Below are 288,358 nucleotides of genomic sequence, written 5' to 3' on the forward strand. Positions count from 1 at the left end.
AAAGAAGCCAAAAGGTATGTAATCTCTCCTCTCAAGCTCAAGTAGGAAGTCTCAATTCCAACAACATTTACCCTAAAAAATGTTCAGCTTTCAACCTCCCTAGCAATAAGCCCAATGCCTCAATTTATAGAGCAGAGGAGGGAAGTTACCAAGTCCACCTTCAAAGGGATAAGTCCTCCTTCAAAGGGATAAGCTCCTCTCATCAAGGGGTTAGCTCCTTTAGTTATGGGATGCATGAACTACCTAGGAGCGAACCAACCACGTCAAGATTCTGTTGGGTGTGGAGCCTGATTATCTTCTATATTCAAAGGTATCGCCACATAGGACCCCAGTTCGAAATGGGGGCGGCAACGCCGCCCGTAAAATATTCGCTGCAGGGGGGGTCCAGGGGGGGGCGGCTGCGACCTTTGGGAGCCCCCCCCTGGCGGGGGGTTTCGAGGGCAGCGCCCCCGAAGCTAAAAATAGCTGTAAAATTGCCTTGTAAAAGTATAGTAATTTCTAGTCAATCTGAGCCGTTCATTAGGCGGATGATCTGACGGTAGAACTTATGTTTAGTTTAGCGTTTTTTTGCCCTAGAAGGCAACCCCTCTCTTTGTATGAGGGTATTGTATTTGAGGCTGTGTGGTAGATGTGTATTCTGTGAGTGAGAAACAGAGAGGTGAGACTGTGAGAGAAAACAGAGGATATTACAGCGGATTTGCTGTAGGTTGTGTCTCTTCATTTTGCTGGATAATAAAAAGGAAGGATTGGCTGTTCGGGGTGGACGTAGCCCAAACTGGGTGAACCACGTATATCTGTGTCTCTCTTGTTTTGTGCGTTTTCTGTGTTTATATTTCTGCAATATTTTATGTGTTCCATTGCTCCGTAATATATAATTTTCTAACAACTGGTATCAGAGCCGAAGGTCTATTTGGCTAATAAACTTGCAGGAAAGAAGGATTCCTGGTTCGAGTGGGAGCAATGGCGGAAGATGGTAAGTTTAGGGTCGAGAAATTTAACGGCCAAAACTTCTCGCTGTGGAAGATGCAGATGGAAGATTATCTGTATCAGAAAGATCTATACCTACCATTGGGCGGAAAAACAAAGATGCCGACGGGTATGAAAGACGAAGAATGGAACCTTCTCGATAGAAAGGCACTCAGAACAATACGGTTGTGCCTTGCTGCGTCAGTCGCCTTCAACATTTCGAAGGAAACCACGACAGAGGGTTTGATGCAGACGTTGTCGAAACTATATGAAAAACCCTCGGCCTCAAACAAGGTATTTCTTATGAAATGGTTATTTAATATGAATATGTCGGAAGGTGGATCTGGTTCAAACCATTTAAATGATTTTAATACAGTTACAAGTCAGTTAAGTTCTGTAGGGGTAAACTTTGATGATGAAGTTAGAGCTCTGTTATTCTTGTGCTCATTACCAAAAAGTTGGAATGGTTTGCTAATGGCCATTAGTAACTCCGTTTCTGGATCTAATACTTTAAAGTTTGATGATGTTGTCGGTGCTATCCTTAGCGAGGAAATGTGACGGAAAAGCTCCGGTGAGACATCGGGAAATGCTTTGAGTGCAGAGTCTAGAGGAAGAAAAATGGAAAGAGGAAAGAGCTCAGGATATCGCAGTAAATCAAGGAAAGGCAGATCCAAGTCCAGATCGGGGATAGTGTGCTGGAAATGTGGAAATAAAGGACACCTAAAGAAAGACTGTAGATCTCGGAAGGGAAAAGAAGGAGATGCATAGCAAGAAAACAATCATGAAGCAAATGTGACAGGTGAGGTGTTACAAGATGCTTTGATTCTTTCTTTCGAAAATATTATTGATTCCTGGGTGGTAGATTCAGGGGCTTCATTCCATGCCACACCTGATAAGAAATACTTTCATGACTATGTTCAAGGAGATTTTGGACAAGTTTGTCTAGGTGATGATAAACCCTGTAAAATCGTTGGAATGGGTAAGGTTATTGTAAAACAACAGAATGGAAACCAATGGCTATTAAAGGAGGTAAGGCATGTTCCAGATCTAAAGAAAAATCTGATTTCAACAGGGCAGTTAGGCGGTGAAGGTTGTGTGACAACTTTCACAGATAAAGCTTGGAAGGTCACTAAAGGAGCCCTGGTAATAGCAAAAGGCGAAAAGGTTGGTACATTGTATTTATGCAATGGTATTTCTAACTCTGTTAATGCTTTAACTTCGAGAGGAGCAGATGCAGCATTATGGCATCATAGGCTCGGACACATGAGTGAAAAGGGGATGAAGATTCTTCACTCAAGGAATTTGTTGCCGGGTTTGAAGAATGTTGATTTGGACTTCTGTGAGAACTGCATTTATGGAAAACAGAAGAGAGTCAGATTTCTCAGAGTTGGGAAAGAAAAGAAGAACGAAAAATTAGAGCTTGTGCATACAGACGTATGGGGACCTGCTCAGGAATCATCTCTCGGTGGCTCTCGTTATTATGTTACTTTTATTGATGATTCAACTAGAAAAACTTGGATTTATTGTATTAAGAATAAATCTGATGTATTTGACACTTTCAAGAAATGGAAAGCTTTGGTTGAGATTGAGACAGGAAAGAAATTGAAGTGTCTTAGATCAGACAATGGAGGTGAATATTGCAGCAAAGAGTTTGATAGGTACTGTTCAGAGCATGGAATTCGCAGAGAGAAGGCAGTTCCAAGAACACCACAAGAAAATGGTGTGTCAGAAAGGATGAACAGAATAATCATGGAGCGTGCAAGGTGCATGAGATTGCATGCAGGATTGCCTTTACAGTTTTGGGCAGATGCTGTAGATACTGTTGTTTATCTAATAAACAGAGGGCCTTCAAGTTCCTTGGATGGTGGTGTTCCAGAGGAAGCATGGACAGGTAAAAAGGTAAACTACTCTATTTTAAAGCCTTTTGGTTGTGAGGCCTTTGTCCATATTGATAAAGAAAATAGAAAAAAGCTTGAGGCAAAGTCAAAGAAATGTACCTTTATTGGATATGGTGTTAATGATTTTGGTTATCGCTTATATGATTACGAAAATCACAAAATCATTAGGAGCAAAGATGTAATATTTAATGAAAAGGTCTTGTATAAGAATCAGTTGCAGGAAAAGAAACAGGAAAAGGAAAACAAGGAATACGCAGTCCTTGATGAAATCACTGAAAAAGTAAAGGTGCCTGAAAATAATAATAATCAACAACCACAACAACAGCAACCACGACAACAGCAACAGGCACCCCAAACACCTGAAAGTAGTGTTAGAAGATCTACCAGGATAGGTAGACCCCCTGAACGATACTCTCCTTCATTATATTATTTATTGTTGACTGATTCCGGTGAAGCCGAATGTTATGAAGAAGCAATGCAGGTTGAAAGCAGGAAGAAGTGGGAGGTAGCCATGGAAGAAGAGATGGACTCCTTAATGCATAACCAGACTTGGGATTTAGTCAGGTTGCCTGTAGGAAAAACTGCATTGAAGAATAAATGGGTTTACAGGCTGAAGGAAGAAGATGGAGGAAAACAGAGGTATAAAGCTAGACTTGTGGTGAAGGGGTTTGCACAGAAGAAAGGTATTGATTTTGATGAAATATTTTCTCCTGTTGTTAAAATGACTTCAATCAGAACTATTTTAAGTCTTGTAGCAGCTGAATATTTGCATCTTGAGCAGTTAGATGTAAAGACAGCCTTTCTCCATGGGGATTTGGAGGAAGAGATATATATGCAGCAGCCACAAGGATATGAGGTGAAAGGGAAGGAGAAACTAGTGTGCAGGTTGAAGAAGAGCTTGTATGGCTTAAAACGGGCTCCAAGGCAGTGGTATCTAAAATTTGACAAGTTTATGTCTGAACAAGGTTATACTAGATGTCACTCTGATCATTGTGTTTATTTGAAAAAGCAAAATGCTGGCAGCTATATTATATTGTTATTCTATGTAGATGACATGCTTGTTGCAGGATCTAACATGGAGGAAATAAATGTGCTCAAAAGAAAATTGGCAAATTCATTTGCAATGAAGGATTTGGGAGCTGCAAAACAAATCCTTGGTATGAGAATAACTAGAGACAGGAAAAATCGTAAATTAACATTGTCTCAGAATGAGTACATAAAAAAGGTGTTGAAAAGATTTAACATGCACAATGCAAAACCAGTTAGTACACCTTTTGCTAGCCATTTCAAACTTAGCAAGGAAATGTGCCCAAAGAACCAAGAAGACATGGATTATATGTCTAAAGTTCCATATGCATCAGCAGTTGGAAGCTTAATGTATGCAATGGTTTGCACAAGGCCTGATATTGCACATGCAGTGGGAGTTGTAAGCAAGTACATGAACAATCCAGGAAAGGAACATTGGATGGCAGTGAAATGGATTCTCAGATATTTGAAAGGTACCACAAATCAAGCATTATGCTTTGGTGGTTCAAACATCTCCCTACAAGGATATGTTGATGCAGATATGGCAGTTGACAGAGATAATAGGAGGAGCACTACAGGATATGTATTTACTGTTGGAGGAACAGTTGTCAGTTGGGTTTCAAAAATTCAAAGTATTGTTGCACTTTCAACAACAGAAGCAGAGTATGTTGTTGCTACAGAGGCCAGTAAAGAAATGATTTGGTTACAAAGGTTTATGGGTGAATTGGGTAAGGAGCATGATATGGGCACGTTATACAGTGATAGCCAAAGTGCCATTCATCTTGCAAAGAACTCAGCATTTCATTCCAGGACTAAACACATACAGCTCAAGTACCATTTCATACGATCAGTGTTGGAAGATGGAGAGTTGAAGCTGGAAAAGATACACACTAGCCAGAATCCTGCAGATATGCTAACAAAAGTTGTAACCAGGGAGAAACTGAGAATATGTTCAGTTTCAGTTGGTCTTCAAGGATGACGATGAAGATGAGAAATAGCCAGGTCCAAAGAGGATTCATTGTCCAGCAAATGGAGCAGTGGTGGAGTTGCTACAATCAGTCTCCAAGTGGGAGATTGTTGGGTGTGGAGCCTGATTATCTTCTATATTCAAAGGTATCGCCACATAGGACCCCAGTTCAAAATGGGGGCGGCAACGCCGCCCGTAAAATATTCGCTGCAGGGGGGGTCCAGGGGGGGGCGGCAGCGCCCCCGAAGCTAAAAACAGCTGTAAAATTGCCTTGTAAAAGTATAGTAATTTCTAGTCAATCTAGGCCGTTCATTAGGTGGATGATCTGACGGTAGAACTTATGTTTAGTTTAGGGTTTTTTTGCCCTAGAAGGCAACCCCTCTCTTTGTATGAGGGTATTGTATTTGAGGCTGTGTGATAGATGTGTATTCTGTGAGTGAGAAACAGAGAGGTGAGACTGTGAGAGAAAATAGAGGATATTACAGCGGATTTGCTGTAGGTTGTGTCTCTTCATTTTGCTGGATAATAAAAAGGAAGGACTGGCTGTTCGGGGTGGACGTAGCCCAAACTGGGTGAACCACGTATATCTGTGTCTCTCTTGTTTTGTGCGTTTTCTGTGTTTATATTTCTGCAATATTTTATGTGTTCCATTGCTCCGTAATATATAATTTTCTAACAGATACCTTCTAGAAGCATCCAGAATTAACCCAAAGTGAGTTTTTAAGAATAAACTTTCGCCTTTTTGACTTTCACAGGGGTCCACACCCAATCCTTTAGAGACAGAGTGGGCAGGTCCGCAGGTAACATGACCAAGGGATGCGGGACCACAGGTAAATGTAAGAGAAAGTGCGGAATCAGAGTTTTATAGATTTCAAGGACTTTCTCTCATTTTTCAAGATTGACATGAAGAGCTGAGGTTTGAGACTTGCAAAGGAGGACAATATGAGTGGTGATAGAATCACACTGACTACAGAAAGTCATGGTGACAATATTTTGTGTAACAGTGAGCGATTCCATTCACCGCCTGACGCGTGGCAGGTGGAGAAGAGAGAAACCTGTGCTCATCACGTGCTAATGGTCAAGCAAGTCAACTACATGAAATGAACGAATGTCATAGGATCTGGGGGCTCTAGATCTGACGGTGGAGATTGTGCCCGATGAAGAAACTGGATTTGATAGGGAATTAAGCCGCAACATAGAGAAGCTTAACGTTCGATTTGACTGTTGAGTTGGTGGATGACTCGTTCCACAGTGTAACCGAAAAATCGAATTGTTGAGGAAGAGCTGGCGCAGTTCATGAGAGGACAGGTGGCCACTCCTTGTGAGACGTTGGCGAAGATGCAGAGGCAGGGAACTCCAAGTGGACAGCAACAGGCGATCTGACGGGGGCGGAAGAGGAAGCGAGCAGTCATGAGACAGATTTGATTTTAGCCATGAACAAACAGAAAACAGAACATGGAGAGGAGAATGAAGACACAAAGAAAGCGAGAGCAAAGAAGAGACAGTAAAGAAAGAAGCAGAAAGATAGAGAGCCAAGCTGACCCGCAGCATAAGGCATAATCAAGTAGAGAGAGAGCTTGAGAGGTTCAAGTAATCGTTGAGAGGATCTGGCAGAAATTGAGAACCACATTGGGCTCCTTCCATAAAATACTAGAGAGGTCAAGACTTGGATAGGAAAAGAGTCTGTGTACTCTGGTGGCTTGGGGAATCCAAGAACCACCCTGCCAAGTATCATTTCTGTTTCAGGAGACTCAAATTGAGCTCCTCATTGTAAATCTCTGCTTTAAAGACACAATAAAATAAGGCCACCAATGAAAGTTGGACCAGAGACGTAGACCTGGATGATAGGGTGAACTCCTTATTAATTGATGTGTTCTTGCATTTGCTTACGTGTTTCTCTTACTGTTTTCCATTTTCCAGTGTCTGTGTATTTTGCAATCTGATCGATCTGGTGCCTAAAATAACATAGACACACACCAGCACATGAGTCTGTAATACCTTCATTCAATAATTCTTTAACTGAGATCACTCAAGGGTGATTTTCAGATCATGAATAGAGAAATGTATCACCAGAAAACAAAAAGTTAGTACCTGATACTACTTTTACTTGTTCATCTTCAATCTAAGGTGATTTTGAATCTGAATACTTCCTTCCACCTAATAGCCAATTATCTCTCCTGCTGTCATTGTTCCTTTGAGATGTCTTCTTCTTCTGAGGTGCTTTCTTCTTTTTCTTCTTTGCCATTGTCTAAATGGATCTCCTTCAAGTGATCAAGCTTCTGCCAAATAACATGCTTTGATACCAATTGTTGGGAAAAATACTGGGGGGCGAGGGGGGGGGGGGGGGGGGGTGAATCGATATTTACAAATCAATAACTTTTTACATTTCATAATCAGATTTCTATACGTGATTTACTTAATCAAACCTGCATGTGCACGAGATTGTTCTTAAGACAATTAGTGTATATCCAGTGAACTTACAATTTAGTTAATGCATCACATGTTTGTCTTTAGCTAGTGAATTAGTACTTTATTAACCATTAGACAAATATTAACCATGTGCTGTAATAAATAAACCATCACACATATGCAACACACATTTACACCAAGATTTAAGGTGGAAACCCAATGCGGGAGAAAACCACCTATTATTGTTGTCTATGTCTTCTTTTTAATATAAAGAATATGATATTTACAATCTTGTATTGGCGCAGACTCATACCAGTACACAGGAACCCACCTGCAGAAGGCTACAACCTTCACTCATTCTCCAGCTTCTATTGGAAGGGAGCTACAACCCCCTAGCTCTTGTATTAGCTGACATGTTTATCAATATATAGGTGTCGGCCTACAGAAGGCTACTGCCTTCACTCGTTCTCCAGCTACTACTGTAAGGGAGATCCAACCCCCTAGCTCTTGTACTAGCTAATATGTTTACCAATACATAGGCACCAGCCTAAACAAGGCTACTACCTTCACTCTTCCTCCAGGGACGACATTTCATAAATTTTCAAGCTAGATACTCTTGGTACACAACAACACAATATGTAGGCCACATTTCATCAAATTTTCATACTAGACCCATCAGTAACATTGAAGCTCAAAACCAATCACCACTGTAACACATCCATCAAATAAAATTGTATCAACCAATCACTGAAACCCAATCATCAATCTCTCATATAACTGTAACCCAATCATCACTTTCTGAATCAACCAATCATTGAAACTTCTGACATAAGTGAATCAAAGAATCAGTGAAACTCATCAACTTTTAAAATCAATCATCAGTCTTTGAATCAACCACAACTAAATCAATCAATCATTGAATCCTAATCATCAATCTTTAATACAACTGAATCAGCCATTCACTCAAAAACCCAATCAACCGACACTTAGTCAAAATTCAACTAATCAACTGGAACAGTCAGATCACTATAACCAGAACATAGATTTGAACTTAGAACATTGGAATAAGAACTAGAACCAACTGTAATATCAAAAATCATATGTCAAAATTCATACGCTAATTCAATGAAGCCAACCCGCACGTATATGCTACTTTTTGTAACCCAACCTGTGTATACCTATAAATATATTGAATCATAAAACCTCTGAGCCAAAACTTGTACCAACCAATGACATTCTGAATATCTAATGTCATATTACAGAGATATAAACAGATAGCAACAAAGATCACCCTTCCAATTCAATCAATCAATCAACCAGACTCAATCTCCTTATACAATCGATTTTACTTTTAGATCTAATGAAGACATCATTGAAAAACATTAGTAAAAACAACATCACTAATCATATATAACAGCCACGTCTGAACAACAAGTTTTTCTTCTACATACGCTACTTGGTAGTGTTGAACCAACTTGTATACATGCCTTCACCAAGGTGAACCAGCGTATAGATCTGCAAATAATAACTTATAACTTCGCAACTATTCTAGACTTCAGATATACCCTGGTCATAGCATATGAAGGATAAAACATGAATTAGCAATCAGATCTAGACTATCCATTATCAGATCATAAAATGATAAGTCATTTCAGGTCTCATGATCCTTATCCAACATTGTATCCTAGCGTGCACACGATATTTTAGATCTATAACATGACCATAGACCTTACAACCCAAAATATACTTCATATAGAAGTATTCATGAAAAACCCTTTCACTTGCACACTTGGCCCTTTGATCCTCTCCTCTTTATATACTTAAATCCTTTTTCAATACCTCAGACCAAAACAACATTTAGAAACTGTGGTATTCTTAGGCGGGATCACGTAACAGTAATTCCTCTGAATATTGTGGGCTAATACCATGGTATGGACCCTTGGTATTATTTAACCTTAATTTTCCATCCTATACATTCTTTTCCTCTTGTGAAAGTGTGTGCATATGTATATGCTCCTTTTTTTCTGTGAACCTTCTTGTATACGCTACCTGGACTAGGTGAACAAGTGTATACAACTTAATTCAACTTAAGACATTATTTTTCTTCAATTTTTTGATTCTAATTTATAATCATTTCTTCCATCATCCTGTTCTTCTGTGCCATTACTCTGTTACCTTTGAATTGACCTGTTACAATGTTAGTCGTCATCAAACATAACTTCTGAACTGATTCCTCTGAATTGCCCTACATTTTGTCACATTTGTAAACACAACTGCCATGCATTTTGTCACATCTTGTTTATACCTTTATCAAGTAGTCCATTCATCAAATAGGTTGTCTATCAAGGACAACACTAACACAATCATCATGTATCAAATTGTTAACCTTTATTTTGTCCCATCATTTGGTCACCTTTGATATCTCTGTGCTATAGATTCATCTTGTAACCATATACAAGTGAGTTTCCATGAAGGACAACACATGCATCATAATTCTAACAAGGTTGAGATTGCATGGCAACAAATTAAAGTGGCTCTAAATGTATTGCCCCTAGGATGTTATGATATATTAATTTGGATGGATTGGAAGGAATACCATTGGTATTTGCTAAACTACAGAGACAGGACCGTTATTTTCCTCACTAAGGAAGGCGTCATACAAGAGGTTCAGGGTATAGAAAAGAAAATTAAGTTACGACCCATTACAACTATCCAGTTGGGCAATTGTATTCAAAAGGGCTGTCATATTTATGCAATACAAGTTGGATACAACAATTCTAAACATAAATTGAACACATTGGAAAACACACCAGTGATTCAGGAATTTTATGATGTTTTTCCAGAAGATATTCTCATCTTACCTCTGAAAAAAGATATTACTTTTATGATAGAATTAATTATGGATGCTTCTTCGGTTTCCAAATATCCATATCAAATGACTATACTAAAATTAATGGATCTCAAAATGCAATTGCAAGAATTACTTGAAAAAACATACATTCGGCAAAGTGTTACACCTTGGGCAGCTCCAGTGTTGTTTGTAAGGAAAAAGGATAGGACCTTGAGGTTATGTATTGAGTATCAACAGTTGAACACATTACCTATTAGGAACAGGTACCCGTTACCTAGAATTGATGATTTGTTCGAGCAAGTAAAATGAGCCACTATATTTTCTAAAATTGATTTGTGGTCATCCTATCATCAAATAAGGATCAAATAAGAGGATATTTTCAAAATGACATTCAGAACCCGTTATGGTCTATATGAATTTTTCATTCTTCCATTTGGACTTACCAATGTTCCACAACTTTTATGAGCTCAATGCATGGAATCTTTCATCCTTACCTTGATAAATTTGTTTCGATTTTTATTGATGACGTATTAATTTATGAAAAGTATAGAGGAACACAAGGATAAGTTACGAATAATGCTACAAACATTAAGCAAAATAAACTTTATGCTAAATATAGTAAATGCGATTTTTCCAAAGACCAAATTCAATATCTAGGACATATCATTTCTACAAAAGGCATAGAAGTGGATCCTCAAAAGATCAAAACTATTATGAAGTTGCTTGTTCCTAAGAATTTAGTGGACATTTGGTCATTCATGGGACAGGCTGGTTATTATCGGCATTTTATTGAAGGTTTTTTCTGAATTGCCTATCCCATAACCTCCTTACAAAAGAAAGGGAAGGCGTTCAGGTGGTCAGAAAACTATCAAGCTAGATTTAACAGTTTGAAAGAGTTATTAACGAAAACCCCAATACTAAATGTTTCCAATCCTGAGAAATAATTCACAGTGTTCACTAATGCATCTAAAGAGGGGGTCGGAGGGGTGTTGATGGAGGAAGGTAAGGTTGTTGCATATGAATCTCACACATTAAAGGATTATGAGCAAAGATACATTGCATATTATTTGGAGCTAACTGCGGTGGTTCATGCTATTAAGGTTTAGGGACATTACTTATTAGGGAAAAGGTTTCTTTTATTGACATACCATATTATTTTAACAAGTTTCTTGAAACGAGTCAGCTTGAATGCATGACAAGCTAGGTGGGCTGTCTTTTTAAGTGAATTTGATTTTGACATCAAACAACTGAAAGGAAAAAAAATCGTGTGGTTGATGGTTTAATTAGGAAAATGCACTATTTGTATGAGATTTGTTATAGTCAAATATAGACTAATTTTTCTGATTAGATAAGAGAAGCTACCATAAGGACTCGGAGTATGAGTTTTTATGGAAATAAGTAAAACAAAAGAAAAAATCTGGGACAACAACCGATTATAACATAGATGGAAACAGATTATTGAATTATAAAGGAAGGGTTTATGTACCCAATAAAATGAAAATTAAGAAGATAATACTTGATGAGTTTCATCAAACCCCTTTTGCAGCCCATCTTAGGTATCATAAACTATTTTCTGCATTAAGAAAATGGTACTTTTTCTTGGTATGAGAAAATATATTGCTCAATACCTATCCAAATTCCTTGAATGTTAGCAAGTTAAAGCTAAACATCAACACCTAACAGAACAACTCCATCCATTACCCACTCCCGAGTGGAAATGGGATACTATTACAATGAGTTTTATAATCAGCTTTCCCAAATCTAAGAAATAAAACGACTCCATCATGGTAGTTGTGGATAAAATAACTAAGATATCCCAATTTATTCCTTTCAAATCTACCTACTAAACTGTACAAATGTTGATATTTTCATGAAGGAAATATTCAGATTATATGCCATGCCAAAAGTAATAATCTCAGATCGAGACGTGAAGTTTACATCTGCATTTTGGAGAGCCCTATTTACTAGTTTGGGTACTCAAATACATTTTAACACAACATACCATATTTAAACCGATGGTCAAACAGAACGTGTGAATCAAGTGCTTGAGGACATGTTATGGATGTATGTAATGCGGAAACCAACCAAAATGGAGGAGTACCTCCACCTGGTTGATTTTTCTTACAATAATAGTTATCATGCATCCATCAAAATCAGCCCATTCGATGTACTATAAGGGAAAAAGTGTAGGACACCTACTAATTAGAGAAACCTGAAGGATAAATTAATTTTAGGACCCGACATGCTAAAAGAGATGGCGAAAACTATATAAAAAAAAGGATTTCAGAACCTAAAATCTTCTCAAGATCGACAAAAAACATATGCTAATGAAAGAAATTTCATAGAGTTTCATGTTTGCGACCATGTATACATGCAGATCAAACCAAAGAAAAACACCTTGAAATGGATAAGTTTTGCAAAACTAGCACCTTGGCTTTTTGGACACTTCCAAATTTTAGAAAGGGTAGGATTAGTTGCATACTAACTCGCATTAACCAATCACATTAAAGTCCACAATATATTTCATGTATCTTTATTAAAAAAAATACATATATGACTCTAGGAACATTATTAACTGGAAGGACATAGAGGTAAAATAAAAATGTTATTTTATGTATGCATATGTGATTTTAGTTTTAAAGAAGATATAAAATAATGGTGGATCATTTGTTGATCAAGTAAAAATGGACGGAGAAGTGCTGATAGAACCCTTGTGTATTGTCGAGGAAAGAAAAACAACACCGAGGAAGTGAGCCATTACCCAGTTTAAAGTCCAATGGAAGCACTTTAATATGGAAGAGGCCACCTGGGAAGACGATAATTTCATGTGACAAGCATATCCAGGTCTATTTCAAAGAGAGGAATAAAACACTAGGGACGGTGTTTCGCACCAGGAGGGGAAGATGTAACACCCTCATATTTAGGAGTAATTTTTGTAATTACAGTTATTTAATTTTGGTCTTAACTTGAGGAAAATGGTCTGCAAATTAAACGTGATAAAAAAGTGTTTTTATTTGTTTAATAAATATAAACTTGTTTAGAACATGGCCTGCAGATGAGGAATCAATAACTAAATTTAATAACTTCCATACAGTTAGGCAGTTATCTCCTTTCATTCTTGATCTTGGATTTAAAATATCTCAAGAGGGAAAAGAAGGGTTGAACTACTAGGAGAAGGAAGAACCGCCTTATGGAAGAGAGATTGGAAGAAAATACTATGAGTAGTGTTATATTGAGTTGGTTGGGAGCGAGTGGAAACTCTCCAATAAAATTGAGAATTTGATACTCCAAACTAGGCTAGGAGGGCCTCGAGGTCTGCGAATAACCTGTAAAGGTGTAGGAGACTAGTTATGTGGAAGTGGAAGTTAGGGCAAGAATCTGGACATGATTGCTAGTTACATTAGCAGGGAGCAACAATCCCATCTTGAATCTATCTTCTTGACCAGTTGTGAACAATATAGATATTTAACCAAAACTTACTAGTAATACCTTTTAATAACTTATTAATGTTGTGGGATTTGATTAGACAAGGTCATTGGAATCACAAATAAGTTCTTTTATGACAGAAAAGGTAAAGGGTTTGCTGGTTGAAGTACATAACTTGTAAGAATCTTACAATAAGAGTAAGAGTATTTTATTCAGGTATGGTAATATTAATGTTATGTTTCTATAGGAAAAACAGTAATGAAAAATACCTATTAATTTAGTATTCTGGAGGGGCCAATAACCTAAATGAAATTGCAGAAAATATATCTAATAATTTAGATATGTAGAAGAGTAGAGTACATAATCTCAGATCCAGTAGACAAGCATTGAACTTGACAACCCTGCCTATTAACCAAAACAATAACTTGAATACAACTAGCATAAATATTTAGTATGAGAAGAACAATTAACACTAGCTATAATTTAGCTACTCTTTACTTTCCATACATAGGAAAAGTTTACGAATGAAGTGAGGATTTTGGGTAGAGAATTAATTGTATACACAATAAATGGTTAAGAACAATATTTACAATATACATCCAGAGAAGAAATATAGAAAAAATGTAAATATGAAACCAATTCTAGATGAAGATAGTTAATTCATATCCATACACAAATCACCAAAGGCCAGTATAACATGCTCATAGTAAGTAAATAATGAGAAAATGTTTTGGACCTCTCAAGGATGAAAATAAGTCATTGCAACTCAATATTTAACTGAAATAAAACCTATCTCTATATAGTGAAGAACTGAAAACAAGTGTCAATCGAGGTAGAAGAAATTATCATTCAATCACAACTTTGGCAACTTTTGCCTCAATGTCAAGGGTAAAACCCAATTTCTATTAAAACTAATAGCAAGCATGTGATATAGAAATGTAACCATATTAAGCTCGGAAGGGTCGACCAAGCATAAGTAAATGTAGATAGTTTATACAAAACTTAAAAAACAAATAATATCCACTGCAGTCCAACGTAGGGCATGGCCTTAACTTTTAAAACTCACTATTTGGTTGAGTGATACAAAGAAAATAAATATCGCAACAGTTCGGTGAAAACAACCCATACCAAAATCGAATGGGGATATACCCCTTAAGGGTTTTTGAGGTAAAACTCATCAAAGAGAAGACAAGCTTTATTAATATTTAGAAGAGCTTAGGGCATCTTATGGCCAACCTGTATTTGAAGGGTATGAGTGCTAGATGATAACCTTGGAACTGACCTCCCTAGAAGCTGCACTAAAACACTGCTCATTTTCTTGCATGAGAAACAATACACCTAGTTAGGGTTATTAACAAATGAAAAACAAAATTAATTCAGAATACTGAAATGGATGAAGGAAGGTTCTAGGACCTGAGCCTTCAACATAGGTAAATGTTTTAGTTGTTGGGTTTAGATACTCCACAAGAAGACCATGAACCAAGCGGGTATGATGAGGAAACCATATAAATAACAAAATTGTGAAGGAAGGGACACGAACTCTGCACAATCTGTCACTCGAAAGGAGAAGTGAAGATGCGGCAACAATTTTTAGTCCTATAGCATTGAAACTAGTAAAACCAAGGACTAGTGCCACATTACAGAGGAAACCACAATAAAACATTGCATATTCTCAGGAACTGAGACAACAAGAATAGTAAAATTTTACCAGAGAAGCGTATTTCAACAACCCAATTCTTGTTTTCCATAGGGAACTGAAACCTAATCGAAGGTAGAACTATTCTTCTAGCTAGAGCATTGAGCCAAATGACCACCGACTGTGGCTATCCGGTGGGTAGTTACCCTAAATCCGTTCAAAACAATCTAGGTTGTAGGATGACCTCTCTTCAAATCAATGACAATAATGATAACATGTGGATGGAGGTAGTCGTGTACACCTGGAGGATGGTGTCTCAGGTTTGAGAACCATCTGAAGCCAGGGATTAAAGTTTAGAGGCCAATATATTAACATGTATATGAAATGCATTTATTTTACCATTAACATAAGATGCGTTGGAACTCTCAATTAAAATAAACAACACCATATGAGATAAAGAGTTAACCTATGTAATTCAATTAGTCAAATGGAATTATGCCTAACATGATGTAGAGTACATGTTTAATTCATGTAAAGGTGGAAGGAAATGAATTATTTTTTCTCGGGGTAATGAACTTATGTGTCACAAGTCATATCAGAGCATTAGGTTACAAGACTGCGACCTGATTTGGGCACCTGTGATTAACAAATTGTAAATGTTCCACTGAGAGAGACAGATAGTGTTGGAAATACTAAGAGGGGGGTTGAATCAATATTTCTTTTCAATTTTTTTTTTACCAGTTAAAACATTTATATTCAAAACACAATATGAACAACAAGAATAAATTCTTTTATTAATATAATCTTTGAAATAAAATAGATACAATATATATATATATATATATATATATATGATTCCAATCTATTGCCAAGCACCAACTTGGACTTTTGTGAGGATCCAACCTCAAGAGCATCAACTTTGTTTTGTCAAGGCACCAACCTTGGACTTAGGAGCACCAAATCCCAGGACAACAATCCTTCCAGTTCTGAAGCACCAACCTCAAGGGCCCTAACCCTCTGCTGCAAACTGTCTGGACTTGTTTTGTCAAGGCACCAACCTTGGATATAGGAGCACCAACTCCAAGGACACCAGTCCTTCAAACTTCTGAGGCACCAACCCCAAGGGCTCCAACCCTCTTGTCAAGGCATGTTTGATATAATGTTTTGCTCTCATAACTATTCTTTACTGAGTTATGTCTGTTTATAGCTTCACTGTAGCCTCCATGCTACAACATCAATGCCAATCAGTGTTCAAATGAAGAAGCCTATACAACTTTTCATACCTTCCACACAGAGTCTACAATAGCCATCATGATCTCTGATAATGTCTACACACAACTTTAGTGAGTCTACTATTAGCTACTCTAAGCTCTGATTAATTCATCGCTGGTCTGAGCCTTTCACAGGTTAGCCCAATCAACAGAGTTGCTCATCTACCGGCTTCCTCCTGTCCTCCTGGAGCTTCAACTTCCTCTTGTCCTGCTGGACCTTCGGCTTCCTCCTGTCTTGCTGGACCTAACATTGCCTCTCTTTCTTCCAGTTTTTTCATCCTCTAAACTTTCCTTGTTCTTTGTTTTATATTCCTGATACCCAAGACCTTTGGCTTCCTTTCTTCGCTGGCTCTTCGACTTCCTCAATGCTCGCTTGATCTTTCAGCTTCCTCTGCGCTCACTCTTCGGCTTCCTCTATCTCTTCAAATCCATCAATACACAAAGGACACATTAATGTGGAAGAGAGGCCAAATTACAATAGTGTTGCATATTAAAAAATATCATAGAGGCCTTTTTATTTAATATTCATACAATATACATTAGTTGTTCATGGAAACCATATAAGAGAGACTATAGCCATATAAAGGTCATCCTATCGCAATCGTCGCTTTAATATGACAAGGCCTTAAGCCTTTAAACCCGAGACCATACAATATATCAGAATACAAGGATGCATAGGAAATACATGGAAAATATACCCTCCAAACACATAAGGCTAGACTTCAAATGCATTACGCCCGCATCTATAACTTCATCGGGTTGTTCCTTCACAACTTTATCACAATTGACAGATTTGCACATAACATAGCAAATTCCCCGATACCCGGATGTGATATTATTTTAAATTGTTTTAATAACTCTATCGGGTCCATATATATATATAGATATATATATATATATATATATATATAGCTTTCAATGTGGCAAGGCTTTACAAGAGGCTTGCGATATCCAATGGATGCGATAATATATTAAGTCATATTGCAATGGTCCAGTCAGGTCTATATATATATCGTTATCGCAATTTTAATGTGACAAGGCTTAAAACACTACGATACATAACTCCTGATATGGTGGACATGATATATCATTAGGGCGTGATATAATAGGACCATCGGGTCTGCAACTGTATATCGCAATTATAGGTTTTGGGGGTGATAGCCCTTTGAGACTAGAGATACAGTGGATGCGATATTACATTAGGGTGGTTTATAATGGAGCTACGGGTCCGTGTTATTATCGCATCTATATAATATATATACTCCTCCATTCTTAACTTTGGTTAATGCGGACTTAACCCATAACCCTTTATCCCCTTTAATTCTATTATAACCCTTATATAATGGAATTAGACACAAACACACGGAAACTTACATTTTCCACTTTTCCATAGCCTTGGCACATTTATCGATGCTTACGTTTATCAGGCTCATTCTCCACCGTAGATTTGCCTCCATTAGATTTGACGGTTGATATTACACCCAAAGTTTCAAACAGTCCATTGATCCTCCATCATTGATCACCTCCCACAAGATCCAATGGTTCACAAGGATTTCGGGTGGAAAAATAGCTCAAGGATTACCGACCCAAAAAGTTGTTTCCTCTCTCCTCCTCACTGCTACATGTCTCCCGGTTAATGGAATTGGGCGCTCTCCTCTAAATACCACTTACCACCTAGCGTTGGCCCGAAAACCACTGCCATTGTTACAAATCTGCCTTTTGGAATATAACCATGTGCATTCACTTTGACTTTAACTCGATATATGTGGTTATATACTTTAACCCAATATATAATCCTCCACTCTTTTCTGGTTTGATATGACTCCATGATGGCTTCTGATGCACTACTCCAATAGATTTTCTCTGATATTCCTCCAATATTGCATGATATGGCTTCTCTGTTAACTAATCTTCCGCTAGCTTATCCTCCTAATGCGTGTTCCTCTTTGTTCCTTATAATAAACAATATGGCTCCTCTGTTAACTGCTCTTCCGTTGGCTTCTCCTCCTGATGTGTGTTCCTCTTTTGATGGCTTCCCTGATGGCTTTCGATACAGCTCCAATACCTCTTCTCTGCTTGATAGCTCCTATGACTTCCAATATTCTCTCCAATGGCTTGATTGTCTTGGCTTTCCTCTGGTTTCTCCTCATGGCTTCTTGCTCCTGTTTCTTCATGGATCTACTCTACTTCTCCTTGGCCTCACATCATTGTTTACTCATCCAGAATATTGCCATATTGACATCAATGACAATCTAGGTCAACAATCTCCCCTTTTGTTATTGATGGTAATATTCTTTTTCTCTCCCCCTTTGACATCAATGGCCAAGGAGTGCTCAGGGACACCCCCCAGATATATCTGTTTGTTTGAAGGTTGCCTCTATTTGTGTCCATAATCTACCTATTCTCACATCAAATCCCTTAGTTGAAACATTTAACATCTGTAATATCAGCACCATAGTTATTTGCCCTATTTCTCTAGTATTAGATGACCTTCTCTGTTGCTCCAATTACCACTTAATGATCAAGTGGAAAACATCTTCAACAATAGTTCAAAGAATAGTTAAGAGATCAATTCTTCAGTGGAGTGCTCCTGAGAGATGATATTTATCAAAGAATGATTGTTAATATAGCTCAATAAGGATTTCATAAGGACCCTTTCATGAATAGATTCTGCAATAATGATTAATAATCACAGGCTCCCCCTAACTTTATGCATCATCTCTTTTGGCAGAGTCTTCCCATCAAATTCTTAGATTGTCAAAAATCAGGCCAATAACATGTGTTGTTGGATGGAGATTTCAAGGGACTTTCAGATTGTATTTGCTTCCTTCTCCATACTTGTGTAACTTTCTTCTTTTGCATGGTTCTAGCTTGTGTAAGAGCCCAAGTTAAGTTACAATCACGTGCCATATGACCAATGTTATGACACTTGAAGCATTCTACATTGTTCATGAATAAGAACTCATTATTTATTCTTGCAAAATTGTTCCTTTGAGATTGTTGGGGACCATAATGTCTATCTTTATGATATGGTTGGGGACCGTAACATATATCTTTATGATATTATTAACAATATTTTTCCATGTGACCAAAGTTTGTACAAGAATAAAAATAACCAAGAAATAAACTTTGGTACCTGGGGGATGGATATTTCCTTGATGTACTTCTGAAGTCTTTCTGTCTTGAGATCCTTTGATGATAACCATCGCTTCTAGCATCCTTGATATTATCTACATTTCTCCTTGGAGACAGATTTCTTCCATTGTTGCCTTGATTTTTCTCCTTGCCATTGCTGGAACTGGGAGCATCACCATTTATTTCGAGCTTCTTCACATCCCTTTTCTTTTAAGCATTATCATTCTTGTTTGAGGATTCACTTGCATACCGGAGACCTGATTTATCAACTAGACATCTTTGATGGCTGAGCATGTCATCCAAGGCTTGAGAGCTCTTCATGGTTTTGTTCATCCCTTCAACCTTTTTCCTGAGGAAGACAATCTCTTCTTCCAATCTTTCACACTCATATTTCTTCTTAGCAAGTTGTTTCTCAATTTCCTCCTTGATATGAGCAGCTTCATTTGCTTCTATTTTGAGGGAGATGATATCTGACTTCATTTTGAAGATTTCTTCATTTTCATTTCCTTGACTGCTCTCCATTTCTTCCTTGATCCTTGTAGCTTTACATGTTTCGGCCTTGCGAAGTTTGATGTTATATTTTAATTTCAAGATTTCTTCATCCTTTACTTTTAGTTGACATATCATGGTGTTTCTCTCCTTTTCTGCTTCATCGACCTATTCTTCAATGATTGCTAATGCTTCTATTGTCTTCTCAGCTCCTTATGCTAACTTTCTTGCTTCTTGTAGTTGACTTGACAAGGTATATTCCTGTTTATTTGCTTTTTACAATTGATTTGTCATGGATATGACTTCTTCATGATGCTTTCTTTTGTTTTGATGAAATTCCTTCTTAAGCTTGGCAAGCTCTTCATCCCTTTCATGTATTTGAAGTTGGACAAGGTCAACTTTCTCCCTTGTTTGGTATTGGTCACCATCTAGTGCTTTCTTCTTAAGTTCCTTGTTTTCCTTTTTCAAACTGATAATCTCTTCCATGGCAGCTGTAAGTTGAGCAGGGAAATCTTCTACAAAATATTCTTCATGCTCTTCATCTTCTAGGTCTTCTTTAGCCTTGATGACATCATTCTCACATTCAACTTCTATAATGGGTTCTGGATTTTCTTCTTGATTTCCATCATCTTCTTGACTGATGGTCATAGTCAATGCTCCTTTTGAGTGAAGGTCATGAAGTTTGTCCCATATACCCTTTGCTGACAAACATTTTCCTAAATTGTTCTTTATAGAATCAGGTAGCCCATTCAAGGTTGCCTTCATTTCTTTTTCATTGTACTGCTTGGATTCTCCATCCATCATGATATCAACAATTACTGATTTCCAGATTTCAACGCCTTGAGTCTTTAAGAAATTCCTCATTCTTTCTTGCAATATATTAAAGTTTCCATTGAACCATGGAGCCTTCTCAAATTGATTGTCTTATTTTAGTGGAAGAGGGAGACACATCCTTAGGAGGATTGGAGACTTTCTTCCTTGACTTCGCCATTTATGTTCTAGTGATCAACCTTCAAGCTGTTAGGCTTTGAATGAAGGTATTGGCTCTGATACCAATTGTTGGAAATACTGAGAGGGAGGGTGAATTAGTATTTCTTTTCAATTGTTATTTTTACCAATTAAAACATATATATTCAGAACACAAGATGAACAATAAGAATAAATGCTTTTATTAATATAATGTCTACAATAAAATAGATACAATATATATATATATATATATATATATATATATATATATATATATATATATATATATATATATATATATATATATATATATTTAGAAATATATATATATATATATATATATATATATATATATATATATATATATATATATATATATATATATATATATATATATATATATATATATATATATATGATTCCAATCTATTGCCAAGCACCAACTTGGACTTTTTTGAGGCTCCAACCTCTAGAGCGCCAACTCTGTTTTGTCAAGGAACCAACCTTGGACTTAGGAGCACCAACTCCCAGGACACCAATCCTTCCAGTTCTAAGGCACCAACCTCAAGGGCTCCAACCCTCTACTGTAAACTATCTGGATCTGTTTTGTCAAGGCACCAACCTTGGATATAGGAGAACCAACTCCAAAGACACCAATCCTTCAAACTTCTGAGGAAGCAACCCTAAGGGCTCCAACCCTCTTGTCAAGGCATGTTTTATAGTAATGTTCTGCTCTCAGAACTCTTCTTTACTGAGTTTTGTTTGTTTACAGCTTCACTATAGTCTCCATACTACAGCATCAATGGCAATCAGTCTTCATACTAAGAATTCTATGTACAACTCTTCATACTGTCCACACAGATTCTGCAATAGCCATCATGATCTCTGATAATGTCTCCACATAGCTTTAGTGCATCTACTCTTAGCTACAGTAAGCTCTGATTAATTCATCGCTGGTCTGAGCCTTTCACAAGTTAGCCCGAGCAACATAATTGCTCATCCATCGGCTTCCTCATGTCCTGCTGGACCTTCAGCTTCCTCTTGTCCTGCTAGACCTTTAGCTTCCTCCTGTCCTACTGGACCTATCGCTGCCTCTGTTTCTTCCAGTTTTTCCAACCTCTAAACTTTCCTTGTTCTCTATTTTATATCCCTCATACCCCTGACCTTTAGCTTCCTTTCTCCACTGGCTCTTCGGCTTCCTCAATTCTTGCTTGAACTTTCAACTTCCTCTGCACTCACTCTTTGGCTTCCTCCGTCTCTTCAAATCCAACAATACACACAGGACATATTAATGTGGAAGAGATACTGAATTACAATAGTGTTGCATATTAAAAAATATCATAGAGGCCTTTTTTTAATATTCATACAGTATACATTAATTGTTCATGGAAACCATATAAGAGAGACTATAGCCATATATAGGTCCCACATGCCATGTCATCCTTTTATCGCAATCGTTGCTTTAATATGACAAGGCCTTCAGCCTTTAAACCTGGGACCATACAATATATTGGAATACAAGGATGCGTAAGAGATACACGGAAAATATACCCTCCGAACACATAAGGCCAGAATTCAAATGCATTACGCCAGCATCTATAACTTCATCGGGTCCACTCCTTCACAACTTTATCACAATCGACATATTTGCACATAACATAGCCAATTCTCGGATACCCGAACGCGATATTATTTTAAACTGTTTTAATAACACTGTCGGGTCCATATATATATTGCAACTGGTGCTTTCAATGTGGTAAGGCTTTACAAGGGGCTTGCGATATGCGACTGATGAGATAATGTATGAAGTCATATTGCAATGGTCCAGTCGGGTCCGTATATATAACACTATCGCAGTTTCAAGGCTTAAAACACTGTGATACATAATTCTCGATATGGCGGACAAAATATATCATTAGAGAGCAATCTAATAGGACCATCGGGTCTATAACTGTATATCGCATTCAGAGTTTTTTGGGGTGATAGCCCTTTGAGACTAGCGACATAGTGGATTCGATATTACATTAGGGTGGTTTATAATGGAGCTGTGGTTTCATGTTATTATCATATCTATATAATATATATACTCCTCCATTCTTAACATTGGTTAATGCAGACTTAACCCATAACCCTTTATCCCCTTTAATTCTATTATAACCCTCGTATAATGGGAATATACACAAACACACAGAAACTTACATTCTCCGCTTTTCCATAGCCTTGGTGCATTTACCGATGCTTACCTTTATCAGGCTCATTCTCTATTGTAGATTTCCATCCATCAGATTTGATGGTTGATATCACACCCGAAGTTTCAAACAGTCCGTTGATCCTTCGCTGTTGATCACCTCCCACAAGATCCAATAGTTCACAAGGATTTTAGGTGGACAAGTAGCACGAGGATTACCTGCCTGAAAAATGGTTTCCTCTCTCCTCCTCACTGCTATGTGTCGCTTGGTTAATGGAATCGGGCGCTCTCCTCTAGAAACCAGTTACCGCCAAGCGTCCGCCTAAAAATCACTGCCACTATTACAAATCTGCCTTTTGGAATATAACCATGTTCATTCACTTTGACTTTAACCTGATATTATATACTTTAACCCGATATATACTCCTCCGCTCTTTTTTGGTCTTATATGACTCCGTGATGGCTTCTGATGCACTGCTCCAATAGCTCTTCTCTGGTATTCCTCCGATATCGCATGATATGGCTCCTCTGTTAACTGCTCTTTCGTTGAATTCTCCTCTTGATGTGTGTTCCTCTTTGTTCCTTCTAATGAACAATATGGCTCCTCTGTTAACTGCTCTTCCACTAGCTTCTCCTCATGATGCACGTTCCACTTCTGATGGCTTCCCTAATGGCTTCTGATACCGCTCCAAAACCTCTTATCTGCTTTGATAGCTTTGCTCTAATAACTCCTATGAATTCCGATATTCTCTCCAATGGCTTGACTGTCTTGGATTTCCTCGGGTTTCTCCTCATGGCTTCTTTCTTCTATTCCTTCATGGATCAGCTCTACTTCTCCTTGGCCTCACATCATTGTTTACTCATCTAGATTATTGCCATATTGACATTAATGATAATCTAGGTCAACAGATAGCTAGGGAACCATGAGGAGAGGAGCTGGAATTCCTCCACTTGGAGGACCCTTGGTGGGTTTAGGGTTGGTACCCACTTTAAGAGGCTAACCCAAAGATTTGAGTTGAGTTGGGAGGGGATATTAAGAATTCCAATGCTATGTTGTTGGAGATAGTATAACAGTTGCAAACAGAAATGGAAAATTTGTGTGCTAATAATGAACAAATGAGGTTGGAACAAGAAAGAATCTTGAGAAGCCTCTTTGAAGACAAAACCAAAGAAACTCCATACCTAGCCCTCAGGGAGGGAATAGAACTGAAATGCATGATCAGGAAGAAAATTTTCAAGAGATCGAGGAGAACAAATTGAGCATGAAGAGGGGTCTAAAAATTATTTTGGTATAAAGGAAGCTAAGAGGAAAAAAGTCGAATTGCAGGGAGAATTTAAAAAAATTAAACCACCTCTGCTTGATGGGGAAATGGAAGAAGTTGTGGAGGCTAAGTTAATCAATATGAATAAGTATTTCCAAATTTGTGAGTATGATGATAATTTAAAAGTGAGTCTAGCCATATATCAATTGCAAGGTAAAGGCACCTTATGGTGGGAAGAGGTGAAAAATATGAGAAGTATTGATGAGAAAGAGGTAACATGGACCATTTTGAAACAAATTTCAAAGAAAACTACCTGATAGAGAGTTTTATGATGAAAACACCAAAGAATTTTATGATTTGAAACTTGGGCAACAATCTATAGATGAATGCGTAACAAAATTTACGTCTTTGTTGAGATACGTTCCATACATTTGCGAGGAGAAGATCAAGGTACAAAGATTTTTTTCAACCCCCAAATGTTCACGAAAGAGAGGTTGGAATTTGACAACCCGAAAATGATGGATGAAGTTATTCACAAATTTCTACTTTACTATCAGAAAATAAAGTCAAAACGGGAGAGTGACAAGAATTGGACGAATAGGAAAGAACAAAAAGGCTTCCTAAACAAGAAAATCAAGGTATCTGGAGTGAGTACCTTCAGAAGTAGTAACATGGGAACCCAGAGAAAAATCAACATAAGTCTAAAGTAATGGATGAAAGAAGACAAGGTGAAGCATCTCGAAAGCCTGAATCTACTCAGATACAGAAGCCACCCTTACAATGTTTGGGTTGTGGAGAATCCCACTACTATAAAAACTTCCCTCACTGTGTTCGTGCAGAGACGACAATGCACATTCATGAAGCTTCTATGGTGGGTGATTTGGCGAGAAGGATACCAAAAATTAATGCAACCTTAGATGATCACCAAGCCGAGTATCAACTCATAATGGTGGAATTTGAAGGTAGGATCACTGACCATTCTATTTTTGTTCTCATAGACCTAGGGGCCAGCGTGAGTTACATTATTCCTAAAACTATAGAATTGAGTCATTTACAAACCACTAAATGTAGTAGCCCATGGCTTGTGGAACTGGCCATAAGAGAAAAAAAAAAAGAATCACAACTGAAGTAGAAGACTGTCCAGTTGAGATCGTGGGGCAAAAAATTAAAGTAAATCTAAATGTATTTCCCCTCGATATTATGATGTGTTAATTGGGATGGATTGGCTATAATACCATTGTTCTCTGGTAAAATGCAGAGACAAGACCATTAGTTTCCTCATTAAGGAAGGCATCATATAGGAGGTTCAAGGTATAAAAAAGAACATTAAGTTACAACCCATTACAGCTAGCTAGTTGGGCAAGTGTATTTGGAAGGGTTGTCATATTTATGCAGTACAAGTTCGATATAGAAATTTGAAAGATAAATTAAGAACATTGGAAAACATACCAATGATTAAGGAATTCACTGATGTTTTTCCAGAAGAGATTCTTGCCTTACTTATGAAAAGAGATATTGATTTTATGATAGAATTAATTCTAGGTGCTACTCTGGTTTCCAAAGCTCCCTATCGAATGAGTATACCAGAATTAACCAAACTCAAAATGCAGTTACAGGAATTACTTGAAAAAGCATACATTTACCCAAGTGTGTCACCTTGGGGAGCTCCAGTGTTGTTTGTAAGGAAAAATGATGGTACGTTAAAGTTATGTATTGATTATCGACAGTTGAACAAATTAACTGTTAAGAATAGGTACCCATTACCTAGAATTGATGATTTGTTCGACCAAGTAAAGGGAGCCACTATATTTTCTAAAATTTATTTGTGATCAGGCTATCATCAGATAAGGATCAAGGATGAGGATATTAGCAAAATAGCATTCAGAACCCGTTATGGTCACTATGAATATATTGTTCTTCCATTCTCACTTACCAATGCCTCCAACATTTATGAACTTAATGCATGGAATCTTTCATCCTTGCCTGGGTAAATTTGTTTTCATTTTTATTGATGACATATTAGTTTATTCGAAGAGTATATAGGAACAAAAGGACAATTTACAGGTAATGATGCAAACATTAAGGGAATTCAATTTTATGTTAAATATAATAAATGCAACTTTTATAAAGACCAGATTCAATATCTGGGACATTTCATTTATGCAGAAGGCATAACACTGGATTCTGTAAAGATCCACACTATTATGCAGTGGCTTGTTCCTAATAATGTAGCGAACATTCGGTTGTTCATGGGACTAACTGGTTATTATTGGTGTTTTATTGAATGTTTTTCCAAAATTTCCTATCCCATAACCTCCTTACAAAAGAAGGGGAAGGCGTTCAGGTGGTCAATAGATTGTCAAGCTAGCTTTGACAATTTGAAAAAGTTATTAACAACAAACCTAATACTACAAGTTGTCGATCTTGAGAAAGAATTCACGGTGTGCACTAATGCATGTAAGGAGGGGGTCGAAGGGGTGTTGATGTAGGAAGGTAAGGTTGTTGCATATAAATCTCACAAATTAAAGGATTACGAGAAAATATACTCTACATATGATTAGGAGCTAACTCTAGTGATTCATGCTCTTCAGTTTGGCAACATTACTTATTGAGGAAAATGTTTATGTTATTGACTTACCATAGTAGTTTAACAATTTTCTGTAAATAACCCAGCTTGAATACACAACAATCTAGGTGGACTGAATTTTTAAGTGAATTTGATTTTGACATCAAACACCTGAAAGGAAAGAAAAATTGGGTGGTTGATACTTTAAGTAAGAAACTGCACCATGTGGATGAGATTTGTTATAGTCAAGTAGAGACTAATTTTTCTGAGTAGATAAGAGAAGTTGCATGTAAGGACCTAGAGTATGAGTTCTTATGGCGAGAAAAAAAAATGGGAGAACAACCTATTACAACATAGATGGAAACAAATTATTGAACTATAAGAGAATGTTTTATGTACCCTATCAAATGGAAATTAAGGAGATAATACTAGCTAAGTTTAATCGGATGTCTTGTGCAACCCATCTTGGTTATCAGAAACTATTTTATGCGTTAAAAAAATCCTTGTCCAAATGCCTTGAATTTAAACAAGTTAAAGTTGAACATCAACACCCAACAGGACTACTCCATCCATTACCCATTCCAGAGTGGAAATGGGATATTATTATGTTGTGGTAGAACACAACCCCCCCATTTTTTACTTGTTCACCTCAAATAATGAGGACCCTTTCTATAAAAATTTTGGCTAAATGCCTTTTAGGATTTTTATTGAGTTGATTATCCTATGATTCTGTTAATTTTTCATTCTTTAGATTCTTGTTTTGATTGTTTTTTTTAAATCGATTTTTTATAAGCTTCCCATTGATGCTTGTTTCGCCTAATTTGGTCAACTGGTTTGTGAATGGCACTCTTTGAAGTCTAATAATTTATGTCGCCTAGGTTAAAAATGCATAAAATGTACAGTATTCCATTTTAAAAATCAACCCCTAGTTAGTTATTACTGACATCTTTTCATTTTTTTTTACTTATACAGTCAAATCATGAAGCATCGAGATTTCAATAATTTACTCCAATTTCAAATAAATTACTAATCTCAAAAAAATCGAAATGTCAAAGTGGCTGTAGTTTATCTATATTTTTTATTTTTATAGTGGCTATAGTTTAGATAGTAAAATTATGTTTTAAACAATCCCAAAAGTTAACGAAATGATAAATATCATGAAGCTCAAATCAAATAAAAAATAAAAAATAAAATATATAAAATATTTCATAAAAATATCGGGTCCATTAGCGATCATTTGATCACATGTCAAAAATCAGGTCCATTGCAATTCTTATAACATGCACATCTTAAAAAACCCAATGACCTCCATTTCCCGATATGTGATGGCGAGGGGATAAAATAGGCTTCAAGCATTAACCATGGTTTTATAACACTTATGCTTTTTCAAAGCTAACACTCATACGAAGAGTGAAGAGGGATAGGTTAGTTAGGATATGAGTGTAATTGTAATTTAATAATGGATTAAATATTTAATATTTAAATGAATTAATTTTAAAATTAATAAAATTTAATTATTATTTAGATTAATTAGTTTATAAATGGTTAATTATATTAGTTAGTTAGATCAATTAATAACAGTTTATTAAATAATTAGTTTAGTTTATAATTAACAATTAAATTAGAATTAATTATCAGATAATTAGAATTCTAATTTAGGATTAGATTTTTAATTAAAGTTTTGATTTTTTAGCCCAGCAACAGAGATTCCAGAATTATGCTAGATTTGATTCATCAATTTTGGAGGCTCATATATTGAGTTTTACTTGGCCAAATGAGGCCCAGAACAACTCATTGGAAAGATCAAATCAAGGAGAACATTTTTGAGGAGGTTTCACTAACATATTTTGTCATTTATTGAGTCAAATATTAGGCAGAAGATCAAGCTACGAATTGTTTAAACAAAATCAATTTTCTGAGTTTTATTTTCTTCATTTTCATTTGCCCAAGCCTCTTCTAATCGCAGATCCATTCGTCAATGATATCCTTGGCCAATGAAATCATCCCAGGCATCAATAGAGAGCTCATATTTTATTTTCAATTATTTATTTAAATTGAATTTTATTGGATTTGTTTTAAATGCTAGAAATGATATTTTGATTTTATTGTTGCATCTTAATTTATTTTGATTTCTTTGTGCAGGAAAGTAGTAGAAGGAATATGAAGAAAAATATCTCAATCAGGGAGAATTCTTTAGCAGTTAAAGATTGGAATTGTTCAGCAAATAAAATTGGATTGGGCATGTTTTTCTTCAACAAAATTTCCTCTCAAAAATACCTTTGGAAATATTATAAATGGTAGATTGTAGAACGTAATAGGGACCTGCTCTCCTCTGCAATTCTGGAATTCTAAAAGCACTTTTGTAATAGGGATTTAAAGTTGTAGGTGGGAGGAGTGGAAATCTCAGATCTGGGGATTATTGAGGTTTTTCTTTTACATTCCAAATTATGTATAATGAACAGAGTTTGCACTATTGTAGCTCTGGTTTTAAAAGCAGAAGCTCAGGCATTGTAAAGGACTATTAGAGAACCGAGTTGGAGAAATGGATTTAATAAACTGGTATTTCGAATACTATTATTTTAAATGCTGGTTTCATTTTTGATAATAAGAATGTCTCAATTTACTTTCATATTTGTGCACTTTTGTCGGTATGGGTAATTTGTCTCTATTTTATGTTATTATTATCTCTGTTCTCATGGATTAAATTCTAATTTCTGAGTAACTATTTACTGAGAAATATGTCTTATAAAACTGACTTGTTTAATAGTGATATGTTGAGAACTTATTCCGCATATTATTGTTTAATAATTCAAGTTACTGATTAAATGATCAAAATCATTCTGAAAACTTCTTCTTAAGTGTTGTTGATTGATTATTTTAGTTAATAGGCCTCAATAGGATGTGTCTTGGTATTCATAATATCAGTTAATTGAACTACTTCATTAACTTGATATTCATTATAAGCGAGACATATTTAAATCTCAATGCTTAAAATATCTTTCTCTTGGTTGGGTTAGATCTATATCTGCCTAATTGAGATAAGATTAAGATAGTTTCTTTTGCTTGCATCTTAGAATAAGTTTGCATTTAGATTAATTTCCACATTCTTTTAAATCCTCTTCCTAAAGAGACAAACTTTAGTAGTGGATTGGCTGAGCCCCAAATCAGCTTAAGGATCACTTCCTTGGCTGATCAACAAGAGGGTTGATCTTATGTCTCTTCTCCATTGGTGAATGAAAGTCACATTTTAAAGCCATTGAAGATTGAGAGAAGGTAACTAGACCTAATTGAACCAGTTAGAACCACCATTTCAAATGGAAAAGAAGATGCTTTAAGGTCTGGATGGGGTGGTCATCCCCCATGTTGTTGCAGCGATTTTCGAGGCTTCAACATTTTGGCGCTAGAAGGAGGGCCTGAAACTCATTGTCTATTGGAGTCTTTTGAATTTAACATTTTATTTAATCACGATGTCTCCTTTTAAGCTTCCAATTTGGAGTTGTATCCATGGACGTGCATCTTCCAATACTCCACCTGAAGTGGTAAGACTCTTGCCTCAGATAAAGTTTAATGGTAAGAGAAATTCTTATGCTTTTAATCATGTTTTTCAATTTATTCGAAATGTTTCATATTTTCATTTTCAAGGAATTGATGAAGGCATTTTATGCAAAATTTTTACTCTCACATTCGCGGTAAAAGCCAGAAACTGGTGTAGAACACTTTTGGTTGCCTCAATCCACAGCTGGGATCAATTTGTTATAATTTTCATTTGTAAATTTGACGGCTATGATTATGAATAGATATGTAATAAAATTGAATATTTGCGAAGATTTGAAAATGAGTATGTTAGATATTTTAATATTCGATTTCATTTGACTTGTTTAAGATTAAAAATCGAAGATAAACCTACATAAGAAGAATCACTAGATTGGTTTGAACATATTTGTTCTCTTCCTCCCATTTCCAATCCATATGAAATTAGTTTGAGTTTTGTTTCATCCCCTTTCAACATAAATTATAATTCCAATATGGATGTGCAAATAAATTATCATGAAGTGGTCTCACAAAGCTTGGAAAATATTTCTATCTAAATGCAAGAAGACAACAACAACAATTTTGGAGAAAGAGCTGCCTTGAAATCTGAAAATTACTCTGTATTAAATTCAGAAAATCAGATCGCAAATCAACAAGTGCAAGTAGCAATCAAAGTAAATAATAAAATGCAAACTTCTATACAAAAGTAAATAATAAAATGCAAAATGTTGTACAATTTTTTGAATTTTTCCATGATGAACAAATGTCGAAATCAAAACAGCAAAGCATCCTTCTTCAAGAAATCGGGAGTAGACAAAGGAATGATCTACAATCTGAAATTTACAATGAACATAATGTACAACAGTTCTCAAACAGAGACATTTTTAATTGAATTATTTCAGATTCACATTTTTCCCTTTATCCTGATATTTTTAATGATTGTAATTTGTCCCCTCTTGGTGTTAATGATATTTTAGAAAATACAGAGACTGATCTAAATGAAGTAACAATTAATTTTTATCAAGATAGATAAACAATAATTGATCATTCTTTTGCCATTAATGAACATGAAATTTTTATTCCTCCCTGTTTTGATATATTGGATGAGATCAAAAGGGAATTCTAGATAATATTGTGAAGTCATTTATGATAATTACTCTGACATTAAGGATGTTGATTTATATTCTTCCCAAGTGAATCCTCATGATAAAATTCAAATAACATATGAGAATGTGGAACATTTTAATTTAGAAATTATTCCAACCAATCATCATTCTAGAGCAGAAAATTATGTTCATGATTTCATTATTTGAAAAAACATTCCAATTTATGATTCATATCACGATTAAGCTCTCATTCCTACTCATAATCATAATTCTCTTTCTAATTCACAAGTTGCAATTGGCAATTACTCAAATTCCATAATTCTGGCCAATCCTTGTGAAAAAGAAATTATTTCAAAACAATCCCAATTGTGCTGTAACATTAGTTGTACCATTAGTGATATTATTTTATTTTTGTTTCCTCACTTATTTTGTTTAAAATCAAATTTTATTTCTGATTTTATTTTTCAAATTTTTGATACTTTACACTAGCATATTGAGAACTTTAATAGTGAACACTCAATTGATGCATTGCCCTATGGGGAAATTGAAGTTTCATATTATAATCATGGACATCAAAAGCTATTAATATTTCAATTTTAATCAATGTTCATCTCTTATCAATTGCATATTTCTTCTCAAAGGCAGTATCAACAAGAGAGTGCATTTTCACAACTCAACCAGCAATCTAATCCAATTAACAATTTTCCATTTTTTTGGTCTATTTGAAAATTATTTGGAAAGTTTTCCTTTAAGAAAGATTGTTAATAATTTAACATTTGTAAATAACACTAACAATTTTTTCTAGGCCTTTGAATCTAAAAGCTCATATCCACAATCTGGCCTATCATCTCCTCTTTTGAACATTATCAAATTCTTAATGGAAACCCATCCAAATTTTTATGATCCAATTGGAATTCAGTGGGAAAAGACATTTCAAGAGAAGGAGATTTTAATTAAGTTGCTAACAATAACTATAAATTCTACTTACAGATTTATTTTTCTTAGTTTAATTAGATTTGTATTTTTATTACTAACATTTGCACTGTATATATATGAAGGAATTAAAATGGGAGAATGGTTACACTAGAAATATGACTATACCTAATCATTTTCATGTATATGGTTAGAATAGCAGTAGAATTAATTTAGTTAGTTTGTTTTATGTAGTTAATTTATTCTTAATAGTTCTGTAAATTAAAAAAATAAAGTAGAACAATCAACCCTTCTCATACATGTTCAGTAAAACATTTTCTTCTGATCAGAATCTTTTAATTCTTGCTTCCCATTTTTAAACCAAAATCTATTGCAGCAATACGTCTACTTTGCCTATTTTGAATAATGTCTTGACTAAAATTCAATCAAGTTTGCACTTGGCACCGATCGCCTCAAAGCCACTTTTCTTCATTTCGAGATTCCCTTCTAAGATTTTCTTTTGAAATTTATATATTGAAGGTTTTGATGATACAAAGATTCTTGACATCATTACCTCGTGGAAAATATGTCCATCTATTATAAGCTTAATTCCAATTCAATCATTATTAGTCGGTCTAGCTTTTCACTATAATCACATGAAGTTTATGTTATTTTCCTCGAAATTAGTTAAAATGACCTTAAGGGTGTCCATGTTATTATGTGCACACATTTGAATCTGTAATTATATTCTTTCATAATGAGTGACTTTATCCTATTGATCTTTATTTTATTATCTGATGCTGCAATACGCATCATATTTATTTACTAAAGGCATTATTGAACAGTCACTATAACAATATAGATTTTTTTCAAGTTAATTTGAAATGAGCACAGGTAATAATTTGCTGTTGCAAATCAAAAGGGAGCATATTTTCATATTTATTTCTGGTGAATTTTATGAATTCCAGAATTCGTAAACATGAATAATTGATTTCCTTCACCTTGATTGCCCACTCTAATTTAGAATAAATAATGAGATGATTTTGAACAAAGTCAGAATTTTAATAAATCGAAGGAAGAATTTGAATATTCATGAAGTAAAATTTACAGACAATTTCCTTCCAGGTACGCATTTACAAGTTCATTTTCATCTATTATTAGTTTCTCTTTTCCTTAGTTTATTTTTTATTCTTGTTCTGTTTTATTTGCAGGTTTTCATTTGTTTTCAAAACTTGAAGTAAGCAGCAAACCCATTTCAAATTTGCAACAGGTTCAGGGAAATTTTATTTGTGATTCATTATAATTTGAGCATTCTTTAACTTTGCTTTCATTCATTAGAAAACCCAATTGAAATTTAAAACAGTATCACAAGATTCATATCAAAAACATTTCAACTTGATTTTCATATTGTTTATACTACAGTGAATATGTATTCGCAATATTCCCATCTTGCTCATCTTCATCAATTATTTCATTTTGATATCACATCATTCATATCACAACCATTTGTATCGTAATATTTCATTGGATGTAGCTCTTAGCATTTTTTGATAACAATTTCCTGATGCAAAACCTCCGATGTGTTACCTCACTCATTCTCTCGTCAAATTCTATATCGCATTTCGCATATAAGAGGTTTTCAGTTGAATATACTTCCATTATATTGAATCACCAATTTCCAATAAAATGAATTTACCAATATTGTGATGACCACATAATTCAGGACCCAATATCGAATTTAAATCAAGTTCATAAGAAATATTGCATCCATTCAATCGCAATAATGGTAGCGCCATAATTTTAAAAAGTATCGATGTCTCGGATCCAATATGATATTAAATTCTCATAATAAGTCTATTGGGTCCATTCTTCATCACATATCGGCGTATCAAGAATATTACATCGTGTACTTAAGATTCCCAATCGCTGATTTCTTTTGAGGTCCAAAGACGGTCCCACCTAAGATCCACGTTTTCCATCACATTCTCACAATTGTATGAATCATATTAGCATTTCTGACATGACAACATTCCAATATTCCAATATGCCGATATCGTAATCGCTTCATCATATTTTTACTAATGATCATATCACAATTCTGAATCTACGATGTACGATGTGCGATGTGCGAAGTACAAATCACGATGTGCAATGTGCGATGTGCAATTTGCAACACGACTATTTCCCGATCTTCGATATGACATTTCTTCAATATTGTGATCATTTCATCTCATTGCATATAATCTCATCACATGTTCTCATATCGATAATTTTCCATTGCAACTTCCGATGCGATAGACTCCAATGCATGTCTCTATACCATTAACATTTAATCAATATATGGCATATCAACAAAGGTGAAATTTTGCAGATTGAACTTTAAACATGATGAAGAAACATGCAATGCGAATCATTCGATAAGGTGTTTTGTTATTTTAAAAGCAATCTTGGGTAACCAATATGGTACTAGAGCAGTTGATAAAAAAGTTGCATAATATTTAAATCATTTCGATTTCTCATATATTTTAGTTTTAAATATATAATTCCTTAAATAAATATGAAATTCAAGACCTCTCTATCTTCACATTAAATTTCATTATCTTCGATTTGGTCATAATTCTAGACAATTTATAAAAATCATGGAGTTTATATGAAACTTGTAATATTTTGAGAACATTCATTGCTATAAATTCTCATTCTCATTTCTAATGCATTTGTTTTAATTTCGATTCCCTTGAACACAGAGCATTCCCCCTTTTTTTTTACATTTTACTACTTGCTTTAGTTTAAATAAAATAAATAATGATTTTGGGTTATAAGATTTTGGTTAGTTTGACTTCTTCAAGTTTTTAAAGTTAACTAAAATAAGAAGTCAGCTAGTATTGGCAAAACTGATACCTCTCAGGTAAGATCAAAAGCAATTATCCAATGGTAAGATTCATATACCCACTTTCATTAATTTCCATTTCATTAATTTAGTTTCATTTTTGTTTTTAAATTATGTTGATATAAAAATTTGTTTTGCAGCTCTTCATAAAAGCTTTCAATCCTCCGCCAGATCATATTTTGAAGTCCTATACTCTTCTCCTAGTTTTATTTCAAGAAGCAGCGATAATCTTCGTTGAAACAACTACACTAGGAAGTTTCTAAACCTTTAATATGTTTCTTTAAAGCATTCCTTTTATTAGAAAATGATTAAGATGATGCTTTGAAACAAGAAGATTGACATCAGACAAAATGTTTTTATTGTAGCTGAATTTTATCATCACTGCTATCTAAAAAGCCTAAAACATTTACAACCCTGCAAGGTATAATTTATCTGAATCTCAACATAATAAGGAATGGTTACATGATTATTTTATTTTGCTTCATTTTGTTGAGATGGTGGTATAAACATTCTTGTTGGAGTTGATCTTTCAAAACTTGGATTTTCCTTTTTGCTCTTACTTTTTATTTTTAGTTTTGTTTGCTGATTTGTTTCTCACTTCAGCTTAAGAATTCTTTTCCTTTGGTTTTTAGTTTTAATTTTGGTGACTCTGCCATGATTTATGGAATGTCTTCTTGTTACCTAACAATGGTCGGCATACATAGGGAAAAATTGTTAATAGCCTACTATTAGCTTTTTCTTAAAATCTCTTAATAAAGTTTGTTTTTATTATTACAAAGGTAGAAATACTTAAGGAAGAGATTATAAAACAAGAGAAGTTGACAAAGTATCATAAAATCTAAGAAATTTCTTTTTCATCAAAACTGTAATTATTTTGAGATTTCGATATTTTATTAAGATCTTTCAAAGTTCTATTATCAGTCAAGAAAAATGATTTTTAACCAAGTAAGGACACTTTACAGCAAAGCACATTTAACTCTGAAATTTTCATTCTAAACTCTTAAGGAGTCATTGATTCTCCCTGTCCAAAAGAGTTTTATTTCTCTATAGTGTAATCGAAAAATATATTTAAACTTAAAAGATAAGAGGTCTCATCATGAGCCTGCTTACCATGATCATAGGGGGAAAATACGCTGACATTACCAATACTACTAAACAAACCAGGGTAATGGCTTATGATTGCAAACAATTATAAGAAAAGGGGTCTCATCACAAGCCAACTTGTTCAGTCCAATTATAACCAATGAATGTCATTGTCAACTATCTGACTACCAAACCAGGCCAGTATCTTATAAAAACTAAAAAAATACAAAATACAAAATACAAAGAAAAGAAACATATATAATGGATTTATCTTTAGGTCAATAATTCTTAAATAGATGGGATTTTGAATCATTGATGATTAAAAGGTAACCCTGTCGAAACTATAGACGTTTGCTGGAAGTAGTGGCTCTACCTATGACAAATGAGTATATTTTAGAAAGCTAAGCTATAAAGTGACCCCTGCTTTATCTCTACAACTAATTAAGGACTGATATAAAGTTTTGAAATATTCTAATTTATGAGGAATTTTAAGAAAAATTACAATAAGATGATTTTTGCTTTTATTCAGATTAATGAACCTAGTCAAGCATTCCAAAAAATAATTTTCTTTTCTTTAATTATTTTTACTTTGATTTTAAGAAAATCTCATTCATATCAAATAGAGATAACTGGTTCTTCTCCCATGTGTCGCCATTGTTTTGGTAAAACACAACCCCCCACCCCCCCGCCCCCACATTTTTGACTTTTTCAGCTCAAATAATGAAGACCCATTCTATAAATTTTTTGGCTAAATGCGTTTTAGGATTTTTATTGAGTTAATTATCCTACGATTTTGTTAATTTTTCATTCTTTAGATTCTTGTTTTGATTGTTTTGTTAAAATCAATTTTTTATATGCTTCCCATTCATGCTTGTTTCGCCTCATTTGGTCAACTGGTTTGTGAATGACACTCTTTTGAAGTCTAATCATTTATGTTGCCTAGATTAAAAATGCATAAAATGTACAATATTCCATTTTAAATATTAACTCCTAGTTAGTTATTACTAACATTTTTTCATTTTTTTTTTATTTATACAGTCAAATCACGAAGCATCGGGATTTCATTAATTTACTCCAATTTCAAATAAATTACTAATATCAAAAAAATCAAAATGTCTAAATGGCTGTAGTTTATTTATATTTTTTATTTTTATAGTGGCTATAGTTTAGATAATCAAATTATGTTTTAAACAATTCCATAACTTAACCAAATGATAAATATCATGAAGCTCAAATATATATATATATATATATATATATATATATATATATATATATAATATTTCATAAAAATATCGGGTCCATTAGTGATCACTTGATCGCATGTCGCAAATCGGGTCCATTTCAATTCTCATAATATGGGCATCTTAAAAAACCCAATGACCTCCATTTCCCGATATGCGATGATGAAGGGGTAAAAGAGGCTTCAAGCATTAGCCATGGTTTTATAACACTTATGTTTTTCCAAAGCTAACACTCATACGAAGAGTGAAGAGAGGTAGGTTAGTTAAGATATGAGTGTAATTGTAATTTAATAATCGATTAAATATTTAATATTTAAATTAATTAATTTTAAAATTAATAAAATTTAATTAGCTCAATTAAATTAAAATTAAATATTATTTAGATTAATTAGTTTATAAATAATTAATTATATTAGTTAGTTAGATTAATTAATAACAATTTATGTCCGCATGGGGTAGCTCAAGTGGCAATGGCCGTGGAAATGAAGTCTCACCGAACCGGAGATCTTGGGTTCGATTCTTGTGCTACCCTCCCTGGAAATGGGGTGAATAACGGACATGTAAAAACTCGAAAATGAGAAGTTCCCACCTAAGCTTACAAAAAAAAAAATTAATAACAATTTATTAAATAATTAGTTTAGTCCATAATTAACAATTGAATTATAATTAATTATCAGATAATTAGAATTCTAATTTAGGATTATATTTTTAATTAAAATTCTAATTTTTTAGCCCAACAACAAAATTCCAGAGTTATGCGAGATTTGACTCATCAACTTTAGAGGCTCATAGATTGAGTTTTACTTGGCCAAATGAGGCCCAGGACGGCTCATTGGAAATATAAAATCAAGGAGAACATTTCTGAGGAGATTTCACTAATAGATTTGGTCATTTATTGGGTCAAAAATCAGGCAGAAAATCAAGCTACGAATTGTTTTAAACAAAATCAATTTTCTGAGTTTTATTTTCTTCATTTTCATTTGCCCAAGCCTCTTCTAATTGCATATCCATTCGTCAATGATATCCTTGGCCAATTAAACCATCCCAAGCATCAATAGAGAGCTTATACTTTATTTTCAATTATTTATTTAAATTGAATTTGATTGGATTTGTTTTAAATGCCAGAAATGATATTTTGATATTATTGTTACATCTTAATTTATTTTGATTCCTTTTTGCAGAAAAGCAGTAGAAAGGATATGGAGAAAAAAAATTCAATCAATGAGAATGATCTAGCAATTAAAGATTGGAATTTTTGAGCAAATAAAATTGGATTGGGAAAATTTTTCTTCAACAAATTTTCCTCTCAAAAATACCTTTGGAAATATTATAAATGGCAGATTGCAGAATGCAATAGGAGACTACTCTCCTTTGCAATTCTAGAATTCTAAAAGCACTTCTGTAATAGGGATTTAGAGTTGTAAGTGGGAGGAGTGGAAATCTCAGATTTGGGGATTATTGATGTTTTTCTTTTACATTCCAAGTTATGTATAATGAATAGAGTTTGCACTATTGTAGCTCTGGTTTTGAAATCATAAGCTCATGCATTGTAAAAGACTATTAGAGACCAGAGCTGGAGAAATGGATTTAATAAACTGGTATTTCAAATACTATTGTTTTAAATGCTGGTTTCATTTTTGATAACAAGAATGTCTCAATTTACTTTCATATTTGTGCATTTTTGTCAGTATGGGTAATTTGTCTCTATTTTATGTTATTATTATCTCTGTTCTTATTGATTAAATTCTGATTTTTGAGTAACTATTTACTCATAAAGATGTATTATAAAACTGACTTGTTTAATAGTGACATGTTGAGAACTTATTCCGCATATTATTGTTTAATAATTCAAGTTATTGATTAAATGATCAAAATCATTCTGAGAACTTCTTCTTGAGTGTTGTTGATTGATTATTTTAGTTAAGAGGTCTCAATAGGATGTGTCTTAGTATTCATAATGTCAGTCAATTGAACTACTTCATTAGCTTGATATTCATTATAATCCAGACATATTTAAATCCCAATGCTTAAAATATCTTTCTCTTAATTGGGTTAGATCTATATGTGCTTAATTGAGATAGGATTAAGATAGTTTCTTTTGCTTGCATCTTAGAATAAGTTTGCATTCAGATTAATTTCTACATTCTTTTAACTCCTCTTCCCATCAGATCAACAAGATGGTTGATTTGATGTCTCTTCTCCATTGATGAATGAAATTCATATTTTAAAGCCATTGGAGATTGAGAAAAGGTAACTAAACCTAGTTGAACTAGTCGGAACCACCATTCCAAACGGAAAAAGAACTACTTTAAGGTCCGGACGGGGTGGTCATCCCTCATGTTGTTGTAGTGATTTTGGAGGCTTCAACATATTACAACAGATTTTTATAGTCAGCTTACCCAAATTTAAGAAACAAAATGACTCCATCATGGTAGTTATGGATAACCTAAGTAAAACCATCCACTTTATTCCGGTGAAATCTACCTACAACACTGTACAAATTGTTGATATTTTCATGAAGGAAATATTCAGATTATATGGTATGCCAAGAGTAATAATCTTAGATCGAGACGTGAAGTTTACATCTATATTTCGGAGAGCCCTGTTTACTGGTCTGGGTACTCAAATCCAATTTAGTACAATATACCATCCACAGACTGATGGTCAAACAGAACACGTGAATAGTACTTGAGTACATGTTACAGATGTATGTAATGCAACAACAAACCAATCTAATGTGATGAATACCTCTACATGGTTGATTTTTCTTACAATAATAGTTATCATGAGTCCCTTAAAATGAGCCCCTTCTATGTACTATATGGAAAAAAGTGTAGGACACCTATTAATTGGAGCAACTAGGAGGATAAATTAAATTTGGAACCCGACATGCTAATAGAGATGGAGTAAACTATATAAAAAAGGTTCGTTAGAACCTAAAAGTTTCTCAATATCAACAGAAAACATTTGCTGATAAAATAAAAACTTTCAGAGAGTTTCAAGTGGAGGACCATGTATACATGCGGATCAAACCAAGGAAAAGCACCTTGAAATTGGGAAGCTGCGCAAAAATAGCACCTCAGTTTTGTAGACCCTTCCAAATTTTAGAAGGGGTAGGACCAATTGCATACCAACTAGTCTTGCTCAGTAACATGAAAGTCCACAATGTATTTCATGTACTTTTAATAAAAGAATACATATGTGACTCTAGGCACATTATTAACTAGAAGGACATAGAGGTAACATAAAAAGGCTATTTTATGTATGAATATGTGATTTTAGCTCTAAAGAAGATATAAAGTAATGGTGGATCATGTGTTGATCATGTCGAACGGGATGTAGAAGTGCTTGTAGAACAGCTGCATATTCTAGAAGAGAGAGAAACAACGCTATGGAAGTGAGCCATTACGTAGGTTAAAGTGCAATGGAAGTACTTTAGTCCAGAAGAGGCCACTTTGAAAGATGAGAATTTCATGCGACCATTATATCCAGCTCTATTTCAAAGATAGGAATATAACCCCAGGGAAGGAATTCTGCACCAAGAGGGGAAGATGTAACACCCTCATATTTGGAAGTAATTTTTGTAATTAATGTTATTTAATTTTAGTATTAACTTGAGGAAAATTGTCTTCAAACTAAACTTGAAAATATAGTGTTGTTATTTGCTTAATAAATAAAATAAATAAATTAAAAGTTGATGAGAACATGGCCTATGAATGAGGACTCAATAACTAAATTTGATAACTTCCATACAGTTGGGAAGTCATCTCCTTTCATTCTTGACCCTGGAGATAAAAGATCTCAAGAGAACAAGAAAGATGAGCCACCAAGAGGATGAAGAACCCCCTTATAAAAGAGAGAATGAAAGCAAATACCGCCACGAATTTTGTCTTGAGCTATCTAGGAGCTAGTGGAAACTCTCCAATTAGATTGGGAATATGATACTCCACACTGGACTGAGAGGGCCTTGAGGTCTACGAATAACCTATAAAGGTGCAGGAGACGAGCTATGTGGAAATGGAAGCTAGGGGGCAATCTGGACGTGAGTTCCAGTTCCATTGGAAGGGAGGAACAATGCCATCCTAACTCTATCTTCATGACCAGTTGTAAACAATACATATAACTAACCAAAACTTACTGGTAGTAGTTTTCAATAACTTATTAATGTTGTGGTGTTTTATTAGACAAGGTCATTTGAATTACAGGTAAGTTCTTTTATGATAAAAAAGGGAAAGGGTTTGTTGGTTGATGTAAAGAACTCGTAAGAATCTTAGAGTGAGAGTAAGGGTATTTTATATTCAGTTATGCCAATATTAATGTTAGGTTTCTATAGGAAAAATAGTAAATAAAAATATATATTACATTAATATTCTAGAGGGGTCGATACCCTCAAGGAAATTGCAGAAAATCTACCTAAGAATTCAGATATGCAAAGGAGTAGAGTACATAATCTTGGAGCCTGTAGACAAGCATTGAACTTGATAGCCCGACCTATTAACCGAAAGAATCACTTGAATACAACTAGCATAAATATTAAGTATGAGTAGAACAGTTAACACTAGCAATAAGTTAGCTATTGTTTACATTCCATATGCTAGAAAAGTTAACGAATCAAACAAGGATTTTGGGCAGAGCTTTAATTGTATACACAACAAATGGTTAAGAATAGTATTTCCAATACATAGTGAGAGCACAAATATAGAAAAATTATAAATACGAAACCAATTCTAGATGAAGGTAATTAATTCATATCCATTGACAAACCACCAAAGGCTAGTATAACGTAGTCATAGTAAGTAAAGAATGAGAAAATGTTTCATACCTCTCAAGCTTAAAAATAAGTCATCGTAACTCAATATTTAACTAAAATAAAACTTGTCTCTATAAAGTCAAGAACTGGAAAGAATTGTCAATCAAAGTAGCAGAATTTATCATTCAATCACAACTTTTAGAACTTTTGCCTCGATTGTAAGGGTAAAATCCAATTATTCAAACTAACAACAAGCACGCGATACAAAAATGTAACTGCATTAAGCCAAGAAGGGTCGACTAAGCATAAGGAATGTAGACAGTTTATACAAAACTTAACAAAACAAATAATATCCACTGCAGTCCAATGTAGGGAATGGCTTTAAATTGTAGAACTCACTATTTGGTTGAGTGATACAAAGAAATAAGTATGGCAATAGTCAGTAAAAACCGTCCATACCCAAATGTAATGGGGAAAAGCCTGTTAAGGTTTTCTCACAAAAAACTCATCAAAGAGCAGGGAGACTTTCTCAATATTTAGAGGAGCTTAGGGAATATTCTAGCCAACCTCTATTTGAAGGGTATGAGTGTCAGATGATAAACTTGGAACTGACCTCCCTCGAAGCCGCATTGAAACATTGCTCCTTTTCCTTCATGAGAAATAATACATCCAGTTAGGGTTATTAACAAATGAAAAACAAAATTAATTTAGAATGTTGAAATGGACAAAGGAAAGTTCTAGTACCTGAGCCTTCCACATAGGGAAAGGTTCTAATTATTGGGTCTAGATACTCCAGAAGAAGACCATGAACCATGCGGGTGTGATTAGGAAACCCTATAAATACCAAACTTGGGAAGGAAGGGAAAGGAACTATATGTGAGTTATCCTTGGAAAGGAGATCTAATGAGGTAATGGCTATTTACAGTCGTTTAATAGTGAAATTAGTAAAACTAGGGACTCGTTTTGCACACCAGAGGAAACCATAATAAAACATTGCACATTCTCAAGATCTGAGACAACGGGAATAATCAAATTTTACCAGAGAAGGGTATTGCAATAATCAAATGCTTGTTTTCCATAGGGAACAAAAACTAGAGTGAAGGTGGAGTTATTCTTCGAGCTAAAGCATTGAGCCAAATGACTACTGACTGTGACTACCTGGTGGGTAGTTACCTTAAATCTATTCAAAACAATCTAGGGAATAGGATGACCTCTCTTCGGATCAATGAAAACAATGATAATATGTGGATGGAGGTAGTCGTGTACACCTTTAGGATGGTGTCTCCAGTTCGAGAACCATCCTAAGCCAGGGATTAAAGTTAGAGGCCAATATATTAACATCTATATGAAATGCATGTATTTTACCATAACATAATATGTGTTGGAACTCTCAATTAAACAAATAGTACTATTAAAATTAAGATTTAACCTATGTAGTTCAATTAATCAAATCCAATTATGCCTAACATGATGTGGAGTACATGCTTAATTCGTGTAAAGGATGGGAAATACAATTTTTTTTCTTGGGGTAATGAACTTATGTGTTACATTGACATTAACACTCTCCTCCTCACGCTTTGACTACACACTATGCTTCCCGCCTTAGCGATTTCAAAACCTGCATGTGCCCACCTCTCTTGGTTCCCGAGGCATCCTGCTTCCGAGGCTAGGTCTCCTGCAGATGGCCTATGATGGCCCTTATGGAGTCTCCTCTGGAAGGTATATCAACCGCTGCATCTCTTCCTAAGTCTTCATCCCAACTGGGAGAAAACACAGAGGCCTTTGTCTCTCTGATCTCCTTGCTTGGACCATCTTGAAACAGACCTTCAATATCCAAGTTTGTTAAAAAGATTGATGAAATCCATCAGATAATCTCCCCCCTTCCCTCCCCCTTCAAGCTACTCTCTCTCTCTTTGAACATGGGTTGGTAGGACAATTTACTAGGCTCTGGCATCATGCCGATCCGTTCTCAAATGGGTGGAAAGAAACTAGGCCTCCTCCATTTTGGGGAAAATCTCGATCAAATTTTGTGGAAGAGGTTACTTCACCTTCCATTTCGAAACAAAAGAGGAGTGAGACTTAATATTTAGAAATGGATCGTATTTCATGGACTCAGGATGGATTTATTTAAATAAATGGACTCCATAATTCGATCCAGAGTTGGTATTGGGAGTGGGATCACCCAAGGGCAGTTTTGGGGCTAAAACCCCATGTTTGAGTTAAATTTTGTAATAAAATATTAAAGTCTCTGCATTTTGTGGTGACGGAGCATGAAGATGTTATGTGTCATAAAGGGTAGTCTGCCCTTAGTTTTATAAAGTAAAGTCAGCTGTAAGGGTTCTACCTATGGTCCGCGGACCATGGGATTGTATAAAAGGAGCTAGGCTCTAAGTAGTTGGAAAGAGACATAGAAGAATGGATGATTTAAGTGAGACGTAGCTCTGGAGTAAGAAGTCTAAGTTTTGGGTCGTAGCATAGGTAGAGGCTCTGCAGCTGAGTGCGCAAAGGCGTATTAACAATGTATACTTTGAAACAGGAATTATAAACTCAAAATGAGAACTCTACCCAAAAAAAACCTGAAAAAACATGAAAAACAGTGCTAAAAATGAAATGTGTGTATACTAGAACTATGGTTTTTTTTTAGGGTCAATTTTTAACATGTTTTAAAAATGGCAGTGAGAACGATTTTTTTGTGCAAAAATTGTGCAAAAACCACCCTGAAAATGAAAACTACTAATAATGGAACAATGGATTTTTTTTTAGGGTTAATTTTTAACATTTTAAAAAAATGCCAGTAAAACCGAATTTTTATGTGTAAAAATTGTGCAAAAAACACCCTCAAAATGAAAAGTGTTGATGCTCAAATAACACTTCTTTTTTTTTGGTTAAATTTTCAACATTTTGAAATAATGGTATAAAAGATTTTTTTATGACTCCAAAAAACATTAAAATTTCAAAACAATAATTGATTTGTGTGAGTTTCAAGAGGATAAACTTGTTGAGTAGATCCACCACCTCTTTACTTGGGAACTCTAAAACACAACTCATGTTTACTATGTCCTAGGAGTGTACATTCATCCTCTTGCCTTCATCATTCATCTATATATTGAGGCCATTTCATTTCTAGATTAAGAAACATAGCCTTTAGAAGCAGACCCAAAGCGAGTAGTTTAAAGGCAGTTGTACACTTCTGCTCATCGGATGAGCTCCAGTGCTCCGAGACAGGCTTTTGAGAACATAAAATTAAAATTAAAAACAATGAAAAGAACACAAAAAAAAAGTTTAAAAAAAATACCAAAATGTAAATAAAAATATATATATTAAAAAAAAAACCAAAATTAACCTATAAAATATAAGAAGTAAAAATTTAAAAAAATTTAAAGAAATAAATAATAAGAAAAACATATTTTCAAAAAACTAACATTTTTCTTTAATGTGGTAAACCATAAAAGAATTTGGAAAAAATAAAGAAAACTATAAAATTAAGTAAAAATAGGAAATTTTAAAAAAGCACTAAGAAAAACTAAAAGAATAAAATAAAATAAAAAACAAACTAGATTAAAAAAAAATAGAAAAATAACAAAAAAAAGGTAAAAAATTTAAAAACTAGAAGAATTAAGATTAAAAACATTTTCAAAAAACCCTAAAAAACAAAAATATGCTAAAATTTAAAATAAAATAAAACCCCGAAAAACAATTAAAATTAAAAAAAAAATACATATTTTCAAATTAAACATCATTTTCAAAAAAACATTAAAATTAAAAAGGGCTAAATATATTTTTTATATTTTGTAAAATAACATTTAAAATATTTAAAATATATATATTTTAAAAATATATATAAAATTAAAAAAAAACATTTAAAATTTATTTAACAAAATTTATTTTTTATTTAATAAAAACAATTTTATCGGCCACCGCCCCCACGGGCAGCCAGCAGTGGCTATTCGATTCCGAGAATCAAATAGCCACTTCTCGACCACCCCGACGAGCGGTTGGGCAATGGCTATCTAATTCTCAGAATCGAATAGCCACCACTTAGTAGCCTGTGGGGGTGGCCAGGTGGTGGTTATCTAATTCTTAGAATCGGATAGCCACCACTCGGCCACCTCAAGTGGTGGCTATCCGATTCTGAGAATCGGATATCCACCTCAAGGATGGTCAGGGGGTGGTTATTTGATTCTGAGAATCGAATAGCCACCGCCTGAACACCAGTGGGGGTGATTATCTGATTCTCAGAATCGAATAGACATCGCTCAACTGCCCATGCAGGTGGCTATCCGATTCTCGGAATTGAATAGCCATTGGCTAGATGCCTATGGGGGTGGCTATCCAATTCTTGGAATCGAATAGCCATCTCCCGGTTGCTCATGGGGGTGGCTATCCGATTCTCGGAATCGGATAGCCACCACTCAGCCACCTGTCGGGGTGGCCGAGCAGTAGCTATCTGATTCTAAGAATCAGATAGCCACCACTCAGCCACCCATGGAGGTGGCTAGGCTGTGGCTATCTGATTCTCAGAATCAGATCGCCAGTACCTGGCCACCCCCATGGGTGGTTGGGCAGTGGCTATCCGATTCAGATAGCCACCGCCAAGCCACATGTGGGGGTGGTCGGGCGATGGGTATCTGGTTCTCAGAATCAAATGGCCATTGCTTGGCAACCCATGGGGGTGGCCGGACGGTAGCTATCCGATTCTGAGAATCGGATAGCCACCCCCATGGGTAGTCGGGTGGTGGTTATTCAATTCCGATTACGGGAATTGATACTGTTATGCGTTCAATATTTGTAATATGTAATTTTCACATTAATTTTTAAGTTAATCATTATTTTTTGAAAAAAAAGTGATTATTATTTTTTTTTGACGTGAAATTCATAAAAAAAAACTATTATTTAGCCATTTTTAGTTAAATTTTTCGCATAAAATTTGTGAGCCACGATGGAGGGCTCGAAATGTCGATACAAACAAATCATGCATGTGAAAACTTCGGAAGAAAACAACACACAAAGTACTGATCGCAGAAGCCTCAAAAAAATAATGTTAATTGTAGCAAAAAAATCAAAACATGTAGTTTTTTTAGTTATATTTATGTTAGAAACGGTTATTTTCATGTCCATTGTTAAAAAATATTGTTTTAAGAAACAATTATTTCATGTGGATTGAAAAATTAATTAAATGTGTATAAATATGTAGAATATCGAAAATTCAAAATATCGACCTTCTAATTTAAAAATGCAAAACAATAAAAACCTCAATACAAAAAAATTAAAATTAAAATAAAAACAAGAAAATATAAAGAAAATGACCACTTCAAAAATTATTAAATTTACAAAATAATTATTTACATTTCATACGTTAGAAAATTTAGAGTCAAAAAATAGGTCTTTTAAAAAAAGGGTCTGATGCAGAATTACCACCTTTTAAAATCAGCATGAAAATCACTACCATTCTAAAACGCAATGTACATAAAAAAAAATTAAAGTGCCAAAAACTATGCTCTAAAAAAAACATGTGTGTTCTGCATCACCCCTTTTCAAAATCAGGACATTTTTTTGCTATCTCTACGAAACAGATAACAATATCAGTTCCTGTTTCAAAGTTTACATTGTTTAGGGTAGAAGTCCACAGCTATGTGCGCAGACCCCTGCAGCTATGTGCACAGGGTGAACAAAGTCTGTAAACATTTGGAAGATATTAATAAAGTGAAATATTCGGCAAGTCCTGTGTCTTTGTTTTGTTATTTCATCTTGATATGTTATGCTCAAATTTCCTTTATTATGCTCATGTGAAGTGCGAATGAATGCAATTATGTTGAATAAATGAATGCAATTATGATTATCTATTTACACAGTGTTAACTATAATTATTTGATAAGATAAGCAAGTCACTTAGAGTAATCGGGGAATTTGAACAGCCTGATGTCATAGCAGCGCGAAATTATCTGAGCAGCAAATTAGGGCTACACGAAGGTCAATCATGTCCTTTTCCAGATGTATTAAAGGCTGGAATAGAGGGTTTATCTTGCAAGCCCTAGAACGAAGAAACCTGTGCGAAGGCAGGGGTAGAGGGAATCAAATGAAATCACAACCATCTCAGGGTGCAGAAAATTGATTCCAGCATCCCGCCATATTGCTTCGGGTGAGACTTCAGTTTGTGCTACACGGGCTGATGCCGAAAGGGCCAGTAGTGTAGGGATTTGTTAGGCTAATTAACGCTGAACCTAGGTTAGGCGCCCTCAAGCCAACAAATGGTTCCATTGACGGGTCCAGAATCTGCATAAGAGATGTGTGATGTCGTATCACTAGAATCCAACTAAGAAGGAGATTGGAGATCAGTTGGATAGAAATATCCACAAATTCGTGGTGCAGGAGAATAGAAACTCACAACTGTCAAAAGAACAGTGGTTGGACAGATACCTATATATAGAAATCCACAAGATCTTCTTCTGGTCCTTGCCTATTGAGCTATACGAGTGGATCGTGAAGCTAGCAGATAACCAAGGAAGGTGGAAACTTGATGGTCCTCTTGTGTGGACCCCGGGGTTAATACAGAAATTAGAAGCATCTGAGGACAAGATCACCTGCACTGTCGATTATTGACTCGATCATGTCATAGGAGGATTTGTGACTAAATTCGCGGTCGACACCTCAATCAGCTATAGTGAGGTAGAGCGGCTCTTTTTCAAATGACTGCGAGGTAAGTACGTAAAATCTTTGAATACCTAGATTGAAATTCTATTGTGCAAAAAGCGGGTTATGGAGCTACCTCGATGTTCGGGACTACATCAAATGGAAAAACTTATAGGAACGAAGGAAAAATAGGTCTGGAGTATAGTCTATTGATTTCACCTCTGAGGTGATGAGGAAGAGATAGCGAAGGTTTCTCCGTGAAGTGGTATTCATTTAATAAGACAAGGATTCCCGTGAATAGCACCTCCACCCACACCACCTCCGACTTCACCACCATTGCCTCCAACTTCACCCATATCACCTCCACCTCCACTGTAGTTCAGTTTAGCGAATACAATGAAGCTAATTTTGTAAAAAGGCTTGGGAAATGAAGACCCGGACCAATTCTAGTTGGTTGTGAGGGTTGTATGGGAAGCTTAAGGTGTTACATATGATCATATAAAGAAGACGACACTGGTTAGTGCTCTGCAAGATCTCGCACTAACCTGGTATATTAAGTACTCTAATGATAACTTGAATGATGGAGTGGAAGACATCTAGGGAGCACTGAATAGAGAATTCAATAGGCATAAGTTTAAGGTGCAGTCGATTGTGGGATTCAAGGAAATTGCTTTGCAAGCAGGCGAGATGCCTTGAGAACTAGATTAGAGGTTGAAATGTACAATCCACGAAGCCAACATGAACCTAACAAACAGACAACATCATGAGTGGTTTGTTCATTCGCTCCTTCCACACATAAGGATCTGCGTTGTCGCAGCAAAAGATAACCACTCAGGCAGAGGCTTTGGAGATTGCCATGGGACTATATGAAACTCCGATGCAAGATCCAAATATAGGAGTTCAGCAGATCCATGCACAGTTGAAGAATCTATGCCTTGAGATGGAAAGTCTAAAGAGGGACATGACGGTTTGACTAGAGGTGCGCAAGGAGGTATGATGCTTGAAATGTAAGATTCAGGGTCATGACAAAGAACATTGCCCAGTCTTTGTAAACCATATTACAGGAGGAGGACCAATGCCTTTAAGGCCAGAAGCTGAAGAAAGACCTAGCGCGGGGCCTGAATTATGGTGCGCTATCTATCAACTAGTTGAAAAGCATGCCATAGATAACCTTCACTTGCTACAGAAGTTTGTACTGACACCGCAATAGCTTTTCTACAACGTTTGTAAGTTGGTAGGGCATGATCAGTGTACTTTCAGGAGCTACGAATTGATGATGGATAGAACTCCTGCCTATCGGGTTCAGGCCAAAAGACAGACCCTTAACTAGAGCGTAGGGATGGCACAAACAGGATTTCATGGGCACAGACGAGGTTGAGGGTGAGGCAGAGGAGGACCTGGCAGAGGTCGTGGACAATTGATTTGCTACAATTGCAGAGGACCAGGACACTATGCCCGTGATTTCACTAATCCAGTGCATCCGTCGTGCAAGGATTACACATTGTTTCATCATGAAACAGAAGACTGTCCTACACTGATAGCTAGGATACGTGACAAAGGAGCGCTACCACCTCTTCCGACTCAGAACCTGCAAATGATGAGATCTAAGCCGCACGAAGAGGATCCAAACATAAATATAGTGCTCAGAAGTCAAATTGCGATAGGAGATGACAAGGGGAAACAACGGGAAGATATTACATGAGTTCACAAAGCTCTGGCGAAGGAGGGTGAGTTAGATTTGGAGTGCGCAAATGAAAATTTCATGGAAGCTAAGAAGAGCTTCGTTGAGGCCTCCACCTCAAGAAGCAAGGATAAGCCCAAGCAAGAGATGGACACCTCTATGCTCACAACTTTCCTGGAGACCTATATGAAGTTACCGCATGATAGTAAGGCTGTGGAAGGGTTGCAAGAGCTCATTAATAGATGTGCTGGAACCGTGCCATGTGAGCTATGTGTAGTATGAAATATTGGCAAGCATAAAACAAGGACAAGATGGGAGATGAGACTGACCGCACAGATAGGAGAATATGAAATGGATTAGGTTATTTCGGACCTCGGGTCAGACGCTAACGTCCTACCGAAGCAGACTTGGGAATGAATGGGGAGACCCACACTGCAATGGTCTCTGATTCAACTAAGGATGGCCAATCAGCATAAGATCATCCCGATAGGGCAACTACAGGGGGTGACCATGGATATTGAGGGAGCAAGCACGCTAGCTGATTTTGATGTAATAGAGATAGTGGATGAAAAAAATTCCTATTCTGCACTCCTAGGAATTGACTGGGCCACTGATATGAATGGGGTAATCAATTTGAAGAAGCAAAAGATGATCTTTGAGAAGAAATTGCTGCATGTAATAATACCCCTCGATCCTACTAAAGAATCACGCTATACAGAACCAGTCTGTAATTATGAGAGTGATGACGATATGGACTATATCTATAAGATAATAGCGCGTAACCAAGATTAGGCGAATCCAACTGCGGATGGACGGATGACATGGGATCGTGAGAGTTCCTTCACTTTGGACTCCGATGAAGAGTTAGAATGTTGGCAGAATTAGTTACATGAAGTAACTACGCTGAATTGCAACTTGATGACCCGATCATTGCACTGTGTGTCCTCAGAGGTAAGAAATCTACCTACTTATCATGGTCTAAATGAGGTAGATATCTTTTTGGATGCATTTGAAAGGGAGGTACCAGAAAAGTAGCAGTTCCAGGTGTTGGACTGGGCACCACGTGCTACGCCCACAAGATGGTGGGATGAGAACTTACTTTGGGAAACCGAAGATGCAAATGAAAGACAAGTATGATGCGAAGGATGATCCACGCACACATTTGTTGAAATGGACATAGGCTGGCAGAGAAGGCTTGGACCATCCTATTGCGTTCGCAAGCTGAAGATTATCCAAAGTATAGAAGAAATATTCCACCATTGAGTGCGAAGGGTTAGCTATGGTGTATGCACTCCAGAAGTATAGGAATTACTTGTTGGGAGGCTATTTTAAGATTTATATGGATCACTCCACACTCAAGTACCTGGTGAATAAGCCTGTGTGGGGGGGGGGAGAATGTGAAAGTGGCTCTTATTGTTCTAGGAGTATGATTTTGAAGTTGTTGTGAAGCCTGAATGACTGAACATGGGACCAGACTATCTATCTTGTATCGAAGCAGGGGAAGAGACCACTAATTTGGAGGAGGGATTGCCTAACGTGCCACTATTTGCAGTGCGTGTCACAGATGGTCATTTCGAGGATATAATACACTTCCTAACGATAGGACCTGCTCCGGAAGGATACACTGTGCAATAAAAGAAGGAATTCGTGGTGTGCACGACAGATTTCTCTGTCATTATTGGGAATCTATACAAGATGGGGGTTGATGAGATATTGCGACGATATGTAGTTGAGTTCGAACGAAGTAGCATCCTCGCGGATGCTCATGGGGGCACCACGAGAGGACATTATCTAGGAAGGGAAACCATGTAGAAGATTCTACGCGCAGGGTTGTGGTGGCAAACCCTTCATTGAGACTAAAAAGCATATTGCAGGGCATGCAATGTATGTTAAATAACTAGCAGACAATCACGGAGGGATGAGATGCCTTTGAATCCTCAAATGATGTTGCAACCCTTCGAGAAGTGGGCGATTGATTCTGTAGGAACCATTCAGCCACAAGGAAAGAGAGGATCAAGGTACATTATCACCGCAATGGAGTATTTGACTCGTTGGGCAGAAGTGTAGCTTGTGATGGATCGCACAGGAATGATAGCTGCAAAGTTCCTCTTTGAACATGTATTGATGCTATTTGGATGTCCGAAGATCTTGATGAGTGATCGCGGTACGCACTTACTGAATGAGATGATCAGCACACTAACGGAGGAATTTCAGGTATACCACTAGAAGAGTATGCCTTATCACCTGCAGGCTAACGAGATAGTGGAAGAATTCAAGAAAGTGTTCAAAAGCACGCTGACCAAACTATGCTCAGCAAAGTGATTGGGACCTACGCATACCTACAGTATTATGGGCATATCGAAAGATGTGCAAGAAGTTGACTGGACAAAACCCTTTTAGGCTTGTCTATGGGGTTGAAGTGGTAATTCCTACGGAATACATCATGCCTAGCCTACGCATAGTTGCGCTCATAGGTATGAAGGATCACAGAGCCCTGGAGAAGAGGCTCGCACAGCTAGATGAGCTCGAAGAAGAGATATTTTTTTCTAGATTTCACCAGTAGGTCCAAAACCAGCGTGAAAAGGCATGGCATAATCGACACATCAAGTTGCTCACATTTAAGGTAAATGACCTGGTTTTGTTATATGATAGTAAGTTTGATAAATTTCTAGGGAAGTTCAGGATGCACTCATTAGGGCCTTATGTCATTAAGGAGATTACCGATGGAGGAGTGGTACAGCTAGTCAAATTAGATGGAGAACCCTTCCTAGGAAAGGTTAATGGAAGTCGCTTGAAGCCATACAGCAGTAGTCCAGCCATGTGACTAGATGAAGGTAACACAGTCTTAGCACTCTAGGTAGCTGAAAGGAGGTACAGGACTATAAACTACACTACTAGGGTTAGGGAGCTACAGGATTAGAAAATGGTGCAAAGCAAGGAAGTGTCACTGGGTCTGCAGTAGTGTGGAGGGAGCTATGCTATCCAAGGAGAAATCGTGCAGGTCAACTGGAAAGTGACCGTTAAAGTCATTGTTCATGAAAAGATGGCAGAAGTGAGGCCAAATGGAGCGGGTGACTGACATTTAAGATGAAATTTATGGCTTAGATCCTTGAAAATCTGCGGCCAATCCGGCATTAACGAACCGATTTTGGGGGGAATGGTTGGATTAGAATTCAAAATGCCCTATAAATTACAAATCGTTGTCCAGCAAAAAAAACTTGGCATTTTGAGAATTGAGTTTTTGTGCTCTCAAGTGCACATGAACTGTGAATTCTTTCAAGATTTGATAGTGAATCTGGATTTTGAACAATTGTCAAAAGAGACAGAGGAACTAGTGAATAAAATCATGTCGACACACGCAAAGGCTATGGACATCGAAGAAGTGGCAGCCAAGGAGAATGTGTAGGAAATTGATATGGAGGCTAAAGAAGCTGCCCCAAAGGTTTCTTAAGTATTATTAGAAGTCCCCAAATCACCACGGAGATCGAGAGCGAAGCCAACCCTAACCAAAGAGATTATGAAGGATAAGAAGGGCAAGCAGCCTGCCAGACCGGTGTGTGCCTCACCAAAGCCAAACCCATAAAAACCCATTGGACAGGAGAAGGGCAAGGCCATAAACTTAGAGGCAGAGAAGGAGGACATTGAAGAAATTCCACTCGACAATGAGGATGTAGGAATGGAAGTAGAGGAGGTTGAAGCCCAGGGTGCAGACCCTATTATGCGGTTGTCGGAGTATGTCCCATCGCGCAAGCCTAAGACCAAGGTCCCAAAGGAAATTGATGAGAGTAAGACTCCCCTACAAACCCCTCTGCTACCAAATGAAATTGCTTTTGATAGTTCGTGTTCGGCACAGGTGCCAATACTAAAGCTTGAATATTGGGACTTGCCGGACCATGATAAGTTCCCACACCTGGCGACCAAGTAGCTGATGCACCGCATCATAGACACAAATATGGGAATGACTGCCTTGGAGCAGTGGAGGTTGCTCAAGGGGGTAGAGAAGGCAAGATTGCTAAACCTACTCTCGGTGTCGCTCTATAACCGCATCCCAGTGATAGTTTTGGTCATCAAGCAGCTATTGTGCATGGTGCATGATGTGTGTCTATGGATGGAGGAACCGATACCCATCACAAATATTTTAATCCACTGAATAGCATGCCTATTGTATATAGGTGAGAATCCAGCAATGATCTTTGGCGGCAAGGGTGGCGAGTAGGCGCTCACAGAGTCAACGAAGGAGAAATTCAAGCTGGTGAAGAAGCCACATGGGTACGCTATATCCAGCATTTGTGACCCCACTGTGAAGGTAGAAATGTAGATCCTTGCAGGAAAGGTGATGCGGAAGTTCCGTGCCGATGAGGTGTCGGCGCCTATTGTCATGCTCACACAGTAGTGCGTGGAAGGAGTCCAGTTTAAATGGTCGAACTACCTTCGCGGAGAGTTCCTCGCAAACTTCCGTGAAGCACAAGAGCAAAGAAAGACATTCCACTATGTGTGGCTCTTACTGTTGATTGTGTTGGTAGCTTGGGAGCTCTCGCTAGACCTCCCTAAAGCAGCGAAGTACACTTCGCTATGGGTGACCAAGGACATGCAACAAGTTTGAGACAGTAAGATCTTCTGGATCTTGATGGAAATGAACATCAGGATGGCCATCAATTGCAAGCCATGATTGTTGCCCACGGTTTACGCTAACCTGCAAAGCTATTCCAAGTTCAAGGCTGATTTCCATTGAGTATCAATCAGGGCATGGAAGGACCCTGTGCATAAGTGGTACGACTTGTCGTACCTGGCCACAGATGATGCCATCGATGCACTACTCGATCAATGGCCAGTGGAGTGACGCACTATCACGAACTTGGTGGTGGGTGGAAGCAAGTCTGCCACAGAGAAGAAGATGGAGGATCGCAAGAGAGGTGGAGAAGGGAGGGCCCAAGTGTTATAGACATTTTTGTGCCTTATAGCATAGAGCATGAAATGTCAATAATCTAAGGGATCCAAAGTCCCTAAACATGTTGTTCCTACCCCTAGAGGAACAAGGTCAGCAAACCACAGCACTTCAGATCAGTTCTCCACTGAAAAACACTCAAAAACAAGTCAATTTTGGATCAAAGCAGCTGCTCCACTGAGCATCTGCACTGAATGTCAACTGCTCCATGGTGTACCTGCGCTGAATGTCAACTTCATCAAAGGCTACCTGCGCTGAGCGAGTTTGGACATGTGGAGGAATCTTTCCTCAATGTGCCAGTGCTCAGGAAGCTTCCAAATTGACACTTGGATCAGAAGATTCGCCTAATGATGAGTAAAGAGGTTCTAAAACTCCAAGTGGAAGGTAGAATCTCTGAGTGGACTCAAGAACTAAAGAACAACTGGGGTTGAAGAGGACAACAGTCACACATCAAGCTGACTTATCTTCACTCCAAAACTCTATATAAGGATCTCATCCCATGGGATCTGGAGGCCGGAATTTTGTGCAAAGAATTGCTGTTGGTTTACAGTTGAGAGTATTGGGTGATTGCTTGAGGGAGGTGAAGAGGAGATCTCTTTCCGTCGGGAAGGTGATGCTGGATTGGGCCTCTTATGGTTGTATCACCGCCTGAACCTTACTTTCTTCCATTAATAAAGCATTTGAGGTTCTTCTATTCGCATGTGTTTCAATGATGTATTGTCTTACTTGCGTATTTGATTTATGCTAATCCTTGAATCAATTATGAATGCATGCTTATTGTAGTTTCCCTTTCTCGTCTTGTTTGCAGGATCTTGTGTAGCTGGGCCCGTGAGAAGACAAGGAGCTGGGAGCAAGCAGCAAAGAGAGAATATTGGATCGACCATCTGCGCAAGACATCGGTAAGTGGATCTCTTCCTTTCCTCTTTTGCATGTCATAAAGAAGTAATCTTAGATAGCTTTGCTTTGACTGTTGCTAAGGAACTATCACCCTTAGAGTGGGATAGGGTCATTTCGTGTTGGATACTTTTCCCCACAACAGACTGGCGACTCCGCTGGGGATCGTGTCTTGTTGGTAGCTTGTGTTTCTTGCTATTCATTTCTTAAACAAAGGGAGTACCGAATCGAACTGCATTCGAATCATTCGAAGGCAAAGTAGAGGGAAGCTACTCTAGCTCAGTTCTGGGCATGTTTATGATTTGAAGAGATGATCCACAAGGACTCTTATTAGCTCTTTGTGATAGTGTTCATCTTCCTTTAATCATCCTCTAGAGTACACTTGATTGATAGCCTCTGATTTGGCCAAAAACAGTTGATTTTTGAGCAATCTGTGACCCGAAACCAAAGAGAGACGAGAGTTTTCTCTTCAGTGTAGCTGCAGTGAAGGCTACCTGCGCTGCAACGCAGGTCCCGAAGGGGCTACCTGCGCTGAATGTCAAACTGACAGTGTCTTACCTGCGCTGAACCAGTTTTGCATTGTGCAACTGGGGTTCCCTGCCTTCTGTTGCCCAGTTTTCAGTATTGTTTTTGCAGCCTGTTGTCAACCTGTATACCCATCTGAAACTATCTTTCTTTGCCGTCATTCCGCCTCAGTTGTGTGAAGAAACCGTGATTGTTCTTATTGTATTTCTTACTTTCATTCACAGTTTCCCATAGCGAAAGTGAACTAGTCTTGCTGTGGCCTCTTCGATCTAGACCTGTGATAAAGTGTCGTTGTGATCCTAAGAGCTAGCTTATTGCTGTTCATGGCTGCTTGAGAATTTGATTTCATTATATGGTTCGAATTTCAGTATTTCTTGTGTTGAAATGAGTGAATCTTAAGGTGATCTTTTGATTATTGGACAAAAACTTGTTTGCTTTCGCTTGAAATTGAATTCGAAATTATACAACAACTTTCTTTTTGCAATACATCAACATTAAGGAAGAAGAAAAGAAATACTTGCATTGTGCATGTGCATTTTGACAGTTTGCATGTCGATTTAGGAAAAGTGCATCAGTGTGTGCTCTATGATCTGTTTGAAAAGATGATGTCTTTCTTTTCCCTCAGTAGTTAAGATTTTCATAAGTTGAAAGAATTGAAAAAGCTTGCTTATCATTCTTAGACTGCATTTAGGAGCTGTAACATACATCACGTGGTGATCCATAAAGGAAAACTGCTAAGCAATATCAACCTAAAACGAACTGAATTTACATAACAATGCTTTGAAACATAACGAAACACAGTAGAGGTCTAGGCAGAGACGTGTTCCGGCGTCGTTAAACATAGTGACTGTCGATCTCTACGAAGGTGGGTGATTCCTCCTGAGGGACGATAGCACTAATACGGATTTGTGCTCCCGCGTACCGTCGCGTATATTGGGAGACCCCTATAGGAACAAAGCCTTTATCCATAGGAAGCTGTGTCGGCCGCCCTACTGATCGCGATGCAGTGAACACAGCATTCACGAAGATCGACCACTCGTACCGTAAAACGTATTCTGTGGTTTCGCGAAAGGTTTGGCACACCCTCTGCCTAGAACTCCAGAGTAGTTTCTTTTGGCCTTTTTCAAACTCTATAACTGAAAAAGTCCATCCGAGCATTTGTCACTTCGGGCTCGTTAATACATTGAAGGAGACTAGAGTCATCTTTAGCTTTTTCTCGACTCTTAAAAAGTGAAAAAGCAAGTTGTGTCTTAAAAGCGTCTAAAATTAATTCAATTCGAAAATACATTTTACCCTGTGTATTGTTGGTTGATCAAGTAATCCACAATCGTGGAAGAAAGTCAATCGATGACCCGTCATTCGCGGAGGCTTACGAGTCGACCGTCCTTGTCTCCGGAATCGAAAACAACCCGGGCAAAGCGGACTCGTTCAACTGGTTCCAAATCTCCTGTCACAGTTAGAACAAGTGTTCCAACGACATCTGAGGTTCCGGTTACTCCAAACATTTCTGGAAACCCTGCCCCTATTGAAGAAGTTCAACAGCCTCAGAAGGACGGTAACACTGATCCTAGTCTAAGAGCAAATACTTGTGTTACTGAATCAGTTCCATCAGTGATCGGTTCAGAGAGTCTTGCTCCTCAAACAACTGTCGCTGTCGAAACACCCCCTTCTTCGGCACTAGAAATATTTTACGGACCTGACGGTCTTCCTCTTCCACCTGGTCTGATCGCAATAGAGGAAGTTGTAGAAGATCCGCAAGCAACTACTCCAACACATTTTGGAGCAGGGATCACTCTATTTCCTACTGCATCAGAAGCTAGCCTATCACCCAGAGAGGTTCCTCGAGAATCACTAGGCAATCTACTGGATAGACTCAAAATGTCTGAACAACCGTCAACATCTAGGACTGTGCCAAATGACACAGCGACAGCAGAACCCCCTGCAGTCACTCTGACAATGTTTGCCGGCATACCATCTGTCCCCAGCTCTCAACAGTTAGAGAGAACCCCTTCGGGGGCCATGACGACAGTATGGTCTGTTCCTGTTTGTTCTCCCGGGATAATGCCTGGTAACTCCTATGTTGGAACTCAACAAATTGATCCTTTCGGAAATCAGTTTGGGCAATCCGGTCCTCAACGTGTGGTAAACCCTTTCGGTTCCGGACCACCACCGTATGGGGGGCGATATGCCTTTTCGTTACCCCCTCCGGGAGGTTACCCATACGGGAGTTCACAACCGTATTCAGGTTATACTGGAATAACTACAAGTGGTTGGATACCTATGCTACCCCAGAAACCAAGAGTTGTGTATTCTATGCAACAACAAATGCCTATGACGAACATCCTGACGACACCAGCGATTGTAACCGTGTCGCAAGTTCAAACGATGCCTGTTGTATGTCAACCTCAGTTTCCTCAGGTTGTAATGCAACAGCCCTTTGACCCTGCGACTCAACCACAATCGCCGGCTGGCGGGGCGGCACAAGCACAAATGGGTACCATTACCCCTCATCTTCGTCCAGTGGTTAGTATAGCACAACAACCCATGGCGTCACAACCATGGTTGGTGCAGTATCAACAACCGCAATTCCAGCAAGTGTACCAAGGTACCGAGCAGAAGATTTTTGCGAACAGTGGGCAACCGTACATACAAAACGGTCCAAACCAACCACTTTACAGTGGGGTAGTCCACCAACCGTATCAATCATACCAGCACCAAGTACATTATGCCGGTATGCAAAGACCAACTGCTCAGGCAATCCCATCGTATCCTGGGTACGCTTCGCCTAATCTGAGTCAACAGCTGCCATTCGTAGCAACTCTAGAGTTAGCCGATTTACATCGGTTGACGAACGATCTGATTGCTTATGCCCCTTGGTGGCCAGCGATTCCCCATAAACTCCCTTCGGACATTCCTAAATTCAATGGAAATCCAGGTGAAGACCCGTCGAATCACGTCATGACTTTTCATCTGTGGTGTTCATCGAACACTCTAAACGATGATTCGATAAGACTTCGCCTCTTCCAGAGGACATTGACAGGTCCAGCGGCCAAATGGTATATAGAATTGCCAAGAGCCTCTTTCGACAATTTCAGCTCCTTAGCCACGACTTTCTTAACCCATTTTCAATTACCAATCAGGTATGAAACAGGAACCGAGATACTGACCAACTTCAAACAGACGACAGCTACTCACATATCAGATCATATACATGAGTGGCGTCGCCGTCGTAGGATGGTGAAAACATACGTTCCTGATCAGCTATTAGCTGAATGGTTTATAAAGTCATTACTTCCGGCTATAACGGAAGATGTGGCCAAGGGGGGAGTCGTAACAGAGGAGCAAGTCATCGCTCATGCTCAATATTTAGACTTAGTATATACTCAGTCTGGCACGCTCTACGACAAAATACCTGACGCCCCTAGACCTGAATTTTCAATTCCTCCACCTCCTAAATCGAATATTGACTCTCATGCCGGAGATGGCGTGATTGGCACTGCAAGCGTGAAATCGAAAAAGGCTTCATCCCAAAAAGCCCGTAAGACTTCAGATCAAAATGCCCATGAAGAGATTCTTGCTTCGGAAGTAAATGCCATATCAGCAGATAAAGGCAAAGAAACCAATCAACCAGGAAGCAAGAAGAAGCAAAACAAAGGGAAGAAGAAGCAACAGGGCGATCAGTCACCTGAAAAAACTTCTTCAAACCCTCCTGAGAAAGGGAAAAAGAAATGGCCTTGTATGATATGTGACGAAGATCACAAGACAACAGATTGTCCATACAAAGCTGAGCTCAAGAGATTCTTTAAAAGTCCAAAGAACCCAGCTGTGTTGACAGATCCATTTCCCAATCCAGGTCAAAATATGGTTGATAGTGGAAATGCTTCCCCGTCACAAGTGCTAATGTTATCGATCTCCAAACAGCAGAATGATGCTTTGATTTCAACAAGGAACAAAGATTACGGGAATCCGCAACTGTAAAACGAAAAAGGTAAAGATCAACCTAGTAGTTCGACAACAACTTCGACAGAAGTTGTCCCACCCATAATGCCAGAATTAACAATAAAACCACCTAAGGGTGTAGTACACAAGTCGACCTTTAATCCTCGCGCCAGAGCGGCGCAGCATTATAACATAGTAGAAGATTTGGCCCAATCGCCATCCGCTATGTCGACTCTAGAGGTACTACAAAATTGTCCATCCCAAAGGCAAGAGTTGTTATCAGCAATAGGGGGGTTGATCCTAAGGATTCCAATCTTATGTCCTTTGATCACAAAGGATATGACCCTCAGTTACCAGCTCAACTAGCTTTCCTTATTCAAGTGAAAGCCCTCAACAAAACTGTTCATCGAACAATTATTGATGAGGGGGCATCTACATGTATTATGTCGATGAGTTGCTGGAAAACATTAGGGTCACCAACCTTGTCAAGATCTTCGACAACATTAAAAGCATTCGACGGTAGGACATATACCCCTTACGGTATTCTAAGTAACTTGAAGGTTGAACTAGGTGGAAAAACAGTAGAGATTGATGTTGAAGTCATAGATGGAAATCTAGATTACAACATCCTACTAGGAAGACCATGGATTTATGCCATGGCAGTTGTCGTGTCGACTTATTTTAGGAAGATCACATTCCCGTTTGAAGGAGGGATTACGGTCGTCGACCAACAGAACTTCCTCCTTAATGGTTCACAAGTTACGGGAAGCATTCCCATGATCCATGAGAACGACAATTCAATCCAAGATATCGGAGTAGGCCTGTTGAAAGACCCCACGATGATGGGGACTTTCTCACTACCGAACCCTATGTACATAGGAAATGTACCGTTGGTAGCAACCTGCAACATGATATCTTCCACGAAAGTCGCAAAAGACAAAGTCATCATGGATCGTGCAATGGTGTTGCACCCGAGCCCAATCGAAATATTGTAGCAATCAATGTTTCAGGCATGGGAGGCGAGCCCAAATCAACGCTCGTCAAGCGTTTGGGTAGACAGGTCAGGAGAATGTGGTACCCCTTTGGATCCTTGGTCACGAGTGCATGCAAGTGACGAAGGAATCCTGCAGTCAATGTTGATTGAGGGGGCACCATGGGATGATAACCACCATCGTTCCCTTCCTCGGGAAGATACTCAAGGCGACCTGTATCACCCTTCAATATTTGAATTCCTAACAAATACTGTAAATACGGTGGATTCTGAGAGAAACCTATCCAATATAGAAGAGACTATAGCCATAAATATCTCGACCAAAACAGACATTGTAGAGAATATTTATGTCGGCAAAGGTTGTTCCCCTTCAGAACAGGAAATATATAAAGCTCTTTTTCGCGAATTTAGAGATGTCTTTGCTTGGTCATATGATGAAATGCCAGGCATTGACTCGAGTATCGTTGAACATGAAATTAAGATGTATCCTGATGTCAAACCAGTAAGACAACGGCCTCGGCAGGTGCACCCCAAGAAAGCCGCTGCCATTAAGGTAGAAGTTGAGAAACTCCTCCATGCTGGTTTCGTCTATCCAGTTCCTCTGACCGATTGGGTATCGAATATTGTTCCCGTGATGAAAAAACAGGGAACAATACGAGTGTGCGTCGACTATAGGGATGTGAATCAAGCTTGTCCAAAGGACAACTACCCTACACCCTTCATCGACCAGATAATTGATGAATACGCCGGATGTGAAATCTTTTCTTTTATGGACGGATTTTCCGGGTATAATCAAATTAATATCCGCCCACAGGACCAGTCAAAGACTGCATTTATTTGTCCGTGGGGCACGTTCGCTTATCGAAAATTACCCTTTGGTTTAAAGAATGCAGGAGCGACGTTTCAGAGAGCAATGAATTATGCTTTCCATGACATCAAGAACATCGTTCAACCTTATCTCGACGATCTTCCGGCTCATTCGCAAAAGCAGACTGATCATCCGCACCATTTAAGAGCAGTATTTCTACGTTGCCGACACTACAAGATAAGACTCAATCCACACAAATGTGTGTTTTGCGTCGGTTATGGCCGTTTACTTGGCTTTATAGTCTCCAAGGATGGGATTCGTCTCAACCCTTGCAAGGTGCAGGCAATCATTAATTTTCCTCCACCTTCGAACTTGCTTCAGATTCAGAAACTCCAAGGGAAAGCAAACTTTCTGAGGAGGTTCATTCCAAATTACGCAGAACTTGCTAAAGGTTATACCCGTCTCTTGAAAAATGATGTACCTTTCGTCTGGGACCAGGTTGCGCAAGCTTCCTTTGATTCTCTGAAAGAAGCGCTAGTAAAAGCATCATTAATGTACGCCCCGGACTATCAAAGAGACTTTAACCTGTATCTGGCTGTAGCAGATACGACCATTGCAATGGTTTTAGTTCAAGAAGTCGACGGAATAGAACACCCTATATATTATTTAAGTAAAAACTTAAATGATACAGAAAGTAAATATTCTTATGTTGAAAAGCTAGCACTTGCTGCTGTTCAAGCGATACAAAGATTTCGGCATTATATCCTCTTCAGGAAGACCACCGTATTGTCAGATTACAACCCCATGACTTATATACTGTCGCGACAGTTGCTTGGGGGCAAATATTCAAAATGGATAGCTATCCTTCAAGAGTTTGATCTGGAATTTGTGAAATCCAAATCAAAGAAAGCTTTAGTTTTCGCAGAATTATTATGCGATCTCCCATCATCGTCCAACGATGAAACGTCGAAGGAATCGATCGTGGACGAAAGTTTGTTTCTGATATTAGCAAGTGATGAGTGGTATGGAGATATAATAGTTTATCTCCAAACCCAGAAGTTTCGGCCAGACACCTCTCACTCAGAACAAAAACGCATTCGATACCAAGCAAAAGACTACATGATCGTCGGTGATACGCTTTACCGTCGTGGTGTCGATACGGTTCTGAGAAGGTGTCTCACCCATGAGGAGGCCGAAAAAGCCCTGAATGAATGTCATTCCGGCACCTGTGGGGGGCATCAATCTGGATATGCTACAGCACAAAGAATCTTACGAGCAGGATACTTCTGACCAACCATGTTCAAAGATTGCATAACCGCAGTTAGAAGTTGCCATGCATGTGAGATTTTTGATAGCAAAACCAAAAGACCCCGCTCCTTTACAGCCAATAATAGCTGTGGGGCCTTTCGCCAAGTGGGGCATCGATTTCATGCAATGTAACCCCACCTCGACCGGGGGGCATGGGTATATTATAGTCGTAGTTGACTATTTTACCAAATGGGCCGAGGCGATGCCTACATTGGATAACACTGGTGAAACAGCAGCCCTATTCTTTTTTAATCATGTAGTCGCTAGATTCGGCATACCACAGGCCATAGTAACAGATCATGGATCACATTTTTGCAATCACATGATGGTTGAATTAACTGCCAAACTAGGATTGTCTCACGACAGCTCTACTCCGTACTATCCGCAAGCTAACGGACAAGTTGAAGCAATCAACAAAGTCCTGAAGCGCATGCTGCAAAGGATGGTGGGGGTTCACAAAAGAAGATGGCATTTGATCCTGTACTCGCGCTTTGTGGGCCTACCAAACATCGGTAAGGAATGCCACTGGGTTCACACCGTTTCAACTGGTGTATGGCCTAGAGGCGATCCTACCAATCCAGTGTGAAATTTCGTCCCTTAAACTCGCAATTGATCTCCTCCCCGGAACTTCGGAAGAAGAGGCTCGTTTCTTGGAATTAATCCAGTTGGATGAAACCCGTCGTGATGCCGCTTTGGCTAACGAAGCCCATAAGAAACAACTCAAGGCGCAGTTCGACAAAAATGTCAAACCTCGTGTCTTCTCAGAAGGTGATTTGGTCTTGCTTTATGACCAAGAATCCGATAAATTGGGAGCTGGGAAATTTAAGTCCTTATGGATGGGCCCTTATATTGTTAAGAGTGTATTAGCAAAAGGAGCCTACGAGTTGGTAGATTATGACGGGATTCCACTGGCGCAACCCCGCAACGGGTTGTACCTTAAGCGTTACTATGCCTAATAGTAACCTGTATGCTTTTGTTACATTTTTGTTTTCGCTAGAGCGTTTGTTTCGGTTTAAGTAATCCGCCTTTTTTACACTTATTGCAGATGTCAAATCCATTGGAACCGTGGGTTGGATATGCCGATGGAGCGAGTCGTAGTTCGAGGAACCTATCCTCTGCAGCATGGGCCATTTTTGACCCAAGCGGTGAGTTAGTAAGTTTCAGGGGGGTATGTATTGGTCAATCAACGAATAACATCACTGAGTATAGCGCGTTGATAGAGCTCCTCTCTGATGCCATCACCCATGGCATACGCCGGCTAGTCGTCAGGTTAGACTCACAGCTCGTGGTACTACAACTCAATGGTACCTACTTCGTCCGAAATCCAGCTATTTATCGCAAGTTCCTAAGGGATAAAATCTTGGAAAGACAGTTTGATTTTATCCAATATCAACAGATTTCCAGAAACTTAAACACATTAACCGACTCATTAGCAAACTATGTGTTAGATAGACATTTGCAAAATTGATAAAAAGAGAAGCATCGTCGATGTTTCATACATGGATCACATAAAAAACTGGAATAAACACCGAAAATCAAAAATATATATAACTGTTTAAGGTTTACATATAATGTTCTGTAACCAAGACAAAATCGGTCATATGACCCCAAAACTCAAAAAATGGCTGGGGGGCACCCTAGCCTAGTGATGCTCATGATAACATGCCACGGCCTGTGCAATCATGCGCAGAAGACGAGTCCATCGTCTAGGAACACCAGCAGTATGCCGCTGCAATCGAAGAGGCAACTCGTCGATCCGTACATCCGGAATCCCAAGGGTAAGACCCTCGACCTGTTCCTGCACAGCTGCAAGAGTCTCGGCCAAGTCAAGGTCACGGAGAATAGCTCTCCCAGGAGCCTCCCCTACTGGGGCAGCGGCCGGAGCTCTCGGACGAACTGCTGGACGGACAGGACCAACATCTGCATGCACACATGAGTTTGATTAGAGTCTTGATAGAGTAAAGCACAAGGACATTATAAATAAAGAAACAGTAAACAGTGATAAGGTCGAGATTTTACCAAGATCGCCCCACTGCTCGCCATCCAGTAGCACCAAATCCGGATCACCTCGGAGATCCATACCAATATATGGATACTCGGAAAAGGCCATATCCTGTTGCTCGAACCACCTAAAGAAGGTGTCAGTAAAGGTAATCTGAGATTGACCTGCATGTCTGGACATGTGGTCAGCCCACCTCTGCATGCGTGGCTCAGTGGGAGAAGGCAAGTCGAGTGCAATATACTGAGGTTGCATCAGTGGTATCTTCTCCAAAGCGAAGGCAGTCAGAACTGAACCAAAACCAAAATTCTTCAGCTTCCCGTCCTTTACTTTGGTCAACTGGTTTTTCATCTGAACCAGTACTGCATCACACCAGTTAAAAACTTTCGGCTGAAGACACTCCAGGGCATGCTGCACATAAGACCTGTTGGCAACATGAGGGGATGCACTACTGGCCATCCTACAAATCGTGTACAGAATAGACCTGAGAGACCTGTCAGTGATCTCACGGATAGTAACCTTGCCGTCTCTGCTCGGCTGGGATCCTTCCCTACAATACTGACGGACATAGTCTCTCACGGAATCACTTCCTCGGGCCGAACCGGACAAGGAAATGGGGGCACCCCGCCTTGACAACCCAGTCAAGAAGTAAATGTCCACTATGGTCAAGGGAATGGACTTGCCCCTAATCTGGAACACTTGGTTAACAGGATCCCAAGCATCAAGCAGGTACTGCAGTAAAAGTATCTGTGCCCTCATGCTAGAAATGAGGAAGAATTTTAGCAAGCCGCAGTTCCGCAGCGCGTTCACCATAACAAGATCATGGAGGGCAATCATGTCCTCCTCTTCATGCTCTCGTTCTCGCCATGTAAGAGTCATTCTGCTCCAATAAGCTCTGCAAAACAAATAAGAGGAGGAGTAAGATCCCTGACTTGGTGAAAAAATGGCAAAATTTCCATGAAAAATTGTGCAACAAAGAAGCTTTTCTACGCCCAACGCAGGTAGAGAAGGGTCCCACATGCATTGAGGGACAAAATGCCCTTAAACAGCTTGAACCCCAATGCAGGTTTCGAATGAGGCACCTGCGCTGATGGCAGAGCGCCCTAATGAAACCCCAAGGGCTCATGGGGGCAAGAAAACGGGCACAAAACTGGAAAATGAAACCATGAAAAGGGAGAGCTAAGGTTTAGCTCCTACCTAGTCCAGACGGCGCTGAGAATCATCCACAGAATCTCCCGAAATCAGCTGGTGAAAAATCAAAAGGAAGAGGCACTTCCAAAGTTCCAACAAGCCAAATGCAAATGAAATGGTAAAATGAGAGGTAAAAATATCTTTTAATTGCTTTTTACGTAGTTCAAAGTGAAATATTAACATTTTTACCTCATAATATCTATTTCTAACTAAGTTTGTTGCAGCAATAGATGATACATTACTATCTCTGAAAAAGAAAAGACTAGTCATGGTAAAATATGAGTTTGATCTTATAAAACGAGCAGTTTTGGCAACGTTCATACTCGTTAAAAAATAAACGCAAAACCGAGCAGTTTTAACGCGGAATTCATGCTCGTTAAAAAATAAACATAACCTTGTGAGCAAGCTTCCTCCAGAGTTCAAGCTCATCCAGAAAAAATGAACCGGTAAATAACCATTTGAGACCGTAAATTCATCAGCCATAAAAAGCCTTGGTCGTGTTTGCACCATCACCTCCACTTTTTCATTTGGCCGATCATTCACATCCACTTGATTGTTTACCTATTTTGAGGAACAGCTGCAAAGAGTGATTTCACCTAGCCATCCTTGTGACACTGCCGTGATTGGAAAATTCCAACCTGTACCTGGAATCTGCTGCTATCCCTGTTTATCACTCGTTCCTCAAAATACGAGTCTTCTTTGAGCTCTTTTCACTGACTCGTAAAAAATGAAAAGTTTGCCGAGTTTTGGCCTTCCAGCTCGTTAAAAGGACCGGAAGAGCTATCCCTCCTCTAGATTTTAATCTTTTGGACCTGAGGGATTATTGCACAAAAAGATCGAGCGCTTGTCTAGTTCGGCTCGATAAAGCTATCGAACATTCATCCCTTCTGTATTGTTTTATACTTTTTTCGGACTTAAGGGATTAGATGACGAAAAAGGACCTTTGGAGTTAACTTTATGTACCCTTTTTAGACTCTCTAAAAATGAAAAGGACCGAGTTGTCTTTGTCGTTAGGCTCGTTAAAAATACTGAATAGCGACAAACTTGTCTTTAGACGAGAACGAGTTTCCCTATCGCTAGGCTCGTTAAAATATAGCGATGGGCTTGCCCGAAGGGCAGGTTATAGAACAAGCATATGTTATCCTCCTCAAGCTTGACAAAAATAAAGAGGTACTGGTCAGAAATGACTGGGGAAAAATTGGGAGAACCTCAAAGCTTAATGGTAGCAAGTCGCTCTTGAACATGACACTTTTGCCTCCGTAAAAACATCGGGTTGGGTTGTTTTCATTCACCGGTCCCTTCACCATGGTCTCGCCATACCATCCACATTTGGGGTAATGCTACCGATCCATCACATCAGTTTCGTTATATGTTCAAGAGATGTCATTCAGAGAGTGTCAACCGGGTCCCATCCACTGCCATACATCATCTTTCATCCTTTCATGACCGCCACCCTGAATCGTATTTCACAGATCGTTTTCACCATCATCACAATTACTAGCTCTGTTCCGTGTCACTGATGTGGGATTCATTAAGGCCCTCCTTTGACAGATCGCTTCTTGTCGACATCAGCTCATTATCCAAGAAGTTGATCTAGGGACACCCCCTCAGTACTTTGAAGCTTGCATGCCTCAATGGCAAGTTTCTCACTTCCGGCGACAGGTATACATTAATGACCTTCGACCGGGAGACTTTGCGTGGTGTTCGACGCCAAATCCTATATTCATGCCACGTGAATTGTGTTGTAGTACCTTGAGGGTCATCATCATTATCGGTGATTCCTCTCGCGCTTGTTAACAGTTTACATTATTGACTGGTAATCAAGCGATGTCTTTCCATGTTCGACTCCAAGGAATTCTCACATGGATCGACCTGTACTTAGAGTGAAGATCGGACAAGTTTGAAGACCCCGGATCTAGTTTCATCCATCCGGGCTGCGATATATATTCAGGAGATAAAGACATAGACATGTGCAGCAGATGATCATCCTACTAAAAGGATGATAATTTAAGCAGAGAATTATCAGTCTACTATCAGACGATCGTCTGTTTATGTACAGAAAATGTATTTATAAAGCTGAGCATGGGAAATGCCCGCATCAGCTAGATCATGAAAGCAGTATCAAAAATAATGTATTGTATTGTATTTTGTTACAGGTCACCTCCCGACGATTGAATGAACTTCGGATCCTCCTAATAAAGCATTTCACCCGATAAACGACCTCATACTTTAGGGGGCAACTGTTATAGACATTTTTGTGCCTTACAGCATAGAGCATGAAATGTCAATAATCTAAGGGATCTAAAGTCCCTAAACATGTTGTTCCTACCCCTAGAGGAACAAGGTCAGCAAACCACAGCACTTCAGATCAGTTCTCCACTGAAAAACACTCAAAAACAGGTCAATTTTGGATCAAAGCAGCTGCTCCACTGAGCATCTGCGCTGAATGTCAACTGCTCCATGGTGTACCTGCGCTGAATGTCAACTTCATCAAACGCTACCTGCGCTGAGCGAGTTTGGACATGTGGAGGAATCTTTCCTCAATGTGCCAGTGCTCAGGAAGCTTCCAAATTGACACTTGGATCAGAAGATTCGCCTAATGATGAGTAAAGAGGTTCTAAAACTCCAAGTGGAAGGTAGAATCTCTTAGTGGACTCAAGAACTAAAGAACAACTGGGGTTGAAGAGGACAACAGTCACACATCAAGCTGACTTATCTTCACTCCAAAACTCTATATAAGGATCTCATCCCATGGGATCTGGAGGCCGGAATTTTGTGCAAAGAATTGCTGTTGGTTTACAGTTGAGAGTATTGGGTGATTGCTTGAGGGAGGTGAAGAGGAGATTTCTTTCCGTCGGGAAGGTGATGCTGGATTGGGCCTCTTATGGTTGTATCACCGCCTGAACCTTACTTTCTTCCATTAATAAAGCATTTGAGGTTCTTCTATTCGCATGTGTTTCAATGATGTATTGTCTTACTTGCATATTTGATTTATGCTAATCCTTGAATCAATTATGAATGCATGCTTCTTGTAGTTTCCCTTTCTCGTCTTGTTTGCAGGATCTTGTGTAGCTGGGCCCGTGAGAAGACAAGGAGCTGGGAGCAAGCAGCAAAGAGAGAAGATTGGATCGACCATTTGCGCAAGACATCGGTAAGTGGATCTCTTCCTTTCCTCTTTTGCATGTCATAAAGAAGTAATCTTAGATAGCTTTGCTTTGACTGTTGCTAAGGAACTATCACCCTTAGAGTGGGATAGGGTCATTCCGTGTTGGATACTTTTCCCCACAACACCAAGAAAGAAATCCAAGGCAACCAAGACCTCACTAGAACCTATCACATTGATGGAGGGTGACTTACATGATATTGGTGACACAGTCAGAGATGTCAACGCAGAGGCCCTGCAGCAATTTGAACAAGAACAATAGATCATACTAGGGGCTATTCAGAGGCTGTCGATATGCTCCGAACGAAGGCTTCCAGTACGACAGTGCTGCTGGATGGAGCACTGACCATGGAAAATGAGGTTGACAGGGCCACTGTCAGTGCCTTGAAGGCAGTTGGGCTGAACCTGGTAGTGCTTCTGCATGAAGCATTCCACCTCTTGCTGGATGGAGTAATTGTAGAAATGAGGGCCTGAGAGCACTGCGCCCTCTAGTTGATCAGCGAACAATGGAACAAGAATAAATAGATGGCCCTACAGAGAAATTTTTCTGTCACCACTGAGACCGAGGTGACCAATAAAGCAAGAAGATCATGTAGGTCATTGAGGAGGCATGCAGAATGGTCCCCAAGTTGGCCATTCTGGAGGAAGAGCCAGTTGAGGTCTGCATGTACAAGTTGGCCACAGGGGTGCATGACACTCGAATAGAGATGGTGCAGGTTCAGCTGGAGTTAAACCTACAAATTACCGACCTACAACTGCGGGCCTAGCCCTCCACACCACCAAAAGTAAAGGAATAGTGGGTTACCATTGTCATAGAGGCAGTCATGGTGGTGGATAGTGTAGTAATAGACTGCACACAGTGGTTTGAGCAATCATTTGAGGTACTGACAAGCTTGGAAGAGGACCCAAATGTAGATAGGCTAGAGACAGAAGCGCGCGTGCTACAACAGTGCTACGGTGAAGTTTAGTGCAAGCGCAAACCTTCACGCTGTCATAGAGGCTAGCCAAGCTATAGGAGGCCAAGTAGTTGAACAAGTAGGTTGACGTAGCGCTGTACACGGAAGCAGTGCTGAAGGCGTGACTGAAGCCCTGGCTGGAGGAATATTACACAATCACGGAAAATATTGAAGGTAAGCTTGCGACTCTATAAGTGATGCAACAAAAGCTTTAGGCTGACAGCGCAGGAGCAGTGACCGAGAAGATAGTGGAAGATGCAAAGCAGGTGGCAGCTCAATGCATGACTGAGATAGCAGTCATACAGGTTAAGCTGGATGGGCTTCACGGAAAGATCTCCGCACCTATCGAGTGACTCAAGGGCAAGTCACGATGTTTGTGTTGGGGGCCTGTTGGAACCGGGATCCCCCAGGGGTAGTTTTGGGGCTAAAAGCCCATGTTTGAGTTAAATTTTCTAATAAAATAATAAGGTCTCCACATTATGTGGTCTTTGAGTGCGAAGGTGTTATGTGTCATAAATGGTAGTCCGCCCTTCGTTTTCTAAAGTAAAGTCAATTGTAAGAGTTTTACCAGTGGTTCCTGGACCATGGGATTGTATAAAAAGAGCTAAGCTCTAATTAGTTGGAAAGAGACATAGAAGAATGGATGATGTAAGAGAGTCGTAGCTCTGAAGTAAGAAGTCTAAGTCTTGGGTGGTAACATAGGTAAAGGATTTGCAGCTGACAGTGCAAAGGCCTGGGGTAGAAGTCTATAATTGAGTTTGTGGAACCGTGCAGCGCTGTGTGCAGGGTGAACAGAGTCTGTAAACATTTGGAAGATATTAATAAAGAGAAATATTCGGCAAGTCCTATGTTTTTTTCTTGTTATTGCATCTTGATATGTTATGTTTAAATTTCCTTTATTATGCTTATGTGATGCATGAATGAATGAAATTACGTTGAATAATTGAATGCAATTACGATTATTTGTTTACGTGGTGTTAACTATAATTATTTGACAAGATAAGCAAGTCACTTAGAGTAATTGGGGAATCTAAACAGCCTGTTGTCATAGCAGCGCAAAAGTATATGAGCAACAGGTTACGGCTGCACGCAGGTCAATCATGTCCTTTCACTGAGGCACTAAAGGCTGGAATATAGGGTTTGTCTTGCAAGTCCTGTAGCAAAGAAACCTACGTGAAGGCAAGGGTAGAGGGAATCAAATGACATCACAACCATCTCAAGACATGGAAACTTGGTTCCAGCATCCCCCCATACTACTTCTGGTGACACTTCAATTCGCGCTCCGCAGGCTGATGCTGAAAGGGCTAGTAGTGTGGGGATTTGTTTGGCTAATTAACGATCAACCTGGGATAGGCCCCCTCAAGCCAACAGCTGGACGTGCTTAATGCAATGCTAGTGTGGGTAAGGCTCACACATATTCCTCTACACTGCTGGGGAGAGAAACTTATTAAAGAAATAGGAAATGCAATGGGAAAATATATTGATGAAAGTGAGCCAAAGGAAAACACGCATGGGCCCTATGCAAGAATATGTGTGGAAGTTGATTTGGGGAAAGGACTACCGAAGGTAGTCAATATAAAAGTTGATATTTGGGTTCACATTCAACAACTGGATTATGAACAAATTCTGTTCAAATGCAAGGTATGTCACGAATATGGTCATTTTGCAAATAGATGTGATAAAAAACATGAAACAAAAGAAACATAAAATCAGGAACCAAAAAGGGAGAAATTCAAGAAGAAAAAGTCAACAACCAAATCATTTTCCCAACCCTATTCAATCTCCATTCTCCCTCCCTCGACCCTCCCCCCTCTCCCCCTCTTCCTCTCCTTTCAAGCCTATTCCATCTAAAGATCTCCCCTCCCCGTATGCTTCCCTTCCACCTTCTTCTATCCCTCCCCCCTTATTGGATCTATTAGTATCTAATACCTTTTGCTCCCTTGCGGACCCTGATTCCCCTCCTCCCCTCCTTCCACCCCTCCTCTCCTACCCTTCCCCTTTATCCTTCCCCTTCCTCTCCTATCCTCTCCCTTAGCACTTCTCACTCCTCCTTCGATAGAATAATCACTCGTACCCTCTCCAAATATATTCTCTCCTATATCAACCAACCCGAAAGGGCAACAGAAAAACCAATAGAGAAATCAAATATGAAGTTGTGGCAAAGGAAATGGCTCTAGGAACCCAACAACCTCTGGATACTTTCTTAGAAAAACAAGGAGAAAAATGCACAACCAATCAAAGGGAAAGGCCTCTCTACCCACAACATCAAGCGATAATGAATATAGTCTCCTGGAATTACAGAGGAATGGGAAGTATGACAAAAATTAAGGAAATGAAAAATTTAATAGTTTCAGAGAAGCCAAATATTTTTATGATCCAGGGGACAAAGACAAATGAAAAGGAAATGGAAACAATGATACAAAAAACAAAAATTTATCAAGGAACTTCAATTCTAGTGACCAAAGCTTCAAGAAGAATATGAACATTATGGAAAATAGAGAATTGATAGCTCATTCAGAAAAGAAAAAAAAGGATTTTCATTGGATAAAAACAGACTTGGAAAAAAAAAATACAAAATAGAAATATTCTATTATAAATATTTATGCCCCAAATCATTACAGGGATAAGGAAGTTTGTTGTACCACCTTAAAAATTTATCTCATGTAGGACCAAAATAGAGGCATAATTATAGGAGATCTCAATTTTGTTTTGAATGTAAAGGAGAATTTGGGGGGAATATACAATGTTGATACATATAGGGAAATGTTAGAATCTATTATGGAAGCATGCAAATTAATGGACATGCCTCCTAGCAATGGAAAGTATACATGGATCAACAAAAGAATTGGTAAAAATAACATAAAGGAAAGGTTGGTAAAATTTATAATACAAGAAAAAATCGCCAACTTATTTAGTGAGATAAAATCCAAAATCATTCATAATATAACATCGAATCACAAACTGGTGGCACTTTCACTTGGGAAGTTAGAGAACTTCGTCCCATTCCCTTTCATATTTAGTTCCACTTGGAATGATAGTAAAGAAGTTTAAAAAACCACTACTGAAGTATGGACAAATCCAATTACTCGCTCTCCTAGCTATGTTTACGAAAGTAAATTAAAAGCCCTAAGGAGAGAGCTGAAACATTGTGCAAGGAACAATCAACTAGAAATGCAAAAAAGAAAGCTAGAAATAACGGAAAAAATACATAGAATCCAAGTGGAAAAATAGCATCAAGAGGAAATGCAGGAGAGCTTATGGTAGGAAAAAAAAGTGTATTGGGAGTTGTATAGGAAAAACAGAAAGGAAGAAGAAGAGTGGCAACTGAAATCCCGAAGTCTATGGCTCAAAGCAGGAGACAAGAATACAACGTTCTTACATAATATGACCAAAATAAGGAGAAATCAAAATCAAATAGACAGCATAAAATATAACGAAGGCAAAGAAGTTAGAGGATAGGAGGAAATAAAGAAGGAAGCTTATAGGTATTACAAAAATCCATTATCGTCCCCAGAATCAAATAACAAGAATGAAGAATATATACAACATATTCCCATAAAAAATAGTGAAGTAGAAAACAATTAATTCGCAAGATAATTTGAAGAAGAGGAAGTTGTTGTTGTTGTGTGGGATTTGCATCCCGATAAGGCCCCAAGCCCAGATGGGTTTCCAATTTCCTTCTATAAAAACAACTCGAGAATTATAAAAAAATATTTGATAATAATGATGAGAAATTATTTTGGGAAATTAAATATAGGACTCACAAACTCTTCCTTCCTCACCCTTGCCCCAAAAGAGTCGAAAGCTAATTCATTTAGTAGATTTAGGCCCATTTCTGTATGTAATTCCTCTTACAAAATTATAACAAAGATTCTGGCAAACAGAATAAAAGTAGTGCTTCCAAAAATAATACCAGAAAATCAAGGAGGATTTGTCCAAAAAAGACAAATCCTTGACAACAATATAATAGTGTAGGAAGCACTGCACTATAGCCTTCAGAAAAAAGAAAAAGGAATGATCGTAAAGATTGACATGGAAAATTCTTTTGATAGGGTTAGCTTGAGTTTCCTTGCAGCTGTCCTATAGAGATTTGGTTTCTTAAAAAAGACAATAGATATAATAAAAGCATGTATTGTGGGACTTCGGATCACACCATTGGTTAATGGAAGACCAAGTTAATATTTTCAGAGTTCAATGGGGCTTCGCAAAGGTTTTCCTCTCTCTCCTTTTTTATATATCATAATGGTGGACTTTCTAAGTAAAAACCTTGAGAAATGCATACAAGATAGGATTATCACAAGATTTTCAATTTCTCCAGAAGTAAAAAGCATAAATCACTCTCTATTAGTAGATGACACCTTGGTCATGGTAGGGGCCTTTTGCATAATGACAAGAAGAATAAAAAAGGTACTTAATAGTTTTATGGAAGCCTTTGGAGGACTATTAAGAAATCAGAAATGCAGAATCTTCGGTTGGAACACACCTCCTCACACTCTCCAAAAAATCTCAGAAATATTTGAAATTCCTTTTCAAGAAAAATGGATCCATTTTCAAAATCTTGGCCTCCCTATTTCAAAATAAAACTTGAAGATTGAGATATGGAACAAGTATATTGAGAAAATGAAACAAAAAGTGCAGAATTGGGGTATGATCTGGCTCAATATGGCAAGAAGGGTGGTATTAATTAAGGCATTACTTACAACTCTCCCAATTTACCAATATGAAACAATACTAGCCCTGGCAAGTATACACAACAAAAGTGAGCTAGTAATCAAGGGGTTTATATGGCAAGGAGGTAAATTAGAGACAAAGAAGCACACCCTTCTGAAATGGGATGAAATAAATCTGCCTTATGAGAAAGGTGGGTTGGCAATAATACTTCATGGGATAATGATCTTGGCACTTGGAGAAAGAATAGCATGGAGATTTATAACAGAAGAGAGCAGCTGGTGGAAGTAAATTCTGGAAGAAAAATACATGAACGACAATAGAATTCACTTAAGGGGAAAACGTCATCAAACTAGGCCATGCACCTAGGTTTGGAATCTGATTAAAAAAATCGTAACCCTCATCAAAGAAAACTCTTCCATGATCCCTGGTAATGGTAAACTCATTAAAATCTAGAAAGACAAAATAATGGGAAATCATCCTATAACCTGTCAAGAAAATTTTCAGGATCTAAGGTGGATGAAAACACAAGGAATCATTACTCTAGAGGACATCTCTCTTTAGAGAGGTGGAGAATGGGGAGATTCGAGGATTCTCAAGCTTCCTCAAGGTCATGTCCCTCAGTGGAAGTCCCTAATATCTCATCTTAAGGGGGTTGCTCCTCTGAATCTGGACAAAAAAGATGCTCTTTGATGGCATCCTGATGGAGGGGATTTCTAAGTCAAATCTGGATATGCCACGTTACCTCGGCACAAAAATCGAGACTGGGAGTATGGGAGGGTGGCATGGAAAATTGAAACCCTGCCAAAAATCAATGTGTTCATGTGGAAACTTCTTAAAGGGAAAATTATGACCACTAGTACTCTTAAAAAGGAAGGTTATGAAGGCCCATCACGCTGCCCAATGTATCAGGGAAGTGGAGAAAGTATTCAACATCTCTTTGTGGGGTGTCCTTTTGCTCGAGTCTGCTGGCAATGGCTAGTTAGTCCCTTGGAGGTTAGTATTCTGCAATCACAACCTTTACATGAGATTTTATCAATCTGGGGAAAAATGTACCGATATTCTTTCAAAAATAATGAAACAGTAAAAATATATTGGCTGAGTTTTCCCTCATGTATTGTAGAAAATCTTGTACATTCACAAGCTAATGCAATTTACTAAAGCAAAAGACAAGAATCTACTTCTACTCTTTACAACGGAAGCCCATAAACATTGAGAAAATAATAATCAATAGAGGAAGATAATCAAAAGCAAATAACACAATAAATATTTGGGGAAAGCCACAACTCAAAACCCCACTATCTATTTTGTATTAATCAGGAAGATCAAGATGAAATTACATTGCTTGTTCTCTCAAGAACAATCCCAGCACTCAACAATTCAATCTCCAACTCATAATCAAGCTCAAGTCCAAAGCTTAGCCAATTCACAAGCTCTCCAAGTCTCTATTCCAATGTGTAATTCCTATGAAGGATAACTTGTATTTAAAGGGAAATAAAGCTTCTAAAAATAGCACAATCCCTCAAGGATCATTTCCGGAATGCATGCACTATCAGTGCAACTCAGAAAAATATAAGACCAATAGTACATTGCCCCTGCACTCTAGTCTCAACTGGGTATTTCTCATAATCAACATCCATGAGTTTCTTATGGTGGAACCTTCAGTTAACTAGAGTAGCACTAATTAGGTCACCAGTGTCCCAACTGACTGTTTACTCACTATTAGTTCCTGAAATTGATTGGAACTAATTTAACTGGACTTAACTCAATAAACTAAGTTAACTAATTACAACTCATTCATAACTCATCCTTAACTCCTATAAGTTAGGGAGAACATATACATGTCTTCTTAAAGACTTCCAATTTGAATTTCCTAAATTAATTAAGCTAATTAAACTTAATTAATTGTTTTCAAATTGCTATGAGAAAAGAATTATATTTTAATTCACAGTTTAATTCAAGAACAAATTAAACTAGAATTTCTTGTTGCCATTTCTCAACATGCTCTCAACAACAAAGCGATTATCCACTATCTGATCCTATCTCTGTGAAACTTGAATTTACATCTTGGTAATGCCTTTGTCAATATGTTAGCATCTTGATCCTCCATGGGAATGTAATCTAACAACATGATCTGCCTCAATACACAATCTCTGAGATGATGATGCTGGATATCTATATGCTTGGACCGATCATGAAAAATTGGATTTTCATAGAGCTTGATACAACTCTGATTATCATAATAAATCACTGTCAGATCCATCTATTGACCAAACAAACCAAGAAGGATATTCCTCATCCAGATAGCCTCACATGCTACCTGACGTGCAGCCATGTACTCTGCCTCTGCCAAACTGAGTGCAACCAATCTCTATTTCCTAGTGTACCATGAAATTGTAGATGATCCAATACTAAAGATCCCTCCTAATGTGCTCTTCCTATTAGATGGACTCCCCACCCAATCTGCATTGGTGAAGCCTTCAAGCTTCACTTCCTCTATCCATTTGAACCACAACCCAATCTGAGTAGTGCCTCTTAGGTATCTCAATACATGTTTTTTCACCTTCCAATATAGCTTGGTAGGCCTAGCCATCTCTTGACTAAGTTAGTTAATTGCATAACACATATTTGGTCATGTGTTCACCAAATACATGAGTGAACCCACAAGCTTCCAGTAAAAAATAGCTTCCACTACTGCTTCTAAAGTAGAATCCTGCTTCCTCCAGTTATCAGCTGGAGGAGTCTTTATGGGTTTACTGCTCTCCATGCAAAATCTCCTGAGTATCTCATTGGCATACTTTCCTTGAGAAACAAACAACTCCCCATCTACTTGCCATACCTCCATGCCAAGAAAGTAATGCATGAGCCCCAGGTCCTTCATCTCAAACTCTCTTGGAAGGTCCTCCTTGCAATATTTTATGAGCTTCTTATCACCTGCTAGTATGATATCATCTACATAAAGTACAATTATCAACAACTTACCTTCCACCACTATGTGATACAGGTTCACATCTGCTTCACTCTTCGTGAAGCCCAACCCAGTGAAGTAGCTATATATCCTGGTGTAGCAAGCACGGGTTGCTTGCTTCAGCCCATACAACACTCTCTTGAGTCAGCACACATGCGACTCATGGTCCAAGATTTCAAAACTTTCGGGATGCTCTATGTACACCTCTTACTCAATCATGCCATTAAAGAAGGCAGTCTTCACATCCATCTGATGGATACTCCAACCCATCTGTACAGATAGTGACAAAATATATCTGATATATGAGTACCTTGAAACAAGAGAAAAGGTCTTATCATAGTCAATCCCCTCTACCTATGAAAAGCCACAAGCTACAAATCTGGCCTTATGCTTCTCAACACTACTATCTCTAGCTTTCTTTACCTTGTAAAGCCAATGGGAGCTCACAATCGACTTGTCCTCTAATCTTGGGACCACATCCCAAACAGTGTTTTGAACTATGGAGTCATACTCCTCCACCATCGCATCAACCCAAACTGGTTGCTGCACTGCTTCCTGAAAGGAAGACAGCTCTATCACAACACATGCACCCATAAGTTCCATTTATCCAGTGACCTCCTCTATATGCACTGACAAGAGGGCTCTCCCACATTCTCCCATGCATCATCCAACAATCTGTTAGCCTCTCTAGTGCACTTTCTTCTCTCTCTAGAAGACTCTTCCTGAGTGGATGTCTCTACTCCCAGAACCTCTACATGTGGCTACTCCACATCAATCTGAGGCCCCTCAAACTTAGGAACTAAGAGTTCCTCATGTATATGTAGCTCAGGCTCCCACTCAAGGGATACTCACAGGGCCCTATCCTAATCAAACTTGACATCCTTGCAAACAACTGTCATCCAACTTGCATGTACACCTGATAGTTGTGGGGAGTATCAGTGTACCCCACAAAGATCCCCAACTCTATTGTTGGCTCAATCTTCTTTCGTGCATCTTTGGTCACATGGCAATAAACCGATGACCCAAAAATCCTAAAGTGACCAACATCTGGCCTCTTACCAGAATAAGCTTCCTCCGGTGTTTTACTCTCAAGTATCTGATGTGAGCTACGGTTCTCAACATAAACTGTTGTGTTGCATGGCTCAGCCCACAAGTGTAGTGCTAGACCATGATCATGCAACATCGCCCTTACTACCCCTACTATGCTCTTGTTCTCCCTCTCCGCAACCCCATTTTGTTGAGGGTTATGAGGTGTCGTCAACTCTTGTTTAATCCCTTCTGTTGTACAGAAGTTATTAAAGTTAGTGGAGACATATTCTCCACTGTTATCTCTCTGTAGAGCTTTCAACTTCTTACCTAATTGTTTCTCAAACAATGCTTTGAACTCACAAAACTTTGTGAATGTATGATCCTTTTTCTACCTGAAAAATATCAAATATTTACGAGAATATTCATCTACAAATATAACATAATACATGTGTTTGGCAGTGGATACTATCAAGAATGGTCCACACACATCTGAATGGACTCTCTCCATAATAGACTCTACTCAACTGTCTTTATCTCGAAAGGAAGACATGGTGTATTTTCCCAAAGTAAAACCGTTGCATTATCAACTTGCTGTGATGTAGGAAATCTTCCCTCTATGGACAGAGGCAACCCCTCTAGCCCTAGAGTGGGGTCAAAGCAAGACAAAATAACAGCTAATTTCCTTAAACAGTCATTGTTGAAAGAGCTTACCTCAAACCAATGTTCAATGGATCATTTGTTGCACCGCTTCAGCTATCATTCCCTTCTCGATGAGCGATTGACCTGAAACAACACAAGAGAACAACAGAAGATGTAAGGGAATGCAACAATGATCTATTTACTTACAGAGTCAAGGAACCATAAGCTATCAAGTTTATTTAACACAAGACATAAGAAATCATCATTGGTTGTATTAAAATGAATAAAATCAAAGCTTACAACCAAGCCTTGACGTTGCAAGCCTTCTCAAAGGTTCCAGCCAGTACGTTTCTTCAAGAATTCACTCTCAAAAGGGTCTCCCAAGTGGATGATAACTCTCTCTCTCACTCACAAGCTCTATTACAAGGCTAAGGCAATCCACAACCAACTGCTAAACTATCAACAATTCACACTACAAACTATCAAACTCACACCAAAGTTTGCTAATTTTCTCAATACCAAAAACTAGCTGATCATAGCAATAGGGAGTGCTTTTATAAGAGGAGGAGCCTCCATAAAATGAGGGAGAGGGAGCTTATCCTCAAGGGAGGTTTCTCAAAAGGCAGAACCACCATCCCAAAGGAGGAAAGGTGAACTCCCTTAACCCAACAAACAGTTCCAGAACCACCTAGAAGCATTCAGTTTGAACTAATTCGCCATATCTGGATCGTCGCAATTCATACACTAGGGCTCAACGATGACGTTGCAAGGAATCAGTATATTCAAAGCAATCATCGCAAGAAATATTTTGAGGACTTGTGCCGAGCCCTAAAATTCGATCGTCACAGGAAACAGATGTACCTTTGTGACAACATCGCGACGGTATTGTTCATTACAGAGAATCGTCGCAGGCAAAATGATGATCACTTGTAATGATGCAGAAACATGGGTAAAATGGTCAATCTTTAGGATTAGAGAGCACTTGTTTAATCTTCTTGAATGAGTAGGAATATGTTGACATTTTTATTAGATGTGTCAGTCTAGGTAGTAACTCCTAAAAAAAATTCAATGATATTCATTCAGGTTGGTCTTTATTATATGCATGAGCGAGAGACTATTCATTTCATCTCCCGGTGACTATTCATATTCTTTATTATTTATTTACATCAATTTCAATTATTCACCCAATCCTGATGATTAGGTGTCAACATTCACCCCCTTAATTTGAAGGTATGTTGGTGATGTTGGCATTATGAGACAAGTGTTGTCCTTGATGGCAAATCACACAGATGACAGATCATAGTGCAGCAGGTCAGTAGCAAGGATTTGATGATCAGACTACAAGAATGAAGAGAAAATATATATACACAGGTTCACTGTCACCGAGCCGTGTATACACGCAGGTTAGTTGTTGAAAAGACGCGTATGTGTATACACACACTTTCATGCAAGAGAAGGTGCGTACATTGAGTTTTGCCCCATGGTAGTTAGTCCTTGATATTTGAACCTGTGGTTTTGGACCATAGTATCTCTTCAGATGTGTTGATCCCAAGTATTGGGTCCATGGTATTGGTTTGTTATGGTTTTGGACCATGGTATTGAGCAAGGCCTAAGACTATAAAAGGAGAAGAAGATCATTAGGCAAGGGTATCGAAAAAGTCTTGAATATCTGATGAAGGATGAGATCTAGTATGCAGGTTATGGGTTTATGATGCATTGCTTGATTTGAGCTAAGGAGGGATCTCACCAGTTGATGGAGAACAAGATCTAAGGATAGATCGGGATCAAATGGTTTGAAATGAACTATCTCTATATGGTTGATTATGTTTATTCTAGATCTGTATACTGACGCATGTAATGATCTGAATTGGGTATAACTTAAGTTTGAAATCATTGCAAGTCATGATTGAATATTTATAGATATGTACGCGGGTTGGCTTTGGTGTAAGCGCGTATGTATGCGGGTTTGGTTCATTGTAGTAGCATATACCATTTGAGCTATGATGTTTGAAGTTACAGGTGGTTCTGGTTGTTGATGAGTTTTGATGACAGTTTAAAGGTGTCAGTATTCTGCATATCCTGTTTGGTTGATTATGTTTAGCTTCAATGTTGATGGATGAGAACTAATATTGGATCAGGATCATAATGACTCATATTTATGTGATCTGATGGACTAGATATGGGTGCTAACACACATATTATCCTTGTATATGTAATAATATAGATATGTCTGAAGACAGGAATCACATTAAGTTATAAGTAAGCAATTGATGACATATACGCTAGTTCACCTTGGTGAAGTTGCGTATACACGCTGGTTCAACACTTCCAAGTAGCGTATGCACTCTGATGGATGATTTTGATGATACAGTTGGTTCTAAATATTGTTGTAGAGTTCAGTGTTCTACTCTGTGTTCTGGTGACAGTGTTTTTGACAGGGTTTCAATGTATTAGAGATTCAGAAATTGATGATGCTAGTATTGATTGTTTTGTACTTCAATGATATTTATGGGTCCAGTATGAAAATTTGATGAAACGTAGACTTCAGATTATAGTGTTGTGCTTCAAGAGTATCCAGTCTGAAAATGTATGAAATGTGGTCCTTGGAGGATGAATGGAGATTGTAGGCCAGCTCCTACGTACTAGTACATCAGCTAGTACAAGAGCTAAGGGGGTGATAGCTCCCTTCCAGTAGTAGTTGGGGAATGAGTGAAGATTGGAGCATTCAGTAGGCAGGCACCTACATACTAGTAAATGGATCGGCTAGTACAAGAGATAAAGGGGTTGTAGCTCCCATCCAGGAGAGACTGGAAAATGAGAGAGGGTTGTAGCCCTCTGCAGGTTGTAGCCTGCGTACTGGTATAAGACTGCACCAGTACAAAAGATTGTAAAATGAAGTTTCTTATTAAAGGAAGATAGTGATGACTTGCAACAGGTGGTTTTCACCCACATTGGGTTTCCACCTTATATCATGGTGTTCATGTGTTCTTCTTGTGTGTGATGATATGTTCTGTTTTACTGCACCTGCTTACTGTTCATATGGTTAATGAAGTTCTGATGCACTCACTAAAGATCAACATTTAATGGATTAACTGAATCATAAGTATTCTTCATATACGCTAGTTGCATTAGACACAGTTGCGTATACACGTGGGTTCCATTAACTGAAATAGCGTATATGTATCTAAGTATGAAATGAAAAGGTTTTATTGATTTGATAATACTGATTCACCCCCCCCCCCCCCTATCAGTAATATTTCCAATAATTGGTATCAGAGCAGGTCCTTTGGTAGAAGCTTGATCGCTTGAAGGAGATCCATGGAACTATGGGAAAGATGCTTAAGAAGAAAGCACCTAAGAAGAAGAAGACATCTCAGAAGATCTATGACAGTGGGTGTGTTGATTGGGGAATATGTGGAAGGAGCACATTAGATTCAGAATCACTTCAGAATGAAGATGAACAAGATCTATCAGGTATGAATTTGTTATTCTTTGGTGATACATCTATTTATCCTCTTAAAGATGATGAATGTGATAGCGAAACAACTGAATTTGCACTTATGGGTGAGCAAGAAAGATATCAAATAGAGGTAGAATTTAAAAGGCTTACAAACAAAATCAGAGATCAACAAGATCTATTGAACACAAAGGATTGTGCTTTCAAAGAAGAAGCTACCAAACTAAAAGCTCAACTAGAGGAAGGAAACAAGGTAAGGAAGTTATTCAAGAACAAGGAAGATCAATGTCAAAAGTTGCAGGATGAAGTGACATCATTAAGAAATGAAGTCAATGAAAGGAGCACAATCATCAAGAAACTCAGAGATAGATCCAGTTATTATGAAAGACTTTAAGCTATGATCCACTCGCTAAAGGAAGATCTTGAAGAATCAAAGAAGCAGAATAAAGATCTACTCCAAGCTCTTGAAAAACAAGAAAACAATGTTCTTGAATTAAGGCATCAGTTGGAAGAAGGAAGGAAAGATGAAGAAGACATGAAGAAGCACTATCGTGAAAAGGAAGAGCATCTTCAGGTTGAAGTAAATATTCCAAATGATAAATTAGAAGAAAAGCATAAGCTCTTACAATTTCAAGATAGTACTAAGATCTTGGATGATATTCATAGTAGTCAAAGGTCTCCTGCTATCAAAACCGGTCTTGGTTTTTATTATTCTACTGAAAGTGAATCTAGCTCACAAGGAGAGGCAAGAAACTCTAATGAGAAATCTGAAATGCACAACGAAGAGATGAGAAGAAAACCCCATCAACAGCCAAGGAATGAAATTCTTCAAAGGAAATCTTTACTCCTCCAATGCATAATGTTGAATGTTATGTATGTCATAATCTTGGACATGTTGCAGCTAGATGTAGAAGAAGAATGGTTCAAGATCGTCACACAGAAAGATCATCACATTCCAGGTACTTTCAGGGATATTGTTTTTCTTGAAATATGTTTGGTCACAAAGCTGTTTATTGCTACAGGAGGAATATGAAACATGTGAGATCTTATGCATGTAACAAGCTTGGGCATATAGCAAAGGAATGCAGGAACAAGCTACGGGCACCACACCAAAAGGAGAAAACATCATCACACTTGAAAATATGGAAGAAGAAGGAAGTACAGCTAGAAAGATGTGGCACAACACAATGTACTCAGACACTGCACAACACAGACATCACAGACTCAGTGGGAGCTGAAAGTGTAAAACATCAGTGTCCTAAATTCCATACACAAGTTTCATAAGGGGAAGTCGCGTATATATGCGAGTTTGACACGACACAGTCGCGTATATGTCAGTCTGAGGAAAAGTAGAAGGGACAGGCTCAGAAAAGGGTCTGATATGATTTAGTCCATTATATGCTCTATTAGCTAAATAGTTACAGTCTGCTGAGGATGTGTGATAATGTCTTGATACTTATTGCTGAGATATGCATGATCAGATCTATCAGTAAGCAGATGGCACAGGTTGAGGGGGAGCATATGACTTTAATAATGCATTGTTGGCATTATGGTTATTAGTCCTTGGTGATGATGCTTATATGGCTAAATGATATATCTTGCTATGATGTGGTTATGAGTTTTCCATGATAAAATCTCATATGATTCTTGGGGTTACATAGTTGATGTTCAGATCATATTTGTGGATTGATTCCCAGATGGTGCATATATGATGCTTACATGGTGATCTTCATAAGGATAAGGAAAAGTACAAAGCTTGAATACACAACTTCATTACCTGATGATGAGTCTCTCATATGTTGTTGTCCTCATGTGCATAAAGATCATCTAATACAGTTATGATGCATGATTCCTATAGTTCTTGGTGCTCATGTGGATGAGGATTGTTGATGTTGATGATATTGACAAAAGATCTTGAGCTCAAGATACATAGTACTGGATACATGAATGATTACTCTAAGTTGCATTGTTGGAGACATGATGATGATGAGTTCTTACCAACATGTTGATAGGTTGATACTTACATATGTTGATTGAAGCAGATATTCCCAAGTGATGATACATGGATGATCTTGTTGATAAGATGGCTATGGTGTTTTACGCATATGATATAATGTGAATGATTTTATGATCATGAGTTGATATCTATATGCAGACATACCTTGTTATAGGAAATTTATAGGTTACTAATTTGGAAATGGTTGTACGCGAGTTTCATAAGGAGTATCCGCGTATATACGCTGGTTTCTGTGGATATAGTCGCGTATATTTTAATATGAAGGAAATCAGTGGGCCAACTCAGAATCAGAAGAGCCTAATATGGGCCTGACAGAAACCATCTAGCACAGATGGAATAGGTACAGAGGGATAACATGATTGTTGGTCTAGATGTTGTTGACAGATGCTTATGCAGCAGATCATACATTGTATATGATAGTTGCTAATGAATATCATAGTCTTATTTAGATGTTTGGTCTCATATAAAGGTCATATCAAGACTCATGATGTAATAATGTGTCTCTATCTATTGTAGTCACATCATGAAATCTCTTCTAGTCACAAGATGTAATGATGAAATATTTCAGTCATGTATTTCTTTTATTATCAAGGTCATGTAACGGCCTATATTGGTTTCCCCACTATGCCTGGGATGGATGATGTAATGTTCTTGTTTTATCATGTGTAAACTTTTGATGTATCCCCACTTGGTTGGGTGGATGAATTAATATTGGTATATCCCCACTAGAATGGGAGATGGATGTATGTATGAGTCTTTGGTGATAGGAAGGTCATTTATGATAGAGTCATGTTCTTTCTTGTAGAACATCTTTTTGCAGACCTTGCTTACAATTAGGGGGAGCATGAACATCACATTTTAGCAGAGACGAGACTTCAACATGTACTCAAAGGGAGCATGGATACATTAGTACACCTTGGCATATACAAAGGGGGAGCTCATTCAGAAATTTCAGCAGGTACTCAGGGGGAGTATGGTCAGTGGGATGCTTATCAAAGAAAGTAAATATCTTGTTCCGCCCTTTGCCCTTGATGTGAAAGGGGGAGAGTGATTTGGTGTTGTTGCCATCAAGTCCAAAAGGGGAGATTGTTGGCATTATGATGCATGTGTTGTACTTGATGGAAACCCACTCATAGAAGAAAATCTCACTTAGTTATAACTAGATGGATCTTCAGAAGAGATATCAAGATGTGACTGAATGCATGGGATGTAGGACAAGTCAAAGGAATCAGATGGTAGTTCTAAGTGTGACAAGTTAGATTTGCCATCAAGTCCAAAAGGGGAGATTGTTGGCATTATGAGACAAGAGTTTTCCTTCATGGAAAATCACACAGATGACAAATCATAGTGCAGCAGGTCAGCAGCAAGGATTTGATGATCAGACTACAAGAATGAAGAGAAAATATATATACGCAGGTTCACTGTCACCGAGCAGCGTATACACGCGGGTTAGTTGTTGAAAAGATGCGTATGCGTATACATGCACTTTCATGCAAGAGAAGGTGCGTACATTGAGTTTTGGTCCATGGTAGTTAGTCCTTGGTATTTGAACCTATGGTTTTGGACCATAGTATCTCTACAGATGTGTTGATCCCAAGTATTGGATCCATGGTATTGGTTTGTTATGGTTTTGGACCATGGTATTGAGCAAGGCCTAAGACTATAAAAGGAGAAGAAGATCATTAGGCAAGGGTATCGAAAAAGTCTTGAATATCTGATGAAGGATGAGATCCAGTATGCAAGTTATGGGTTTATGATGCATTGGCTCATATGAGCTAAGGAGGGATCTCACCAGTTGATGGAGAACAAGATCTAAGGATAGATCGGGATCAAATGGTTTGAAATGAACTATCTCTATATGGTTGATTATGTTTATTCTAGATCTGTATACTGACGCATGTAATGATCTGAACTAGGTATAACTTAAGTTTGAAATCACTGCAAGTCATGATTGAATATTTATAGATATGTACGCGGGTTTGGTTCATTGTGGTAGCGTATACCATTTGAGCTATGATGTTTGAAGTTACAGGTGGTTCTGGTTGTTGATGAGTTTTGATGACAGTTTAAAGGTGTCAGTATTCTGCATATCCTATTTGGTTGATTATGTTTAGCTTTAGTGTTGATGGATGAGAACTAATATTGGATCAGGATCATAAAGACTCATATTTATGTGATCTGATGGACTAGATCTGGGTGCTAACACACATATTATCCTTGTATATGTAATAATCTGGATATGTCTGTGTTGGCTAGTTGAATTGTTTATTGATTAAACAATCAAGTACCACATTAATTGTCAACCTGGGAAAGTCTTTTTATTCCAAAGGCTACCGCGTACTGTATGTACTTAATTCTAAAAGCATTAAAAAGCTGTAGTATACGTGATGCTTACAGTAAGTTATCACAGTACTGATAAAATGAAAGTAATTAATTAAGGTTACAAATCTGAAAAGCAAAGTGATGGATGCTCTGTTGGAAGAGGATCAGGACCCTATCCTCCAGATGAGGACGTTCAGCACCTGCCCCTGTAACCAGATTGCTAACACACACTGCACTCTAATTCACCGGTGAAATATCCTTACACAACTTCAAGCAATTAATGAAATAGAGTACTAGCAAAATGGAAATACCAGAGGTAATGCTACAGAACCAAAACAGAGTAGCAGCAGAAAGAAACTATCACACACTTACACACTTGACAAAAAAGTAAATGGGTGAATCTTGTGAGGAAGGTGGGCCCAGTCCCTCTCACAAGATTCCCCAGAACACAAAGGCTAGATTAAATGCTCAGAACAATCTTCTATTCATCTGTCGAAAGATTCAAGTACAATAAAGTTTAGACTTGCTGATGTCTTCCAAAATCTCACTTACAGACCATCATTCCCCCCTTCTAATGTAGATGTCTCCTCTTTATAGAGGAGACATCTATTACAATAGATTATTACAGTTCATTCAGTTAACCCATTCTATCAAAAATAAGAATTACAGAACGTTGTTACAACAGTATAATAATATATTCTTTCTTAGGTTCTGGCTGTTACACAGCTGGTAACCGATTTCGACCGTCTTCTTGGGATCCTCACATTCCTTTATCGTTTCCCCATGCTGTTCCTGATTTAGGCAATGGTAACTGTGTTCTACCCACTTTAGACAGCTGCTTGATCATGCCGCGTCAGCGTTCTTCAGATAGTTGTCGTTTTTTATTCCCAGCCGTTGCAAAATAGCCTGCTTTAGATGGTTGTTGTTGCTGACTGTAGCAACTGCGTAGTTGCTGCTTCTGGTGTTGCAGCAACTGTGTAGTTGCTGTTTCTGGTGTTGCGGCAACTGCGTAGTTGCTGTTTCTGTTGTTACAGCAACTATAAATTATAATTCCTGCAGGCTTAAGACAATTACTTGGCAACTTAGTCAGCTTTTCAAAGATAAATATAAAGATACTCACGAATATGCAATGAACAATTAAACATATAGATATGCGGAAAGTTACTTCATACCTTGGGGTGATTAAGTCATTATGTAATCAAAGCTTACAACTTATGACTGAAAAGGATAATATTATGGCAAAAATATAAGGTCAAAATTGGTCAATTCTGAGTCCTAACATCCCCCCCAACTGAAGAGATTGCATGTCCCTATGCAATGCCTACTCTGAGTCTGAGTCGGAGTACTGGGATGAACAATGTAGATTACTGAGACAATAGTTATAGGAAGTGGCATCAAACTTCTTCCTGAATCCACAGACAGCCTGTATTTGCCTCCATGCTGCTGCTTCTTCCCTGTTGGATAATCCAAACTGTCCTTTGTATTGTTCACCAGATAGCCATAAAAGTGGAAATTTAAATCTGTAACCCATCCAATTTTCAGCACAGTGTTGCATGCATTTAACATAATGAGGTACCCTTGAGAGTGCTACCTGCAAATTAGGTGGATTATAAGGGTGATATTCCTGCCTCTCCTTGGGGCAGTTCTCCCAAAACAGTTTGTTTGCCTTGACAACCAAGGATGGCTTAGTCTTTACATAATGCTGACAGTCTCTTAGGACCATTGCTTGCAGTTGCTTAACGTGGTCCTTCATTTCAGGATCACTTACCATTCTCAGGTGTTGTGCAATGAAGGTGGCTGCGTTCTGTGCTTCAGCTCTAATCCACAGAAGACAATTTTGTTCATTATGTTGAGCTGAAGCAAAGGCGTTCTGCCATGTAAGTTGGTTAGCTAAAAAGGAGATAAAGGCTCTCAGCTGTATGTCGCCAACTACAGGTAGCATATTCATATTTCTTTCTTCGGACATGGCTTCATTATGGAGATAGAGCTCTCATAACGAATTTTGATCATTTTTAGGTGCCTCTGCAAAGGTTTGCATAAACTGCTCTGATGTAACTACCTGATGAGGTCTACCTTCTTTGACAGCCTTTATCTGTAAAAATGTGAGTCTTTCCCTCAAAAATGTTGCATAATTAAAAGAGGGTTTCCTTGTGGCAAGTATTCTTTGGAACAACTCAAACATCTGGGTCAATCTGGCTTTTAGTTCCTTGATTTCTTTGTACTGGGCTCTGCACTGCTCAAGTGCTTCCCAGTTCTTGTATGCATGACTAAACCAGATCCCTTTTTGCTGTTGGAATGCTTTGCCTTGTGACTGCTCATATTCTCTCCACCACTCTCCTTTTAATGCTTGAAAACTTTCTGTTTCTGTGCATACATCACTAACAGAGGGAAGCTCTGTTTGTGTAAAGGCATCCACAAGGATAATATGCTCTGTTGGAGTAGGCTGGGATGATCCAACATCTTTTTCTTCATTTACGGCTAGTGTCTCTTCTTCCTGTTGTACTGATTCATTTTGTTCCATGGTGATTTGTGTGGGACGGGGTGAGTCTGTGCCTTTTTCCTCATTTCCTTCTTCTTCCTCTCATTCCTTGGCAATTTGAATAGGGCTGGGTGAGTCCAATTTTTCTTCATTTCCTCCTGAAACTATTTCTTCTTTCTCCATAATAGTTTGGGTAGGCCGGGGTGAGTCTATACCTTTTTCCTTATTTTCTTCTATTTCTTCCTCTCGTCCGACAGTAATCTTGATACTTAGCCAGAAATCTCTCTTTCATCTGGTCCTAGGTAGTGATTGCCTGAGCTCCTAGGCTCATAAACCATCTTAATGCATTCCCTTTCAGTGTTGCTGGAAATAGTTTTAGTTTCTTATTAGCGCTCACATAATCATAACTCCTACATAGTATGTCGAATTCGAAGAGGAATTCATCCGGGTCTTCAGAGGATAACCCATGAAAGTTGGGTAATGCTGAGAGTGGAATGTTTTTCATGGGGGTTGTTCCTCTCGGGAGTTCCCCAATAGGGAATTCCAGGGTAGAGAGCAAATTTTCCCCTCTTCCTTCTGTTATGTTATCCTCCATTGGTCTTTTTCCTAAATCACTTGCTTTATCCTCTGTGTCTTATGTTTCTTCAGGTTCTTCTACCGGTTCCTCGGTGTATTCTGGTACTTCCAGCTTCCTTTCGGGTCCTAGTACTTCCTCCGTCTGTCGATCCGTTTGTGAGGAATACTGGATCTGAGGTCTCCGGGAACTTGTCCTCTGTGATGTTTCAGCCTTTGAGATGATTTCGTCAATCTAAGTTTTTCTTCCTCCTTTGCCGCCTGTGAGATTAGGTTTCTTGCGTCCTCTCATGCATCTGTTATTCTCAAAAAGAAATCATTAATGCCTTTAGAAATCTCTAGTTTCCTTCCCCGGCAACGGCGCCAAAATGTTGGCTAGTTGAATTGTTTATTGATTAAACAATCAAGTACCACATTAATTGTCAACCTGGGAAAGTCTTTTTATTCCAAAGGCTACCGCGTACTGTATGTACTTAATTCTAAAAGCATTAAAAATTTGTAGTATACGTGATTCTTACGCTAAGTTATCACAATACTGATAAAATGAAAGTAATTAATTAAGGTTACAAATCTGAAAAGCAAAGTGATGGATGCTCTGTTGGTAGAGGATCAGGACCCTATCCTCCAGATGACGACGTTCAGCACCTGCCCCTGTAACCAGATTGCTAACACACACTGCACTCTAATTCACTGGTGAAATATCCTTACACAACTTCAAGAAATTAATGAAACAGAGTACTAGCAAAATGGAAATACCAGAGGTAATGCTACAGAACCAAAACAGAGTACCAGCAGAAAGAAACTATCACACACTTACACACTTGACAGAAAAGTAAATGGGTGAATCTTGTGAGGAAGGTGGGCCGAGTCCCTCTCACAAGATTCCCCAGAACACAAAGGCTAGATTAAATGCTCAGAACAATCTTCTATTCATCTGCCAAAAGATTCAAGTACAATAAAGTTCAGACTTGCTGATGTCTTCCAAAATCTCACTTACAGACCATCATTCCCCCCCTTCTAATGTAGATGTCTCCTCTTTATAGAGGAGACATCTATTACAATAGATTATTACAGTTCATTCAGTTAACCCATTCTATCAAAAATAAGAATTACAGAACGTTGTTACAACAGTATAATAATATATTCTTTCTTAGGGTCTGGCTGTTACACAGCTGGTAACCGATTTCGACCGTCTTCTTGGGATCCTCGCATTCCTTTATCGTTTCCCCATGTTGTTCCTGATTTAGGCAATGGTAGCTGTGTTCTACCCGCTTTAGACAGCTGCTTGATCATGCCGCATCAGCGTTCTTCAGATAGTTGTCGTTTGTTATTCCCAGCCGTTGCAAAATAGCCTGCTTTAGATGGTTACTGTTGCTGACTGTAGCAACTGCGTAGTTGCTGCTTCTGGTGTTGCAGCAACTGCGTAGTTGCTGTTTCTGGTGTTGCGGCAACTGCGTAGTTGCTGTTTCTGGTGTTACAGCAACTATAAATTATAATTCCTGCAGGCTTAAGACAATTACTTGGCAACTTAGTCAGCTTTTCAAAGATAAATATAAAGATACTCATGAATATGCAATGAACAATTAAACAGATAGATATATGGAAAGTTACTTCGTACCTTGGGGTGATTAAGTCATTATGTAATCAAAGCTTACAACTTATGACTGAAAAGGATAATATTATGGCAAAAATATAAGGTCAAAATTGGTCAATTCTGAGTCCTAACAGTCTGAAGATAGGACGTGCATTAAGTTATAAGTAAGCAATTGATGACATATACGCTGGTTCACCTTGCTGACGTTGCGTATACACACTGGTTCAGCACTTCCAAGTAGCGTATGCACTCTGATGCATGATTTTGATGATATAGTTGGTTCTGAATATTATTGCAGAGTTCAGTGTTCTACTCTGTGTTTTGGTGACAATGTTGTTGACAGGGTTTCAGTGTATCAGTGATTTAGAAATTGATGATGCTAGTATTGATTGTTTTGTGCTTCAATGATATTTATGGGTCCAGTATCAAAATTTGATGAAACGTGGCCTTCAAATTATAGTGTTGTGCTTCAGGAGTATCTAGTCTAAAAATGTATGAAATGTGGTCCCTGGAGGATGAATGGAGATTGTAGGCCGATGCCTACGTACTAGTACATCAGCTAGTACAAGAGCTAAGGGGGTGATAGCTCCCTTCCAGTAGCAGTTGGAGAACGAGTGAATATTGGAGCATTCAATAGGCAGGCACCTATGTACTAGTAAATGGATTGGCTAGTACAAGAGCTAATGGGTTTGTAGCTCCCATCCAGGAGAGTTTGGAAAACGAGAGAGGGTTGTAGCCCTCTGCAGTTTGTAGCCTGCGTACTGGTATAAGACTACACCAGTACAAAAGATTGTAAAATGAAGTTTCTTATTAAAGGTAGATAGAGATGACTTGCAGCAGGTGGTTTTCACCCACATTGGGTTTCCACCTTATATCATGGTGTTCATGTGTGCTTCTTGTGTGTGATGATCTGTTCTGTTTTACTACACCTACTTACTGTTCATATGGTTAATGAAGTTCTGATGCACTCACTAAATATAACCATTTAATGGATTAACTGAATCATAAGTATTCTTCATATACGCTAGTTGCATTAGACACAGTTGCGTTTACACGTGGGTTCCATTAACTGAAATAGAGTATATGTACCTAAGTATGAAATGAAAAGGTTTTATTGATTTGATAATATTGATTCACCCCCCACCCGTCTCAGTATTATTTCCAGCAGGTGAGTCCAAGCATCGTTCTGAATCTTTCAAGCTTTTCTCTTCCAAGCGCTTTGGTGAGGATGTTTGCAATTTTCTCATTAGTGGAAAAATGGCGGAGATGGATTAATTTAGCCTCACCATGATGTCGAATCAGATGATATTTAGTATTGATGTGCCTCGTTTGATCATGGAACTTTGGGTTCTTGGCCAACTTTATTGCCAAGGTATTGTCAATCATGAGTGGAGTCAATTTTACTTGTTTTACATGCAAATCTTCAAGAATTTTCCTGAGCCACAAAATTTCTTTTGTGGCCACAACTGCTGCCACATATTTTTCTTCTATTTTGGAATCTGTTGGAACTGATTGTTTGCATGATATCCAAGAGACAGCTCCTGATCCAAGACTCATAGCATAACCTGAAGTAGATACCCCAATTTCCTTGTCTCCATCGAAGTCTGAATTAAAGTATCCAATCAAACTAAAGTTGTCCACCTGTGTGTACTTGATTCCAAAGTCTTGAGTTCCCTTCAAGTACCTTAGAACTCTTTTTGTAGCAGACCAATGTCCCTCACAAGGATTTTGCATAAACCTGGAGAGGATTCCAACAACAAATGAAATGTCTGTTCTGGTAGTAGTTAGGCAGTTTAGACTTCCTACAAGCTGTCTATACTTTGTTGCATCCTCAAATTATTTTCCTTCAATGGATGTGAGCTTTAACTTTTGTTTCAATGGAGTAGTAAGAGGATTGCATTCTATCATACCAAACCTATTCAACAGATCTCTAATGTACTTCTTTTGTGAAATAAATATGGACTTCGAATGTTGGGTTACTTCAATACCAAGATATTAACGAACATAGCCCAAATCAGTCATTTCAAAACCTTTCCTCAATTCCTTCTTTATGGATGCAATGTAGCTTTCATGGTTCCCTGTCATCAAAAGATCATCTACATATACCATAAGATATACAACTGTTTTGCCAAATTTCTTGACAAATAAAGTTGCATCATCAAGATCATAATGTTTGAAATTGAGTTTCAGAAGATGCTCAATTAGTTTTTCATACCAGGCTCGTGGTGCTTGTTTAAGGCCATACAAGGATTTCATAAGTTTGCATACTTTATGTTCATGTCCTTCACAGCAAATCCTTCAGGTTGGGACATAAAAACATTCTCTTTGATATCTCCATTCAGGAAAGTAGTTTTTACATCCATTTGATGGAATTTCCAACCGTTCTGAGCTGCTAGGGAAAAGAGTGTCTAGATGGTAGCCCATTTTGCTGTGGGGGACAAAGTCTCCTCATAATCAACACCTTCCTTCTGTGTAAAACCTTTTTCCACAAGCCTAGCTTTGTTCTTGCCAAGTGAGCCATCAACTTTATACTTGTTCTTGTAGACCCACTTGCAGCCAATTGGTTTGGTTCCTAATGGAGAATCAACCAGCTCCCAAGTGCCATTATTTATCAGGGCATCATAATCCTTTTGCATCGCTTCTTTCCATTCATCATGAGAAGAAACTTCTTTGAAGGGAAATGGTTTGAAATCTATAGACAAATTCAATTCACAATCATAAGAAACATCCATATCAACAGGTGAATCAGAGTCATCTACATCACCTCCATTTTACCGGTTTGAATTTCTAGTTCCTGTCTTTCCAACCTCATCAGGATGAACACTTTCAAGTGTCTTTGTCAGCCACTTTGGGGGACCTTTCTCAGATGGTCCAGGCTACTCTGTTGATTGAGTTGGGACTGAATCAAGATTGAGTCTCGCAATTCTATCAATCGCATCACTTAAAGCATCATCCGCTGTTGGAGTTTCATGTGGGGGAGAGAGTACTTCAAAAGAAGGTTCCACATGTTGATATAGAATAGGAATCCCCCCTTTAAGATGTTGAATCTGATTATCAAATTCTCGAAATGATTTCGCATTTGCGAATCTATCCAAGAGATCAAGTTGTCGCTCAACAACATTGTCAGTTTTGGATGATTCAAGAAAGATTACATCTCTAGATACAAAAAGCTTTTTATTGAATTCATTATAGAGATGGTATGCTTTGGAGGTGTTTGAATACCATAGGAAGATACACTTACTACTTCTTGCACCAAGTTTGTTTCTATGTACTTTTGGTATCAAGGCATGACAGGTGGAACCAAAGACCCTGAGATGCTTTACCAAAGGAATGTGCCCATACCACATTTCATATGGAGTCTTGTTTCTAATATCATTAGATGGACATCTATTCTTTATATATATAGCACATAGAACTACATCAGCCCAAAACATTAACTTTACATTTTTGAAAAACATCATGGAGTGCACCATATTTAAGATTGTCCTATTCATTCTTTCAGCTACACCATTTTGTTGGGGATTATAAGGCATAGTTGTTTAATATTTGATCCCATGTTGGAGAAGATAGTTTTAAAATTCATTTGAAGTGTGTTCTTTTCCATTATCAGTATGAATAGAGCCAATATGAGATTTGCATCATTTTCAATCCATGTATGAAATTTCTTGAATGTTTGAAAAGCATCAGATTTGTTCTTAAATAAATAAACCCAACACATTCTTGTGTAGTCATCAATAAATGTCATCATATATTTATTTCCATTTGCAGAAGGAACAGACATTGGACAACATAAATCTGAATGAATGAGTTCAATTTTTCTATGTGCTCTTGAATGTGAATCATGAAAAGACTATTTGCTATACTTTCCTAGAATGCAAGCATCACATTGCTTAAGTTTCCTATGAATTGTAGGCAAACCAGCAACACCAGTTTTCTTCAACAAGTGGAGGCCGTCATAGTTCAAATGTCCGAATCTAGCATGCCATAATAAACTTGATGGAAGTGTACCTTCTTCATAATGAGAATTGTATGAGAAATGTTGTGCATGAGCATAGGTACCTTGCAGCTTCAGAAGCCTTTCTTCTTCTATTCCACTAATGACAAGTGAGTGGTCAGATGCTTTTCTCACCTCAAGCTCGCCATCACACATATGAATGGAGTGACCTTGCTGGCAGATGTGGACCAAGGACAACAAGTTTCTCTTCATCTATGGGAGATATAGAACATGATGCAGAAGAAATTCTGGAAGACCAGGCAATTTGAGCCTGATTGTGCCAAGCCTTGATGGCTTCATTTTTGATTGGTCTGCAAAGTATACTGCTCCATAAACATTGTGAGTAAGTTCTTCAAAAAAATATTTTCTATGAGTCATGTGGCAAGTTGCTTCTGAATCAAGCAACCGATCATTTTTCCAAGAAGTAAGTGAAGCATTAAATAAATCTTCATTTACTTCGATATTACATTGTGCCACAACATAATGAGAGGATTCAAGTGATTTACCTTTATTTGTGTCATTAGTTTTACCTTTTTTTTTGTTTCTTTACTGCTCAATTTTGTCCCAAGGTAACTTGCATGTGGAGGCATCATGTGATCCATTTCTTTTGCAGCATATGCAGTGGAAATCTGACTTTTCTCCTTGAGAGTGTCTGCCCCCCTGCCTCTGAAATATCTTCCTGTTCCTCTTCGACAACCTCTTCCTCTGGAAGAATCTTAGGAAAGATTCTTTTCTTTATGAGCAAGGCACACAGCCTCTTCAGAAGATTCAGGGACTATCTTCTTTCCAAAAGCTTTCTCTCTTTCAACAATTTTTTTCATGAGAAAGTAAAAGGTAATATCTTTGAGATTTCCATTTGCTTACAATGACTCAAGATAATTGGAGTAAGTAGGATAAAGTGCCTTGAGAAAAGAGATAAGAGGAATATACAATTCAACCTTAGTGGCTTTGATATCATGCATTATAGATTTTACTTTGGATGCAAGAGCAAGAGGATCATTATTTTGTAATTCAAGAGTGATAGTTTAATCATGAGTTAAACAACTTCGAGTGCAGAATGTGAGTCATAGAGTTCTTTCAGCTTTTGTAAGGCTTCAAAAGTAGTTGAAAATGGCGAAATATGGTGACTCACCTCTTCACTTATAGATGTTGCAATTAATGCATAGGCTTTGCTGTTCTTATTTTCCCAAATGATGAACTCTTTGTCTGAGGTAGGCTGTTTAGGCTCTTTGTCTCCATCTCCAATATGCACTCCTTTCCACAACTCATTGAAAATGAGGGTGTGTTTTATCATACGGGACCACTCAGGATAGTTCTCCTTGCCAGTGAGAACTACTCCCACAATCGATATGATTAAATACATTGTAAAATCTGTGTGCTGTAAAAATACTTTTGCTGCTAAAAAAATACTTTTCGCAATACACTGTAAAATTGTACTTCTATTGGTAATTTTAAAAAATTACAATTCAAAGGGGCATTGGTATGACAACACTATATTGAAACATAGTACTATTGTGCACATGGTCTCACGATGACCTTAACTCATAGCCATTACATGACATTACACCAATGGATGAATAGTGTAACTATTGACCTTCAAAACATTTTCTTTTTTCAACGCACAACAGTAGGTGAACATACCAATCAAACACACTATTTATCCTCATATTGATATGCCATGATATCCTCGCTTCATATAACATTGAATGCTTCATATAACATTCAATGCACTCTCACCATGTTCCCACACATCACATTCTTCAAATAAAGGCCGAGAAGCTTCACAGTGTGTTATAGAATTAAAGAATTTTGACCAGTAAAAGAACCAACAAATCAGTCACCTTGATTAGACTGTTCCTCTAGCCTATGAGGAATTTAGAAAAATGGATCAGCCTTGGAAATCCACGTACAAAATATTTTCTGGAGGTGATGCTTATTGTTGGGAGGCCAACAACGTGGAGAGAACAACATGGAGGCCAGCAGCGTGGAGAGAGACAACCTTATAAGAAAACAATGCATAGACTAGAGACATAGTTGTATCATGTATTCAATAGCGTTTATGTACGAAACACACCAGCGTTTATGTATGAAACACACCCGTGTTTACCAAATCACCGCACTGATATCAGTTGCCTCCATCACGGTTGCCATAGCCACTAGCACCATCTTAGGTAGCATTACCAGCAATTTCCAAAACCTTGGCAGTCAAGTCTTCAAGAACAACACACAATGATTAACGAAGAATACCGCAGATGGGAGCAGGGCCTCGTTCTCTTGAGTGGGAAAAGAATGAATGTCAATTAGGGCCTATTCACTCAATACTGTTATCTAAAGCTAACCATATTTTTTGTGAGTGTTTTGTAGGAGTAGCATAAAAAACAAATTTAATCAATGGAGTAGAGAATAATAGTAGATGGAGCAACAATAGGAGCACTATAGCAGGCCAGTGGAAGCCTCAGAGCTGCCAGGCTAGCTAGTTTTCATAGGATTCAGTGTCAAAGTAGGGAGTTACAAAGCAGAGGGAAGCCAAAAATGGCGTTGGCTCTGATACCATGTCAGACCAGGCAATAACTCCTCAAAAACAATTCATTGATATTCATTCAAGTTGGTATTTATTATATACATGAGGGAGAGACTATTCACTTCATCTCCCGGTGACTATTCATATTCTATATTATTTATTTACATAAATTTCAGTTATTCACCCAATCCTAATGATTAGGTGTCAACAAGATGTATGACACAGTGGAGATGTTGCTGAGAGACTGACTTTATCCAAGATCAAGGGATATGAGGTAAGTGACAAATTACTGTGTAACACTTGCTCAAGTGTACCTTTTGGGAAGACTAGTAGAGATTTGTTGTCAAGTTGCCCAATTGCCTGTGCCACAACTTGCCAAAATCTCAGCTCTTCATCTTTTCCACTTTTGAACTCAAAGCAACATAATCCTCTACCTCTTTCTTATAGAGATTCTGAAATCAAAACCCTATATTCTTTACTTGACCCGTGGCTATGTGCCGAAGGATCGCCATTCCTTTCAAAAAGATCACATCATATCCTCTATCCTCAAGCATGGCCATGGATACCAAGTTCTTCGTCAGTCTCGATACATGCATAACATTCTTCAAGGTGAGTGGAGCCACATTCTCCCTCTGTAAAGTAATAGTGTCCACACCAGTAACACTATACTTACCATCATCACCCATCTCGATATGCATCTTGAGATCTGTCTCTTCCAGTTCACTGAATAACTCTTTGTTGCTAGTCATGTGGAAAGAAGCTCCACTGTCTAAGTACCAGACACTTCCCATAATCGAAGACACCACGCATGCAATGAGGGAAAATTCTAATTCGAATTGGGAGGCCAAAGCTTCACCCGCCGCTCCTCCTAAGGACTTATCCTTGGACTTCTTCAATGGAAAATTTGTAGCAAAGTGACCCATCTTGTGACAATGAAAGCATTTAACTTTTGTCATGTCCCTCTTCTTACCTCCATGATAAGAATCTAATTTTAAACGAGAAATTTTACCTTTCCCCTTCCTTGACTTGATTGCTAAGGCACAGTTCTCTTCATCATCAACCTTTGATGAAGATTCATCCCTAGTGTTCCTCCTGATCTCCTCCTGCAACAAATCAGGCAATAGTCGTTCCCAATCTGGAAGCTTCGCCCAACCATTGATAGAGCCCTGATAACTATTCCAACTCTTTGGAAGTCCAAGAAGAGAAAGGTTCACCATATCCTCCTTGACAACTATGATTCCAACGCTTCCAAGTTCATCCTGACATTGAGTGAACTTGGTCAAGTACTTTGTAATCGTCTCACATTTCCCCATCGTGATTTTACGAAGTTTATCCTTCAACACCAAATTCCTTTGATCACTGTTATTCTGATACAAGTTTGTCAATGCTTTCCACATAGCATGCTGAGTTTCCTTGCCAAGCATGAAGAATCTAGTTATAATGGGGGACTCTTCAATAATATTCCAATCGATGGTGGAAAGTAGAAGCCCCAAGAACAAGGCTCTGAGTCAAATAACAAGAAGGGTGGGAAAAAATTTGTAATTTCTTAGTGAAATCACCTTCAAGCATATCCTTAGAGAAAATAATCATACTGCCAACAGGCAGGCTAATCTGGCTGTCAACTGTCCTATGGGATAATCTAGAATTAATAAGGAGAATGCTCAAAAACCAATTCCATAGGACCTCATGCCTCCATGTGCAAAGAATAGCACACAAAACTAGAACATCAAGGTGGGCAACAATCATTTCATCTCTAAAGGCTAGAATACAGAAGATCACGAAATCCAAGGTAATATCCAAGAATAGATAGTATAGTCATTCTGTAGCTATCAAGTGAGTCACAGTTACTCAAGCTTCCCATGAAATGCTAAAGTTCTCTTTCCTGAAGAGGCCTACTATGCAGCTTTATATACTCACCATCCACTCGATTGATATTATCTCTGTCATCTTCACCCTCCCTTTCTTTCCTCTCTGTCTCAAAAGTCGTAGTTTAATTTAAAGTAACTATCACTGAACCCCTTTGGGGAATGAGCTTATCTACTCCATCGTAGCCTTGCTTCTCCCTTTCGCGTAGCTCTGGTGGCTGAAATACAAAACCACTTTCCTTCACATAGCTCTGGTGGCCCTCACCTTTGCGCAACAATGGAGGCTGAATTCCAGAATCATTTGCCTTCGCACAACTCTGGTGACCCTCGCCTTCATGCAACTCTAGTGTCCGTTGCCTTCCAGACTCCTTAGCTTCTATGCAGCTCTGGTGCCCTCTGCTTTCGATGCTCTGCTTCCCTCTCCTTGGAAGTTGTTGGTCTTTGCAAGCCTACTTGGTGGCAGTTTTCATTCCTATCCTTTGTTTCTTATTTCCCCTTCTTTTCTTTGCTGAAACGGTCACTTACATCCCTCGAGGAAAATGGATTGGAGCTCGCTTGCAAATGTTCCAAAGTGAGAAAATTGCGCAGTCTATAGAGCTAAAAAATTCATGATTGAGCAGGTAGAGAAATGGTCAAAGACTACAAATTTGAAGCAAAATCTGAGACTTCCTTTCTAAAGAGACAACTAGAAGAGCAGAAGAAAGAAATTTCAGCTCTAAAACAAAAGTGTAAACACATGCAGGATACAATCAAATACTTGAATAGCTTACTTATTAATCAGATAGGAGAAAAATCTAACATTCAAAAACAACAAGAACTGGCCTTAGCCCCATCAGGAACCCTCAATCAACAAAAATTAGTAGTAATCTCTCCATTCCTCTCTTTTCTGCAAAGGTCTTCCCCTAATAGTTTTATGTTATGTAAGTGTAAATTGTTGTTGAATCAGTATGTAGGTATTTATAAAAATATTGCAATTAGTAACCTCAAAAACAAAAGGGGAAGGGCTTGGAAGATAGGGAATGTTTACCCTCTGTTTTTCTTCCAGGATGCCTCTCTCCACTTTGCCTTAATATAATGGAAGCATGCCTCCCTCTTTTTCCTTTTTAGAATAGAAATATAGTAACCGGCTTTGTTAAAAAAAATGAACTTATGTGTTACAATGAAATAAATGCAAAACGTTTGTAAACCATTTTTCAAAAATAAATAAATTTATATATCTAAATCTAAAAAAAATTAAACATTGGAAAAAATACAAAAAACTTAGTAAATCTAAAACAATGTTTTCTATACTACAATAGAATTATTGGAAATATTGGAAATTACAAGGGAAATTTATCAATATTGAAAATTTTGGGAACTAGAATGGAAATTTATCAATATTGAAAACAATACTGAAAATTGTAAAGGGAAAATTTTCAATATTACAATGGAAAGTAGAAATGGAAATTTATCCATATTAAAAACTATAAATGGAACTTTATCGCTATTACAATAGAAATTACAATAGAAATTTTATAATAGAAATTAATAAATATTAGAAATATTAAAAACTATAATGGAAATTTATCAATATTGAAAACTTGCATTTTCCTACCCATAATTTTCGTGTTACAAGTTCACCTAGCTAATTGAGTCAAATTTTTACAATAGTTTTTTTTGGTTTCTTATGGCAATTATTTTATGTCTTATGCTAATTTATAATTATATGAATTATGTTATGTTTTTACTTATCTCTTTACATTGTTACGCTAATTTACAATTTTTCACAATAAAAAAATCAATTCAGTAAATAATCTAAAAAACATTTATAATTAAAAAATAATTTATAATATTCCAATAAAACATTACATAATATATATTACTCATATAAGATGCCCTTTTTTAATGTAACTAACTTTTGAAGTAAATTTAATATGAAATAATACAATAAAAAAATCAGTTTAAATAATCTAAAATTTTAATACAATCATTCCAAGGCTAGTTTGTAACATCCATCACTAACATATAGAAAAAGAAATTTTATTTTTTTACTTTACACAGCAGTGTACATTACGTGGAAAACTTCCATATACCTTGTATTACTGTAAAGGATCTCTACAATGTCATTATACATGAAATATTCTTAAAGCAAAAGGAAAGTATTTAATATACGTTCCATGTCTTAAGTTGAGACTTGCTACCCTAGTGCATGGTCTTTTATTTTTTATTGGTCATATGACTTATCTATATATATATATTTTTGGTGCATATGTTAAGGATGTTTGCAATAATTTTCGTGAGTTTGGAAAATGACTCGATGGAGCATTAATTTATTTTTATGGTGAGATCCAATTGTAGATCGAGTAAGGTTTTTATCTGACAGTTTTAGTGATTTTCAACCGGTTAAGGTGAAATTATCTGGTTTTCACCTTAGTTCCTTTGCTCATTCACATATTGTATCTCAAAAGGTCTTCGGTGTATCACCATTTCCTCAGCTATTCTTAGGCAAGATTCAGTGATTATTCTTATCATTTGTTTTCCTTACAGAGTTCTTTTTTATGCTGAATTATTCATTCATCATTTTAGGGTTGTATTCTCCACCATGGTCAATGCGGGGGAGGTTTTCCAGGTCTTGAGTTTTGGAAAAATCACCGCACCTCTATAGAATCCGTAATTTCCACCCTGGGGATCCTAGTTACTGGTTTGTGGAGGTTTACCAACACCTACAGGTTTTGGTGTAGTGGAAAACCTCCACATGGTATCAGAGCCCATAGGTTGCTAGATAAAAGGCGCACCAGTACTTTATTTTGTAGGTATTACAGCTTGGAGATCGAAGATTGACAGAAAAATGGAGTTTCCCAAAGCATCGATCCTAACACCGTACAACTATCACGAATGGAAGGACCAAATGGCTCGATACTTTTGTCAAAAAGGGTTGTATAGGATTACCATGGCTACAGAAGTGGAACCCACTTCAGCCATAGAGAAATCCAGGTACCTCAACCGCATGGATGAGGCCCACGGATCCATATGCCTGTGCATCTCTCCACACCTACATGCAAACTCTGAGTTAGAGCATGGGACTACATGCAGGATTCGTTTTACATGATTTACTCCTTCATTTTCTCCTTCTTTAACCCACAACTGGTTAGTTCTTCTGCATGATTTACTCCCTGATTTGCTCCTTCTTTCACTCCGTAACTAACTAGTTCTCTCTGGAACGTGTTGTAGGTTTTGAGTCTTCTCATTGATCACCACTATAGTGCATTACCTTGGGATCTTCACCTAGTAATGCTATATTATGAGCATTGTAACCTATTTTATAATGAATCATTCTTTTGTTCTTTCGATTTTCTTTTAGTGTTTTTGCTTTGCAAAGCTATGCGTTCAACCTTTACTAGCTAGATCCATCTGTCCAAGTTTTCTAACACATTTACATGGTATCGAAGCTTGGACCCAGGTTCGATTCCCCGAGTTGCGTTTGAGGGTGGGTGTTGGAAAAATAACCGCACCTCTATAGAATCCGTAATTTCCATCCCGGGGATTCTAGTTAGTGGTTTGTAACGTTTACCAACACCTACGGGTTTTGGTGTAATGGCAAACCTCCACATTGAGGTTTCCATTTATCACTGTAGCTTCCAAGCACAACCTGCTCATCTCGCAATTCTGCAATAATCCATGGCTTGCTAGGGTTAGATTCTTGGCACCTAACAAGTTCACTTGGTTTCCCTTTCGAAGTGCAGTCAACCAATTTGGCGTGGAGGGGTCAAAAGGTAAGAACTTTATGCTATGTATTTGGTTTGAGTACAAGTTTCTCATGTGTCACATCTTTCTATTTGGATGTAGGGTTGCACACAGGTAGGATCTTCAATCCACTTCGTCCGCAGTAATCAACTATTTTCATCACTAAGAATTGGATCGCTCCCACAGTCCGACCTTATACTTGGTTTTTCCTCAAGTGCACAGGTATTTCCTTTTGTCTATATTCTATAAGATTTCGTTCTAGGCTTATAATGTTGGGGGCTAACCCGATCGTGACCATCCTCATGCCAACCATCCCCTTCCTATTAATGATAGTATATGACCTTCTTTTCAAAGTTATGCTCGTTTAACCTATTAATGATCTATGTCATTCACATGGTTTATTATTTTTTTTAAGAAACAAAAACAATTTTTCTAAGGATTAGCTTATAATTTTAACTATAAATGCTTCAATTAAATAGTTTAAACTGTTTAAACCATTAAATTTGTCTCTATCTATGCTTCGATTAAATGTGAAATTATCTATAGTTTATCGAGTTTTCATTAAAACTTTGCATGGAAATTAAAAATTTCAATAGAAAATGTGGGAAAGCTCTATTACTCTTTTTAGGAGAGACGGTCACCCAACGTCTACAATGCCAACCTTCCAACAGCAACGCACCCAAACAATTTGATCACAATAAGAAACTCCAAGAAATACCAACATGGGAGCCCACACATCCATAAATATTAAATTCCACCACCATGCAACCCATTTTAGAATTGACCACCATGCCACCCATTTTAGCATCCACCACTATGCACTCGTTTTAGCATCAAACGCTATTAATTATATTATTTATTTACCAGCACAACCATATTAGTAAATGTGGTTGATATATGGTGAAGGCTTACATGAATCACATGCACAATGCCTATAAACCTTAATGATATAGATTTAATATTAACAATGTTATTCACATTCATATTAATAAATATATAAAATAAAAATTATTATTATTATTATTATTATTATTATTATTATTATTAAAATAATAATTTATATTAACTAGTTTATTCTAATTATTTTTGTAATCATATTAAAATAATTATTGTTATTACTAAATAATTATGATTATTGTTATTATTAGTAATATTAAATATTACTACTATGTTACATATTATTATTATTTAAATTTAATAGCAATATTAATCAATAAATATCATTCATAATTGACTCATTCATAATAAAATAAAACAATAATAATAATAATAATTAATTAATAAATAATAATTAATTGATTTTCATATGGAGATCATCTTTAGAACAATGCGACATTTGAGCATGGTTGATTTTCATATTGAGAAAATCTTTATCACGTTGTGATGTTGCTCCATGGTTGACCGTGATTATAAATCCAATGGATTTATATTAAACCAAAATATTATTATTATTATAAAACCTATGAATAATATTATACCCAAGGAATATGAACCTTTAGATTAATAAACCCTAGAAATTTATATTATAAACCCAAAGGAATAATAAACCCAAGGTATTAATATCAAAAAACAAAGCGATTATAAACCCCAAGATAGATATGGTTGACCATGGTTGACCACAGTTGATTTTTATATTGACACAATCTTTGTCACAATGTGACGTTGGACTATGGTTGGCCATGATTGATTTTCATTTGAGACAACATTTGTCACAATGTAACGTTGGAAAATGGTTGGCCATGGTTGACCATGGTTGATTTTCATCTTGATACAATATTTGTCACAATGCAACGTTGCACCATGGTTGACCATGAATGACCATGATTGTCACAACGTGACGTTGGACCAAGAGACATTCCTTGTTACAATGTGAGCATCGTTATTGACCATCGTTAAGTTCCATATTGAGACAATCCTTGTTACAATGTGAGCATCGTTATTGACCATCGTTAAGTTCCATATTGAGACAATCTTTGTGACAATGTGACGTTGGAACATGGTTGACCATGATTGATTTGCATATGGAGATAGCCTATGTAATAATCCGATGTTTTTACCATGGTTCATTTTTTCAAATGAAAAAATATTTATCACAATGTGACATTGGTCCATGGTTGACCATTATTATAAACTTAATGGATTTATATTAAACCCACATATTATTATTATAAACCCTATGAACAATATTATACCCTAGCAATATGAACCCTTATATTAATAAACCTAAGAGATTGATATTATAAACCCAAGGGAATAATAAACTTGAGGGATTAATACTAAAAACCAAAGGGATTGTAAACCCAATGGAATAATATTAAACCCAAGGGATAAATATTATAAACACAAGGTATATAAATGTTAAGATAAATATTATAAACCCTAAAATAAACATGGTTGACCACAGTTGATTTTCATATTAACACAATCATTTTCAAAATGGCACATTGGACTATGGTTGACCATAATTGATTTTCATATTCAAACAACATTTGTGACAATGTGACATTGGACAATGTTTGACCATGGTTGATTTTCATATTGTGACAATCTTTGTCACAATGTGACATTGCACCATGGTTGACCATGAATGACCATGATTGTCACAATGTGACGTTGGACAAAGATACAATCTTTGTTGTAATGTGAGCATTGTTATTGACCATGGTTGACCATGGTTGATTTCCATATCTAGACAATCTATGTCACAATGCCACATTGGAACATGGTTCACCATGGTTGATTTTCATATTGACATTAATAAACCCAAGGGAATAATATTAAACCCAAGGGATAAATATTATAAACCCAAGGTATAAAAACCTTGTGATAAATATTATAAACCCTAAAATAAACATGGTTGACCATGGCTTACCATCATTGATTTTCATACTGAGACAATATTTGTCACAATGCAACATTGGACCATGCTTGAGCATGGTTGATTTTCATATTGAGATTAACTTTGGCACAATGTGACATTGGACCATCATTGACCATGGTTGAACATGATTAAAAAACCAAGGGATTTATATTTAACCCTAGGATTAATATTATAAACCCTATGAATAATAGTATACCCTAGGAATATGAACCCTTAGATTTATAAACCCAAGGGAATAATAAACCCAAGGGATTAATTCTAAAACCCCAAGAGAATAATTTTAAGCTGAAGGGATTAATATTATAAATGTAAGGTATATAAATCTCAAAATTAATATTATAAAACCTAAAATAAACATGGTTGGTCGTGGTTGACCATGGTTATTTTCATATTGAGACAATATTATTCACAAAGTGATGTTGGACCATGGTTGAGCATGGTTGAGCATGATTGATTTTCATATGAAGACAATCTTTGTCACATTGTGACATTGGGCCATGGTTGATTTTCATATTGAGAAAATATTTATCACAATGTGACGATGGAAAATGGTTTACCATGATTATATACCTAATGGATTTATACTAAACCTAAGGATTTATATTATAAACCTTATGAAAAATATTACACCATAGGAGAACGAACAGTTAGATTAATAAACCCAATGCATTAATATTATAAACCCAAGGGATAAATACTAAAATCCCAAGGGATTATAAACCCAAGAGATTAATATGATAAATTCTAGGTATATAAACCCAAATATAAATAATATAAACCCTATTTCTCGGAATGCCCCTCAGTCCTCCCATCTAGTGGATGATCTAACTATTCAGTGGAAGATCCATACTAACTATTCAGTGAAAGATCCATAAAGTGGAAGTTCTTATTGAGGTCCATAAATATTGATTAAGGTAACCTACACATTCAGGAAGGAGAGCTCGAGTTGATGCGCACGTGGCCAAGGGTTTCAGCAACGCAGCTAACTGGTTCTTCACTCATCGCCTATGGCCCCTCCAGAGGCTCCACCAGAGGGGAACGACATTCAGCAGGCCTTTTCAAACTTGGTAAAATCACTGCCTCCTCAGCGCCCACGATCTGCTGTTTCAAAATTTGTTAAGAAACTTGATGGCCTTCAGGAAGTTCACTTGCCTCCTACTCTACCTCACTTGGCTGCTCTTTCGCTGGCAGAAAAAGGGCTCATTGGACAGTTCACGGGCCTCTGGCCCTCTCCAAAAGTCGTCCAAATATGGGTCGAGAGAAACTGTTCAGATAAGATACAAGGGAAAATATAACAATGTAAACTTTGAGACGGGAACTGATACTGTTACCCATTTCGTAGAGATAGAAAAAAAGTGACCTGATTTTGAAAAGGGGTGATGCATAACAAACATGTTTTTTTTAGAGCATAGTTTTTGGAAGGAATGTCATGGGAAGGATAGTTTTATGTACATTACGTTTTAGAATGGTAGTGATTTTCACGCTGATTTTAAAAATTGAGTATTTTGCATCACCCCCTTTTTTAAAAGACCTATTTTTTGGCTTTAAATTTTCTAATGTATAAAATGTAAATAATTATTTTATAAATTTGATCATTTTTGAGGTGGTTGTTTTCTTCACATTTTCTTGTTTTTTATTTTAATTTTAACTTTCTTTTTAGTGAGGTTTTTATTGTTTTGCATTTTTAAATTAGGAGGTTAATATTTAGAATTTTTGATATTCTACATATTTATACATCCTTAATTAATTTTTCAATCCACATGAAATAATTGTTTTGTAAAAAACAATATTTTTTAACAATGGACATAAAAATAACCATTTTTAACATAAATATAACTAAATAACTACACATTTTGATAATTTTTTGCTAGAATTGACATGTCAAAATCACAATTTTTATACAATAATTTTAACTAAAAATGGTTCAATAATAGCTTTTTATATGAATTTCATGTCAAAAAAATAATAATAATCACTTGTTGTTGATCTTCAATTTCTTGTTCCTAGGTTCGCATACATCTTGATAATCTTTTTTTTAATCTCATTTATAAACTCATGAAATATAGCCGCTGTATTAGCAAAAACTTTATGAGTAATGAAATTATACTTTTTGTAGGTCATATGATCCTAGCAAAAATTGTATCTGCTATGAGATTATATGTTTTGTAAACTATATGTTCATTACAATAACTAATGAAATAATCTATCAAAACATATTTGATCAATTGTGTATTAAATTTATTTTTATTTTTATTTGGAATGTTAAAAAATGATTTTCATGTGGAAGGCCACAAAATGATTTAGTCAGAAAAAGTTATCAAAAAATTGATCATTGGCTTATAGTTATAGGAGTGGTTTATAAAAAGTTTTTATGGTCTTAAATTTTCTTCGGAGCTTTATTTTTAGGATACTAATTAAAAATATTACATAAATTTCCTTTTATTTTTATTTAGAAGTTGAAAAAATGATTTTTATTTGGAAAGCCAGAAAATGATATTGACCATTGGCTTATAGCTATAGGAGTGGTTTATAAAGAGTTTTTATAGTCTTAATTTTTCTTTGGCGCTTTATTCTTAGGATAAGAATTAGAAATATTCTTAATTGCAATGATATTTGAGTACATTCAACTAGGGTTTTATTTTCCCTCTTAGCCACACCATTCTACTAAGAAGTATGTGAAACTATATATTGTTTCTTAATCCTATTGCCCTTGTAATATATGATGAAATTCACTAGTGTATTCTCCTACTTGAGCTAACCTAAGGATCTACTTCTGAACCATGTTTTCAAACACTTTGAAATATTCAATCACATAGTTTTGTTTTCTATGAAATAAATCCATAGAAATTTTGTTTCTTCAGGATTGAAAATAAGAAAATAAGGTGTTCCCCAAATGGTTTCATTTCTATTGGTTTAGTATTTTTCTCTTATATATTCTTATAGAAAAGTAGTTTCTATGTTGTTTTTCTAGTGTAAAGCCATTACATTTAATAAGTTAATTCTTAAAAATAAGAAGACCTTTCTCATCTAATAAATCTTTAAAATTTAAATAATCATATTTTAAGTTTCATAAGTTTTCTATAAATATAATTGTTTATGACAATGATGATGATATTTAAGAATAAAAACAATAATATCATATTAAGTAAAGAAGTAAAACAAATTTATCTTTTTATTTTATTTATTTGTAATTAAAATTTATATTCTCTTTATGACCAAATTTTATGAGAAAAATGCAAATATATCTTTAACTCCACAATCTAATGATTTAATAAAAATATCAATTAAGAAATATCTCATTAACTAAAAAAATTGAAATAAGATATTTATATGGTTGCAAAATGAAAAATGAATATTTGACCAATTAAAAAACATTTATGAGATTAAACAGTGATCGTAACATTCACCACCAACTACTAATCCACTAATTTATATATATAACATTCACCACCAACTACTAATCCACTAATTTATATATATTACTGTACTCAAGATTGAAAAATCAGCGAACAGACAAGGAGCAATTTTGTATATATGACGTGGATTTAAAAACTTTAATAATGGAAAAATGAGCCATTTAACATCTATCCCCTGGATTTAAAGGATGTGAAAATAATAGCAACACAACATTGGTTCGAACACTAAAATCCACTTAATATTTGAACAGTTATCTTTTTATTCATAAATGTAAAATTAATTAAGTTATATTAGAATTAAAATAGTTCTGAAATATTTAAATTTAATTGATTATCATTTTATTCATAAAGGTAAAATCAATTAAGTTATATTAGAATTAAAATTGTTCAATCAAATATTTAAATTTAATCAAATCATAGTTTGTACATATCTAAGGGTAAACATTTGTTTCATTTAATATTAAAACTAACCTCCACTTAAATTCAAGCTAACTAGAGAAAGAGGTCGATCAATTGGACTAAAAGCATAATGTAACTATGTTTTAAGTCACCTACCTCTTTTCCACTTTTGGTGTGCCCGTAGGTTAACTTTACTGGTGGGTACAACTATCAATATCTTTTCCACTTTTGGTCTGCCCTTAAGTTAACTTTCATTGTGGCTCCGTTACCTCCGAAATTACAAAATATGAGAATACTAAAGACGTGAGGATGGACACCTTGTGCCTCGTGCATTTCTTTACCCTATTCAATGCACTTGCAATCTCCTCGTAACTTTTAAATGTGCGTACTTACATTAATCAATTTGTCTTCCCAAATAAAGAAAGGGAATTTGTCTTATTCAATGGCAGTCGCTTTACGAAAGTTAGGTTTGAATGCCCAATAAACACTGTTTGGGGCGATTCTCAGAATCGCCCCGCCACCAGTTGTGGTATGGAATACAATGATAAAAAAGGTGAAAGCAAATTAGAAAAGATAACCCAAATACTGAATGCGTGCATTGACTGATTATAAGAGATTTGATCTAAAAGTAGAACAGATTTGATTTAAGAGCAGAAGCAGCGTCGGTATTTCGTGCCTAATTTCAGCTCATCATATCTCAAATTTCCAAGATCTTTGCAATGAGTCCTTATCAACGTCGGCCCACAAATATGGTGGTCCACTAAATTGGCAGAGGGAATTATCTGCTGGGTATGATTCTGCTCCTGGATAAACATTACTACTTCTCCATGTAGTTTTTTCGAGAAGATGCGCTTCCGGAGGAGGAGATGTAAAAACCTCAGTGAAGCTGTCATTGGTGCGATCAATCCAGAGCTCAGCACAAGAAATTAATTAAGTGGTGGTTGGTGCGGTCAACATCAATAGCACTATCTTGAACATCAAATTGCTCAACAGGATAGTGCTGATTTTCTGTAGAGATAACTGCATTAAAGATGTTATTAATTGACTGCATGTAACCGTCAAGCTTAACGCCCAATGGATTGGCAGAGTGGAACGAAATATAAGGATCACGAGCACTCGCGCACACTGAATTTGTATTGCGTGTATTATCAGATTGCCAAGGGATATTCCATTTTGTGTTGTTGTTACTGTTGGCTTCAGTCGAGGACGAGAGAAGGTCCGGTTTCAAGTTGAGCTTCCTCTTGATGCAAGAGTTCCAATAGTTCTTGATCTCATTGTCTGTACGTCCACGCAAATGGGCGTGGCGGGGCGATTCTCAGAATCGCCCCACCACCCGGCGATTCTCAGAATCGCCCCAAACAGTGTTCACTGGGCATTCAAACCTAACTTTCGTAAAGCGACTGCCATTGAATAAGACAAATTACCTTTCTTTATTTGGGAAGACAAATTGATTAATGTAAGTACGCACATTTAAAGGTGGCGGGGCGATTCTCATAATCGCCCCAAATGGTCGTAGGAGAATCGCCCCAAATGGTCATAGCTACCCTTGCAGAATCTGGCATGAACCTTTCAGATGATGTAGTTGAAACTATCATTGATAAGACATTCAAGGAGGCAGATACAAAACATGATTGGAAGATCGACAAGGATGAGTGGAGGAGTCTCGTTCTGCGACATCCTTCTTTGTTAAAAAACATGACTCTTCCATATCTAAAGGATATCACAACATCGTTCCCAAGCTTTGTGTTTCACTCCCAGGTGGAGGATACATGATTATACTGCAGTGGTCATCTAGTAGCCGTAAATACACAAAAATGTAGCATGCAGTGGTGTGCAGGGGTGTTCATTATCATTGCATATTTATGGCTAAAGGTGCAAGAAAGTTCTGCAAATTCTTAATATTTGTTCTCAGCTCATCCTTATAGAAGAAACTTGTAGAAAACATGTTGACTTTACATTTTAGCTTTTTCTTGTGTAAAACAGATTGGTTTGGGGCAATTCTGAGAATCGCCGTGTGGTGGGGCGATTCTAAGAATCGCCCCGCCACCGCCCCGCCACCACAACTGGTGGCGTGGTGGTGGTGGGACGATTCTCAGAATCGCCCAATATAGTAGTAGCTACCCTTGCAGAATCTAGAATGAACCTTTCAGATGATGTAGTTGAAAGTATCATTGATAAGACATTCGAGGAGGCAGATACAAAACATGATGGGAAAATCGACAAGGATGAGTGGAGGAGTCTCGTTCTGCGGCACCCTTCTCTGTTAAAAAACATGACTCTTCGATATCTAAAGGACATCACAACATCGTTCCCAAGCTTTATGTTTCACTCCCAGGTGGAGGATACATGATCCAATACGACCAATTACTTTCACCACAACTGCCAATTTCACACCGCTATCCATGACTTCCTCGAAGACCATTGCTCACGTTGAAAGCTCTGATATCTGTGCGAACTCCACCGAATCGCCGGAGATGTGTGTATCGGGCGTGTTGAGAGCGAGTACTTTTACTGTTTGTGTGTGAGAGTGAGAATTATCATAATACCCAGAGGAAAATTGGTGGGGCGATTCTGAGAATCATCGGGTGGCAGGGCGATTCTCAGAATCGCCCATGTGCCCATGCCCGCATGTGAGAGTGAGAATTATCATAATACCCAGAGGAAAATTGGTAAATTGGTGGGGCGATTATGAGAATCGCCCTGCCACCCGGTGATTCTCAGAATCACCCCAGCATCAATGAAAATCGCCCCAAACAATAATATGTTAATGGAAATGGTGATGATAGCTCGATTATGAAATTTGAGATGTTGTCTCATAGCTCCTCCCACGAAAAGTTGTTTTCCAACTCGATGCACGCTTTTATCAGTTGTTTCTTATAGATCGATGCAAAATAACTTCTCTGCATAGCAATTGACTTGCAGGTCACTCTCTACATTACAATAATGAGACGTAGAATAATATGACACGATGGAAAAGATAATGTCATGCTGTGAGTTTGGATAAATATTTTAATTTTATATGTATATGATTTGGATTGCTAATTTTCACTATTTTTTTTTCACAGAAAATCTTCCGTACAGTAATTTGAATTTCATTCCAGATGCAAAAATAAACAGTTATTGTTTCGATTCCCCATCAAGTATGACAGGCTTCATACTTTAATTGTAAAATTCTGGATTACATATCACAGATCATTTATAGCCTCACTCATTGATCCCTTTGCATCGAAAACAATAGCAAACACTACACTACCAAATAATGCAGAAACAGAACACATAACAATATAAGTTATTCCCATCTCACTTTAAGTCCAATGTTATATTCTAAACAACATAATTAGTGCAAACTCCTTGCTTCCCTTTCAAATTATAGCAAATGAAGGACATCACCCTCTCTGACAGGTCCTTTTACATTCCTCATGATCAGTCAATTCTGATCATCCAAAAATTTTACTCGGACCTGTGTAACTTGACCTCTTGATCTAGTACGGCCAATTACTTTCACCACAACTGCCAATTTCACACCGGTATCCATGACTTCCTACTTAGATATGTATCAAACTGAGCGATTAATGCTATATGACAATCAAAATAACTTGAAAGAGGTAGTTCACTAAACTACAATAACAATCTTCGATAAAAAATGGAAGAAAAAAAAAGTTTGATTATATTTGCATGCTATAGAAAATAAAGGACTAATGAAGACAACCAAATACATTTCTTGCAAACAATGAATCTTCATATACTCTTTTTTTCACATTATATTTATTTTTAAGACTGCTACACGCAACCTGTCAATATTTTTCTTTTTCGTTTCAAATCGTCTGTCTCTTTACGGAATACGAGCCATAAAAAGGTCACCACTGGTGGGCCAAGTTTTCTAAGGTTGATCTGACATCCATAATCGTTGAGCAGAGATGCTCGCATTCTTCTCAACATTGTAACTTAATATTTCGAACTGCTTTTCAAAGAGACCAAGATCTCCCCCACCTTGTTTTATCAGTACAAAATCATTCAAATGCTCTTCATAGAATATATAATTTTATACATACTTTATGCTTATATTTCTCTTTTTTCTCTCCTGGGATCATCACAAAACTAAGATTCTGCCATTATTTTGCATGGGAGGAATAACGTGGTGTCAAAGCACAGGGTATAACGTGGCTGCAATCATACCAAAGCATTAATCAATCAGAAAATATTTTGACTGGTCTCGACTCTCAAGGGCTGCTTGCGAATAAATGATAAATGATAGCAGTCTCATCAATCCAATCCAACTTGAATCCATGTCAACGACTTTCTAAATACATGCATATTTACTCTTATGGTTTTGTAAGAACCGCACTTAAAAAGTCTATCTCAACAACTCACCCTACAATGCTTTGTAACGTAATACTTTATTTGACTAATGGTGTTTGACTAAAGAGACTGGCGTAACATAATACATCTCTTTTTACCATTCTTACTCGTTTTCCATTAGACCATTCAAGTGTGTTTTCTAATCAATTCATCTTTATCTAAGATATTTACATGAAAATTGATTGAGATTATGGTTTTTACCTTGATTAATAAGACTTTTAAAATAACCATGTTAAGCATAAAGGAATGGAAATAGGAGTAGTTTTTAAAAGCAAAATCCAAGTGTTCTTTCTAGTGAATTCATGGAAAGACAATACATGAGTCTAAAATATTTGAAATGCTTTAACAATAAGGTTATAGTTATGGTATAATAATATATTTTTAGTTAATTTTATTAGGAATTCACAAGAGATTAGATATATTAGTTTAACATTGAAAGCTTTTTATCGAGGATTAAGAAATACTTCTTTATTATATTAATTTATCCATAAAGGTCATTTACTTTTAAAAAAAAAAATTTGTTACTTTCACTTTCGGTTTGGTTTTTGATCCAATGGGTTTGTATAGATCTCGAGGTAATAGACTCCTTAAATATGACTCTAGGATTTCTAAAAGTATTCTTCCAATATTAATGAGTTTCTATGTCTACAATGTAATGACCACAATGAAATAATAGGCATTTACTACCAACTAGATGTTCATAGCACCATAAAAGGTTTTTATATCCCTCGTTACTTCCCCCCATTGGGGTGCTTTTCATTTATTTTATTTCTCCCTTTTCTTTTATTTAGATATGAGGATGGGTAACATCTAATTGATAATACTGGGGAAAGCAACGCATTGAATAACCATCTTAATAGGGGTGTCTCCTTATATTGGGTGTAAATTGTTGACCTAATTGACTTTTTAGAATTGTTTCCAAGGGAGATGTTTTTATGCTGCTGTTAAGATATTCACAGTGAATTTGATAAATGTAATCCTTTCTTAGTGGTAATTGATGTTAATGGAGGTCCAAACTTAGTTTGCTCATTTTGGTTGTGTTTCCCATTGTGGTATTAGTGTCCATGTGCTCCTCATGAGTCACCTGCAACAAAATAAGACAAACACAAAATACCATGTAACTATATTTAAAACGCCATCAAAGTTATTATAGTGGTTCATAAGATGACAGTGATAGTGACCTTCCTTTAAAGGTTTGGAAAGAAATTAAAATAGATTATTATTATGGCCTTAGATACTCTAATCAAAGTAAATCAAGTGGCCGTAGGTAGCTCATCGTATTCTCCCTACATGCGGGGTATGATTTCACTGATGATGCATTATTAGGATTGTGATTGACACTAGAGTTATCTTCTGGGAACTTGCTTGTTTTTTTCCAATTATTTCATTCTTTAGAGAAAATCCTCTGGCATCTAGGTTTGGGATTTATTGATAGCAAATGAAGTTATGCTACCTTCATTTCTCAGGAACACATTTATGAGGGAGTAACAAGGTTCTTGAGGTGTAACTGAGTTGCTTTAGAACAAATGAAACATGATTATGGGATTCCTTGTGAACCTTTTGTGAACATATTTTATAGAGAGGGTGATTAGTTTAGCGAGGTTCATTAGAGGAGATTCACTGTAATCTGAATCCAGATCCTCTTTTTGGTGAAATCCCGACCTCCTATGAATTTGTCATGCTCAAAATTAAAATAAGGATAATCAGGAAAATGTGCTTGATGTGATATGATAAATTTGTCCATCTATGTTTAGGTGAAATAACCATGGCATGTAATGGTTGAAAACATGGTGAATTTATACTTACGAAAGAAAAATGATATTCTACCAAAAACATTAATGTGTTTTTTTCCTCATAAACAACTTTGTTTGGCACATAAAAATTTGGTTTTACTAGCATTTTTTAAAAATTTTGAAAATTGACCCTAAAAAAAAAAATCATCGTTCCAGTATATCACTTTTTCATTTTGAAGCTATATTTTGCACGAAAATTTCGTAGTCACTGCCATTTTTAAAACATGTTTAAAATTGACCCCTAAAAAATAAAATCATCGTTCCAGTATACACACTTTTCGTTTTTAGCACTGTTTTTGATGTTTTTCGGGGTTTTTTGGCCAGAGTTCACGTTTTGAGTTTAAAGTTCCCGTTTTAAAGTTTACATTGTTATATCCATAAGATTCTGTGGGAAAGGGTATTTTACATTTCACTTTGAATCCAAAGAAGACAAGGATTTAATCTTCAGAAACGGACCCTATTTCATGGATTCTAAGGGCTTGTATCTCAACAAATGGACCCCTCATTTTGATCCCAAGCTTGATGTACCCAACGCTGTCCCAGTTTGGGTTCGGATCCCTCACCTCCCCCTCCATTGCTGGGGGGATGACTCGGTTCGAGCCATAAGGAATGCAGTGGGCAAATATGTTGACCGAAGTGAGCCCAAGGACAACATGCAAGCTTGTGCTCGGATTTGTGTGGAAGTGGATTTCGGCAAAGGCCTCCCTGAAGCCATCAAGATAAAAGTGGATGATTGGAGCCATATTCAATAGCTGGACTACGAGCAGATCCCATTCAAATGCAAGGTATGTCACGAGTACAACAACTTTGCAAATCGATGTACTAAGCTTATTAATGTAGAAAATGATTCTCAAGAGGAACAATGGGAAGTTGTTAAAAAAAATAAATAAGCCTCCCTGGTCAAAGCCACCCATGAAGCAGACCCATCGACTTCAGCTAAAGGCCATCCTCCCTCCTCCCCTCAGGCACCCTCCAAATCTTCCCCCAGCTCCCCTATTCTGCCCCCTTCATCTAACCCCTTTTTAATTCTTTCTCTCCCTGAAGGCCATTCCCTTGACCCTCCGTTCCATGAGAGCCACCCCCAAAGTCCTCTTAAATCCTCCCTGCCCCTGATCGCCTCCTCTCAGCCCCTTTAGGATCCTCCTATAAACAGAATCACCAGAAGCTCTTCTAAAGATCATCGAGGATCGAGTGATACTTACAAGAAGCCTGGTCCGGGCAAGAAATCCGCCAAGCAGCATCGGGACGAGAATGCGTAGAAATACATCACTATGGGAACAGAGACACCCATAGAATCCTTTATCCTGAGTCAGCATGACAAAGAAACAGTCAATAAGGAACAAAGGGGGCGAGCACCACCCCGGACATCACACCTGCAATGATAAAAATCCTGTCTTGGAACAGCAGGGGATTCTAGCACCCCTCCAAGATAGTTGCCCTCAGAGATCTCATTCACCAAGAGAAGCCTGGAATTATTTTGCTACAGGAAACCAAACAAGGCCATCGGGAAATGAATGGTATCATTGAAAAACAGAAATAGTTTAAAGGAAGTTTCAGTGAAGTAAGAGGAGCTTCAGGTGGTATAGCCACTATGTGGAATCATAACATATGGAACAGCAAGTCGAAAACCATCAACCAACACTAGATCAAAACAGTCTTAGAAAACAAAGAAGACATGCAAACTGTAATTATTTACAATATATATGTTCCCAATCATTACAGGGAGAAGGATCGCTGCTGGAGCGATTTAAAGTCTAATATTGATGAAGAAGAGTGGTCTAACATCATATTGGGTGGTGATCTCAATCTAATCCTCCACGCCAATGAAATGAGAGGCGGCACTTTCATAGCAAATCACTACAGAACCCGCTTGGAAAACATTATGCAGGAATACGATCTAATGGATATCGTTCCAAAAAATCGGAGATATACATGGAGCAACCGCCGATTTGGAGCGGGAAACATCATGGAACGTTTAGACAAAATATTAATTAACATTTCGTTGCTTTCCAGGTCTTCGGTTGGGTATGCCAACGCTCTATCATTCCCTGTTTCAGATCACTTTCCCATCACGCTCACGCTGGAAAAACACAGCAATTTGGGGCCAATACCCTTCAAGTATAGCTCTCTTTGGAACAACATACCAGCAGTAAATAAAATTGTTCTCAGAACCTGGAGACAGCATGTCGAAGGATCCCCTGGATTCATTTGGGAGTCCAAACTAAAAAGAACCAAACAGGCCATTAAAGAATGGGCTAAAACAAGCTACAAAGAACCTGAAGAGGAGAAAAAGGAGCTTAAAAATAATCTCAATAGCACGCAAAAGGCGATAGAATAGTTTGGACTCACCCAAGAAAGCAAAAAACAAGAAGACAACCTCTATTCACAACTGTGCCGAATTAAAAAATCAGAGGAATTAAAATGGAGGTTAAAATCTAGGCAATTGTGGCTACAGGAAGGAGACAGAAATATAATGTTTTTCCATAAACAAACAACTACTAGAAAGATAAGGAATAGTGTAAGCTACATTATAGATGCTGAAGGAAACAAACAAGAAAACCAGGAGGCCATTCGAAGGACAGCAACTGAGCATTTTCGAGACCTTCTAACAGAAACCAAAGATTAGGAGGATTACAATGAGCTTTTACAACATCTGCCTGTGGCGATTAGCAAACAAATAAATGACAGTTTAACCAAGGAGATTGACAAGGAAGAAGTCAGAAGATCGGTTTGGGCTCTTCAACTTGATAAAGCCCCAGGTCCAGATGGCTTCCCGATATGTTTTTACCAAACGTTCTAGGGAATCATTAAAATAGATCTGATAAAAATGTTAAAGTGGACCCAACGAAAGTGAAAAGTAGGGGGATTCACCAACGCCACTCATCTAGCCCTTATTCCCAAAGAAAACAGACCCTCCCCATTTACCAGATTTCGCTCAATAACTCTTTATAATTCTTCCTACAAAATTCTGTCCAAAGTCATCGCCTCCCGCCTCAAACCCCTTCTCCCATCCCTCATCTCTGAAAACCAAGGTGGGTTTATAGCAAACCGCCACATAACAAACTCCATTCTTCTAGTACAAGAAGCCATTAATTCGAGCCAATCCAGGAATGAGAAAAGATTTGTTCTCAAACAAGATTTGGCCAATGCTTTTGATAGAGTGAGGCACTCCTATCTCTTTGCAGTCCTAAAGAAGATGGGATTTGACGTAGGTTTTCTGAACCTCATCAAAGCCTGTATTGCTGGACCTTGGATCACCCCTCTTGTCAATGGCAGACTAGGAGAAGCTTTCCAATCCACCCGTGGCCTTAGACAAGGATTCCCCCTCTCACCCTACCTTTTCATTCTGATGGCTGAATCATTTAGTAAATTGCTGGACTTCCATTGGAGAGTTGGCCTACTAAGAGGAATAAAATTTGGGAATGGAGTCAAGAATATCAATCATTGCAATTTGCTAATGATACCGTGCTAATTGGGGGCGCCTCCATCACAATATCTAGGCGCTTCAAAGTCCTTCTGGACAAATTAATGGATTACTCTAGCGGCCTGGTTAACCAGCAAAAAAGTTGTGCTTATGGCTGGAACACATCAGTGCAGGTCCTCCACAATATAGCAGCAACATTTGGGGTCTCATGCAACTATGTCTGGTCTCATTTTTCATATATGGGCATTCCTGTAAGCGCAGGGCACTTGAGGGCAGATGTTTGGGACACTATAATCGATAAGATAAAAAGGAAAGTCCAGTAGTGGGGCTCAATGTGGCTAAACCTAGCTATCCGCCTCATCCTTCTCAAATCTGGTATATCCTCTCTGCCTCTATACCATTTCACTCTTCTTCAAGCCCCAGCCTCCTTTCACCACAAAATGGAAGGCATCCTTCGACATTTTTTATGGCAAGGAGGGAAGCAAGAAAAAAAATTCAATCTGATCAGATGGACGCAGGTAATTCAGCCCCAGGACCGAGGTGGTCTGGGCATCAGATCCCCTAGATTTCTCAACTTAGCTTTTGGAGGCAAAATTGTTTGGAGACTCATAACTGGTCTCCCTGCTTGGTGGAAAAGGGTCCTGGAAATCAAATATTTAAATTATCCAAGGCATCAGCTCCTCGATCAAGACATCCCCAACAGAGATTCCACCAAAATCTGGCACTTATGTAAGAAAGCAATTCCCATAATCGCCCAAAATACCTCCAAAATTCCTAAGGGAGGAGCCAACATTAACATTGGAGCAGAAAAAATCATGGGGCAGCAATCCATCAATACGCAAGCAGGAGTCAACCCGATCCTCTCATTTTTCGAAAGATCTGGTATCCACCATTCGAATCAGATCTCTTAGTGGGATCCTTCAACCCATCTTTGGCCTGGATGGTCCTTTCCTACTATTCCCAACAATCTCAAAGTCAGCTTGTCAGCATTTCAATCTCACCTGCATAGCATAGCTCCTGTAAAAAAAAATGATTTAGATGGCTTCAGTTGGGACCCTACCAGATCTTCATACACCATTAAGGATTCTCACCATCTCCTCTGCAGCAGCAACCACCCGATGCCTATCTGGAATCATTGGAAGGCTGTTTGGAAGTCCGAGGCCCTTCCAGAAATCAAATTTTTTATGTGGACTCTACTTAAAGGCAAGACTCTTACCGCTAAAAATCTGAAAAGGAGGGGCATCATCAGTCCTTCTCGCTGACCCAATTGTATGGCTGTAGAGGAAACCATTCCAAACCTTTTTATTGGCTACCCCTTTGCTACAAAATGTTGGGGAAACTTATATCAGAACAACCAGATTCCTTGGACCCGCCAAATCACCATAGGTGAAATCTTGCACAAATGGAAAAAGAATTTCCCCTAGCAGAGAAGGAAGAATAGCATAGCGAAGAGGGTATGGGACCTTCTCCCTTATACCATGGTATGGAATCTATGGTTGGCCCGCAACCGAAAATTTTTTAAGGACAAGGGATCGAATGCTAGAAGCCTCTGCAGTAAAGCAAGGGGTCTCGCCTTTGAAATCATATCAGCCAAAAATCAGAGGGGAATAGACATCACCGAGCTCAGTGTGGAAGAACGAAGTTTCACTGGCCCCTTGTTGGACAAACACAACAGCAGGCACACAGGTAGCATAGCTAGCAATAGACAAAATGATGTCCCTTAGAACTGGAAAATATGGCTGAAAGAAAATGAGTTTGCTGCGTGGATTCAACATTCCAAAAGGTACATATTTTTTTTTACGGAGCTTCAAAGTCGAATCCAGGGGCTGCAGGGGCTGGAGGAGTGATCCTCGACGAAAATGGAGAAAATGTTTTATCATATGAATGGGGTTTAGGACATATCTTCAATAACAGGGCAGAAGCCCTGGCACTATGTCAGGGACTTCTTCAGCTTGGGAAGCTAGGCATCAAAGCAGCCTCCATCTTTGGAGATTCAGCAATGGTCATCAGTTCCATGGCCCAGAAGAGAGAACCCCTCAATGTGTACCTTCAGCAGACTTTAATCCACTGTCAAAGCCTAGCTCACCATATGAAAGATCTTCGCTTCCATCATGTTTTACGCAGCTTAAACAAAGATGCAGATAACGAGGCTAATAAGGCATGTGCCAAATCGTAGGGCTACTTAGTTTGGAACAGAGTGGAGACTATCCAATATTTGCCATGATTGTTTACAACATCTCTCTCAACCAGCTTTGCACCAAACCAATAAGGACAAACGCAGCGGAAGGATCGAAGAACCTTAACTCTCTCATCGTGATTAAGATAGACAAAGGATTTAGGAGCGTTCAAAAAATCAAGGGAACGAGATTCTAGCTAGGCAGTCGCCCCACCATATCCCATTGCTTCAGCATTCTCGACGTAGTCCCACCTTTCTCTTACTCTGCTCAAAATAACGCTCGGTATATGCTTGGTGTATGCACCCCTCCCACATGGATTCTCTACTCGGGCAACATCCTTCAATTACAGAGCATCAAGGGCAGAGTTCCCACGACATCGCATCAGGATCAAGCCTCGGTCCACTTAGGAATTGTTCTCTTTTCCAGTTTTGTCAGAGGTCAACCAGAATCTACAATTAAATAATCAGGCTCCTCCTCTTCATTGGTGCAGAGCAGTCAGGCGTATCAGTTTGGCAAATCAGGCTTCTCCTTATCCATCATAGTCAGGCACAACAATCACCTTAATATTAAGTGGAAATTTTCTGCAAATGTCGCTTTTTAGTTTTTCAATTTGTGAGGATATACAGTAGCTTAGCTTTCATCTTAAAGCCTAAGTGGCGGGAATCAGGAGGATGTTGTAAATCTTTCACTCCCAGCACCACTCGACGAATAATCATGTATTACAGGAGAGCAGTCCCATTTTCTCCTCTTTTTTTCGAAATGTAATATAGCAACCGATGATGTTAAAATAAAAACCCAAATATAAATAATATAAACCCTAAAATAAACATGGATGGCCATTTTTTACCAAGGTTGATTTTTATATTGAGACAATCTTTGTAACAATGCGACATTTGACCATGGTTGACTATGATTATAAAACCAATGGACTTATATCAAACATAAATATTAATATTATAAACCCTAAGAATAATTTTATACCCTAGGAATATGAACCCTTAGATCAATAAACCCTAGGAATATTGTCCATGGTTTATTTTCATATTGAGACAATCTTTGTCACAATTTGAATTTGAAACTAATATGGTTGACCATGATTATAAACTAAAGGGATTTAAATTAAACCTTAGGATTAATATTATAAACCCATACGAATAATACTACACCCTAGGAACAAGAACCCTTAGATTAATAAACCCAAGGGATTGCTATTATAAACCCAAAGAATAATAAACCTAAGGGATTAATATTTAAAGCTGAACGTATTATAAAACCAAGGGAATAATACTAAACCAAAGTTATTAATATTATAAACCCCCAAGGTATATGTACACTAAGATAAATATTATAAACCCTAAAATAAACATGGCTGACCATGCTTTACCATGGTTGATTTTCATATTAAGACAATCTTTGTCATAATGTTATGTTGGACCATGGTTAAACATGGTTGACGATAATTAATTTTCGTATCTAGACAATCTTTGTCACAATGTGACATTGGACCATGGTTGTTTTTTATATTGATGTGATCTTTGTCACAATGCGATGTTGGAACATGGTATACCATGGTTTACACAATCAGAAATTGGCCACGAAATAATATTTGTTAGAATGTGACCATTGTTATTAACCATAGTTGAGCATGGTTGACCATGGTTGATTTTCATATTGACACAATCTTTCTCATAATGTGACGTTGAACCATGGTTGATTTTCATATTAAAACACAATATGTCAAAAAGTGTCATTGGATCATCATTGACCATAGTCCAATCTTTCATATCAAAACAATCTTTAAAAAAATAATAATAAAATAATAAAATAAATACATTTCATATTAATTAACTTCATGAGATGAATAAATAAATATTTCATAAATATAAATGGAGTTCATAAATATATAAATAATACTTTATAAATAAATAAATATATTTCACAATTAAGAATGAATCCATGCTTTTATACTAATTCATTAATAATATAAAATATATTAATCTATTTCTTTAAAGATATTGGTTTTCTACAATATATTAATATATTATTTACATCTACATTATCATTAGATTAATATTATGCTATAATAATTAATAATAGCAGATCATCATAGTTGGACATGCAGTCACCACAAGGGGATTGTTGTAAGATATGAGCTATGGACTTTATATGGAGAAAGACATTTAATGTTAATAAGTAATGTTAAATGAATTCTAGGATTTTTTTTTTTTTTAAATTGAGATTTAGTGGAAAAAAATAATAATGGAATGTATATCAATTTAATATATTGAGGACAATAGTTGTGCTTATGCAAAAATCCAAAATAAACCTTGAAATCATTGATTAATTGAGAATGGTTTGAAAACATTTATTATGTAAGGGAAATGCTAAATTAAATATAACATTAAAACTTATTGAATTATTAAAAATAATTTTATATAATCACTGAGACTAATAAAACACCAATAGAACCAAAAATAGTCTTACCCAAAGTAAAAATACGTTTTTAAATAGATATTGTATGGGTTATTTGTGTCCCGGGTCAATTTTCTCTAGTTGTGAAGGCAAGTTTTTTTTAACCCTAAAGTAATATTTTTATTATAAAAATTATATAATTTACAACTTATTCAATTTGTTACACTTTATACTCTTACACTATATTTTAATAACTTATGTATATTGTTTTTTTTTTCCTATCTCTTTTACAAGTAACCTATTAAAATACGAACAAATTAGTTACCGACAAGTTTTTCAATCAATACAACTTTCTCAAAATAACCAAAAACCCATAGAAAACTACTGGATTTGTGATGCTGACTCTGACTCCACATTATAATAAAAATGACCCAATAAAATTGTCAAATCCTCTAATCACCCAAAACAAAATTCTATTATAAAATATACAAATATTATAACATTTAGATTTCATTCTATTTTTATATTATAAAATGATTTTCCCTATTTATATTATAAAAATATTAAATAAATAAATCCTAATATTTTTTTTATAACATAAATCCACCATTATTATAAAACACAATAAAACATTTATCACTAGATACTTCTACAAAAATCAGAAAATACAATAGACCATTAAAATGTGAACATATTTCGGTTAAAACATCGTTACGAAATCAATGGGAATCTAGATGTAAACAATTACGATATGGACATAAGCCTCTCGTGTTTATCGAAATATAGACTTGAACCATTACAGTGAGAACACAAAACTTTTTGGGCAAAGCATCGTTATGAAATTGATCAAAACAAATATATTTTTCTTCCGGTAAGAAAAAATTCGTATGAGTGGTGAATATACATCGCGCGGCAAATAGTATGGAAATCCATATATCATGAAGAGAATGATAAGACCTATAATATCCCTGAAGTATCATGAAGAGAATGATAAGACTTATAATATCCCTGAAGTATGACAATGGGATGAAAAGTTCCCAATAGGACAGTATATGACTGAGTATCGTCTTTTGGCATAAATATTTAAGTAGACTGCAAAAACCCATTAGATTTGGAGAAGATGATAGTAGAAAGATGGAAGCTACAGGATCAGCTACATACCTATTATAGAAATTCATATTGATAGAGCAAAAGGGTGCATTCAAAATGTATCAGAATTGTGAGAAGAAATGTGTATGTTATGTAACAGGCAGACGAAACTCTAAGATGTTATGCTGAATTTCTCCAACAGTGATAGAAGTTGAGAATAATTAATATTATTTTGTTATTAATGGAGAAAATAGTTACGTTGTTGTAGCTTTCTCCCTAGTTTAGGATTAGTTCCTATAATTATGGGGTTTGGGTGCAACTTCCTATTTCCTAGTATTGTATTTAATGATGTAATCTTTGATTGATTCAGATGAATAGAGTGGACGAGAGTGATCTCTCAAGTTTTGTGAGTGTAGTCTCCAGGTGGAGGCCACACCTGAGAGCTACAACTCTTTCTTTTCAATTCTGTTCACATTTTATCTTGGTATCAGAGCTCAAATTGAGTGAGCCTGATCTTTTGTCACCTGTGAGGCTGAAGTGCCTTTAGCTAGCTTGCCTGTGTGGCTGGAATAGCCTGTGTGGCTTGAAGTGCCTTTGTGGCTGTGTGTACACGAGAGCTCTGTGCTCGATTGAGCAGGTGGACTGCAGAACACCTGGCTCGGACTCGAAAATTTTGGCGCGGATTTTGCACTGATTGGCGCGGATTTTGCGTTCACAGTCGCACCAGAAGAGGAATTAGCGCGGATTTTGAGGAATAAACTGCGCCAGAGCGCCAAAAAGCCCGATTACCGCGGGATTTTACCGGGAAAGTCGCGCCAATTAAAATACTCTAAGAGATTTTGAATTAGCGCGGATTTTTCGCTCGGGGTAGTGCCAAGGGGATCTGCGAATAGCGTAAACTTCGTTTGGCATTTTGCAAACAGTGCAGATCGGTGGAGTTGCAGATCCGTCCGGGAGAGACAGATCGGGAGAGCGCCAGAGGAGATCTGCGGGAAACCTCGACTTCGTTTGGCGATCTGCAGGGAGAGCAGGATCGGCGAAGTGGCAGATCAATTCGGGAGAGATGGATCGGATCAATTGTGATCAGATCATTGTTTCGGCTGTGTTGGAAACGCCGAAGTTGCTCATTGGAGCGGGAGTGCGAGACACTGCAGATCGGTGGCAGAGGTGACAGATCGATCTGACAGGTATTGTTTTTTGTTGTTGTTAAGTAGATTCACAATGAGTAATACGATGGAATCTTATCTTAACGAGTCTGGTAAACTCAACGGGTCTAACTTCACGAATTGGAAGTTTAAGATCCAGACCCTGCTCGAAGGTGCGAATGCTTGGACTATAGTGACAGGCGATGAGCAGAAGCTGACTGCGAGCACGCAGAAGGAAGACTGGGAAAAACGAGAAAACAAGGCCAAAGTCCTGTTAAAGATATCTGTGAAAGACAATTTCATTGCACACATCAGAGACTGTAAAACGTCCACAAAGATTTGGACGAAAATCAAGAATTTGTATGAGACCCAGAATACAAACAGAGTTTTGGCTCTGAAAAGCAAGCTATTTTCAATGAGGATGGACGAAAGGGAGTCTGCTACTGCATTTGTCGCGCGAATTAAGGATGTTAAAGACGGATTCGTGGCCATTGGAGTGGCGGTGGCTGATGAAGATCTTGTTGCGATAACAATGAATGGGATGCGTGATGATTTCCAAACCTTCATCACTGGAGTCTCGGCAAGGGAGAAAACACCCACGTTTGATGATTTCACTGCGATCTTGCAGCAAGAGGAAGAGCGACGGCAGAACCTGAATCTGAACCCCCAAAGTGATGATCTCGCGCTGGTGGCTAAACGACGACTATCAAAAGGGAAGCAGTCACAACAACAATCAGTTCAGAAAGGAGGAACAACACAAAAATATCACTGTCATAAAGGTATGCTTGCAAATCATTCTGAAAAGAAATGTTTTTATTGTGGAAAGAAGGGTCATATACAGAGAGATTGTTATTATAAGAAGCAGGCTGATGAGGCAAGGAGGAGACAGGTGAATCCAAAACACAGAGGATATTTTGTTGAAGAATAAGACTTTAGTCACGAATTTCAACTGTTCACAGTCGACTGTGCCCTTTCTGCATCAAATGAAGATGACATCTGGTATGTCGATTCCGGAGCATCCTCTCACATGACAGGTAATAAATAATTTTTCGACAGTCTTGAAGAAATTATAAATGGATCAAAAATATATCTAGGGGATGATAATGGATATCAGGTTAAAGGTCATGGGGTGATTTCAGTTAAGTTACCAAATGGAAAAATTAGTCACGTTTCAAATGTTTTATATATACCTGGAATAAAGAAAAACCTGATATCTGTATCCATGATGGCTGACCAAGATATGAATGTCGAATTCTTCAAGACTCACTGTGTGATAAAGGATTGCAGGAATGAAATTGTTGCAACAGGCATGCGAGTTGGAAGCCTATACAGATTGGATGCAAAAAGTATATCAAAGCAAGCCATGGTTGCAGGAGAGTCGACAGCTGAACAACTCTGGCATCAGAGGTTTGGTCATATGAATCTGCAGGATCTCATGTTGTTACAGAAGAAAGGTATGGTCGAAGGTCTCTCCATCCTTTGTAACATTCATTTAAACTGTGAAGGTTGTGCCTTAGGAAAGATGCACAGAGAACAGTTCCCTGTGCATGATAGGAGGAGGCAAACAGAAATCTTAGAGCTAGTGCACACTGATGTATGTGGTCCCATGCAGACAAGGTCGCTAGGGGGAGCATACTATTTTTTGTTGTTTACTGATGACTGCACTAGGTATTCATGGATTTATTTTTTAAACAAGAAAAGTCAGACTTTCCAATGTTTTATAGATTTCAAAACCCTGGTGGAAAGACAGTTTGGAAAAAGTATTAAAATTCTCCGATCTGATCAAGGAGGAGAATACAAATCAAAGGAATTCATGAAATATTGCAAATCTCACGGGATTGTTCAGTAGTATACAGTTCCGCACACACCACAGCAAAACGGAGTTGCAGAGCATAAAAACAGAACCCTGGTAGAGTGTGCAAGGAGCATGCTGCAAGGTAAGGGTCTATCTAATACTTTTTGGGTAGAAGCGATAAATACTGCTGTATATTTGAAAAATAGAAGCCCTACTAGGTTTCTTGGCTTCAAAACTCCTTTTGAAGCCTTGTATGGATTTAAACCAGCAGTAAATCACTTAAGAGTCTTTGGGTCAAAGGCATTTGTACATGTACCCAAAGCTGATAGAAAGAAACTAGACCCTAAGGCAGTCAAATGCATCTTTGTTGGTTATGGCACAGAGTTTAAAGCATACAAACTGTTCAATCCTGAGTCTCGTAAGACATTTGTAAGTAGAGATGTAGTCTTTCATGAACAGGTACAGGAAAGGAAAGCTGATGTTGGAGATGATTGGCACATTCCATTGTTGTTGGAGGAAAGCAGCGAGGATGAAAGGGAGCAGGAACAGGAGCAGAAAGAAGAGAATGAAGAAGAACATCAAGAAGGTGAAAGAGCAGGCCCAGTTATTGCAGAAGAAAACAAATTTGAGGTAAGTCCCCTACCAAGAAGGTCAGGTAGGAAGACTCAATTACCATTGAAGTTGAGAAACTATGCTTTGATGTCAAAAGTTTTGAACATTATAGAGCCCTCTAATTATAAAGAAGCTAGTCAATTTGAGGAATGGAGAGCTGCAATGAATGAGGAGATGGAATCAATTCTTAGAAATAATACTTGGGAATTAGTAGAGCTGCCTAAAAATAAAACACCTATAGGAAGAAAGTGGCTGTTTAAACCAAAAATGAATGCAGACGGAAGTATAGATAAGTTAAAAGCTAGGTTGGTTGCAAAAGGATATTCACAGAAGGAAGGTATAGATTTTGATGACACTTTTGCACCTGTAGCAAAGCTAAATACAATTAGAATGCTTATTGCTTTAGCTACTAAATGTAATTGGGAATTACACCAGCTTGATGTTAAATCTGCATTTTCAAATGGTGATTTAAAAGAAGAAATTTACTTAGTACAGCCAGAAGGATATGTAAAGCAGGGGCAGGAACATCTTGTTTGCAGATTGAAAAAGGCTTTATATGGTTTAAAGCAAGCACCCAGGTCTTGGTATGAAAAGGTTGATTCTTTCTTTGTAGAGTATGGTTTCCATAGAAGTTTAAATGACCCAAATTTGTATACCAAGTATAATAACCAGAGGCAGATTATTTAGATTTCTCTATATGTGGATGATATGATTTTAACAGGAAATGCATAGGATTTAATTAGAGGAATCAAAAGGCTCATGGCACAAGTTTTTGAGATGAAAAATCTCGGAAGCCTTAACTATTGTCTGGGATTAGAAGTATTCAGAGATACTGGGCAAACTTTCCTTACTCAAGGGAAGTATGCGAGAAATCTGTTGGAAAAGTTTGGTATGGATCAGTGTAGAGCAGCAGCAACACCTTTGCAGCAGAATTTGAAATTGAGCAGTGACGATGGCACTAAGGAGGTAGATGCCACAATGTACAGACAACTGGTTGGCAGCCTTATATATCTTACAACAACCAGACCCGACTTGGCATACTCAGTTAGTGTATTAAGCCAATTCATGTCAAAACCGCATGAAAGTCACTGGACAACAGCAAAAAGCGTGTTGAGGTATCTTTGTGGTACTGTTCATTTTGGTATTTTATACACTGATGTATCTGATGTTACTCTAGCAGGTTTTTCAGACTCAGACTGGGCAGGTAACGTGGATGATCGGAGGTCCATCACAGGTTATGCATTTAACATAGGTTCCGGGGTAATTGCATAGAGCAGCAAGAAACAAAGTACTGTAGCTTTGTCGTCATGTGAAGCTGAATATCAAGCATTGTGTGCAGCAACATGTGAAGCAATCTGGTTGAGGAGACTTCTTAACGATGCAGGAAAAGAACAGAAGCAACCCACTTCTATCAAAAGCGACAACCAGAGCGCTATCAAATTAGCATACAATCCAGTGTTTCATAAAAACACCAAACACATAGACACCCAGTTTCACTTTGTTAGAGAAAAAATACAGTCAAAAGAAATTGTTGTCGAATATTGTAAAACTTGTGACAATGTGGCTGATATTTTTACAAAGCCTCTTGCACGAGTGAAATTTGAATTGTTTAGAAAGATGCTAGGAGTTCAGGAGAACCCTTTCTCCATTAATGGGGAGAGTTGAGAATAATTAATATTATTTTGTTATTAATGGAAAAAATAGTTAGGTTGTTGTAACTTTCTCCCTAGTTTAGGATTAGTTCCTATAATTATGGGGTTTGGGTGCAACTTCCTATTTCCTAGTATTGTATTTAATGATGTAATATTTGATTGATTCAGATGAATAGAGTGGACGAGAGTGATCTCTCAATCTTTGTGAGTGTAGTCTCCAGGTGCAGGCCACACCTGAGAGCTTCAACTCTTTTTTTTCAATTCTGTTCACATTTTATCTATAAATACTTGCGAGGATTGATTTGAAGTGGAAATGCTATTGATAAAGTATGTGCTTCCATGTTGTGAAAACAAATATATATGTTTTCTTGGAAAAAAGAGCTACCAAATTGCATTTGAAAAACTATTTAAATTCAGAAATTACGTGATTGTGTTTTTTTACCGAAATTAATTTGCAATTGCTAAAATCTTGATTGTCCCAACGGCTGGATAACATCTTGTCACTGAGGTTGAATATCATATTATTGACCTTACTAAAAGTCTTGCCATGAAGCCTAGATGTATATGAAAAATTAACAAAAAAAGAGGTTGACAGCCGTTACAAAAATTTCAAATCATCATAATAGGTCGTAACATTGATATATCTTAAAACAATGATGTAACCGACATAATATGGCGACGGAATTATTAGGAGAGTGAGACAGCTTTATTGATCCAGGAAGAGATTTTGCAGTTATGGTAAGCCCAACATAATTGTTTAGTCTGATAATAATTAAAAATAAAAAAGTTCACTAAAAGCAGGGATAAAATCAAAATAAATAGTTGCCCTATTAAATTTTCATTTTTGCAATAATTTTATTTATTTATTTTTTTTTTTTGTCATTTTTTAAATTTGAATATCTCTTATTTTCACAATAATATTTTTTTTTGCCTATTTTTTTAATTTTAATCTCTATCATATAGTGAGTAATGAAATTGGAACTTTTTTAAATTGTAACTTCTTGCACTAGAGCGAGTAATGAAATTGGAGTTATTTATTCATAATGAATTTGTTGTAATTTAGTTTTTTGCTTTTAAGAAATTTGTAAGGAAAATATATTATGTGGCTTCTAAATCATTTGAATAATTAGGAAAACAGCAAGATAGTTCTGATTTGATGATTTTTTATCTATATTTTATTCAGTTAGTAATTAGGAAATTGCCTAAATATTTATCATTAAAAAATACAGCCTTAGTTACTATCTTTTGATTGACCAACTAACAATGTTAAGCGTTCTATTTTTTTTTTTAATGTTAAAGAGTTTGTCCTCCCCATTGTATTTCATTCACTTCCATTGAAGAGCAATTGTTTCTACTAATTTCAATATCTAATTCACTTCCATTTGAACAATTAGGAAAAAAGCAAGAATTCTAATCTTATGATTCTTGATAGTTCTAACTTGATGATTTTTTATCTCTATTTTATTTTAGTACCTAGGAAATTGCCTAAATATTTATCATTAAAAACTACAACATTAGTTACTATCTTTTGATTGACCAACAAACAATTTTAAGGGGTTTTTTTGGTTTTCTTTTTAGTGTTAAAGAGTTTGTTCTCCCCATTGTATCTCATTCACTTCGATTGAAGAGGAGTTGTTTCTACTAATTTCAATATCTCTTTCACTTCCATTGAAGAGGAATTGTTTCTACTAATTTCAATGTATAATTTTATTTGCAATTTCTATAATATAATTCAAAACAATCACTTCCATTGAAGAGCACTTGTTTCTACTAATCTTTTATTTGCAACTTCTATAATATGATTCTAAACAATTTTTTAGGCCTATTCGAGATTTTAAATGTCAAAATTGTTTACTTAGATTATTTAAAATTAAAAAAAAAATATTCTTAATAATAATATAAGATATATATTTCTAAAAATTTACGGTATTGAAGTTTAGAAAGTCCTATTTTTTTAGTATCGAAACAAATTTATATTCGAATTTGAACTTGGTAGCTATAATTATCCATGGATGTGTTTGCTAATATTTAACTGTAATTTTGGTATATGATCCTCCCCATAGCATCGGTGCCACCCTCGCCACACTACGTCTTAGGCATTTTCATTAATGGCCTCAATAATCCCTCTCCAAGAGCGACATGGAGGAAACAAGAATCCATCTATCATTTTAAAGAGTCGATTGTTCATGGCTTTTAAACAATCGATTGTTCATGGCTTGGCATTTCAAATTGCATGTTTTCCATCAAACGAGTGCATGCGCAAATACTTTTTCTATTTCCTCTTCCACCATGTTATACGAGACAAGAGGGATCGGCCCGAATTTCAATTAAACAAATAACATGTAATATCTTCTCCCTTTACTTCATGCTCCCTCACGGCAGAGTCGTAGATATATTTTTCAAACTAAGCATATTCCTATTCGCCCCACATTTAATCTCACCTGTCCAATTATTTTTACGCTGTAAGGCGTTCCCTTTTGAAAACAATTCCCTCAGCTTCCACTCTGTCCTAGTCTGTGGCGTTGAATCTAGCGTTAGATGATTGAAACATCTTGAACCGTTGGATCCCACCGTTGAAATTTCAATTGATTCCTTGGTTTACGCCAATTCCTTCAACCAATCTCCCAAAATTAACACATCTTGAGCCATTGGATCCCACCGTTGAACTTTCAATTGATTCCTTGGTGGTTTACGCTAGTTTCTTCGACCAATCTCCCAAAATTAACTGCATATGCCATAAACTCATTCCCAATCTGAGTAATGCAATTTGAAACGTCTTGAACAGTTGGATTAGACTGTTGAACTTTCAACTGATTCCTTGTTTTACGCCAAATTCTTCAACCGATCTCCCAAAATTGCATGTGCTATAATCTCATTCCCAACCATTCCCAATCTGAGTAATGCAGTTTGTACTTCAGGAATGGTGTAATGAATGCCAACCGATCTCCCAAAATTGCATGTGCTATAATCTCATTCCCAATCATTCCCAATCTGAGTAATGCAGTTTGTACTTTAGGAATGGTGTAACGACCGCAGTGCCGTGTCCAAGTGCAATTCATTCCCAATCTGAGTAACGCAGTTTGTATTTCAAGAATGGTGTAATGACTGCCCTGCAGTATCCAAGCACAATTTATTCCCAATCTGAGTAACGCAGTTTGTATTTCAGGAATGGTGTAACAACTTCCTATGGTGTCCAAGCGGAATCGATTGAGAAGAATTAAGAGAAGTAAAACATGAATTTGATGGCCTGCAGAATTGGACAATTGAACCTTATTTCTTACCAATGTTGGTGCTGCTTGGTATTACATCCTTGAAAGGATGCCCTCAGCTCTAACTGATCAAATTCATTGGACAGTCGAACTTTATTTCTTACCTATTTTGGCACTTCTTGCCACTACCTCCTTGAAAGGGTGGTGTGTCTCTTCTGCAAATTTTTGGTCATCAACATAGCAGATAAGTATGCATAAGTGTGCATGTGATTTATTTTTTTCAACGAGATGTTGGGTAAAGATTTCATTTGAATACTTCTATGTAAATATGAAAATATTTTACGACGAAAAGATTCCTATCTATGCAAGTATGTATTTAGAGAAGTATTTTACATTGTGAATGACCTGTGGAAATTTATTAATGGTCTATGCAGAGAAAGAATTATAGGAGAAATCTGTAATTGCCCTCTGGAAATAATTGGAACATATGGTTTTATTGCTATCGAGAAGAAACCTTAGTGGGTTGATAAACCTAAGATCAAAGAACCATAAGAAGTCTGTAATGGCCAGAAAGAAAGAACTGAACTCAATTAATGAGCATGGGTTAACAACTACCCTGCTGGTGCCTTTTGCTAAAAAAATAAAGGATAATATTAAACGAATAATTGTAGTTGGCATAAAGAGGTCAGGATACGTGTTAATGGGAACCAAAACAAAAAGAAACTATCCTCAGACAATTTTCTAGATTTGTCCTTGGTTGTTCTGGAAATTTTATGTTCAATTAGCAAGTGAGATGAGTAGTCTCATTTAGGAAATGGAGAATGCTCAGTATCTGAGGCAGAGTAAAAGAAAAAAAAATTGTTTCTTTCTCAGAATGGAATATATGCAATTGCAAGTTATAGAGACTTTATTTTAAATAAAACTTAGAAGAACTTAAATTAACTGTATCCTAATACTATCAGTTTCATCTTCTTTGAAGATTTAACCAGAGAAACAAAGATAAGAACTCTGCATCGTGATATCATTAACAAACAAAAAAAAGAAACCAAAGAGTAAATTGCTTGCAAAGCTTATAAGAGGAAGCTTATAAGCTTTAAACCGCTCTTAGATACTCTTAATAGAAAATGGTACATTTGACCCTATTATATTCACAATGACAATAACATATACAATCACGGTTGTTTTAGTTCGCCTTGCATCCCAGGTAGCATGGCAAGAAAGTGTTGTGAAGAGACGGCCTTAAGAATGCAAACACCAGTATTCTTGAAAGAAAGAACAACATGACAATTTATTGGAGAGCCTGGTTCTGGGCAGAGTATTGTGCCACATTTAGTTGAGGAGCTAGGTTGGAGATTGACCGCACCTAACAGGAAAGAAAAGAAGATACCTAAAGTTAGAGTGTCGAACAAGATCTTAACCCGACAAGGACATGGTGGATTTAGTTCAGAACCCACTTGAATCTCAGACAAAAAACTGGAAATATATGTGTCAAGAAAAACCAAGAAGTGGGACAGGAAGTTACTTGAGAAACGAGGTGTTGGCTGCAACAGAGTAGTGTTGGGAAAAAGACCCCTGGTTGTAGGCCAAATAAACTCGTTCCATAGCCTGAACCTTTGAGCTAATCCTGGCGTGAGTCCTCGAGTTAATATGGATCAATTTCTCCCTTTTAAATAGGCTAGATTCCACATGAATACCATGGGTCAATACCATGGGTTTTTAATACCATGGGTCATTTTTATTTTTATTTTTACTTTATTTTAACCAAGTTAAAATACTTACATTACATTAATCTTTTTAGTTATCTATATATCTATATATATATATATATATATATATATATATTATGTAAATTGACTTAGTCACAATGTTAAATATTACATTACAACATCTCTACCATATTGGGCACCTCTTGACTGTTATTAAAAATTTATTTTTTGAAATTAGATAGTGTTGTTTATTAAAAAATAGTTATAATGATGTTTATCTATAATTTCTAGAGATATGGGACATCCATTTTAGGAATTCAATAAAAACAAATTTTATTCCAACAATATTTTTTCTTCTTTAAAATGCCTTTTTCACTACCTATATGGATTTAGCACCCTAAAATATTTGAGTGCATTTACTTACCTTATTTTCAAAAAATTCAACCAAAATTTATACCAAAAAACTACAAAGCTTATCGTAAGTACACTACAAACACCACAACATTTTGAATTTTTAACTATGTCAATCACATAATGCAATTGTCTCATTTTCAACTATGACAATCCAGATAATGCAATTGTCGCTGGCATATATCTCATTTGATTTTTAAGAAAGTTAATTTTATTTGAAGTTGTGCTTATTAAATAGAATATTAAATATTATTTATTTCTTCAATAAATAATATTAAATACTTAAAATATTGTAACATGCAATTTTTAGGTATGTAAGTGGTATTTTATGTGTATGTTGAATCTTTTTACTAAACTATAAGGTATTTTTAAAATTACAAAAAAATTTAGCTTAAATAAATTATACAATTTAACTAGAATTGTAATTTTTTTAATGTTAATATAAAATAATAAACAGACTAGTAAAATATTATTTATTTTATAGTTAAAATTTATTTAAAAATTATAAACTTTTATTTTTTAAACTTTAATTTGTATCTTCATTTATGTTTATATTACTCGGTGAATGCAAGATATAATATGAAATAATAAAAAGGTTTGAAATTGTAATTATGTACATATAGATAATTAACAAAAACTAATAATGATAATATAGATACAATATTTTTTAATAATATATTTTTTCTAGGATAAAGGACCTTTTGTGAATATTAGATTACAACACACTACTCTAGGGCATTTTGTGACCCTATGCCCATTTCCACTTGATTTTTTCTTCAATCTATGTTCGAGTTAGAAAATAATCAAATTAAATAAATAAATAAATAAAATAATATTTATTAATTAATTCAAATATAAATTTTAATTTTAATTTTAGTTCATTTCAATATATTATACCTTTTATCTTTTTTTGAGTTAAAATCAAGTATACAATTCAATTATACTTGTAAATTTTTAATGTTAAAATGAGTTATAGAATTTAGATATTATTGTAAATTAAAATTGTGGATGCTCGGCGACATCGCATAAAAGAACTACTAAGTAGTTTTTTTGCACTCTATCTAGCCTTCAAGTTTTGAATCTTAGTTCTTGTTTGGCATAGCGTTCATTTCCGAGTCAAATGGGAAAGCTCAAGAATCTAAAACAACTAATATTGGATGCATGCTACAGTCTAGATGAGCTTCCAAAAAATATTTCTCAAGTCACTTCATTAAACACTCTCATCTTGCCCTTAATGGAGTCTATTTGTGCAATGAGTGTGGAGTATCTTTCAAACCAATGCAATCTTACATAGTTGACCACAAAAATGGTAAAATCAGAAAGTAAAGTGGATATAGAGGACACTTGATTGGAGATGAGAAATTCAATATTATAATATGATCATGATGCATATGAAGATAGATATTGTGTATCACTTGAGCATGTTATCCTTATCTACTGTTGTTACCAAAGGTATCGTGGTGCATTGAAGACAAGGAGAAGCCTCAAATGGTTGATGTTTGGCCAGGGAGGTCCACTAAGTGTTCCAGTCTACACCTACAGACAAATGGAAATAGCCACAAAAATCTTCTTTAGTGAATTGAGATTGGGTATAGGAGGTTTCGGCACATTCTATGTAGGAAAGCTTCGGGGAAAACATATTGTTGCAGTGAAGAAGATAAGACATAAAGATACTCAGTGAATGGAATAGGTCCTCAATGAAATCAGGCTTATGTCAATTGTACATCACCCAAATCTGGTTAGACTATTTGGTTGTTTCCTTCAAAACAATGAACCCATTCTTGTCTATAAATTTATGCCCAATGACACACTATATCATCGTTTACATAAAGAAATAGGAAAAGGCCTTTCATGGAGGGCAAGAGTATCAGTGGTCACAGAAGCTACTTGTGCTCTTGCTTATTTGGTGGATGTTGGGTGAGATCGCATAAAAGAACTGGTAAATAGGTGCCTACTGGAGTGTGTGGAATATATTGTTGATGATGACTATCATATTGTGGAGTATTTAAAGATTCATGAAGCTCTCTGTGACATGGCGATTCACATTGGTATTGGCCTCTAATGCTAATTTGGAAGAGATTTCAAAGGATTTTTCTCAGACATCAAGTCTCTGAAGGTTTTGGATTTATCATTCACATCCATAGGAACATAGGCAGTCACAGTTCAATTTAGCAACTTAAGTTTCTTAAGTCGGCCAGGTGAACCAAACTTGATGATTTGCCGGAGATTCTTTGCACTCTAGCTATTCTTCTAGTTTTGAATCTTAGTTCTTGTTTGGCATAGCATTCATTTCCCAGTCAAATGGGAAATCTCAAGAATCTAAAGCAACTGAAATTGGATGCATGTTATAGTCTAAATGGGCACCCAAAAAATATTTCTCAAGTCACTTCATTAAACACTCTCATCTTGCCATTAGTGGAGTCTATTTGTGCAATGAGTGTGGAGGATCTTTAAAAGCTCTCCAATCTTACGTAGTTGAGTACAAAAGTGGTAAAATCAGAAAATAAAGTGGATACAGAGTTAACTTGATTGGAGATGAGAAATTCAATATTAGAATTTGATCATGATGCAGATGCAGAGAGAGGTTGTGTAGCACCTGAGCATGTTATCCTTCTCTATTGTTGTTACGAAAGGTATCGTGGTGCATTGAAGATAAGGAGAAGCCACAAACAATTGATGTTTGTCCAGGGAGGTACACTAAATATTCCAGTCTACACCTACCCAAAAATGGAAATAGCCACAAAAATCTTCTCTAGCGAATTGATATTGGGTACAGGAGGTTTCGGCACAATCTATGCAAGAAATATTCAGGGAAAACATATTGTTCAGTGAAGAAGATAAGGCATAGAGATACTCAATGAATGGAATAGGTCCTCATTGAAATTAGGCTTCCATCCACCGTATATCACCCAAATCTGGTTAGAATATTAGGTTGTTGCCTTCAAAACAATGAACCCATTCTTGTCTATAAATTTATGCCCAATGGCACATTCTATCAACAATTACATAAGGAAATAGGAAAAGGCCTTTCATGGAGGGAAAAAGTATCAGTGGCCGTAGAAACTACTCACACTCTTTCTTACCTTCATTGAGGCCTAAATCCTCCAATTTATCACATGGACATAAAATCAAGTAACATTATGCTTAATTATGGTTTCAATGCCAAGGTTGCAGATTTTGGGATGTGCAGGATTGTTCAAACAGAAGCCTCGCACATTTCCAATGCACCTCAGGGTACTTTCGGTTATCTAGATCCCCTATATCATGAGAATTACCACCTCACTGATAAGAGTGATGTTTACAGCTTCGGGGTGGTGTTAAGATGGAGTTTTAATAATCTGTCTGATCCCCACCCAGAAATTTGTTTTCTAAATTGTGCATAATTTCTTGGAGATAAACAAATTCTTGTGGAGACGTTGGTGCAAATGTGGGACACTGGAGAGTTTCTCAACGAGGCAGAGATGCCTTATTTGGTACTTCCTTCCAAAGGAGTAAGACGAACATTGACACAGAGCTTTATCAACCTTTATGATGGATTTTTAATAATTTGTCTGATCCCCACCCAGAGAAATGTTTTCTAAATTGTGCAAGATTTCTTGGAGATAAATAAATTCTTGTACAGACGTTGGTCCAAATGTGTGACACTGAAGAGTTTCTCAACGGGGCATGGATGCCTTATTTAGTGGATGAAGGATGACATCACATAAAAGAACTGGTAAGTAGGTTCTTGCTGGAGTGTGTGGAATATATTGTTGATGATGACTATTAACTGTGGAGTATTTAAAGATTCATGAAGTTCTCTGTGGCATGGCGATTTACATAGTCAACTAGGAGAAATGTTTTTCTTAGTAGGTCAAAAGTTACAGAACTTTCCCGGTGAAAGAGATACAAGGGATTACAACCAGATATCAGTTGGCCATAATTCTATTAAGGATCTTCTAACTGATTTGAAATTTTCGAAGTTTGAGAGCTTGGTATTGGCCTCTAATACTAATTTGGAAGAGATTTCAAAAGGGTTCTTCTCAAACATCAAGTTTTTAAAGGTTTTGGATTTATCATGCACATCCATAGGAACACAGTGAGTCAAAGTGCAACAAATTCAGCAACTTAAGTTTCTTAACTCGACTAGGTGCACCAAACTTGTTGATTTGCCAGAGATTCTTTGCACTCTATCTAGCCTTTAAGTTTTGAATCTTAGTTCTTGTTTGGCATAGCGTTCATCTCCCAGTCAAATGGGAAAGCTCAAGAATCTAAAGCAACTAAAATTGGATACATGCTATAGTATAAATGAGCTTCCAAAAAATATTTCTCAAGTCACTTCATTAAACACTCTCATCTTGCCATTAATGGAGTCTATTTGTGCAATGAGTGTGGAGGATATTTCAAAGCTCTCCAATCTTACATACTTGACCAGAAGAGTGGCAAAATCAGAAAATAAAGTGGATACAGAGGTCACTTGCTTGGAGATGATAAATTAAATATTAGAATATGATCATGATGCAGATGCAGATAGAGGTTTTCTAGTTCCTGAGCATGTTATCCTTCTCTATTGTTATTACCAAAGGTATCGTGGTTGATTGAAGACAAGGAGAAGCCTCAAATGGTTCATGTCTGTCTAGGGAGGTCCACAAAATATTCCAATCTACACATACAGAAAAATGGAAATAGCCACAAAAATATTATTCAGTGAATTGAGATTGGGTACATGAGGCTTTGGCATAGTCTATGCAGGAAAGCTTCAGGGAAAACAAAAGATAAGGCATAAATATACTCAGTGAATGGAATAGGTCCTCAACGAAGTCAGGCTTTTGTCAACTGTACATCACCCAATTTTGGTTAGACCCTTAAGTTGTTTCCTTCAAAACAATGAACCCATTCTTGTCTATAAACTTATACCCAATGGCACACTCTATCGGCGTTTACATAAGGAAATAGGAAAAGGCCTTTCATGGAGGGCAAGAGTATGAGTGGCTGCAGAAACTGCTCATGCTCTTGCTTACCTTCATTCAGGCCTAAATCTTCCAATTTATCACAGGGACATGAAATCAAGCAACATTATGCTTGATTATGGTTTCAATGCTAAGGTTGCAGATTTTGGGTTGTGCAGGATTGTTCAAATAGAAGCCTCACACATTTCCAGTGCCCCTCAGGGAACTTTCATTTATCTATATCCCTTGTATCCTGAGAATTACCACCTCACTGATAAGAGTGATGTTTACAACTTCGGGGTGGTGTTGGTAGAGATCATAACTGCACTGAAAGTAGTGTATTTCTTCTCTAAGGAGAATGAGATCAACTTCCTTATAGTAACAAAAAATTGTAAATTAGTGTATATTACATTTAACATTAGGATTCATTTTTTCATTTCTTTTCTCATTCAAATTTAGCAATAGTTAGATCACCTAACATATCACATTTTTTTTCATTTATGCCCTTCTTCCATATTCACTACCGACTTACAACGTTCTTTGAAGCGTGTGGTGCAAATGCTAGTATAATAAAAAGTCAAAGACAACCATATTGGGGCATATTCGCCCCACATTTGATCTCACCCATCCAATTATTTTAATAATAAAAAGTCAGTGAAGCTAGTTCCACTTAACCCGAAATATATACACCTTCAGTGAATTAATTAATTTATTAACATTTCTGAGGGTGTTGGGTGTTACACCTATCCCTAATTTTTTTACGCATGTCCCTACTTTTTATTTACTCCATAACATTAACACCGCTGTCAACACTACTTCGCATTCTAGAAAGATGGAAGAGTGGGAAATTATAATTTATTATAATATTTTTTAGCTCAGAGGCTCATTCTACAACACTATGAGGGGATGCATAAATTTGTCCATCCATTTGTTCTCTTTAAAATAAAAAATATGTTCTAAATAAAAAAATAATGTCAAATATAATTAAAAAATGAATAGAAATAAATAAATAAATTAAAAAAACAAAATGATTAAGATGTTTAAAACTTATACTTTTCAACAATATTTTAAAAAACTATTTGAAGACTCATGTCAACTAATTTATGTTGATATCAACTTCATATATATGTATATATAGAAAACGAATTGTTAAAATAAAACATTTTAAAGTTGTATATAAAAAATTGTTTTTTCATGGCCCCGATCGGAGTGTGAGCCGATGGATTACCACTTTAATACAAGGTTAATGGTGAGTACTGCAAGGTACACAACCACCACCCCCCACACGCTCGAGGCGATGGGTGCGGTGGCATCTTGCATGTTGGAAGTCACTGCATATAGGAAAGGTGGCAGTGGGAGGAAGAGATGTGATGGGTTTTGTAATTGCTCCAGAGAGACGGCTAGTGATTATCAGAGCGATTGTGGGCAATGAGATTGGTGCGGCGGGCTAGTTCTGTGGCACTATGAGAAGCAGCACTTCCATCGAATGCACCCGAAGGATTACGGGTATGTTATCAGTTATCTCTTTGCTCTCATAAAGTTGACTTGCTTCGAGTTCCATTTGAGGGAGAGGGAAGGAATTTTGGGGAAGGATTGTCAAGTTAAGCGGTGCTAGGGGCGTAGGATTGTGGTGTATGTCTACTTCTGGTTTTGTCTCTGGCACCCGATAACCACCCTCTCCATCTCACTCTGCTACTAGATTCTCCTTTCTCATATGGGAATTTTGATGGCTCTCAGCAGAGAGCATAGTGTTGAAGCATGTAGGTGTGTCGCTAGAGAAGATCGGGGGTTGGACCATGGGGTTAGTGTCGGCCAATTCACATGCACTTTGCGAGATAACCTCTGCATTATGTACATGTGCAGTTGAAGGGGGGTCTCTAGAAACCTGGGAATGAGGGAGAAGGATGAGAATTATCGCGGGATGGAAACCTGGCAGGGAATTGGACTTGGCTATGGAAGGCGGGTTGGCGATGGTGGTGTCATGGGGCTCGGAGATGGGTAGATGCCTGTGTTGGGTCCTCTTGTTGTGAACTAGGCAGATGGCAAAGGGTATGCTAACGAAGTTAGTCCGATAGCCCGTAGGTAGCTGCACCTCTCAACCTCAGACTAGGAGACAAAGCATGTTGGGTTGCTGCCACGAGGGGGCATATGTGGCAAAGTGAAACCTCTGGTGCAGGTCTTGGGCCAGTCCTCTATCGGGAACTCCTCTTTGACCTTGAGGAGCAGTGCATTGCAATTGATAGGGGAGAGTATGATGCCAGTGGGTTGGATCGATGCAATCCTACCACCATGTCACATCCTGCAAAAACCGGAGGCCGCAGCAAGAAACCTCACGCAACCAGGAAAGACACAGAACTGGGACTTTCGGATGGCCAAATACGCAGGAAGTGTCTCGAACGGTTAATTAGTGAAGCGATAGTCGCCTACCGAGAGGGAACCAATGAAGAAATCTACAAGATGTTAGAAGAATGGGAAGAATAAGTGAAGCAAGAGAGTGTGAGATAGATACGGAGCTAGAGGACTGGAGAGTCCTTGTCACGAATCCCGGAAATACAAGAGGTAGTATTACCCAATTCAAGCAAACCCTCTACCCTTATTGGGTAATGAAAAGCGTGCTGGGAAAGGCGATGGAACAGATCTTTGTAGGCATGGCTCTTACTGTTGAAAAAATGTTGTGCAGTGTCTACTACACAAACAAGACATTTGCCTTGGCCGAATTGAGCGGCACTTTCCATGTATCTTGGTCCAGACAGCGCTGCCATGTACGAATGCTAAGGATCCAGCACGAGTGGAATCAACATCAGCTGAACATAACTAGCAGGCCTACTTTATGATGTTTTTGTTTATATATGCGAATAGCTTTTAAGCTTCTTTACGCAATTATATATTTATGTAGATCTCTAGAGTATGGAAGTGGACAAGACTCTTAAACTTATATAGCTTGGATAGAGAGACTTAAGATTTTTTGCTACTGGATGGCATACAATGCTGATAGGTGGCCAACAAACTTGGTTTCCCACTAGGCAAGTTGAGGCCACTTAGCCTATGTGGTGTAAATTTGCTCTATAGTTAATGAAAAAGAAAATCTACCAAACTTACCCGAAAAAAAAAAAAGTGTCTGTGAATCAGATTCCTGTTCTCTCTCACCCATCCACAGATGGTTTCCTTTCTCACTGCGGCTGGAATTCCACACTGGAGAGCATCTCACACGGAGTGCCCATGATCTGTTGGCCTCTCTTTGCGGAGCAGCGATTGAACAGGCTTCTACTGGTTAAAGAGTTTAAGGTGGCAATCGCAGAAAAGATGGAAGACGATGGATTCGTAAAGAGAGGAGAAGTGGAGAGAGCAGTTAGGGAGTTGATGGAAGGAGAAAGTGGGATGAGGGTAAGGGCGAGAGTGAGAGAATTGAAGGAGGCGGCCGTGAACGCGTTCGAAGAAGGGGGCAGTTCATACAAATCCATGGCCGCTGCACTGTCGGAGTGGACAACGATCACAGCAAACTCGGGAGCCATACCGCCCAAAACATGACTTCCATGTGGGACGAACAACCTCTAGATAGGAATTTCGTATGTCGGTGGTTGTCATCAATTAGACTATATTTGAAAAAGAAAGGGAGACGGAAAAAATGTTTTACACCCAATAAAGGCCACCGACGGAGCGAGCTGTGAACACATGGCAAATCAACGGTGCTGTCCTGTTTTTTCGTATTTTCATATTTGATATTATTATTAGTTTTCCATTTTTAATTGATAGTTTCAAGTTTTGTTTCACGTATATATAGTTTGGCATAATACTCAAGTTCGGAAAATATTCTAGTTTCCCTCCATTCTCAGTTTGTTTTAGAATGAGTGCAAAACATGTTAAGAATATATTAGGTATCATTGGTTTCATGTATGACTGTTTTTTGTAAGGTTGGTAAAATATTACATATATTTACAATTTTCATTCATGGAGGATTTAAACACTAAACTTCTACCAAAATCCTCTCCTACACTGTCATAGGCCATCACCGTCACTGGGGTATGATTGTTTCCTTCTAAAATAATGTCCGGATGGCAGATTAATCCACTATAATCCGTATTCGTAAATGTATTTTGGAGTTTGACGAGTTTTACTTCGTATTTTTTGTTGGGACTGTGATTTTTTATGGAGTTGTCTATAATGCGATTTTTTGGAGATTTCGGTGACGGAATCCGGCGGAAGAAATTGAGCCTAAATCTTGATTTGTTATAGTTAAAATGATTTTTTAACTGCATATTTGGATTCAGCACCCTGGAAAACCCCTGGGACGCTTTCATTGTGCAGAAACTAGCTATCAAACTTGGGATTCCAATAAATTCCTGCCGGATTTCGACAGGAAAAACCGGCCGGAAAGGCTTTCAAAAAGTCGCGTTATAGATAACTGCATTTTTTATATGGTAATCCCTGATACAATAATATCACAATATATGTTTCAAGATAATCGATATGTAGCGTTTTAATTAAATTTAATTTTGGAAATCATAAGTAATGACTAAATGTAAGGCGTGCTTATTTGATTTATTTGTGTTTATTGGTTTTCTATTTTTAAGGAAATTATTATTTATCTTAAATCAAATTATTGAAGAATCATCTTTAAAATTATCATCTTTAAATCTTATTGAGTTGCGTTTAGTATTTAAAATCATCTTTAAAGCTAAGAAGAATCATCTTTAAAAGTATTGATTTACGTTAAATCTTCTTGAATTGCATATGCTTCCCAATTTTTAATTTAAAATTAGATTGTTGATGGTGATTTAATTAATTTTTGGTAATTTAATTAATTTTTCTAATTACTGGATTATTTATTTTTATCTCTCGTAAAATGATATAAGTTAAAATATTGTTTTCATATGTTCATTTGCCTTCCAATTACAGAAATTTTCATTTTAGTTATTGTAAACTATTTGGTACATTGATTTAACTGATGCCATTCCCCTTAATATATAAACACTTACAAATTTCAAGTAACAACATTCGAAATTCCTACCATTATATTGGGAATCTCAAATTTACTAGTTTAAAATTCACATGGAAGAGATGATTTAAAGTGAAGATATGAAAAAACCTCCCATTTCAATTAACAAAATTATGAAATTTCTTTAATCTGGCTTTCTTATTTTCTCTCTCAAAATATTGTTGTATCTAGTCATGCATTCTATTAAATAGGTTCTTCTCTAATCGGATTTCTTATCTTTTTCTTTATGTCTCTAATTATTGTTGTATCTAGTCATACCTTCTAATAAATAGGTCTACAGAGGTACCCCATTCAATCATGTACACCAAGAAATAGGTATTTCAAATATTTAAAAGTGTTAGATAACCTCAAATCCCATTCAATTTCATGTTGGTCCAACTTTTAGCTAAGACAATTGGGTTTCTATTTCATCTTCAAGTAATTATGATGTCTTTGAAATATTGATTTTCTTTTTGTATTCAAAACCCATTTGTACTCTTAAACTTCATGAATCTTCTGTGATTTTTAGAATCCCTTCTCTGATGGTGTATCTTCGCTGACAACAAATGGCGACGAGCCTGGAGGGACCCTTCCTCTAAGTGACGAGATTGTGGACTTTCATTCCCTAATAACGAATATTAAAGACCAACACCAAGCCAAAGGAGTTGCAAACTAAATTCGTTAAAAATGCAGAGAATATACCATTAGTAGCACTCCCATTGATCCTTCAAAGGACTTCCTTGACCTTCTTTAACATAGCCTTGGTCGGAAGCTCCTTGGCTTGTGGCCCCTACCCAAATATGTTGACCAATGGGATGATAAAACATGGAAGTCCATGATGAAAGGTAAGTTGGGTGTTTTTGTAGTTAGAAATGGCATTTTTATCGTCTCGTTTTAATGTAAGGAGGATATAGACATTGTTTTTAGGAATGGGCTATATTTTTTTTGGCTCAATGAAATGTATCTGAATGCTTGGTCCCTAGATTTCAACCCAAATGAGGATGTTTTCATAGCGGTGCCAAAATACATTAAACTTTCTCGATTACGCTTGTCCTACTAGAGCATTGAATGTTTGAAATTAATTGGAAACTGAGTAGGAAGGTATCTAGACCGAGCAGAGCCAAAAGACCACTAGCTTGCATGTGCCAAACATTACATAAAAGTGTGTAGTGCCTAATTCTAGTTAATTGACCCTCATATGACACTAGCCTTGATATAGCCTTAGGGCTCATACATTATTCTTTGAGGACCTCGGGTTGAGAATTCATATATTTGACTCTTAATATGACTGGATATGATAATAATTGTTTTCTAGTTTGATGTTATGATGCTAATAATTGTGATCGACATGTTATATGACTATGTCTAATCATATGATGCATTCATTGTGTGTATGCTTCCATTAGTTCTTGCTCTTACTTACTAAGATGTTGATGATTATGTGATGATGATGATTTAACATACAAAATTATATTCGTGACTAAGATTATGAATCAAATATTACTAATGATTATTAACTGTGGAAGGAGACCACCCAGTTGCACTTGGATGTGATGTATCAAGAACCTATGGTTTGATTTGAACATATTATTATCTCAAGAAATTTTAAAGTTCAGATTAAAATTATATTGTAAATTCTAATGACGTGACAATGGTTGCAAGCACAAGTTAGTTGCATGGCCAAATGAATCATACATGAGTGACGAGGTTGTACAAGTAGATAGAACTTCATGGGAAGGGTGGGACACCATTCTTGATTTGACCCACTAGCACTTGCACTATAACTTGGGCTATAAGTTATTCGGATAACTTCATATTGAAGATCACGATGCACTGGGTGTAGACCTCAGATTGGGATGCTCATGAGGATTTCATTGGGGGGCATGCATCAAGGCAGGTTACTTGATTCTCATCACCACTATTCTCACTATAGCGGGTGACATAGGAGAGGATAATGGTCCCCATCATCACACCTAGTTTTCCCCTTGTAGTCACTGGATGCTTGAAGGGCAAGTGACATGGCACCCATGGAACTTCAAGGCAAATTCTTGAAAGGCACAACCAACTTGGAACCCTTGACATTAGGAAGAAACTATTTGGTGTGGCACCTTTGGAACTTTCAAGGGAAGTTCTTGAAGGGCACAACCAGCTTTGCACCCTTGGCATCGAGAAGAAACTAATGAAATAAAATAAGGATATGAGAATCCCACTAATTCACATAAGGTGGTAAATGGGGTTTTAGAACCAAGGTAATTAAAGCAAGAATAAAACTTGGGGTAAAAGGAGAATAGGAATAAATAAAATATTGTACCACTTGAGAACTTTACCTGTTCCCATGTTTGGAAAATATTATGTAGATAATGTGCATAAGTGTTTTAATAATAAAAAGACAGGAGGGAGGGGGGGGGGGGGGGGGGGGGGGGGGGTACATAGAATTATTTAGAAATATTAATCCCAAAATATTCTAACCTCATTAAGAAAAGAGGGTAGTGAATGAAAAAAAGGAATAATAAATTAAATTAGTGAAAATTAAATTCATGAGAGAACCTCCGCAAGGAAAAAGGCAACATAAGGATCTCCATCTAAGAATGAAATTGAGTTAAAGTAGGGTGTAGTTGAGGGACCAAATCATAGACCTACTAGTTGACTTCAATGATGCACAGGAATCAAGGAACATAAAGGGGGAAACAAGAGAAAACTCTGAGAACAAATAGGGAGTCATGTTGGGGTGAGGAAAAATATTATTTTTGAATTAAAATTTAAGTAAATAGATTTTAGAGAGCCTTGATGAGAGGCTAACACATGGTTGGGTGAATAATCAAGATTTTAAATTAATAAAAATAATTAATTATGCATTAAAGGCCAGGTGTCACCTATTAATCCTCCTATAAAAGAAGGGGAAAACTATGGGAGAAGGGACCTTTATGACCATATTGTTGGGTGGATGGGATAATGCTATTATGAATGACTATGAACTATAGTGATTTTGGTGAGGTGGAGGTATGAGAGAGGGGATTCTTGAGCCAAGAGTTCCCACCTTCATCAGCTAGCATTCTTCCTCTATTGTATAGCTACATTGTAGCTCGAGGAAGAAGAGTACCCAAGGAGTAGGCTGGGAGGTCAATCAGTGATTCACTACGTAGGGAAGAAGAGTACCCAAGGAATAGGTTGGGAGGTCAATCAGTGAGTCACTATCATTTGATTGAAACACATAAACACTCATAGGTGGAGATAGATGACAGTTAGGGGGCACATGCAACAGGAAATAAAAAAATGGAACTCTGCTCCTTGGTGAATGATACATTGTGTATTCACAAATTTTGTTATATGATTAATGATGTATTTAAAATGACCAGATTGTAAATGTAAATTTTATGATGGTCGATTTAAAATTTATGGCTATTGACGTATGGATCTCAAATTTATTTATTTTCAGTATTGATGTAATTTTAAGTAGTGCGTGATTTCATAATGGGTGTCTTATAGGTGCAGTCTTTACACTTGGTATGAGAGCCTAGGTTTAGCCTCTAAGACCTATGGACCCTTAAAAGTTGAATAAAGTAAGAAAAATTAATTAAGTAATTAATTAAAAGAGTGAGTGATAAGCATAAAGAGAGGAGGAAGTAATTGTTTATTTCTGAATCGAGCCTCATACGTATGGAAGGAACTTCGTTCAATGGTCAGTTCTGAAATGTTTCATTTTAATGAAGTCTATTAGTAAACCCAATATATCTTAGATATAGTTGGCCCATGGCGAAAATAATGTTGTTGGAAGAGACAAATCCACAACAAAATTGGGGATAGAGTTTGCAAGAAAGCAATAAGCATTACTTCCAAGAAAATAGTCTAATCTTGTATATTTGATTAACATTTTTATGACTTACATCTATTTAAAAACAATGGATATTTCCAATATTGTGGTTGTGTTTCTCATAGCCCCAATGTCAGTTCATTTCTTAAGCCTTCTGGAATCATTTGGGCAATGACCCATTTTCTATTCTCTACCCTTGAAGAAACCTCTCTTTAGAAAACTATTAATACCTGCAGTATGTCCTACCCATAGAGTCAATTGCCTCGAAGTTGTTAAGGAGCTTCCGCCGAAGATTCAGAGCATTTTTTAAAATTTTGGGGCAATTTAAAAACCTTAGGTTGTTGTACATAGTACCTTTCATTGAATTTCTTTGGTGTTTCCAAACAATTTCTTATAAATATGAGCAATATTACGACACTCATTGTAAGGAATATCCAGAGTTGCCATATCTAGTAACCACATGCAAAAAGAGTAAACATCTACATGTTCATCATAATCCTATTCATATAATTCCAGAGCCATGAATTCTGGGAACCAGTGCTAGTGTGCGCAGTGTGATCATTTGTGAAGAGAGCAACAAAACTCATATCTTCGATCTTCCAAACAACATTATTTCCATTCTAAATATTTGGCTGCAATTAAAATCTCTATTAATAATGAAAAGGGTTATGGTTATGAAGATAATTCAATCCTTCTACTATTTGATGCACCCAATTCTTCATTGCCTCCATGGGGACATGCTTTTGCTTCTACCAGTATTGCCTCAAGGTCCCCGAGGTGTGATAGAGTTTAGAGAGAAAAAATACTGATAAAAAACACAACAAAGAATACAATCCATCTCATACATCAACACCATAATTCAAGATAGAAATTAAAAAATAAACAACAACTGGAGAGAAAAATCTTAGACTTCTATTACACACAAGCCTTGGCCTTGCTTGGATTTCTCAAACAGAGCAAGATTGCAAATTTATAGATGAGGGGAGGAGAGTTCTAGATTTTTCCTCATGCAAAGTTCATGGTTACGCATTCAAGGTCGATGGTTGGTGTTGACGGTAACTTTCTTTGTAGGTGGTGGAGTGTCAAAGAGTTGGCATCGATCATTGTTAGAGAGTCAGGGGGAGTCAACATCAACTGTGTTGGCTTCATTTGTATTGACATTTAACATTATCACACTTGAAGCTGAATGAAAATTCATGAATCAAGTCACACTAAGTCCTACTAGGCCTCTACATAACTCATGTTTATTTCTTGATAGAATCTTAGTGATCATATCTGTATGGATCTTTTCAAAGGATAACTGCTCTTCCTCCAACACATGTCAAATCGAATGCTACCTTAAGTAAATGTCCTTGGTTTTTCAGTGAAATGATAGACTTTTCCCCGAGTGAATGACATTATGAATGTCACAATATATCACATACTTGTCCTACTCTATTCTTATCTCTCCTAGGAATGGTTTCAACCATAACATATCTTTACAACACTATGTTGCAACTATGTACTATGCCTCTACTGTAGAGAGAGCTACTATTATTTGTAGCCTTGACACCCAAGATACTGTTGGCCCTACAAATGTACAAATAACATGTAGTGGACTTTTTGGTATCCATATGTCTAGCCATATTTTCATCTGTAAATCCTTCAAGCACAGTCTTATTATGACCAAAACATAAGCAATAATAACTACTACCCTTTAGATACATAAAAAATCCATTTTACTGCTTTCCAATGTTGTTTTCATGGATTGGCATGTGCCATGGACCCTTCCTCGTTTTTTTTTTAAGTGTTCCATAGTCATAGTCTTAATAATTCTTAGAGTCATCCATATAAATTTAGTAAGGTATAGAAGAAGCATTTAGAAATCACTGGTTTTCCTTGTAATGACCATACCCTTAATCGTTCTACTTGTCATTTCTCCTATCAACCTATATACTCATATCCCCTCTTATGGAAGTAAATATCTAAGCCTTTTTGAGTGGAACCTTTTCCCCCAAAAATATCATTACCTAGCTACAATCCACCAAGTTATATATTTATATATGTTCATAGGAAAGGTATTTCCCATATATACCATATGAATTTGATTTCATTTCCATAATTTCAATTTATTTAACCTTTTGTGCTACCCATTCCCACATACATTGAACTAAGTTAAGGGAGAGCCCCTCTCTATCCTTACCCTGTTCTCATTCAATATCATTCATACTCGTCAGTCCTTTGGGTGAATGAAACCCTGCCACGTTACAAAACTCATGTGATCACTTCTCCACATGTATTTGTTATGAAACCAGCTCAAGAAAAGATAGAAAAGATAGATCAATGCCTTAGAATTCAGCCTCTTCGAGGGGGCAACCTCCTTTACATTACATAAATGAACAATTCTTGGATGATTCAAATGACAAAACCCCCTTTCTATATATATGAGTCTAAGGAGTCACAATATAATCCAGTCGACCTAACAATAATAATATAAAGCCACAAAAATAACAATAGAGGGATTCTATGGGGCACAGTAATAACAATATGGGGGCGATAGGGGCACAACAATATTAATAAGGGGTATAACTACAATAGTAATGGGGTAATCACTAGTATTATAGGGACCCAACATGCCCCTCTCCTTCAAAAAAGTGTTGTCCTCAATGCTTGAGTAGTTCTGGATACTTCTGCATAAAATTCTCATCCTCCCATGTGGAATCTTCAGCGGATAAGTTCTTCCACTTGATAAGATACTCTGAAATTGATCGATTTCGTAGCTGTCAAGTTCTTGTTTCTGTGACTGCTTCTGGTTCCAATATAATTTTTCCTTCCTCGTCAAGTTCTGGCAATATTGTTTGAACTGGGAGCTTGTCGCCTATAACCTTCTTTAAACATGAAACATGGAAAACTGGGTGCAATCGAGAAGCTGCAGGAAGCTCCAATTTGTATGCCATAGTACCAATCTTTTGCAACACCTTGTATGGACCATAATACTTTGGTGATAATTTATTATCCTTCTTAGCTTGCTTGAGGGACATTTGCTTATATGGTTGTAGCCGTAGGAATACCCAATCACCTACATCAAAACTTCTTTCACTGCGATGTTGATCTGCCTGTTGTTTCATTCTATTTTGTGCCAACACGAGGTTATCCTTTAGGAGTTGGAGGACTTGTTGTTGATGTTCAATGTGATGTTCCACTGCCTGAACCTTAGAATTTTCTCTTAAATATGATGTGATGGATGGTGGTTGATACCCATAAAGTGCCATAAATGGGGTCATTTTTGTTGCTGTATGGAAGGAAGTGTTATACCACCATTCAGCCAGAGGCAACCATTTGACCCATTGTGTCTGTTTATCAGATACAAAGCAACGAAGATATCCTTCCAAACATTTGTTTACTATCTCAGTTTGCCCATCAGATTGAGGATGATAAGATGAGATATGAGCTAACTGAGTACCAAGACAAGAAAATAATTATGTCCAAAAATTTCCAGTGAAAATGGGATCTCTGTCACTTACAATAATCTTTGGGTTTCCATGTAGCTTTTGAATTGTTTCCATAAATGCAGTAGAAACTGTACTGTCTTTAAATGGATGTGATAATGCACAAAAGTGTGCATACTTGGTAAGTCTGTCAACTACCACCATGATGACACTCTTTCCCTCAGACTTGGGTAAACCTGTGATAAAATCCATTGAAACCTCCTCCCAACGTTGGCTTGGAATGGGTAAAGGTTGTAATAGACCCGGTGTCTTAATTGTTTCAACTTTATTTTGTTGGCAAACCAAACATTCCGCCACAAACTTTTGAATATCTGATTTAAGGCCATCCCAAAAAAATTCCTTCTTAACCCTGTGGTAAGTTTTTAAAAATCCTGAGTGCCCTCCTAAGGGAGAAGTGTGCAATTCCATAAGAATCTTTTGTTTTAGCTGGGAATTCTTACAGAGGTATAAGCGATCTTTGTACCATAACGAATCATTTTTCCAGCTAAATGTATCAGACATACTGGAATCTTGTTGTAACTTTCGAATAAGTGCCCACACTTCTTCGTCATTCTTCCATTCCTCCTTTGCTTCATTTATCCAATCTGGTTGGATAATAGAAATGGCGCACAACAATGCTTCCACATCCTCATCCTTTCTTGAGAGTGCATCTGCCACCACATTTTGCTTCCCTTTTTTGTAGATGATTTCAAAGTCAAAACCCAACATCTTTGTGACCCACTTTTGTTGTTCTTCAGAGGATAATCTTTGTTCTAAAAAGTATTTAAGGCTATCATGATCCGTTTTTACCTTGAAGTGTCTTCCCATTAGGTAGGGTCACCATTTCTTAAGTGCATGGAGTATTGCCAACATTTCCTTCTCATAAATAGCTTTGCTTAAAAACTTTCCCTTGATTGGACGACTTTCAAAAGCAATGGGTCTTTCATCTTGCATTAGAACTTCACCAATACCATTTCCTGAAGCATCACATTCCACAATAAAGGTTTTTTTAAGGTCAGGTGTAGCTAAGACCGGTGCTTGGGACATTGCCTCTTTAAGATGTTCAAAGGCCTTTGTTGCCTTCGGAGTCCATGAAAATGCATCTTTCAATAATGTTGTTAGAGGTGCTGCTATTCTCCCATAATTCTTAACAAACTTGCGATAATACCCTGTCAACCCGAGAAATCCTCGCAGATGCTTTATGGATGTGGGGATTTTCCATTCCTTAATGGCTTTAATTTTGCTAGGGTCTACCTTAACTCCTTCATGAGATACAATATGACCCAGATATTCCACCTCCTGGACTCCAAAGAAACATTTGGATCTTTTTGCATATAATTGTTTCTCCTCCAATAGTTGTAGCACCCTGTCAACATGTTCAACATGATCCTTCCAAGACTTGCTGTAGATTAGTATATCATCAAAAAATACTAACACAAATTTTCTAAGGAATGGTTTGAAAATTGAATTCATCAAACCTTGAAATGTTGAAGGTGCATTGGTAAGGCCAAAAGGCATGACCAAAAATTCATAATGACCCTCATGAGTTCTAAATGTTGTTTTCGGAATGTCTTCAGTCTTCATTCTGATTTGATGATATCCTAAACGAAGATCCAACTTGGTGAAGTAAATTGATCCATGCAATTCATCCAGTAATTCATCAATGACAGGAATGGGGAACTTATCTTTAATAGTGAGCTTGTTGAGCTCCCTATAATCTGGACACATGCGCCATGATCCATCCTTCTTGTGCACCAATACTACTGGAGCAGAGAAAGAACTTTGACTCGGTTGAATTATACCAGCCTCTAGCATTTCTGCAACCATACGTTCAATTTCACTCTTTTGGACATAGGGATATCTGTACGGCCTGATGTTTGGAGGAACACTTCCTGGAATCAGATGAATAGCATGATCATGATCACGCATAGGTGGGAGACCTTTGGGAGTCTCAAATACCTTGGAATGATTGTCCAGGACTTTTTGGAGATCTGGAGAAATAGATGATTCCGATGTGGAAACATCTAGCGAACATAATTGTGCAATTACACCTCTTTGCTTCTTTTTTAGAAGCTTTGTCATACCATTAGAGCTGATTATCTTTCCTGGTTTCCCTGCAATACCCCTTAATTCAACTTCCTTTCCTTCCGTAGAAAATTTGATGAAAAGTTCTTGAAAATTAAAAGCTATTGTACCCAAGGATTGTAGCCATTGGACTCCTAGTACAACATCAGCACCTCCCATTGGAATGGAAAGCATTGGGCTAGTCAATACATATTCTCCCATGGATAGCTTGATATTATGGCACTTTCCAGAGCAATTTATTGTTCCTCCATTTGCAATCATCACTTGACACTCTGGTGCTGGATATAGGAAGCAATTCAATTCTTTTGCTACCTTACAATGAATAAAATTGTGGGTGCTTCCTGAATCAATCAACACTATTACCTTTTTCTTCTTGATTTGTCCTTCTATCTTGATGGTTTGAGGAGTGGTAATTCCCGCCAATGCATTACAAGATATGGTCGGATTTATTTGTTCTTCATCTAGGCTTTGTTCCTGGAGTATATCCTCTTCTTTTGACCTTTCTTGCTCCTTTTCTTCTTCCTCTTCACAATCTATGTAGAATAATTTCTTCTCAGCACACTTATGACCTTTAGTGTATTTGCTATCACAACTGTAACAAAGCCCTTTTGCTCTTTTTTCTTCCAATTGTTGTGGTGTCAACCTTATAGGTTGTGGAAGACTAGGGGCAACAACACTTCCGTCTTTATAGTTGTGAGTGGTATGCTTCCTGGTTGCCATAATTTTGCTTTCCATTTTTCTTGCTAACCTGAATGCCTTCTCTAATGAATCAGGTTCCCAAAGGCGAACATCATGTTGGATATTATCCTTTAAAGACCCTATGAACACATCAATCCTATGCTCCTCTGGAATATCTTTTACCCTTATGTTCAATTTTTGGAACTCCTCAATGTGCTCCATTATTGAACCCTTTTGTTTGAGACTTATCAATTGGCTAAAAAAAGTGTTGCTTTTTGTATCCTCATAATGTGCTATCAATTCTTCCGTAAAAATTGCCCAAGTGATAAATTGTTTACGAGAGCAAAGCCATTGATACCATACAAACTGATTTGGTTCCAAATATAAAGTTGCCATACGTACCTTTTGTGTGTTTTGCACATTATTGAGATCGAAGAATTGCTCCATCTGTAATATCCATGTGGCGGATCCTTGCCATCAAACTTCCTCATATCGATTTTTGGAATATGGTGGGTCTTCGATCCAACATTAGAGTCTATGGAATCATGATTAACATTTCTTTTGTTCTCATCATGAGTTTCCTTTACTACCCTTTCACCATTAGTGACCATTTCTTGTAGCAACTTATTCATATTTATCTTCAATTCGTCCATGTCTGTCTTCAAATCTATCTTCAAATTGTCCATCTTAGCTTCTACGCCTTTCTTTAAACCATCCATCTTAGCTTCTACATCTTTCTTTAAACCATCCATCTTAGATTCTGTTCCTTTTTGTGCAAGTGACAATTGTTGCACTTGGTCTCGTAATTTTGATATATCATGTTGCATTTCTTCCTCTTCTTCATGAGTCATGCTAGAGCTTTCAGGTTGCCTACTAGGTGTTTTCATTTTCTTTCCTCGAGGCATCAATTACCGATAATAATGCTTTACTATGCCCTTTGAATTCCTTCAAACTAATTTTTCAAACCAATCTTATGCAAAAATTTTAAAAAAACTACACACCTTTTTTCACTTTGTAGGAGCCTGATATTGAATCTGATGTATCTCTGTAATTTCGGATCATCCAGTTCTAAATTTGTGACATGCAGTAGCCCTCTATGCTCTCTTTCCAATGCCACAAGTCTGACCCAAATTGAATTCTCCAGGGAAGAGTTATGCAAAATCTCCCACAGTGACTTGATTATAGACTAGTTCAGTAGAGCGAACTTGTACGACATGCCACGAGTCACTATTTTGACCTTTGGATCTGAAAAATGCATACAATAAACTACAGTCCGTCCTCTTTCTGTACCTTCTTACGAAATTTCAATCCGATCCCGAGAGAGAAAGTTATGATGATTTTCCCCTAGTCACCTGTTTGGAATGTAATTCAGGAGTCTGCAAAAATACCAACTTCCTCAGATCATATCTCCGCAAATATAGTGCAAAATTATCTGAAACTTGGATCTGAGGTTCAACGTGATTTCTTCTCAAATGTATATTTTTTGCAACTTCTGAAAGATCGGATAAAAAATGTTATAGCGAAAATTCCACGATGACCTGTTTGGAGCAGCGAAACCCTAGAATCCAAAGCTCTGATACCAAATGTTATGAAACCAGCTCAAGAAAAGATAGAAAAGATAGATCAACACCTTAGAATTCAGCCTCTTTGAGGGGCAACCTCCTTTACATTACATAAATGAACAATTCTTGGATGATTCAAATGACAAAACCTCCTTTCTATATATAGGAGTCTAAGGAGTCACAATATAACCCAGCCAACCTAACAATAATAATATAAAGCCACAAAAATAACAATAGAGGGATTCTATGGGGCACAGTAATAACAATATGGGGGCAATAGGGGCACAATAATATTAATAAGGGGTATAACTACAATAGTAATGGGGTAATCACTAGTATTATAGGGACCCAATAGTATTTGACTAATGGTGGTTGATCGAAAGGACTCTAAGGGTGGATATTACCTAGTGGAAAGCAACGATTGTCAATCCACCTCATAACCCTTGTTTTCATGTATGCCATCGCCACTTGCAGTGGAGAGGGTTGTGACCCATCTACTCTTCTTGTTCCTTCTTGGTATTAGGGTTCTGTCTCCCTAGAACCAGAGTGCTAAAGCTCCAGATTCTATGGGGGTTTTCCATGGTGACATTCGTGGTGCTATAGGGTGGTCTCGCGCAACCTTCATACTTAATCCTTTGGGCTGACCAGATTTCAGCATTTGATGGCTCCTTCTTGGGTAAGGTGACTGGTTTTTTCGTAGATTTACTTTTAAATATGCCTTTACCTTGATGTTATCATTTTAGCCATTCTTTTGACATGATGTTTATTCCTCACTGTAGGCAACTCTTTTGATAGGATGGTCGATCTTATCTTAAGGGTATTCTTGCACCAACAAATTTTTGTAACCACCAGTGCCTCACCCACCAATGCCTTCTTTTTTTTTTATGTAGGGTAAGATGGCTTCGGTTACTGTTGACCCTGTTGCATTTTCCTTATCTCAATTTTTTCTTTCCATTTGTTTTCCCCTTCATGAATTGATATTTAACATGCTAAGTTTACTTTTAGGTCTCCTTCCTAGTGTCTAGTGGTCCGGGAACCCCTCTCAGGATATTTCTAGATTGGCTAAGTTCCTTTACACTAAAGTTATCTTCTTCTTCTTTTTTGAACTTTGAGCATTTAAACTGAGGACTATCACATCCTTTACTTGCATGTAAATGTTCATCCTCGGAGGAGCTTTGTAGCATTGTGGGAGTGTTTTCATCTACAGTCATCAATTAATACGTTGTTTTCCTCCTCTAACAGGTCAGTTTCAAATTCCTTGACTTCTCTAAGGCTTATGTCTAGCTTGGGCTTCCTACCCAGATGACTCCACTACCTTGGTCGTCCATTTTCAAAAGTGGGTCTTTGCTCAGTTTTATTTTTGTTCTGGAAGCCATTGAGTAATATCATTACATACAGTTTGGTTGTCTCTTTAGTTAAAAATTTAATTTGTTGTTAAGGGTATCATCTACTTCTTATAGGGGTATCGCATTTGTAACAGGATTTGGGCATTGGGTCCTTTTCATATGATTTGGAACTGTTAACCCTCACCCAATTGGGTTATGAGGTGGATGCACTGTTGCTATATCTTGTCGGCTATATTTCATACATCAATTGATTTAATTTTTCATACGCTGTCTTTAAATTATTCAAATGTATTGTGTCTGGAGTGCCATCTTGTTATCTACACTATATGACATTATTATATAAATATTTGGTTATTTTCAACTCACTGTGTCATTTAAAATACTTGTTTTGCTTGACTTCTAGTTCCTGTGCATAAATCATATGGTAGCCTATGCCGGTTTGCTATATGACACACTTTTATTCTTTTTCCATGACTACAATAATTCTTTCCTAAACAATTATGGTTTATGGTTAATGGAAGTTTTGTGTCAATATACTAGTTATATTTTTTTTCCTCTTTTCGCTTGTGATTCTACTGTTGGAATTTTTGGGAAAAGACATCAAAGTATTCTACTTTCGCCACATACTGTGAACATGGTCTTCGTTATGCAGCTGTCTAAGTTTCTTCCCTTACGACATTAGTCTTTAGGGCCTTTTTCTTCGTGATGGTCATATGATGTATTCTTAATATCTATTTTGTATATGGTGTACTGAGATATTTTTATAGAAATTTTTTTACTATGGTTTTACTTAACTAATCTAGCTTCTTCAGTTTGGTCTATACCAGTGACTCTCCATAGTCCACTACAGTTATTATTTCGTTCAATACTTAGGCATAATAATCCTGCTCGTAGTGATTTCTATTTTCGTTGCAGCATTTATATCTCCTTGAATCATAAATTTCTAGAATCCCTCAGGTTCCCTCTAATATATGAGGAAGAATACCAGTTACAGGATGATGACTATCTTCCTGGTACATCCAAGTTATCCCTACTTCTTTGAGAAAGATACTTACAGTTTCCTTCCATCATAGTTATTCTTCTCCCCTTTGCCAAGTGTGCCGAGAACCAATATAGGACACGATGGCCTACAACCTTAGGCTGCCTTGGCCAAACCCAGGTTCCTATAGGTTCTCGGTGTAGTCTCAATCCTATACATATACATTTTCCTTCAGGATCTGCTTACGAATAGAGGTTATTATCTAATGAAATTAATTAATATACTTCATTTTCTAAACACAGTAAGAAGAAATAATCATATTTGTATTCATTGCATGAATCGATGATAAGCATAATTAGTTTACTGTATATATTTCCTCAAAATCACCTGCACAGTTAATTCCATAAACAGATTTTGCATTATTTCATATTATCACAGTATAAATATAGTATTCATTTCCATATATTAATAGGTCCCGTACCATCTATGATGAATTTAATTAAGCATAATTTCTTAGAATTTCATATTCCTTCTACTCAGTAAATCTATAGATTTAACCATAATAACAAACACACCATCATGATTTCTACTTAGTAAACATCCAACTTTCGATATGCATGATTATTAAACTCCATTGCAAGGAAAATTTTAAGGATGGAAAATTTTCTTGAAGTTTAAAACATTGGCGAATCTCACTAATCCCTAATATGAAAATTATAAATGTTTATTGCTATATTTGTAAAATTAATCAAATTTATAATTATTTTATATATAGTCTCTATATAATGTTGGCGATTTTTAAGGTAAAATAATTTTATATTCTAAAATTTGGGCGAATCGTCTTTTATAAAATTGGAAATTGGCGAATCTTTTTTGTGGAAAAATCATGGAAAATTAGCCCACTGGGCGAACATTAGCCCCTAAAATTTTCCATGCTCCATTGTAGAACAGATACATAATATAACTTTCAAACAAAATTTATAACATAATCAAAGCAGGCGAATGGGTACGTTGTTACCAGAACTTTACTTTTTGTAACCAAATCACACTGGTCAGAACAATTTTCCTCCCAACCATGAACCTTTTCTGTTGGTTCCCCCTGAGATGAGATCAAACCTTTTCCCTCCAGAATCCACAACCCATGTTCATCTGATATAGGTTTTATTTATATTTTTCTTTCCCTGCAGAATTTCCAAAACAATATCTCGTTTTTTTGGGAATCTTCTTATCCTCATAGCATAGGATTGTTTTTATGATAAAAGGATTATTTTTCCCATTTTTTCTTCCTTTAAATCCTGTCCTTATCTACTACAACACTTTTCCACCCCTTCTAGTGTTGTTTCCCCACTGCATTGGGTGATTTCCCTAGATTCCTTTCTCTACTTATCTAGAAAATGATCTAGTTCTGCTCCAGGAGGATTTTTCTTCAAAGTGACTTGGGAAAGTTCAATGTTTTTTTTTCTTTTCCTAATCTAGTCTCTTCTCCAGGACAAAGAATCAGGGTAATGATCTCATTCTCCTTTTTTTCTTTACGGCTAATTCATTTTGACCATATTAAATATTAATTCCACATAAATAATTACATTATCATAAACATGACTGGACCAACATGTCATTATTACTGATATTTTTACTACTAATTATATTGTCTTAGTCATTATGACTTTACAAAACACAAGAAAAATAGAGATATTACAACAAGAAACCTACTCACTACTCCCACTGAATATGCATTAACTCGTTGTCTGCACACCATGGCATACATCAAGATTCCAACTGCTGAAGCATAAGGAATCTTTCTCATTTCTTCCTTCTCCTTGTCATCATTAGGACATATCTCAATACTCAGCTTGAAGTGTGTTGCAGGGGTGTACCAACTAGCTTAGCATCCATGCATACAGCCCTTGCTTTGTCATGAAATTAGTCTTCCATGCATCTTGTTCTACAACTCTGACATGGTGATAGCCACTACACAACTCTAACTTGGAAAAGTAAACTGCTTCTTTCAAATGATCTTATAGATCATCAATGCGAGGAAGAGGATAAAGATTCTTGATCGTTATTTTATTTGGTGCTCTATAATCAATGCACATCCTCCACAAACCATCTATCTTTCTCACCAGTACAATTGGAGATCCACATGGTCATGTGATTGGTCTTATGAACCCTTTATCGAGAAGTTCTTATACCTGCTTCTTGATCTCTGCATTCTCTAAAGCGGATAACCTTTTATACCTGCGGCTATGACTGTTGTTTCATCACCTGAGTCTGACCCTAATTCTTTCTAAATAGCAGCCGCAGTATTCTTCTTCCTACCAGTGAACTTCTTAGGTTTTAGCTTTAGATGAAAAGAACAACAGTGTGCATCATTGTGTCCATCCTTCTTGTAATGAGTGCATGAAGGTTTGTCTTTCTGTACAACATTTGTCTTCCTCTCCTTCGATTTTAGCTTCTTCTTTTCCTTGTTCTTGCTTGCAGAGGGTTTTGATGATCCCCTAACCTCTGGGTTCACATTCTTGCCTCTAGCTTCTAGATGTGTAGCCTGAACTGATACATCATCTAGGCTAGTGGGATTAAACATGAGAATGGTGTGCATAAAATAGCTCTGCAGACCACCTATATACTTCAACAAAGTTTCAGGTGAGTCTAGAGATATGCCTAGAGTTAAATCTCTTTTTCTAAATTCCTGGGTATAACTTTGTACACTTTGACCCTTAAATTAGTGAAGAGTTTTCCAACCCATCATTGCTTGCTACATATAAGCCAGAGGATAGAATTGTTTTTTTATGGTAGAAACAAATTAATTCCACATAGAAAGAATTTTACCATGTCTCTTCAGATCAGCTTGTGTCTTGCCTTCCCACCACACTAGTGTAGTTCCTCGAAGTCGAAGGGTAGCTAGCTGAATCTTTCTCCTTTCTGAATCAATGTTCTGCACCCTGTAATATACATCAATATGTCTTATCTAGTTATCTAGCTTTTTTGCATTTAGTTCTCCATCATAAATTGGAAAATCAAACTTTACATCTAATTTAATCAAAGATGTTTTCTTCTTTTTCTTATTGGGGCTAGGAGATGAGGATGATGAAGGCAATGGTGGAGGAGACAATGGAGGAGGCTTTCCCTCTTTCCCTTTTCCCTCTGGAGGGTCAACTAGAGAAGGTTCTTCTGCTCCTTTGTCTTATTTGGGTGTTGAAATGCTTTCACCTTGACCCTTCTTAAATTCCCGATACATCTTTTCCACCATGGCTCGCATGGCCATAAATCTGTTCATGAACTGAGATTCTGTTTCCAATGGAGCTTCTTCAGCCATTCCCCTCTAAAGATAGACTCTTCCAATCTCTAGATTAGCCTCAACAAGTTCTCCTTCTCCTAGTTTGAGCTTTGACCTAGTTAGCATTCAAAAATCCAGCATAAGCTTGTCTAACCTTAACAGAACCTAAAGCTCTGATACCACTTGATTCGAAAATGAGATCTTAGATTAATATTAAGGTATTACAGACTCATGTGCAAGATTTTCCTATATTACTTAGTGCAACGGATCGAAAATATTGTGAATAATATAGACAATGAGAAGTTAGAGAAACATAACAGACACACAAACATAACACAACAAATAATCAAGGAGTTCACCCAAAACCCTTGGGCTACGTCTCCTAGTCCGGCTTTCAGTGGTGACCTCTCTACTATGTCTTCAAGAGCAGAGATTTTACAAATGTGAGCTCAAATTGAGTCTTAACACAACAGGAACAACAATAGGGTTTTGCTTGAATCCCTCAAGTATTTCTGAGTACACAGGTTCTCCATCTCGCTCTCTATGTATGTTTTCTCTCTGTGTCAGCACTGCATGTCTCTATCTCTGACACTGAGTGGCTTTCAGGCCTATTGGCACTTGTCTGTTTGTTTTCCCTTTTGGGCTCTCTGGCTCCCAGCCTCTGTCTGCTCAAATCCCCTTTGAGCATTAACCAATCATGGTGTAACGTCCTCAAGTATGGTGGCCACCTATTTTTCAACAGAAGGGACCAGCAGCTTGTTGAAACCCCAAGAAATATCGTTTCTCTGTTTACACAGAGAAATACACAAAAATGCTGTAAAATCCACCAAACTACCATTTATCGGACTTCAAATATTATCAATTCTGCCCTAGACTCCATCAAGTCTGCCTTTGTATCACTATCACAAGTCACAAGTGCCCATGAGCCATGGTTTCCTTTGTATTTGGGTTTATAATGGAAAACCCCAAATACATAGAAAAACCCGACAAATGCATTATATCGGAACTCAAATAATATATAGCTGCATTTATAAACCTTTTGGGTCCGGCTATATCGCTTCAGGCGCATTTCCTTTGTATTTCAGTTTTATAGCGGAAATGCATAAATACATAGAAAATCCCTTTTTATTGGAACTCAAAATTTATCAAGCCGCATCTATAAAACCTATTAGGTCTAGCTTTATCACATGTCGCATGTCGCTTTTGACTTCTGACCACCGATTGCTCCGATTAGCCTTATCTGCTATCGGCGCATCAATGTATCGCATGGTCGTTGGCCTGTAGCATCACCCCTTACATAACTGCGATGTGATATTGTGATGTGATACATCGCAATCGCATATCACCGAACCTCGGGCTGCGAATTAAGTCCTTCGCTTGTGTTTTAGCGATGCGATATTGCGATTTAATCTAGGTCATTGATATGCACGCTTGATCAATGGTCCTCGTTAGATCACGCTGATCGCTATCGTAATTTCCATAAGGCTGCTTCCAATTAACTCCGCTTGCCACCCCGACTACGATATGCCAATTAGATTTGGACCGTTGATCGGCCATAACTGACGGCTCTGGTGCAATGTTGCTTTAGCCTCTGATAGACTCTGTTTTCGCCATTTCTGCATGTGTTTCTGATTCGATAGTGTTTTCCGCCATTCTTCAATGTTTATCCTTGGCGATAGTTCTTAAGTATTGAAGACTTAGAGGGTTTTTAGGATCCATTTTGGATCAAACAATGGTGGAGATTATGATTGAAGGAGGTCTACATTGAATGCTAGGTGCAGACCAAGGAATACTAGAATGATGAACTCGAAGGCATTGCCCCTACAGCCTTGGTGATGGTTGTGGCCCATATCGGAGCAGGCGAAGCTTACAGTGGGGTCCAATGAGGCATGCCTTTTGCAAATGTAGCCAAGCTTTGTTGCCAACCTGGAACATGTGTAGAACCCAATGTTGATCATGGCACTCATTGTAATTAGCATTGGCTCTGTCCAGTATATCATGGACCTACTAGTAGATGTGTTTATTGTGCTCAATAAAGCTTTTAGCCCTGTCGGCTTCGGACTAGACGTGAGTCAGATCTACCTCACTAGCTACAAATGGTATGGCCACATCAATGGGACATAATGGCTGAAATCACAACCCTACCTGAAAGGAGTTATGGCCTGTTGAACTATGGAGAGCTCTGTTTATTTTTATTGGACATAAGGGAGGATTTCATCCTATCTGTATTGATGCTTCAAGTTGTACATGCGTATAATTTGGATGATCATCATTTTGATGACCTTTGTTTGGACATCATATTGGGGGTGGAAATTCATGGACTTTGTAAGTTTGGTATCCAACATCGACTAGAGACTTAACCAAAATGCACTCAAGAATCTGTTGTCTCGATCTGAGAGAATGGACTGTGGGATTCCAAAGTGTACCCAAACTTGCTCAAAGAAGAGATTAGCAATGGCCTCTGCTATGATACTTTTCTTGTAGTCCACCATAATGGCCATGTTAGAGAATCTATCGGCGACCATGAAAACACATTCGTTTTCATGCTTAGTAGAATAATTCCCAACATGTAATCCATGGAGATTAATGTAGGTTTTAGCCCCGTATAGAAATTACCTGCATACGAATTCTAAAACACAAAAAATAAACAATGCGAGTGCATAACACATAAAACATATATACATAGAGATTTCCCCTGGATCCCAAAACCGAGACTACCAGATTGAATTTTCATTATATTCCTTTCAATGTTACAATACATATTTATACATGTCGAGGCATCTAATACCATGGACTAAAAGCCATCGCGTCCCAAAACCATGGACCGAAAACCATCGCGTCTAAAACCATGTGCACAAATCATGCAAAAAACCATATGTAGGTCTGCCCAACCTAACATAGGGTCCAAAACCAAAATTTTCTAGGGTAGCGATAGAGTGGGGTTACCTGGACCCCTCAAACCCCCTGTGACTCCCCCTGCTACATAATTGGCACAACAAAGAGGGGGCTCCACCCCACTCCTAACCCCCCGGGTTAACTACGTGGGCTAGTCATGGAAAGAATGTAACACAAATCAACATTCTCCCACTTGTTGTTTTCTTTCCACAGAGGGCCACAAGAGAGCTTAGTCATTTAACTAGCCCTGCAATGCCCATTTTTTCACTACACCAAGAGAACTTCTCAGAGCTCACAGATTTTGTCAATGCATCTGCAGTATTCTTCAAAGTGTCCACCTTTACCAGCAACACCTTTTTGTCTTCTATCATATCCCTCACAAAGTGATACGGAAGATCAATGTGCTTTGTCTTTGAATGGTAAGAAGGGTTCTTTGCCAAGAAAATTGCACTTTGGCTATCATAGTGTATCCTTATAGCTCCCTGTACTAACCCCATACTTGAACATAATCTCTACAACCAAACTGATTCCTTGCTTGCATGAGTGGTTGTCATGTATTCTGCCTCTGTAGTTGATAGTGCCACTACAGATTGTTTCTTACTCATCCAACTGACTGCACCTCCAAATAGGTTAAACACATACCCACTTGTAGATATTCTCTGATCCAGATCTCCAGCCCAGTCCACATCAACAAAACCATAGATATCCAAAACTTTGTCCAATCCTAGTCTTCCTTGGTAGAACAAACCATAATCACTAGTGCCATGCAAATACCTGAAAACCTGCTTCACTGTTGTCCAATGCTCCTTCCCTAGTTTTGACATAAACCTACTCAACACTCCCACTGCATGTGCAATGTCTGGTCTAGTGCAAACCATCACATACATCAGGCTATCGATTGCACTTGCATATGGAACACGGGACACTGTTCAACATACAACTTTACACCTACAGGAATAGGAACCTTCACCGGTTTACTATCCTACATATTAAACCTCTGCAATATTGTCTCGACATACGTCCTCTGGTTTAACTAGAGCTTCCTCTTTACTTGATCTCTTTTAATTTCCATGCCCAAATATAGTTTGTAGCACCAAGATATTTCATGTAGAATTTGGAGGACAATTGGGTCTTCAAATCCTATATAATTTCTTTGTCATTTCCAACCAGCAACATATCATCCACATAGAAGACTAGATAAATAACGTGGTCGCCAATTAATTTAAAATACACACAGTGATCTTCTTTGCTTCTAGTGAAGTCAAGTACCCATATAAATGTATCAAATTTTTGATACCACATCCTCGGTGACTGTTTTAACCCATGCAAAGACTTCTTTAACTTTCATACCAGTTCCTTCTTACCCTTCACTACAAAGCCTTCAGGTTGTTCATGTAGATATCCTCTTCCAGATCCCCATGAAGAAATGTTGTCTTCACATCCATCCATTCTACCTCAAAATCAAAAGCAGAAGCAACAGATAAAAGTAATCTAATATAAGTTAACTTGGAAACAAGAGAAAAAATATCACCAAAATCAATTCCCGACACCTGGGAATAACCTTTTGCTACCAACCGAGCTTTGTATTTCTCCACCTTTCCTTCTGCATTTGTCTTTTTCTTGAACACCCATTTACTACCAATGGGTTTCCTTCTAGATGGCAACTCCACCAGATCCGAAGCCTCATTTTTGTGCAAAGATGCCATTTCATCAATCATGGCCTCTTTCCAGAGTTTTCCATCCTCTAAATCTACTGCTTCCTTCACAGTTATAGGACCATCATCACCAATAGTTAAAGAATTTTTTAACAGAAAGCAGATGGACTATACCTTTCTGGCTGCCTTCTTTCTCAAACTGATCTTCTCACACCTGGAGTTTGTGGCTCGTCATCTTCTGATTCCTCCTCTGCTGTAGAGTCTGATTATTCCTCCTTTAGCTCAAACTCTATCTTCTCAGGTTCCTTTGGTTGGACTTCATGTTTAATAACATCTTTCACCTCTATGAAAACCACATCTCGGTTGTACACAACCTTCCTCGTTACTGGGTTCCAAAGCTTATAACCCTTTAAACCATCCTTATACCCAATAAAGTTGCACTTTTCAGATTTACTATCCAACTTGGTTCGTTTCTCCTTTGGAACATGTACATATGCATCATATCCAAATACCATCAGATGTGAAAGAGAGGGTTTCTTACCAGTCCATACCTCTTGTGGATTCTTATCCTCCAATGCTGATGAAGATGATCTGTTGACCAGGTAACATGCTGTCTCCACTACCTCTGCCTAGAATTCTTGTCCTAACCTGGCACCACTGAGCGTGCTTCTTTCCCTTTCCATCAACGTCTTTTTCATTTTTCTGCAACTCCATTTTGCTGAGGTGTATATGGAGTAGTCTTCTGCCATGCTATACCACATTTCTTATAGAATTCTTCAAATTCCTTACTGAAAAACGCTCCACCGTTATCTGTCTTCAACACCTTTATCTTCTTCTCTGTTTGGTTTTCCACCAGAGCCTTAAATTATTTAAACTTGTCAAGGATTCAGATTTATTCTTAAGGAAATATATGCATGTATTCCTTGAGAAGTCATCTATAAATGATACACAGTACACAGACTTACCCAGTGATGGAACCTTCACAGGTCCAAACACATCACTGTGCACAAGCTCTAATATCTATTTCGCTCTCTTACCATTAGAGGGGAAACTCACTCGATTCTGCTTTCCATATACACAATTTTCATAGAAATCAAAATCCAGAGTGCTATTACTCATACCTTCTACCATACCTTTACCATGAAGTAGTCGAAGGCCCTTCTCTCCAATATGTCCAAGCCTTTGATGCCACAACATGGTCTTCTCTCCAGAGACCACTAGATTTTTCTGCTCCACTTTTAGGAACCACAGAACTGTTGCACCCATCAACAACAGTGCAACCTTGCAGCTTGTATAGAGTCCCAATTCAAACTCCCCACAACAATACCAGTGCCCCTCGAACCATGATGCAAGATGGTAGAGTGGGGTTACCTGCACCCCTCAAACCCCCTGTGACTCCCCCTTCTACACAATCAATGCAACGAAGGGGGGGCTCCGCCCCCCTCCTAACCCCCTTGTTAACTAAGTGGGCTAGTCGTGGAAAGAATATAACACAACCCAACAATGAATTCTCAAGGTTGACTAGGAGTAGGCAGAGGAGTATATAGGCCTTGTTTCTTGATGTTTGGTTTGGAAATGGTGTAGGATCTATTGTACTTCCCAACATCCCGATGAAGGTTTGACCAATAGAAATATTTCTGTAGTACTGCCACTTTTTTTTTTACTCCGAAATGTCCAGCAACCCCACTGTAATGCACCTCCCAAATCATCTTGGCGTGTTCACTTGAAGGAACATAGATGTGTCTCTGATGGAATAACAATGCATCTTGGAGGTGAAAATTTGGAACTTTCTTAGCTTCTAGGAGTCTCTGGTATGTGTTGTCAAATTCTGGATCACGCTTGTAAAGATGTGGCTACCCTGAAGTCCCGTGCCCATAGGAGTCGAGCACAATGATCAACGCCATGACTTCCTGTCCGTTGAGGCACTTTGTAACTTTATTAGTGTTTCCCTTCTTGTAATTAATGTTCAAATGGAATTGTTGTAGGTATGTGGACCATTTATCATGGCGATCATTCTGCACCTTCGCTTGGGTTTGTATCAATTGCAAGGGTCAGTGGTCTATGTGGATGACCATTTCCTTCCCCATAATGTAATGCTTCCATTGATGACATGCTTGCATAATGGAATACATTTCTTTGTCATAAGTGGGATACTTTTAGACTATGTCGAAAATTTTCTCACTGTGGTAAGCCATTGAATGCCCCTGCAAGTAAGGACTACACCAATGGAATAGTTGGAGGCATCTAACTCAATCTCAAATGGTTATTGTAGGTCTGGTAATGTGAGCACTCGTATGGAATAGAGTCAATGCTTCAACTTGTCAAATTCCTTATGTTGGGTTTCAAACCAAAATAACTTTTCTTTCGCTCTGCCCTTGTGACTTGGCTTAAAGGCCAACTGATATGAGAAAACCCCAACACGAACTTGTAGTGGAAATTGGTAAGGCCGAGGAAGTTGCGAATCTCTGTTATATTAGTTGGGGTTGGCCAATCCTAAATGACTTATATCTTGGTTGGGTCCACATGCACACCCTTCTCGTCAATGATGTACTCCAAATATTGACCTAGGTCATGCCAAAAGTGCATTTCTCTAAATTGGCACACAACCTATGTTGTCGCAAGGTCTGGAGGACCTATCGAATATGGTGGAGGCGCTCTTCCCAACTCTAGCAGAAGATCAAGATGACATCTAAATACACCACCACAAATGCATTGGTGAACGGTCACAAGATGTCGTCCATCATTCTCATGAAGGTTGTGGGGGAATTCTTCAACTCAAAAGGCATGAACAACTATTCAAAAAGGACCTCCTTGGATTTGAAGGCAGTCTTCCACACATCAAAGGGTTCGATAGGACTATAGTGCTAAAATATTCCCCCCCCTTGAGTTGGTCCAGAAGATCATCAATCCATGGATTGGGTACCTATTCTAGACAGTGATCTTGTTCAATGCCTGATATTCAATACAGAGTCTCCAGGTCCCATCCGTCTTCTCTCAATACAATCGGGCTCCCATATGGTGATGAGCTTGGTGTGATGTTACCTTTCTACAACTGCTCCTAAGTCTTCCTCTTGATCTCATCGTTCTCCAGAATAGAGCATCGATAGATCTGTCCATCGTGTAGCGCCGCACCCAAGTTTAGATTGATGGGGTGCTTGACCTAAGAGTGTAGAGGTACCCCCAAAGGTGAGGTGAATATGTCGATGTATTCCTCCATCACCTTGTCCATCTGCTGCTTCTGTGCAGAGCAGCCCTGTCTGGAAGCCCAAAACACAATATTATTGTTGCCCTAAGGGTGAATCATAAGGGATAAAAATTTCTTGGTCTGTGAAATAATCTTATTACACTTCTTGGTAGAGATAAAAAATATTGCGGTAGACGGGGCTACCTCTGGTATCATGTACAACTTATTTCCCAAAGTAATAATTTTAGAGGAAGGTATAGACCCATATACAACATATCTCTTCCACAAATAAGGTTGTCATAACAACACATCACAAACTTCAAGGGGAGCAACATCATATAGCACCTCATCTGAGAAGGGTTTGATGCTGTAGGGAAGCTGACACTGTTGGCTGAAGTAGAGATCTCGTCTTTGGTGAAAACACCCGATGGTGTATGACTGCAAATGTAATGTAGTCACTAGGCCCAACCACTTCACAACCTCTGTTGAAATGAATTCCTTTTGGCTCTGGTTGTCGACAATGAACTACAACGAAGAACCCTTCACTAACATCTATGACTGGAAGAGGTGTTCCCCCTCCTCTGGATCTTCAAGCTCATTTTTCAGGATCTTAGTGGTCGCCATAGTGGCACTGGGCTCCGTCTCAATTATTTTCTTCCCTTTGTCAATCACCTTGTCGTTTTTTGACCCATTGTCATAACATGTGCCTTTAGCTTGGCCACGAGTGACTTCTTTGCTCGACAATCACTTGTGTTGTCAGTGGAGCTCTTATGAAACTCACACCATTTTCCCGTGTCCTTCTTTGTCTTCATGGTGTTGTTATTTTCTTGTAGATTCAATGGGTTTTACTTGGTCGCTATGCCTTAGATTTGTCCTTTGGTCTGTGGTTTGGGGACATCTTTCCTTACTTCGGATTCGTAGATCCAAAGTCTCGCTTATTTTGTTTAAACTTCCTCTCAATCTTGACAGTGTATCAATACGCCGTGTTGAGCGAGGAGATGTTCAAGAACTCCATCTTGCCCTAGATGTTCCTATGTAGACAACTGTGGTAATTGAGTACCAAATGTCACTCGAAATCCTTAATACCTAACTTCATGCGAAGGGTATGAAAAAAATTGGTAAAATCTGACACGTCTTCATCCCTTCCCTACTGCGACATGGTCCACTTTATGTATTTATCCTCATAGCTCTCGAGAGGGTAGTACTGCTCCTTGTTGGCATCCTAGAATGAATCCCAAGTGGGTGCAGTTCAAAGTGAGGGTGAAATTTCGTCCTTCTTCTCACAATAGGTTTCCCACTAGTCCTTAATGTGGGGGGAAGCTTTGAGAAGTGCGAAAGTAATATTTTCCCAGATGGAAAAATCATGAAAAGAAAAATATCCTTGTAACATATTTAACCATTTATCTAAGGCATCCACATCAATCTAACCTTCAAATATAGCAATGTCAAAGTTAACTTGTACCTTAAAGGGTGTGGTGCTTCTAGAGTGGCTGCTGTAAAAAAATGTGTCGCCTTTGGGGGTAGCCCTTGAAGAATCTGTGCAAAGTTGTCTATCATTGCGTCCCTTTTTCACTTGAGGGCTTCTTCAAGCAAGAATTTTAAAAGATCTCCTGCCCCCTCATCTTTCTTCTTTTCTGCCATGGGAGACTGTCAGGATTTGTGAGGCTGGTCTTGCAAAGGTTCGACCAGTTCGAGCCGTAACTCCTTATATCTCGACGTCGTTGAGGACATGCAAATAAAAACAAAAAAAGGGTAGACCACTATGATACCACTGATCCATCCTTAAACATGAATGCAAAAAACTTTAGATATAACCATAAATGTTCAGATGCAACAGACATAACACTCCATTTCATTAATATCAAATATTGAAATATGCTTACAAATAGAATGGAAATAAACTAGCTCGGGTGATGGTAGCTTATCTTTGAGAAGAGATGTGGTGGCTACCTACGTCTGAGCTGTGTTACAATGAGGCTTAAGAACCTATTTATTATTTAACATCAAAAGAAAACCTTAAACAACCAAAACCCTAACCCTGAGAGATGGAACGCCAAGAGTTTGTGTGCCTCGTTGGGGTTACTTGGGTAGCCAACTTTTGAGGGCTATAACATGGTCATATCATCTTCGTTTGGCACGTACGATACCTAGTTGGAAAGATCTCTGCGAGTACTACAAGATTTGTCGCAACCTCGTAATTGTGTCTATGACTATGGGCCTTCTGCGGACCTAAAAAAAACGTCATTTAGGGGGTGAAATTTGCTCTCAAATTTCGCGACTCGAAAACCTGTTAAAAATAGTAAATGCTACAATAAACAAGGAAACATATGAAACTGACTAGAGGTCTATGTGGAATAGGTGATTGGCCACCAATATCCACCTTCATCAACCAACAAATACCTTGGGCTTCACAATGAAACTCTCTACCTTTCTAGTGTCCTAGTCAAGAATAACAACACCATACTTTGAGGGTTCATCAACCTAGTTCAAGAGATTAATTGTTTAGTGTTTACCTTACCAACCATAAAAAAATTGAACTAAGAGAGAATTTACATAATGAAATTATCAAAATCAATTCCCTTGAAATTTGGCTTTTGCAAAGACACGCCTTGCAAAAAACAAAACAAGGAAAATGTTTCCAAGTGAGAAGGGGCTTGAGGTAGGAGAACAAATTGTACCTTGGTCACTATGATGTATGCTTCTCCTCCATGTTTTGTATGGAAATCAACCATGGCTCCCTAGATCCGTTTATCAGTTTGTCCCTTGCAAGAGCTAAAGGCCCAAAAGTGAACATGGGCTCTGTTTCCTAAGAACAAGTAATCTTAATCCCAAGTTTCATTTCAAATGCCTTCAAGAATCTCAACATAACATCAACAACACCAATAGGTTTGAGTGCTTCAATTTGCTCAAAAATTGAAATCCAATAAATTGTTTAATGTTCCATATAAGAAACAGACAATTTTGTTCATCATGCTACTTTTACAAGTTTATTAGCTTTACATGATGAAAAACCATTGGATTATTCTAAAAGTCAACCAAAGGCTTAGGGACACCCAATGTCAAAGGGTGCAGTGTGGTTTCAAAACCACTGACCAATATAAGGGCCTTCATGGTATTTTGTTCCTTCTCCTAGCTTTTTTGACCATTGCCCTCCTTTGCTAATCAACAAGAGGCGAAGATGCCAGAAACAGGTCCTACAACTCCAATGTTGAAGCCTGAGTACATTGTGGTGGTGCATTCAAATACGCCGGGGTGCTATCCATGTGCTAGATTTTAACAGGAAGGAGACAAATGAAAATATGCTTCTGCGATTGGCTAAAGCTGCTTAGCCAAACCTAGCATAGGAACACCTTCCATGTAATTATTTATTTATATGGTTATTTAATTATTGTTTTCTTTGTTTTGTTTTGGTGGACATTAGCAAATATTAATTTTATTATTTTTGAGAACTTGACAGACTTGTACATTGCACTCATAATAAATGCGTAATGTGCCTCTCAACACAAAGAATATGCCTCCCGAAATAATCTCATTACAAATTATTATAAGGAAACAAAAAAAAGTGAAAATAAAAATATGTTGTTTGACTTTTAGAAATTGTTATAATTTTGCAAAAAAAAATTGATTGGTTTCAGAAGTTTTCTTGTTGTTAACTCAATCTTTTTTAAATTTAAAATATATTTTTAATTATATAAATAAATTTAATATTTTGGAAAAAAATTAAAATATATATATGATGTAAATTTCATAATTCAAATTTATAATTTTAATAAATATTTATTGTAATTTTAATAAAATTAAAATAAAAATACATTAAAAAAAAATTTAAAATATACAATAGTCCTAATATAATTGCGTTAAGAGAATAGTAATCATTTTTCTTTATTGTAAGAAAAAGATACACTAACATACTTATAAAGAGTGATAAAGAGTGAGACGCCATTCATGACGAGATTTGATACTGTATACCCTGGTAGCTCATGGTTGCACAGTCTTAGCGGAATTTGACGCGGCTCACGGCAATGCGAAACCATCGCACATCAAATACTGGAGAAAATTCCACGTATCGGGGACAACCACGTCTCTTATTTGCAGGATCGCTATATTTTTCATGTCAAGAGGGCTGATGGATTGACAGTTCTATGTATGGCGGACGATACAGCCGGAAGTAAGTCCTCTTCTTTATCCAGATTCGTTAATTTTAAGACAATTTACAGTAGATTGCCATCTTATGTTAAATTTTATTTGTTATATTAGGTGTGGTCACTTTGTCACAATGTTGGTTGATGACTGTGGCTATTTTATGTAATTTTAAGGTACACTGCTGTAGTATGTCAAATTTTGTTTATACTTCTTATATCTTGCTTTATTATTCGTGGCCACAACAAGGTAATAATGCATTTAGACCGCATTGATTGTGACATTAAATTTAAATCGACTAAAAATTAAAATAGGTTTTCCAATGTAAACATGAGAATTTTTTTTTTTTTTTTTTTTTTCAATTTTGATAGGGTGATTGGCGTGGTCTCTTATTTTGTCATCATTATATTTATGTACTTTGCAGCACACTCAATCGTACTTGTAAATCTCATATTCAAGTAGCGAATCGTGATTGTCTTGCTCGTTAATCACATCGTTGTGGAGGTAAAAGTGTGTAGGTGGAAGGTCATTGAGTTGAACAGAGCAGTGACTCACAAATATATTTGTTTGATGTCATACATATGTATTGCCACTAGAAAGACCCTGTGCGGCTCAACAATCCAGAAAAACATGAATTGACTATATATTTTTTTGTAATTACCAATAAATTAGGCTTCATGGACCATAGATAAATTTAAATAACAATTAACATTTAATAAAATATTTATAAATATTATTAAAAAAAAATAATTAATTATGAAATATCGAAAGTAGTTTTCATTTAACAAGACTTGACTCTTAAAGATAATTTTTTGAAAATATCTAGAAAGTAATTTTCAAGCATTACATTTTAGATTAATACTTTCAAACTATATCTGTGTGATATTATTTTGGAAGATTTATGTATTTGGAACCAAAAGTAATCATGTGTGAAAGAATTTTAGTATTTTACTGAGTTTTGGATGAATACCTCGAATACATCTAATCTCTATGTGACATTTTCAAATTTCAATAATATTCTAAGTATATATATATGTTTTTATAATTTTGTATATTATTTCAATGTATTTTTATTGTTCTTTTATGTTTGTATTTTTGTTTTAATAAAAATACATTTTTTAATTATTAAATTATATTTTTAATATATAAACAAATTTAATATAGTTAATAATAATTAAATTATATTTTTAAATTCTAGGATAATAATAAATACAAATTAATTATATTCTAATATAATAACAAGGAGCCATTGTTGTGGCGCTAGTCCCTGCCGGTTAATAGAACAGTTTGGTCAGTTATTATTATGAGATTTAAATTGCCTTATCATGAGAGCTGGTTTCCATTACTAGTGTGTTGTAGGCATGCTTACTTGTATTAAGATCTAATGAATTGGATGGCCAATTGTTGTATGAACTTTTTGACTTTATGGGAAGAGTGAAATATAATGAACTTTGCCTTTGTTAAGAATTCTCATAAATGTCATTGAAGTGATAAATCCTTGTAATGTTGAGTTTGTATTTCTTAAAATAAGATTAGTTTTAGATATAATTTTCCAATGTCTCATGATTTAAAAAACGCTTAGATTAATAATAAAAATATAATAAAATTTAACAGTGAATCATAGAAAACTTGAGGGAAAAAACTATAAAACCTAATAATAATGCATTAGAGAGTGTTAAAGTAAGTTATGTATTTTAATAACCACGGGGTATAAAATATATTTAAATGCATAATAATGAGTTATAATGTACGAAGAATTGGAAAGTGTTAAAGTGAGTTATGTATTTTAATAACCACGGGGTATAAAATATATTTAAATTCATAATGAATGACTAATAGGAAGGTGTTAAAGTAAGTTATGTATTTTAATAACCATGGTGCACAAAACATATTAAAATAATAGGAAGGTGTTAAAGTAAGTTATGTATTTTAATAAACATGGTGCACAAAACATATTAAAATAAATATGTATCAAAATGTAATAGGTAAATTTTCTTATTTTCTTACATTTGAATATTATGGAAATATTCATAAAATGATAATGACCAAATAAACATTATTATGAATATAAATTTTTTAATTAAATTCGCGGTGGAGAGTGTTCAATATTTACATAGATCATTCTCGAAGGTCAAAGACGAACTTAAGCATTTAAAAATTATAGTTATGGAGTCTTGAACCCATGATTGAAAGATTACATATCTAGTAACATGTTTGGACATAAATGATACCATTCAGGTTAATCTCAATGATTGAGGAATTACTCCATGGTCAAAAGAACAAAAGATATATTTATTTAAAAATATTGTTTATCATAACTTTAGTGTGAACTTTAAATTTGTCCAATTACTAATTAGCAAAGAAAATAAACCCTGCATCTAATTTCTAATTAGTAATTTGTTGCATCTAATTAATAAGTTACGTATTTTAATAACCATGGTGCACAAAACATATTAAAATAAATATGTATCAAAATGTAATAGGTAAATTTTCTTATTTTCTTACATTTGAATATTATGGAAATATTCATAAAATGATACTGACCAAATAAACATTATTATGAATATAAATTTGTTAATTAAATTCGCGGTGGAGAGTGTTCAATATTTACATAGATCATTCTCGAAGGTCAAATAAGAACTTATGCATTTAAAAATTATAGTTATGGAGTCTTGAACCCATGATTGAAAGATTACATATCTAGTAACATGTTTGGACATAAATGATACCATTCAGGTTAATATCAATGATTGAGGAATTATTCCATGGTCAAAAGAACAAAAGATATATTTATTTAAAAATATTGTTTATCATAACTTTAGTGTGAACTTTAAATTTGTCCAATTACTAATTAGCAAAGAAAATAAACCCTGCATCTAATTTCTAATTAGTAATTTGTTGCATCTAATTAATAATTTGTTGTCATACAAAAGGACATGACTTTTGGCCTTTCTTATAGTTTTGGGTTAGTGAATATACCATCTAACTACAATAATAAAATAATTTTGATAAGTTTATTTTATAAATTAAAAATTAAAATAAACAAATTAAAATTAAAAAAACATTTAAACTTTACGAGTTGAAATCTAAATTGATCATGATCTCCAAGAAAAAATTCATTATCTTTTGGTGTTCTATACTCTTCCTTTCTGCAATATCATAATATTCAAATTAAAAAATATAATTTATAATTTAAACCGATAAGCTAATACATTGTTTAATAATATATTGAATATATATAAAAATATATATTTTTTACACAGAGAACATTGGTTTTGGAGCATAAGCAGTGGCAGTAGAATCCAAATTCAAAATATAATCCAGTTCCTGTTTATCAAAATCGTTCTGTCATTTTTGTTGCAAAATACATTTATGTCAAGTCAAAGAAATGGCACTTTATAAGCTGGATAAAGAAGTATTCTATCAGTACAATGTCAAATTTTGTGCCATAACATTTTGTCATTCTGTCAGTACAATGTCATTCTGTCAGCAATCACAACACTTCATTCCAAGTCTCCACGTTTCAAAAATTTCAGTTGAAGGGGATCCCATGGAATTTGCAGAAATTTATGCTTCTTTATACGAGCTTAGCTGCTGAATTTTAACAACACCATTTCCAGACTTTCCTAGAATGGCTGCAACTGTGCGTTCAGGTATTACAACTTCAACTATAGTTTTTGTGATAAGCTCACCAGCTGCTGTGACACTGCCGAAGATGATATACAATGTCAGGGACATTAGTACAGAAATGGTGATCAGCAAAACCCCCATGATAGCAGCAATCAACAAAGTTTTGCAAATCTTGTGTACCTTCCAAATCCGACAGAACTCTCTTGACGAAGAATTGGCTCCTCAAACTCAGAGAAATTGCCAATACTGTTTATATCCCAATTTGACTGAATTTTCAAACAAAGCATATAATTAGTACTACAGGGGTTGCTGTTTGCAGACAGATTTATGCTTAATTATCTTAAATAGAAATTTAATTGCAGCAAAGAATCTGCTTTTATTCTAAGAAATCAAAACCAAAAAGTAGCAACAGAGGGACAGTAGAGGAATTCATGGAGTGCGTAAATTACTAATTGTTCAAGAGTAGAATATATATTGTCCAATCTATACACAACTTGGGAAATGCTGAGGACATTTTCAAAATCTTGGCAAATGTTGGAAAATGTCAAAGGGAAATCAATAACTGCATACAAAATGGGTGCACTTGTTTGCTGTGGAGTGCCTGAAATTTCAACCACTGCTTCAGATGTTCCTGGTCTAACTTCAAGAAGATTAACTTTGGCATGAGAAATCTGACCATACAAAGAAAACATGATCAATAAATAAAGGGTCTTCATAGCAAGGTATCAACAATTGAGCTTGAATCACTAGCCATTTAACACATTGTTATTTCCTTTATCATTGAAGCTAAATTTATCGTTAATCTCATACTGTTGCCATGTTATCTCATTGCGGCAAAATGTGGCAACAGTTTTAAATATACATAACAGGTCCCGTCAAAAATTGATCCAGTACAAAATTTTGAAAACGACAGAAACTCCCATTTGCTAAAATTCTGAAGTTGAAACATGATGCATTGAAGCATACCAGAGCAGAAATAATGTCGAATAGTTGATAACAGTCGTCAAAGACAAAAAACCTTGTTTTAATTAACAGTGGATGAAAATAAATAAAAAGTTTTAAACAACGCTGACCTTTGATGACCATGGGGCTGGTGAAGACTGCATAGTCGGATAGCTTGATGATGAATGGCCAGAATCTTGAAACGGGATGCTAGAAGAGAAAGATGTACGAGGAGAGTGGTGTTCAAACCTTGTTCTAGTACTTGATGGTGCCAGAGACGAAGAAACCATAGCTGCAGTACTGTACTTGTCATGGTTTAAATTTTCTTGCAGTCTTGAAGTTATCTGAACTAAAGGTTCTCGTGCAACCCTTATATCATGTATAATGTGCCAAAAGCTTGTTTAACATTAAAAAGAGTATTTGATTGACTAAAGCTGTATAAGAGTAAGAGACATCCCTAACATGACTTGTCTAACTTCAAGGAGATTAACTTTGGCACGAGAAATCTGAACATACAAAGAAAACATGATCAATAAAGGATCTTCATAGCAAGGTATCAACAATCGAGCTTCAATCACTAGCCATTTAACACATTTTTATTTTCTCTGGCATTGAAGCCAAATTTATCGTTAATCTCATACTGGTGCCATGTTATTTCATTGGGGCAAAAGAATATTCAAAATAGAAAACTCATAAGGTATACAGGAACCAGTATGTGGCAACAGTTTTAAATATACAGAACAGGTCCTGTCAAAAATTGATCCACTACAAAATTCTGAAAATGACAGAAACTCCCATTTGCTAAAATTCTGAAATTGAAACATGATACATTGAAGCATAGTAGAGCAGAAATAATGTTGAATAGTTGATAACAGTCGTCAAAGAGGGAAAAAACCTTGTTTTAATCAACAGTGGATGAAAATAAATAAAAATGTTTAAACAAAGCTGACCTTTGATGACCAAGGGATTATAACCTAAGTCGAACCAAAGTTTTGGGGTGGAAAGGTTTTGGGGTCTTATTGCGGGTTTCGCATTGTTCGAGGTGAATGGCAGGCTTCGGCTCAGTGTTTGACGTTACTGCGGTACACATGGGAGTCCTTTTCAACGCAGACGGATGTACATTCCCACGGCTACATAGGTACATCACTAAGCTGGAGTATGTATGTGCCGCATATTGTGTTTTTAATGGAATGTATTATGGTTTGGAGAAAGGAATAAAGACCTGCAAGTATTTTTCGAGGGCCTTCTGGAGACTTCGTTAACCAATTTCGTCATTTGCACATTTCTTGTTTTTGTTTTTGGGTGGGAGTGTGAGGATTTTTACAGAAGCTGTCCTGTTTCTTCGAAGCCTGAGCGAAGTCTCGCTAGCTTTAGCTGAAGAAACCATTGGTACACCATTGTAGGGTTTCTTTTTTCTTCTTTTCGGGTGAAACTGTGATTCTTGGTACAGATTGAGCGGCAATCTTTTGTAATTTGAACTGTTTTTGCACATGAAGATCTAAATAAATTGGGGTTCATGGGTATTTAGATTGAAGCTGGAGTATGTATGTGCCGCATATTGGCTTTTTAATGGAATGTATTGTGGTTTGGAGAAAGGAATAACTGGACTTTTCATGGTTTAAATTTTCGGGCAGTGTTGAAGTTATCTGAACTAAAGCTTCTCGTGCAACCCTTATATCACGTACAATGTGCCAAAAGCTTGTTTAAGATTAAAAAGAGTATTTGATTGACTAAAGTTGTATAAGAGTAAAACACATCCCTAACATGGCTTGTTGCAGCTTTGCAATCTTGACGAGATCTCTTTTAATTTGCAAAAGCAATTTATTAGAAAGTGAGTATTGTATATACCTGAACCAACTGATCAGTTTCGAAAGCACACCGAGGAAGGTCTTCTCTTTGTAATATTCTAATATTGGCAGCTGTTGTGTGCCTCATTTCAGAAGTCACTGCAACACCCATGGCAATTAGACAACAAAATTTAAAAATAAGATCAAGCTGCTGAAAGGTACTTTATCACATGCAATCCTATTACTGGTTACAGAACTGTATCTGCCATCAAACTTCAGATTCACGCTAACTAGCTAAACATGACAATGCAGAAGGAGAGATCAAAACTGTGAGGCTACAAAGTCATAAACTTCTGGAATAAGGCTTGCAGCGCCTGCTTTTCAATGAGATCTAATACAAACATTGGCTGAAAATATTCCACAGTGCTGAGGATGTAGGCAATTATGAGATTGCCATTGTCTTAGTATACAACAAAGGGGCAAAATGGTGCAAGAAAATGCAAACAACCGACTAGAAATTTTAGGCACGGGTTTCATAAAAACCTTTAAGTCCCCTTGCCAAAGTACTCCAAAGGTAGCTTCTCCATACACGACACTGTGTGTGAAGTGGACTTCAAATCATATAAAAAATGAAATGGGTTGGGGTAAACTTACTGCTTAGCCATTGTGTCCTTTGTCCTTTGTAGATTGGAAACCATGTGACCATTCTTTAGATTGTAAATTGCAAACCATGTCAGCACTCTTCAGATATATGGCATATTCAGATGGTCTGTGGGATAAATTCTTTCCTGGTAGTGTTAGCAGATTTTATGCAAAGCAGTTATCATGTACAATGTGCCAAAACCTTGTTTAACATTAAAAAGAGTATTTGATTGGCTAAAGCTGTATAAGAGTAAAACACATCTCTAACATGGCTTGTTCCAGCTTTCCAATCTTGACGAGATCTCTTTTAATTTGCAAAAACAATTTATTAGAAAGTGAGTATTGTATATACCTGAACCAACTGATCAGTTTCGAAAGCACACCGAGGAAGGTCTTCTCTTTGTAATATTCTAATATTGGCAGCTGTTGTGTGCCTCATTTCAGAAGTCACTGCAGCACCCCTGCCAATTAGACAACAAAATTTCAAAATAAGATCAAGCTGCTCAAAGGTACTTTATCACATGCAATCCTATTACTGGTTACAGAACTGTATGTGTCATCAAACTTCACATTCACGCTAACTAGCTAAACATGACAATGCAGAAGGAGAGATCAAAACCGTGAGGCTACAAAGTCATAAACTTCTGAAATAAGGCTTGCAGTGCCTGGTTTTCAACGAGATCTAATACAAACATTCGTTGAAAATATTCCACAGTGCTGAGGATGTAGGCAATTATGAGATTGCCATTGTCTTAGTATACAACAAAGGGGCAAAACGGTGCAAGAAAATGCAAACAACCGACTAGAAATTCTAGGCACGGGTTTCATAAAAACCTTTAAGTCCCCTTGCCGAAGAACTCCAAAGGTAGCTTCTCCATACACGACACTCTGTGTGAAGTGGACTTCAAATCATATAAAAAATGAAATGGGTTGAGATAAACTTACTGCTTTGAAATTCAGCATTGAGTCCGAGCAAGAATACCAATGGAAGGAGTGGAAGCTACCGGAAATGTATATCAGCCATTGTGTCCTTTGTGCTTTGTAGATTGGAAACCATGTGACCATTCTTCAGATTGTAAATTGCAAATCATGTCAGCACTCTCCAGATATATGGCATATTCAGATGGTCTGTGGGATAAATTCTTTCCTGGTAGTGTTACCAGATTTTATGCAAAGCAGTTACCCTGTAGCATTCGTTTAGAAAATATAACTCTACGTTTGACTTTGAATCATATGTGTTTAGGAACATGGAAAAAATTTAAGCAAATTGTACAGGTAACAGTAAACAGAAACATAGGTAAAATAAAACAAAACCTTTCGAGCCCAAAACTTTCGTTCGACTTAGGTTATAATGCTATTATAATGAAAAATCATGTCGGTCAACCAACGGTCAGCAATTGATCGATTGCATATAGTCCCAGGGAGGGACTAATAATACCAAATGCATTATGCCATAATTCCATTTTCAAACAACATATATTCATTTTAAAGTCCATATAGTTTGGTGCTATTTATAAAGTCTAGCTTCAAGCATGTTGTAGAATGCATTCGATCTCAAATACAGGACAGAAACAGAAACAATACAAACAGACATGTATAAAGACTTTCTAGCCCTCTTTCCTAAATTGTTACTTACACTATGCAAGAAACAAAAACTAACATAGCATTCAGCCATAACATAGGAAGAAACAGAAATGAGTAGCCGATTCAATATACAATTTGTCATTTAACTTGAGTGGATAATAAGTACCATGTTTAATCAATCTATGGAATCTTTGGTGTTTGCATTCAGCAGCTGTAGATACAAAATTATTGTTGATTAGATGTTGCATTTGTCGTATTCAATGATATAATTTAAACCAAACATGGTACTTTTTAAGATGGAGCAAAAATATAAATACAAAAGGTGGCAAGACAATCTCTGCTTGTCAAGCTTGAAGCATGATGCAGAATGCGTTCCATTTGAGATAGAGAACATAAATAGAAACAGTACAAACACAGATGCATAAAGACTTTCTAGCCTTTTTTCATCAACCGTTGCGTTACATATTCTTTGTAAATGAGTCAAAATTGCAACTCAAATACTTGTATTATAGTAAGAGCATAATATGAAGAAACATATTCATATTACTTTTGCATTTGTTGTGGACGTGAAGGCTGCCATGTTCCTGGATTTTGTAATCTGTATAACAAATGGTTAGTTAGAACAAAATGATAACATTGTAAATTGAAGAGAGGACATATTTGAGAGAAAACATGTTAAGGCATATGTTGATGTACCTTCCATTTGTTAGTTGACATGTAATAGTTCACTATCTTCATTGAGTGTGGACTTGCTCTGAATTTTGAAGTCACGTAACATGTAAACAGTGGTAGCTTTCTGTTGCAAATATGTTTCATATGACATTGATTTTAAATTAGGAAGTAAGTCATGTAATAAGGGCTCCCTGATAATGCACTCGACAAAGTTATTTGTAATGGATTCTATTACAGCATTTATACAATGCTTGTAGAGGAAAGGGCAATTATCATTTCATTGTGAACAGAAAATTGTTGCATTGGCTATTGCTATGGATGAATTCACTGGGGAGTTACAAATTGCACAAACAGGTTCGAAAGGAGTTGAATATGGATTTGTTGCGATCAGAATAACTTCGACTTGTTTATAAAAAATTCAAACGTTAATTTACATTATTACATGGCAAATGCAAAGGCAGCAAAAACATTATTATTGCTATACTTACAGCATAGGTAGATGTAGTTAGTTTTCTGAGATTGTTCAGTGCATCTGTGTTAAGTTCAGTCATGAACGTTGACATTGATGCTCTGAATATTGTTTCTTTTGTGTTTACCTTTTTTGTTAAATTTTTGAAAAGGATGAGCGGAAAGTGTCCTTTTTGCAGTTGTTTTTCCATTGAAAGGAAAAATTGTTCATATGTGTCAAAGAGTTGCAACTGCAAAACAGAAATTGTTATCTATTGAAAAATACAAAAAGTAATATGCAAATACATTGTTCGTATGCATTGAAAAATTGCAATTGCAGCAGACAAATTACAAAAACTATAGACAAATTACAACAACTATATATTGAAGTGATGCATGTTATCTACTGAAAATTAGCAATAAGTAACATGTGAATACATACAGTTGCATTATCGTTTTCAGAATCTCCATCTTTGATATGGAGTATGTAATGCAATCCAACTCGTTTGGCAAGTGTAACGGCGGCAGCGATTGTGCCAATTGGGTACATTTCTTTTTTGTTTGCAAATTGCCTAATGGTTGTATTGGGAATGAAGCAATATTCTTTGCAAACTTTAGGTACAGTTTCTATGATACTTGATTCATTAAGCAAAATTATTTTGTCACAGTCACCGCGATCATAAACAGTTTTAGGCAATATCCTGAAATTTGTAATTGAGATGCTGTTGCCTTGCAAAATTTTCTGTTCATGTCACTCCACCAAATGTGCAGGTACACTCAACGTTATAGTCATCATTCCTTGAGCATCTGTCAAATCAGCTCGTAATACTTGACGTGATTTGTTTGCTTTATCAAGGAATGCAGTATAGACAACCATTATGTCTCCAACAAATAGCTGCCCAATTTTACGACTATTGAGATCTTCAATTGATACTTTAATTGGCAGTATCTGTTTTTGACTATTAAAATTGCTTAGTTAGAAATTGCTACAAACATTTGTAGAATAGTATGTTTCTCCTAAAAACTGAATAAGTAGAAATAGATTAGAGTGTTGTGTTTCATATGCATACCTTTTTGATGTATCATTTTGTACATTTGTTGAATGAAGTTTGGCTGCGATTGTTTCAGTTGGACTAACACAGGCAAACGCACGGTTCAATATGATGTGGATATTATCACATGTATTTTGTGATAAGAAATCAATAAAGAAATTGTGATATGTAACCTGTACATGTCTTCTTGCTGCATTGTTTGGGGGGACTTACTACTAGTGCTTTCTTCACTCGTCCAAGATTTTCTAATTTATATACATTTAAATATAGATATGTAAAAAGAGAAGATATATATAGTAAACATTAATATTTTAAATAGAAAATATCATATTTGTATAGTTGTCATACATACCTTTTCAAAGCAAGTGGTTGGTTTGCCTTTTCTAATTGAGTTATGCGCTCTATTTCTTCAATTTTTTGTTTTCCTTTTTCAGGATTTATGCTATGTTATAGAATAGCAACATATATTTAGTTCAATTTGAAAGAGCATATAGAAGTAAACAGTTAACAAGGAACATTAAAACCATAGAACCATACATATGTAAAGATAGAATGCATATATAGTAAACATTAATATTCTAAATACAAATTGGCATATTTGTATAGTTGCCATAGACATACCTTAGTGAACATTATTATTCTAAATACAAATTAGCATATTTGTATAGTTGTCATAGACATACCTTTGCAAAACAAGTGGTTGGCTTGCCCTTTCTAATTGGGTTATGCATTCTATTTCTTCAATTGTTTCTTTTCGTCTTTGAAGATTTAGGCTATGTTATAGAATAGTAACATATATTTAGTGCAAATTAGAAGTAAAAAGTGAACAAGAACATTAAAACCATAGAACCATACATATGTAAAAATAGAATGCATATATAGTAAACATTAATATTCTAAATACAAATTAGCATATTTGTGTAGTTCTCATAGACATACCTTTGCAAAACAAGTGGTTGGCTTGCGCTTTCTAATTGGCTTATGCATTCTATTTCTTCAATTGTTTCATTTTCCTTTTTCAAGATTTATGCTATGTTATAGAATAGTAAGACATATTTAGTGCAAGTCAAAAGAACGTATAAAATTAAAAGTTGAACAAGAACAGAAGATCCATAGGAAAGGAAAGGCAAAAAGAATATACTCTGTTTGTTTATGTTGCATGTTGTTGTTCTTTTTTCTTGGTCGTTTTGTTCAATTGAAAAGGGTTTTACTAGCAGAATCTGCATCCATAAATAGATGAGGCCATATCTACAAATTTATGATAGGATACTTGTGTTGGTTAATTGAAAAGGCTGTCTTTGGCATAACTTGCATTGATCAATATAGAACGCCATATATGTAAATGTACAATAGAATGAATAGTATGTATGATGTTATCATTTCGTTTAGTACAAAAAGAATATTGTAGTATGCTTTAGTAAAATAGAAATGGTAAAACCAATCAGGTATTGCAAAAATGTCAAAATTTGCAATTTTGTAAACTGTTTCATGTGTATATCATAGCTGAAGGACAAGAGATATTGTATCATGGTCAGACCAATATGTATCCAATATGAAAATTCTATATTTTATATTAGCTAGATTTGCCCAAACATGGTCAATCAATGATTTATGCATGCTATTAGTTTTGTCAACTAGGAAATGAAGATTGTAGTTTTGCATGTAGGTTTCTAGCTGCTTTGTTTTTTGATTGCAATGTACCATATCAATATTGAAGTCCCCTAATATAACTATGATATTGTTTAGATCTAAGTGGTATAAAGCTTTTGCAATGACATTGAGGATATTGTTTAGGGTTTCATGTGGCGATGCATATATATTGAGTATTGCAATTTGTAATGTGTGAAATTTTATTTTTGCGAGCAATGCTTCTACAAAGCAGTCTTCAAAATGGGTATGTTCAAGGATAATAATATTTTTCTTTATCAATATCATTACTCCATGCTTAATGCAACTTGAGATGCAATTGAAATTTTTGAAATATTCAGTTTCCATACACAACGACATATGTGTTTCTTGTAAGCACAAGATATCAGATTGCATTGTGTCATAATCATTGCATACGTCAGTAAGATGCGCATGAAGATTGCGAGTGTTCAATGAAAGAATAAAGATGGATCGTAATGATTTAATTGATAAAGAGTCATATTCTAATTTCCATTTTGCAGTGGTTTGCAAACATTGCATTTCACAATTTACTTTTTGCTTGACCTTGAAATTATTGTGTTTAAGAGGATTAAGCAAATACAATGATTCTATGTTTCTGACACGTGATAGTGTTGTGTATACTAGGCCATGCACTTGTACTCCAGTAGGGTCGAATGCAAGCCTATCCAAGGTTAAGCCTTGTGATCTATGTATTGTGCGTGCACATGCAAGTTGAATTGGAAATTGTTTTCATATTTTAAATGGGGCCATCTTTGATGTCATAGGCATTGCTTTTGATATTCGCAATATTGGTGTCCAATCATGTGCTATCTCTGAAGTATACAAATGAGCTAGTTTTCTAGATTGTCGGTGACCAATATTAGGGTCATGGAACTTAATCCATATAACATCGACCTTATCTGTATGGGTATATGCTTTAACTATTCCATCTGCACCATTCACTAGCCCGTCTGGTGCATCATAATTGCAAGCATACATTTCAACTAACATGTTCAACTTTATCAGAAGGTGCGGAGGCAAAATAGGCGTATGTTGATGGGTTGGGAAATTGTCGTTATTCTCCTCATTTTCATCAATTGCATTAATTAAAATTTCTTTGCCAGGCATCAGCATCAACATTTTCTTGTTATGCATTGCAACATCTTTTTTTTTGTATAATAAATAGGGAAATGTTGGATCATTTGGTACAGGGCGCATGCAACTTGTATTCATATATGTTATATCGTCAGATGTTTGACAATTTGTTCGCATTCTATTTAACACTGATATGAATCTCTTATTTGTTTGTCGCATAGTCATATGCAATTGGAAGCACTTGACATTATCCTTCCAAAAATCATGTGTTATTGTTTGATTGTTGATTCTTGGTTGTTCAAAAATAAGAGAGTCTTGAATAGGTTGTGCTTGATAGAAGTCACCACAAAATATGATGTCAATGTTCCCAAAGTATTTCATTTGGACATGTTTTATTTTTCTGAATCTATTGTCAATAGAATATAAGAACCGACTTCCAATCATCGAGATCTCATCTATGAAAGCTAGTTGCAATTCTTGATATAGCTTTGATAAGTTGTCCAATACTTCTTTGCTCAGTGAGAACAGTTGAGACTTGTTAAAAGGCATTAGCAATGCAGAATGGATTGTTGTTCCACCTGCATTATATGCAGCTTTTCCTGTGTATGCTAATATTAGACCTTTTGGTTTCATAGGATCAGTTGTGTTTTGTGAATCATAAATTCGTATAAGAATTTGGAAAATCGCTTTTGCTGTGAGTGTTTTACCTACACCTGCTCCACCTGTAATAAAAAGGTAAATTGGTTCCTTGGGTTTTTTTTTTTTTTTTAATTGCAATGTCTTTTACAATTGCTTGTTGCTCTTTGTTCAAGATTCTTCTAAGTTTGTAATATTCATTGTTCTCCATTAAAAATGGATGGGCAGTAATTTGAAATCCAAGATTGATTTTTTTCTTCATTTCAAATTGTTTTGGAAATTGCAAGTCCGATTGCAGATCATATTCCTCATAATGGGAATTGTTCTCCTGGTTTCGCATATTCATTTGGTTAGTATTCAAAGAACTAATTTGCTCATTTGTTGCAGTCTCTAAATCACCCCATGTTGGATTGATGTTATATGTAAATTTGGCTTCATTGACTTGAATTGTTTTTTCATGCAATGTATATGCAGAGAGCCATGTAGGCAATTCTTGTTTCAATGTATCTTCACAATTTTCAAATGGCATATATAACAATAATTTCTCTCGACAGAAGTTTTCAATATCATTGTGTTTGTTATATTTGACAAATCGTATAACATTTGGTTTTTTCCTTTTAGATATGGGTGTGCCATCTTTCTTGTAATTTGATACAAATTCTGCAAGGCAGATTTTGCTAATGGAACTTGGTCTTCCAATGTAGTAGTCAACAATGGAATGGCACATAACATCTTCTGAATCATCAGGTTCTTGTTTCAAAAGAATAGGCGGTTTAAGCATAAATGTGTGTTCATCAACTAGAGACGTGTTTACAAATATACATTCCCTTGAACTACAACTCAATGGCAATGAAAGTGCTATATGCACTGTGTGTTGAGCTGACATTTGCTGTAGATTGAGTAATGTATTTCCAAGTTTACGAATCATTTGCATAGCATCAATTTCATCTTTCTGATGCTCTTTACGTATTCTTCTAAATGCATTTGTCATAGACTTGTCAATTTTGGTCATATATGAACTACAATATGACGCTGCAGCATATGCATTTAGCACAAATTGTGCATCTGTATCTGCATTCCATAAAGTAGGCATAGCCTTTGCAAAACTGTTATTCCAAATGTGAGAAGGTTTTTGTTTCAGGAAAATTGTTGGTTGCTTTATTGTATGTTGTAATAGTTCTATGTACTCATTTTCTAGTAGCCCTATTTCTAGGAGGAAATTGTCATGTGTTATTGAATCATTGTAGTTTGTTTGCTCCAAGAATGCAAAAAACGATATTGATTTCTCTACGATTTTTTTATTTTCTGCATTGGTTGGTTCAATGATCATTGTTGATTTCATTGGTGGCATGGGGAAGTTGTATCTGCAATTTGAATTTTTTTGCTTCTTACAACTTTTTGTATGGTGATGTTTATGCAATTTAGCAACATCTGGCTCCAAATGATCTGTATTACAAGTGATGTAATTGTCAAGAAACCTCTCAATTTCTGAATTGCTTTCTTTTCCATATATTGGAGCATTCTCTATCCATAACAATCCATTTTCATGTTCAGTTCCTCTATTTTGGAATTCTGTTATGAAATAGTAATCAGATATTTTTCCAAAGAATGTAGTATCTTGACATATCAATCGCTTTATAACAGTAATTCTATGTCTATAGTATTGGCTACATGTGACTGGATATTTTCTTATAAGGTAGTCAATGTCATCATCTTCTAATATATCAATAGCATTTTTATTTGCTTTATTTCTAAACAATGTGAGGAGTGTATCTACTAATGGTTTCCATCGATGTTCTGCACTTGTGAATGTCACAAAGAAAGTTGGAAGCCCCAATTGTCGTATCATTGCAAATATGTTTTTCCTAATTTGTTCCAAATGATCAGAAGATATGCGAATGTTTCTGAAATCTATGTATCCAATGTCAGACTTCAATAACTTTTCCAAATTTGCTCGATACTTGACATCTTTTGCTAATATTTTCCTGCCTTTTAGTTGTCCTTTTCTTATTCGTACCCATATGCAAGAAAGCACTTTATCAATTATTATTCGCATTGTCTTGAAAAACAAATTTGTTGTATGATATTGGAAGTCACCACTTGCTTGTAACAATTCCCATTGTACAATTTTTTGGTAACTAAACCTATTTGTGATGTCATGATCACGTGCATTGCCATAAAATAATGTTCGAAAGTTCATTTCTTTTGCATATTTGTCCTTGAAAATGCCTAATGGTCGTTGTCGTTCAGCAGGTGCCAATTCAATAATCTTGTCTTGCAAATCGTAGATGTGTTGTGATTTTATTAATCCATGCACCAATGTTTCAGTAGGTGTTTCATTATTTGCATCACTATCTGTATCACTTTCATTGTCATTGTTTGAATTTTTTACAATGTATTCATTATTCTCTTGTAAAACATGGGCCCAATTCTCATTTATACAAATGTTGCTAGCTTTATAAAGACTTCTAGAACATAGTTCGTTCAATGCTTTCATGACAATAATTGGACGTGCTTTACCTGTTTGGTATGCATTTTTGTATTGCAATCGTCTTTTCAATGCAACTGCAATTGTCATTGTATCATTTAGATATTGTGGCAATGCTTTTTGCACAATGTCCATATGAACTGGTACATTGATAATTGATCCTGTTAAGCCAATTTGTGATCGTCTATGTCCCCATTGTCTGATTTGTGCAAATGCAATTCTCAATGACACAAGTCTTTCTTCTAGGTCTGAAAGTATATTTACAGTTGGCAATGAAATGTTACGTCTTATTTGTTCAGGTGTTGCAAATTGTGGTAGCTTTCCATTCTCGAGCGCTTTTTTGCAAGAAACACATATGTTTTCATTGCTAAAGGTCCTATTGTTCAACGTCAAATTCATATGCTTTTCTTGCAAATCTATAGTGAAGAATCTAATATTTTTTGCAAAATGCAATTTGTTGCAAACTGCACATGTATTCCTAGGCATGTCTTCGACTTTTTCCATATAAATCTGTATTGCATTTTTCTTGCTTGTAATTCTTGACTTCTTATTAGAAAATGGTTTTTTGCATTTGTCATCGCATTTGCGTTTTGTACATATGAATTGCTTTAGCTTGTGATAATTAAGCCTACAATCCTTAGTTGGTTGCATTTGATCTAAATGACATGCTATCTCAAATGCAATATTATTGCTAAAATGTACTTGAGATATCCATTGCTCTTTTTCTAGTATATGCTTATGATGCAATTGATTACAAACGTCATTTGCTTCCATGTGCAGTTGTTGAGAATTGTGAACATATTCTTGTATCATTGCGTGGTAGTGAATATGTGATGTATTTGTCCTGAATGACATGATGTTAACAATATTATTGCATCTTGAATAAGAAGAACTGTAATTGACAAAGTTATTAGCAACAGAGGACCATACTTGGATATTGACTTTGAATATCACAGATATCCATTGTAGACAGAATGGTCCGCCTTCCACTTGTCCTTTTTCATATGGCATTGCCATATTTATCAGATATTGTTGCCAGTTGCTATTCATTGTATAGTGTATCACATCAACTACTAGGTATTGCTCTAAACAATGCAATGCCTCTTGATTCTTATGCATAAGTGCATTGCAAAAAGATTGCACAATGTAAAGTGGCAAACACTCTGCATTGAATTCTATTGCTACTAAATAGCAAATTGCATTAAAGAGACTGTCACCACAATTAGATGTCACTTGCTTTGCAATTGTTAGTCCATTTAAAAGCATATTATTTGCAATATGCATCCAATGGCTTTCAATATCTTTGCAAATAGGTGACAGGTAGATATTAGACTGGTTGCAAATGCAAATTGGAAACTTTTGGTAAACCAATGGTTCATAATGACCACTAACAGGATTTGCATCATGAAAGAGAATGCAATATGGAATTGCATTTTCATGTTGATTAAAGAGAAAATATCTCGTTTTTCTAGTCAATGACCAAACTGCAATTGATATATCTAGCCATTTAGCTAACCAACGTATGCAAAAGGTATCACCCCATAAACCTCGGTCAGACTCCTTTATATTTGTAGATGCATAACAACGCATTTTATGAAGATATGTACCAATATCATTAACACCATGTAACTCGTATAGGAATTCAGGTGCTAGTTCATACTCATATGACTGTATTGCTTCAACGTCATTGTTCTTTAAGCAAAAAAGAAAGTGGTCTATTAACCCATTTCGCAATTCATTTGAAGTATAACGAAAATGTAGAAGCATTTCGAATGAGTCAAATAGACAATCTCCTACAGTATATGAAAATGCATTTAGTCTAAAAAGACCATTTCTTTTTAATACAATATCAATGTTCTCAGGCAAAATGCATTGCAATTTGAATTTGTAATTGTGAACATCTATTATTTCTTCCATCATTTGCAATTTCTTACCAGAGTTTCCTTTTGCAATTGTCTTGTACAGCTTTGCAAAAAATATTGATGAAGTTAGCAAAAAGTGAAGATGATTGTTTTGAACAAAATATATATATATTAAAAAAATAGGCTATTGCATTATGTTGCTAAACAAATATCAAATTTGTAGCAAGAAGCCATATTTATAAATAACAAAGAAATTGGAAATGGAAACAATGCAAAGACATAATGAAAAAATGGAGCATAACTTTAAGAATATTTGTGCAAGTTAACAAAAGGAAGCAATGGAAAGACAAAATGAAGAAATGCAGCATAACTTTAAGAATATTTCTGAAAGTTAACATCATTGTCAATTGCATTTGTGAAATAAAATAACTCTGAGGCCATTTATGAGTTTTACATAAGTGGTGCAGCAATTCAACTGTCAAAATATAAAAAGTATTGTCTCTAATTTGTGCTAGGTTGCAACTCCAATATATTTCAAGGTAAAAAGTTTCCTGCTATTCGGTATGAGAGTATGGTTATACTATATGGATCTAAACAGAATTCAAGGATCAAGGAACCCAAACAAGGCATTGAGAAGCAGATACGAGTAGTGCATAAGCGTACTTACATAAGGCTTGTCAAGAAGATCCATCATTATGTGATGCTGGAGGTATGATTCATATAAATGATTAACATGTAACATGTTCAAAGGACAACTTTGGCAAACACAGCAACAATCTTCCTGAGCAAATTGTCCCAAGACTATTGCCAATTGTGGCACCTAAAAAAAGATGCCCAAAAATTACAGATCTTTGATGATTCACAAATTGTGGTGAATTGGATGAATGGAACAAATTCATTGGATAATTATAAATTTCAGCCTATATTTGAGGAGATTCAACTTGCTTGAACAGAGTATTTAACACATTATCTTTCAACATGTCTACAAAGACACGAACATGGAAACTGATGGACTGTCAAAAGCTAGATTACACTTGGAAGCACGAGCTTGGATCATTCAAAAGAAAGTGGAAGGGAAGCTCATGGAATGTCTTGACACACTTTTCATATAATCATGGGACTGTTTAAATGTGAATATCTATATGTATATTTTTTTATGGGACTGTTTATGAACATGTCTAGGAGCTAATTTTTTATGAGAAAAAACTGGTTTCAAACCTGCGATATATGTCAGAATGACCATGATAGGGCTGTCACATTGACATTTTTGAAAACAGTTTATGAAGCAAGATATCTTCTCAGCCATACTTTTATCACTTCCTATGCTTAAGGATATCTCTATATGTATATTTTTTTATGGGACTGTTTATGGACATATCTAGGAGCTAATTTCTTATGAGACAAAATTGGTTTCAAAGCTGTGATATATGTTAGAATGACTATGATAGGGCTGTCATATTGACATTTTTGAAAACTGTTTATGAAGCAAGATATCTTCTCAGCGATACTTTTATCACTTCCTATGCTTAAGGATATCTGTGAAATGCAGAAACATATATAGTAAATGTAATTTTGTTTTCATAATAAAATTATTTTTTCTCTCTGAGGAGAATAAGGTAGCTGAACATCATATCAGAACCAATCTGGTTATAACTAGCTAACATGAGATTTTAATCTAAGGGTTAAATAGACAAAATGTCTTGATACATCATTATACGGAGCTAGTTGGATGCATTACCCAACTTCTACTTGTTGGGATCATCTCAAATAATATTATTGTTATGATTATAATAATTAATAATATTAAAATTAATATTAATGTAAACACAGAATAATCACTTTTTTATAATATTAATAATAAAAAATATAATATTGCTATTAACAAGACTTCCAGTGTAAATTGACATCTAACTTTAACATGGTCAACTATTTGTCTAACATTGTACCTTAAAGTTAAGATATACTTTACCAACATAAGATAGTACAAATCATTAGAATCGAGAATAATTCCTTAATTAATTATATGAAGTGCTCTGAAACTGGAAAGTTGAAACATATGCCAATTCAAGTTGTCTGCGGCACTGACGCCAATTAACATCATCGCAATACATCCACTTTGTCATGGATGATAAAAGTACAAAATGGTTATGCGAAATGACCCCTTCTCAACTACAGGGTTTACCCGGACTATGGCACAAATATGTATTTTGAAATAGCAGAAGAAATACCAGGAGGAACTATTAAGAGAAAAAGATAATTAGAACACTGAAAGCATAAGGATTTTATTTGCAAAATCATTTAACACTAATTTCAAGCTTCAATCTAAATACTCATGAACCCTAATTTATTTAGATCTTCATGTGCGAAACCAGTTCAAATTACAAAAGATTGCCGCTCGATCTGTACCAAGAATCATAGTTTCACCTGAAAAGAAGAAAAAAGAAACCCTACAACCCTGTACCAATGGTTTCTTCAGCTAAAGTTGGCCAGACTTCGCTCAACTCATATAAATTTCCACCGATCTGAATTGTTCTAAAGTTTTGAACAGCCATGGCAACGCCGTAGAAACTTCTAGATCTTTGATACTTTTCGGCTTCGAAGAAACAGGACACCTTGTGTAAAAATCCTCACACTCCCATGCAAAAACAAGAAATGTGGAAATGCCGAAATTGGTTAACGAAGTCTGCACAAGCCCCTGGAAAAATACTTGCAAGTATTTATTCCTTTCTCCAAACCATAATACATTCCATTAAAAAGGCAATATGCGGCACATACATACTCCAGCTTACTGATGTACCTATGTAGGCGTGGGAATGTACATCCGTCTATGTTGAAAAGGACTCGCATGTCGTATGGCTCGGCATTACAGAAGGAATTTCAGATATTTTTGCTTTCTGAAAAGCGCAGTAAAAATCACTTATGGAAAGCAGTTTCATTCTTGCATATATGGTACGAGGACAAATAAAAATTACTCTTCGATTTGGAAGCAAACAATGATGCTAGTCTTTGAGTGAGCAATAATATACACTATGCAAATCTCCTACAGTTATTAAAGGTCAAAGTGCAAACCAGAACAGGTGATGAAACTTATTTCGTTATACGAGTCATTTGTCAACTGTTACTTCCATTCTAAAACATAAGTAATATATCATTGTAAAGAGCACTGGCAGCAGAAGTCAATTCGAACCAAAAGCATAAAATCAGGACAGAATACACGCATATCTATTATTATTTTTCAGTTGTTTCGCCTCAGTTGTTTGCCCTAAACGCTGGTTCCTTTAAATCCAAATACTGGTATTATTTATGGAATCATAACATGTTTAAGCCAATCGATATTTAGCTACAAAAGCCTACATATTTTACGAATAAACCCAATTGGGTATGGTCGGACAAAACACTTGAAAATTCAACGCCTTGAGCCTGCGATTTTCACTTAGGAAAATGAAACTCTTATGCTCGGTGATTTCTCATTTGGATTTGGCCAAAAACCCTAAATAAAACTCTTTTGAACATCAAACTCCTAGTTACTAAATTCAACGCCCTGAGCCTGCCATTTTCAGTTAGGATGGCTTTGGCCAAAAACCCCAAATAAACATTTTTAGCGAACAAATACCCAAATAAACACAACACCCATTCGCAATGGTTCCACTAATTTACATTTGTGGATTTAACCACCAAAACTATTCGATATTCACAGTCGGCGACATGCATATCAAAGGAAGAGTTATTTCTCATTACAGGCTTTTGAAGACAGCACCCATGGCGATTCTTACCTGGACTTGAAAGCAGATAACGCGCTTTTGCAGCAAATGCAGAGGAAACTCGCAGCTCGTTCCGTGTAAGGGCTAAACAGAACGCTGTCTCAGCTTCCACTAAAATGATAAACCCTAGCCGATTCGACAACTCTTAAACAGGTCCAACCTGCAATAACAGAGCTAATTTCCGTTACCTCGATAATAAACACAATAGCCATTCGCAATGCCTCCCTTAATTTACATTTGAACATTTAACCACCAAAACTATTCGATATTCAGAGTCGCCGATTCTAACCTCGACTTGAAAGCAGGTAACGCGCTTTTGCAGCAAATGCACAGGAAACTCGCAGGTCATTCCGTAGAGAGAAGGGTTAAACAGAACGCTCTCCCAGCTTCCACTAAAATGATAAACCCTAACATCCGCTTTTGCAGCAAATGCACAGGAAACTCGCAGGTCGTTCCGCAGAGGCTTTTGTAGCAAATGCATAGGAAACTCGCAGGTCGTTCTGCAGAGAGAAGTTTGCCAAACTCGCAGCTTTGGCAAACCGCAGCTTTGGCAGCTCGTTCTGCAGGGGTTAAATAGAACGCTCTCCCAGCTTCTACTAAAATGATAAACCCTAACATGCCGACACAACAGCGCCATGCTAGTCCCCAGGTGTACCACACTAACGTCAAACACTGAGCCGAAGCATGCCATATGGTACCAGCCACTTAATTCCTTACAGACGCATTCACCTCGAACGATGCGAAGCCTGTAATAAGACCCCAAAACCTTTCCACCCCAAAACTTTGGTTCGACTTAGGTTAGAATGTTAGTCGGTCAACGAACGGTCAGCGATCGATCGATCACATATAGTCGCCGGCAGGGACTAAAAACTTACAACAATGTATATCGCGCAAAATTAGAGATAAAACCCTACCTACATTAATACAAATAAATATTCAAATTTTATTATAATAAAAAGAATTTTAATGTTATTTCAATGAAAAATTGAAGATATACCTTCGTTGTCAGTTTTTACTTTCAAATTTGAAAAAAGAGTTTCATCATTAATAGTTATTAATTATGTAATTAATTTCATTTGTAATTATTTTCTAATAGAGACACCCATAACATACAAATGTATCACTATTAAAATCTAAACAATGACGATTCCAGATTTGAATTCCAATATAATTGAATGAGAGAAAAAATATATATAAGCCAATACGGCTTAAATATCTATATTTTTTAAAACAATCACGGAGTAACTCGACTATAAACCTAGAGTAACTGGACCATAAACCTACACAATGCAAAAATTAAAAGCCTAACAAATTGACAAAAAGCAATTAATAGAAAAATTGACAAAAAGTAATTAATAGAATAACGTCGTACTTGCAACGAAGCCGAGGGTTCGAATTCCTTCTCGTATAGACCATATTCATGCATAACCCAGCCTGTGCGAGTACCATGAGAAACAAAAGCGTCTTCCAGTGGCCTTCTAGTAACCAGCTTCCGTCGCTGGGTTTGTTCTTAACCCGTTTGGATACTTCCTGTCCCTTGGGCTGAAAATATACCATTCTAGATCTCTTCCAGGCAAAAAGGACTTCTCTGCGTATCAGAAGAAATACCAGAGATAATTAGAACACTGAAAGCATAAGGATTTTATTTGCAAAATCATTTAACAGTAATTTCAAGCTTCAATCTAAATACCCATGAACCCCAATTTATTTAGATCTTCATGTGAAAAAACAGTTCAAATTACAAAATATTGCCGCTCAATCTGTACGAAGAATCACAGTTTGACCCGAAAAGAAGAAAAAAGAAACCCTACAACGGTGTACCAATGGTTTCTTCAGCCAAAAAAGAAGAAAAAAGAAACCCTACAACGGTGTACCAATGGTTTCTTCAGCTAAAGCTGGCCAGACTTCGCTCAGCCTTTGAAGAAACAGGACAGCTTCTGTAAAAATCCTCGCACTCCCACCCAAAACCAAAAACAAGAAATGTGCAAATGACGAAATTGGTTAACGAAGTCTCCAGAAGACCCTGGAAAAATACTTGCAGGTCTTTATTCCTTTCTCCAAACCACAATACATTCCATTAAAAAGGCAATATGCGACACATACATACTCCAGCTTGAATCTAAATACGCATGAAACCCAATTTATTTAGATCTTCATGTGCAAAAACAGTTCAAACTACAAAAGATTGCCGCTCAATTTGTACCAAGAATCACTGTTTCACCCGAAAAGAAGAAAAAAGAAACCCTACAGCGCTGTACCAATGGTTTCTTCAGCTAAAGCTGGCCAGACTTCGCTCAGCCTTCGAAGAAACAGGACAGCTTCTGTAAAAATCCTCACACTCCCACCCAAAAACAAAAAGAAGAAATGTGAAAATGACGAAATTGGTTAACGAAGTCTCCAGAAGGCCCTGGAAAAATACTTACAGGTCTTTATTCCTTTCTCCAAACCATAATACATTCCATTAATAACAAGGCAATATGCGGCACATACATAAATACTTGCAGGTCTTTATTCCTTTCTCCAAACCACAATACATTCCATTAAAAAGGAAATATGCGGCACAAAGAGTTCAAATAGTTCAAAAACCCCAATTTATTTAGATCTTCATGTGCAAAAACAGTTCAAACTAGAAAAGATTGCCGCTCAATCTATACCAAGAATCACAGCTTCACCCGAAAAGCAGAAAAAAGAAACCCTACAACACTGTACCAATCGTTTCTTCAGCTAAAGCTGGCCAGACTTCGCTCAACCTTCAAAGAAATAGGACAACTTCTATAAAAATCCTCACACTCCCACCCAAAAACAAAAACAAGAAATGTGCAAATGACGAAATTGGTTAACGAAGTCTCCAGAACGCCCTGGAAAAATACTTGCAGGTCTTTATTCCTTTCTCCAAACCATAATACATTCCATTAATAATACATTTCATTTATAAAAAAGTCAATATGCGGCACATACATACTCTAGCTTAGTCATGTACCTATGTAGCCGCGGGAATGTACATTTGTCTGCGTTGAAAAGGACCCGCGTCTGTACGGTAGTAACGTCAAACAGTGAGCCGAAGCGTGCCATTCACCTCGAACGATGCGAAGCCCGCAATAAGACCCCAAAACCTTTCCACCCCAAAAACTTTGGTTCGACTTAGGTTATAATGTTAATATAATGAAAAATCACGTCGGTCAACCAACGGTCAGCTATCGATCGATCGCATATAGTCCCCGGCAGGGACTAATAAGTACAAAATCAAGTAATTTAATTAGAGGACTAATAATAATCTAATTTCAATGACATACTCAAGTTTTAGAGACTAAATTATTAGAAATTTATAATTTTATTTTATTTTTTAAATAAAAATAATAATGGTTTTCATTAACTACAATATTTTTATAATTATTTCATTTTGCAAAACAATTTAATGATGATGATGATGATGGTTAACATCCAGTGAGATCAAACTTTGGTCTATGGGACCTAAAGAAACAAATTATTTAGTTTGATTTAAGATTTTATTCCTATGCAGCTTGGAGAGAAGCCTCCCAAGCTCACTATAATTTTGACATCGTAAACAGCTACTAAGGTCAGTATTACGACAAAGATTATGAAACTGAGATCTAATGTAGTTGTACCCAGGGCACTCTAAGAGGAAGTGGTTTTCATCCTCAATGTCCCTATTGAGATGGCACATCCTTTCCATCCATGGTATTTTAGGAATTTCCCAATGACCTGTTTCACTATGGAGCTCATAAGAGTTCGTTCTAATCTTTGCTATATTAATTTTCTTCTTTAAGGTATTAGAATAGAGAGATAGAACGAGTGCTAAGTGGACTATTCAAAAATCATGAGAAATTAGTCACATATAACTACCTCTCATGGAAATGGTCATAGATGAATGACTTACTTAACTTAGTTGAATCCCAAAAATAATATCTAATATTTAATTTATTTTCAATTTTAAGATTTTAATTTATCTTTTTAAATTTAATAATCACTTTTGGAAATTATGGATAATAATTAAATATAGAATAAGGTTATTTGATTTATTTTTGTTGATTGATTTTCTATTTTCAGCTCAAATTATTATGTCTTTTAATTTTTATTTTTTTTTTAAATTATTTTTTATAAATATTATTATATTTTTTAATTTTTTTAAAAAAATAATTTTTATAAATCAACTCGAATTATTATTTCTTTTACTTTTAATTTTAATTTTTAATTATTTTTTATAAATTAACTCATGTGATTGATAAGAATCATCTCGAAACTTATTGATTTGTGTTAAAACTTCTTGACTAACATATCGTGATTAAATTTTGATTTTTCATTGTGATTTGACTAACTTTTCTATTTAATAGATTATTTATTTTCATCCTTTACAAAATGACATAATACAAATTATTGTTATAATATGTTCATTTGACTTCCAAATAGTGAAATTTTCATCCCTTGTGATTTTAAGTCATATGGTGATCAAGAAAGGAGGATCGTAGAAATTTCAAGTTACAACATTCCAATTTCCCACAACTATGATCTGAATTTCAAATGCACTCGCTTGAAATTCATATTTAGAAGATGATTTAAAGTAAAGACATTAAAAAAATTGCCCAAATTATTCTTATCTTTAGCCATACTTTTTGATAAATAAGCCTGTGAAGATATAACAAGAGATAATTATTTCAAATATTTAATAGTGTTAAATAACATGGGATCTCATTCAATTTCATAGTTGTCTAAATTTTAATTAAAGTAATTAAATTTATGTTTCATTTACCATTACTTTCAACTAATTATAATGACTCCTAAAATTAATTTTCTCTTTTATTAAAAATCATTTCTCACATTTTTTATTATTATTTTTAAATAATTTGAAAAATCTTTTCAACCACGCTTACATTTATTCCAAATTGCTTTAAATCTTAAAATCAAAATCCTACCGCATCCCTTTTTATACCTTAACATCAAAATACTCAAACATCACCTTTACAAAATTATCATAAAAGATATAAACATTTTTCCTTGATCATATATAATAACCTTAGTTATATCTTAAGGTATAACCTTAGTTATATCTCCTTAAAACTATGTATCAAACCCCTGCATACCTCTAATATTTTTAGTCATATTAAATTATGACATGTCATATCCAAAACCCTAAGCCAAAATTTGTCATTTAAAGAATTTGTACCCAGCCTTAAAGTGAAGCCTTAATTGCATTAAAATTCTTATAAAGTCGCCTAGCAAAAAAAATTTAAAACCATGATGTACTCCAAATGTCACTCAAAGTCCCGTAAGGAGTGACATCCATAAGATTAGAGGATGCGTGAAGGGCAGCATCAACTACCTCGACGGTTGGATAGACTGCTTGAAGGGATGGAGCTTCGTTGAAACTAGAAAACATTTGGATATCACGCAAGTTGGTTGTCTTTATCGGTTTAAACACTGCTTTGACCGCTTTGACCTTTTCCGAACGCTGCTAGTTCACTAATGTTGGGTTTTATTTTAGTTTTAAGGTTGTTTTTTTTTTTTTCCTGATCGATTACATTTGGTTTGAGTAGATTTGAAAAAGGAAAATAACATGAAGATGCTAACCTCACTAAACAATTGGAAAATATGTAATCATTGCCTCGAAAATGAAATATGTGTTCATTCTACATTAATATCAGGTTATTGATTAGGAAAATAAATTTGTTCATTCTCAATTAAATCAATAGTAAGACTATTGATCTAGAAAAATATTTTTTTTAAGTCGGGATTGATTCAAAGAATTAGGTTGAGTGGTTGAGATTGGGCTTGTTAGATCGGGGTCGGTGATCAGCATCGGGTCACATATCGAAGTTCAGTGGTTGAGTTCAGTGGGGGTGGTTTGCGGGGTCGACTAGATTGGGTTTAGCTGAGATGGGGTTGGGCTTGGTACATGTTGTCTTTTTTTTGTAACTGGTGGTTAAGGCCAACTACTCAACTATGCAACTATGTGCGAGTGCGCTCTTGCACATGGATTCATAAACAATGGTAGAGAAGTCACGTAGGCATTGCACGTGGAGGACATTGATGATGTAGCAAAGAGTCTTGGCCAAAACTTATATTTATATAGATATATAGAAGATTAAGGTAAATTTTATATCGTCAAAAAGGTCTCAACAAGATGAATGCAATGATATAGTTTATTCCGGCTTTTGAGAAGCTGAAAAAGATTGAAATTTGATTACCCCATTTACATAACTAAACTTTGGAGGTTGGGCCATCATAGTAACTATCTCCTTCTACCTTTAGTATGGGCTAGGGATAGCAGGGGGTGTCCTAAAGAGTGGTATAAGAGATTCCAGGTTCAATACATCGACTGGATGGGCTCTATCACAGAAAAAATGAAAACAAAGGTGCAACCGTAGACATTTGGGGATTATTGTTGCCATGTTATAGAATTAAAAACGCAAAAGGTTCAATGCTTGGACCCTTGGAGATGAGTGGAGCTCCAACTCTTAGCATAATAACTAAATGTAAAGATGATTGTGTGCTACTCATAACACCGAACAATGGAATTGCATGTTGACTATAAGGATGGTTTCGACATGAAATGAGGTTACATTCGTTTACTATTAGGCATCTTGAAGGTCTGGAAAACCTATTGCTATGACCACGGATGCTTCTTGATTCTTTGGTATTGGAAAAATGATCTACATGTTTTGTATATGATTATTGGTAGTGTACTAGCACTACTAGATAGGTGGAGAATTTTTACACACTTGAAATAGGTGTGCATGTGAATGTTTCAATGATATGACGGATTTGAGGAAATGCATGTTTTGCTTGAATTATATATATCTATATATATATATATATATATATATATATATATATAGATATATATATATATATATACCTCCAATCCACAAAAGGCTCTTTGCTTATATCCCAATCAACCTTATATCTATCTATCTATCTATATATATATATATATATATATATATATATATATATATATATATATAAGGTTGATTGGGATATAAGCAAAGAGCCTTTTGTGGATTGGAGGTATCATATTTTGTGGTTTTATTCAAGAGTGATGCGTCTTGATGTTTACTTATTCGGTGCTAGTGACATCACTAAGATTGTTGATTATGTGTCGATTACTTGCATGTGAAAGCAATTGTTGGGTACAATGCTATGAATCGATTGCTATGTATTGATTGAAAATTGCATGCATATTTGTGATGTACTTATGAATGTGATCCTTAGCACGATTCGTGGCTATGTGAGGAATCAATTGGACAAAAGGTAGCCTTGGCTGATTTATGGTGTAATATCATGTGATTATAACTCTTATATTGTGCTTATGTGTATATCATGAACGGGAAATTCTAAAGGCTATGTCAACAAGCTTATTATCCATAAACTATATCCTTGGTTAAAGGATGTGGCATATATGTTATCGTTTGCAATACATACAGGTAGACCACACAGAATGGGGGTTATATTAGCCTAAGGGTTGCAAATGAGGTATGATTTAAATTTATTACAATTCCCTTATGATGAGCCTCATGGAGATTATATGCCATGTTATAGGAAAGCATATGAATTTCCTGGTCTAGGTGAATGGAGTTGGCTGTAGGACAAACAAGCATCATCATGAAGATATCATAGTGTGTAGCAAGTTGGATAGAGTGCAACAAAAGGTCCTAAAAATTTTGCAAAAGAGCCTTAAAAAATGGCTGATTTAATATATTCTTGAGATTATTTAGGTGTTGGGAAAGCAACTATATATGTGACTTGCAATTGTAAATCAAGCTGTAATTATAAAGCTCCAAAAAATCTTGTTGGGTTTAAATCATGTTTTATTTTGTGTTCAGTCATAGAACATCGAGGATGGTGTTCCTCTAAGGTGGGGGGGTTGTGACATCCACTGTGGCTTAATTCCCCTTGTAAACATTGTAAATAATTCCTTGTAATTATTTAACTAAAAAAACTCAAAAGGCTGAGAGAAAGGGACATGGATTCCAGAGCTTGAGGAGGGATATTTCTTGAAGATTTGGTTGTCTTAAGACCGAAATTGTTTTTCTAATGGGGCATATTATGCCACTAATAGGGAGCTGGACAAGAGGACAAGGAAATGCTTCCTCGAAGAAAAATTCAAGCCAAGAAAGGAAAATTTTTAATGAGAAATGATAGCTCTGGGAAGAGGAGGAATATGGCCAAAGAACATAAGAGGAGTGGTTGGTTGGTTGTATGTAATAGATAAGAAAAAAGGAGATCATGAGGGAGACATGGCACCACCCCACAAGGTGTGAAGGATTTGAAGAAGAGTTTGGCATCGTTTTCTTGTTAGAATTATGTGTGATTTGCATTAAGCATGGGTAGAGAAGGAAGGAAAAAATCATTAATGGAAATATTGGTTCGTTATCCATGGATTGGTCTGCGTTGATCATGAGGGGAAGCAGATGGTTGGTCTATTGGAATATAAAATAAGTGGGAAGCTGAGAGGATTTGGAGTCACATTCATTCATTCATGAAGGGAAAGATTCAACAAGGGGGAAGAGGAAAAAAATTCCTCACGAAGAGGAAGGGAACGGGAAAAAATAAATTCAATAAAGAGGGATAACTCATACTAAAAAAAGACTAGCTAAGAGGGTTTTCTAGTGGAGGATAGGGAGTAGTGGCTTACCAAGGACTATTGAAGCAGCCAAGAGTGGTTTTCCTCATAATGAAGAACCCACTGGGAAGTTTTTGTATTAATGAAAAGACTCACTAGAAAACAGAGATACTCAAGTACTTAGGGTGGCTAAGGAAACACCAGATGTGGCTTGAGCTAAAGCGCATCGGTGCTTGTACTCTCTGAAAAAATATCTAAAAAGGGTAATCTCTATACTTCCATGGTAATTTACAAGTTGAGGAACCTTCCCATGCCGAAATCTCTTCCTCCTTTGCTTGCCTAAGGATTGAAGAAACAACCAAGTGCGGCTTGCCTTAGGAAACCACTAGGAAGTTTGTGGTCTAAAGAACCTATTAATTTATGAGTAGCTTTACATCTAAAGGACCTTTCAATATTTACATATTGGGCTCTCCTCCTCTGGTATTTGAGGAATGAATTTCTTAAGGCCTGGTGAAATCATCAAGAGTGGCTTGCCTTAGGACTGAAGAAACCAATGCGAATTTTATGGATTGTCCTATAACCTATTTTAAATTTGATGTACATATTAAACACAAGTGTAAAAAAAAATAAAATCAAATATTGAAAAGGAAAAGAAAGTGTGAAAGACTTTGTTATTTGATTAAACTAAGATATGATAGTTTATCAAAGTCTTTACATTACTAATATCTCGTATTTACAAAGGTTATTGCAATAAATTGAGTCCGGCGGTGGGACCCTGTGGCGACAGTCGGAGGTGTTAAAGTGCAAGAAGGTTTGTGATGCTTGAAAGGTATAAAGGATGGGACTTGCCCAATGGAGAAAACCTGAAAACAAAATCAAGTCGGAGATTAACACAAGCAGTGCCCCCGCAAATACTTTTTCTCGGCCTGTTGACTTTCGAATGAATGGTGTAGATTCATTGCGGGGGCACCACCTGGAAATTGGTTCTGTATAGAGTAGTCCCCCAGTAGTGACGACAACAAGTGAGCCAACTCATCCAGCTTTCATTTTCCATGTCACATATTTTATCAAGCTATCATCCAAACTGTCAAATCTTCCATTTAATTCAGTCATTTCCCATGATGGAAATTAATCCCATTTTTCCCTCCTATGATTCTTTTAATTCCGCTATAAAAACCTTTTCTTAGCTTTGTTCAGTACACTATTTTGTTGTTCGCTGCCAAGAAAATCGAAGTCCAACTCACATCCGAGTCAGCCTCATCACCAATACCAGGTACTTAACCATAATCAACCGCTTATCTCTTAAAATGGCCAAGAAATTTGTTTTAGTCGGTTCATACTCACATATTCCGCTCATGGATTCCGAAAGAGACATTTTTTATGTTTCTTTCCTTGTCAACCATCTTGAATTTTCCCAACATGTTCAATTAAACTAGTTTAAGTCCCCAAATTATGTTGTTATGATAAAATCTAGTCTGTTGGCTACCTTTTTCCCTCAAACATACGTGTTCCTTGAGTTTATTCATTGGCTAGTTTCAACAATGTATCCTCAAAGGTGTTTTGTGATAAATAGGCTCGGAGAGTTTTTTTCAGGTGCCTTCCCTTCTGATTCAAAAAACATTGTGCTATCCTTCAAAAGAGTCTTTCTTATCTTTCTCTGAAGAACCATTGACTACTTACTTTCAAGAATTAATTGAACAAGAGTCTACTGTAATTCATTTGTATCTAATGAATAATGGAAAACAATTCCCTGTAGATTCCACTCACTTTCCCTTGGATATTTCTGTTGAAGATGTACGACTGGTTCTTCAAGTATTGGCCAAAATTTTAGGGAAAGAGGACATTACAGTAGTTGATATAGCAGCCTTAGGAATGTTTGCTATAATGATGAAACTAGGCGTTGTACTAGATATACCAACTTAGTGGTAAAAAGAAATCAATGTCTAGTTCATGAATTTCACTCTTACAGGTTGTTTTATGTTTCCTTCATTTATTACATATTTATTCCTTTATGCCAATGTTGAGAAATGTATACATCTAGGGTTAAATATTATGGACACCCTCAAGCATAAGAAATCAATGTTCTTCTGGACTGATATAGTAAGAATTGATCCCAGAAATGAAGGTATGTCCTATTTTGCCTCCTCTTTCCTTTCTGTTGTATATTCAATCATTAATAGTTCACCTGCACCAGCTTTTCTCCCTAAAGCACAATCTTTCCTTCAAGTGAGTAAGGATGTCAAAGTTGGAGACTAGTTTTCTTTCTAGGATCATGTTGAAATAAGGTTATATGGAGTTGAGGTTGAACCCTACAGATTGCCAACTTTTGTTCCTATGAGGATGTTTTCTCTTGAATTCATTAGACAGAGTCTGAATGTGGATCAGGTACATTTTGTACTTATAAATAAGGGACTCCTTTTTAAGTTTCCTAGGACTGTTGGACCATTGATTGTTAATGCTAGGCGAGTAGTAGGTGAAATCCATAAACTATTAGAAGGAATGTATTTGTTACTTGAAGAGAATGGGCTTATGACCCATATCATATAATTTCATATAGGAAGATAGAAAATGGATATGCTCCTTATGTACATGAATCAAAGCTAGAAATTGAAAAAATAGCAAATGGAGGACAATCACCTCCCTTGGGGAATGTAGAGATTGAGACACCTATAGCTATTGAAAAGAACCTGAAGAGGGGCAGGTCAGAGGTGGTTGATTTACAAGAAGAGGAGGACATAGTAGCAAAAATGGAAAAGATATCTAAAGAGGCTAGTGCATCAATAGCTCCCAGCATACAATTGCAGTTAGGGGAAACTTTTTTTGCTCCTTCTTCTCCAGTTTCAGGGGAATCTTCTCAAGATTCAGTTTCTATGATCGAGTAGATGTTTTTGTAGGTGGAGGAGAGAAATAAGAAAATCAGAGAAAACATGGAATCCCAATCAAAAGCCCAAATATCTTTTAAACATCAGACAAATTTTCTATCAGTTATGGATTTAGAGAAAAGTCATCTAAAATTTTCTATTTCTCATCCATCAACATTGTCGTTAACATTTGCAGCAATGTTCAAGACTGCCAATTTGACAGTGGATGCAGAGAGAATTACATTGCTTGATAAAATTAATCTTCATATGGAAACTGAGAAATTAATTTTTGATGATATGTACAAATATGCTTCAGCTGCTTCCAAAGATGAAAATATGTTAAAGAAAGTGGTAAACTAGTTGAAGTTGGAGAAAGAAAACTCCAGATCTCTTAATACCCAAAATGAAGAGCTAAAGAAGATATTTGTAAACATTGGTGTTAATTTGGAGGACATGTTTGCAGTTTAGAAATTGTTGCACAGTGTTGATATAGAGATTCAAACACTGAAGAAAAATTTTAACTTTCCTTTAGCAGAAAATCCCATGGCTTCAGAGGTAGTAGGATTTGAGAAAGAAAAAGAATTACTAGTCCAAGAACTTTTAAAAAGGAATGAGGAGATAGTGAAGTTGAAGGAGGTGAATCTTTCTTTACAACAAAGGATTGATTCACATGTATGCCCAATTGTGGTTGCAACAGATTCAGAAGACCCTGCTCAAACGTTGACTTAGGTTAGGACTGAGTTGCACATTTCTGAGAACAGGTTGGAGAAGAAGGAGACAAATTTAGAAAATGTTGTGAAAATAATTAAAGCAACTGAGCAGGAGTTGTTTATGACCAAGGAGACTGCAAAACAATATAGAAGGGAATTCTAGGCTACTCAGCAAGAAATTGAAGACTAAAAGAAAAGGTGAAAGGAAATATGTCCTTGGTACAAGCAAGAGAAATCTTGTGGAATTATATAATCAATACTGGAAAAGGTGTTTGGCAGTTCATTAATATCATTGAAGAGGAAAAGATCATTGTTAGAGACTTAGAAGAAGTCATCCTTAGTAATAAGCAGAAGTTACAAAATAGAGCCCAGTTTGCTAAGAAGTTAATTATCTTCTTAAAATCAAGTCTACACAGGAGATACAATATTTTGGGATAGAAGACAGAACAAGGTAGGTAATGGAGATAAAGAAGATGATATTAAAGAATTCCAAGAGGAAAGTAGCAGAGAAGAAATTGGTGGAGATCGAAGAAGCAATGATGAGTTTTGATATTAATTTTGATAAAATAACAAGGGTTGGTTTGCCATCTTGTTGGGACCAACAAAATAATTTTTTATCCTGGGAGTTATATGAAACATTACTAGTAGAAGCAAAAAGTAAAATTAGCTCGACACATGAAAATACTATAGTTTTAAAGGGAGCTACAATCGTAAATTATCTTCATAAATATTTTCAACTTGTGTGGATGATGAAGACTCCATTTATCGAGAAGCCTACATACAGGAGAATCGTAGACATAAGGATAGAACATGTCAAGTTTATGAATTCTCCAAGCACAAGTACAAATATTTGGAGGAAGACCAGGGAATGGATGTCACCACAAGCTGCTACCATAGAAGCATAACCCTTTATTTCTCTACAATCTCATATTGTTTGAGATGAAATGTTCACTTTAGAAGTTGTTTATTTTCAAATCATGTAATTTTATATTTCAATGTAATGTTGAATAGTCTCTCAGTTAGGAGGCTGACAGTTTCGATAACTTTATTTTAAAATTTTTGTATAAATGTATCTCAAGAAGAGGAAAAGAGGTTATGAATTTCACAATACCTCAGAGAGTACCACCTTGTTCCTTGATCTTTATTTTGATGATAAAGAAAGATTTCAGTGATTCCAGAAATTATTGGGTATGATTTATTTTTCCAGTGTCATATTATGTATTTATTTCTTCATTGAAATAATTGAATTAGTCTATTATTTATTTACAGTTAATGGATATAATTCTCTGTAAATTTAGAGGTTAAAAATATCCTTAAAAACAATGATCTTCTTTCATAGTTTCATTTCTAATGAGAGACATTTTCCTCTAAGTTTATGATAAAAGATTCTACAGAGAAAAACTTTTATTCTAAAGCTTTCCCCAACACTCCTCACAAATTTCAATCCATTTGTATCCAATAGTTAGAGGCCATTCAAATTTGTATTTTATGTATTGAATATTAAAGAGTTTAAAACTTAATAATATGGGGTTTGCAAAATCATGAGACAGACGAATAACAAAATTGTAAATTTTAATAAATGTCTTGGGCACTAATTTTTACTCAGCCATGAATTATCTCCCAAGGTACAACATTTTTTGGCGTTGTTGTCGGGGAATGGAAATTTAGAGTTATTTTTTTCTAGGTTCTACAAGATCATTTCTTTAGTTGATGAGCGAGGAAAGTGGTTAAGTTGAGACTCTCATCAAAATTTCAAACCTAGCACTAAAACAACCACACAGGAGGTCGAACACCTCACAGTAGAGAAATGTTGCTCTTTCTAATCCAGAGAAGTTGGTTTCTAAGAGAGTTTGGAAATCAGAATCACCAATAACCCTAGATCCTACTTTAGCTGCTCCTGGTACTAGTTCCACACAACCGTTTTTTATGTTTCACTCGAAAGAAGTAATAAGGAATTTTCATCTTTCCGAAGAGGCCCTTTCCCCTTCTCAAACATATTTTTCTGAACCAACTTTGGAAGAAAAATATTTTGAGTGAGTTTAATTTTCTTTCCATGAGTTTCAAGAAATTGAAGTACCTGACCCTTCATCTACAAGTTCATCTATTTCTATTGCGAGTCAAGTAGTTCCCATATCATCCTTGCCTCCATAATCATTTGTTTTTCAAGAAGGAAACCCATCTGGAACTAATCTGAATTTAAATATGGTTATTCCTATTTTTCTATTTAATAGATATGCTCCCTTGAATCTCCCTTAACCTATGAATACAATGCCGCAATATTACCTTAAATTGTTACCTCATCTCATAGGGGAAGATAAGGTAACTTCAGAGAATCACATAGCTACATTTTCTGCATCTGCTAAAAAATTTGAATATGGAATTTCTAGATGTGGTGATGAGATTGTTTGTTAAAATCATTCGATTGAGAGGTGAGGAAGTGATTCAAAAGATTTCTTGCAAATTCAATTAATACATCGGAAGAGTTGGAAAATGTGTTTACACAAAGGCGTGGAGAAAAGAAAGATCACGACTATTTTCTAACATAATTTCATGCCATTAAAAGGAAGTCTAAAGAACAAGTAGGTGAATTCATAAAAATATTTAATAAGCTATACAATAGTCTGCCTGGAGAAATTAAGCCTCCTCCTATAGGAGAAAAAGTAGTATTTGCAGGAGCATTTGATTCTGATTTTGGGTTTACTTTGAGGGAGAGGATGTCCCCTTCATTGGACCAAATACAGATTTATGCTCTTGAAATTGAAGCCAATTTGTCTACAGCAGGAAATATTAAACCAAAAGACACTTAACAAAATTAGAAAGATAAGGGGAAGGAAAAGAAGAAGAAATGAAAGTTGTCCCTGATTATAATGAGAAAAAATTAGAATAAATGACTAAGGTTATTAAAAATTTGTCCAGTAAACTAATCAAGTTGAAACTGGAAAATAAGAATAGACTTAGACAATTTCAGTAGGGACACAATAGAAATTTTAACCCTCAGTTTAGAAAGCCACCATTGCAGATTTTGCAAAGGGATTGGAAGGATCAAGATCAGATACAACCTCCCTTATACATTGAAGATGAATCATAGGATGTAGTAGAAGGAACTTCTAAGGAGCATGAAAACCAAATATCAACATTTTATGGGGAGGAGGAAGATATGATTAGAATAGAGGATTTGACTTCTGAATTTTAGGTTTCTCTAGATGATAATGAAATTGATGATTATTGCAGAAAGTTTATCGATTTTATGCAAGCTAAATTTCCCAAGAAATATGACCTTAGATCAAGAAAAAGGTCAAGATTCTAGGAGGTTAATGATGGAAAACCAGACCCAGTAGCTCAACATATGGCGACTCCACAACAAAATCAAAATCAACAGGATAAGGGGAAGAAACACGTTGACTCAAGCATAAAAAGTTCTTTTCAACAAGGAGAAAGTTATAAGCAAAAATCAAGTATGGGGATTCTAAATAGACCTATTCATGAAATGGTAGATGATCCAAATTACGGTTCAAAGAAAAATATGAATGATGAAAAATAAGAAAACATTGGGAAGCAAAATCTTCTTTTTAGCATAACAGAGGAATTTGAGAATATTAAGATTCAAGTTCCTTTAACAAAATTGGCTAAAACTCATACATATAAAAAAACAAATTTCTAATTTTATTAATCTCTCTCAAGATTATCGTGTGGCTGATACAGTAAATTTACAGGAGGGGAGACCAGTAGTGATATTTGGACCTCATGTAGAGGAAGTGGACTCTTCCACTCCACCCTTTTATATATCTTTTTGATTCATTCTTTTATGCTACATAATTGTATGTTGGATTCTGGAGCTTCATATAATTTGATGTCTTTGTCAGTGATGAAAGAATTGAACCTCCAGATTACTATTCATTTGACTGCAAAAAAGATTAAATGTGTAGGAGTGATCAAATATTTAGTTTTTTCTCTCGTCCAGATTCCAGCTAGAAGTCTAGTCATGGATGTGGTGGTGGCAGAAATTCCTGCAGATTTTGGAATTCTCCTTTCAAGGTCTTGAGGAGAAAATTTGGGTGGTGTACTAAAATTAGATTTTACATATGGAATAATCCCTGTTTTTGGAGGTGAAGAGAGGAGGTTATACAGAGAAACCAGGTTTATCAAAACCATTACAAAGGAGGGTTCTAGTAATTCTCCTATGTATAGTTAGGAAAATGATGATTTTTCCTGTTTTATGTTTCAAGAAGCAGAAGAAAATGTTGAAGACAATAAAGTGTAGCTCCCTTCAACAATATAAAATGAGGAGCTAGTAGTTAATGGAGTATGGAAGCTTTACTTTGATGGTGCTTATTCAAGAGATGGAAGTGGAGCAGGTATATTTTTTATTTCTCCAAAAGGTCATGTCTTTCCTTTTTCTTACAAGTTGGAATTTGACTCCACAAATAATATCACTGGGTATGAAGCATTAGTTCTAGGATTACAAGCTGCTAAAGGTTTAGGGGTGCAATATATTTATGTTTTTGGAGACTCTGAATTGGTAGTAAAGCAGATAAAGAATCAATGTGAAACAAAACATCCAAGTTTGAGAAAACATAGAAATGAAATATGGGATTTGGTGATCTGATAATGAGATCTTGGACAATTATTAAGGTATTATAGACTTATGTGCATGGAATTGCCTATTTTACTTTGTGCAGTGTATCGATAAGATTGCGAAATACATAGACAATGAAGCAGTCAAAGAACATAATAGAAAAACACACATAAACATAATAAGTTTAATAAGGAGTTCACTCAACACTCTTGGGCTACGTCTCCTGGTCCAGCCTTCAGTGGTCACCTCTCTATTATGTCTTCAAAAATAGATTTTTACAGAAGTGAGCTCAATTTGAATCTCACATGATATAAAACAACAAGGCTTTACTTGGATCCCCCAAGTCTCTCTGCATACACAGACTCTCCTCACTCACTCTCTGTCTCTGTTTCCTCTCTGTCTCAGCACTACTTGCTTCCGTCTCTTTCAATCTGTGGCTTTAAGGCCGATCGGTGCTATTTGTTCGTTTCTCCTTCTCGGGCTCTCTGGCTCCTAGACCTCTGTCCACTCAGATCCCCCTCTGAGCATTAGCAATCATTGCTAAATGCCTTCAGGGATGGTGGTGGCCACCTTTTTTGTAACGGAATGGGTCATTGGGCCTTTCAAATCCCCAGAAATAGTGTTCTCTGTTTACACAGAGAAATACACTAAAAATTGTGAAATCTGCCAAACTGCCGCTTATCAGATTTTAATTATTATAGATTCCGCTTTATAACTGCTATTGAGTCTGCCTTTATGTCGCTTATCACATTTCCAGCGTTGATCTAAGGGATCTAGATCCAACGGTTGAGATCTATTTCGGGCAGCTCATACGTATAGGGGTTAACCACCTAGAATGGGTGGTTTTATCTCTCTGGCACCTGAACAAGTGGCAACCAATATATGGGCTCCGATGGAGCACAATGAAAACCACTTACCACTTATAGCCCGCCCGAAATCCCGTTTTTCCATGATTTCCCTTTGCATTAAGAAAATACATGAAAACATTGAGAAACCTGGTAAAATGGCTTTAGGAAGACCTGCAATATTATATATTTGCATTCATAAACCCTTTTGGGTTTGGTTTCATTGCATCGACACATTTCCTTCGTATTTCGTTTATTTAACGAAAAACACAAATACAAAGGAAAATGTCATTTTCCGGATCTAAAAATATATGAAATATTACCTATATCTCCATTAGGTTCGGCTATCGCGAGTTATGTTTATATCGGCCACGCTCCATTGTAATGCTCCGATGCGATGTTGCAAAGCGATTGATCGCAATCGCATATCGCACATTCCCCCGGGCTGTTTGCAAGCACTCCTCTATGGTTTGCCACGTGATATTGTGATTCAACTTGGGCCATTGATCTGCGCACTTGATCGATGGTCCTTGTTGACCCCGCTGATCATTGTCTCATATTCAATGTGGTCTCCACCAATAGCCTCCACTTGCCACCACTGATTGCGATTTGCCGATCAGATCTGGACCTTTGATTGGCCAGATCTAACGGCTCCTGTGCATTTCTCCTTTGACCTCCGATAGGCTTCATTTCTCTATTTTCTTTATGTTTTTTCCTCCCGATAGTGTTATCCAAATTTTCTAAAAGTTCTTCTCATGCGATAGTTTTGAATGTTTGAATACTTAGAGGGTGTTTTGGATCCATTTTGGATCACACCTTCCCACTGAAAAGGATTTTGGATAACCAAAAGTTGGTTTTGAAGCATCAATCAAGTGAGGATACAATTTCCTCACTTGTCCAATCTCTATCCATCTTGCATTTCTTGGTTTTGAACCTTTGAGTGCGATTCTGAGGTACTCAACATCCCCTTTGTGCATAGTTCTCACCTTCCTGTCCAGAACTATATCTTCCTACAACTCATTGAGATATTTAGGCAATAGATCATCAATATAAGGCAACTGACTTTTCTCTTCAGGATATTCAATCAATGAAGGTTCAGATAGTTGCAAGTTCTCTGCATTAATTACCAAATAGATGTTCATGTAAGCTGGCAAATCAAGGCGAAACCGTTCTCACTAATTTTCTCAAGTATCCTGAAAGTCCCATACCTTATTGGCTTCAGCTTCTTACCTTCACCTTGCATTCTGTCTTTACTAATGTACAACCAGACTTGATCACCAACCTGGAAGTTATGCTCTATTCGATGCTTATCATGCCTTGCCTTGTACTTGGCTAGGCTCTTCTCCAGCTATTCCTGCACTGCCTGGTGAATTTCTTGGATCTGTTCAATGAACTTGGTTGCTTTGTCCACATCACTGTGTCCATCAACTGCTATGTCTTTCCTAAAGACAAAATCCAAGGGAGACCTCAGTGTAAAACCAAAACAAGTCTCAAAAGGAGATATTTGTGTAGAAGAGTGCTTAGCATGGTTGTAAGCATGTTTCATATAACACAAATGATCATCCCAAAGCTTGGGATGCTTGCTGCAATAGCCTCTAAGGAACTGGATCACTGTCCTATTGACCACCTCTATTTGGCCATCTGTTTTTGGATGAAATGTTGTGCTCTTTTTCAATCTGGCGTCCATCAACTCCCATAGACTAGTCCAAAACTTCTCAACAAATCAGGAATCTCGATCAGATACAATAGAAGTGGGTAACCCAAAATGAAACCATACATGCTGAAAGAACGACTTTTTTGTTTGTTCAGCTGTAATCTGCTTGTTACAAGGTATTAAAATACACATTTTGTTGAACCTATCCACAATAGCATATAAATAGTCATGACCTTTTCTAGATTTTGGCAATTCCCCAACAAAGTCCATGGAAACACTTTCCCAAGGACGAGAAGGAATTGGAAGTGGAGTGTACAAGCCTAGTTTTCTATTACTGGGCTTGCTTTTAGCACACATGGTACACCCTTTAATATATCTAGAAACTATTTCATGCATTCTTGGCCAATAACAGAATCTTTGTAGTTTTGCAACTATTTTACTTACACCAAAATGACCTGATATTAGAGAAGTATGTGCTTCTCAAATTATGTTAATGCTTTCAGTTTGAGGAATGCATAAGTTTCCCAAATGATACAAGAGTTGGTCCTTAACATGATAATCCAATTCTTCTACTTGTTTGCCAAGACTTAAAGTTTCATATACATCTTTAAAATCTACATCTTGAGCATATTGTTCAATGTAGCTTTCATGCATTACTGAGTTATGCTTAAATATAGTATGATTGGTCTGGATAACATATCTGCAACCTTATTGTGTATGCCTTTCTTATATCTGATGACAAGATGAAACTGTTGTAGAAAACCCATCCACCTATAGTGTCTTGATTGCTGCAATTTAGTTTGTGAGTGTAAATATTGAAGTGGTTGATGATTAGTATGTATAACTGTTTCTTTGCCCATTAGGTAATGTTTCCACTTTTTCACACTCTGTACTAATGCATACAATTCTTTATCATATGTGGGATAATTAACTATTGCAGAATTAAATGTCTCAGAATGATAACATATGGGTTTACCATGTTGCATCAACACTGCTCCCATGGCATAGTCATTGGCATCTGTTTCAATCTCAAATGGTCTTTGAAGATTTGGAAATGCTAGTACTGGTGTTGTACTAATCTTTTCTTTCAAGGTGTTGAAGGCTTTCTATTGTTTGCCTCCCCACTGAAACACCTTGTTCAATCCTGTTAAAGCATGTAAGGGAGCTGCAATCAAGGAAAAGTTAGCAATAAAATTTCTCTACTATTGTGCTGCTCCTAGGAAGCTCCTAACTTCTGTAGCAGATTTGGGTTTAGGCCAGTTCACAATGACTTCAACCTTAAAGGGATCTATATTCAATTCACCACCCCTTATGTTATCACAAAATCACTACTGAGGGCTGCAACCAAGCAAGATTTCATGTAACTCTTTCAACCTAACTTTAGACCAAAGATTAGCCTCTTTGATCAGAGAGGGCTCTCTCACAAACTCTTGATAAAATCCTTCACTACAATAGATGGCTAATTCTTTATTCATTCATGAAAGCAAAGCTGGTTGGAAACAAATCAAACTGGTTCTCATTGGGCTATGGAGTCTCATATATTAAGTAAACAAAGAAAACATAGTGATCTCATGGAAGTCAAGGCTCTTTGCATTATATATCAAACATACTTCACCAAAACATAGCTTGCCAAACACACAGGAAGTCAGAGCATAGGATTATGAATTCTGAGTGATTGTGTTACAACAAGACTATAAAAGAACATAAAGTATAAAACACCATCATTATATTTGAACATAACAATCCATCGAGAATCTTGAGTAGAGAACAACACTGTTTTACTATTACTGTCAAAAAGGTCTTACAATGGCCCAAAACAACTCTGTTTTTCTATAAAATGTCCAACCTTTTTTACATATGAGTCATTTCTATATATAGCCAATCAAAACATTACTACCTGAGACTCCTCAACAAGCATGAAGGGAGCTCGAAACTCTGTCATTAATGACCTTATCTATATCATAAACAAACTAATTAATTACAAGAGATATTGTGCTACGAAAACAGAGGACTCCATTACATTGACACTTCAAGTCTATCTCCTCGTGTACTTTGCTGTGTTCTGGAAACTTGACACTTGTGGCACTTCAATAATAGCCAAAACAAACTGAAAACACATTCAATGGATGAGCAGCTTCGGATGCCTGATGTGTAGATGATTCATCAACCAATAAGAATATGTACCCTACATTCACGGTTTCTGCCTCCCATTAGTGTTTATGCATTAATGATCATGTTTCAAGCCATTTAATCCCCTGATAGTCCCGCATGACTGAAGAAAACTAATGACCTGGCCATCCCATAACTGAACATGTGTACCACTCAACACCTCGGCAGCTCTATCCAAACCCTAAAAATTCGGACATAAAGTGAAAACTTTCAACAAAAGACAAAATTTCACCTTTTCTTCGAATACTTACACCTGGCATCCTTTTTAAACATCTGACTGACTTTCTATAGTCTCCATGCTGGCATTAAGTCATCTCTTCAAATATTTGCTGACCTCAGCATTCAAACTCAAGTTTTCAATATAAACAGTCATCTACAGCAGTTTCGTAGCGCGCTACGAAACTGCTGTAGGTAATCAAAACCAAGCATATAAACCTTGAAGCAACAATAACTTAACTCAGTGATTTCTTCAGTCATTCTACACAGGTGTAAGGACATCAAAAAGTCTCAAAAAGCTTTAAAATGTTGACAGCCAAAATATACCAAAATTTGGAAAGCACATTTGTCCTTGGATCATTTAGCTAGTTTGTCTAGCTTCCCTTTCAAGCTGTTGACTTCTTCCTTTAACATCTTGTTTTCTGCTCTTAAACTTGCATTCATTTGTTTCATGATTTTTGCCTGCTTCAGAGCTGGCACTGTCCACACATATGCATCAGATACTGAGTCAGCTTGACTGATCAAACTTGTTCTGCCCTTCATTACAGCCTTCTTATAACTTGTATATCTTACTGCCTTTTCCTTAAAAACATTTTGAACCTGAGGTATTTCTTCCTTTGTTGCTCCAGCTTGTTTCTTAATAGCAATCACATTTCCACTTTGACTGATAACAACCTTATTATCCTTGTTCTTGCTTTTGGCTGTTTGAACTGTTTCAGAGAAGATTTCAAGTGCCTCTGTCCTAGGCACTTCCAAAGGTGCTTTCTCTTTCTGAGCTTTCTCCACTTCTTTAATTTGCCTTCTAGTCACTGGTCTGCGTGGTTTAAAGGCATATTCTTCACTTGGTTCTTCAAACTTTAACCTTTTAGAAGCCCTTGATTTTTTAGAACTTTCAGGTGAGGACTGAGTTAGATCAATATGCATTGGTGGTACCAATTGATCTTGCTCAAGTTCAAGTGGTTCAATTTGTATTGGATGATCTTGCTCTAGTTCAATGGCTTCAAGTAAGTCATTTAAACTTCCCTTTGAAATAGGACTTTCTTCCACAGGGACTGACTTTCCTTTCTCTTTGCTTAGTTGGCTTCTAGTTCTCACCCTTGAAACCTTTTCAACTTCACTGGATTTAGTTTCATCTTTCCTTTTGTGAGTCTTCTGCTTTGATGACTGAGGTGTTTCCTTAGGTGATGACTTAGGGGTTTCCTTTTCAGATACTCTAGATGATTTAGGAGTTTTATCTACTGATGCTTCAGGTGTTTCTTTAACTGCTGGCTTAGGAGTTTTCTTCATTGATGCTTCCGGTGCTTCTTTAACTGCTACAGACCTCTCTAATTTCTTTGTTTTAGCTTTAGGCTTCTTATGGTCTGTCACTTCTCTTCTAAGTTCAGCCAAAGTAGGTTCCTCACTCCTTTCTTCTCTTTCTCTCACAGGTAATGGAGTGAGGCCTGTTTTTCTTGGGAAACCGGCCATAAACACAAATGAATCCCAGTCTTTACCAATTTTTTGTAAACTATCTAACACCAGCAATTTTACTAGACCATGATGAAAAAGGGATGTTTCATAAGCATCTTTCTTTAACTGAATATTATCACACATTTTGCTAATACTCCTGAACAAATAGAAAGGTATGTCTATTGAACTCTTACCAGTGAAGTGTAACAGAAGTTTGAAGTGGTAGGAGTAAACTTTATTGTACCTACCCTCACATGTCAGGTACTTCTGGATGCATGTCAATAGCATAGCATAATTTTCCTTTAGATAGCTCCTTGGGACTGCTTTAGTGAGATCTTCATCTACATAAGGTGCCTTCAAAAACTCTTTGCATGGACCCATGTCAAACTTGAAGTTCTTGAACCATTCTTGGCCACCCCTCGGGATTTCTGTGACAGTGGAAATAACTTCAGGGGACACCGGAAACTCCAACATGGCCACCTTCGAATTCAGTCCAGTGAAGTTTAATGCGAAAGCCTTGGTCACTTCTGCATGTCCTCCCTTCAATTTTTCGCAAAATCGCCAGCATCCAGCACTTCGAAATGCCTTTGCTACCTCTTCATCCCTGAGAGTAACATCTAACCCCTCCGGCTCTGTCCTCACACATTTACCAGAACGGTGTTCCTTTCTTTCCATGCTGCTTTGAGTAATTTTACACAAAGGACTAATGGTGGCTTGTAGCACGAAAACAAACTTCAGCTTTGGAGAGCAGGCTCACTTGCAGTAGTCCGTTTAAATAAAAGCTTGAGCTTTTCATATAGCAAACACGTTCATATGATATGAAGAACCCATTATGAAATGACCACCTCTTATAACATCCCCTAAACTGACACACAACTACATGACTTCGGACCTTATGGCGAAATAATGGCTTATCATGACATGGAGAGGGTGTGAAATGACAATCATGAACGGACTTGTGACTCACTACTCTCGGATTTGACATTCAGAGAAAAACGCTGCAAAAAACCCTGAAACCCCGATTTCGTAGCGCGGGCAGTTCAAATTTAACAGGATGCGCTACGAAATCGCTGACAAACAGAGCGCTGCGAAAACACGAAAACATTATTTCGCAGCTAAACTGACCAATCACACCCGCGCTGCGAAACTGCGCAAGTACCAAAGACATCATACCCGCGCTGCGAAACTGCGCAAAGTACCAATGACATGACATGCTTTAACTAACAATGATGGAGGGTGTCTAATGATTTTTCCTTTACACGAATTCACATCAATAGCTCTTGAATTTCAAATTTGAAATTGACATATGCTAATAAACCTATACACAAGACTTCAAGACTTTATATAAAACTTATGGACAACCTTATATACATGAACTATATTTCCAAGTGATAACACCTTACAATATCACCCAAATAATTCAAAGATGTTTTGCCAAATTCACATTTTGATAACTTAACATAGAGATTTTCTCTTTTCAAAACATCTACAGTCTGCTTTACATGCTTTAAATGTTCTTCCCATGTTTTATTGAAAACAAGAATGTCATCTAAATATACAATTACAAAATCATCAATAAAAGGTCTGAGTACATCATTCATAACTCTCATGAAAGTGGCAAGAGAATTAGTTAGGCCAAAAGGCATAACTAGCCATTCATATAGCCCTTGCTTTGTTTTGAAAGTATTCTTCCATCCATCTTGTTCTACTACTCTGACCCGATGATAGCCACTACACAAGTCCAACTTGGAAAAGTAAATAGCTTCTTTCAACTGATCTAATAGATCATCTATGCGAGGAAGAGGATAACGATTCTTGATCGTTATTTTATTCAGTGCTCTGTAATCAATGCACATCCTCCATGAACCATCTTTCTTTCTCAACAACACAATTGGAGATCCACATGGTGATGTGCTTGGCCTTATGAACCCTTTATTGAGAAGCTCCTGTACCTGCTTCTTGATCTCTGCATTCTCTAAAGTGGATAACCTGTACATTCCAATGTTAGGTAATGCAACAACTTGTTGCAAATGAATATCATGTACTATTTCCCTTTTGGGTCGCAGACCTTTAGGTTCTTGAAATAGGATATCATATTCTGAAACAACTTTTTCTAAATCAACTTTCTGTTTAGCATCACAGCCTTCAAATGCATTGGTTTTATTAGGGGTCTTTTCCTTTACAACATTAGTAAAAATTGCTTGCATGAATTTACAATTCTTTTCATCTACCCTAAGTTTATGAGAGTGTAGTTATTTATGAGTTGATGAGTTCTTACAATATATTCTATTCCATCTTTTGTGAGTTGATACTTGTTTTTAGTTCTATATAGAAAATGGCCTTTCTATCATACAAGTAAGGACTTCCTAAAACAATACCACATATATCCAAGGGAACTATATATCTAACTCAACCTCATCTACAAAAGTTGACCCAATAGAAAACCTAAGTTTACATTGTCTAGTCACTTGTAGCTTTGCTTTATCACATACCCAACCTAATGGATATGGCTTCTTATGAGGCGTTATTAGTAAGCCCAACTTCTTTACAATTGTTTCAGAAATCAAGTTTACTTGTGAACCACTATCAAATAAAGTATTAATATTTATATGCTTGGAAATAACTCTAATATGAAAAATCTCATTTATTTTCCTCTCATTGTCTTCATTATTAATAGATTGTGCGGAATTACTAGTAGATGATTCAGAATTTTTACCTTCTATACCTATGGCTGTGACTATTGTTTCATCACCTGAGTCTAACCCCAAATATTTCTGAATAGCAGCAACAGTCTTCTTCTTCTTACCACTGAACTTCTTGGGTTTCAGCTTCGGATGCAAAGACCAACAGTGTTCATCATCGTGCCCATCCTTCTTGTAGTGAGTGCATGAAGGTTTGTCCTTTCGTACAGTGTTTGTCTTCCTCTCCTTCCATTTTTTCTTCTTCTTTTCCTTGTTCTTGCTTGCAGTGGGTTTTGATGATCCCCTAACCTCTGGGTTCACATTCTTACCTCTAACCTCTAGATGTATAGCTTGAATAGATACTTCATCTATGCTAATGGGGTTAAACATGAGAATGGTGTGCCTCAAATAGCTATGCTGACCACCTATATACTTCAACAAAGTTTCAGGTGAGTCTAGAGAAATGCCTAGAATTAAAGCTATTTTTCTAAATTCCTGGGTATAGCTTTGTACACTTTGGCCCTTTAATTGGTGAAGAGTTTGCCAACTCATCATTACTTGCTACACATAAGCTAGTGGATAGAATTGTTTTTTAATGGCAGAAACAAATTCATTCCAAGTAGAAAGAATTTTACCATGCTTCTTCAAATCAGCTTGTGTTTTGCCTTCCCACCACACTAGGGCAGTTCCTCCAAGGCGAAGGTTAGCCAGCTGAATCTTTCTCCTTTCTGAATTGATGTTCTGCACCCCGCAATATACATCAATCTGTCTAATCTAGTTATCTAGCTATTTAATTCACCATCATAATTTGGTAAATCAAATTTCACATCTAATTTAATCACAACAATTTTCTTCTTTTTCTTTTCATGGCTAGTTTAATGTGAAGAAAATGATGAGGATGGTGATGATGGAGTAGATGGTGGAGAGGGCCTCTCTTATTTTCCTTTGCCTTCTATATGGCCATCTAAAGAGGTTCCTCTACTCCTTTTTCTGTTTGAGGTGTGGAAGTGCTTTCACCTCTGCCTTTCTTAAATTCTCAATACATCTCTTCCACCATGGCTGTCATGGTCATGAAACTATCCACGAACTGAGAGTCTAATTCTAATGAGGTTTGTTCTTCCATCCTCCTCCTAGGATAGACTCCTCCAATCTCTAGATTAGTCTCAACAAGTTTTCCTTATCCTAGTTTGAGCTTTGATCTAGTTAGCATTCAACAATCTAGCACAAGCTTGTCTAAACTTAGCAAACCTAAAGCTTTGATACCACTTGATCTGATAATGAGATCTTAGATAACTATTAAGGTATTATAGACTCATGTGCATGGATTTGCCTATGTTACTTTGTGCAATGGATCGATAAGATTGCGAACTACATAGACAATGAAGCAGTCAGAGAACATAATAGACAAACACACATAAACACAAGAAGTTTAATAAGGAGTTCACCCAACACTCTTGGGCTATGTCTCCTGGTCCAGCCTTCAGTGGTGACCTCTCTATTATGTCTTCAAATATAGAGTTTTACAAAAGTGAGCTGAATTTGAGTCTCACACAACAGATACAAAGCAACAAGGCCTTACTTGGATCCCCCAAGTCTCTCTGAGTACACAGACTCTCCTCACTGACTCTCTGTCTCTGTTTTCTCTCTGTCTTAGCACTGCTTGCTTCTATCTCTGTTACTCTGTGGGCTTAAGGCCGATTGACACTGTCTGTTCCTTTCTCCTTCTCGGGCTCTCTGGCTCCCTAGCCTCTGTCCGCTCAGATCCCCCTCTGAGCTTTAGCAATCATTGCTAAAAGCCTTCAGGGATGGTGGCCACCTGTTCTATAATGGAATGGGTCATCGAGCCTTTGAAATCCCCAGAAATAGCGTTCTCTGTTTACATAGATAAATACACTAAAAACTGTGAAAATCTGCCAAACTGTTGCTTATTGGATTTGAATTATTAGAGATTTCGCCTTATAACTCCTATCAGGTCCACCTTTATATCGCTTATCACATTTCCACCATTGATCTAAGAGATTTGGATCCAACGGTTGAGATCTATTTCGGACAGCTCATACATATGGGGGTTAACCACCTGAAATAGGTGGTTTTCACTCTTTGGCACATGGACACATGGCAGCCAATATATGGGCTCGGGTAGAGCCCAGCCAAAACCTCTTACAGCCTATGGCCCACCCGAAATCCCACTTGTTTCGTGATTTCCCTTTGTATTAAAAAAATGCATGAAAATATTGAAAAAACTTGTAAAATGGCTTTAGACGGTCATGAAATATTATATATTTACATTCATAAACCATTTTAGGTCTAGTTTCATTACATCAGCACATTTCCTTCGTATTTTGTTTATTTAATGAAGAACGCAAATACAAAGGAAAATGTCGGATCTCAAAATATATGAAATATCACCTATATCTCCATCGGGTCTGGCTATCACGAGTTATGTTTATATCGGCCCCACTTCATTGTAATTCTTCAATGCAATGTTGAAATGCGATTGATCGCAATCACATATCACACATACCCCCGAGCCATTTGTAAGAGCTCCTTTGTGGTTTGCTGACGCGATATTGTGATTCAACTTGGGCCGTCGATCTGTGCGCTTGATCGAAGGTCCTCATTGACCCCGCTGATCAATGCCGCATGTTCCATGTGGTCTCCGCCGATAGCCTCCACTTGCTACCGCCGATTACGATTTGCCGATCCGATCTGGATCGTTGATCAGCTAGATCTGACGGCTCCTGTGAATTGCTCCTTTCACCTCCGATAGGCTTCATTTCACTGTTTTCTTTATGTTTTTTCCTCCCGATAATGTTATCTGACTTTTCTAAAAGTTCTTCTCATGTGATAGTTTTGAATGTTTGAAGACTTAGAGGGTGTTTTAGATCCATTTTGGATCATTTGGTAGATAATTTTTTTTTTTATTTTAATATACAGTTTGTGCCTAGAGAAGAAAATAGAATGACTGATTCTTTAGCAGTTGCAGCTAGCACTTTTAAACCACCTTTAAATCCTAGATTGAGGTATGAAATTGAAATCATGCACATACCATCAATCCCAAATAACATAAAAAAATGGCAAGTGTTTGAGGATGAGGAATAGATTAAAGACTTTCTTGAGTTGATTTGAGAGTTTCCAGTTCTATAGATTGATCAAGAGGAGGAAGTTGAAGAAGAATATTCAAACAGGACATTTTTGAAAAGTTCAGTTGGAAATTATTTAGATTAAAGATAATGTAATACCTAAAGGTTTGGTACCCTTGGAAAAGTTGTTTAATGCAAATGATGTTGCAAGGAATCCAAAGAAAGCAGATTTGGAGGAAGATCTTGAAGAATGTAATCTGGGAATAAATCAGCAACCTAAAATGGTAAGGCTAGCTAAAGATGTTACATAAAATTTTACACAATGATATCTAAGTGTTTTTAAGAAATTTGTGGATATTTTTGGATGGTCTTATGAGTATTTAAAGACTTATGATACCAAAATTATTTAGCATAAGGTTCCTTTAAAAGCAAGGGTGAAAGATTTTAGACAGAAGTTAAGACAAATTAATCCTTTGTTGTTGCCATCAATTGAGAAAGAATTTAAGAAATTATTACATGCAAAAATAATTGTTCCTTTAAGATATTTAGACTCAGTAGAAAAATTGGTTCCTGTAAGGAAGAAGAATGGAGAAATTAGAGTATGTGTTGATTTTAGAAATTTGAATAGAGCATATTTGAAAGATAATTATCCTCTTCCCAAGATGGCTCATATCTTACAAAAGGTAACTGGTTCTTACATGTTATCAATGATTGATGGATTTTCTTGTTATAATCACATTTCATTTGATAAGGAGGACCAAAAGAAAACAAAATTCACCACTCCTCGGGGAACTTTTATGTATTCTAAAATGCCTTTTGGATTAATGAATGTAGGGGCCATATTTAATAGGGTTGTGGACATAGCTTTTGTGGGAGAAAATGATAAGTTTATTTTCATTTATTTGGATGATATTATTGTTTTCTCAAATTTATATGAAGAACATTTGGAACATCTACAACAATTTTTTGAAAAATGCAGAAGGTATGGTCTATCATTGAATCCTAAGAAATATCGTTTTTCTTTAAAAGAAGGAAAGTTTTTGGGTGATATTGTGTCAAAAGAAGGAGTTAAGATATATCCAAGTAGATTAGAAGCAATAAAAAAAATACCACTCCCTAGAAATAAGAAGGAAATTCAAATTCTCTTAGAGAGAATAAATTTTCTTAGAATCTTTGTTCCCGATTGTGGAGAGATTGTAAAAGGCATTACTGATATGCTAAATGAAGGTGTTGAAGTGAAATGGAATTCAATTGCTAAAGAAACCTTTTCTAGAATTAAAGAGGCACTTCAAGAAGCTCATGTATTAATAAGCCTAGACTATAAAAAACTTTTCAATTGTTTTACTTTGCTTCCGCTTCTACTATTGCCGCAATACTTTTATAGAGAAATGAAGAAGGAAGGGAAAAACTAGTGCCTTTCTTTAGCATAGTGTTGAGAGATGCAGAACTAAAGTATAATATTTTGGAAAGCAGACTTATGTTTTAGTCAAAGCACTTAAGGCTTTTAGGGTTTATATCCTTCAATCTCAAGTAACTGCATATGTTCCAAATGCTGCCATAAAAGGTGTTTTGATTCAAGGTGATATAGAAGGAAGGAGAGAGACATGGATAGCAAGTATACAAGAATATGATTTGGATATAAAGCCAACCGATTTAGTAAAAGGAGTAGGGTTGGAAAAGATCTTAATAGAAACAGATTGCCAAGCTATGGGAATCAATTTGATGACTGAAGTTGAGAAAGACAGTACCAATGCAAAAGAAGATGAAGGTAATAAAAAAATATTTTAGGATAAAGTTCAGTATAAATAGATGTGTTCTGATTGGTATAGGGACATTTTCCATTATTTATGTTTTTTTGGTTGTCCTCCCAATTTGAATATATGAAAATATAGAGCTTTGAAAGTTAAAAATCAGAAATATGTCTTAGTTAATGAAAATTTGTACTAGAGGGATCATGGTGGTGTCCTTCTACTTTGTCTGATAGAAGGGGAAATTATTGAAATAGTGAACAAATATCATGGTTGCTTCTGTGGTGTCATTATGGGTGGAAAGTGATAACCCATAATATTTTGAATGATGGTTTTATATGGCCTTTTCTATTTTCAAATGTTTACAGGTTGGTAAGGGGATTTCAAAAGTGTCAAATGTTTGTTGAGAAAATGAAGTTAGGACCACTGTGTTTAATTCTTATTTCTATAGAAGAACCTTGCAAATAATGAGGGTTAGATTTTGTAGGGGAAATCAATCCAGCATCAAGTGGGTAATATAAATGGATTTTGACAGGTACAGATTATTTTACTCAATCGGTAAAAGCAGTTCCAACAAGGAAATCAAATTATTTGGTGGTGATTAAATTCTTGGAGGAAAATATTTTTAGTAGATTTGGATGTCCTAAAAGATTAGTGACAGATAATGGTCAACTTTTTAGTTTTTCTAGATTTAACAATATTTTTCTCCAAAATATAATGTGATATTGTCTCATTCTACTACTTATCAACCTCAGGGGAATGGGTTAGCACAATCATCAGATAAAACACTAGTGAAGATACTTAAGAAGACCATTGCAGAAAATCAAAAGAATTGGTATACCAAATTGAAATTTGCTCTATGGACAAGCTAACTAACCCCAAGAAGGTCTACGGTAAATCACCGTTTGAGCTTGTTTGTGGAACTACTACGTTATTTCCTAGTCAGTTCATAAAGCATGTTGCATTATTGGTCCAAGATATTCCAGAAGAGTTGAGATCTCTGGTGAGAAGGATGAATCAGTTGATTGAATTTAATGAAAGCAGGGAAAAAGTCATGGAGAATTTGATTAGTTATCAATATAGATTGTAGATGATTTTTTATAGGAAAGCTAAGGATGTTCTTTTTTAGCCTAATGATCTGGTTCCCAGATGGAATACAAGAAGGAAAGACAAAGGCAAAAATGGTGAGTTTGATCCTTTATGGTTTCGTCCTTTTAGAATTGCAAATTCAAACGAAAATAACACCTTCATTTTGGAGAATTTAGATGGTGAACTACTCTAGCTACCAGTAAATGGGTAGTACCTTAAAGGCTATTTCCAGCACTGACTGATTTTTTCCAATCATTGTATATATCAGAGTGTTCATTAAAAGAATGTCGGTGAGTTATTCATGGTAATGCGTGATGTTATAGTTTGACTCCATGCTCGAGATGAAGGCACTAATCTATGGTTATTAGTGTTCTTTTTCTTAAAAAAAAAAATTATCCCTAGGTGGAGTGAGATGTTGTAACCTGTTTTAAATTTGATGTACATATTAAACATAAGTGTAGAAAAAAAGAAAAACTCAAATATTGAAAAGGAAAAGAAAGTGTGAAAGACTTTTTTATTTGATTAAAATAAGATATGATATTTTATCAAAGTATTTGCATCTCTAATGTCTCGTATTTATAAATTTTATTACAATAAATTGAGTCCAATAGTTGGACCCTGTAGTGACAGTTGGATGTGTTAAAGTGGAAGAAGGTTCGTGATGCACAAAACGTATAAAGGATGGGACCCATCTAATGGAGAAAGCCCGACAACTCAATCGAGTTGGAGGTTAACCCAAACGGTTGGTGGGCGCCAGTATTGTAGCAATAATGCTACAACTCCGGGAACTCCCTTCTTTAATTATATCAACACGGTAGTTCGTAACAAACTTGGAAGCGACGGTGCCGTATGCACAAGTACTAGCTCTTGCCGCAGCTGTCACATGGTCAACTGGCACAAGTCCGCTAGGAGCTTAAGCCAACTTCTATGAGCTCTTAGAAGAAGCTTTTTAATTGATGGATGAAAGCTAACTCGAAGGAAGCTAATCTAATTGCGAAAAGAAAATGAAAGCCAAAAAGGAACGCAAACCCTAGCAAACCCTAATTCTACCAGCTAGTCCTACTAACGCAAAGGAGAGCATGCAAACTACTGAAAGAGATGCCATTACTTCTAGGAAGGTAAAATGCATGTGTCTAAGTTATCACTATCTGAAGAAAACATCTTGTTGTATTTTTTATTAAGTTATTAGAATTATCATGCATGTGCTTTTAACTAGCTTTTCACTGTGCAGAGGTGGATCAAGGAGGCGAAGCGCTTGGGAAAGGTTGGGAAGGTTCAAAGAGGGTCTAAAGGGTCCCTAACACCCTTCCAGAGAGTCTCACAAAGTTTGGCTACCAAGAAACCATGTTTATGAGCTTCTACAGGAAGTCTGCAGGGGTTCTACAGGATGTTCAGAGATTTCTACAGGATGTTCTGAAAAGAGGATTTTGGAGAATGGATGGAGGGAAAAAGGTGGAGGAACGAGTATAGAGGTGAAATAGGGGTGTAAAGAGGTCCAGGACTTGGGGAATGGAGTTGAGGAGAAGGTGTAGATGGTGAGATTTGTTCAAGGAGGGATGAGATGATGTTGCACAAGAAGATGAGAATCATGGCAAAGTAAGCGAATGAGGTAAATGTAAGGTAAGGGTTCTGAGTGAAGGATGAAACAGGTAGGTTGGATGGGGTATGTGCAGGTAAGGAAGGGTAATAGGTACTCTGCAAGTGGTATTTCAAATTGAACACACAAACACTTATAAAACCTATGACCTAGTTACTTTACTCTACTATGACCTAAGTAACAACAAAAGGCAATGAACAACAGGTTATTCGAAATGAAATGCATGAAATAACTTACGCCACTAAGGAATCATCAACTGAAGCATTTAAACACTACTAATATCAGCATCTACAAAAGAGGATTTCAACACTAAGAATTGCATGGCAAAGTAAAACAACGTTTTTGTTGGCAGCAAAGTCACATTGGTCCCAGCTCATGATTCCACTGAGGGGGAGGTGAGATCCAAGGTGTTTGGTAGCCTTTTTCTTGTTATTATCCTACCAATCTATTCTAACCATGAGAAGCTACTTTAACCATCAAAAGAAATCTAAATAACAAAGCAAGATTTAAATACAAATAGCAGATTTTATTCTAAGAATGCAGCAAAGACACATAAAGGTAAACAAAGGAGGTACTGGGTGCTTGAGATGGGCCCAACCCCAAGAGCTACAGCCTCCTAAGAGAGATTTAGAGCTGGTGCAAAGCTGGATTCATCTTTATTGATCAAGAAATGAAGAGTTACATCAAAACTGTCCACAAGGAGAACTTGAAAATGAGCTGACAGCAAAACTAATCTATGGCCTAAAAATCGAACTACAAAATGACTACAACAAGACTATGAAATGACTAACTATTGGCTACAAAAATTACTAACCACTAGCTAACCAAAATGAGGCCCTAAGCCTTCTTATTTATACAAATTGAGGACCCAACAGTCCTCCTAATTTAGGGACTTGGCTGCCCAAGACTTGTAGTTAACATCAGTCCTACTTGACTTGCTTGGCTGCCCTTGTGCTCATTGATTTGGTGGCCTTTAAACTCCGAGCTGATGGTGGATAATTCGAGGTAAGGGCCCATAAATGAGGGGGACACCTTCCTACAAATCCTCTAGCTTGTTCTCCCACGAATTTGGCTGCCAAGTGCTCATTAAGACCTTCAATTTTGTCTCCAAGTGGACCAAAAAGGCTACACAAAGCACCCATTAGACTTGTTGGCATAATGACTAACCAAATTCACTCTATTAACATAAAAATAATCAAAAACATGCAATAAACTAATGAGAATTGTGGATTAAGTCAAATTAGGAGGTTGAATGAGCCCAAATAATTGTCCATTTTTGGGGCTCATCATCACCCCCCTATTGAAAGTGTTGCTCATCCTCTGAGCAACCAATCTCTCTCCTCATCTTTGATGGCCCTGATGGCCTCCTTAGCTACAATCTCGACCAATTTCTCCTTCTGCTACCCTTTCTCCAAACTTCCTGTAGAAACAGTTCTCTGTCTTCCTGTAGAATTAGTCTGCTGACAGTTCTCTGTCTTCCCGTAGAAACAGTCTGCTAACAGTGCTCTGTCTTCCTGTAGAAACAGTCGGCACTGTCTTAGCCTGCTTGGTTGAGGGTGCTTTTCCTTTCAGCTTGGCTGTGGCAGCCTTCATCTTCTCGCCCTTCTTCTCTTCTTCCTCACTGTCTGCTGCTCTTCTTAGTGAATCCTCAGCCTTGTTATGAGTGCACAAGTATATGCAATCATATGGAAGAAATGGTGCCCTTGGCATTTGTGTTATTTTACCACCCCCTGCTTTGGCCTCAACAGCTTGTCCTTTTCCCTCATTCCTCTGCCTGTTCCTTCTGTGGTGGTCTTTCTTGTGTTTGTTACATCATCATTGAGACCCTCACTGTTGCTTCTTTATCATATCCATGAAGTCTACCTGAAGGTTAGATCTCCATGTGTGTCTAAACTGTAATTGCAACCGTGGAATTTTATTTCAAATACCCATTGAGAGATATCAAATTACAGTTCACACTGAGGTATGCAGGCCAATATAAATTGTATGCTGAGATCCTTGATCATAGGACAGATCCTTCAACTTCATCTCTTTGATCTCCATCAAGTGGAGTCCAGCATTGCAAATTCGAACAGTTTTACTGAGTATGCAAGCACTGTTAAGTGCACCAAATCCAGATGACCCTCTTTCTGAAAACATTGCAAAACACTGGAAGACAAATGAAATTGAGGCTGTGGAAACAACAAAAGAATGGATAAGGTTGTATGCAAGTGGGGCCTGACATTCTACATCGATTCATTCAATAGTATTGTTCTAATGTGGCATTTGTGCGAATGAACAGGCCTTGTATGAGTGGGCCATCTTGCAGATGACCTACTTACATGAAGCCACAGAGAAGTACTTATTCCAGTTATTTCCAGTGTGTGACTACTTTCTAGTCCAGATCAAGCTTTCGATATTACATCTTTCTCTTTGATCTCGGATGCGAGGAGAGCTGTTGTGCATTGGGGCATTCACAACTATCGATGATGACATGAATAGCTGTTCTTCCATCTCTACGTCTTATTTCTACCTCTAGTGCTGAGTGGTTCTTTTCTTTTTGTGCAGCCACTGTTCCTATTTTCACCTTGTAAAACTTGCTGGTGAAACTGTCATTGAACTGGAATGTATCTTTTTCACCTATATCCCTGCCCATAGGTTCTTTACGTAGTACATTTTCCCTTTACACAGGCAAGAGATTGCAAGCACCTTTTCAGGTCTGCAGCTAGGATATCTGTTGCCTGTTCAATTTCTTTATAGCTCAGACAATCTGCTGAATTAAACAGCATTAGAATACACATCTGATAAGTGGAAACATTAAGTTCATGTTTCCTAGATTTACCAAAGGTTGCTTTTAGGTCTGCAGTTCCCATGTTAGTCTGCCATGTCAATCTCCAGCTTGGTGAAGAAATAGAATGTGGCATAGAGAAACAAGTAAAATGCTGAGGAGCCTGCAATCAAATAAGATCTCCACCACTAGTGGTAATCTTCACTGCACAATTCGAAGTAGCACAAGATAATGGTGATCTCTACATATGTAACAATGAGGATCACAAAGACAATGAACAGGAACCCAAATATACAGTAGAACTGATGCAGCCATATTGAAGTTAATCTGAAGAACAGTCCAATGAATACAGCTCCAAAAGGCAGCATGCCTCCAATTGGTATTGAAAAAAAATGGGCTGCATATACCAAGCTTGCTCTAGAATCTGCCTGGGGATTTGATTGGTCTTCACTGGATCTTCAATTGTAGGTTCATTGTAGCCAAAGTAACTGCTGGCACAGAAATTCCAAACCATAAAAGGACTGAGGCAAACATAGTCTCGAAAGGAACTACACCAGCTGATTTTTTCCCATAGTTGTGCATTGAGAATAAAGAAAATGCAAAAGGCAATGCCTGGAAACAAGAATGTGGTTTCAGCGTGTTCCTCCTCTGTTCTGTGCCCTTGAACATCTTAGATAGACGTGACAATGCATACCCTGCAAAGAAACCCATAAACACCCATAATAGTAGCATAGCTGTCATTAAACTTCCACGGTTCAATGTTCGCATCATGATCATTGCAACAATTTCGGAGAGAAATAAAACAACCATCAAATGAGTTGATGATAGAGAACCAATTAACTGATTGTGCACACTTCAGTTGAGGACGTGGAAAGTGCAGATGAACAGCAGTTCATGAGTTTCAACCAAGCCGTCTTTAATTGCTGCGTGATTTGAGATGAGGTGGCAAAAACATGTGCGCTAGATTTTGCAAACTACAGTGATGTTATGAACTACATGTCTTCTTCTCTCTGTTAATTATTTGACGTCCTGTGCACTAGAGTTCAACAGATCTACCACTAACTGTGTTTTCCAACTTCCACGTGAATGACTGATCCATGCATGATGCGTGATTTTTGCCTGGATGAGTGCAATCAAATATGGCTAGCTTCCTGGCTGAATCCCACCATCTCATTTGTTCATGCAATGCTTAGACTAGATTCATGTAATAGATGAACAAGGTTTAGTCACGTACCTGAAGTCAAACGGCTGCTTGTGAAGCTTTTTTGCTGCTGCATGCTCTGATTCTGCTGCTGCATGCTTGGATCCTTTGATTGCATGAGGGCTTGGCTGATGATTTTTGATTTCTTTTCCTTGTGCAGGTGTCCTCTGGCCGGATCTGAGCTGCATGCAATTGTTTCCACGTTCAGATCTGCACCTTCAAGCTGCTGCTACTACATGGTCACAAAACCAGAACTTGTTTTCACCATTTCTCCCAAACGGCAAAGCGGATCGATCTGAAACTTGCTGAGCATGTTTCTATCATCATGATGCATCTCGCATAGCAAAATCGTGATCAATGGATGCACGGATTTCGAGAAAAATGGAAAATGGCTGAATATTTCAGAGATCAATTTCTCGGAAACCGTGCATCGAAATCGGCTGAAACTGCTTGGGTAGGTTGCCATCACTCACATGCATATCCCCATGAAATAGCTTTTGAAATGGATGCACGGATATGGAGAAAATGCAAAAATGGATGATGGTGATGAAGGCTGATTTCTTGGGAACCGTGCACTGGAATTGGCTGAAACTGCTCAAGCGTGTTTCCATCACCCTTGTACAATTCCCCATAAAACGGTTTGTCAAATGGATGCATGGTTTTCAAGTTATGGCAAAAACAAATTTTGTTCCATGTATTTTTGCTTCAAGGCCTTTTGCAAGTGTTTGCATGGAAGGAAAAATGAATTTTGGCTATGATGCAGGTATGGAGATGATGGAGGAGGAGTTGGAAGATTGCATGAGGACTTCTGAACCCTTGAGGAAGCTACCATGTTCGCCAAACCACTTTTTGAAATCCCTGTCTAGTTTCCCACAATTTCTACAGGAAGTTCCTGTAGGAGCACGATGAGAAGCCCAAGGAGGTGGAAAAAATGATGGAGAAAGGCAAGGGATGGACACACAAGTGCTTGTAGGCCTAATCAACAGATTCTCACCATTAGATTCACTTTTGAAATTGGATTTGGCTCGTCCAAAGGTTCTACAGGATGTTTCCTGTAGAAATACATAGCTTCCTGTAGAAGGCACAAGAAAAATTCCTTTAGCCTTGATTTGAGTGCTCCTCCTGTCATGAAACGTCCTTCTTGCAACTTGCAATGTCATTGCCGCAACATGAAATTATTCAATGGAGATTAGCTTTATTTTTCTTTTTCTTTTTCTCTTTTTTTTTGAAAAAAACAACTAGGGCGCCTCATGGAGGTTTTCACCCTAATTGCCTGCCTTGGGCGCCTCCAAGGGAGGTTTTCACCCAAAGATCTTATTCTCTTTTCTCTTTTTTTCAACCCATTGACCGCCTCATGGAGGTTTTCAATCAATGAGCCAATCTAAGGCGCCTCCGAGGAGGTTTTCACCTTAGATTTCTATTTTCCTCTTTTTTCATTTTTTTCATTTTTTTTTTTTTCTACCCTACCCTACTTGAAAAACAAAATCATTATCAAGTATAAGAATACTTCCAATGGAGCCATGTGCACATCGAGATTAGAGAAAAAATGATGTGAAGGCTCGAAATGCATGCTTGGACAAGTATCCAGATCTCAGAGACCAAATGATCTGGCTTTGGAGGGATCAAACAAAGCTGAGGAAGAAAGTACCGCTGCAACTTAGTGACCTTCTGAAACCATATCTCAATATAGCTTTGATATGCTTGGTTCTTTTGCTGATCTGGATGATGTTTCATGTCACCTTCTAACATGACTTTCTCATCTTCCTCTTTTTGTTGATATTTCTCTTGAATACATGGAAGATTTGATGGTAACCATGAGGAAACTCTCTCGATCTTTGATTCTGATCTATTCTCTTCATCAAGTGCAGCCCATGGTTCTTTGATCTCTTCTTTTGCATCTTCTTTTGCTGGATGCAGTCCTTCAATGCTTGCAATACAGTCTCTGCTTTGCAACACTCTTCCTGAGCTATGGTGAAGATCATTGAGCTCAAGAGGAGTTGTTTGCATATGTTGTGCCTCAGATTTGCAATGGGGTTGAGCTACTCCAATGTGTAGATTTGGAGATGGTGGTATGGGTAGCTGAGTGGGGGCATAGATTTGAGAGGGATGACATTGTGGTTGGGTAGGCATTTGGGGTTGCCTTGGTGGAGGAGGAGGTGATGGTTGTGGATGAGCAGGTGGTGGAGGAAAATAAGCGGGAGGAGTGTTGTATTGGGGCATCCACTCCTGATGAGGTGCATTCCACTGAGGCTGTGGCTGAGCATAAGAGTGAAATGAATGAGCAGCTGGTTGGGCATAATATGGATCAGTGAAGGAACAAGGAGGAGGTATGAACCATGAAGGATGAGCAGGGGGACCCCAAGAGGGCATGAAAGTGGCTTGATAGGGGTCATAATAGGTCTCGGGTGTCCCTTACAGTTCCTGCTGGTAAGATCTAGGTTCATGTGGCCTCCTTTGGTTCATATAATAGAGTGATTCAGTGGCTCCTTTGGCTCTCTGATAGGCAGCTTTGATTCTGGGTAAGGAAGGGCACTGATCTATGGGATGGTATTCTTCACATACAAAACACACTTCTATGGAGTACAATGGCCATTCATTCCTAGGATGCTTTTTAGTGCACCTAGGACAAAAAATGGCCAAAGCCCTCTTGGCTTCTTCTTGCTTCTTTTGGATCCGCAAGGTATCCAGTTGCATGGCAAGAAACTGCCTCATATCACTCTTGAAATCTTTGATCTGATTTTCAAATTCATCTTTGGACAAGATGTTGCTCCCAACATTTCTGCTTGTAGCCATTTGCTCCAAAGGAATGGTTTCTTCTTCTTCTCCCCTAGAGGTTCTTCAGATATGTCTTGATGTCCACCCAGGGGTTCTTCTTAGTCACAGCCATCGAAGAAGAGAGAAGGTTGGCTATGCGAAGCAAAGGGGGGTGTTGTGCGATCATTTTTCTAACTTATCTCTACTCCTACAAGGCATGAAATGAAATCTTTTTGGTTGATTTTTGTTTTTTCTACTTCTACTTGCAAAACTGAAATAGATTGAACTGCAACTAACTATCTTGCTAAAATGAAAATGTGGAATTGAAATGAAAGCAGGAAAGGACTAATCTATTTTCCTCAATTGAAATTGCAGGAATGAAATGCTACTCTACGCTTGCGGAATTGAAATGCTAATCTACGCTTGCAGAAATGAAATTGTGGAATTGAAATGCTAATCTATGAAAGCGGGAAATGCTAATATACTTTTGCATAAACGAAATTGCATAATGGAAATGAAATAAACTACTTAGCAGAAGATTGTAGTGGAAAATAGAAGAAAAGCGACAACCACCAATACTCTGACGCTTCCCCCGCAACGGCGCCAAAAAGATGGTGGGCGCCAGTATTGTAGCAATAATGCTACAACTCTTGGAACTCCCTTCTTTAATTTTATCAACCCGGTAGTTCGTAACAAACTTGGAAGCGACGGTGCTGTATGCACAAGTACTAGCTCTTGCCGCAGCTGTCACTTGGTTAGCTGGCACAAGTCCGCTAGGAGCTTAAGCCAACTTCTATGAGCTCCTAGAAGAAGCTTTTTAATTGATGGATGAAAGCTAACTCGAAGGAAGCTAATCTAATTGCGAAAAGAAAATGAAAGCCAAAAAGGAACGCAAACCCTAGCAAACCCTAATTCTACCAGCTAGTCCTACTGACGCAAAGGAGAGCATGCAAACTACTGAAAGAGATGCCATTACTTCTAGGAAGGTAAAATGCATGTGTCTAAGTTATCACTATCTGAAGAAAACATCTTTTTGTATTTTTTATTAAGTTATTAGAATTATCATGCATGTGCTTTTAACTATCTTTTCACTGTGCAGAGGTGGATCAAGGAGGAGAAGCGCTTGGGAAAGGTTGGGAAGGTTCAAAGAGGGTCTAAAGGGTCCCTAACACCCTTCCAGAGAGTCTCACAAAGTTTGGCTGCCAAGAAACCGTGTTTATGAGCTTCTACAGGAAGTCTGCAGGGGTTCTACAGGATGTTCAGAGATTTCTACAGGATGTTCTGAAAAGAGGATTTTGGACAATGGATGGAGGGAAAAAGGTGGAGGAACGAGTATGGAGGTGAAATAGGGGTGTAAAGAGGTCCAGGACTTGGGGAATGGAGTTGAGGGGAAGGTGTAGATGGTGAGATTTGTTCAAGCAGGGATGAGATGATGTTGCACAAGAAGATGAGAATCATGGCAAAGTAAGCGAATGAGGTAAATGTAAGGTAAGGGTTCTGAGTGAAGGATGAAATAGGTAGGTTGGATGGGGTATGTGCAGGTAAGGAAGGGTAATAGGTACTCTGCAAGTGGTATTTCAAACTGAACACACAAACACTTACAAAACCTATGACCTAGTTACTTTACTCTACTATGACCTAAGTAACAACAAAAGGCAATGAACAACAGTTTATTCGAAATGAAATGCATGAACTAACTTATGCCACTAAGAAATCTTCAACTGAAGCATTTAAACACTACTAATATCAGCATCTACAAAAGAGGATTTCAACACTAAGAATTGCATGGCAAAGCAAAACAGAGTTTTTGTTGGCAGCAAAGTCACATTGGTCCCAGCTCATGATTCCACTGAGGGGGAGGTGAGATCCAAGGTGTTTGGTAGCCTTTTTCTTGTTATTATCCTACCAATCTATTCTAACCATGAGAAGCTACTTTAACCATCAAAAGAAATCTAAATAACAAAGCAAGATTTAAATACAAATAGCAGATTTTATTCTAAGAATGCAGCAAAGACACATAAAGGTAAACAAAGGAGGTACTGGGCGCTTGAGATGGGCCCAACCCAAAGAGCTACGGCCTCCTAAGAGAGATTTAGAGCTGGTGCAAAGCTGGATTCATCTTTATTGATCAAGAAATGAAGAGTTACATCAAAACTGTCCACAAGGAGAACTTGAAAATGAGTTGACAGCAAAACTAATCTATGGCCTAAAAATCGAACTACAAAATGACTACAACAAGACTATGAAATGACTAACTATTGGCTGCAAAAATTACTAACCACTAGCTAACCAAAATGAGGCCCTAAGCCTTCTTATTTATACAAATTGAGGACCCAACAGTCCTCCTAAAATTTAGGGACTTGGCTGCCCAAGACTTGTAGTTAACATCAGTCCTACTTGACTTGCTTGGCTGCCCTTGTGCTCATTGATTTGGTGGCCTTTGAACTCCGAGCTGATGGTGGAGAATTCGAGGTAAGGGCCCATAAATGAGGGGGACACCTTCCTACAAATCCTCTAGCTTGTTCTCCCACGAATTTTGCTGCCAAGTGCTCATTAAGACCTTCAATTTTGTCTCCAAGTGGACCAAAAAGGCTACACAAAGCACCCATTAGACTTGCTGGCATAATGACTAACCAAATTCACTCTATTAACATAAAAATAATCAAAAACATGCAATAAGCTAATGAGAATGGTGGATTTAGTCAAATTAGGAGGTTGAATGAGCCCAAATAATTGTCCATTTTTGGGGCTCATCAGCGGTGCCCCCACAAATACATTTTTTGTGCCTCTTGAATTTCAAATGAACGGTGTAGATTAACTGCAGGGTAAACACCTGAAAATTGGTCCCATACAAAGTAGTCCCCCCACAGTGACGACATCAAGCGAGCCAGCTCATCCATCTTTCATTCGACATGTCACATCTCTTATCCACCTGTCATCCAAGCTATCAAATCCTCCATTTAATTCAATCATTTCCCATGATGGAATTTAATAACATATTTCCCTCCTATGATTTTTTTCATTACACTATAAAAAAATTTTCTTGCCTTTGTTTAGTACATTGTTTTGTTGTTCGTTGCTAAGAAAATCAAAGTCCATCTCACATCGGAGTCAGCCTCATCACTAGTACTAGGTATTTAAGCATAATCAATCGCTTATCTCATAAAAATGGCCAAGAAATTTGTTTAGCCAGTTCATCCTCACACATTTCGCTCATGGATACCTAAAGAGACATTTTTGATGTTTCTTTCCCATTCAACTATCTTGAATTTTACCGACATGTTCAATTAAACTGGTATAATTCTCCAATTTATGCTGCTATAATAAAATCTACTGTGTTGGCTTCCTTTTTCCCTCAAACATACATGTTCCCTGAGTTTATTGATTACCTAGTTTTAGCAATGTATCCTTAGAGTTTTTTTGTGATAAATAGGTTGGGAGAAAGTGTTTTTCAGGTGTCTTCCCTTCTGATTCAACAAGCATTGTGTTATCCTTCAATGAGTCTTACTTTTCTTTCTCTGAACAATAATTGACTACTTACTTTGAAGAATTATTTGAACCAGATTCTGTTGTAATTCATTGTATCTAATGACTAATGGAAAGAAATTCCATGTATATTCCACTCACATTCCCTTGGATAGTTTCGCTGAAGATGTAAGACTAGTTATTTAGGGATTGTCCAGAATTTTAGGGAAAGAGGAAATTACAGTAGTTGATAGAGAAGTCTTAGGAATGTTTTTTGTAATGATGAAGCCTAACATTGTATTAGATACACCAACTTATTGGGAAAATGAAATCAATGTATAGTTCATGAATTTCACTCTTACAGGTTGTTTTAGGTTTCCTTCACTTGTAACATATTTATTCCTTTATGCCAATGTTGAGAAATTCATACATCTAGGGTTAAATATTATGGACACCCTCAAGCATAAGAAATCAATGTTCTTCTGGACTGATATAGTAAGAATTTATCCCATATATGAAGGTATGTCATATTTTGCCTCCTATATCCTTTCCATTGTATATTTAATCATTAATAGTTCACCTACACCAGCTTTGGTCCCTAAAGCACAATCTTTCCTTCAAGTGAGTAAGGATGTCAAAGTTGAAGACTGGTTTTCCTTCCAGGATCATGGTGAAATAAGGTTATATGGAGCTTTAGTTGAATGCTACAGATTGCTAACTTTTTTTCCTATGAGGATGTTTGCTCTTGAATTCATTAGACAGAGTCTAAATGTGGATTAGGTACATTTTGTACTTGCAAAGATGGGACTCTTTTTCAGGTTTCCTAAGACTATTAGACCACTCATTGTTAATAATAGGCAAGCAGTAGATGGAATCCATAATCTGTTAGAAGGAATGAATTTGTTACTTGAAGATAAATGGGACTATGATCCATATCATATAATTTCAAATACGAGGATAGAAAATGGATATGATCCTTATGTACATGAATCAAAGCCAGAAATCAAAAAACTAGAAAATGGAGGACAATCATCTCACTTGGGGAATATAAAGATTGAGACACCTCTAGCTACTAAAAAGAACCTGAAGAGAGGTAGGTCAAAGGTGGTTGATTTAGAAGAAGAGGAGGACAGAGCAACATAAAAGGAAAAGATATCTAAAGAGGCTAGTGCATCAATAGCTCCTAGCATACAATTGCAGTTAGGGAAACTTTTCGTACTCCTTCTTCTCCTGTTTTAGGGTAATCTTCTCAGGATTCAAATTCTATGGTCAAACATATGTTTTTGCAGGTCGAGGAGAGAAATAAGAAAATCAGGGAAGACATGGAACCCTAATCAGAAGCCCAAGTATCTTCTGAACATCAGACAAGGTTGCTATCAGCTATGGATTTAGAGAAAAGTCAACTAAAATTTTATCTTTCACATCCATCAACATTGTCAATAACATCTGTAGCGAGGTTCAAGGCTATCAATTTGATAGTGGATGAAAAGAGAATTCCATTGTCTGATAAAATTAATCTGCATATGCAAACTGGGTAATTAATTTTTATTGATTTTTATAAATCTGCTTCAGCTGCTTCCAAAGTTGAAAATATGCTGGAGAAAGTGGTAAACCAATTGAAGTTGGAGAAAGAAAACTCCAGAGCTCTTAATACCCAAAATGAAGAGCTAAAGAAGATAATTGTAAAAATTGGTGTTAATCCAGAGGACAGGTCTGTAGTTCAAAAATTGTTGCAGAGTGTTGATATAGAGATTCAAACACTGAAGAAAAAGTTGAAGTTGCCTTCAGTAGAACATCCCATGGCTTCAAAGGTAGCAGGAGTTGAGAAAGAAAAAGAATTACTAGTCCAAGAACTTTTAAAAAGGGATGAGGAGATAGTGAAATTGAAGGAGGTGAATATTTCTTTACAACAAAATATTGATTCACATGTATGCACAATTGTGGTTGCAACAGATTCATAAGACCCTGCTGAGAAGTTGACTCAAGTTAGGACTGACTTGCACATTTTTGAGAACAAGTTGAAGAAGAAGGAGACAGATTTAGAAAATGTTGTGAAAATAATTAAAGCAACTGAGGAGGAGTTGTTTATGACCAAGGAGACTATAGAAAAATATAGAAGGGACTTCTAGGCTTCTTGACAAGAATTTAAATAACTGAAAGAAAACATGAAGCGAAAAATGTCCATGGTACAAGAAAGAAAAACCTTGTGGAATTATATAGTCAATACTGTAAAACGTTATTGGCGATTCCTAACAATGATTGAACAAGAAAATATCATTGTTAGAGATCTAGAAGAAGGCATCCTCAGTGATACGCAGAAGTTACAGAATAGAGACCAGTTTGCTAAGAACTTAATTGACTTCTTAAACTCAAATTCCACATAGGAGATAAAAGATTTTGGGATAGAAGATAGAACAAAGAAGGTAATGGAGATAAATAATATGATATTAAAGAATGCCAACAGGAAAGTGGTAGAGAAGAAATTGATGGAGATCAAAGAAGAAGTGATGAGTTTTGACATTAATTTTAATAAAAGAACAAGGGTTGGTTTGACATCTTGTTTGGACCAACGTAATTAATTTGTTATCCTGGGAATTATATGAAACATTACTGGTAAAAGAAAAATGTAAGATTAACTCTACACATGAAAAGGCTGCAGTTTTAAAGGGAGCTACAATTGTAAACTATCTTCATAAATATTTTCAACTTGTTTGGATGATGAAAACTCTTTTTATCGAGAAGCCTACATATAGCAGAATCATAGACTTTAGGATAGCACATGTCAAGTTTATATATTCTCCAAACATAAGTACATAGATATGGAGGAAGACTAGGGAATGGATGTCACCACAAGTTGTTGCCACAGAAGTATAACCCTCTATTTCTCCACAATATCAGATTGTTTGAGATGAAATGTTCACTTTAGAAGTTGTTTAGTTTCAAATAATGTAATTTGATATTTTAATGTAATGTCAAATAGTCTAGTACTTAGGAGGTTGACAGTTGTGATAACTTTCTTTTGAAAAGATTATATAAATGTATTTCAAGAAGATGAAAAGAGGTTCCAAATTTTTGCAATACCTCCGAGAGTACCACCTTGTACTTTGATCTTCATTTTAGTGATAAAGAAAGCTTTCAGTGATTCCAATTTTTTTTGGGTATGATTTGTTTTTCCTATGTCATATTATGTATGTATTTCTTCATTGAATGAATTAAAGCAGTCTGTTCTTCATTTACAGTTAATGGATATAATTCTCTGTAAATTTAGATGTTAAAAAGATCCTTAAGATTAGTGCTCTGCTCTTAAAGTTTCATTTCTAATCAAACACATTTTCCTCTAAGTTTATGATAAACAATTATGCACAGATAACCTCCTATTATGGAGCTTTCACTAACACTTCTCACAAATTTCAATCCATTTGTATCCAACAGTTAAAGGCCATTCAAAGTTTTATTTTATGTATTTAAGATTAATGGGTTTAAAACTTAATAATCTAGGGTTTGCAAAATGATTAGACAAACAAATAACAAATGCGTAAATTTTAATGAATGTCTTGGACACTAATTTCTACTCAGCCAAGAATTGTCTCCCAAGCTATAATAGATTGAAGAACCTACTGACTCATCAACAGTTTATCCAGCTGAATAACTTTCCATTATTTACATACAAACTCTCCTTCTGTCACTAAGAGTGACTTGCCCTTTGGACTAAAGAAACCACTCGGAAGATTGTGGACTAAAGAAGCTACTAACTTAACAATAGTTTGTCTATCCCATCTTATGATGAAAATTTCCTCCTAGACTAGAGATGTGATTTCTCTCTGCTTACTAAATATCCTTGCATTGACGTTGAATGAGTAAAAGGCCTAGTGATATGGAAATGGGGAAAAGTTGTTGAGAATAATTGAGGGAAGTGTGCCCCTATTGTTATAGATATTTTTTGGCACTGCAACCCCAAGCATAAAATGTCCATAAACCAAGGGCTCCTAAGTCCCTAAAGGTGTTGTTCCAACCCCTAAAAGAACAAGGTCAACTGATTACAGCATCTCCCAAAAGTTCTCCATAAAAAACTACTCAGAACTGGTCAAAACTGGACCATTTCACCTCCTCCATAGGCAAAGTGCGTTGCATCCCACCTAAATACACACAGTAGGTGCGTTGCATTTCAAAAATCCCTTCTATGGGGTGCGATGGGCGAGAAGGGACAAATGGCAGGGTCAATCCGCAAGGTGGAGAAGCATGGAATCTTCAAGAAACTTCTCCAGTGACACTTGCCTATCTGAATTATACCAGGGATGAGAAAGAGATCATCAATCTCCAAGTGGAATCATGAACTATCAGAGGGAAGACACTAATCAAATCACAAGCTAAATCATCTCCCTTGTAGACATCTATATATGGATCCCTCATCCCAGAGATCCAGAGGTTGGAATTTTTCATCTTGTAAGGAATTGTTGTTGGTTTCTTGAGGCAACACCATAGTGTTGGGTGATCTAATATTTTCATGAGGTGAAGAAGGGCTTGCTGAGAGGATGATGTTGGGTCAGAACAATTGGTTGTAATTCTCTTGGCTCTTTCTTGATTATCAATAAAAATATTCTAGTTTTCCTCCATACACTTTTGTGATTGATGTTTTATGCATTTGTATGGTTAATATACATCTGATCCTATATTGCTTATGATAATAGATCCATGTTCTCGTATCGTGTTATGCGGCTTTCATTCTACAGGTACTCTGTGAAGCTGGGTATACAAGAAAACAAGTAGCAAAGGACTATCAGAAGAGAGAGGAATCGAGCAAAGAACCAAGCGCAAGATAGAGGTTGGCCTCTTTTATTCTTCTCTAATCTATCTTTCATAAAGGAAAACGAAAGTAGTTTTACTTTGTTTGTTTCTAAGGTAGCTACTAGCCTTAGTGGGATTAGCAGTTCTGCATAGAAACTATTCCCGGTAACAAAATGGCGACTCCACTGGGGAACGAGTAGATTGTTTGTTCATCTACATTTGTTTACTTTATAAACTTACAGACGGAGCCTGAAGTCAATCCAGCTAGCCTTCAAACTGCATTTGCTATGCAAGTGCTAAGTATATCAACGATGCTTCAGTCAATCTCCGTGTTTTGTTTATGATTTAAACAATTGATTTACAAGCTCTCTAATTGCCCTTGTGGTGGCTCTAGTAACCTCCTTAGATCTACCCCTATGATTGATTTATTGATTACCACTTGCTCGGCCAAAATCCCTTAACTGAACTGCAAACTGTGACCTGGAACCCAATCAAAGTCTCGTCCCTGGTCTAGCACACTATCTATTCTGTGAATCTCAAATTCAGCGGACTTCCCGAGTGTGGTAGGTATGTTGCATTTCAATTTCACTATGTTACAGGTGCGCTGATCAGACTAGACATTTTTCCTAAATTTTTGGTTTCTGTGTTCACTCTTTTCAGATCTATTCAAGAGTTTTGCTGCCTGTAGTTAGTACACCTTTGTTTGAAACCCCTTTCCTTGTTGTTATTCTGCCTCCATTGTGCAAAGAACTGTAAATGTTTTTACGTATTTTTTGAGTCATTTTTGGTTCTCCTTTACAAAGAAGTAACGTAATTATACTGTCATTTCTTGATTTGAAAGTGTCGCAAGTGTCGTTTTCAGTCAGAGAAGAGAGTCTGATTGCTCTTGATAGTCGATTACCTTGTTACTATTGTATTTGATCTGAATTAGTAGTCTTTCTAGTGTCGAAAGCAAGTTTTCAATTCCAAATCACAAAGTGTTGTCAGTGTCCTCATTTTGTTTTGAAAAGAAACTTGTTAGTAATTGTCACTTTGAAAAATAATTCAGATTTGCGCATTAGCTTTCTTTTTGCCATTTACACATTAAGAAGGCTGAAAACAAATACATGCATGTGCATTTGCATTTAGAGTATTTGTTGGTTTGATTTAGGACAGTGCATATAGTGTGTGCTCTTTGCTCTTTGTTGAAAGAACGCCATCTCTCTTTCCTTAGTCGCTAGGATTTTCATTTGCAAAAAAGAAGATTAAACGATTGTTTATCATCTTAGATTGCATTTTAGGAATTGTACATCTACATCATGCGATGAACCCCAAAGGCAAATTTCTTAAGCAAGATCAACTATAAAATAAATTTAGTGAATCTAACAATGCTTTGGAACCTAATGCACAACATCTAGAAGTCTAGGCTAGAGACGTATTCCGTCATCGTAAAGCCTGGTAACTGTTGTTTTCACTGTTGGTTGGGTGATTCCTCCACTTTGAGACGATAAGTGCCAGTACGGACTTGTGCTCCCACGTACCGTCGAGTATATTTTGGGAGACCACAATAGGCTTAATCCTTTATACATAGGAAGCCGTGTCTGCCGCCCTATCGATCGCAATGCACTAAACACACCATTCAGGAAGATTAACTGCCGTACCATAAAAAGTATTCTGCAGTTTTGTGATTGGTTTGGTAATCCCTCTACCTAGATTTCCAGAGCAGTCCCTTTCGTTCCTTTTCAGACTCCTTAATGGAAAAGGTCCATCTGAGCACTTGTCACTTTAGGCTCATTAAAAGTCGAAGGCGACTAGAGTCATCTTTTGTTTTTTCTCGACTCTTAAAAATTGAAAAAACAAGTTGTGTCAAAGCTTATAAAATTCATCTAATTTGGAAATATACTTCCCCTTGATTTTTAGTTGATCGAGTAATCCGCAATCGTGGAAGAAAGTCAATTGAAACCCCGTCGTTCGCGGAGGCTTACAAGTCAACCGTCTTTGTCTCTGGAATCGAAATTGTTACAGACAAAGCGAACTCGTTTAACCAGTTCCAAATCCCCTGGTAAAGTTAGAACAAGTGTTCCAACACCATCAGAGACTCCGGTTACTCCAAACATTTCTGGTATCCCTGCCTTTACAGAAGAAGTTTAGCAGCCATCGAAGGACAGTAGCACTGATCCTAGTGTGAGAGTAAACACTTGTGTTACTGAACCAGTTCCATCTACAACTGATTCGGAGGGTGTTACTCCCCAAACATCTATCGCTGTAGATTCGACACCTTCTTCGGAACCAGAAATATTTTACAGACCAGACAGTCTACCTCTTCCACCTGGTCTAATTACTATAGAAGAGATTGTGGAGGATCCTCCATCTAGTACTCCATCAAAATTTGGAGTCGGGATCACTCTATATCCTTCTTCATCAGAAATTAGTCTACCGCCATCGGAAGCTCCTGTAGAATCGCTAGGCAATCTTTTGGATAGACTAGAAATGTCTGAACAACCGTCAACATCTAGGACTGTGTCGTCCGATACGGCGATGACAGAACTTCCTGCTGTCACTCCAACAATGTTCGCCGGTATACCATCTGTCCCAACTAGTTCTCAATCGCTAGAAGGGGCCCACTCAGGGGCTATTTCGACAGTATGGTCCGTTCCTGTTTGTTCATCCGGAATAGTATCCGGAAACTCTTATGTTGAGTCTCAGCAAATTGATCCTTCAGGGTGTCAATTTGGGCAGTCTGGTCCTCAAGGGCAAGCCATACCTTTAAGTACCAGATTACCGCTGTATGGGGGGCAGTATACCCTTTCATTGTCTCCTCCAGGAGGACAACCATACAGGAGTTCACAACAAAATTCAGGTTATGCTGGGATTACATCTAGCGGTTGGGTACCGATACTACCTCAGCAACCAAGAGTTGTATATTCGATGCAACAATGCTTACCTATGTCAAATATACCGACTACGCCAGCTATTGTGACGGTGTCGCAAGTACAAGCGCTACCTGTTGTATGCCAACCTCAGGTTTCTCAGGTGGTAATGCAACAACCTCTTGTCCCTGCGACTCAGCCACAATCGCCAACTAGTGGAATGACACAGGCCCAAACGGGTACAATTACCCCTCATCTTGGTCAAACAGTCAGTATTGGACAACAGCACATGGCTTCGCAGCCATGGCTGGTGCAATACCAACAACCGCAATTCCAACAGGTATACCAAGGATCTGAGCAACAAATCTTCGCAAATAGTGGGCAACCGTATATTCAAAACGGTCAAAATCAATCATTCTACAATGGTTATGCCCATCAACCTTACCAAAGTTACCAGCATCAAATGCATTATTCTGGTATGCAGATACCAACTGCTCAAGCGATTCCATCTTATCTTGGTTATGCTTCGCCTAACCTGAATCAATAGTTACTCTTCGTGGCGACTTTAGAGTTACCGGATCTAAATCGCTTAACAAACGATCCAATCGCCTACGCCCCTTGGTGGCCAGCGATTCCGCATAAACTTCTGTCAGATATTCCTAAATTTAATGGAAATCCGGGTGAGGATCCGTCGAATCATGTGATGACCTTTCATCTGTGGTGTCCATCAAACACTCTAAATGATGATTCGATTAGGCTTCGCCTTTTTCAGAGGACGTTAACTGGTCCGACAGCAAAATGGTATATCGAATTGCCTAGAGCTTCATTTGACAACTTCAGTGCCCTAGCCACCACCTTTTTAACCCATTGTCAGTTATCGATAAGGTACGAAATGGGAACGAAACTTCTTACCAATTTCAGGCAGACAACGACCACTCACATATCCGATCATATTCATGAGTGGCGGCATCGTCGTAGAATGGTAAAAAAGTATGTTCCTGATCACCTATTAGCTGAATGGTTTAGTAAGTCTTTGTTACCTTCCATTACAGAAGATGTGGCAAAAGGAGGAGTCATCACCGAAGAGCAAGTTATTGCTCGTGTGCAATATTTAGAGTTGATTTATACTCAGTCTTGCACGCTCTACGATAAAATCCCTGACACTCCCAGACCAGAATTTTCGGTCCCCCCTCCTCCTAAATAGAACAATGACTCTCATGCCGGCGATGGTGTGATTGGCACGACAGACATGAAATCGACAAAGGCTACATCTAAAAAGGCCCGTAAGATTTCCAGTCCAAATTCGAAGGAAGAACTTCTCGCCTCGGAAGTAAATTCCATCTCGACTAATAAAGGAAAAGAAACCAAGCAACCAGGAGGCAAGAAGAAAAACAAAGGGAAGAAGAAGAAACAGGATGAATCATCACCTGAAAAATCTTTCGCAAACCCTACTGGAGATAGGAAACCGAGAAATCGCGCATACTATGTGATGAGGACCATTGACCAAGAGACTGTCCATTTAAAGCTGAGCTTAAAAAATTCTGTAAGAATTCAAAAACCTCGGCAGTATTAACTGATCTGTTTCCGAATCCAGGAACAAATCTGGTTGACAGTGGAAATGCTTCCCCATCTCAAGTGCTAATGTTGTCGGTTTCGAAACAGCAAAATGATGCTTTAATATCGACAAGGAATAAAGATTATGGGAATCCACAGCTGTCGAACAACAAAGATAAAGATCAACCTAGTAGTTCGACAACAACTTCGACAGAAGTTGCGCCACCCATCATTCCTGAATTGACAATAAAACCGCCAAAGGGAGTAGTACACAAGTCGACATTTAATCCTCGTGCCAGAGCAGCACAACATTACAATATAGTGGAAGATCTGGCCCAATCGCCATCCGCTATGTCGACACTTGAGGTACTACAAAATTGCCCATCCCAAAAGCAGGCTTTATTATCAGCTATCGCTGGGATAGACCGAAAAACGGTTCTAATCTTGTGTCCTTTAATCATAAAGGATACGATCCTCAGTTACCAGCTCAACTAGCTTTCCTCATTCAAGTGAAAGCCCTCAAAAAAACTGTTCATCGAACAACTATTGATGAGGGGGCATCTACATGTATTATGTCGATGAGTTGCTGGAAAACTTTAGGATGTCCAACCTTGTCGAGTTCTTCAACAACATTAAAAGCATTCGATGGATGAACATATACCCCATATGGTATTCTAAGTAACTTGCAAGTTGAGCTAGGTGAAAAAACAGTAGAAATAGATGTCGAAGTAATCGACGGAAACCTCGATTACAACATCCTACTGGGAAGACCATGGATATATGCTATGGCTGCGGTTGTGTCGACCTACTTTAGAAAGATTGCATTTCCCTTTCAAGGAGGGATTGCAATCATTGATGAACAAACTTTCCTCCCCAATGGTTCCCAAGTTACGGGAAGCGTTCCGATGATCCATGGAAGCCCCCATTTGCTTCAAAATATCGGAGTAGGCCTACTAAAGGACCCTATATTAATGGGAACTTTTTCCCTTCCACCTCCAATCAATCTGGTGGAAGTAGCATCGGTAGGAACCTGCAATATGATATCTTCGATTGGAAAGATCTCAGGAAATGATATAAACATGGATCATAAGCAGGTATTGCCTCCAAGCCGAATAGAAATATTGTAGCAATCAATGTTTCTGGCATGGGAGGCAAACCCAAATCAATTCTCATCAAGCATTTGGATAGATAGGTCTAAGGAATATGGCACCCCTTCAGATCCTTGGTCGCAAGTGCATTACATCGATGAAGGAATTGTTCAATCAATGGTAATTGAAGGGGCACCATGGGAAGATTACCACCATCGTTCCCATCTTTTGACTTGTAAAGAAGATACTCCTGATGACTTTCATCATCCATCAGTTTTTGATTTCCTATCAAATAATGTAAACACGGTGGATTCCGAGTGAAACTTTGTAGTCTCGAAGGACGGATTCGTCTCGACCCATGCAAGGTTCAGGCAATCATAAATTTGCCTCCACCTTCAAATTTGCTTCAGATACAGAAACTATAAGGGAAAGCAAACTTTCTGAGGAGGCTCATTCCAAATTATGCCGAACTTGCTAAAGGTTATACACATCTATTGAAAAAGGAAGTGCCCTTCATCTGGGATCAGGTCGCGCAAGCTTCCTTTGATGCTTTGAAGGAATCCCTAATGAAAGCATTATTAATGTAGGCTCCTGATTATCAAAAAGACTTTAACCTGTATCTGGCTGCAGCAGATACAACCATCGCAATGGTTTTAGTTGAAGAAGACAATGGAATTGAACATCCTATATATTATTTAAGTAAGAACTTAAATGATACAGAAAGAAAATATTCTTATGTTGAAAAGCTAGTGCTCGCAGCTGTTCAAGCGATACAGAGATTTTGACACTATGTCCTCTTTCGAAAAACTACCATTCTGTCAGATTGCAACCCCATGACTTATATATTGTCACGACAGTTGCTGGTGGGAAAATATTCAAAATGGATAACAATTCTACAAAAGTTTGATCTGGAATTTGTGAAATCCAAGTCAAAAAAAGCCCTGGTTTTCGCAGAATTATTATGCGATCTCCCATCGTCGTCGAACGATGAAACATTCGCAAAAACAATCGTGGATGAATCCTTGTTTCTGATATCTTCAACTAATCCGTGGTATGGAGATATAATCATTTATCTCCAAACCCAAAAATATAGGCCTAATACCTCTCGCTCCGAATAAAAACGTATTCGATACCAATCAAAAGACTACATGATCGTCGGTGACACGCTTTACCGTTGTGGTGTCGATACGATTCTAAGGAGGTGCCTCACCCATGAGGAGGCCGAAAAAGTCCTGAATGATTGCCATTCAGGCGCGTATGGGGGGCATCAATCCGGTTACGCTACGGCGCAAAAATTTTTACGAGCAGGATACTTCTGGCCAAAAATGTTCAAGGATTGCATAACCGCAGTCAGAAGTTGCCATGCCTGTCAAATTTTCGATAGAAAAACCAGAAGACCACCCACACCTCTGCAGCCAATAGTTTCTATTGGGCCATTTGCCAAATGGGGCATCAATTTCATGACATGTAACCCCACCTCGACTGGGGGGCATGGGTATATCATAGTCGCAGTGGATTATTTTACCAAATGGGACGAGGCGATGCCTACATTAGATAACACTGGTGAAACAACTGCCCTTTTCTTTTTCAATCATGTAGTTCCCAGATTCGGCATTCCACAGGCTATAGTCACAGATCATGGATCGCATTTTCGCAATCACATGATGGCCGAATTAGCTGCCAAATTAGGGTTGTCTCACGACAGCTCTACTCCATACTACCCGCAAGCCAACGGACAAGTTGAAGCAATCAACAAAGTCCTGAAGCGCATGCTGCAATGGATGATTGGAGTCCACAAAAGGAGTTGGCACCTGATCCTGTACTCAGCCTTGTGGGCATACCGAACCTCGGTAAGGAATGCAACCAGGTTTACAACTTTCCAACTGGTGTATGGCCTAGAAGCAATCTTACTGGTTCAGTGTGAAATATCGTCCTTTAAACTCGCAATCGACCTTCTCCCCGGAACATCAGAAGAGGAGGCTCATTTCTTGGAACTAATCCAATTGGATGAGACCCATCGTGATGCCGCTTTGGCTAACGAAGCCCATAAGAAATGAGTCAAGGCATAGTTCAACAAGAATGTCAAACCCCGTGTCTTCTAAGAAGGTGACCTAGTCTTACTTCATGACCAAGAATCCGATAAATTGGGAGCAGGTAAATTCAAGTCCTTATGGATGGGCCCCTATATTGTTAAACGTGTATTAGAAAAAGGAGCCTATGAGTTAATGGATTACGAAGGAATTCCACTGGCGCAACCCCGTAACGGGTTGTACCTTAAGCGTTACTATGCATAATCAGTATAGTAACCTATATGCTTTTGTTACATTTTTGTTTTCGCTAAGGGTAATCATTTTGGTCAAGTAAATCCACTTTTTACATTTGTCGCAGATGTCGAACCTATTGGAATCTTTTGTTGGATATGCCGACGGAGCAAGTCGTAGTTCGCGGAACCTATCTTCTGCAGCATGGGCCATTTTTTATCCAATCGGTGAGTTAGTAAGTTTCAGAGGGGTATGTATTGGTCGATCAACGAATAACATCGCTGAATATAGCGCGTTGATAGAACTTCTTTCTAATTCCATCACACATGGCATACGCCGACTTGTTGTCAGGCTAGACTCACAGCTGGTCATACTACAACTCACTGGTATCTACTCCGTCCAAAATCTAGCTATCTATCGTATGTTCCTAAGGGTCAAGATTTTGGAAAGGCATTTTGATCTTATTCAATATCAGCATATTTCCATAAGCTTAAACAAATTAACTGACTTATTGGCAAATTATGTGTTAGATAGACGTTTGCAACATTTATAAAAAGAAGCATTTCATCAATATTTGCATGCGGATCATATAGCTTAACCAAAATAAAACTCCGAAAATCAAAAATATATATATAATTGTTTATTGTTTACACATAATGTTCTGTAACCAAGACAAAATTGGTCAAATGACCCAAAACTGAAAACGCTAGGGGGCACCCTAGTCTAATGATGCTGGTGATAACAAGTCACCGCCTGTGCAATCATGCGTAAAAGCCTAGTCCATCGACTTGGCACGCCAGTGGTATGTCGCTGCAACCTCAGAGGCAGCTCGTCAGTCCTCACATCTGGAATACCGAGAGTGAGGCCCTCGACCTAATCCTGTAATGCTGAAAGAGTCTCGGCCACATCAAGGTCGCGAAGGATAGCCCTTCCCATAGCTTCTCCTGCTAGAGCAGCGGCTGGCCCTCTCAGGCGTACTACTGGTCGAATGGGACCAACATCTGCATGAGCACATGAGTTCTGACTAGTCTTGACAGAATAAAGCACAAGGACATTATAAAAGAAAAACGATAAACAAAAATATGGTCAAGAATTTACCAATAGCACCCCACTGCTCGCCAGCCAACAGTACCAAATCCGGGTCACCCCGGAAGTCTGTACCAGCATATGGGTACTCAGAAAAAACCATCTCCTGATGATCGAACCACCCGAAGAAGGTATCAGAAAAAGAAATCTGAGACTGACCAGCATGTCTGGACATATGGTCGACCCATCTCCGCATCCGTGGTTCAGTCGGTGGAGGTAAACCAAGTGCAACATACTGCGGCTGCATCAGTTGTATCCTTTCCAAGGTGAAGGTGGTCAAAATAGAACCATATCCAAAGTTCTTCAATCTCCTATTTTTCACCTTGGTCAACTGTTCTTTCATCACAAGGAGTACTGCATCACACTAGTTGAACACCTTCGATTCGAGACATTCCAAGGCGTACTGCATATAAGACTGGTTGGCCACATAGAGAGCCGCACCACCAGCCATCCTACCAAAAGTGAACAGAATGGTCCTCAAAGACCTGTTAGTGACATCTTGGATGATGATCTTACCGTCTTTACTCGGCTGAGATCCCTCTCTGCAATACATGCGAACATAATCTCTCACAGATTCACCTCCACGGGCCGAACCTGATAAAGAGATAGGGGCACCCCGCCTCGATAAGCCGGTCAAAAAATAGATGTCCGCTACAGTCAAGGGGATGGATTTGCCCCTAATCTAGAACACCTGGCTGGTAGGATCCCAAGCATCGAGCAAATACTGCAGCGAGTTGATTTGTTATCTCATGCTAGAGATGCGGAAAAACTTCAACAGACCACAGTTCCGCAGTGCGTTTACTGTAACTAGATCATGTAAAGCAAGCATGTCCTCTTCTTCATGCTCACATTCTCGCCATGTAATAGTCATCTTACTCTAATGAATCTCTGAAAGCAAACAAGAGAAGAGTTAGATCCTGATTTGGTGAGAAACAGGCAAAAATTTCCATTAAAAACTGTGCACAAATTTCCCTCCTTGCACCCATCGCACCTCCAGCTTAGTCCTGGGTGCATTGCATGTCAACTGTCCAGTGAGTAGGCCAACATGCAATGCACCTTTCGATGCAGAAAGGGTGCGATGGGGCCAGAGCGAGTTTTTCAAACCCCAGGGGCTTAGAAAAACCAGAAATCAGGCTCAGAATGCAAAATGGAAAGGATGAAATGAAAGAGCTCAGGTTTAGCTCCTACCTGGTCCAAACAGTGCCAAAAATCGTCCACAGAATCTCCTGGAATCAGCTGGTGAAAATCAAAGGGGGAAAGCACCTCCAAAGCTCCAACAAGCCAAAGTTCAAATGAAATGGTAAAATGAGGGGTAAAAGCACTTTTAAATTACTTTTTACGTAATTCAAGTAAAATTTTAGTGTCTTAACTCATTTTCTAGACATGTATTGTTCATTTCTAACTGGTTTTGATGAAGAAATTGAGCATGCAGCGCAATCTTTGAAGGAACAAAGTCATTAATGGTAAAGTTAAGAAATGACTGTTACATCGAGCAGTTTTATTGTGGAATTCAAGCTCGTTAAAAAATAAACATAAGCAATGAGCAAGTGTTTCCCCCTACGTTTAAGCTCATTAAAAAATGAACTAATTTCTGGTAAATAACCATCGTGAATGTGGTACTTCAGCCTTTAAAACCTTGGTCGTGTTCTCATCATCACCTCCACTCTGTATTGGTCGATCATTCACCTCCACTTGGTTGCTTACCCCTTTTGAGGAACAGATACGAAGAGTGATCTTGTTAGCCATCCTTGTGACACTACCGTAATTGGAAAATTCCAAACCTTACCTGGAATCAGCTGCTACCCGAATTTATCACTCGTTCCTAAAAAATGAGTCTCCTTTAAGCTCTTTTTAACTGACTCATAAAATATGAAAAGATTGCCGAGCCATTGGCCTCTCCAGCTCGTTAAAGTGACCGGAAGTGCTATCCCTCCTTTAGATTTTAATCTTTTTGGACCTGAGGGATTATTACACAAAAAGATCGAGCGCTTGTCTTGTTCGGCTCGTTAAAATTACCGAAAATTCATCCCTTTCATATTATTTTATACTTTTTCAGACTTAAGGGATTTGATGACGAAAAAGGATATTTGGAGTTTCCTCTACGTTCTTTTCCAGACTCTCTAAAATTGAAAAGGATCGAGTTATCTTCGTCGTTAAACTCGTTAAAACCTAATAGCGACAAACTTGTCCGTAACAGACAAGAACGAGTTTCACTATCGCTAGGCTTGTTAAAACATAGCGATGGGTTTTCCCAAAGGGAAAATTATAGAACAAGCATATGTTATCCTTCTCAAGCTTGACAAAAATAAAGAGGTACTAGTCAGCAATGACTGGGGAAAAATTGGGAAGAAAACTTGAAGAAAGTTTGTTGGTAGCAAGTCACTCTTGAACATGACACTTTCACTCCGCATCCTAGTCAGGTTGGGTTGTTCCATTCACTGGTCATATCACCATGGTTTCGTCACACCATCCACATTTGGGGATAATGCTACCAATCCATCATGTCAGTGTTGCCGATATGTTCAAGAGAAGTCATTCAGAGAATTCACCTGTGTCTCACCCACTATAATACATTTTCGCTCTATTCTTTCATGACCGCCACCATGAACCATATATCACCAGATTGTTTTCGCCTCCATTAAAATCATTTGCTCCATTCTGTGTCATTGATGTGGGATTCATTAAGGCCCTCCTATGACGGATCGCTTCTTGTCGACATCAGCTCATTATCCAAGAAGGTGATCTAGGAACAACCCTTTCAGTACTTTGAAGCTTGCATGCCTCAATGGCAATTTTCTCACTTCCGGCGACAGGTTTACATCAATGGCCTTCGACCGAAAGATTTTGCGTGGTGTTCGACGCGAAGACCCTTATTCACACCACGTGAACTGTACTGCAGTACCTTGAGGATCATTATCATTATCAGTGATTCCTCTTCCGCCTATTAACAACTTACATCATTGGTTGGTAATCAGGCGATGTCTTTCCATGTTCGACTCCAGAACATCTCTCACATGGATCGACTTGTACTTTGAGTGAAGATTGAACGAGATTGAAGACCCCAGATCTAGTTTCATCCATCCGGGCTGTGATATATATTCAGGAAAATAAAGACATCAAATGTACATCATTGCTGCACAGATAATCATCCAATCTAAGGGATGATGGCTCTACCAGAATCATTAGTCTACACTCAGTCGATTGTCTGTCTCATGTACATGAAAAATGAATTTATAAAGCTGAGCATGGGAATGCTCACCTCAGCTAGATCATGAAAAAATTATGAAAATAATGTATTGTATTGTATCTTATTACAGGTCTCCTTCCAGCTTGAAAGAACTTCAGATCCTCATGATAAAGCATTTCACCCGGCATCAAAAGATTAACGACCTCATGCTTTATGGGCCAACTGTTATAGACATTTTTGGGCACTACAACCCCAAGCATAAAATGTCCATAAACCAAGGGCTCCTAAGTCCCTAAAGGTGTTGTTCCAACCCCTAAAAGAACAAGGTCAACTGATTACAACATCTCCCAGAAGTTCTCCATAAAAAACTACTCAGAACTGGTCAAAACTGGACCATTTCACCTGCTCCATAGGCAAAGTGCATTGCATCCCACCTAAATACACATAATAGGTGCGTTGCATTTCAAAAATCCCTTCTATGGGGTGCGATGGGCGAGAAGGGAAAAATGGCAGGGTCAATCCGCAAGGTGGAGAAGCATGGAATCTTCCAGAAACTTCTCCAGTGACACTTGCCTATCTGAATTCGACCAGGGATGAGTAAAATATCATCAATCTCCAAGTGGAATCAAGAACTATCAGAGGGAAGACACTAATCAAATCACAAGCTGACTCATCTCCCTTGCAGAAATCTATATATGGATCGCTCATCCCAGAGATCGAGAGGCTGGAATTTTGCATCTTGTAAGGAATTGTTGTTGGTTTCTTGAGGCAACATCATAGTGTTGGGTGATCTAAGCTTTTCATGAGGTGAAGAAGGGCTTACTTGCTGAGAGGATGATGCTGGGTCAGAACACTTGGTTGTAATTCTCTTGGCTCTTTCTTGATTATCAATAAAAATATTCTAGTTTTCCTCCATACACTTGTGTGATTGATGTTTTATGCATTTGTATGGTTAATATACATCTGATCCTATATTGCTTATGATAATAGATCCATGTTCTCGTATAGTGTTATGCTGCTTTGATTCTACAGGTAGTCTGTGAAGCTGGGTATAAAAGAAAACAAGTAGCAAAGGACTATCAGAAGAGAGAGGAATCGAGCAAAGAACCAAGTGCAAGACGGAGGTTGGTCTCTTTTATTCTTCTCTCATCTATCTTTCATAAAGGAAAATGAAAGTAGTTTTACTTTGTTTGTTTCTAAGGTAGCTACCAGCCTTAGTGGGATTAGAAGTTCTGCATAGACACTATTCCCGGTAACACCTATCCATCTGATTACCTGATTAGTTTGGGGGCAAGGTGGGTTACTTAGGAGGGCCATGTTTGACTTGGAATAATTGTTTTGAGGTCATTCAGGAATCCTCCTCAAGCCTTAAAATATGGCCCAGGGGTGAAAGTTGTAAGAAAGGCTTGGTTATAGCTTGTCTATTGTTGGGTGGAGATTTAGAGTCTCAATCATTTTTACCCGAATTATTTCATAAGGTACGTGTTTATTGAAACCCATTACTTTTGAAAGTCTTGCATATGTTAAAATGTGTTGGTTTATTTCCTATGTTATTGATGAGGAATGTTGATTCTTGTATGACGAATAATGCTAAATGTTGTTTAATTATTGGGGAATGGTTATCCCTAGAAGGGTCAATATATTCATGTTTGCATATGCATCCTTGAATTGAGTAATGAATGCTAGTTATTGTGATTTTAGATTTCCCATAACACAAAAGTGGATACGATTTCTTTGTATAAATATGGGTTGATGGTCCCCTGAATTCCTCCTAAGGGATGGCCCAAACTATGCATGTAAATCATCTTGAACTTGACTAATGGTTTAAATGGCCTAATTATGGATAGATAGACATTTGTTGTTGATTTAATCGATTATCTATATTAACATGAATTCATTATCAGACATTATTTAGTCGAGGTAACTCAACTAGGTTTATTTGTTTCGACTAATATTATCTGGTCAAGGTAAGTTGACTCGTTTGAGTCATTTCGACTAATATTAATTAAAAGAGGTATGTCAAATGGGTCGGGTCATTTCAATTCATCGTATCCAATTAAGGTAAGTTGATTGGTTTGATTTTTTTTCGACTGGTATTATCTAGTCAAGGCAAGTTAATCGGGTCGAGTCATTTCGATTGTTCTGATTCAATTGAGGTAAGTCGTATAGGTTTAGTCATTTTTAGACTGGTTTTGAGGTAATTCAACTATTGGGGTTGTCATTGAATAACCCTCCCTAGTTGATCTATGTCGAGAAATGAGTACATGGGATGAGTATAAGAGAGAGAGGTGAATATTTGTGCTTATTTCATTAAGTTGATGCATATAATTTGATCGTATGAATTGTTCTTAATATCATCATATGCTTTGTGTATGTGAGTTGTGGTTATTTTAAAGGAATTATTATTTATGTCATTCTTGGGAGCTGGTTAATTTCATTATGCATGTGAATTTCACTCAAATGCATGATTTTGTGTTTTTTCTAGACATGTTATTGGCCCAAGATTTAATTTTGTCCAAGCGACTCTAGGGGTAAAATATTCATGCACCTCAGAAATCCTTTATTGATGTCATGAAAGCTTAGAGACATGGATTTCATGGCCATGGAGTTTCAGGAAGGGTTATGAAGCCATAAGTTTTAGATATTGACACGCAGTCAAATCATGACTGGTTTGAACAATATAAAATTAGAAAGAAACACCAAAAAACATCTATGTATAAACAACTACGAAACAAGTCAAGACTCACTATGAAGGACCATAGGTTGGGGGTCGGTAAGTTCACTGAAAGTTCGAGAACATGATTGGTATGTGTCTTGAAGGGTTGAGTACTGAAGGGCTTGATTAGGGGTCAGAGCATAGGTTAGGTTCGAGAAGTGAAGTGATGAGCAATTCAAAGAATTAGGAAGATCATTCGGAACCTATGTCATTAGATTGAGGGTCATTAGTCATATTTAGGCCATAGATAAGAGGTCAGTGGTTGATTTCAGTGGGAAAATTGGTGGAGCTAACCAGCTTAGGGTCAGTTAGGTTGTGGTCCGACCACGGTGCATGTTTTTATTTTTCGTAATTTGTGGTTAATGCCAATTAGCCACTCATGCGACTATGCACAAACACATTCTTCCACCTGGACTCGTCCATAGTGGTAGAGAAGTCATGTAGGTGCCACACAGAAGAACATGTGGCTGTCACATGGAGGACATTAATAATGTGGTAGATCGTTTTGGCCAAAACCTCAAATGATCATAAGTTTTGATCTGTATAGTAGATTAAGATAAATCTTATATTGTTTGAAAGGTCTCAATGAGACAAACACAATGGTGTTGTTTATTCATGGTTTTGAGAAGCTAGAAAATATCAAAATTTTAGGACCCCATTTCCATAATTGAATTTAGAGGTTGGGTCATCATAGTAACTTCCTCCTTCTACCTTTAGTATGGGCTAGGGATAACATGAGGTATGTTAAATAGGGCCCAAAAATGAATATTTTTTGTGAAACCTACCAACACTTATTGAAGTCTTACGAAATAAATATCTTCTTGCTCACCTTCAAGGAATTCCTATTGAAAAAAAATCTTCTGATGAATCTACTACTCTAATGGAAATCTTAGGATTAAAATTTGGACTAAAGAATATTGTTTGCTAGCTGGATAAATATTCTATTAAAGAATTTATCCTTGACCATCTTGAAGAAAATAATGTTCAAGATCTAAGATAAAGCTATCAGGGTCATGTTGTCCATTGAAGTAGTTCTTATTGACATCAAAGGATGTCCAAATCAAATAGGAAATTACATAGTCAAATAACATATTATGATACCTTTCCAACGATATATGGAACTCCCTCTATTTCCATATGAATGAGGAGATAAGAAATATTTTGTCGAGATGACCCAACCAAAGTACAAGTAGGCCCAATTTGGATTCCCCATCCTTAAAGGGGTTTTTACTCAAATTACCTAGACAAAATGCGAGCATAGAATATATGGTTGGAAATCTTATTTCGAGACCTTTCCAATAATATATGGCACACCTTATAAATCCTCATGGTTAGGGAGAAAGGAATTTTTGAATATTGACTATATGTTTCTCTAGTTGTACCAGTCGACCAAGCAAGTGGACAAGTTGTCCCTAACCCAACAACTAAATGCACAATAAATACACGTGAGAAGGAGAATTCATAAACACTTGACTATAGAATCTAATTTTGTTTTAAGGAGAAAGAAGTAGATTTGAAGTTCATACTTAACGAACAAAGAAGTGAAGTGAAGCTGAGTTGAAGTAGCTTTTTGTGGAAGGGTGTTGGTACATCTTTTAAAGAGTTTTTGGAATTGTTGTTGGAAAGGTTTTCTACTTTGTTTGATGTCTTCTTTCTAGGCTGAGTACTATTTTTGAAGATTGAGTTTTGGACAACAATTTTTGTTGTTTGAAGGTCAAGTTTCAGGGGAAAACTTCTATTATTTGAAAGGTGAGTTTCATGGTAGATTTATGCTATTTGAAGATCTAGTTTAGGAAACATTTGAAGGAAAATTCTTGGTGTCTTGAACACCAAGTTCATGTCTAAATTGAAGTTCATGTTGTGTATTGAAGGTTGAGTTGAGGTTGGAGATTGTAATTATTGTAATTTGGTGCTTACTAAAGATTAGTGTCCTCATATTCTAGAGAGGTTAGTGCCTAGAACTTATGTAGATTGATGCTTACATAGGATTAGTGTCCTCAAAAGAGATTGTAATAAATTAAAGATTGTTTTCAAGTATTTATTCTTCAAATTTTGATTTGCACTTTAATCTTTATGTTTATGCATTGTGGATGATTGATTATGTAATGTGAATTAAGTTTCAAGATTAACAAAGTGAAGACTATCAAAACTAATAAAATATTAATTTACCCCGTCTCTTAATATAACAATTTTTTAAATAATCCTAAAAAATTTAAAAACTTAATGATATGGAAAATTTACTTCAATATTATAAATGTTTTTTTATATTTAATGATTGTATTTTTTTTTCAATATTATGAAAACAAATTATATTAATATTTTTTCATCAAACAACTTACATCAAAATAATTAATTAAATATTTAATTAAATTATATAAATTGCCAAATAATTGAGAAATAAAATATTTTAATTTATTTTATTAATTTATATTACATTTTCTAATAGTTTTAATATAAAAATATAAAAATATAATTCCTTTATTAAATAAAATAATTATATTTTACATTAAAAATAAATAAATAAATATATATATATATATAATTAAATATATATATATATATATATATATATATATATATATTATAATTTTTATATTAAATATTTTTAATTATATTAACCCAAGACTATGTTAAATCTAATGTGTTAATGACATAATCGATGACCTGAGATATAATTTACCAAATATGCCAACATGTTATAGTTATCCAACCCGTTAGAGCATATATGTTATAATAATCTAACTCATTAGAGATTATTACACTAAGACAAAACGAAAGTGAAAAGTTAATTTTTTTTGTTTTGAATTTTATGATTTTCTATAATTACGTGGTTTTAGAAATTTCATTCTTTAACTATTTTATATTTTGGATTTTTTTTTAAATATAAAATATATTTTCAATTAGGTAAATAAATTTAATATTTTGAAATATATATATATATATATATATTATAATTTTAATAAATATTTATTAAATTTTAAAGAAAATTAATTTAAATATATATTAAAAAAATTTGAAAATATAAAACAATTAAATTGCATCTTTTTAGATATTTATAAAATTAGGTTAACAAAATTGTAATTATTATATTATTATATCTATATATATAGAGAGAGAGATATAACAAAGTCGATTATTAGATTTCTATTCCAAAAAACGAAAAAAGGAGGCAAGCTCCCAATACATCGGTGCAAAATGGAGAGAGGAGTCTAGAAAGAAAACCATAAGGAAAACAATCCCTATCTTCCATGCCCTTCCCTTTTTGGTTCTGAAAATACCAATTGCACTATCCTTATAAATACATACGAACTGTTTCAACTGTAATTTGTATATGCATAACATAATAAAATACTAAAGGAAAACTTTGTAGAGGAGAGAAGAGAAGAGATGTAGAATCTAATTTTTGTTCACTGAAGGTTCATGATGACATGGAGGTCAGTTCTTTTTACTTTGATAGTTAGAGTTCTATCGCATTTGATTTATTAGTAAGCTCTTCAAATAGTTGATCGTTTTATCCATGTGCTTACATTTGTGCTTTAGATCTGCGATTTCTTTCCTCTACTCTTCTAGTTGTCTCTTAAGGAAGGAGTTCTCATAATTTGCTTCAAATTTATAGTCCTTGGTCGTTTCCCTAATCTGATCAATCATGAATTTGTTGGCTCTACACACAGCACAACTCTCGCACTTTGGGACATTTGTGAGAGGATTCCACTCCATTTTTCCTGAGGGATTCAGGTGTCCTTTCCTATATGAAGAAGAAGAGGTGATAAGTAGTCGAGAGTAGATGCTAAATTTTCCGTAAGACAGGCCAATCGTGACCCACAATTTCCATTGAGAGGAGAACAAAGATTCACAAACTAAAGAAACTCCCTTTGGAAATAATGTAATAAGCCAAGAGTCGAGGCTAAGGATAAGCCAATAGAGTTGCGCGAAGGGGAGAAGCACAGACCAGCAGAGCTGTGTGAAGAGGAGAGGTACAGACCACCAGATCTGCAGGATAGAGAGAAGAAAATACCACCAGAACAGTGCGAAGACGAGAAACACAAGCCACCAGAGCTGTGTGTATGGGAGGGGCCAGACTAAAGTAGAGTGGGTTAGCTCAGACACTAAAGGAGTGCAGTGATAGTTAAAGGAAAATTGAGAGCTTCTTTGGTGACCGGGCAGAAAAATAAAAGAGAGCGTGGGGAACTAAGCCGAGGGATAAGAAAAAACAAAAGAGAATGAGTAGCGAGGAGTTAAGAACAATCACTGGCAGAGGAAGGTAATATAGCTGTATGGAAGGCCACTTCAGGATATAGAACTTGATCATTTCATGGGGAGCCTAGGTACCTATTATTCACTTGATAGGCAAACTTTGACAATGCTATCTATACATTGTGATTTTCCTAATTTTTGTGAGCTTTTGAATTCTAGGTTATTGTGCTAAAGAAACTATTACTGACCTTCATGTTCTTGTTGGCATTATGATGCATGTGTTGTACTTGATGGAAACCCACCCATAGAAGAAAAATATATAACTTAATGGTTCTACAGAAGAGATATCAGATGTGACAGGATGATAGTTCTCAGTATGACAAGTTAGCTTTGCCATCAAGTCCAAAGGGGGAGATTGTTGGCATTATGTGACAAGTGTTGTCCTTGATGGCAACTCACACAAGATGACAGATTATAGTGCAGTAGGTCAGTAGCAAAGAATTGATGATCAGACTACAGAAATGAAGAAAGAAGAGTATATACGTAGGTTCACTATATACCAAGTCGCGTACATAGGCAGGTTATATGCAGGTTCACTATGTACAAGGTCGTGTATATACGTAGGTTCACTATATACCAAGTAGGGTATACACGCATGTTATACATGCAGGTTCTCTATATACAAAGACACGTATACACGCGGGATTGCCGATCAAAAATCACGTATGTGTATGCACACACTTTCATGCATGGAAAAGCGTGTACATGTGGAAAATCTTATTTTTGGGTCCGTGGTATTTATACCTATGGTTTTGGTCCTAGGTATTGTGTCTGAAGTGTTGAACCTAGGTATTGGGTCCCTAGTATTGGTTCTCAATGGTTTTGGACCATGCTATTAAGTAAGGCCTAAGACTATAAAAGGAGAAGAAAATAATTAGGTAGATGTAGGGAGAAAGTCTTGAATATCTAATGAAGTATGAGATCCAGTATGCAGGTTATGGGTTCATGATGCATTGCTTGATCTAAGCTAAGGAGGAATCTCAACAGTTGATGGAGAACAAGATCTAAGGATGTATCTGGATCTTAAGGCTTGGAATGTTTTGGTTTGATTATGGATAGACTAGATCTAAATTAGTGACGCATGTTTTATTGTATGAATGTTATGATCTGGGTATAACTGATGTCTGAAATAGCCGCAAAGTTATGAGTAAATATTTGCAGATCTATACGTGGGTTGTGTAGGAATTTACAGGGTAAGTTCCTCAGACAGAACACCAAAGGACACCGCTCACAAACAGATCACATATCAATACACCAATATTTTGACGTGGTTAAAACCCTCAAAGAGGGAAACAGTCCACGGCTTGAGCCAATGTGGCCACTTCAGGCAATTTATTAATAAAAGAATGAAAATTTACATATTCTTCTCTCATAGATGGATTACCCTACAAATGACCCTCCATGCTCTTTAAATAGATAGCATGGACCAATCGGGCGTTAAGCCATGGATCAAGTGTCAGTAAGACCGAGGAGAGAATGAACCGTCGGATCACTACATATCGTGATCGTCAGATTGTAAGTTACAAAATGTACATAGTAAAGAAACACACTTTACCTAACTCTATACCTAACTCTATACTAGACCAAGTTGTACTTAACTATTTCCTATGTGTCGGAATATCCTAACATCCCCCCTTAAGAACAACTTGGGATAGGATTGAAGGATTTACAAATATGACACAATAGGAGAAGGAAGGAGGCACTAGAGCCTATCCCCCCTTAGTGACAACTTCCTGAACTCCAACCATAAATCGAAGTTTAGTGAACTTCGCCTCTGTGAGAGCCTTTGTAAAGATGTCTGCAACTTGATCATCTGTTGAACAATATTGCACTTCAAGAACATGGTCATGAATGAGCTTTCTGATGAAGTGCATATGCAGTTCAATGTGTTTGCTGCGTTGATGTTGGACTGGATCTTTTCATAGTTGAATGGCACTTTGATTATCACAAAAAAGTGTAGTCGGATGCGGCTGCTGAAAGCCAAACTCTGACAGGATCTGACGAAGCCACAAGGCTTCCTTACTAGCTTCTACAACACCACGATACTCTGCTTCTGCTGAAGAAAGAAAAATGGCACCTTGTTTCTTGCAAGCCCATGTAATAGGTCCTGAACCAAGAGTGAACACATAACCTGCAGTAGACTTCCGATCATCAGGGTCACCAGCCCAATCGGAATCAGTGAAACCAACTAATAGAGGAGATGCTTCGGCACTGTAATGAATCCCAAACTGAACTGTACCTCGAACATAACGAAGTATTCTTTTAGCTGCTTTCCAATGACTTTCACGTGGGTTTTGCATAAACCGAGCAACAAGGCCAACAACAAAGGAAAGGTCAGGACGAGTATGGGTTAGATACAAAAGTTTTCCTACAAGTTGACGGTATAAGGTAGCATGAACTTCAAGAGAAGTACAAGTGACTAAAAGTTTGACTCCAGACTGAAAGGGAGAAGGGGCTGGCTTACAGTCTTCCATGTGAAAATGGCTTAGAATATCACAGGAATACTTGGATTGGGAAAGGGAAATACCTTCCTTGGATTGCAAGACTTGAAGACCAAGAAAATAATGTAAGTGTCCTAACTCTGTCATTTCAAACTTCCTTTTAAGGCTAGACTTCACATGGTTTATAAGGTTGGGATCACTACCAGTCAGGATAAGATCATCAACATAAAGAACAATAATGATAAGAGACTTGCCCACTTTCTTGGTGTAGACAGTATTGTCAGAATGACACCTAGAAAAGCCATTTTCTAAAAGAAAGTTATCCATTTTGGCATACCAAGCTCGAGGAGCTTTCTTGAGACCATAAAGGGATTTCTTAAGCTGACATACAAGGCTAGAGTCTGTTTGTATAAAGCCAATAGGTTGTTACATATAGGAACACCAAAGGACACCGCTCACAAACAGATCACAGATCAATACACCAGTATTTTGACGTGGTTAAAACCCTTAAAGAGGGAAACAGTCCACGGCCTGAGCCAACGCGGCCACTTCAGGCAATTTATTAATAAAAGAATGAAAATTTACATATGCTTCTCTCATAGATGGATTACCGTACAAATGACCCTCCATGCTCTTTAAATATATATCATGGACCAATCGGGTGTTAAGCCACAGATCAAGTGTCGGTAATACCGAGGAGAGAATGAACCGTCGGATCACTACATATCGTGACCGTCGGATTGTAAGTTACAAAATGTACATAGTAAAGAAACACACTTTACCTAATGCTATACCTAACTCTATACCAGACCAAGTTGTACTTAACTATTTCCTATGTGTCGGAATATCCTAACAGGTTGGCTTTGGTGAAAGCACGTATGTACGCTGGTTTGATTCATCATAGTAGCGTATACATTATTAGACATGATATTTGAAGTTGTGGTTGGATCTAGTTATTGTTGCAGAGCTCTGTTGTCTGTTCTGTGCTCTGTTGATTATGTTGTTGACAGGGTTTCAGTGTTATAGTATTGGGTGATTTAGAGATTAATGATGCAGGTGTTGTTGATGGGTCCAGTATGAAAATTGGATGAAACGTGACCTTCAGATTAGGGTGTTATGCTTCAGGAGTATCCGGTCGGAAAATTTATGAAACGTGGTACCTAGAGGAAGAAAGATAAGGTTGTAGTCTTCTATAGGTTGGCACCTACATACTATTACATCAGCTAGTAGAAGAGCTAAGGGGGTGGCAGCTCCCTTCCAGTAGCAACTCGAAAACAAGAGAAGGTTGTAGCCTTCTGCAGGTAGAAGCCTATGTACTGGTATAAGACTGCACCAGTACAAACCTATTGTATAAAGAAGTCTCTCATTAAAAAGAAGATTGAGACGACTTGCAGTAGGTGGTTTTCACCCACATTGGGTTTCCACCTTACATCATGGTGTTCATGTGTGCTTCTTGTGTGTGATGATCTGTTCTATTTTACTGCTCCTGTTCACTGTTCATATGGTTAATAATGTTCTAATGCACTCATTAAGGATCAACTAACTGAATCATAAGTTTACTAGATATACACATGTTGCATTATACATAGTTGCGTATACACGCGGTTTCCCTTAACTGAAGTAGCGTATATGAATCTTAATATGGAAATGAAAAAGTTTTATTGATTTAAATAATATTGATTCAACCCCCTTCTCAGTATTATTTCCAACAGTTCTTGGCTTGGATGTCAGTCTCTATCATTGAAGGATTGAGGTCCTATGGGATTGATTTTTGGGGAATCTTATTGTCAATTAGGCATTCTCCCATAGGGCGTTTGACAGCCAAATTGGCTTGCATATCAGCAATACAATTATTTTCTCTTGGGATATGATTGAAGGTGACTTCTCCAAGATACTAATGATTTTTTTCCACCCCTTTGATTATTTGACTCAACATCTGGTTCTTGAGGCTTCTTCTTTCAACAATTGATTAAATAATTATTGTAGAGTCCCCCAATATGATTGGATTCTTGATACCACGCTGCCTTAATATTTTCGTTCCCAAGAAGATTCTGTATGATTTTTCCCTGTTGTTGGATAATTCTCCTAATCCCCATTCATAAGTGATGGGATTGATTCCTCCTGGATCGAAAATGAGACCTCCAGTTCCAGACTTGGATTAGACTTAGAAGCTCCCTCAAACAATAAATATGGCCTATTTAAATTTTCTGACGATGCTTTGAAATCCTCTTTTTTAATTTTGATTTTCCAGTTCTGAGTGCTAATAAAATATTTACTAATAGTTGTATTGCTGATGTTTGTTTTGTTGTTTTTTCATCACAAATTCTAACCAGGTTCTTTCCTCACTCTACATATATTTGACATCTATTTCTTTGGCTCCTTTGGAGTTAATGATTCGGTTTTCATGCTTTGAGTTATAGATAAAATTGTTTTGTTGCTTGGAGTGCGGTCATTGAAGATCCTCTAGTTTCTTACTAACCAGATTTGCCAACACATAAATGAGGGAAAACTTAGCCAAAATCTTTTAACTGTTTCTTTATTATTTAAAGCACATGGATAATTTTTTTTCCAAGTTGTTAGAAGTGTTAGGGCCTGGATCTACCTCAGGGTGAAGAAAGGCAGGTCTAGGGTAACATCAAACCATGCTTAACCTGGTAGCTAGCCCTACCAAGTTGGGAGAGGGCTCTCTCCTTGTCAATCTCAATTAGGATATTGGAAATTAGGGCTTGAGATGACTGAATTTAATGTAGATTTTAGGCTAGGTATAGTAGCTCAAGGTTTTTGGTTTGATTTTTAGGTTTTGGTTGTTGGATCAATTGGAGAAGGTAGATTGGGTCTCGGAAATAAACTCAAGGATATAGTCATGTTATGTGGGGCAAGGTAGACAAGAGTTTATGTACTAGAAATGGATTAAGATGGTAGATTAAGACAACTGAGGAGTTGAGGAGGGCATAAAGAAACTATGAATCCTCTTCAAATAGTTGAAAACATTGAAAAGCAAATGTGTTCCCAAGACAAAGCACAACAGTGTATTTTCTCCATTCACCTTGATTCATTTAGTTTTAGAAGAGAAAGATGGATTTGGATACATATAAACATAAGAAAAACTCATTACAAAGAATAAACAATACATAAACTCATTGTAACAAGAATCCCACAAAAATAGTTGTGAAACCTATTTTTATTCCTTGCCAGACCGTTGATACAAATGTTCAATGTGTACCACCACTTCCACCAAATTCCAACCTTTACAAATGACTGAAAAAACACATGATATAGACATCCAAACCACCTGTGTTATCCATCAAGCATCGAATCCAAGAGATAAGGGACTATATCAACCATATCTAAACTGGGAACAAGAAAATATGCAGTGGAACAACTTGCCTCTAAAACCAAGGAAACCGATACATTTAGTTTTAAACAACTTTTCATTGATATATCTACCCCCTCATGTCATTTTACATCAAATTTACATCATATTAAATCATTTACCATGCAGAATTTACCAAGAAAAGAAGAAGAAGTCAACCACTGAAGAAACTAGGTGAATTTTGACTTTTAGGCAAAATTGACAAAAATTCTCCTGATGCGCAGCACCGCTTAAGGGCTACCTTTGGAGGCCTTACACTCATCCAAATCAGGCCCAAGATATCTTGTTGGAAAGTGATGCCTGTCTAGTTTTTGGAACACTTTGAATTGTTTGATTTGGAGGTAATTTTCCCCTTCAAAAGTGGATTTTCCCAAGACTGGTTCCTGTGTGTCCAAAAAGTGGCAGAGAGGGCACTTTTTGAGTGTTTTTTTCCTTTTTGGTAGCCAAGATCTCCTCCAAATTTCATGAAATTTTCTGGGTTTGGTTGTCTTTTCACGCTGAATCCAAAACTACAGACCATTTGGAAAAAGAGTGAACCAATCCAATGCGCAATGCCAGTGGCGCTGCACATCCACGGGAATTTCCTCTGTTGCCTAAATCAAAAAATCGAAATTTACAAATTTTTTCCAAAATCTACCTAGTTTTGGCTCAAATGTACTTCATTGGTTACTTTGTTGGGCAAGTGTAACATCGACCAAGATCTCAAGTTTGTCACCCCTCTTCTTGCTTCTTAAGGCCCTCCTTAATCTTGCCTTAAGGTGATTAATTCTCATGTTACCTATCCTATTCTGGGTCAAGTAATGCTAGGTCATATGCCTAAGAATCTTTTTGTCTTAGTTGGATTTCTTTAGAAGACCCTCAAGGTGGATATTTATCCTCTCAAGCCATATTTCTCTCTCATTAACCACTTCTTGTTCAACTGGAGTCAAGGGAACCAGATGCTTCTCTACCATTTCACAAAAATCAAAACATGACTTATGTCTGAAGCGTGAGTTGGTTAATGGGCAAGCAAGCAGTTTACTCATACTGATGGGCTCCTACTGAATAATCTTGCCACCTTTGTGAGGCTTCCTCTGCTGCAAAATCCTTTCCCTAGAGCTATCACTAAGGGTGTCCTCTTCAAAATCAGGCTCCCTATCCCTCTCCATGCTTGTGTCTTTGGGATGGTTTGATGAATGATGGATAATAGATGGGAGAAAAAGGATGAGTATGAAGAGATTTGTAAATGGAAAAATAGTAATGAGATGAGGTAGGGGAGTGAGAGGGATGGATTGGGGAGCTAGGGTTTTGATGTATGAGGGACTTAGGGTTTGATAAAGGGGACTAGTTTCTTAGGGAAAATAGGGAAAGGGAAAATAGAATCAAGGGGTAGTTTTAGTGCAATTAAGTTGGGAAAATGGACAAGGGATTGTGGTTTTGCAATGATATGAAATAGAGTATAGAGTCAAGCTAGGGTTTGACCTTTAGGAAGCAAAAATCATGAACCAAACATAGAAAACCGTATTTAAACTTAGGATATATGAACACTTACTTGTTAGGATGTGGATGCAGCAAAAGAATTGATAGAGGGTGATTTTGGGTGAATTGGAACCTTGGCAGCTCAATGCATAGCATGCTGAACCAAATTCATAATGCCTCCCTGATGTGCAGCGCCAGTGTATTTTAATGAAGGAGAAAAGTGATTGATGCGCAACACCAAGCTCCCAATGTGCAGCGCCAACTTCAGGGTGAGATTGCACTGCCTTCCTAATGTCCAAATTGGTCATGTGATAGCTTGTTGGAAAGCTTGTCGACTCTAATCTCTAAAACATTTTGAATTTTTCAATTTGAAGTTCATTTTCCCTATCAAATGTCAATTATCCTAAGACTGGTCAAAATGTGCAGAATGAGGTTGCCTAAATGCAGAGTGCTTTTGTAGTCAACTTTTGAAGTCTCTATCAACTCCAAATTGAGCTCATGATAGCTCATTGGAAAGATCTCTCTCTCTAGATATCACTTAAATGATCAATAAAGTCATTTGAACATCCAAGGTAGGTGAAATCTTTATTTTCCGAAGGTCACTCCAAAAGTGCATCAATCCTCCTCAGGCCAATGATGTATTTGACATTTCTCCCAAACCATGAAACCTGTGTAAAAAATGAAAGAGGCTATTATTCTTGGGTCAATGATGGACAAAAAAATCTCTCACTTTGGTCAAATTCATCTTTTCTTGCTCAGAAACATAGTTTTAAGAAAACCTATCCCGCTATGTGGAACAGGGGATTAGTAGAAATGAAGGGAAATGAAAGGGATGAGTAGCTTATAAATTATTGATAAAATTTTGGGAAGTAGGGAGGGATGTTAGAAATTAGGGGAAAGTGGGATTTCAAATATTGAGTTAGTTGAAGGGGTCCAAAAGGGCAAAACACAGGCCTAGCCTAGAAAATTGTCAAATTGTAGCAATAAACTAGGGTTTGTGGGGAAATGATGAATTTGAGGGATATGAATGATGGGAAGTGTTTAGAAAGGTATATTAAAGATAGAGGAAGGTGTATGAGCATTAGGATAGAAGTTTTGTTGATTATTTGACCATCCAAGAAAAATTACTTTCAAAACCCTAGGAGAGGGAAATGGGCCTTACCCAAGTACAATTGAAGCATGAACAAGGTGTAAAATGACCCATTGGAACATGAACTAGTGATGACAACTCTTTTAATGATAGTACACTTAGCCAAATGGTGACATGGACCAATACTTGGAAGACTTTGGAAGGAGTGAAAACAAATCCTAGACCTAATACCCAGTGACCAAATTTTACTTGAAGACTCACTGAAATGACAAAATTTGACCTTGACACCCTAAAATCACTTTGTAAGAGCATGTTTGATCACTGGTGGAAGGCTTCAAAGACTGACACTAACATTGGCTCCATTGGGGATGGTAGCTCCTTGGAGGTGCCAAGAACATCGTAGACCAAGTAGCCTTATCCATTGGGCATCGAGTCAAAAACTCAAGCTGAAATTACATAACTGAATACTGATGACTCAAAGACACAAACTGACTTGAAACTGACTCAATACTAGAACACAACTGACAAACTAAAAAAATATGCTCTAAGTGGAGTTTATTCAATAAAACCTACTCTAACTTTTCCATTCCTCACCAGATCAAGTGAAGTGAAATAACAAATGCAACCAAGTAAACATTCTGGCTGTTGTTTGCATTCTCCACAAGTGCTTGCTTATGAACAACAAGAGAGAACTACTGAAAGGAAACTCCCATGAAAACTTGTAAATAGATCCAAATTTTCCCAAATTGAATAATATAGATTCTCTATCCACCTCCAAGAAGACTGCATAAGTATATTGAAATAAATGTGCACTGGGACTTAGCTCATCCAATGAATTACTTCTCTTCTCCTCATCCCATGAATTCAAACTTTCATCTGAGCTTTGTGATGAGACTCCTGCTAAAAATGACAAAGAAACTGGCTGCCAGATCAAGTTTGTATCAATACTTGTTTCAATCTCACAGTTAGCTAGTGGAGAAGGACTTTGACTGCAGACATCATCCAACAAATCAGCTATTGGATCGTGAAAAAATTGAAAAGATTGTTGCAAACCATTTTTGATTCGTTCCAATGACATTGCATGGTTTTCTATAGGCTGCTCATTTGAATAAATACTATGCGAATGACCCTTCAAAAACTGAAATGATTCAAAACAAAATGGCACGGAATCATCTTGCATCATTTGATCATATGTTCCAGCTTCCAAGTCTTCATCTGCAACCTGAAATTCAATGGCATTCGGGGGCTACAAATCTAGATATGAGAAGTCTTGAACAAGGATTTCATTGCTCTCAAGATGGTCCAGATCAAAACTTATCGACAGTTGATTTCTGATTGAATGAAAGTTGTCTCTGATGATCTGAGATGAAGCAAAACAAAAAGGCAAATATCCTTCACTTACTTCAAAATTTGTTGCACTTTCCTCCTCACTTCCATAGCTGGTATGCATCAATTGATCACCGTATTCGAGCTGCTTAAAGTGAACTTCCTCCTTCCACAAACCAGCTGTTGATTTATCTACAAAACTAGCTTCTGTTTGGAGGACATAATCATCATCATACTGATCAAACTAAGGCAAATGATCAGTATAAAACACATCATAAAGCATACATGTCATATCAATAGATCTCTGTTCTCCAAGATTATCTATAAAACAATCATTATCAGATCTATGACAACTAGGATAATAAAGAAATTTTTTTGGATCAACAACTTGTTCCTCTTCAATCAGTGAGCCATGGTCTTAAACATTATACTCATTCCTTGTGGTGATCCTTTACATAATATTTCCACTGAACTTACCAAAATGTCGAGCTTTACCTCTAAAGATGTCGATTCCTCTGGATCTATGTTCTTCATCTCTTGTTCCTTCATCTTTTCCCTTCTGATCAACAAATTAGCCTCTACATCTACTGCACTATTTTGCATCTCTTCAAGTGTTGCAAGGTTCCTTTCTCTCAACTGAAACTCCATTTCCGAATCAAAGGAATCCAGGTAGTGCAAGAGATCAGATCCAGGGGGAGGTCTTATATTAACTGGCATCGAAAAATAGACTTGGTTAAACCTGCAGAAAACTGTTGTATTGTCTCCCCTGGAAATCTCTTCAGCTGGTTATACTCTTCTATAATCAAGAAATGGTTTTGTTTGACAACCCACTTGTCGAGGAAAACTTTGACAAACTGCTGGAAATCTGAGATGCTCGCATCAGGTAGGGTTTTGAACCAACTCTTGACTTTGCCTTGCAAAGAAAGAGCAAAAAGCCTAATACTGACATCCTCTTCATCAACTTCATAAAGGTCAAGAAAAGACTCAAAATTCAGTACGTGTCTCTCAGCAGTGATGTTGTCACAGTCACCATCATATCTTGGTAGATATAGGTAATGATTTTTAGGGAAAGCATGGGATATAGGAGGTAAGATCAGAGGCTTGTATCTATTTGGAATTTAACAAGGTATAGGAATATGTACAAAACGTGTAGAATCAATCTTTGTCTCTTGAGGCTCATTAGTTTGAAGACGATCATCATAAAATTCAGAAGAAGGGTCTTGATCAAGATCAAAGGCATGCGCATATTTTGTATCCACAATATTCAAAGGGAAAGAATCAAATGCAGATCTAGGATCTTTCCTCAAATACAATATACTTTGTAAAGCCTTCTTGACATTCTCAGGAAAAGACAAGAAATAATTTATAATGAAGAACATAATGTCTTCGATGAAATTCCAACTTGAATACCTGATATTTCCATATTGTCCTTTCATGTTTCTACTGGTCAGGTTCATCTTCCAGTGGGGTCCTTGGATTTGATCTCGAAACTGATTTGGAGTCACCAGGTGAATGATTTTAGCCTTCCTATGTCTGATCGTTTTCCACCATCAACAATAAGATCTGAACTTGATACATTTTGTTGAGGAACATAAAACTACATTCCCCAGTATGGTCGCCACTATGTTAGGGCCTGGATCTACCTCAGGCTGAAGGAAGGTAGGTCTAGGGTAACATCAAACCACGCTTAACCTGGTAGCTAGCCCTACCAGGTCGAGAGAGGGCTTTCTCCTTGTCAATCTCAATTAGTATATTGGAAATTAGGGCTTGAGATGATTGAATTTAGTGTAGATTTTAGGCTAGGTATAATAGCTCAGGGTTTCTGGTTTGATTTTTAGGTTTTGGATCAATTAGATAAGGTAGATTGGGTCCAGGAAATCAACTCAGGGATATAGTCATGTTCTGTGGGGTGACGTAGACAAGAGTTTATGTACTAGAAATGGATTAAGATGGTATATTAAGACAACTGAGGAGTTGAGGAGGGCATAAAGAAACTATGAATCCTCTTCAAACAGGTGAAAACATTGAAAACCATATGCTTTCCCAAGACAAAGCACAACAATGTATTTTGTCCATTCACCTTGATTCATTTAGTTTTAGAAGAGAAAGATGGATTTGGATACATATAAAAGATAAGAAAAATTCATTACAAAGAAGAAATAATAGATAAACTCATTGTCGCAAGAATCCCACAAAAATAGCTATGAAACCTGGTTTTATTCCTTGGCAAACTGCTGATACAAATGTTCAATGAGTGTTGCCACTTCCACCAAAGTCAAACCTTTACAAATGATTGAAAAAACACATGATATAGACATCCAAACCACCTGTGCTATCCATCAAGGGTCTAATCCAAGAGATAAGGGACTGTATCAACCATATCTAAACTGGGAACAAGAAAATATGTAGTGGAACAACTTACCTCTAAAACCAAGGAAACTGATACATTCAGTTTTAAACCACTTTTCATTGATATATCTACCCCCTCATGTCATTTTACATCAAATTTACATCATATTACATCATTTACCATGCAAAATTTACCAAGAAAAGAAGAAGAAGTCAACTGCTGAAGAAACTAGGTGAATTTTGACTTTTAGGCAAAATTCATAGAAATTTGCCTGATGCGCAACGCCGTGAGCCTGATGTGCAATGCCGCTTCAAGGCTACATTTGGAGGCCTTCCACTCATCCAAATTAGGCCCAAGATAGCTTGCTAGAAATCACTACCTGTCTAGTTTCAGGAACACTTTGAATTTTCTGATTTAGAGGTAATTTGCCCCCTCAAAAGTGGATTCTCCCAAGAATGGTTCTTCTGTGTCCAAAAAGTGGAAGAGAGGGCACTTTTTTAGTGTTTTTTGCCCTTTTCGTGGCCAAGATCTCCTCAAAATTTGATGAAATTTTCTGGGTTTGGTTGCTTTTTAATGCTAAATCCAAAACTAGAAGACATTTGGAAAGAGAGTGAATCAATCCAATCCACAGCGCCGGTGGCGCTGTGCATCCACCAGAATTTCCTGTGTTGCCTAATTCAAAAAATCAAAATTTACAAAATTTTTCCAAAATCTGCCTAGTTTTGGCTCAAATGTACTTCATTGGTTACTTTTTTGGGCAAGTGTAACATCAGCCAAGATCTCAAGTTTGTCACCCCTCTTTTTTCTTCTTAAGGCCCTCCTTAATCTTGCCTTAAGGTGCTTAATTCTCATGTTACCTATCCTATTCTGGGTCAAGTAATGGTAGGCCATATGCCTAAGCATATTTTTGTCTCTATTGGCTTTCTTTAGAAGACCCTCAAGGTGGATATTTACCCTCTCAAGCCATATTTCTCTCTCATTAACCACTTCTTGTTCAACTGGAGTCAAGGGAACCGGATGCTTCTCTACCATTTCACAAAAATCAAAACATGACTGATGTCTGAAGCATGAGGTGGTTAATGGGCAAGCAAGCAGTTCACTCATACTGATGGGCTCCTCCCTGATAATCTTGCCACCTTTGTGAGGCTTCCTTTGCTACAGAATCCTTTCCCTAGAGCTGTCTCTAAGGGTGTCCTCCTCAAGATTAGGCTCCCTGTCCCTCTCCATGCTTGTCTCTTTGGGATGGTTTGATGAATGATGCATAATAGATGGGAGCAAAAGGATGAGTATGAAGATATTTGTAAATGGAAAAATAGTAATGAGATGAGGTAGGGGAGTGAGAGCGATGGATTGGGGAGGTAGGGTTTTGATGTATGAGGGACTTAGGGTTTGATAAAGGGGATTAGTTTCTTAGGGAAAATAGGGAATGGAAAAATAGAAGCAGTTTTAGTGCAATGAAGTTGGGAAATGGACAATGGATTGTGGTTTTGCAATGATGTGAAATAGAGTATAGAGGCAAGCTAGGGTTTGACCTTTAGGAAGCAAAAATCATGAACCAAACATGGAAAACCTTATTTAAGCCTAGGATATATGAACACTTACTTGTTAGGAGGTGCATGTAGCAAAAGAATTGATAGAGGATGATTTTGGGTGAATTGGAACCTTGCAGCTCAATTTGCAATGCCTCCCTAATGTGCAGTGCCAGTGTATTTTAATGAAGGAGAAAAATGGCTGATGCACAACGCCCTTCTGATGCGCAATGCCAATCGCCCAATGCACAACACCAATTTATGGCGAGATTTGATTGCCTTTCAGATGTCAAAATTGGGCATGTGATAGCTTGTTGGAAAGCTTGTCAATTCTACTTTCTAGAACATCTTGAATTTTTCAATTTGGAGTTCATTTGCCCTGTCAAAAGTGAAATCACACAAGACTGGTCAAAATGTGGAGAATGAGGTCGCCTAAATGCAGAGTGTTGTTGCAGTCAACTTTTGAAGGTCTTCCTCAACTCCAAATTGAGCTCATGATAGCTCATTGTAAATCTCTCTCTGTTTAGATATCATTTAAATCATCAAGCAAGTAGTTTGAACAACCCAGCTAGGTGAAATTTTGATTTTCCCATGGTCACTCCAAAAGTGCATCAATCCTCCTCAGGCCAATGATGTTTTTGAAATTTCTCCCAAAACATAAAATCTGTGTAAAAACTGAAAGAGTCGTTTCTTCTTGGGTAAATTATGGACAAAAACCTCTCTCACTTTTGTCAAATTCATCTTTTCTTGCTCAGAAACATAGTTTGAAGAAAACCTATCCCGATATGTGGAACAGGGGATTGGTAGAAATGAAGGGAAATGAAGTGGATGAGGGGCTTCTAAATTATTGAGAAAATCTTGGAAAGAAGGGAGGGATGTTAGGTATCAGAGGAAAGTGGAATTTCAAAGATTTAGTGAGGGGAAGGGACCCAAAATGGAAAAACACAGGCCTAGCCTAGAAGATTGTCAAATTGTAGCAATAAACTAGGGTTTGTGGGAAAATGATGAATTTGAGGGATATGAATGATGGGAAGCATTTAAGAAGGTATATTAAGGATAGGGGAATGTGTATGAGCATCAGGATACAATATTTGTTGATGATTTGACCATCCAAGAAAAATTACCTTCAAAACCCTAGGAGAGGGAAATGGGCCTTACCCAAGTACAACTGAAGCACAAACAAGGTGTAAAATGACCCATTGGAACATGAACTAATGATGACAACTCTTTTAATAATTGTACATTAGCCAAATGGTGACATGGACCAATACTTGGAAGACTTTGGAAGTAGTGAAAACAAATCCTAGACCTAATACCCAGTGACCAAATTTTACTTGAAGACTCACTAAAATGACAAAATTTGACATTGACACCCTAAAATCCCTTTGTAAGAGCATGTTTGATCACTGGTGGAAGGCTTCAAAGACTGACACTAACAAGAAGTGTATGCAGAGGTATCGAATGCAGAATACTTACCCCTAGTGGTCTTACTAGCTCTTTCTAACAGACACGAGCAAAAGGACATCCCACGAAGAGATGTTGGATGTTTTCTTCACTCTTCTAACACATTGCACAATGTGAAGGGCCTTCATAACCTTTTCTTTCTAGATTATCGGTGGTAATAATCTTGCCTTTGAGTAGTATCCACATGAACACTTTGATTTTTGGCAGGGATTCCATTTTCCATGCCTCCCTCTAATTTTCCCAATCACTATTTCCTTGCTGATGTAAGGTGGCATATTCAAATTTGACATAAAAAGTCCCTCCATCAGAGTCCCAATGGAGAGAATCCTTAGTTTCCATGCTAAATGGTGCATCCCCTTTAAGATGAGAGATTAGTGCCTTCCATTGAGGGATAAGGCCTTGGGGTAGATTGAGGAGCCTCCAATCCACCCAATCTCCATCTCTCCAAAGAGAGATTACTTCTAGAGTATTGATTCCTTTAGTTTTTATCCACCTTCTAAGATCTTGTAGATTTTCTTGGAAAGCTATAGGTTTATTTCCCATTATTCAGTCCTTCCAAATTTTGATGAGTTTACCATTCCTAAGGATGATGGAGGAGTTTTCTTTGATTAGGCAAAGGGAATTTTTAATCAGACTTTAGACCTGGGTGCATGGCCCTACTGGGGAACCTTTGTCTAATAAAAGAATTCTATTATGGTTCATATATTTTTCTTCCAGGATTTGCTTCCACCAGTTGCTCTCTCCAGTTATAAATCTCCTTGTTATTTTTTCCCCCAATGCCAAATTCATTATGCCATGAAGTCTTATAGCTATACCTCCTTTCTCATAAGGTTGTGTTACTTCATCCCATTTCACGAGGCTAAGCTTCTTTGTTTCTACTTTAACTCCTTTCCATAGGAAACCCCTGATTACTAGCTCAATTTTTTTGTGTATGCTTACCGGAGCTAAAATTGTTGTGTACTGATAAATTGATAGTGTTGTTAGTAATGCCTTGATTAATACCACCCTTCCTTCCATGTTTAGCCAGTCCATTCCCAAGTTTTGCACCTTTTTTCTCATTTTTTCAATGTACTTATTCCATATCTCGTTCTTCACATTTCTTTGGAGATAGGGAGGCCAAGGCAATGAAAGTGGCTCCATTTTTCTTGTGAAGGGATTTCTAAAATTTCTGAGATTTTTTGGAGACAGCAAACATGAGTGTTCCATCCAAAAATTCTACATTTTTTATTATTTAGGGGCCCTCCAAATACTTCCATAAAATTGTTCAACACCTTTTTATTCTTCTTTCCATTATACAAAAGGCCCCTCCCATGACCAAGGTATCGTCTGCGAATAAAGAGTGGTTTATTCTTTTTACTTCCGGAGAGATTGAGAGACCTACAATAGACCAACCTTGTTTGCATTGATGAGGATTTCGGCTCATACATGTTGGGAATAATACTAAGAGCGGGGGGGGGTGTGTGTGGGGGTGAATCAGTATTACTAGATTAATAATTTAATTTTCAAAATTGATTTGTATACGCTACTTCAGCTTAGTGAACTAGCATGTATACACAACTGTACTTAATGCAACCAACGTATATGGAGAGATTTGTTGATTTACCCAAATTATCATACATTGAACTTTAATCAGTATATCAGGAATTCATTACATAGTGCAGTAAAAGAATAATAAAGCATCACACATAATCAACACACATGAACACCAAGATATAAGGTGGAAACCCAATGTGGGTGAAAACCACCTGCTACTGTTGTCTCTATCTTATTTTAATAATAAGAAAATTTTGTCTACAATTTTTGTACTGGTGCAGTCTTATATGAGTACGCAGGCTTCTACCTACAGAAGGCTACAACCTCCTCTCATTCTCCAGCTTCTACTAGAAGGGAGCTACAATCCCCTAGCTCTTTTACTAGCCGATATATTTACTAGTACGTAGGTACTAACCTACAGAAGGCTACGACCTTCTTTCTTCCTCCAAGGACCACGTTTCATAAATTTTCAGACTGGATCCATCAACAACATCATTCAATCATCAAATACATTTGCATCAACCAATCACCTTTTGAACCATTATAGTCGAATCAATCATTCACTTAGACAACCCATCAATCTGATCATTTAGAGTATTGTCACCAGACTACAGTAACCAGAATACAAACCAGAACCTAGAACACTGGAACAACAAACAACAGCAACTAAAACATATTTTATAAGGTATACGCTACTTCCATGTGTCGAACCTGTGTGTACACGTGCTTTTCTCAAATCCAACCAGCGTATACATATGCAAATATAAGTTCAGAGTTCTGCAACTATTTTAGACTTTAGTTATAGCTAGATCATATCATATATAGAATAATATATGCATCAGTATTCAGATCTGGAAAATACATGAGCTTCAACACAAAACATAGTTCATTTTACACCTTAAGATCCCAATTCATCATTAAATTTGATTCCTCATCATTAGCTAAGGTTCATCCTTGGTTCAGATCCAGCTATGCACCATAACCCAATAACCTGCATACTAAATCTCACACTTCATTAGATATTCGATACTTTCACACCATGGCATAATGATCTTCTCCTCCTTTTATAGTTTGTAGGCATTTCTCAATACCATGGACCAAAACCACTTAGGACCAATACCTTGGACCTGATACCTTGGACCAATACAATGGACCAAATACTTCAGACCAAAAGCTTAGTTTTCTAAGGCATATGTGATTTTCCTTTTGTGAAAGTGCATGTGTACGTATACGAAAATCGTATACAGTGAACCTGCATGTATACACAACTTGGTCGATGATGAACCTGTGTATACCTCTCTTTCTTCATTCTATGAAGACTGATCTATAATTCTTTGTTCTTTATCTGCTATACTTTGATCTTTCATCTGAGTGAGTTTCCATCAAGGACAACACTTGAATCATAATACCAACAATCTCCCCCTTTGGACTTGATGGAAACACCAACTCACTCTCCCCCTTTGACATCAATAGCAAAGGGTCATGCTCCCCCTGAGTACATGCTGAAATCTCTGATATGTTGGAGTGTGCTAATTGAGCTCCCATGATCAAGTCCATGCTCCCCCTGAGCACAAGCAAAGTCTACAAGAAGATGTTCTAAAAGAATAACATGACTCTATACATACATCTCCAATGAATTTCCTATCACCAATGACTCATACATACATCCATCACCCAACCAAGTGGTGTTATACCAAATTTGACTCATCCACCCAACCAAGTGGGGATATACCAATTATTTACACATGATAAAAACAGGAAACATTACATCATCCGTCCCATGTATAGAGGGGTTAAAAATTAGGTCTTTTCATGACCTTTACATTAAATTATATACATGACATATATAACAGAGACCAAATATCTAAAACAAGACCATGATAGTCATCAGAAACTATCATACACCATGAATGATCTGCTCCATAAGCATCTGTCAACAACATCCAGACCAGCAACCTGTATATGTCCATCAAAAGAATCACCTGAATAAAAAACAACTATGTGGATCTGTACCAAGATCTTCTAATATAATGCCAACAATGCATTATTAGAATCATATGCTCCCTCTGAACTTGTGCATATATCAGAAGAGTTATCAAGGCATCATCATCAATTAGATATACATCAAGTTAGTAACAACTTATGAGAGTCAAAATATTTCCACATGTCATCAACAGATCGTAACTATGATCAAGTAGAGTAGATAATTCGCAGAACCATATCAGACCCCTTTCTTCTGAGTCTGGACCACTGCTTTTCCTCAAACCAACATATACACGACTGTACCCACAGAAGCCAGCATATGTACATGAGTACACTTCATGAAACTCACGTATAACCACATTTCTCTGAAGAAAATAGGATTTAACAGCAGGATGATGCAGCAACTACTCCCAGATTTTGTCTGAGATATTCAAATGTCTCTCTAGGCAGTGGTTTAGTGAATATATCAACAACCTGTTGTTTGGAGGGAATATACTCCAATTTGACCTTCTGTTCAAGCACTTATTCACGTAGAAAATGATATTTGATGGGTATGTGCTTGGTCATGGAGTGCATGAATGGATTCTTTGAAATACTGATGGCACTTGTATTATCACATAGAATGGAGATGGGTGGGGTACATGTGATTTGAATGTATTGCAAGGTTTGCATCATCCAAAGTAGTTGTGTGCAGCAAGATGTAGTAGCCATGTATTTTGCTTCAGCTGTAGATAATGCAATTGAACTTTGTTTCTTGCTGAACCAAGACACTAACTTAGAACCCATATAGAATGCACCACCACTGGTGCTTTTTCTATCATCAACACTTCCTGCCCAATCTGCATTTGCATATGCATGAAGTGTAAGATCTATATCTCTAGGATACCATAAACCAAAGTCCTGTGTTGCTTGAGGATATTTGAAAATCCTTTTGATTGCCTGAAGGTGTGATTCCTTTGGATTTTCTTGGAATCTTCCAACTATTCCTACTGTATGCATGATGTCAGGTCGAGTACCTGTTAGATAAAGTAGACTGCCAATCATGGATCTGTAAGTTGGTTGATGTACTGCTGCTGATTCATCATTTGAGCTGAGACTGCATCCTATTACCATTGGGGTACATATTGGTTTAGAATCTTCCATGCCGTACTTTTTCAGGATCTGTTTGATATATTTGGTTTGTGAGAGAAAAATACCATCTTTATTTTGCTGAACTTGTAGACCAAGAGAGTAGGTAAGCTCACCAAGCAAGGACATTTCAAATTCTTACTACATTACTGAAGAAAAATTCTGACTCATGGATTCTTCATTGCTACCAAAAATGATATCATCAACATAAACAACAGTTATTAGCAATTTACCAGTGTCAATCTCTGTATATAGATTGTTATCTGCTGACCCCTTTGAAAAGCCCTGTTGGTGGAGATATTTGTCAAGATGGTAATACCAGGCCCTTGGAGCCTCTTTTCGACCCTAGAGAGCCTTTCTAATTTTGCATACAAGTTTTTCCTCATTTCCAAGAATGAATCCTTCTGGTTTTTCAATATAGACTTCTTGTAAGTCTCCATTAAGAAAGGCATATTTTACGTCCATTTGGTATACTTTAAATTTCTGAAAACTAGAAAGAGAAAGAAACATTCTTATGGCTTCAAGTCTAGCAATCGGTGCAAAAGTTTCTTCAAAATCCATACCTTCTTATTGAGCATATCCTTTGCAAACAAGTCTGGCCTTGTTTCTAATAACTTCTCCATTTTAACTCAGTTTGTTTTTGAATATCCATTTGGTTCCTATGATATTCTTATCATGAGGTATAGGAATTAATTCCCAAGCATTATTCTTTTCAATTTGCTCAAGTTCTTCATTCATGGCCTTGACCCAACATTCATCTCTGCATGCTTCATTTACATTTTGAGGTTTAGTGGAAGGTAGTAATGCTAGATATCTTGAGGCTTCGACAATAGTTCTTCTTGTTTGCACACCTGCCCCTTTTTCCCCTAAAATTTGAGTTTCTGGATGATTTTTCTGAACATACCTGGATGGAGTCTTTTATTCTATCATTATCTCTTCCACTGGTGCTTCATAGGTTTCATCTTTAGAATCAGTGTGATTGATGCAGGAAAATGATCGTCATCTTCTTCATTGCCATAATCTTTGGTTTTTATTTGTTTTGGATTTTTGCATGCTTCATCAACTACAACATCAATGATTTCAATAATTTTCCCAAGTCCTTTATTATAAAATTTATATCCTTTACTTCAGGAAGAGTAGCCAAGAAGAATACTTTCATTTGCTTTGGGTTCAAACTTACCAAGTTTTTCATTAGTCCTTTTGATGTAACATTTGCTTCCAAAAATTCTGAATTATTTTACAGTAGGAGTCTTACCATACCAATGTTCATGTGGAGTTTGAGTGTTGTTTACCCGAACATTTGCTTGCTTGAGAATAGTGATGGTTGTGAATGCAGCTTCACCCCAGAAGGTTGCAAGAGTTCCAGATTCATCTAGCATAGCATGAGCCATTTGTTGAACAGTTCTGTTCATTCTTTCTACCACTCCATTTTTTTGAAGAGTCCTTGCGGTGGAGAACTACCTTTTTATTCCATGTTGTTCACAAAATTCAAAGAATTCATCCGAGGTAAATTCCTCTCCTCGAACAGATCTGAGGCATTTGATTTTGCGATCTGATTCATTTTCAACCAATGCTTTGAAAGCTTTGAAATTTTCATATGCTTCATCATTATGCTTTAGAAGACCTATCCAACACATTCTGGAAAAATCATCAATGAACAATATAAAGTATTCTTCTCCATGAGGTGACTTTTTCCTTGATGGTCCACATAAATCAGTATGAACAAATTCAAGAGGCTTACTAGCTGACCCTTATTTTTCGATGAATTGAGATCTGATTTTCTTATCGAATTGACATGATTTGCATATAGTATTTTTAGGAATGTTGATATCTGGAAGATCACAAACAGCCTGGAATCTGCATGCTTTTCTTATTTGAGAAAAGATTAGATGTCCCAATCTTCTGTGACATAGCCAGTTTTCATCATTTTGCTTAGATAGCACTATTGTTGTCCTCCCTTGAGTATGTATAGGTAGTTTGGAGTTCTTGTACATTTAATCACGATTTCTCTTGTATCAAGCTCACGAATAATGCATCCATTTGATCGAAACACTACTTCATTTCGTTGATTACACATTTGACTCACACTCAATAGGTTATACTTTAAGCCATCAACGTACATAACATTCCTAGCTTTAAATTTTTATTTCAAGAAAACAAAGCCTTTACCTTTTATGACATTAGGAGTGTCGTTTCCAAATGAGACGCTCTTTTCCTTTTCTAAGGCATTATATGAGTGTAGTTTTTGTTTGTCACCTGTCATGTGTTTTGAGCATCCACTATCGATGTACCACTGGTTTTC

The sequence above is a fragment of the Pinus tabuliformis genome, chromosome 5_2 (assembly GCF_031772625.1).
Source record: "Pinus tabuliformis cultivar Carrire ecotype Pingquan chromosome 5_2, CPIR1, whole genome shotgun sequence".
In the NCBI taxonomy this organism is placed as follows: domain Eukaryota; kingdom Viridiplantae; phylum Streptophyta; class Pinopsida; order Pinales; family Pinaceae; genus Pinus; species Pinus tabuliformis.